Here is a 288358-nt window from a genome sequence, read left to right as displayed (position 1 = left end):
TGCACCCATCTCCAGCTCCTCCAAGACCGTGTTAGGGAACTGGAGCTGGAGTTGGATGAACTTAGGATCATTCGGGAGGCAGAGGGGGTCATAGATCGGAGCTTTAGGGAAGTAGTAACTACAAAGATTGCAGACAGATGGGTGACAGTGAGGGGGACTGGGAGGAAGCAGCCAGTGCAGGGAGCCCCTGCGGCCGTTCCCCTCAAGAACAAGTATACCGTTTTGGATACTTGTGGGGGGGGGACTTACCAGGGGTAAATAATGGGGCTCAGGCCTCTGGCACGGAGCCTGTCCCGTTGCTCAGAAGGGAAGGGTGGAGAAGAGCAGAGCAATAGTAATTGGGGACTCGATAGTTCGGGGCACAGATAGGCGGTTTTGTGGGGGCGAGAGAGACTCACGTTTGGTATGTTGCCTCCCAGGTGCAGGGGTACGTGATGTCTCTGATCGTGTTTTCAGGGTCCTTGAGGGGGAGCAGCCCGAAGTCGTGGTCCACATTGGCACCAATGACATAGGTAGGAGGAGGGCTGAGGATGTTAGGCAGGCTTTCAGGGAGCTAGGTTGGAAGCTCAGAGTTAGAACGAACAGAGTTGTTGTCTCTAGTTTGTTACCCGTGCCACGTGATAGAGAGTCGAGGAATAGGGAGAGAGAACAGTTAAATGTGTGGCTACAGGGATGGTGCAGGAGGGAGGGATTCCGGTATTTGAATAACTGGGGTTCTTTCTGGGGAAGGTGGGACCTCTATAAACAGGATGGTCTACACCTGAACCTGAGGGGCACCAGTATCCTTGGCGGGAGGTTTGCTAGTCCTCTTGGGGGGGGGGGGGGGTTAAACTAACTCTGCAGGGGCATGGGAACCCAGACTGTAGCTTTAGGGTGCAGGACCTGGAGTGTAGGGAGGTTAGGAACATGGCATCAATCTCAAAGGAGGGTGCCTGTAAACAGGAAAGTGGCTTGAAGTGTGTATACTTCAATGCAAGAAGTATATGAAATAAGGTAGGTGAACTTGCAGCGTGGGTTGGTACCTGGGACTTCGATGTTGTGGCTATTACGGAGACATGGGTAGAACAGGGACAGGATTGTCTGTTGCAGGTACCAGGGTTTAAATGTTTTAGTAGGGTCAGAGGTGGGGGTAAAAGAGGGGGAGGTGTGGCATTGCTTGTCAAAGATCGTATTACAGCGGTGGAAAGGACAATGGATAAAGACTCGCCATCTGAGGTAGTTTGGGCTGAGGTTAGGATTAGGAAAGGTGAGGTCACCCTGAGGTAGTTTTTTACAGACCTCCTAATAGTCCTAGAAACGTAGAAGAAAGGATTGCGAGGATGATTCAGGAGAAGAGTGAAAGTAATAGGGTGGTTGTTATGGGGGACTTTAACTTTCCTGATATTGATTGGGAAAGCTATAGCTCTAGTTCGTTAGATGGGTCGGTGTTTGTCCAACGTGTGCAGGAGGGTTTCCTGACACAATATGTAGATAGGCCAACAAGAGGTGAGGCCATACTGGATTTGGTTCTGGGTAACGAACCAGGCCAGGTGTTAGAATTAGAGGTAGGTGAGCACTTTGGGGACAGTGACCACAATTCGGTGACTTTTACTCTAGTGATGGAGAGGGATAAGTGTGCACTGCAGGGCAAGAGTTATAGCTGGGGGCAGGGAAATTATGATGCGGTGAGGCATGACTTAGGATGTGTGGCTTGGAAAAGTAGGCTTCAAGGCAAGGGCGTAATTGATATGTGGAGCTTGTTCAAGGAGCAACTATTGAGTGTCCTTGATAAGCATGTACCTGTCAGGCAGGGAGGAAAGGGTCATGTGAGGGAACCGTGGTTTAATAAGGAATTGGAATCCCTTGTTAAATGGAAGAGGGCGGCCTATGTAAAGATGAAGCGTGAAGGTTCAATTGGGGCGATTGAGAGTTATAAGGTAGCCAGAAAGGACCTGAAGAGAGAGCTAAGAGCAGCAAGGAGGGGACATGAAAGGTCCTTAGTTGGTAGGATTAGGGAAAACCCTAAGGCTTTCTATAGGTATGTCAGGAATAAAAGAATGACTAGGGTAGGAATAGGTCCAGTCAAGGATAGTAGTGGGAAGTTGCGTGTGGAGACTGAAGAGATTGGGGAGACACTGAATGAATACTTTTCATCAGTATTCACTCAGGAACAGGACATTGTTGCTGATGTGAATACTGAGTCACAATTTAGTAGAATGAATGGCTTTGAGGTATGTAGGGAAGAGGTGTTGGAAATTCTGGAAAGGGTGAAAATAGATTAGTCCCCTGGGCCTGATGGCATTTATCCTAGGATTCTCTGGAAAGCAAGGGAGGAGATTGCAGAGCCATTGGCCTTGATATTTATGTCTTCGTTGTCTACAGGAGTAGTGCCAGAAGACTGGAGGCTAGCAAATGTGGTTCCCTTGTTCAAGAAGGGGAGTAGGGATAACCCTAGTAACTATAGGCCGGTGAGTCTCACTTCTTTGTGGGCAAAGTCTTAGAGAGAATTGTAAGGGATAGGATTTATGAAGATCTGGATAGGAATAATGTGATCAAGGATAGTCAGCATGGTTTTGTGAAGGGCAGGTCGTGCCTCACAAACCTTATTGAATTCTTTGAGAAGGTGACTAAGGAGGTGGACGAGGGGAAAGCGGTAGATGTGGTGTCAATGGATTTTAGTAAGGCGTTTGATAAGGTTCCCCATGGTAGGCTACTTCAAAAAATACGGAGGTATGGTATTGAGGGTGAGTTGGAGGTTTGGATTAGGAATTGGCTGGCTGGAAGAAGACAGAGGGTAGTAGTTGATGGTAAAGGTTCATCTTGGAGTGCCCTTACTAGCGGTGTTCTGCAAGGATCTGTTTTGGGACCATTGCTGTTTGTCATTTTTATAAATGACCTGGAGGAGGGGCTAGAAGGTTGGGTGAGCAAGTTTGCGGATGATACGAAAGTCGGAGGAGTTGACAGTGAGGAAGGATATGGCAGGTTACAGCGGGATATAGATAAGCTGCAGAACTGGGCAGAAAGGTAGCAAATGGAGTTCAATGTAGCTAAGTGTGAGGTGATTCACTTTGGTAAGAGTAACAAAAAGATGGGGTACTGGGCTAATGGTCAGATACTTGGTAATGTGGATGAGCAGAGGGATCTTGGTGTCCATGTACACAGACCTTTGAAAGTTGCCACCCAGGTAAATAGTGCGGTGAAGAAGGCATATGGCGTACTGGCTTTTATTGGTAGAGGAATTGAGTTCTGGAGTCCTGAGGTCATGTTGCAGTTGTATAAGACTCTGGTGTGGCTGCATCTGGAGTATTGTGTGCAGTTTTGGTCGCCATACTATAGGAAGGATGTGGAGGCACTGGAACGGGTGCAGAGGAGGTTTACCAGGATGTTGCCTGGTATGGTAGGAAGATCGTATGAGGAAAGGCTGAGGCACTTGGGGTTGTTTTCATTGGAGAAAAGAAGGTTTAGGGGTGACTTGATAGAGGTGTACAAGATGATTAGGGTTTAGGTAGGGTTGACCGTGAGAACCTTTTTCCACGTATGGAGTCAGATATTACGAGGGGGCATAGCTTTAAATTAAGGGGTGGTAGGTATAGGACAGATGTTAGGGGTAGGTTCTTTACTCAGCGAGTCATGAGTTCATGGAATGCCCTGCCAGTAGCAGTGGTGGACTCTCCCTCTTTATGGGCATTTAAGCGAGCATTGGATAGGCATATGGAGGGTAGTGGGCTAGTGTAGGTTAGGTGGGCTTGGATCGGCGCAACATCGAGGGCCAAAGGGCCTATACTGCGCTGTATTCTTCTATGTTCTATGTTCATGACAGAGGATATCCCCCGATATGATGGGATCTCGAACCAGAGGCCTAGTTTACAAATAAAATTAAAGACAGATGAGGAGGGTTTTTTTTCTCTCAATGGGTCAATCATCTTTGGAATTATTTTCCAAAGGGAGATGTGGAAGCTGAGTTATTGAATCTAGGCTGGGTTAGACAGGTGTTTGATCACTAAAAGAATCAAGTGTTATGAGGAACAGTCTGAAAAGTGGAGCAAAGGCCCCAAACAAAATGCCATGATCTTGATAAAGGAGCAGGCTCCACTGGTGTAATGACCTACTCCTGCTGTGTTTCTTATGGTCTTTAAACCAGGCAAACGAATGTGGTCATCCAGTGAGTCAAGGTTTGCAATTGTGTATTCAAGGTGTTTTGTTTGAAACTATGAATGGGAAATTTGAGCTTTTGCTTTCACAGACTGCAGGCATGGAAGTTTCTTTAGACGCCTTCTTTCTCTCCTAGAAACTGGGGCATGATCATAAAAACAAACAAAGAACTGTGGATGCTGGAAATCCAAAACAAAAACAGAAAATACTGGGGAAACTCAGCAGGTCTGGCAGTATCTGTGGAGAGAAAGAAGAGCTAATATTTCAGATCCAGTGACCTTTCGTCAGAACTGATTGTAGGTAGAGAAATGTTGGTTGTTGTGTCACCATAGTCACTGAGAGAGAAGTGACTGGTGGTGATTTAACCTGAGGGCCACCAGACCTCGGGCCAGGGAAGAGATTGGAAAGAATCATTCTTCATGATAACCTCAAACCAGTGATGGGAATTGAACCCATGCTGCTCTGCAAACCAACAATCCAGCCAACTGAGCTAATTATTGGCATATATGCTAAAGATGGGGTGAGGAAAGGGGATCAAAGTAAGCAGCAGGTGAAGATGGAGCTCAGAGAGCGAGAGAGAGAGAGATCAGCATTTGGATGGACAAAGGGTTGGGTAATGGTCAGCCTGGGAGAATCAATAGCTGATAATGGGGACCATTATGAGCTGATATTGGGGTGTGTGTGGTAGCAGTGCATGTGATGACAAGGCCTGTTCTGTTGGGGTTGGGATAATGACATGGGAGAAAGTGCTCTGGCCCCAAAATTATTGAACTCAATATTAAGTCCAGAAGGCGTAGCATTCAAAAGCAGAAAACGAGGTGCTGTTCTTCCAGCTTGCACTGAGCTTCGCTGGAGCACTTCAACAAGCCTGAAGTAGAGATGTTGGCCAGGGAACAAGGTAGTGTGTTGGTGTGGAAGGCAAGTGGAAGCTCAGGTCTTTTTAGTGGACAGAACTTGAGTGTTCTGCAAAGTGGTCACCCAGTCTGCGCTGTGCCTCCTCAATGTAGAGTGGACTACATATTGACCAGCGGATAAAGGAAACTACACCAAGTGAAGTGCTAGTAAATTGCTGCTTCCCTGGAAGGTGTTCGGGAGACACCAAGGAGATTACAGGAAAGATGTGGAAGCATTGGAAAAGGTGCAGAGAGGATTTACCAGGATATTGCCTGGTCTGGAGGGAAGATCTTATGAGGAAAGGCTGAGAGACTTGGGTCTGTTCTCATTGGAAAGAAGAAGGCTAAGGGGGGATTTGATAGAAACATACAAGATGATCAGAGAATTAGATAGGGTAGACAATGAAAGACTTTTTCCTAGGATGATGACGTCCGCTTGTACGAGAGGACATAACTACAAATTGAGGGGTGATAGATGTAAGACAGATGTCAGAGGCAGGTTCTTTACGCAGAGAGTGATAAGGGCATGGAATGCCCTACCTGCTAATGTAGTCAACTCAACCACATTAGGGAGATTTAAACAATTCTTAGATAAGCACATGGATGATTTTGGGACAGTGTAGGGGGACAAGCTGAGAATAGTTCACAGGTCGGCGCAACATTGAGGGCCGAAGGGCCTGTTCTGCGCTGTATTGTTCTATTCTATTCTTTTCTATTACTCTCCAATCCAACCTGACTACTCTCACTGACCCAATGACAACTCAACTATCCCTGATCCAGCTACCCTCCCAACCCAACCCCATTATTTTCCAGATTATTCAATGACATACCATCTTGATTCGACATGACCGTCATCCTGATCAGCCCTCTGACCACATCTTTACCCATCCCTACAGGCCCATAGCTACTTAACAGAGCCCCTTGTACTTTACCCTTATCCAGTTGCCCACCTAATCAGCTCACCCACCTTACCCAGGCTCAACTATCCTGCTAAAACTTACCCACACCTACCTCACAGAGCTACCATTGTACTGACTTACCTATCTACCCATGCACTCCATCCATCACCCATGCATCCACCCACCCATTCAGTAACATTCAAACTAGATTTTAAACTATATAGTGCTGCAAAATAAAGGTTTGTGCTTTGTCTGCCCGCTCTGATGTAGTTTCCCCAATGGATGTTGTACTTCTCTGTGAAAGCCAAACATTGGAAAATCTCAGTAGAAGTGTACGGCAGCATCACATCGATGGAAGTTGCAATGTGACAATCGTTGCAATAGTTCAGAAGATCCAAGTCGTTTCACATGGGTGCTCTCTTTGAATTGAACTAATCCCATAAGCTATGCCTTTGTCCAAAATCCAAAATGGTGGGAGCACTCAGCAGGTCAGACAGCCAGTTAATGTTTCTGGTGAGAACAGATGAGTTATTATTTCAAACCTGTTAAAATGGACAGCATTTTAAAAAGGATCGGAAGAAAGAAAAGGAAGAATGCAAAATAAACATGCAGCCCCTTCCCATCCCCACTCTTACATTTCCTCCAAATTTGACCTGTTAAAACAATAAAACATTTCACACTCAATATCAACTGCCATGGTCACCTTGACTAAAATACTCACAGTTGCACACATGGCTGCTTGCAGGCTTTTTGTCATTTGTAGAATGCCATGCTCTATTAAACACATTTATTTGGTAGTTCTTCAATAGTGATTTTCAGCTGCCAAGAACATAGTGTCTTATTCAAACAAATGTCCTCTTACTTTGGCACGTCTAACTGAAAAATTTAGACCTTGAAGTTACTCAAAAACGTCTCCTTGAAGACCTAATCATATTCCCTTCCTGGTTTGCAGCATTAGGTAACTTTTCTTGAACGTTTTCAAGCGTGGATTGGAACATTTAAAAATAAAAGGTCTGTCTGCCCCTCTTTTCTACACCTAGATCCCTACAGTACAGAAACAGGCCATTTGGCCCAATAAGTCCACACTGACTCTCCAAAGAGTAACTCACCCAGACCCACTCCATTACTTTAGATTCTCCCTGATGAATGCACCTAACCTACATACCCTTGAGCATTATGGGCAAGTTAGCACAGCCAATTCACCTAACATGCACATCTTGGAGTGTGGGAGGAAACCAGAGCACACCAGGAAAATGTGCAAACTCCATGCAGACGGTCACCCAAGGCTGGAACTGAATCCATATCCCTGGTGCTGTGAAACAGCAGGACTAACCACTGGGCCACCATGCCGCCTCAGTGTGGTGGTCACCAATCTAGTTGAAAGGAGAGGAGGGGTTCTAGAAAGAAAGAAGGTTAGCAGGATTTACTTGCAACATACCTGAGAAAGACCGGATCTTTGCTGGATTCATCTCGGACGACAAGATACATTTGATTCTGCCTGTCATATAATTCAATATTCTCCGTAGTGTAATTTAATTCAATCATTATCAGACATGTAGATTGTACAGCAATGTTTTTCTCAGCTGTTAATATGTGGTTGCTTTTTTCTAAAAACGGGAATGAAAACAATTATTTAATTCAGAAACAAGGGACCAAACTTACAATTTTATGGCAGGAACATCAACTAAAATAGGAAATGGAAAACAATAAATTCAAATAATCAATAGCTCAAGAAACCATATTGTAGCAGGAAACGAGAAAAGCTCTGCCAGACAATAAAACAATGGATGGATATGTAATTTGGTGGGGCCTGCGAGTGTGGATGTCACCGTTTGTGTACGGGGTTTGGATGCAAGTGTAAAGGAACAGGTAACTGAAAGGGGCAAATTCATAGGGCAAAAGCTAGAGTGTAGGATTGAGCTGGCAGAGATATCCAGGCCAAATGGCCTTATCATTTGAGAGTTGTAAGGCTGCAGGTTTGGAAGGTGCTGTCAAAGACTCCTGGGTAAGTTGTTCTTGTACAAAACCAATGAGGAATGCTCTTCAGATGGCAGTCACACTGCAGCCAGGGGCTAGACAATGAATCCAGAAGCTTCAGGAACAGGAGACTGGAAGTAGGGTTTCCTTCCAAAGCTTGATGTTCCCCAAACAGAAACATTGAATTGAATTGAATTTATTGTCACGTATACCGAGTGACAGTGAAAAGCTTTGTCTTGCAAGCAATACAGGCAGGTCACAGAGTTAAGTAGCATAGATAAGTAAATAATAGATAAACAGCAGCAAAAACAAAAACACAGGTACAGGCAAATGCTAAGAGTTTGTGAATCCATTCAGTATTCTAACAACAGTAGGGTAGACACTGTTTTGAAACCGACTGGTGCGTGTGTTCAGGCTTCTGTACCTTCTCCCCGATGGTAGAGGTTGTAGAAAAACATTGCCAGGGTGGGATGGATCTTTGAGAATGCTGGCGGCCTTTACTTGACAGTGGGCCTGGTAGATGGATTCTATAGATGGGAGGTTGGCCTTTGTGATTGTCCAGGCCGAGTTTACCACTCTCTGTAACCGTCTCCGATCTTGAATGGTATAGTTGCCAAACCAGGTAGTGATACATCCAAACAGAATGCTCTTGATGGCGCACCTATAAAAGTTGGGTATTCACCGTGATTTAGCATTGTATTGTTAAACATAGTTAACATTGCATTGTTAAACTTTGAACAAAGTGATTGCTGCTGAGGCTGCACGTTTGTAATCAGTGGTATGGTATTAACTCCCCTGCTCTTTTTTCAAATGTCACCACTGAAATTTTTATCTAAAGCACTAAAAGGGGCTTCAGTTGATCTTCACATCTGAAAGGCTGCACCCATGATAATACATTGGAGAGGCAGTCCTGATTTGACGCTCAGCAACTTTCTGATTCAGGGGCAAAAGTGCCACAGGAGGGGCCCAGCAATGTCCTGTTACATATTGTTTGACTAATTGACTGTTCGATTTAAACTTGACTGAAAGCTATGCCAGACAATGTTGGCTTGTGCATTATCACTTTTTTTAAAAAAAAACTACCTTTGCTTGTTCAAAACTCAACTGTTTCAGCTAATCTGTCCCTGTTAAGAATCCTATTAGGCCTCAGTTGTGGGTGCAACTAATTGGAGCCTACCTTCATATATGATAGATATGAAGACAAATGACAAAGTTAAGGCTTGACTAATCTTTGCTCATCCCTGGGCAGAGGGAGTGTATCTTAAGGACACAAATGAAATTGTCTAACCTGTGCCATCCCTGAATTTTTCGCTTCCACAGTGAAGGAAGTGAACATCCCATCATAACAAACATGAACTCCAGGCTATTGTTGAGTTCCCAATTTGTTAAACTGTGAGGGGAAGATTGTCTGACTCCCACCAGCTTACTTGGTGAAGCTGAGAGAAAGAGAGAGAGTGAGGGAGAGAGAGAGAGAGAGAGATTTTTGAGAAGGGTCGCTTTGCTGATGGAATAATTTGTACTTACTCAATCAGCTGCTCAATAATCAGCATTCAAAATCTCAGTGCAAATTGTTGAAGCTTGTAACTGATCCCAGACAATCAGGAAGGGCGGTGGTTCTGAAAGACGCAGCTTAGAAATGATGGAGTGAGCTACAGTATGATATTATGGGATTGAGCTTTTTCAGGGAAACTTAATGCACAACATTGTGACGTTGCAATGGTGCAAACAGAGCTAATCCAGGCTGACTCTACAGTGTAGTACTGATATGCCATCTTACTAATGAAATTTTAAATCAAGTTCTTACTTGCTCTCACTGGTCTGCCTAAAAGATCTCATGCTATAATTTGGAAAAATAAACACGGGGTTATTTTCTGCCATCATGACCAAACTTTATCCCAGAACCAATATCACTAATTTCTCATTTAACTCATTGCTATTCATCGTCTGATGCTCAGCACCAAATGATTATCGCAGAAAAATGATTATATTTTGTTGTACTCAAATGACTGTTAAATGCTTTAGGGCATCTTGAGGGATAAAATGTGCAATTTGAATGCAAATTTGTTCTTCCAGTGCAATTGGCCAAAATGTTCTTTGTTCCCAATTGCTTCAATTTTGTTGGGTCTTGAGTTCTCTTTTCACTCTGGGAAGAAATGGAAAGGTTTTATTGACAAGGAGAGCTAACACAACCAAGCCATTACACGGCTGACTCTTCTCCCTCCTTATTTCTTAAAATAGATCAACATTTATTGTCCATCTCTTATTGCCCAGAGTCAATTACATTGCTATGGGTCTGGAGTCACATGTAGGTCAGACCAAGTAAGGACAGCAGTTTCCTTCCCTAAGGACAATGGTCAATTAGGCTAGCTTTTCTTTTTAAATTACAGTTTCTAAAAACGAAATTGAGTTCAAATTTTGCCATCTGCAAGATCTGTCACAGCGTCAGGGACCCGGATTCAATTCCAGCCTCGGGCGACTGTCTGTGTGGAGTTTGCACATTCTCCCCGTGTCTGTGTGGATTTCCTCCGGGTGCTCCAGTTTCCTTCCACAGTCCAAAGATGTGCAAGTTAGGTAGATTGGCCATGCTAAATTGCCCATAGTGATAGGTGCATTAGTCAGAGGGAAATGGGTCTGGGTGGGTTACTCTTCAAATGGTCGGTATGGACTTGTTGGGCCGAAGGGCCTGTTTTCATACTGTAGGGAATCTAATTTAATCTAATCTGAGCCCATGTTATGGATACTAACCTGGTCATTCTGGATTATTAACCCAATGACATCACAACTACACCACTGCCTCCCCTAGTTAGTCTGTACTAACAATTACCAGATCTTGAATTTCAACTACATTTTCTTCTGACTTTGGCCTATTTCCTGTGAGCTGGAAATGTGTTGCTGGAAAAGCGCAGCAGGTCAGGCAGCATCCAGGGAACAGGAGAATCGACGTTTCGGGCATAAGCCCTTCTTCAGGAATGATCTCTGATCTCCAGCATCTGCAGACCTCATTTTCTCCTCAAAGATTTCAACCTATTTCCTGTGAGTTTTGTCAGATAGGTTTTAGATATTACTCAAGATGCTGGATTACAATAGTGTAAGTATGTGATTTAACTCAGCTACATTTGATATGCTTTACCAAGCTTATTTACCTTGGAACATTTCTTAGTGCCAAATCCTGTCTGAGCCATTATATAAGTCAATGATTAACTGGAAATAAATGAGCAAATGCCAATAATCTGTAATAACAACACTTTCAGATGTTTGTATATAAATAGAATTGACTTCTTTGGATTTTTGGAATCTTCTTATGCATTCACATCACAATAATAAATCTTTCATCTAGCTAAACCCAATATTGGAAAGTGTTTTAGAACTGAATAGTCCTTGGAACAGTCCTATTTATTATAAACTTTTATCTTAGAGTGAACAGATTGAAGATTCCTGAGTCACCTTTTCCAGTTCACAGATCAGAGGAAAAAACACAATCACTCATCACTTGCAGGAAATTAAATATTTTCTTATCTTGAATTACAAACAAACCAGGCAATGATTTTACATTATTATTTGGGAAAGTATTCTTCAATACTGTCTATTGTTTTCAGTTAAACAAATTTTATTCAGTCCTCATGTCAAAACTCATTGTCATTCAGATTTCTTTTTGAGGATAAGTATGCTGTGCCAGATATAGAATTACCTTCATGGCACCTGAATCTAACAGAAGAGGTTGATTACACCACCCTCAATATTGGCACAGGCCATCAGTGATCAGGGTCATTTCCTGGAATTCTCTCTTGAAACCAGACCACTTCTTTCACCTCCTTAAAAATCTTCTCCATCCAAGATGGCGGCGACCCAGTAAGACTGAGTCTATAGTGCTCCTCCCAAGACTTGGGTACAGTGGGTCACCCACCCCCTACCAAGCTCACCAAATCATTTATAATAGTTGTGTAATTTAATTAGTTGTGTAATATTACATTTAAACAATTTAATCCTAAGTTAAAATGACTAAAGGGAAGGGAGCCCGCAGGTCTCAGCAAGCAGGAACCCCTCCCCCACACTCTCCAGCTGCAGCAGAGGCGTCCACAGCCGCCCCGGGGGACTTACCTACAGTAACAAGCCTTGCAGAAATGCTTTCCAAGCTTGACTCGAAGATCGATGCCTTTATTGTCGAATCCAGAAATTGTTGGGAGTCGCTCTCGGCCGCGCTGCAGAAGCACGACCGAGAGATTCAAGAAATTGAACGCCGAGTCGGAGGGGCGGAGCTAAAGGCCGCGACCTCCGAAAATACCGCTCAATCGGCCGTGGATCAGGTCCGGACTCTCGAGCAGCGATTCCGGACCTTGGAAAATCATATTGACGACCTCGATAATCGAGGTCGTCGAAAAAACATTCGTTTGCTGGGCCTTCCCGAACGGGAAGAGGAAGGCCAGCTTACAGCATTTCTGGAGCAGTGGCTGCCACAACTTTTAAATCTGCAAGCTGGATCAGGCCAGGTAAGGGTAGAATGGGCCTACCGGGTAGCAATACGCGGGCCCGGCTCGAACCAGTGCCCACGCCCAGTCCTGTTCCGGCTGCAGAGCTACAAGGAGAGGCAGATACTCCTAGAAGCCTCTAGAAATCTCGGAAAAGACCCCCAAGCTATGATCTACAAAGGATCCAAGATCATGCTATTTCAGGACTTTTCCCCGGCTCTGGTTCGAAAGAGGAAGGCATTCGACGAGGTGAAGAAGCGCTTAAGGGACTTAAATATTCAGTACTCCTTACGCTACCCAGCGATGTTACGCTTTAACCATGAAGGATCCGTATATAACTTTGGATCACCAGAAAAGGCTAAGGAATTCTTGGACTCTCTTAGATAAACTGTAAGACATAATGGATGTTGGTCTGCCTTTCCCCCCCGCTTTGGTTTATAACCCCCCTTTTTTTTTCTTTCTCTTACCTTACTGTTTAATATTATCATGGGGGGTGGGGAGAGGGATTTGATTTTCTCCCCCCCCACTTGGAGTTGTTTTCTGTTATTATTTTATGTATATATGAGGGATGTATGTATATGTGTGTATATAATGTTGGTGGGGGGAGGTGGCTACCTTATTCAATTTTACCTCTGTCTTTAGGAGCGGGGTTGTTTTCCCTTCGTTATTTTGTATTATCATATTTAATTATTATTTGTTGAAGTGGTAATTTTATAGTTATATGTTTATATATGGTATTAACATTACCAAATATACCCAGGTGTTGGTATGGGTGGGGGTAGGGTGCTCACTGTTAACTCTAGCTTTGTATTATATTTGAATTCTCCTCATTTTACTGAGGAGTGCCTGGATCAAGGGTGGGGCATTGGTTGGGAGAGGATATGAGGGACTTTTGGAGAGGAAGTGACGCCCCCTGGGAACAAGGGGGAAAGTCTCCACTTAGATACATTTTATATTTTTTTTAATTTAGAAATAGTTTTTTACTGTATTGTTGTGGGTGCATTAAAGAGGCTTTAGTTTTGTAAATTTTACATGTTCCACGCTCGGGATGTTCTGGATAGGGTTCCCCCTCCCGAGGGGTCTCGGATTGGCCCAGAGGATTATGGTTGATCAGTCGGTTAAGTGGTGCACCTGGAATGTCAAGGGGAGTAATTCGCCACTCAAAAGGAAGAAAATATTATCAAATCTTAAAAAGGAAAGAGTTGATATAGCTCTCCTACAGGAGACACACCTGTCAGATAAAGAATACTTGAAATTATGACAGGGCGGATTTGATCAGGTCTTTTTTTCTTCTTTTAGCTCAAAAAGCAGGGGAGTTGTTATTCTTGTTCGGAAGAATTTCCCTTTCAAAATCCTAAAGCAGATAAAAGACGAATCTGGACGATATATCTTGATTAAAGCCCTCATAAATGGAGAGGAATATGGGATTTTAAATTTGTACTGCCCCCCGGCACACCCCTTTAAATTTATAACTGAAGCCTTTTCAAAATTGATGGCTTTTGATGCCCGTCATATAATTATAGGGGGAGACTTTAATTGTATTAATAATCCGGAAATAGATAAGATTCCCAAGAGTACTGCAGGAGTATCTCCCAGATCTAGACAATTGATGGATCTGAACAAAGAATTAGGATTAGTAGATGTATGGAGATGTCTTCATCCACAGGGTAGAGATTTTTCTTTCTACTCTAATCCACATAAATGTCATACCAGAATTGATATGTTTTTTGCCCCCTCGATTTTTTTAAATTCCATATCATCCTGTAAAATAGGTAATATAGCAATTTCTGACCACGCTGCTGTATATATGGAAACTAAGGCGAGGAACAGTGGGACATCCCCTCGGCATTGGCGTATGGACCCCTTCCTAATGAAAGATAGTAAATTTGTAAAGTACTTCTCTCAAGAATTTAAAACTTTTTTAGAAATTAATTCAGGTACAGCTAGCAACCCGTCAATGATGTGGGAGACCATCAAAGCTTACATGCGAGGCTTGATCATCTCCTATTCAGCGACCCAGAAGAAATTAAAGGAAGAACAACAGCGTCTGCTTGAAGCCCGCTTAAAAGTGGCTGAAACAGCATACACTGATAGACCTTCTATTATTAAAATTGCAAAGGATTACAGCTCTTAGGACAGCTCTAAACGCTACACTTACTCAAACGGCTAAGAGGGAAATATTATTTGCAAAGCAAAGGTTATATGAATATGGCGACAAACCGGGTAGATACTTAGCATTTCTTGCAAAGAAAAAAAAGGCCCCTCAGACTATTATGTCTATCAAGGAAAGTACGGGTATTTTGACTCATGATCACAAAAAGATTAATGCGACCTTTAGAGAATTTTCTTCTGAGTTATATAAATCACAGGATTGTGAAGATAAGACGAAGAGGATGCAGTCATTTTTTAAAAATTTGACTTTTCCAGACCTAACTCCGGAACAAGTATCGGTCCTAAATGCTCCTCTTACACCCCAAGAAATAGTTGATGTAATTAGGCACCTTCAAAATGGTAAGGCGCGCGGGCCCAGATGGTTTTCAAGCTGAAATCTATAAAGAATTTACAGAAATACTAGCTGGTCCACTTATGGACATGTATAACTATGCATATAGTCAGGGCTGTCTCCCGCCTTCGCTGAAAGAGGCAAATATCTCTCTTATCCTTAAAAAAGGAAAGGATCCAGAAAATTGTACATCATACAGACCAATATCCTTGCTAAATGTAGATTTTAAAATCCTCTCTAAAACGTTAGCACTGAGACTAGAAAGGATACTGCCACATATTATAAAGGAGGATCAGACGGGGTTTATTAAGGGCCGTAGATCATCCAATAATGTTAGAAGGGCTCTGAATATGATTCAAGCTTGTCATCAGGGAAAGATACCAGGAGTAGTGGAAAAGGCATTTGATAGGGTCGAATGGTCATATTTGTTTTACACATTGGAGAGGTTTGGCGTTGGACAGGTGTTTACCAAATGGGTCTCAACATTGTATAGTGATCCCAAAGCAGTTGTGGTTACCAATGGATTAGGCTCAGATAACTTCAGTGTGGGTAGGGGCTGCCGTCAGGGATGCCCCCTCTCGCCATTGTTATTCATGCTAATAATTGAACCACTAGCAGAAGCTATACGAGCTGATCCTAATATAGTGGCCCCAAGAATTGGTACAGGTAAACATAAAATTACCCTTTATGCAGATGATGTTCTTCTATTCCTCAGTAACCCTCTGATGTCCGTACCTCGCTTAATCCAAGTTATTAATACATTTAGTGCATTCTCAGGCTATAAAATTAATTTTTCAAAATCGGAGGCTATGCCAATGGGTGGCCTTGCTATGATACCCCGCTTAGCGGACGGATCCCTTTTTCCCTTTCGCTGGTCCCTGGAGGGTTTCTTATATTTAGGCATTTTTATTACTCCAGTATTTGGTCAGTTGTATAAGGCTAACTTTGTGTATTTATTGGAAAGGATAAGGCAGGACCTCCAGCGATGGGGAGACCTACCAATTTCCTGGTTGGGTAGAAGAGCATTAATCAAAATGAATATCCTGCCCCGTCTCCTATATCCTATGAGAATGCTTCCGGTGATGCTGCCGAGGATGGCTTTATGTAAATTATATGGCTGGCTGGGTTCCTTTATCTGGAATCATAGGCGGCCCCTCATTAAGCTGAAGAAGCTACAGCTTCCACAGGCAAGGGGAGGATTGGACTTCCCAGACTTTAGGAAATATCAGTTAAGTTCCCTATTAAGTTACATAGCTGATTGGGTCTTGTCTGATCCACAATCAATCTGGTTGGACATCGAGGCTTCTCAAGTAAAATACCCACTTATTAATCTTTTATTCTCAGACAAGAGGAAAATCATTACAGATCACTGTAAAAACCCTATAATACTAAATACAATCAAGGCTTGGAATATAATGCGGCAAAATGAGGGTAATTCACATAAAACATCCCCCTATGCACCGATAGTGGGAGCATGGGGATTCCAACCGGGGTTAACAGATGCCACTTTTAAACTCTGGAGATCCAGGGGTATCTCATGTCTATGGGATCTATTTAAAGATGAGGTCCTGATGTCTTTCGGACAGCTGCGTCAGAAATTCGGATTACCTAATGGAGACCTCTTTCGATACTTCCAAATTCGAGGTTATATAAAAAAGAAGACTACGTTATTAGATAGTCTTTATAAATCAGATAGAGAATGTAGTGTCCTACGACCAGTGGGGTATCTTCCGTCAGTACTATTTATCATTTACTACATGATGAAGTATCGGGAGATATGGATAATCTGCTTAAAACATGGGATCAGGATCTGGGACTAGAAATCTCCACAGAAACGTGGAATGATATTTGGGAAAATGCTAGAAGAATTACTATTTGTAACAGAACCCAGGCTATCCAGCTGAAGATACTTCATAGGGCCCATATAGCACCGGTTCGATTGGCAAAATTTAAGGCAGGAGCATCCCCAATGTGTCCTAAATGCAAAATAGAGGTGGGCACTCTTGTACATTGCTTATGGACCTGTCATAAGATCCGTAGATATTGGACTAAAGTAGCAAGTACCCTGACAGAAATTTTAGGAACGGAAATTAAAGTGGACCCTGTATCTCTCCTCTTGGGCTTTTCGAACTTTCCCTCCCTGGACACGTACGGGAAGAGACTATTTTCTATTCTTTCTTTCTGTGCAAGGAAAAATATTTTGGTGAACTGGGCGGCTGAGGGCCCCCCTGGACTTTCAAATTGGCACAGACTAATTATGGAATGTATTCCCCTTGACTTCCTTACAAATATGGTGCACCGAAAGACCGAATTATTTTATAAAATATGGCAGCCCTTTTTGAATTACATAAATACAGATATTTCGGCTATCCTAACAAGGGCTTTTATTTAATTGAGATTACAAACCTGGCTGGTCCGCGGCCCCTCGGGGGAGGAATCCCGCACGAATACGGGTTTTATTATATCTGATGCTAACACATCCCGAGCATGTAAGAGACTTAAATATACACTCTGGTTAGTTGTAGGTTAGATTAGTAGATAGTTGAGTTTTGTTTGTTTGTTTTTTTTTCTTTTCGGTTTTTTTTTTGTTGTTTTGTTTTTTTTGTTAAATTTTGGCTATTGTATATTTGAGCTAATTGTATATCAATGTTTATATCTGAGAGTTTTGTTTATTTTTGTAAACTTGTAAAAATGTTAAATTTCTAATAAAAATATCTATTAAAAAAAATCTTCTCCAAATTCATTGGATCACATTCCTCTAGTACCTGAGGTGAAATGAGAATAACTGCCCTGAATAGCAAGATTGCATTCGACCAAGGATCAGGGAGCCAAGGCAAAGCTAGAGTCAATGGGAATCAGACTCCGGGGGCGGGGGGGCACATAAGATGGTTGTGGTTGTTGGAGGTCAGTCATCTCAACTCCAGGATATTTCTGCAGGGGCTCCTCAGGGTAGTGTCCTAGTTCCACCATCTTTAGCGGATTCATCAATGATCTTCCCTCTTTCATAAGGTCAGAAGTGGGAATGTTTGCTGATGATTGCACAATGTTCTGCACCATTCACAACGCCTCAGATACTGAAGTAGTCCATGTTCAAATGCAATAAGATCTGGACAATATCCAGGCTGGGTCTCAAAAGTGGCAATTCACATTGACAAAAGTAACAAAAGTGAAAGTAACATTCACATCATGTAAATGCCAGGCAATGACCCATGCTAGTAAGAGACAGTCTAACTACTGGCTCTTAACTTTCAATGGCGTTACTATCACTAAATTCCCCACTACCAACATCCTGGGAGTTATCATTGACCAGAAACTGAACTGGACTCAACCACAAACACAGTGACTACAAGAGCAGATCAGAAGCTAGGAATACTGCAGGAATAACCCACCTCCTGATCATCAGAGGCTAGGAATACTGCAGGAATAACCCACCTCCTGATCATCAGAGACTAGGAATACTGCAGGAATAACCCACCTCCTGACCACCAGAAGGTAGGAATACTGCAGGGATAACTTACCTCCTGACCATCAGAAGCTAGGAATACTGCAGGAATAACCCACCTCCTGATCATCAGAAGCTAGGAATACTGCAGGAATAACTTACCTCCTGACCACCCAAAGCTTGTCCATCACTTGCAAGGTACAAGACAGGATTGTGATGGAATACTCCCCACTTGCCTGGATGCAATTCCAACAACACTCAAGAAGCTTGACCAAAGCAACCCACTTGATTGGCACCACATCCACAAGCATCCACTCCCTTTACCACCAATGCTCAGTGGCGACAGTGTGTACTACCTACAAGATGCACTGCAGAAATTCACCAGAGATCCTTAGACAGTACCTTCCAAACCCACAACCACTTCTATCTAGAAGGACAAGGGCATTAGATGTATGGGAACACCACCACCTACAAGTTCACCTCCAAACCACTCACCATCCTGACTTGGAAATATATTGCCATTCCTTCATGATCACTGGGTCAAAATCCTAGAATTCCCTCCTTCAAGGAATTGTGGTTCTACCTATAGCACAAGGACGACAATGGTTCATGAAGGCACCTCACCATCACCTTCTCGAGGGCAACGGGGAACAGGTAATAAATACTGGCCCAACCAGTGATGACCACGTCCTAAAAGTGAATGATTTTAAAAAGTTCACAAATACTCTAACCCATTTAAAATAGGTTATTCTCACCAATGAGTAGCAGACAGAGCATTATACAAAATGTAAACATGTATCAGTCAACATTCTTTCCTTGAAGTTCAACTTAGTCAAAAAAGGAGCTTCTTCCAATTTTTTTGTTTTATTAAAAGAGTTCTGCCCCTACTGGGAGATTGAAACACATTGCATAATGTTGACTCATGTAGTCAATGCCTCCTAAAAACTACTAAATGATGACTTCCACTTTTGGTTTCATGAAAAGGCTTTGAATTGCAAGGTTTGTGAAGGTTTGTAGCTCAGGTTGAGGTTTAGGGTGTAGCACACTGAGCTGTAGGTTTGATATCCAGATGTTTCATTACCTGGTTAGGTAACATCATCAGTTAATTCCTAGAGGCCTGGCACTCCAACCACAACACCATAAACAAACACATAGATCTAGATACCATCTATCAACCCCTCAGGAAATGATCAGGAAATGACATCACCACAAACCCCAGGAACTGCATCAGGACAAACATATAAATAGAAAGCAGGAGACAACAGCTTCGCTTCACTTGGAGGTCGCCACTGATGATGTTACCTAGCCAGGTAATGAAACGTCTGGATATCAAACCTACAGCTCAGCGAGCAAACCTACACCCTAAGGCTTTGAATTTTCTTAACTACTCTTTATGGCCCAGAGAGATAAAATTTAATTCCACATTGCTCTTCTCTTTTTATGTCAATATTAATTTGAGCGAATCATACAAACTCAGCATCGGAAGTTATTCAGTACATTGTTGCTATTGGCCTTTTGCATAAAAATGGCTGAGCAGGAAAAGAAAGAAGAATAATGGTACACTGTGGTGATTTATAATGGGAGAATATTGTATCTTTAATATGGACATTGGTTCATCAGTGTACCTACTGATATCTGAGTATGAACTTAGTTCCTACAGACTATTTCTAGCTTCTCCAGTGCAACCCAATGGGGTTATTATGGTGAATCGGGGTTGAGAGAAACAAAAACAGACCAAGGGAAGTGGAAATGAATAAAAAGTTACAGCCAAATCACATTCTCTGGTAAGAGGTCAGGAAGCAGTTCTTCACAAAAAGAGTAATAATTGCTGGTGATGCTCTTTAATAGTGAGCTATTAATAGCTCAATAGTGTTTTATTTTCAGTAAAGTGGGTGGCTCTTAATTGTTCTTTGTAGTTGCTGAACAAACAACTCAAATTCAGAAAGTTAGCTTAACATCAACTTGACAAGGACAACTGGAGATGGGCAATAAATTGCCTGTGATGCCCACATCCTGAGATTGAATATAAAAACAGTATCAAGGAATATAGACTAAGGTAAGTAAATGGAATTGAGATTTTAAAACAAAGCATCAGCAATAATGTTATTGAATGGTGGAGCAGCCGAGGGGGGATTACCTTCTTCTATTCCTATATTTCTTTCAAGCTGAGGCAGAAATTCTGCAGTTCTTCAAGGAGGCAGTTGGAAGCTATTTCTGTGAAAAGTGATCTGGATAGATTGTATCCTTCACACATGTGGAAATGTTGTCACCATTCAGAAAGAGGTATTCTCTTTCAACACCCAGATCCAAGATCTTTGCAGTCAAGTTGAAAGACTGGATTCTTCTTGTTCTGTTCCTCTTTAAAACAAGGTCTCTCATTATGTCAATTACAACACATAAGCCACTGCAGCAGACACTGACTTCTTTTTAAAACATCAGTCACTATTTTCCTCCCTTTCTGAATGGAAGAAGTTTTAGTTTGACCTACGTAAGCAGCACTGTGTGGTTTTAATGGCTCTGCATGTAATTTAGAACAGTTCTTAATTAAATCCAATAAAGCATCTTTAACACAGCTTGGTGTTTGGTGTTCAGGTGACCGGTGTGTAATTTTCTGTCTCACTCAAAAGTTTTATTTTGCAAACAACAGGCTGGATTTTGTCAAGGTAGCAGAAAGGGATAAGATGTCAGTCTCCCATTGCTGGAAAAACTATTGGCAGTTAAGTCAGTACTGGGAAATGACAAAATGAAAACCTTATCGGTTGGACACAGAATCCTCCTTGATGTGCTTAATTGACATTTGCATGTAATTTTACTGTAATTTTAGATGATTTAATCTTACTTCTTTCATACTTTTCATAAACTGCCCACTTACCTGTGGCTTTCTGGCCTCACTGTGAGGGTTAGGAAATATAGAAACTTGGAGCAGGAGGAGTAGGCTACTTGACTGCTGCTCTGCCATTCAATAAGATCATGACTGATTCTCTATCTCAACTCCATATTCGCATTTTCTCTCCATACCCCTTGATGCCTTTGACATCTAAAAATTTGTCAATCTCCATCCTGAATACACTCCATGACCTGGCCTCTACAGCTTTCTGTATTAATGGATTCCACAGGTTGACCACTGAAGAAATGTTTCCTCATCTCAGTCCCAAATGGCCTATTCCACATTTTGGGACTGTGTCCCCTCATTCTCGACTCCCAAGTGATGGAAAAAACGTTCCCTCTGCCTCTAGTCTGTCCAAGCCTGTTAGAATTTTATGTGTTTCAATCAGATCCCCTCTCATCCAGATAATTTCATGAATACTGTCCCATTCAAACCTATTTCTCCTCATATGACAGTCTTGCCATCCCCAGTATCAGCCTAGTGAACATTTGCTGCACTCCCTCAATGACTAATATATTTTCTTTTTACTAGTGAGACCACACAATATTCCAGGTGCAATCTCACCAGGTCCCTGTATAATTGCCTACTTGCCTAGCATACCTACTTCTGAACTCAAATTCCCTGCAATCAAGCTCAATATACCCTGTGTCTTCCTAATTGCTTGCTGTACTTGGCTGCTTATATGAATTGACTGCTATAAAAGAACACTCAGATCCTTTTGTTCATCCACAATTCCTAATATATCATCATTTAAATAATACTCTACTTTTTTTTCTCACACTGAAGTGCGTATTTGCACGTTTAGCCACATCGTACTGTATCTACCATGTGTTTGCCCACACACTGAACCTGTCTCGGCCGATCCTGAAGTCTCCTTGCATGCTCCTCACAATTCCAAATCCCACCCAGGTTTGGACTTCCAGGAGACTGTCATGGGGCACTGGAATGACCTTGGATTTTATCTGTGTCAAATATTGCTGAGCTGATACTCTGAGGCGCAGAACCTGAGGCAAGAAATCCACGTACTGAAGTTCCTTTGTTCAAACTCAAAAGGTAATGGACAACTGTGGTTTGGAGGGAACATCCCTTAAAGTGGAATCATGGATCTGAGACCCTAAGCCAGTTCAGGTTTATGAAGTTGCCTGCAATGAAAGGAAATGAAGGTACCGTTTGGAAATGATCCACGCCTTTAAAGCAGCTCTGCTGGCGATCCACTGGCTGGACCATAACACCTCAGAGCACTGCTGATGCCACCAATCAATCCTTTCTCTGGACTCTGGGACATCTCGTATGTGTGAGAGAACAAAACTTTAGATGCTGGAGGTTTAATTGGCAGAGCTTTCTTTAAAAGCCTGGTTTCTGTCTTTAACACAGGGCTAGTTGTGCTTTAAATAAAGCAACATTACTTGTATGGCCAATAGGTACAGGGGCTTCCCTCGTCAGTGCACCAACCCCCCCCACCCCCACCCCCGCACACATACACAAATACAAATGCAGAACACAATGTAGCAGCAAGTCCATGCAATTAACATACATAAGTTACATCAACCAATTGGGTACACTTGTTCGCAAGAAGACTTATGCCAGATCTTCAGTCACTTCCGGGCCCGTTGGCCAGTTGTCTTGGCACATATAGGCACCAACGATATAAGTAGAAAACGAGATGAGGTCCTGAAAGAAGAATTCAGGGAGCTAGGAGAGAAGTTAAAGAGGAGGACCTCAAAGGTAGTGATCTCGGGATTACTACCAGTGCCACATGCTAGCCAGTGTAGAAATGAATAAAAAGGCAGGATGAACACGTGGCTTGAGAGATGGTGAAGGAGGGAAGAGTTCAGATTTGTTGGACATTGGGACAGGTTCTGGGGAAGGTGGGACTATTACAAAATGGACGGTGTACATCTGAACCACACCAGAACCAATGTCCTTGGGGGAGGTTTTGCTACCGCTGTTGGGGAGGTTTTAAACTAATGTGGCAGGGGACCGGGAACCAGAAGAGAAAACAAGTAGGCAGCAAGGTGGAGACTGGAAACTATAAGAATCGTGAAGATAGCACTAATAAAGGGAAGAGTAGGCAGGGAGCAGATGAGCACAAAAGAACTGGGGACCTGAAATGCATCTATTTTAATGTAAGGAGTATAGTGTATAAAGCAGATGAACTTAGGGCTTGGATTGATGCCTGGGAGTATGAAGTTATTGCAGTCACAGAGATTTGGTTGAAGGAAGGGCATGATGATTGGCAACTAAATGTTCCAGGATATAGATGCTTCAGACAGGACAGGGAGGGAAGTAAAGCGGTGGGGGGGGGGGGGGGGGGAGGTGGAGTTGCATTGCTGGTCAGGGATGATATCACGACTGTGCTAAAGGAGGACACTATGGAGGTCTTGGGTAGTGAGGCATTATGGGTGGAGCTGAGAAATAAGGAGGGTGCAGTTATATTGTTGAGGCTGTATTCCAGGCCTCCCAACAGTGAGCATGAGGTAGAAGTACAAATAGGTTAACAGATGTAGAGGCAATAGGGTAGTGGTGATGGGAGATTTTAATTTTCCCAACATTGACTGGGATAACTTAGTGTCAGAGGTCTGGATGGGGTAGAATTTGTAAGAAGGGTCCAGGAGAGTTTTCTAGAGCAGTATGTCAATAGTCCGACAAGAGAAGGGGCCGTATTTAACCCGGTACTGGGGAACGAGCCAAGACAGGTGGTAGAAGTTATGGTGGGGGATTTCTTTGGGAACTGTGACCATAATTCTGTAAGCTTTAGAATACTCATAGATAAAGATGAGAGTGGTCCTAAGGGAAGAGTACTAAACTGGGCCAAGGCCAATTATATCAAAATTAGGCAGGAGCTCGGAAATGTGGATTGGACACAGCTATTTGAAGGGAAGTCCACATTTGATATGTGGAAGGCTTTCAAAGATAGTGCAGGGTAGGCATGTCCTGTTGAAGGCAAATGATAGGACGGGCAAGATTCGTGAACAGTGGATGACAGGAGAAATTATACGACTAGCCAAGAGGAAAAGGGAAGCGTACATAAGGTCTAGGCAGCTAAGAACAGAATGGGTCCTGGAAGAATATCGGAAGAGTAGGACAAGTTTTAAACGAGGAATTAAGCGGGCTAAAAGGGGTCACGAAATAGCTTTTTCAAGCAGAATTAAGGAGAATCCCAAAGTATTTTATGCTTATATAAGAAGTAAGCGGGTAACTAGAGAAAGGATTGGTCTACTAAAGGATAATGAAGGAAGGCTGTGTGTTGAACCTGAGAGAATGGGTGAGATTCTGGATGAATACTTTGCATCAGTGTTCACTGAGGAGAGGAACATGATGGATGTTGAGATTAGAGATAGAAGTTTGATAAGTCTGGATCACGTTGACATAAGTAGGGAAGATGTGTTGGGTAGGTTAGAGGTTATTAAGGTGGACAAATCCCCAGGACCGGATGGGATCTATCCCAGGTTGCTGAGGGAGGCAAGAGAGGAAATAGCTGGGGCCTTGACAGATATCTTTGTGACATCCTTAAATACAGGTGAGGTGCCGGAGGACTGGAGGGTTGCTCATGTTGTACCCCTGTACAAGAAGGATAGTAGGGATATTCCATTCCTGATGAAGGGCTTTTGCCCGAAATGTCGATTTTCCTGCTCCTCGGATGCTGCCTGACCTGCTGTGCTTTTCCAGCACCACTCTGATCTAAACCCTATATTCCGGGTAACTACAGACCAGTGAGCCTGATGTCGGTGGTGGGAAAGTTGCTAGAGAGGGGACTGAGGGATAGGATTTATTTATACTTAGAAAAGCATGGGCTTATCAGTGATAGGCAACATGATTTTGTGCAGGGGAGATCATGCCTCACCAACTTAATAGAGTTCTTCGAGGAAGTGACCAAGTTGATAGATGAAGGAAGGGCTGTTGATGTCATATACATGGACTTTAGTAAGACGTTTAATAAGGTTCCCTATGGTAGACTAATGGAGAAGGTGAAGTCACATGGTATGCAGAGTGTTCTAGCTAGGTGGATAAAGAACTGGTTGGGCAACAGGATACAGAGAATAGTAGTTGAAGGGAGTTTCTTGAAATGGAGAAAGGTGACCAGTGGTGTTCCACATGGGTCAGTGTTGGGGTCACTGTTGTTTGTAACATCCATAAATGATCTGGAAGAGGGCACTGTTGGTATGATCAGCAAGTTTGCAGATGACATGAAGATTCATAGGGTAGCAGAAAGCATAAGGGACTGTCAGAGAATATAGGAGGATATAGATAGACTGGAGAGTCGGGCGGAAAAGTGGCTGATGGATTTCAATCAAGACAAATGTGAGGTGATGCATTTAGGCAAGACTAATTCTACAGCGAATTATACAATGAATGGAAGAGCCTTGGGAAAAGTTGATGGGCAGAGAGAGATCTGGGAGTGCAGGTTCATTGTACCCTGAAGGTTGCTGCACAGGTGGATAGAGTGGTCAAGAAGGCATATATTTTGCTTGCCTTCATTGGATGGGGTATTGAGTATAAGAACTGGCAGGTCATGTTAAAATTGTACAAGATATTAGTTCAGCAGCATTTAGAATACTGTGTGCAGTTCTAGTCACCACATTACCAAAAGATTGTGGTTGCTTTGGAGAGGGTGCAGAGAAGGTTTACTAGGATGTTGCCTGGTATGGAAGGTGCTAGCTATGAAGAGAAGTTGAGTAGGTTAGGTTTGTTTTCATTAGAAAAAAGGAGGTTGAGGGGGGACCTGACTGAGGTTTACAAAATCATGAAGGGAGGTGACAAGCTTTTTCCCAGGGTGAAAGATTCAATAACGAGAGATCACGCTTTCAAGGTGAGAGGTGGAAAGTTTAAGGGGGATACATGCGGCAAGTACTTCACACGGAGGGTGGTGGGTGTCTGGAACACGTTGCCAGCAGAGTTGGTAGAGGCAGGCACGGTAGATTCATTTAAGACACATCTGGACAGATGCATGAGTAGGTTGGGAGCAGAGGAATACAGATGCTTCGGAATTGACTGACAGGTTTAGACAGTACATTTGGATCGGCTCAGGCTTGGAGGGCTGAAGAGCCTGTTCCTGGACTGTAAATTTTCTTTGTTCTTTGTTCCATACCATTAGCATAGGATTAAATCAGCCCGATGTGCATATTCCAATTTCTTTCTTGTTGTCATTCAAGTTACACAATGAGCTAACAAAACTATTTGGAAAGGGATCTGAATGCATTATCTAATCTAGATCTTTATTTTTATCGGAATCTGTACTTTGTAGATATGAGTGAAAACTCCTAGAGCAATAACATCAAATAATTCCATTCATTGGATAGACCTTATCAAAACAGCGATGTGATTACAATCATTGAACGTTCAAATATTGCTCTTCCTTTGGTGATACTGTACAATTGTTCAGGAGTACGTTCTGAGATTTTTCCACAGCAGACAAAGTTATGATTGGTGCCAAACCTTGAATTTATTTACAGAACACTCCACCTTTATTATTAAACTCTTTGAGAGCCAGGCACATTTTATTGTGTTATGAGAAGGTGTGGACTATTCAAACCGCACAATAATATAAAAAATAATATCATTGTGATGCATAAACTCCTGAACAAATCCTGGAGAATGGGAAAGATTGGGTACTGTGCACTCTTCTTCCATCTTCCTTTGGCTGTTGGTGCACGAGGCAGACAATGCAGATGCTTATGTAGGTTTCCATCGCAATGTTTTCCCGGTCACTAGCCTCTCTCTGGAGCTTGAGGGAAACCATTTCACATTAAGCATGGCTGAACCTCCTGCCCTTAAGTACCCTTGGAATTTTGGAAGGATTTATACTTTGGTAATCAGCCTGTTTGACCACATTATGAACACACCCCCCCTGGCCTTTAACTTCTGATGAGGAGCTTGATCCTAGAGCCACTGAATCAGAGGCTTAGACATTACCCAGTGCACTTCAAAACATCATCCTTTGTGTTAGACATGGAAAGCTATGTGATCAGATTTTGTTTCTCCCCTGACGTCTAATTAAAAAAGAACAATGAATGTTATTCTCCGTTCAAAAGCTTATTTCTTGTGCTGGGGTTTGTTATACCAGACCTAAAGCAAACTCTAAGCTTTAGGCTGTTCTAATTCCCAAACTAGTATTATTCAGTTCTAATTGGTTGTTAACTTTGTCTATCCCTTTTTGTTCCTGAACCAACAGACCCATTGTTTTCAATATTTACTGTTCCATTTCAGAGCTCCTGCATGTTACTCTATTCTTTGGGCCTGTTTTGTTTTTTCTTCACTGGGAAAGGAATGCTGTGTTCATGACTCTTCATTATTAATGTGCCAATCAGTCAGCATGTTTATAGGATCAAGAGATAAGTTGCCAATCTTCAGTATAATTATATCCTGCCATCAGTTGATTTGCACACAGGGTATATCTTATCCTTTGCTGTTCCAATACTTTAAAGAGCTTGTTGGATTCGAACATCATTTGCCCAATAGGTTTGGTCCAGAAATTTGTTTTAGTAGTGTGGAAATTACACGTTGATAGCAATATAAAAATATCAGTGATTAAGGAGGCAGGCTGTGATGCCCACCAATGTTCTATATGCCCCACTACCTTTGCTCACACTTTCGTTAACATCACATTAGCAATTCATCAAGTAGAAAAGTCTAACCAGCAAATCATGCTGCAAAATGGTGCACTTAAACAGTATCCAACCCATTAACTTGCTTCAAATTATTCTTCTGTGGGTCTCTCCCATGTCATAACAGTATCTTTGAGGGTAAGATCTCACTGGTGAACCTCATAGATACTGAGTATTAAAATCATCTCTATAACTAGGGTAACTGCTGTTTACCCTCTTCTGTCACATCATTTCTTCCCAACCAATAAAGGCGCTTGCTTCCAGTCCATGAATTGTGATGGAGGGTGTCCAATCTGTGATGTTATTTTGCCGTATCTCATTACAGAGGCTGGCAGACCTTCTGTTCACATGGACTACTTCAATCTGAGAGCTGCCTCTGGTTCAATGTGGAGAAGTGAGATTAGATTAGATTCCCTAAAGTGTGGAAACAGGCCCTTCAGTTCAACCAGTCCACACCGACCCTCCGAAGAGTAACCCACCCTGACCCATTTCCCTCTGGCTAATGCACCTAACACTGTGGGCAATTTAGCATGGCCAATTCACCTGACCTGCACATCCTTGGAAGCCCACACAAACACGAGGAGAATGTGCAAACTCCACACAGACAGTCACCCAAGGCTGGAATTGGACCCGGGTCCCTGGTGCTGTGAGGCAGCAGTGCTAATCACTGAGCCACTGTGAGGACCTTGTACGTGATATAAGTATCCACTCACTTTAAACAGAGTCAGAGTGACATTGTGAACTAATTTGAAATTGCCTGAGTGGGCGAGCCATGAAAGTTCTAGTACATCTGCTAATTCTATTTGGTTTCCAGTTCTTTCAGATTGCATGGATTTGGGAGGGCAGTGCTTGCATTGTGATACATTAGGCTTAAAGAAGCCTTACATTTATACAGTGCCTTTCCTAACCTCAGGAAACCCAGAAGCACTTTGGAGCTAATGAAGCACTTATCAAGTGCAGTTGCTACTGGGGAATCGAAAAATTGACCTGTCTGTCAATTTTTTTTCTGCTTCTTTGTTTCAATACTTCTTTCTCAGTTGGGTAAGCACTTCTGTGTTAGATATGTTACAATGCTGGACCATCCAAGTGCCGCACTTTCTGACAACCTCCTACTGTGAAACAACACATGTTGGAAAACCAATGTGATAGTTGTGTCCTCTCTGTTTAAGATTTTCAGTCTTTTCAGCAATTTTCTACCAAGGACGTTATTGAAATAAGAGTTTTCAGAGCTCATGTACACCCAAAGTCCTGTCACAGTCACCAAAGGAGCAAGACTATGTTCTGATCTTTTTTTGGGTTTGGACAGGCCTGTGACCGGAGCTGGGTCCACTACTTTTTGTCATTTATATAAATGATTTGGATGTTCGCAGAAGACCTTTAGTTAGTAAGTCTGCAGATGACACAAAAATGGGAGGTGTAATGGACAGCAAAGAAGGTTACCTCAGATTACAACGGGATCTTGATCAGATGGGCCAATGGGCTGAGGAGTGGCAGATGAAGTTTAATTTAGATAAATGCGAGGTGCTGCATTTTGGGAAAGCAAATCTTAGCACTTAATGGTAAGGTCCTAGGGAATGTTGCTGAACAAAGTGACCTTGGAGTGCAGGTTCATAGCTCCTTGCAAGTGGAGTCGCAGGTAGATAGGATAGTGAAGAAGGCATTTGGTATGCTTTCGTTTATTGGTCAGAGTATTGAGTACAGGAGTTGGGAGGTCATGTTGCGACTGTACAGGACATTGGTTAGGCCACTGTTGGAATATTGCATGCAATTCTGGTCTCCTTCCTATCGGAAAGATCTTGTGAAACTTGGAAGGGTTTAGAAAAAATTTACAAGGATGTTGCCAGGGTTGGAGGATTTGAACTATAGGCTGTTTTCTCTGGAGCATCAGAGGCTGAGGGGTGACCTTATAGAGGTTTATAAAATCATGAGGGGAATGGATAGGATAAGTAGATGAAGTCTTTTCCCTGGGTTGAGGAAGTCCAGAACTCGAGGGCATAGGTTTAAGGTGAGAGGGGAAAGATATAAAAGAGACCTAAGGGGCAACATTTTCACGCAGAGGGTGGTACGTGTATGGAATGAACTGCCGGAGGAAGTTGTGGAGGCTGGTACAATTGCAACATTTAAAAGGCATCTGGATGGGCATATAAGTAGGAAGGGTTTAGAGGGATGTGGGCCAGGTGCTGGCAGGTGGGACTAGATTGGGTTGGGTTATCTCGTCGGCAAGGACAAGTTGGTCCGAAGGTTCTGTTTCCTTGCTGTACATCTCTATGACTCTATGACTCTATGAACGCTCATCACAAAGGTGATGTGATCCAGAACATGCATCCTCATGAATCATAGAATGGCAGCTCAGTCTGTGCAGCAGAAATCTGGTTTCATTCAATGACCAGCCACAAAAGTAAAATACATGCTAAACCTTGCCAGATACTGAAGGAAGTTTCTCACATTGACCCTTGTTTATTATTTTGAGGTGAACCTTTGGAAGTGATTGGTGAACCCATCAGAGCCTGGAGCCTCTGGGTTGATTTATTTTTCCTTTTTAACCTTTTGAGGCCTGCAGAAGCTCTTTACACGCTCATCTCAAAAATAACAACTCTTGGGCCATATAACCAATGGAATTAGACACTGTTTACTTCCTTGGTTTATATTTGGAACACACATTGTCAGTGACAGTGCTGTCACAGGTTATATTCTATACCAGCTCGAGATTCTAATCCTAATTCAGCAGCATCTTTGGAAATTTGTACATGAAATCAATATGCAGAAAATTGTAGGCAAAACATTCAAAATACCTGCTGTAGCATATGAAAACTTGGAAAATCTATCCTTAGTTAGTTTCTGTTAACTTTTCAACATAACAAAAATCGCTGACACACCAGTTTAGCTGTTCCATTGTTAAGTCCAATTTTTCAAACTTTCTTCCAAAAGTATACTTTCAGTCCTCCACCATTACAGCTAATGGTGTAAATTGTGTTTTTTTTAAATAGTAAGATGGAGTAGAGAGAACATGAATTACACAAGAAAATCTCTAAGTTAGGTAACAGAATATAAGTAAATTGATAAAGGCACGGAAAATTGACGATTGTATATGCTATAGTTGTTAATTCAGATTCTACCATATTATATTACCACGACCTCATTAGAGGGCTATAACCATCACTAACAAGAGACAATCTAAACACCACCCCTTGACATTCAATGGTGTTGCCATCACTGAATCCCCTACAATCAACATCCTGGAGGTTATCATTGACCAGAAACTCCACTGGACTCACTGCATAAACACAGCAGCTAAAAGAGCAGATCAGAGATTAGGAATATTGCGGCAACTAATTCACTTCCTGACTCCTCAAAGCCTATCCATCATCTACACAGGCACAAGTCAGGAATGTGATGGAATACTCCTCACTTGCCTAAATGAGTGCAGTTCCAATTTCGCTCAAAAAACTTGACATCATCCAGGGCAAAGCAATCTGCTTTGTTCTTATACTCTTACATTCTTTCTGCTTCTTTCTGTTAAAACCCTGCCGGTGTTGGACTGGGGTGGGCGAAGTTAAAAATCACACAACACCAGGTTATAGTCCAACAGGTTTATGTGAAAGTACAAGCTTTAGAAGCACTGCTCCTTCATCAGGTATCTAGTGGGACAGGATTATAGGACACAGAATTTGTAGTAAAAGATCAAAGTGTCATACAACTGATGCAATGTATTGAACAGACCTAGATTGCTGTTAAGTCTTTAATCACGTAGCAGCAGTCTAGGTTTGTTTAATACATCACATCAAGTTGCATGACACTTTGACCTGTTACTATAAATTCTGTGCCCTATAATCCTGCCCCACTAGCTACCTGAAGAAGGAGCGTCACTCTGAAAGCTTGTATTTTCAATTAAATCTGTTGGACTTTAAAGTGGTGCTATGTGATTTTAAACTTTTAATATGATTATAATCTTTTCATTATGATTGTTCAATCGTAATTAGCTATTAGTAAATTGCAGGGCTGATTTTCTTGAAATGACCACTAGAGGGAAGCTTGGTCCCACAGGCTGCAGATGAACATTTTGAGGGTCATATCTCCCAGCGCTGCAATGTTTTTAGTTGGTGCAGTATAAAATATCATTTGTACTTTTTCTACATGAAGACAAGCAAGAAATGAATGCGGATGCTGCAGTTCAGTCAAATTTTGGGTGGAGCAGTGAGATTTGGGGGAATTGAACACTTTATTCTGGAACCTGGGACTCAGTTTCATCCCATATAAAGTGTACATGCTGACTCACTTTTTTTGCAATGCAGTGAGATATTTATTACCATATTTAAATTGCAATTGGGAATTGTAGCCTGGTTTAAATTGAACAATGGACGGTCAGAACTCCCTGTCTGTCTGTAAATATTAGGGCTGTAGTCTTAAATCAAGGGAATTCAGATTCGGCTTGCTGTTAGGGAAATAGAGATTTGTGGATGGCTGCTAAGCTGTTAAAAGGTCATTCTGGACACTGCCTTTCTATCTTGTAGTTTAACTTTTAAATTACACTTTTAATTATTAGTAGTCAAAAGTTTCAAATGTATTTACTAAACGAGTGCTTGCATCAATGTTGAAAATATTCCTCAAGTTATTCCTTGCACTGTTTCACGATAGTAAAATGCATAGAGCTTTTGAGACTTGCCCAGCCCAGAATATGGTTATATCCATGGATTCATCTTAAATAGGTAATAGATGTGTGGTTACTCTTTCTTTTGGTATTAATTGCTTTGGAGATTTTGAAGCGTTGTGGAAGGTAGGCTATGAGTTATGAATTCCGAGAGAATTTTTAAGAAAAAGATTAAGCTTATTTTCTATAGCTACAATTCATGTTTGAGATGTTCAGTTTAGCACCAATTCTGTTTCACGTATCTACGTTCTTAATGCTACTATCTCCGTTCTACTCTTTTGGTACCTTTTTACATTGTATATTTTACCTTAGTCTGTTCCTCTGCCAGACCGCTTTACTGCACTGTTCGCTTGTATGATGTGGTCAATTGGAAACATGGCCATTAAAAGTACTGAGAACATAACTTGATCCTGATGTTGGTAGTAGTTCAGCAATTATTGATACCCAAGATAATAGTATTCATAACAACAGATACTGTTACAACAGTAATACACAATTTATCTGTAGCTTTAATGATTTACCTCACTAGTACAACAGACATTAATATTGGTGACAACGGAAATTTTAAGTGATAGACTAGAGATACCAGGAGTGACAATTAATGATACTGATATACAAAATTTAGTTATTGTACGCAGGTATTGATATTGGCATAATAGGTACAGGGCACCAGATATTAGTATACTAGATAAGAGGATTAGACAACAGATTCTAATGTTCTTTTATTATAATGTTGTTTGAAGGATATCAAGTGATATAAAGCAAAGTGAGGCTGAGCATAACTGGAATAAAAGTACAGACCAGCTTTGATCCAATTAAATCATGGAATAGCCTTGAGGGACTGAACATCCTACTCAGCTGTGAGTATTGACACTATATGGTCTATTTCCTGGATCAGTGGTGCTGGAAGAGCACAGCAATTCAGGCAGCATCCGAAGACAGGCAAAATTGACGTTTCGGGCAAAAGCCCTTCATCAGGAATAAAGGCAGAGAGCCTTTACTATATGGTCTATGCCAGATATTAGTATTGAAACACCAGACATTGTTTCCAATACAGGTATGGTGGGGAGAACTGGGGATGGAAAACAAGGCCGAAAGCAGCGAGGTGCAACGCCATGATAATTCTGACAGCTATCAGAATCTATGCTTATTTCCAGTGTTGTGGAAGCATAAAACATTGGGGACTCAGGTTAAGTTGCCTGCAAAGATTGTCGACTGCTCTTTTCAAAACTTTACTTTCTGTCATACAAAGGAGGGAAGAACACTTCAAGCAAATTATATTAAAGGTTTCTCAGCATCGTGAAACTTAAGCCCACCTCATCCATAATTACCGTAGCATCACTTATCTCAACGAGGAATGTTTTCTGAAGGATGTGAGACATAAAGGAAAGTGACTGTAATGGGACTTGATGAAACTATCTTCCTGTTTTTGCATGTTTCTGGGTCACACATGCATAAAGTTAATTATGTTCCATTATCAGTCCTCAGCAGTTTACTTAACTCAAAGGGCAAAGAACATAAATATCCATTTTATCAAAATCAATTTGCTCTGAAAAACAAAATATTTAAGAGACTTCCCTGTGTTTGCACAGTCTTTTTAAAAAAAGGTTATTTAGCCATCATTAGGTTATAATAACTGTCAGTGGAACAGTCGACGATTGACAATGTTAGTATTTTGAGAAGGGGGGACCCCTTTCTAGAAATAATTTGGCTTTCCATCTCACCTTCCTTCTTGCCTTTCCTTTACACCTTCCATCGTCTTATCTATTCATGAGGGTGTTGAATTTCTTTCATGCCATTTCTGTTGCCTGACTGTGATTCAGTTTCACCCTCTAATCAATCATTCCTCTACTGTTCCTATGTGGTGGTAGCAAGTACAGAAAATTTCAATGGATTAAAACTTGAAAAATAAACACTGACAGGGTTGTTGGGGAATAAGCACAAAAGAATGGTGTTAAGCAGACAGCACTTTCAAAGAACCAACACAAACACAATGAGAAAACTGTAAATTTTGAATGACTTGATACAATTCAGGAGCATGAGAATAATCTTTCTCTGTTCCCCATAGAACCTGTTATGAATTCCTTAAACTACTGCCACAGCTAAACTTGGAATGCAAAATCTTAGCTTTCTACTCAATTGCATGTCTCATTTCATCCCTCAGTCTATTATGAAAAATAAACATTTCCCACCTCTGCAAACATTGCCTACTACACCGGCATCTCTTCCGCTAACAATGCTGAAACTATGGGGTAAATCTCTTATCGTGGACAGAATGTGATGGCCACACATATGGGAGGGCTAGGTAGTGAGTGCATTTAATCAGACAGGAGAGTAGATAGCAAGGACCATTCAGCCTTCTATCTCTGCCCCAATTAAGTCCCATGGTAGAAAGAATTGCAGACAGCCTTCCTGTTGCTACCATTTGAAGCCCCTAAATAGGTAATTAATGCCAGTTAAGGGCCTTACTCTGCCACGACTAATACTCACCTGGTGGAGGGAAGTGGCTTTTGTGGAGCAGGATGTTGACTAGCAGGAGACTGGTTCCTGGGAGGTAGATGGGGTTTGGAGAGGGATATTTGTTAAGAGGAGGAAGGAATTCCTTGTCTGATGAAGTACAGAGCTTCCTGAGATTCCTGTACAGTCTGTTCTTCCATAATGCAATGGTTGCGTTCCTGTAGAAAAATCGCACTTTAGAAACAGCACTGAAAGTGTTGGCACTGTAAGCGCATTACAGCTAATACACATTTTAAAAGTTTGTGCTGAAGAAACAGCATCCCCAATTTGTCAATTGTGTTACAGCAAAGTTGCGTTGATGAAACGCATAACAGAACAACCTGTATAGAGCAACTTCCTTTGTCCACAAAGGGAAGCAAAAAAAAAGACTTAATTCTGTTGTTGTGCAGAATTACTGCAATTTTTAGTTAAAAATATTGTCAGCATTCTTATTGTGTTAGAAGAACCCAAGTTTAATATGTTCCTGAATCTCCATTGCACGAAAAGTGCAGAGTTAAATGGCAGTGCATAAAGCCCTAAGGAATGTCCTGTACAATAATACTTCATTTATTATTACAGTTCTTTTTCTGGAAATCACAAATTTCAATGAAATAACTTTAAGTGAATGATAGGTTCTTGAAAGAATCAGTTAGGTCAGAGTTAGGTTCCTTTGTACATTTTTGTCTGGAAATAAACAATGCACAAGTTAAAATACCATACCATAAACCTACAGCACTGCACATTCCTAGCTGAAATAACTGGCTCAATAAAATAAAAATAGAAACAAATTTTTAATATGTAATAATATTAAACGTAAAAAGTCAAAACAATATAGTCCCTGTACAAGACAGTTTTTTAAAAAAATCATTCCACTTATTTTTCAATTGATCAGACTCCACCTAGTAGCAGAAGTTAGCTAGCCCAGAATCTGCAGAGTTCCTGCACCAGCAAACTGCGGGCATTAGTACGAGTTTGGAACTACAGTCACAAGAAGAGAACTGCTTCAAAGGTGAAGGGAGCTGCTCAGGCTAAGGGCAGAAGGAGACCAAGCAGGCAGAAGCAAGCTGGGAGGCAAGAGCGGAGGAAGAGAATGTCAGAGTGAAATAAAGCCAGGGAAATGAAGCTAGGGGAGTTGGGGAGGTACCTCCAGGGGAAGAAAGGCTGGAGGAGATGGGGTGGGGAGAGGCAATGATGTAAAACTGGGAAAATAAACATAAAGCAGGGAAACAGGCCTTAAAGATAAAGCAACATTAAAACAAAACCACATTGAACTGGGCAACTTAAAGGGGTGACTTAATGTATGTATTTGACTGCGACTTTCACTGCCTACCTGCAGATTGCCAGAACCTATTGCATCACTGAAAGTTCCAAATCTCAGTTCTAGAAGGAATTCCAGAAGGGATGTGCAGGATTATTGAATGAACATCATTTTGAAATTATGTTAAAAGTGAGAACATCCCTGGTTTGTAAGGCATTGATGCATGTTCACATTGATTTGTGAGGTGAGCATTGTGTCCGTTATATCTACTAAGATTAATTGCATCTATCAGATTCCATTGAATAACTGAATATTGTTGTATGACACGTCCCTCTGCCGTCTAGACTGCTAATCACACAAATAGTTTCTGCACTTGCCAGTTCTTTGGCACGTCATTCCTTTGTTTACATATACAGTAGATTAATTTCCATCTGAATCAAGAGAGTTTACAACAAGCATCAATCACTTGTCTCATTTCATTGTTATATAATAGCTTACAAATACTTGCTCTTGCTCACTATCAGAAACTCACAGAAATTGGTGATTTCCTCCTCTTTGCAGTGATTAAAATCATGTACTGTTGCAGATTAATTTTATTTTCCAAGGTCATTTTTCCAAACTTCTAAAAATGAGGGTGGCTTTGAGTCACACACTGATACCTTTGTGGCAAATGGATTCATATAGTCTCATATCTTTCAATTTGAAAATGTATTAATTGGGTGGTTATGTTTTGGAGAGGAATTACATCTTGAGTCACTGCCAGAGCATATAAGGAATTCAGTAAATTCACAGACCCAAATGGGAACTATTAGACTGAGAATAACTATGGGATACTTAGGCCTAAATCTTTGTTGATGGTTGACTCGTTAGCTAGATAGGATTCAGGGCAAGCTAGCCAATTGGATACAACATTAGCTTGACGGTAGGAGGCTTAACGATGACCTTATACAAGTTTGTAATATCATGACAGGCATGGTTAGTATGAATAGCAAAGGTCTTTTTCCTGGAGTGGGGGAGTCCAAAACTAGAGGGCATAGGCATAAGGAGACAGGGGAAAGATTCAAAAAGGACCTGTGGTACTTTTTCATGCAGAGCATAGTGTGTGCAAGGAATGAGCTGCTAGAAAAAGTGGTGGAGGTTGGCTACAATTACACCATTTCAAAGGTACCTGGATAGTATATGAATAGAAAGGGTTTGGGGGATATGGGTCAAATGCTGGCAAATGGGACTAGATCGGATTGGAATGTCTGGTCAGTGTGGATGTGTTGGGCTGAAGGGTCTATTTCCATGCTGTACAGCCATATGACTCCATGAGTAGGTTGAACTCTGCATCTTAGAAAAAGAAATAGTGCCGCAGTCCCAATATTAGAAGTCCCAAACCATAACTTGGCATCTATAACTTACAGCCAGAAGGCAGTCAGGGTTGGGAAATGGGATGGCAGGCAGTTAAAAGGTTCAGCTGCCTTCAATCAGAAGCAAATTTTATTGCTATGATTTTCAAATTTTGGCAGTCTGTATTTACGAATTGGAGAGCAACATGCCCAATACAGCCAGAGTTGTTTGGAAAAGTCAGGTATCCTTTTGGAGAAGGCAAGGTCCTCTTTGGGATTGTAAAGAATACACATGAATGCTCGTAATAGGTAGATAAAGTCTACAGAAATGCCAAGCTGTCAATTTATTTAAATCTCCATGTCTTTAAATTTAACTTTTGAAAAAGCGGCCTGCTGTTGAGTAAAACAGAAAATGCCTGCAATTTCAATAACTGGTTATTGATATAAGTTAGACGCATACAGTTATACGATCAGTTCAGCTTGACTGCTTCCACAACCTATCATCATGTTGGTGGGCCTCTAAGTTCACAGTTTAATTGACAGCTCAATTATAATTGTCATTTCCTGTGCCTAGGTTACTGTCAGGTGATCTGTATTCATAGTATCACATCAAAGACAGCTGAATATAAAGGGTTTAGCTGTCTTTGATGTGATACCAAGAATACAGATCACCTGACAGTAACCTAGGCACAGGAAATTACAATGTCAAACTCATCCCTATGCACCCAACAACCTCTCCTTGCTAACATCTAACAACTAGTCAAGCAAGAGGCCACACAGTAGTCACACTTATGGAATCATAGCTTATAGATATTGTCTTAGACAATACCATAATCTTCCTTGGGTACGCCCTGTCCCACTTGCAGGACAAATCCACTGGAGTTGGTTGCACGGTAGTATACAGTAGGAGGAAGTTGTCTTGGGAGTCCTCAACATTGACTCTGGGCCCAATAAAGCCTCATGGCATCAAGTCAAACATAGGCAAAGAAACCTCTTTTTGATTACCACATTCCCCACCATCATCTCTCTCACACACACGTATACGTGCACACACACGCACACATCTTTCCTTTACTGAAAAATCAGTGTTGCTCCTTGTTGATTAATATTTGGAAAAGACAATGAGGGTGCCAGGGCCCAGAAAGTACTCTGGGTGGGGGACCTCAGCACAGTTGACCGTGGATTGTGAAATAGGAGGAGGAATTTCAAAAGAAACAGAGTATGGTGATGCCAGTAATGTTGGCCAATGCTCCCAATAACAATGCAGACAGTACAGGACAAAGATTAAGACTGCTGTTTCTGAAATTGTGGAATTACAACACTTGCTGCAGGAGATAACAAGTGAGAAAACTGACCCTGATTGGCTGTACAATAAAATATCTTATGCTGAATCAGTCCAGTCACTGAAATTCGAGCACCTGCTCCAATAGGAAGGCGAGGTTTGTCCGTAGAAGGAGGAAGGTGAAAGTTTATTTATACTTCTCAAATTTACTTGTGAGGTCTATCAATTTGGCTCAAAGCCATTTGCAAACTGTCACATGTTGTACTGAAGCTTTCATTCGGAACACTGTCCACGCCCTTGAACACACTCTTTAATGTGTTCTAGCTGCTTGGCACAGATTGCACTGGCAGCTGAGGAACAGGAAATATGGTACCATGGCAACTTGCACTTCAAGATCATAAGCACTAAATGTTATCCTTTGGAAATTTCCACTGTGCTGCAGAGCAAGCTTGTGTTTTGCTTAAGTTTCTATTTAAACCCACAATCTTGAAACAAAACTGCAAGCATACAACCACTGCAAAAGATATTGAGTCATGTCACTTGGAAGAATGAATTCATTTGCACTTTCAGGGAGTTTTGTTTATTTTTGAAAAGCAACCTAGGGCATAAAGTTCATGCTTTCAAGCAGAATGAGTGATTGCCATCCTAATGAGCAACACTTGGCACGTCTGCAATGATATTTTATAAACCGAAATGTGATAGTAAGCCAATGACTGGATACCATGGAATAAAGTGAGAGGTGTGGCTGTGAAGAGGACATGAAATGAGTTTCAAGGGGCCTTGCCAAATAACATGAACGTAAATCTCATTTCCTTGTGCATTTCCAACATGTTGAGCCCTGATAAATGAGTAGAATCACATAATTAATTTTCACTTCATAAAGTAGAAGTCAATAGAAAAATATGATCAGAGTGTACATTTCTATCAAGATGTTGATTTTCAACAGTAACTCAATCACGTTAATAGCCCATGTCTCATAATGAAACTCCATAAGCTTAAGCTTCCACTCCCTGTTCTGTTGAAAGCTGCTAATAAAGGAATTCATTGGTAGTTGCCGTTCCCACAGAGATGTGACCTATGTCCTTTACTGAGTAATAATTTAACTCACTGTGCTGCCTGGGTTAATATGTCTGCCTATTACCTATTCATTATCAAAATCAGAAATTGCTAGGAAAACCTAAGTTGGTCTGGCAGCATCTGTGGAGAGAAAGCAGAGTTAATGTTTGGGGTCCAGTGACCCCTCTTCAAAACTGATTGTAGCTGGGAAAAGATTGGTCTATATGCTGAAGATGGGGTGGTGGGAGTGGAGAGGGATAAAGAATAGGTGGAGATTGAGCCCTGAGAGAGAAACGTAGACAAAGAAATGGGTAATGGTCAGTCTAGAGGATGAATAGCTGTAAATGGGGGCCATTTGTGACTGACAATGGGTTGTTTGTGGTAGCAAACCTCATGATGACAAGGCCTGGTGTGAGGGGGCTAGGGGTGAGGACATGGGAGATGTCCTCAAATTGGCGCTAAAATTGTTGGATTCAATAATGAGACCTGAAGGGTACAAGGTTCCCATGTGTTATTCTTGAGGGTTGCACTGAGTTTTGCAGCAAGCCTGAGATAGAGGTGTTGGTCAGGGAACAGGGTGGCGTTTTGAAGTAATGGGCAACAGGAAGCTGTAGGTCATGAGAACCAAGTCACTGTGCCTCTGGCCCCAAGGTGTTTAGGAGCGTTACTGACATCTCACATTGATAGTTCTTGCCTCAGTCAGCGGGTTCTAGTTTTAGGTCCCAAGTCAGTGATGGGGCTCATGAAAGATTTGCAATTCTATGGCACTTCTCATTGTCACCAAACATCTCAAAATCATGAAAGTACTTTTAAAATGTAATGTTGTAATTTTAAAGTATGACAACCAAGTTATACACAACAAACTCCCACAAACACCAATATGACATTAATTTGTTTCTGTAATATTGCTTGAGGGATATATATTAGCCAAGACGTCATTAATAATTCCTTTGCTGTTCTTTGAAATACAGCCATAGGATCTTTTACATTTACCTAAACAGGTATAATCTCTCAGTATAATCTCAACAATATTTTTTGCATGTTATCCAGTGCTTCTATATTCTTATTATAATAGGGAGACTAAACCTGTGAAGTGACCTGTATGGCTGCTCTCTCATTAGAGAGAGGGAGATGACAGGTGATTGTTTAATCTGAGGGTCACCCCATGTCAGATGAGGGGAATGGTTGAAAAGGAGAGTCATTCATAGCAACATCAGCTGGTGTGGGAATTGAACCCATGCTGTTGGCATCATTGTGCATTGCAAGCCAGACACAATACCATAAGAAATGGGAAGAAGAGTAGGCCATTCAGCCCCTTGGGCCTGCTCTGCCATTCAATAGGATCATGGTAATGCTCTAGTAGTTGTTATGCAAAATTGTTATAACTTCTGTTTTTCAATTCAGTTCCAATGAAAATGAACTCCAATGATCTGTTCACAATTTTTTTTCATTAAATGAATAGTAACACTGTTTATTTTCATCAGGCATTGCTATGATGATGGATGGTAATGCTGGATCGAGTACAAACTTTGTCTTTTGCCGAATTGAACTTTTAATTAGAATGTATTTTGGTGGTGGTGGTGCGAGAGAAGGCACAGCCAAAAATAATTGTGAACGTAAATTCTGAATAATGTCATTCAGTGACTGTCTAGATGCCCTCTGCAGATTATCCTCAACCTGAAGGGAGACCTTGGAATGTCACAGGTGACGGGTGTCGAGGACACTTCAAAGAGAGAAATGAACTTCACTGAACAGTCATCTTCCGTGCGTTAACTCATGGATGTGAACATGCAAGGTTCAGGAGTAAAGAGAACAACCTTGGGAAGAGGTAAGTTTGTTCACCCCTGTCAGGCCCTGGAACAATGCACACTTTGTACAGTCACAATCAGCTTTGCTTTTTGTGCACAAGCATGAAATGGAAAGCACTGTTAATGTTCATTATCACACAAAATGCATCCTTTGTGCCATCTTGTTACTTTTATAGTTTAAACTAAAAATGATAGGAATGACTAAGTAGGTTCCTTAAGGGCATTGTGGGTGGAACCTGTAATTTACTAAATTGACGTTAACAAGCTTCAAACTAGCCCCAAATAATCTACACATTTTAACAACAAAATAAAACAATGAAGCTTCGATCTGAGGAAGTTTTCAATGCTACAACCTTTTTCTTATTTCGTACTAAGTTTAACAGTCATAGACTGGGTATGAAGGAAGTGTGCCCTGACTTTACTCTAGCTGGGTCACCAGCAATCCAGCTAACATTCCTTCTAGATTAAAAAAAAACAAAAGGCCCACGGATACTGGAAATCAGAAGCAAAATCAGAAATTGCTGGAAAAACTCAGCAGGTCTGGCAGCAGAGTTAACCTTTCGGTTTCAGGACCCCCTTCAGAATATTAACTCTGATCTCTCTCAACAGATGCTGCCAGACCTGCTGAGTTTTTCCAGCAATTTCCATTTTTGTTCCTTCCAGATTAAAAGGAATAAAATGGGTTAATCTCAATGTCATGCCAATGATATAAACAATGTGGCCAAGCATCATACGAGATTCTTATGCCTGCATGTTAGTCTTTATATTTCTAGCTATGCAGCTGTTTGAAGGTTGCATAAAAGCATTAAAGATGTATATTATCTATTGTCAACACTTTGCACTATTAAGGGACTGCAGGGAGAAGAATACTAAAAGCTCTGTCTGCTCCAGTATTCTGATAAAAACACCCTTTTGGTACTTATTCTGAAAATATTGTGCACACAAAGTATATCATCAGAATATCATCCTTTTATTATTTACTCACCTCAGTCCAAATGGCTGAGACAAAATTTTATTTTTATTCATTTTTAATTTCCCTCAGGCAGTTCAGGATTGTTGACCCAGTTGAGCTTCTTCCAAGATTATGCTTCTCTTTATCAGGCCAACAGAAGCTGCATGAGATTGGGACTCAACTGAGGTTCCCTGCTCTTGCAGTATGGGAGAAAGTGCGGACTCCACCCCCACCACATTCCTGATGAAGGACTTATGCCCAAAACATCGATTGTCCTGCTCCTCAGATGCTGCCAGACCTGCTGTGCCTTTCCAGCGCCACACTTTTCGACGTTTCTTGCAATATGACATTCAAGAGCTGTGGTCCCACTAAGCATAATGTGGAGTGCTGGTGTTGGACTGGGGTGGTCCAAGTCAAAAGTCACATGACACCAGGTTATTGTCCAACAGGTCTAATTGAAATCACAAGCTTTCAGAGCGCTGCTCTTTCGTCAGGTGACCTGTTGGACTATACCATGGTGTTGTGTGACTTTTAGGGGAAAGTGAGGACTGCAGATGCTGGACACCAGAGTTGAAAAATGTGGTGCTGGAAAAACACAGTAGGCCAGGCAGCATCCAAGGAGCAGGAGAATCGATGTTTCGGGCATAAGCCCTTCTTCAGGAATGAGGCTGGTGTGCCAAGCGGACTGAGATAAAGGGTAGGGGGGGGAGGGAATTTGGGGGAGGGGTGCTGGAAATACGATAGGTGGAAGGAGATGAGGGTGAGGGTGATAGGCCAGAGAGGGGGTGGGGGCGGAGAGGTCGGGAAAAATATAGCAGGTCAAGAGGTCGGTGCTGAATCCAGGGGTTGGGACTGAGATAAGATGGGGGGAGGGGAAATGAGGAAGCTGGAGAAATCTACAATCATCCCGTGTGGTTGGAGGGTTCCTAGGCGGAAGATGAGGCGCTCTTCCTCCAGGTGTCGAGTGGTCAGGGTCTGGCGATGGAGGAGGCCAAGGACCTGCATGTCCTTGGCGGAGTGGGAGGGGGAGTTAAAGTGTTCAGCCACGGGGCGGTTGGGTTGGTTGGTGCGGGTGTCCCAAAGACGTTCCGCAAGTAGGCGGCCTGTTTCCCCAGTGTAGAGGAGACCACATTGGGTGCAACGGATACAGTAAATGATGTGTGTGGAGGTGCAGGTGAATTTGCGACAGATATGGAAGGATCCATTGGGGCCTTGGAGGGAGGTGAGGGGGGAGGTGTGGGCACAAGTTTTGCACTTCTTGCGATTGCAGGGGAAGGTGCCGGGAGTGGAAGTTGGGTTGGTGGGGGGTGTGGACCTGACGAGGGAGTCGCGGAGGGAGTGGTCTCTCCGGAATGCTGATAGGGGTGGGAAGGGAAATATATCTTTGGTGGTGGGGTCTGTTTGGAGGTGGCGGAAATGACGGTAGATGATACAATGTATCCGGAGGTTGGTGGGATGGAAGGTGAGGACCAGTGGGGTTCTGTCCTGGTGGCGATTGGAGGGGCGGGGCTCAAGGGTGGAGGTACGGGAAGTGGAAAAGATGCGGTGGAGAGCATCATCGACCACGTCGGGGGGGAAATTGCAGTATTTGAAGAAGGAGGCCATTTGGGTTGTTCGGTAGTGGAATTGGTCCTCCTGGGAGCAGATGTGGCGGAGGCGAAGGAATTGGGAATATGGGATGGCTTTTTTACAGGGGGCAGGGTCAGAGGAGGTGTAATCTAGGTAGCTGTGGGAGTCGGTCGGTTTGTAGTAAATGTCTGTGTTGAGTCGCTCGCCCAAGATAGAAATGGAGAGGTCTAGGAAGGGGAGGGAGGAGTCTGAGACGGTCCAGGTAAATTTGAGGTCGGGGTGGAAGGTGTTAGTAAAGTGAATGAACTGTTCAACCTCCTCGTGGGAGCACAAGGTAGCGCCGATACAGTCATCGATGTAGTGGAGGAAAAGGTGGGGGGTGGTGCCAGTGTAGCTGCGAAGATGGACTGTTCCACATATCCAATGAAGAGACAGGCATAGCTGGGGCCCATGCGGGTGCCCATTGCTACTCCTTTGTTTGGAGGAAGTGGGAGGATTGGAAGGAGAAGTTGTTAAGAGTGAGGACCAGTTCAGTCAGTCGAAGGAGAGTGTCAGTGGAGGTGTACTGGTTGGGTCGGCGGGAGAGGAAGAAGCGGAGGGCTTGGAGCCTTTGTGATGGGGGATGGAGGTGTATAGGGACTGGATGTCCATCGTGAAGATAAGGCGTTTGGGGCCGGGAAAGTGAAACTCATGGAGGAGGTGGAGGGCGTGGGTAGTGTCCTGAACGTAGGTGGGGAGTTCTTGGACTAAGGGGGACAGGACAGTGTCGAGGTATGCAGAGATGAGTTCGGTGTAGCAGGAGCAGGCTGAGACAATGGGTCGGCTGGCGCAGTCGGGTTTGTGGATTTTGGGCAGGAGGTAGAAACGGGCGGTGCAGGGTATTGGGACTATAAAGTTGGAGGCGGTGAATGGGAGATCTCCTGAGGTAATGAGGTTATGGATGTACTGGGAGATGATGGTTTGGTGGTGGGAGGTGGGGTCATGGTCAAGAGGGCAGTAGGAGGAGGTGTCCGCGAGTTGGTGTCTAGCTTCAGCGGTGTAAAGATCGGTACGCCAAACTACCACCGCGCCTCCCTTGTCTGCTGGTTTGATAGTGAGGTTGGGGTTGCAGGGGAGGCTGCGCGTTGTGAGGGTGAGAGTTTTGACAGTGTCTACATGACAAAAAACAGAGAGTTATCCTGCAGAGACAACCTGGATGGAAACCCTAAACCTATATCATCAAAAAGCAGAAAGGAAATCCCTCAGTTAACTAAATAAACGATGTAAACGCAACATATCTATAATGGAAATAACTCTAGCACCAAATGTAAGTAGGGCTAATTATGTTTATATGTAAGAGCATTCCAAGCCCAGGCATTCATCAATTGGGGAGCTCCTGTACTTTGAAATGAAACTTCCAGTTATACAGGAGCTCTCTTCTGAGGTATATTAGGCACATCGGACAAGTATGTGTCATTTGCACATTTTACTGGTTTTTCCTTCCGTGGAACAATCTATGCTACAAGGACTGCAGGGCCTATAGAAGATAATCCATCCCCAACCATATCCTATCCCTCCAGACCCACTTCTCAGTGCTAAGTGAAGCTTTGCTCTCATTCTGAGAACAAAAACAAGAAGGGTCACTGAACTTGAAACATTAACTCTGCTTCTCTCCCCACAGATGCTGCCAGACTCTCCTGCAATTTGTGCTTTTATTGGCGTTCGTGTCAACTGTTACTTCCTTACATTAAATCCCCCTCTGCACTTTAAACAATTAATTACTTGGCCAGCAGATGGTGCAGTCCTCTGGTGTTCGCAACGACATTAAACTCCCCAGTTAACACAGCATGCAGAACTTTATAGCCTTTGAAAACTGTTTCTTTTTCCTTTCCTGAAAGTGGTGACCTAATTTTGAATTTCCACTAGTGCTGGCAGCCCTCAGTAAAGTGGATGTTTTTCAGCTCACAGCTCAGTGTGACTGTGAAACGATTTCTCAAGTGCGCTGTGTCTCTGTCCTCACTTTCCATACACATAGGTAGTTCTTCAGGAGGGGTTCTGAATTGGGTTTTGAATGCTTTCTGTACTGCACAGCAGCAGTCTGTAGCTCAGTTAGCCTCATGATGGTGTTTTCAGTGAGTGATGTACAGTACTTAATAAGTAGGATACAACCTCAGACATTTCAGGGCATTGTATGTCCAAAAAAAAACAAAATATGACTGATGCTGTAAGTTTTCAGGACAAACATGAAATGCTGGAAGCATTTATCTAGTCAGGCAGTACTTCTGGAATGAGAAACAGATCTGTTTGAATTCAATGGATCTTTATCAGAGCTCTCTACAATACTTGGTGATCTGGGTTTACTTCCAATGTAATAATACTACCTGGTGTTCAGTTCAGACAAGAGCCCTCCCATCAAAGACAAAGCTTACAGAGTAGGGTTGTAATTGTTGTTGATAGTTCAGTGGACCAAGTTGCCTCTCTATCTCTGACACTTTACTGGACAATATGTAATTTCAGAGAGTATTCAAATTCTCTCAGACGCAAGTAGTGATCACGGTAGCAGCAAGAAAGGTACTGGCCCTTTTAAAGTAGTTTGGCTTCAGTAGCTTAATTAGAGAAGTGAAGCCAGTGTTCAGAGTTAATAATCTGAGTCTTTTTTTTTGTAATTAGGGAGCATTGGGAATTTGTTTTGTTGTGACAACTGTAAACTATTTACAAGTACATCTTTTTTGTCAGTTGGAGGATAAATGTTGGCAATCCATTAGGAAAAAAGATGTGCTTACCATAGAGACAGTGAAGTGATGGGTCCCTGAAATACCTCCACAAAGGCCAGTATCCCATCACCAATAACGCTGGACTTACACATGGAGAGTCTTTGACCCTGATCCAATCCCTCATAGTCAGCTCTCTGAGTGAACAGATCCCCTGACACTCCAGTTCTTCTCAGTCAGTCAGGGTTCCCTGATTGGACCAGATTAACAGCCCCAATCAGGGAATTCATAGTCTGTGAGGTCCATCTAATTGACGTCATTGTAATCCCTACACGCCCCAGATTTAATTCCCAGGATGGCAGGGTGTATCATATGGGGAGAGATTGGTTTAGACTGGGCATGTATTGATGGGAGTTTAGTGGACTGGAAGGGGATCTCATTGAGATGTTTAAAGTCTGACAGAGCTGGACAGACTGGATGCAGGGAGGATGAGTCTAGAACAAAGGGTCGCAGTCTAAGGATACTTGGTAAGTCAGTTTGGACTGAGGACAGGTGGCATTTCTTCACTCAGAGGGTGAGTGAAATTCTCTACCACAGAAATCTGTGCGACCAAGTCCCGAAATATATCTAAGGAAGAAATAGATTTCTAGGAGCTGAAATATCAAGGAAATGATGAGAGCAGTATTGTGATAAAGGATCAGCCAGGATCATGTTAAGCAAGTTCAATGGGCTGAATGGTCTACTTCTGCTTTTACATTCTATGTTTCTGTGAGATTGCCCCACACTTTTCTAAGTAGTGCCACTGTATCCATTCAGAGTGCTTTGAATGGTGGCATCTCATATGAATGAGCGAATTGAAGAGGATGACTAGATTATGTACTCATACCCTACAGTAGAACTGGAACTCCATTGCATCTTAACCCAAAGAACAGAATGCTCCCAGCCAAGATAACCTGATGCTTCTGGTTAGGAGATCATTGCAAATATTAGCATCTGATAGGATGAAAACTGATTCCCAATGCAATATTTCAGCCAATCAAATTAAAACAGAGTTATCGAGTCATAGAGATGTACAGCATGGAAACAGACCCTTCGTTCCAACTCGTCCATGCCGACTAGATATCCCAACCCAATCTAGTCCCACCTACCAGCAACTGGCCCATATCCCTCCAAACCCTTCCCATTCATGTATCAATCCAGATGCCTTTTAAATGTTGCAATTGTACCAGCCTCTACCACTTCCTCTGGCAGCTCATTCCATACATCTACTGCACTCTGCGAGAAAGCGTTGCGCCTTAGGTCTCCTTATAGCTTTCCCGTCTCACTCTAAACCTATGTCCCCTATTCGGGACTCCCCCACCTCAGGGAAATGACTTTGTCTATTTATCCAATCCATGCCCCTCATGATTTTATAAATCTCAATAAGGTAACCCCTTAGCCTTGGATGCTCCAGAGAACACATCCCCAGCCTATTCCATCTCTCTCTATAGCTCAAATCCTCCAAACCTGGCAACGTCCTTGTAAATCTTTTCTGAACCCTTTCAAGTTTCACAACATCCTTCTGATAGGAAGGAGACAGGAATTGCACGCAATATTCCAACAGTGGTCTAACCAATGTCCTATACAGCCGCAACATGACCTCCCAACTCCTGCACTCAATACTCTGACCAATAAAGGAAAGCATACCAAACACCTTCTTCACTATCCTATCTACCTGCGACTCCACTTTCAAGTGGCTTTGAATCTGCACTCCAAGGTCTCTTTGTTCAGCAACACTACCGAGGACCTTACCATGAAGCATATGAGTCCTGCTAAGATTTCCTTTCCCAAAATGCAGCACCTCATATTTATCTAAATTAAACTCCATCTGCCATTTCTCAGCCCATTGGCCCATCTGATCCAAATCCGTTGTAATCTGAGGTAACCTTCTTCGCTGTCCACTACACCTCCAATTTTGGTGTCATCTGCAAACTTACTAACTGTACCTCTTATGCTCACATCCAAATCATTTATTTAAATAATGAAAAGTAGAGGACCCAGCACTCCACTGGTCACAGGCCTCCAGTCTGAAAAAAACCCTCCACCACCACTCTCTATCTTCTACCTTTGAGCCAGTTCTGTATCCAAATGGCTAGTTCTCCCTGTATTCCATGAGATCTAACCTTGCTAACCAGTCTCCCATGGGGAACCTTGTCTAACTATTTACTGAAGTCCATATAAATCACATCAACTGCTCTGCCCTCATCAATCCTCTTTGTTACTTCTTCAAAAAACTCAATCAAGTTTGTGAGACATGATTTCCCACGTACAAAGCCATGTTGCCTATCCCTAACCAGTCCTTGTCTTTCCAAATACATGTACATCCTGTCCCTCAGGATTCCTTCCAACAACTTGTCCAGGCTCACTGGTCTATAGTTCCCTGGCTTGTCCTTACCACCTTTCTTAACTCGTGGCACCATGTTAGCCAATCTCCAGTCTTCTGGCACCTCACCTGTGATTATCGATGATGCAAATATCTCAGCGAGAGGCCCAGCAATCACTTCCCTAGCTTCCCCTAGAGTTCTAGGGTACACCTGATCAGGTCCTGGGGATTTATCCACTTTTGTGCATTTCAATTGAACATAGAACATAGAACAATACAGTGACAGAACATGCCCTTCGGCCCTCGATGTTGTGCCAACCTGTGAACTAATCTAAGCCCATCCCCCTACACTATCCCATCGTCATCCATGTGCTTATCTAAGGATTGTTTAAATCTCCCTAATGTGGCTGAGTTAACTACACTGGCAAGTAGGGAATTCCATGCCCTTACCACCCTCTGACATCTGTCTTAAATCTATCACCCCTCAATTTGTAGTTATGTTTCCTCATACAAGCTGACGTCATCATCCTAGGAAAAAGACTTTCACTGTCTACCCTATCTAATCCTCTCATCATCTTATATGTCTCTATCAAATTCCCTCTTAGCCTTCTTCTTTCCAATGAGAAAAGACCCAAGTCTCTCAGCCTTTCCTCATAAGACCTTCCCTCCAGACCAGACAACATCCTGGTAAATCTCCTCTGCACCCTTTCCAAAGCTTCCACATCCTTCCTGTAATGGGGTGACCAGAACTGTACACAATATTCCAAGTGTGGCGCACTAGCGTTTTGTATAGCTGCAGCATGATATTACGACTCCAGAACTCAATCCCTCTACCAATAAAACCTAACACACCATATGCCTTGGGTGGGAACTTTTAGGATCTAAGTACATGGACTACAAGATCCTTCTGCACATCCACACTGCCAAGAATCTTTCCATTGACCTAGTATTCCGCCTTCCTGTTATTCTTCCCAAATTGAATCACCTCACATTTATTTGCATTGAACTCCATTTGCTATCTCTCAGCCCAATTCTGCAGTTTATCCAGGTTCCCCTGCAACCTGCAAAATTCTTCGACACTATCCACCACTCCACTGACTTTAGTGACATCTGCAAACTTACTAGCCCAGCTACCTATGCCTGTGTCTAAGTCATTTCTATAAATGACAAACAACAGTGGTCTCAAAACAGATCCTTGTGGCATACACTAGTAACCGGACTCCAGGGTGAATATTTTCCATCAACCACCACTCACTGCCTTCTTACAGGAAGCCAGTTTCTAATCCGAACTGCTAAATCACTGTTAATCCCACGCCTCTGCATTTTCTCCAACACCCTGCCATGTGGAGCCTTATCAAGGCTTTACTGAAGTCCATGTATACCACGTCAACTGCCCTACCTTCATTCACACGCTTGGTCACCTTCTCAAAAAACTCAGTGAGGTTTGTGAGACACGACCTGCTCTTGACGAAACCATGTTGACTATCTGAATCAAAGTGTTGCTTGCTATATGATTATAAATCTTATCTCTCATAATCCTTTCCAAAACTTTTCCTACAACAGACATAAGGCTCACTGGTCTATAATTATCTGGGTCATCTCTACTGCCCTTCTTGAACAAGGGCACAACATTTGCAATCCTGCAGTCCTCTGGTACTAAACCTGTAGACAATGACGACTCAAAGATCAAAGCCAAAGGCTCCAACACCTCCTCCCTGGCTTTCCAGAGAATCCTCGGATAAATCCCATCCGGCCCAGACGACTTGTCTACTTTCACTCCTTCTAGAATTGATAACACCTCTTCCACACTAACCTTGATCCTTTCTAGTCCAATATTTTGTTTCTCATTCTTCTTCTCTACAATATTCTCCTTTCGCTGAGTAAAAACTGATGAGAAGGTCTTAAAGATTATTTGGCCATATCTATGATGCAATCAAGGTTACCTTCAACATAGGTCCTTTGTACTTTGCTGAGGTCTGTTTTGTTAATTGACTTGAGTAGTTCCCTTGAGATGAAAGAAGATACATAGGACATATTGGGCAAGTGGAGCTTGAAGGATCGGTCAAGTGAGACATTTGGAGGTCTGCTGGTTTTCTCCGGCTTTGATCCTTATCCTCTGACCAGATAAAAACAATGACTGCAGATGCTGGAAACCAGATTCTGGATTAGTGGTGCTGGAAGAACACAGCAGTCCAGGCAGCATCCGAGGAGCAGTAAAATCGACGCCTCGGGCAAAAGCCCCTCATCAGGATTTTACTGCTCCTCGGATGCTGCCTGGACTGCTGTGCTCCTCTGACCAGAGTCTCACCATATGTTTGGTGCCTTTCCAAATAAACCAGGGGATCCTATGAATTGGTTGGCATGTTTGACCTAATTGGGGATATTTTGAGGACAACTCTAAAACATTTCCATTCTTCTCCGAGTTCAAAGTACAACAAATGCTTTGAATATTAGCTATTTAAATTTGACTGTCTTTCCCAACAGAGCTGATTTGATGTAAATGTATCACCTGTTACATGCACTGGAGTTGAATTTCCGGATATTTTAAATTACCAATAATACATGCTACTGTTTTAAGTTCCAAATTGGAACATGCTCATTTTAGAACTTGGTCTACTTCTTTTCATTCAAAAATTCTTCCAAACACTTTTGCTTTTATTGCAAAGGCTAAATTGATGATGCCCTTGCTAAACTGTGCTCATTAATACCCAAACCATTATCTAGTATTGTTCACATTCACACAAAGTGTTTTTACCTCCACAATTATTAAACTATAAAGTAGAATATCTTTTGAGATATGTTTAGGCCAAGTAACCAACTGGGGGCTGTTGACTCCCATTGCTTACTCTGTGGATATATAACTGTCACAAGTTTGCACGCGGCAAGACATCTCTAACCGAGACATACAGAACACCAAGATTTTACAAACCAGGAACTTCAGTCGATGGTGGAGCAGACTTTGATGAGCTAAACCTCCACTTTGGGACCACCATGAATCCACTGAGCGACTGAGAATAACAGTTGGTAATGCAGCAAGATTCACTTTGGCTGCTGTGGGTGTATGATCAAGTGTGAAGCAGACAAGGGTTCATTAAACTGTGTTGTTTTTAGTTTAAATTATGCTGAAGCACTGATTATTAATCTAGACACTCCATGAATGGGCACCTTTGGAAATATTTGTCTTGTTGATGTGTGAACTCTTTAGTCAAACTTGGTTATCATTGACCACTTCTGACTGTCTTGCTTGAAAGGCCAATCTTTGACACAGTTATTGCTCCTCAGGACCTTTTCTCCTCTGATATACAATCCTAGCACTTTAGCGACGCCATGCAGCCTTTCCTTGAGACCTGATAATTTTCCCTTGAACTCTATAATGCTTTTAATTATTTGGAGCAGGAAGGACTGTGTAAATGCTTCAATGATGTAACCTTGTGGTACAATGGATTCAGATTATGAGCCACAGCCACTTTCAAAGTCTACATAAACCATTAACAGGCCCTAAGAATAATGCAGGATGTGGTTCGTAGGTGGTTAATGGCATCCTATGTAAGCAAAGACTTGGCACATTTAAGATAAACATTAAGCCAACACTCAGACACTTGCCTTGTATGCCTCTGGAAAGTGTCCAAAGCTGTGATGGTAGATCACTTAAATAATTCAATGTCATTATGGAATTATGGTCAGTGATTCACTGCGAAAACCAGACCTGAATATTAAAAGGCTAACTACATTTCACTGGAAGGTAATGTACTAGATGGATTTTCAGGAGTAATAGCTGTTAATGATGAAGGATCATCATTTGCCCATTCATTATGTGCAGCATCACTCACAAATTGTAAAAGATCTGGCAGTGGAGGAGACAAATGCAAGCTGGTTTATTAGATGGCATTCAGAATAAGATCACACAGAATCCAAACCTCCTGCACTTTCCCTGATAAAATGAACTTTATTATGTTAAGACGAGATGAGAACTAAAGTACAATAATCCTTAATACAGCAAAGTCTGTAAAACCTCCACTCCTCCTAACACAGTGACAGTGGTGTGCTCAGGACATACCTCATGCAAGACATATGCAATTCTAAAAGTAGTTTGTGTGCTGAAACAGAATCCTGCTTTTCAGGATTTCTTCCTGAAGTATGTATGTTTTTGTTTCAATCATTTTCCTTGGATTTGACATTTTAAGAATACTTAACCTGCTCTGCTTCTTCCTATTCACACAGTACAATTGAGTGCAAGCAACTGACTGAACTGGCCGTTGAACCACTGTGTGTTCATCCATTATGGTTTTCTTTCATTACCATAACAGGGATCACAATGTTGCTTGTGGCACAGCAGTAGTGTCCCTGTCTGTGGAGCAGGATGCCTGGGTTCAAGTCCTACCTGCATCTAAAGGTTTATAAAATCCCTAAGCAGGGTAATTAGGAAAATATCTAGAAAGGGTAACAAGCTCTTTAAAAATAACTTAACCTTCACACAGTATTTCATAGGCAGTAGATTATCATAAATTGAAACAAAGCATCTGTCCCCTTTCTTTGATGACCCATATTCCCTATTTCCTTCTCAGTCTCTGACCTGAGTGGCCATAACTCTAATAGTTTTAAAATAGTAATGGAAAAGGATAGACCTGATATAAAAGTTAAAGTTGTAAGTTGGAGTAAGGCCAATTTTGATGGTATTGGGCAAGAAGTTTCAAAAGTTGATTGGGAGAGGCTATTTGCAGGTAAAGGGATGGTTGGAATGTGTGAGGCCTTCAAACATGAGAAAATGAGAGTCCAGAGGCAATATGCTCCCTTTAGTGTGAAGGGCAAGGCTGGTAGGTGTAGGGAATGCTGGATGACTGGAGATATTGAGGCTCTGGTCAAGAAAAAGAAGGAGACATATATTAGGTTTGACAGCTGAGATCGAGTGAATCCTAAAGGAGTATAAAGGCAGTAGAATATACTCAAGAGGGAAATCAGGAAGGCAAAAAGGGAACATGAGATAACTTTGGCAAATAGGTTAAGGAGAATCCAAAGAGATTCTACAAATGCATTAACGGCAAAAAGGGTAAACTGGGAGTGAATAAGATCCCTTAAAGATCAACAAGGCCATCTGTGTGTGGAACTGCAAGAGATGGGTGAGATACTAAGTGAGTATTTCACATCAGTACATACTGTGTAGAAAGATGTAGAAGCTAGAGAACTGGGAGAAATAAATGGCGATATCTCAGGAAGTGTCCATATTACAGAGAAGGAGGTGCTGGATGTCTTAAAACATATAAAGGTGGATAAATGCCCAAGACCTTAATAGATGTATCCCAGAACTTTATAGGAAGCTAGGAAAGTAATTGTTGGACCCTTTGCTAAGGTATTTGTGTCATTGATAGCTAGGAGTGAGGTGCCAGAAGACTGGAGAATGGCGAACGTTATTCCACTATTTAAGAAAGGTGGTAGGAAAAGCCAGGAAACTATAGACCAGTGAGCCTGACATCAGTGGTGGGTAAGTTGTTGGAGGGGAGTCTGAGAGCTGGGATTTACAGTTATTTGGAAAAGCAAGGACTTAGGGATTAGGGATAGTCAACATGGCTTTGTGCATTGGAAATCGTGTCTCACTAATTTGATTGAACGTTTTGAAGAAATTACAAGATTGATGAAGGCAGAGCAGGGGACATAGTCTATATGGACTTCAGCAAGGTGTTTTACAAGATTCCATATGATAGACGGTTAGCAAAGTTAAATCACATGAAATCCAAAGAGCTAGATCACATGAAATCCATTCGGATATAAAATTGGCTTAGAAGTAGGAGACAGAAGGTGGTGGTGGAGAATTGCTTTTCGGACTGGAGGCCTGTGATCAGTTGGGTCCATAGCTATTTGTCATATCTATAAATAATTTGAATGTAATAAAGGAGGAGTGGTTAGTATGTTTGCAGATGACAACAAAATTGGTGGTGTAGTGAAGAGTGAAGAAGGTTACATCAGAGTACAAGGGCACCTTGAACAAATGGGCGGTTGGGCAATAGGCCAAGGAGTAGAAAACGGAATTTAATTTAAATAAATGTGAGGTGTTGCATTTTTGCCTCAGGTAAATCAGAGCAGGACTGATACACTTAATGGTAGAGTCCTGGCAGTGTTTTTGAACAAAGAGACATAGTTCTTTGAAGGTGCAGTCACAGGTAGGTAAGAGATTGAAGAAAGTGTTTGGACTTGCCTTTATTGGCCAATGCATTGAGTATAGGAATTAAGTTGTTATATTACAGCTGTACAGGACATTGGTTAGGCCACTTTCGGAATAGTGCATACAATTCTGGTCTCCCTGTTATAACAACGATTTTGTTAAACTTGAAAGGGTGCAAAAAAAAAATTACACAGATATTGCCAGGGTTGGAGGGTTTGAGTTATAGGAAGAGGCTAAATAGATTGAAGCTATTTTCCCTGAGCACTGACTTTATAGAGGTTTATAAAATCATGAGGGGCATGGATAGGATGAGTAGCCAAGGTCTTTTTCGCAGAGTAAGGGAGTCCAAAACTAGATTGTACAGATTTAAGGTGAGAGGGGAAAGATTAAAAGAGACCTAAGGGGCAATTTTTTCACAGAGAGTGGTGTGTGTAAGGAATGAGTTGCCAGCAGAAGTGGTGGAGGCTGTTACAATGACAACATTTAAAAGATATCTGGATGGATAGAGGAATAGGAAGGGTTTAGAGAGATATAGGTCAAACGCCATCAAATGAGAGTAGATTAATTTAGGATTAATCCCACTTGGAGTGAAGGGCCTATGAATCTAAGACCTACTGCATATCCATGCCCACTATAGCAATCCCAGTGTGACTTCATTGAAGCAGGAGTGGTGGTTCCTTCTGAAAGCACCTTTATCCCACAGTATCCCATGTCATCCTACACAATATCAGATTCCACCCTTATTTTGGAGGTGATCCCCCACAGGCTTATCCCCTCTGTTTCCCAGCGTAATGGCTCTAATCCCCACATTTGAGTTTCTCATTTCCCATTGCATGGACTACCCCCTGATACCACCCTATTGAGATTTACTGCACAAATCCCCCAGGACTGACTGCTTCCAACCCCAAGGGCAAAGTGCGGACTGCAGATGCTGGAGAGTCAGAGTCAAAAAGTGTGGCACTAGAAAACATACAACAGGTCAGGCAGCATCCGAGGAGCATGAGAATCAATTTTTCAGGCAAAAGCCCTTCATCGGAAATGTCTCCAACCCCCAAGGCTGATTTATGACAACAGCCCTGGCTGAACATGGACCTAACTGGGTGGCACTGTGGCACAGTGGTTAGCACTGCTGTCTCACAGCGCCAGAGACCTGGGTTCAATTCCCGCCTCACTGACTGTGCCACATTCTCCCTGTGTCTGCGTGGGTTTCCTCCAGGTGCTCCGGTTTCCTCCCACAGCGCAAAAATGTGCAGGTTAGGTGAACTGGCCGAGCTAAATTGCCCGTAGTGTTAGGTGAAGAGGTAAATGTAGGAGATTGGGGTCTGGGTGGGTTGCGCTTTGGCAGGTTGGTGTGAACTTGTTGGGCCGAAGGGCCTGTTTCTACACTGTATCTAACCTAACTGATTTCTTGGCAGCTCCTTACTGACTTGCTTGTAGTCCCTGGACTGCTTACATTTGTCATCTGCTGGACTGAATGAGGCCCAACCTCCAGACTAGAACGGCAAGTATCCCCAGGCACTGATTGCACCAAGCACCCCACTGAGCACGGCCAACCCTTGAACTGAGTATGACAGCACCCCCTGACTGACCATAGTTGCCCTTGACTCAACCGTGAACCATGCTGTGGGTGTGACATTAACATAGCACAGTGTTGTATGGCAATGTGTCCATCCCCTAGACTGTTCAATACAGGCAACTGCGAAGAGCTTTCTGTCCAGACTATGAAGGAGATCAAATCAGCGATGCTGTCAGCCTGAAAGTTCTGAATGAAGCAGTAATGCTCTCAAAGCAAAAGCAAGACTGTGGGTATCCAAGTGCATGCAAAGTGAGCGAGAATGAAGACAGCAAGCTAAAAAAGCTGAGGTGCACTCTGTTCAGTTGCATGAGATAGGTGCTTATGTCCCTCTGTGCAAAGTGGCCTGGCAGAATCTTTACAATGAAAGGTAACAGTGAACTCCAAATGGTGGTATTGAAGTGGTGAAGTGCCCTCTGAGTTTGCCTGAGATGGGCTATGGTGATGTGTTGAAGCTGTTATTTTGTCAATGCCAAATTCTGTGGATGAAGGTGAGAAGCAGTCATTGCCAGTGGAGCATGCAATGAGATGCTGGTGATTGAACCTGAGAACATAGACCTGGAGAAACAAATGGTGATTTGCAGGTAACCTCTCTGACTTTCCAACTGGGATGTGACATGCTCTGGTTGCTCACCAAGAATGGTATACTGTGTAGAAATGAAGTGAGATTAGCTAATAATGAGATGCAAGTCCATGGAAATAAGTCACCAACTATTACTGAGATACTCATTCAGCTATTAAAACTTAAGAGGAAAATCTTTTTTTTATTCTTGACATATTTTCCCAAATTTCTCTCCATTTCCCAAGTTATTCAAGGGCTGGGAAAGTTGTCCCCATTGTAATTAGGCCAAAAAAATACACATGCCAAAGTGACTAAATGGCTGTAAATGGAAACATTATTCCATATGGGATGATTATAACCAGAGTTTCCATCTTTAAATATATAATCACATTACCACATTGTTGATGTCTTACTGCTGCTGTGGCCGGAGGTACATTACTCAACCATCATTTTACAATGGCTTATGTTTGTTGTGGCGCCAGAGAACAAAGATTTCTCAAACAAACAGATATTTGGTATTAAATACATTCTTTTCTTGCAATGGTTGAGATTCAGTATGTTATGAGATCTGAACTTTGAGGTCTCTATGCAAGGCATGAATTTCCTAAATTTCCTCACTCCAGGAAATTCACTTGATGATGGATTGATCTTAAATTCCCTTTGCTATGCCTAATGGTGAAGGCTGTTGTGTTATCATATTCCTACTAGACATAAGGGCTGCTCTCTTATTAGAGAGAAGCAACTGGTGGTGGTTTAACCTATGGTAATGTGGAGGAGATTGCCTGGAACCTTGCATTCTCCATGGGTGATTCAATTTTTTTATTCATTTGTGGGACTTGGGCGTTGCTGGCTGGCCAGCATTGATAACCCATCCCTATTTGCCCTTGAGCAGGTGGTGGTGAGCTTCTTGAATTGCTGCAGTCCACTTGCTGTGGGTTAACCATTAGGGAGGGAGGTAGGGAAGGAATTCCAGGATTTTGACCCGACGACTGTGCAGGAATGGCAGTATATTTTCAAGTCAGTGTAATGAGTGGCGTTTAGGGGAATTTGCAGGTGGTGTTCCCAAGTACCTGCTGCCCTTGTCCTTCTAGATGGAAGTGGTCGTAGGTTTGAAGGTGCTGTCTAAGGATCTTTGAGTGTCCTAGCAAGCCACTGAGTTGTATATATGTATTCATCATTTGTGAACCTTTATAGCGTTCTATGATTATATCTGAATAATGCTCCCAGTTCTGTTCCTGGCAGGTATGATTTTGGATGCACAGTCTCCTGAATGGCACTTGAGTGTGCCAATGTATACTTTAACATGGAGCTGGATTTTACAGCCCATTGACAGTAGGTTTGCAACTGGGCATGGTGGCTCAATGGTTAGCCTCACAGCTCTAGGGACCCGGGTTCAATTCCAGCCTCGGGCGACTGTCTGTGTGGAGTTTGCATATTCTCCCCATGTCTGCATGGGTTTCCTCGCACAATCCAAAGATGTGCAGGCCAGGTGGATTGGCCATGCTTAAATTGTCCATAGTGTTATCATTAATCCATAGCATTAATCAGAGGGAGTTGGGTCTGGATGGGTTACTCTTCAGAGGGTCGGCGTGGACTTGTTGGGCCGAAGGGCCTGTTTCCACACTGTGGGAATCTAATCTAAAAAATAAAATGCCATGGATCCTGTGTCCATTGCTAATCAATGGACCAAGTGAATCTCTTTAGTGGTTAATGACTGAAGCCCATGCGAAGTGGCCATTCTCCCTTCAGAGGCTGGTGGTGGGCAAGAAGACTTTCCTCCCTAACAAGCCCTTGAATCCATTGGATAAACAGCCACCCTCCTCCCCACCCCCCAGTTGCTCTATTTCCAACCAACATCCATCCAATATGTATTATCCAGCCTCATTGGGACCTTCTATCCAGATTCCTGAAGAAGGGCTTATGCCCGAAACGTCGATTCTCCTGTTCCCTGGATGCTGCCTGACCTGCTGCGCTTTTCCAGCAACACATTTTCAGCACCTTCTATCCAGACCCTGACAATACCTTGCCAACTGACCCCCACCCCCAGTCTTCCCCACTACCACCACCACCCTTGGCCACCTCCGCATCCAGCTCCTCTATATTGGGAACATGTAGTCCCAGCAGTGACCATTCCTCCCAGTGGCGCTGCAGGGATTAGAAACCTGGTAGCAGTGTATTCTTCCAATAACTCACATAGGCAGGACTTTCTGCGCATTAAATCATTTAATGTGCCTGTAAGCATTGGAGAGCTGCAGGGAGGGTTGCCAGGGCAGGGTGGCTGGTGCCCAATGTTTTCACTATGTGGGGGTGGGAGCTCTGCTGAATCCAGTCTTCTGGGTTTTTCTCTTCTTGAGCCTGGTTCCTTCCCATCTATTCACTCTTGGCCCTCAGCACTTGTAAAGACATGTGTCTCCCTTAACAGTGAGTTTAATGAGACAATGAAAATAAGACAATGCAGAGTAATGGCTGTTTGTTCAATGTTTCAGAATCAGTAATTTATTCGCGTTTAATGTTTTCCTAAAGGCACAAATTAACCACAATCATCACCATGGTAACCCGTTGGTGCTGTGAGGTGTCAAATGATCACACTGCCAGAATGTATTTGTTAAAAAAAGTGTCACAGCTACAGATCTAAAAATTTCAAAGCATCATCACTGAGTTTAAAATGCTTCCGGGAGAGCAAACATCAGAACAAGAAGCATCCGTGGAGAGAAACAGAGTTGACCTGACAGGTCGTCAGTTCTGATGAAAGGTCGCTGGATTCAAAATGTAAATTCTGTTTTTCTTTCTAAAGAAGCTGCCAGACCTGCAGAGTTTCTCCAGAACTTGCTGTTTTTGACTCAGGCCTGCTTGACCTACCCTGTGTTTTTATCCCCAGCTTTTCTGTTCTTGGCTTGAATCCCAAGCATCTGCAGTATTTTGCTTTCATATCAGCCAAAAGAAATATTGTACAACCCTTTCCTTCTTTAATCTTTCTTTAACACTGCCATTAAACTGTGTGCAGCGTTTACTGCCACCACTGACTGAGGGCTACAAATATGCATTCAAGTTGGAATGCACGGGCATCCCTAAACTGGGGCTTTTTCAGAGTATAACATAGCAAAGATGAGTGGGAAAATGGAGGACTGGGAAGCTTTTAAAAAACAACAGAGGATAACTAAGAAGGAAATACGCAGACAAAAAATGAGGTATGAAGATAAACAGGCCAAAAATATAAAGGAGGATAGTAAAAGCTTTTTTAGGTATATGAAAGGAAAAAAAATGGTTAAGACTAAAATTGGGACCTTGAAGACAGAAACGGGTGAATATATTATGGGGAACAAAGAAATGGCAGAAGAGTTGAATTGGTACTTCAGATCTGTGTTCACTGGGGAAGACACAAGCAATCTCCCTGAGGTAACAGTGGCTGAAGGACCTGAACTGAAGGGAATTTATATTTGCCAGGAAATGGTGTTGGAGAGACTGTTACGTCTGAAGGCTGATAAGTCCCCGGGGCCTGATGGTCTACATCCCAGGGTACTGAAGGAGGTGGCTCCAGAAATCGTGGATGCATTGGTGATCATTTTCCAATATTCTATAGATTCAGGATCAGTTCCTGTGGATTGGAGGGTGGCTAATGTTGTCCCACTTTTTTAAGAAAAGAGGGAGAGAGAAAGCAGGCAATTATAGACCAGTTAGTCTGACCTCAATGGTGGGAAAGATGCTGGAGTCTATTATAAATGATGAAATTACGACACATCTGGATAGCAGTAACAAGATAGATCAGAGTCAGCATGGATTTATGAAGGGGAAATCATGCTTGACTAATCTTCTGGAACTTTTTGAGGATGTAACTCTGAAGATGGACAAGGGCGATCCAGTGGATGTAGTGTTCCTGGACTTTCAGAAAGCTTTTGATAAAGTCCCACATAGGAGATTAGTGAGCAAAATTAGGGTGCATGGTATTGGGGGCAAAATACTGACTTGGATTGAAAATTGGTTGGTTGACAGGAAACAAAGAGTAGCGATAAATGGCTCCCTTTCGGAATGGCAGGCGGTGATCAGTGGTGCGTCGCAGGGATCAGTGCTGGGAACGCAGCTTTTTACAATATACATTAGTGCTATAGATGATGATACTAAAAGTAATATCAGCAAATTTGCTGATGATACAAAGCTGGGTGGCAGGTTGAAATGTGAGGAGGATGTTAGGAGATTACAGGATGACCTGGACTGGCTAGGTGAGTGGACAGATGCATGGCAGATGCAGTTTAATGTGGATAAATGTGTGGTTATCCACTTTGGTGGCAAGAACAGGAAGGCAGATTACTACCTAAATGGAGTCAAGTTAGGTAAAGGGGCAGTACAAAGAGATCTAGGTGTTCTTGTATATCACTCAATGAAAGCAAGCATGCAGGTACAGCAGGCAGTGAAGAAAGCTAATAGCATGCTGGCCTTCATAACAAGAGGAATTGAGTAAAGAAGCAAAGAGGTTCTTTTGCAGCTGTACAGGGCCCTGGTGAGACTGCACCTGGAATATTGTGTGCAGTTTTGGTCTCCAAATTTGAGGAAAGACATTCTGGCTATTGAGGGAGTGCAGCGTAGGTTCATGAGGTCAATTACTGGAATGGCGGGACTGACTTACGTTGAAAGACTGGAGCCACTGGGCTTGTATACCCTTGAGTTTAGAAGGCTGAAAGAGGATCTGATTGAGGCGTATAAGATTATTAAAGGATTGGACACTCTGGAGGCAGGAAGCATGTTTCCGCTGATGGGTGAGTCCCGAACCAGAGGATACAGTTTAAAAATAAGAGGTAGGCCATTTAGAACAGAGGTGAGGAGAAACTTCTTCACCCAGAGAGTGGTGGGTGTATGGAATACTCTGCCCCAGAAGGTTGTGGAGGCCAAGTCTCTGGATACTTTCAAGAAAGAGTTGGATAGAGCTCTTAAGGATAGTGGAATCAAGGGTTATGGGGATAAGGCAGGAACAGGATACTGATTGAGGATGATCAGCCATGATCATAATGAATGGTGGTGCTAGCTCGACGGGCAGAATGGCCTACTTCTGCACCTATTGTCTATTGTCTATTGAGTGTCAAAAGCTCCGTGATGCAGAGGTGTCGGTGTTGGACTGGGGTGGACATTTCAGAACAGCAGGTTATAGTCCAAAAATTCATGACACTATTTTTAAGGATGGTTTGTCCCAATATTTGTCCTTCAATCAGCATCATCCAACAGGGCGATACTGGAGGTGAGTTGACATGAGGGTCACCACACCTCAGGCAAGGGGTAAGGGGCAAGGGGCAAATTTGAGAAGAACAAGACTTTCTTGTTAATTGGAGCCAGTGTGGGAATTAATACATCAGTCTGTATCACAAGCCAGCAATACATCCAACTGAGCTAACCAACTCCCCCTCCATGTAATCAAATTAATTTAAATAGCTTAATTTGGGTGAATCATTCTAATAACTTTCAACATCAACAACAGAATGAGGTCCCAATAAATAAAAACTGCAGGGAGCTATTTTGAATATTCTTCAACAGAAAGAGTGCAGGTTGGGGAAAACAGAGATTTCCAGAGGTTTTCCAATATTGAGAGTTAAGTCATTTGTGCTGAAGACATAACATTCCAGACACTAGAAAGGATGGCTGTTGAACTGGTGCGACTGCCAACAGCAGAATACTTGAATCATTATAAAGAAATGAAGTAAACGGAATCTTCACAAACAGATGATAGCGAGAGAAACCAGAGGGTCACAGTCGGTTATTTGAATTATTAATCACAAATTCAGAAATATTTCAGTCATCCTATGGTTATGAGGGAAATCAGCCAACTGGAACAGTCTTCACAGAAACAGAGGATTCTAACGGAATCGGAATTACGGGTCACAAAGAGAGAATTGTGTCAGCCAGTTGTTCCAAATTGACAGTCTGTTACGATGGTTACACAATTTCAGAGTCTAACACAAAACTGACACTGGAAGACACTGCCTTCACTGTGACAAAGTGACCCAATTGCTGGGCCCTCTGAGAAGCAGTCGACTGCATACTTCAGACAACTCTCACAGATCAGAAAACAGTACATGATTCTTTTATATTAGCAGAAATTCTGCAGACAATCAGTCCAATGGAAATGGGCTTGCTAGTGAATTGTCATTTGAAAGAAGCTTGATGAAGCACACATGACCCCCTAACTTCAGCAGATTCACCGTGGAAAAAAAACATGATTCCAACATCATTCAGGTTAAAGTATTTTAACATAAAAATGTAGGAGGAGATTTGGGATATTCAATTTTTTGAGCTTATTCTACCATCCTAGATCTTCTACACCAACACTATCTCCCTATGCTATTCCCATTTCCCTTGATAACTTTAGGATCTAGAGATTTATTGATCACTATGTTGAACATACTCAATTACTGATCTTCCATATCCCCTGGGTTAGAGTGTTCTTTAGTGGATGAAAATCTTATACTGATACAGCACCTTTCCCATCCCTCAGGACATTCGAAAGCACCTTATAGCCAATTGAGTATTTTTGTAATGGAAGCACAGCAGTCTGTTTCCTATGCTCCTTCATCCCTACAAATGCTGGCATTAACCCATGTAAAATAAACTAATAAAAAATAACAGTTATCCTTAACATTAAGCTTCATATCTACTAATCCCTCTTTCGATTCAAATGGGAGGGCTCTTATGTTAAATGTCTGATGTATCAAGCTGAATTTTATCAAAAATCGGGAATGCCAATCTCTGCGAGTTTCCAAGAACCCTACCATGTTTTCTCGTGCATTTCTCTGCCACTCACCTCACTCTGTATGCACCACAGTCCATGGTGCAGCTATTTCATGCTCACCAGCAGACAAGGTGCTCACCACTAACACGGCCTTCTGGGATTCCCACCAACAGCACTGTATTTAAATGACGGATGTGCACCCCAAGCCCATGACTACCACCCAGGAACTGCCCTTCAGAGTCAGAAGAATTGCCCCAGAAATGGCCAACAGAGTCAAGTTGGCACCCCACTTGCTGAGAGGGATCTGGAGGTCTGGGTGGCCTTGAACCCTGAGTTGCCACTTGAGGTTGGTGTGATATCCACAGACTGAGGGAATGGCCATCAGCGCTGGAAGCAGGCTAATGACCTTCTGTACTTCATCAGGGCATGTCTCACCATCTTCTCTCCAACACCTCACACTCACTCTATTTTCATTCAGTACCCACCTCTTGCATGGTCCCTGCTCTACCATGGTCATTTATTGCATGCAACATCTTCCTGCAGTCACCTTCACTCCTCCCCTTCCTGTTGCATGAGTAACAATGCCTGCTTACTGTGCTGCCTACTCACTCACTGGAGACACCACCTCTGCCAACACTAATGTCTGTGCCAGCCATTTTCCTCTCACTGACTTCCACCTTTTGTCTCATTCCAGGAGAAAGTGGCCCACCATAGCGCAGTGAGAGAGCCTACAAGAGTGGTGGGGTGAAAGTGAGCACTGCAGATGCTGGAGATCAGAGTTGAAGAGTATGTTGCTGGAAAAGCACAGCTGGACAGGTAGCATCTGAGGAGCATAAGCCCTTCATCAGGAATGCAGGAGTGGTAGGATGCCCAATGTTTATCTTTTCAAATCTTATGAGAAAAAAAATCTGGCAGAAGAGGACCATGGCCACTTATAATGCCTAGGCCTCCATGTCCCAGCAATCAACTAAGATTGATTGTCACATGCTATGCTGCTCTCTCATTGCCAACATGGTGAATGTATGCTTAATATGTCCAAACTCCCATCCTTAATTCACAACTCATTGTCACTCTTGTCTCCTGCAGGAACCAGTGACATCCATAAGGTCATTTCAGTTCTGCAGGACATCATCTCCTCCAGCCCTGAAGATGATGCCGCAGAATCCTCAGAGCAAGCACTGGCAAGGCTGCCTCCTGTACCCTCCACCAATTCAGAGACTGCCCCCTCATTGAGTGCTTTAAGTGGAGTAGAGCTGGGATCACATTCTGGTCAACACGTCACTGGCACATCTCCACAATTGCTCAAGAGAAAAATACCCTAGCTCACTGCCACTCAGAGAACTGCCAGAGACCAGGCATCTGTTCAGCCCTGGGCAAGACCTCACTGTGTCCGGCATGGAGAACATCATTCAAATCCACAAGTAGGGACATGAGAAGGTAAGTCTTTTCAGAGGAACTAGTGGAACTGACTCAATGGTTGGAAGTGTCCACCATCACTCTCTGTACAGAGCTGCCTCAGGCGTGCAAGTGACTGGATGACACTGTGGGCAGCATGGCTGCTGTCCCAGACGGCCAACTCTACCACCCTCAGTGCGGGTCAGTTCAACAAGGAAAAAAAGTGGGTGTTAGATACAGATAAAGCTCAGAAAACAGATCAGATAAGGTAGCAAGAAGAAGGAGGGAGTTTGACGTATTTTTGATGAGGACAGAAGGCAACAGCAGTAGAGCTTCACGGCCTGAGCACGGGGCTCAGCCTCTCAGTCACAGTGACCACCGGAACCTTCATGTTCCTTTATCCTTTGACCACCCTGTCAACTTTTTCAACTTGCATTTTGCCTACATTCCTTTCCAATCCATTTGTTTAGCTGCTCATATCCCCCACTGAGTTCCAGGGCTGGCAGCTGAGTCATGCCAACAGTATGCACTGTTCCAACTCCTCCATTGAAACCAAAGGGTGGTAACTATTGAATACTCCTGCATCACCCCTGCCTTCCCATGCCTAGTCAGCTCCTACCCTTATATTTTGAATTGCCCTCCCATCACAATTATTATTCTCACTGTATCCCAGCGTACTGCCTCTAAACCCCACAACTAATTTCCACAATTGCTCAGCAGCAACCTATGATAATGCCTTGACTTTCAGTGAATACTCAACCCCCCAACCCCAATCTCGAACTATCTACAGCCACTCCCTCCTCTTGAGCGTCTTTGATGGACAATCCATGCTGATGAGTGACCAGGCCGCTGATTAATGTTTGCCTTGCTCCCTGGCTGACTGGACATTACTCCTTAGTCTGGGTGGATGGGACATTCAGGACTGATCACGGCTGACTCCCTGAACTGTAATGATACATATCCCCTGACCACAGATGTCCCAAACAGCAGACTAAAATATCCAGTCTGAGATCAGACCATGTTCTTGACTTACTGCGCTCGTACCATTTAACTGAGGACAGTCCCTGTCCACCTCACTGAGGACTATTTCCCTTAGACTTGGAGACATGGTCATTCGATTGTCCACATGAGGTGTGTTTGCTGGTACATGCAGTAAGGTAAGACATTGACATAGCGCCGTGTTGCACAGAAACGCATCCATCCCCTTGACTGACACTTCCGACAATTATGACAAGCTGCCTGGCTTTGTATCAGAGTGAAAAGAGGCAAGGGAAAACGGAAGGACTGGGAAACTTCTGCAGTTGGGAACTTTCTAAACAAGGCAGAACAGCACAAAAAGGGAAGGCAAAGCACAAAGAGATGCTGCACACATCAGAGTGGCACGGTGGCTCTGTGGTTAGCACTGCTGCCTCACAGTGCCAGCGACCTGGGTTCAGTTCCAGCCTCAGGCGACTATCTGTGTGGAATTTGCACATTCTCCACGTGTCTGTGTGGGTTTCTTCTGGGTTCTCCAGTTTCCTCCCACAATCCAAATTAGGTAAATTGGCCAAGCTATATTGCCCATTGTTTTCAGGGATGTGCATATTAGTCAGGGGTAAAATGTAGGGTAGGGCAATGGGTCTGGGTGGTTTACTCTTCGGAAGGTTGGTATGGACTTGTTGGGTAGAAGGACCTGTTTCCACACTGTAGTGATTCTGTGAGTCGATACAGACTGGGTGAGTGCTAAGAGAGCAAGCTAAGACCATTGAGATGGGTGTCTACTCCAATCCATGAGATGGGTGTCTGACCCTGCAAGCAAAGTAACCTGGCAACAGTATTGCCACACAAGGTGGCAGTGAGTTCCAAAGTGTAGTATTGAAGTGGATAACAGATATGTGTCATGACGAGGCTGTGCTGAGGCTGAGTGTGTCTGGTGCAAACCACAAGTCTCTGGACTGCAGCTGGTTGCTGCCCATGGAATGAAGTAACGAGATTGCAGAGAGCAAGCAGCAAGTTGAAGTATGTAGGAATTGACTCTGAATTTCATGCCAGGAATTGTCACGCCATAGTTTCTCTCTACAACATGGAAGAATAGGAAGTTGCAGTTAAGTAATGCAAAATTCAGCCCTAACGAGATAAGAATATATGTATCTATTCACTGTCTACTGGGATTCTCATCTCACCTTCAGTCTTGCGTGGAAAATTGGCCTTTTCTTTCCCAATATTGAGAATCTCATCCTGTTGCCACATTTTCACAACTGACCCACCACTGCCCATGCCGTTCAGGAATTGGGAAAATTGAGTCCCTTGTGTTACCAGATAGAAAACAAGACCTCCCAGCATGCGTCCAAGACAGATTTAATTCATTACCTCCTGCACTGAAACTACAAAGGAAGTATTAGGGACCACGATCCAGATGTTCCGAAGTCTGAGAGACCAAGATGTGTGAGCTGCGAGGGAAGGCATTTTCAGACTTTGGAAACATCTATGTGTTTGTGAAAAAGACTGGGAGCAGGCCAAGCTGCATGGGATTGCATCCTGGGGAGTGGCACTGCTGCGAAAGCAGATCACTAAATTACAAGAGCAGACTTGATGATACAATCTTGTAATACTGGGCATGGGAGCAGGGTTAAATAGCCGCAAAGTTGCTGAGGACCCAAACCAGCCCCACCAAGAACAGATCAGCTAAGTGCAACAACAAAAAGTGTGAGTTTTGAGTGCATGGTCCGAGCATTTGGGAGGAAGTAGATTTATAATATATCTTGAAATTTCAGAGGCAGCTATTAATGATTTACAGTTGTGAAAGCAGCTACAAATTGTAAGGCAAACAACTAGATTTTTTTTAAAATGCCAAACACTGGGTTTTCCTTGAATCAACAGTTAATGCAGAAAAAGAAATCAAGTACAATACTGTTTGGAAAGAAATTAGCTGCTAAACTTCTCAGCATGGGTGCATATGTGTACTGTGTGAAAAAATGCATTAGCTCAGATTTTGTATTCACAATGAGGGCAGTGCTGTTAATGTTCGCTGTCATTATCCTGGGAAACTGACAAACTTTTGGAGTCTGGACACAGTTAAAAAACAGAAATTCAAAGGTCACTGTCCGTGATTCCCTGTTCCTCTGAAGACTATGAATTCAAAGTCCCTAGAGATAGCAGTCTTTAGCAAACTCTGAACTGACAAGAGCATTTACTTTACTGCAAAGATATCCCTGTTAAACACATCCAAATAGTTATGCCTTGTAAATGAGATGTAAATGAGTTTTTAACTACTGTTGACTTCTGTTGCTGGCACTGGAGAACAATTTTAATTTGTATTTTGCCAAACGTTTCCATTATGAAAAAGATTCTGCAGTTCTTTAAGATCTCGAAAGTTATTTCATCGAAAAGTTTGTTGATGGCATTTTATATTTTAATGTGAGAAGGGTCAACACCAGTGATCACTTAGACGGTTTAATATACAGAACTAAATCAACATCAATAAGAAAATTCAACTTTCACAATAATTACATGATCGAAATAACATGACAAATACAAAAAGTTTCAAGTCAGTATTTCAAATTAGGGGAGTGAGTGAAAGGAAAAACCAGAGACAGTCAGCATCACATAGAAGAGAGGACAATAGGAGCATCAAAACATAATCAGCATCATTGTTCCTTTGTAAGTGAAAGGAACCAGCCCCTATGGGAGGTATCCCTACTTGGATACCTCAGGGATACGATTGCCTACCTGCAAGCCAGGGGATGGATGACTGCCTCATCAGTCTGGACCAGGAGAAGGCCTTTGACATGACATTGCACACCTACATGGGGGATGTTCTCTCCAAAATGGTCCACAGTCTGGACAGATTTCCTGAAGATGCTGGGAATATGGTTCGGAGGGGCTGGAAAGTGCGCAAAATGTTGGGAGGAGTGCATTGTCAAGGTGAAGCAGAAACTGAACCACTCCCTTCCCATTGTAAGTAAAAGCCTGGTCATCATGTGTGAGGCACTCTCTTTGTTGTGCTACATGGAGAAAGTCTGGCCCATTCCCTGAACCTGCACAGTTGCAATCACCCAAGCCTTCTTCCACTTCATCTGGAGGCCTAAGGTGAACCATGTCTGAAGGGACACCATGTACAAAGCTCTGGATAAGGAGGGGGCAATGAATGTACACAGTGTCACCCTCATCCTGACAGCTACCTTTGTGTGTGGCTGCCTCATGTTGTGCTTATACCCTCGGTACATGAACTCCAAGTGTCACTGTATACTGAGATTCTACCTGTCCATGGTGTTGCAAAGGATGGGCCTGACCTCGTTACCATGGAATGCTCGTATCACTTGTCCTTTGTGGAGAAACTTACAAAGAGAAACACCTTTGACTCCAAGTCCATCAGGAAATGGTCAGCGTGTAGTGTCCTCGAGATTCTGTTGGAAAAGGAGAGGATGAATCCTGTCAGGTTATTCCCTGAGCAGATTGTCAAAGTCATTTGGTGGAATGCCTCATCACCAGAACTTTCCAGCAAGCTTGGATGGCAGTGAGGAAGGCACCACCTGCGAGATCCTTCTTGTAGACCTGGACTCTCCATGCCACTGAACGCTGCCCTCGAAGTGGCTGCAGGGGGAGGGGTTTGAGAATATCACACACCTCCTTCTGAAATGTGCCTTTGGAAAGCAAGTGTTTGCCCAGAGCAGCTCTATGATGCAGGACCTTGTTCTCTATGGTCTGTTCCCCATGACTCACACCAAGACACCGAGACTGCGCCTGGAGAGCCCAGTGAAAGACGCTCATGGTCTGCCTGCCAGAGAAAGGAGTTGACCCTGACAGAGTGATGCAGACTGGCACATTCCAAGGTCCAGGACTACGCGGAGGGACATGCTGAAACCTGGGGCAGCTGCTGCCAAGGTGCAGTGGGGAAAGACCACTGCCTAAGGTCTCTCTGTCAAAGTTAAATTCAATCCATTCAGTCCCGGGGCCTCAGATGCGTGTAGATGTAGTCTGGCATAAATAAGAAATGCCTTGGGTTGGTTTGTTTGCCATATGTAAGGACTGTGTACAGAATCAAATTGCCCTAGTGACTGTGTATACAAAGATATTTTTTATGAATAAAGTATATTTTTGAAATAAGAAAAGTATCTTTACTTGGTATCTCTACTTGGAAGCAGATCAAAGGGAGTGACTGTGGAGCATCTGCAATGCTGAGCTCTCTGTGAGGTGGTTACATCACAGCTAAAGAGTGCACTGGCAAAAAAACGGGAATGCGTGACCAGAACACAAAGTGAAAGAACGAGGCAGGTAATGTAAGAATCCCTGAGGACCACCTCTCTCTCTAACAGATTTCCCACCTACTGGGATAGGTGACTTTTCAGGGATTTTCAACAAAATCTGTGGTACCACAAATTGCTTACCTGCATGGGGAGGGGAGAGATAGGAGTGGAAGGGTAGTAGTGATAGAGGGTTATATCATAAGGGGAACAGATGGGTACTTCTGCAGTCACGTGACATCATGTTGCCTCCTTGGTGTCACTGATGGAGTGTTGTGTCCAGTTCTGGTCACCCAGGATATCGTTAACCTAGAGAGGTTTCAGAAAAGATTTGCCAGGATGTTGCTGGGTATAGAAGGTTTGAGTTATAAAGAAAAGCTGGAGAGGCTGAGACCTTTTTAAGGGGCGATTAGGAGGTGGAGAGGTAACCTTATGCAAGTTTTTAAAAATCATGAGGGGTATAGATAAGGTTAATGGTGGTTGTCTTCTCCCTATGATGGGGGATTTCAAGACTGCGGGGCACATTTTTAAGGAGAGAGATTTTAAAAAGATGAGGGGCAATTTTTTTTTACACAGAGGGTGATTTGCATGTGAAATGAACTTCCTGAGGAAGTGGTGGATGTGGGTGCAATTATAATGTTGAAGACATTTGGATGGATATATGAACAGGAAAGGTTTGGAGGGATATGAGCCAGAAGCAGAAGTTTGAGTGCATGTTTGGCACGGACTAGATGGACTGAAGGGTCTGTTTCTGCACTGTATGACTCTATAGCTTTATAAGTGACACCTCAATGATATCACTGAGTGGCTACAATTCTGAAGGGGGAAGAGTGAACAGCCAAAGCTTGTAACTTATGTCAGAACCAATGATATGAGAAAGAAGAAGGAAGAGGTCCTATTAGTAGGATAGAGGGAGCTAGGAGATAAAATATAAAGGGAACCAAGAAGGTTACAGTCTCAGAATCCTTAACAAAGGTCGAGAGGGGACCTGATAGAGATGTGTAGGATAATGAAGAGCACAGATAGCATAAGTAAGCACTTTCTCCATTAGTTTGGGGTCAATAAGCAGGGAGCGTGGATGTATGATAAGATGTAGAAAGCTAAGAGGAGAGGAGAGGAAAGGAGAAATGTTTTCATCCAGATGGTTGTGGGAGTCTGGAACTGACTGCCTGCAAAGGCGGTTGAGTGAGAAACACTCATAACATTGAAGCAGAATTTAGATATTCACTTGTGTTGCCATAGCCTCTGGCGCTCTGTGCTAAAATCTGGAACATGGGATTAATGTGGGCAGCTCTTTGTTGATTGGCACAGATGCAATAGTCTGAATAGCGTCTTTTTGTGTCATAAATGTCTATGTAGGGGATTATCACTAGCATCTCTCCTAGATCAATGGTCTTCAACCTGCCATTCTGGACCCACATTAAGGACTCGTGCAGCTTCTGAACTTATAGAGCTATAGAGTCATACAGTGCAGAAACAGACCCTTCAGTCCATCAGTCCGTGCCAAACATGCACTCAAACTTCTGCTTCTGGCTCATATCCCTCCAAACCTTTCCTGTTCATATACCCATCCAAATGTCTTCAACATTATAATTGCACCCACATCCGCCACTTCCTCAGGAAGTTCATTTCACATGCAAATCACCCTCTGTGTAAAAATAAATTACCCCTCATCTTTTTTAAATCTCTCTCCTTAAAAATGTGCCCCGCAGTCTTGAAATCCCCCATCCTAGGGAGAAGACAACCACCATTAACCCTATTTATACCCCTCATGATTTTTAAAAACTTGCATAAGGTTACCTCTCCACCTCCTAATCGCCCCTGAAAAAGGTCTCAGCCTCTCCAGCTATTCTTTATAACTCAAACCTTCTATACCCAGCAACATCCTGGTAAATCTTTTCTGAAACCTCTCCAGCTTAACGATATCCTGGGTGACCAGAACTGGACATAACACTCCATCAGAAGCTTGGTGGATCAAACTCATTTTATTGGTGACTAAATGTCTCATTTTGTTTTTATTTTAAGATTCTAGTTGTGAGAAAATAGCATTCAAATGTTGTTTAAATGTGTCTTTGTCTTGTTTCTCCTTATAATTTGCATTTGACGAATAGCATTGCAGTCTTGGGATTTGCATTTCTGCTAAATATTTAGAACAGCCTTTCTTGTTATGATCCCTGGTGATCCTTGTGCTAAGTTTTATCCGAGCTAGAGATATTCCAAGCATTATGGCAACCTGCTTCTTGTCCCTCACGATTTCCTGTAGTAAGCTAACTCCATTACATTTTTACTTAAAGTACTGGATATAATATATGATTTGGAGATGCCAGTATTGGACTGGGGTGTACAAAGTTAAAAATCACACAGTACCAGAATACACTCCAACAGGTTTATTTGGAAGCACTAGCTTTCAGAGTGCTGCTCCTGCTTCCAAGTAAACCTGTTGGACTATAACCAGATGTAATATAGGAATGAAGCTTTTCTATTTGGGACAAGGAATTGTGTTAGTTTCAATAATAAAGTCGGCTTCAAGAAAAAGGACAGAAGTTATTAGTGATAGTGACAAAGGCATCACTCTAATTGATGCAGACTGGAGTGAAGAGGAGTCTCACCCTATTCATAGCCTTGATTCACTTTTATTCATCAAGCTCAAATGAGAAAACTCGATCAATCCAACATGACTGGCAGAGACACGATAAACTGGTAACCAAATAGCTCAGTATCTTTTCAAGCACAGGCACAACAGTAAATGGAACTTGTTCTGCTCCAGATTAAAAATATTTAATTGCAACCTGTGTCAGCTAAGAAGTATGGGAGCTCTCTCTCTCTGTGGGAGTATCATCACATGGTTTGACAGTGTAAAAACAGACCATTCAGACCATTATGTCTAGGCCAAGCTCCACATGAGGCATCTAAGTTTAATTTCACTCCCATGCTTGCGTTCCACCCCCATTCTTTCATCTTCTGCAGCAATTTAACAACAAGGTTTGATTAAATTAAAGCAAAGTTCATTAATGGTGCTACCAATTGTGTGGAGTTTGCACGTTCTCCCCGTGTCTGCGTGGGTTTCCTCCGGGTGCTCCGGTTTCCTCCCACAGTCCAAAGATGTGAAGGTAAGGTGAATTGGCTGTGGTAAATTGCCCGTAGTGTTAGGTAAGGGGTAAATGTAGGGGTATGGGTGGGTTGCGCTTCGGCGGGTCGGTGTGGACTTGTTGGGCCGAAGGGCCTGTTTCCACACTGTAATGTAATCTAATCTAATCAATTGTGGACAGAAGTGTGGAAGGCTACTTTGCAAGCCACGTATTTGATGGAACTAAAAACACAAACATATTTCTTCTTTCCTTTTCTGAAGTTATTTATCTTCCTTGGAAACAAGTTACAAGAAAATATGGGATTTACAAACTTCTTCTTCCCTTTCATCAAACTGCTCCAGAAACCCAATTGGTTCAAGCCCCATTGCTATGAATCATAGAAACTAGAATCAGGAGGAATCAATCTAGCCCTTCCAGCTATCTCCACCAATCAATATGGTCATGGCTGATCCTTTATCTCAATGGCATATTCCTGCTTTTCCTGATGCCACTTAGTGCAATAAAATCTAAAACTTTATTTCCTTCTTAAATATATTCAGTGACTTGGCCTCCCACAGACTTCTGTAGTACAGCATTTCATGGGTCCACTGTCCCACTAAACTATTTCCTCATTTCAGTTCGAAATGGTCTATCCTGTATTCTGAGACTGTATCACTAGGTCTAGGCTCACCATTCAAGGAAAATATCCTCCCTACATCTAGGTTGTTCAGCCTTGTTAGAATTGTATAAATTTCAATCACTTCCCCACTCATTGTTCTAAACTCTATTGAGTACAAGTCAGTTGATATAATTTCACCTTGTAAGCCTTCACCGCACTCCTTCTATGACAAGTACATTCTGTCTTAGATAGTGAGACTAAACTGCACGCAATACTCCAGCTAAGAACTCACCAAGGCGCTATATAACTGCAGTAAGAGACCCCCACTCTGAACTCAAATCCTCTTGCAATGAAGGCCAATGTGTAATTTATCTTCCTATTTGCTTGTTTGCACATGCCTGTCTACTTTCTTTGACTGGTGCACAAGTGCACCCAGATCGCTTTGCACATCCACACTTCTCAATATATCACCTTCTAAATAATGCTCTTCCTTTTAGTTATTCACACTGAAGTATGCTTCCTGTGTGCTTGCCCACTCACTCAATGTGTCTGAATCACCTTGAAGATTTCTTACAACCTCTTCACATCTCACAATCCTGTCCAGTTTTCTGTCATCAAGCAAATTGGAAATATTGCATTTAATTCCCTTGTCTGGTCATTTATATACCTATATATAGTTCCCCGCCCCCGTACCTGCTGTGGACATAGAACATAGAACATAGAACATAGAAGAATACAGCGCAGTACAGGCCCTTCGGCCCTCGATGTTGCGCCGATCCAAGCCCACCTAACCTACACTAGCCCACTATCCTCCATATGCCTATCCAATGCCCGCTTAAATGCCCATAATGAGGGAGAGTCCACCACTGCTACTGGCAGGGCATTCCATGAACTCACGACTCGCTGAGTAAAGAACCTACCCCTAACATCTGTCCTATACCTACCCCCCCTTAATTTAAAGCTATGCCCCCATGTAATAGCTGACTCCATACGTGGAAAAAGATTCTCACTGTCGACCCTATCTAATCCCCTAATCATCTTGTACACCTCTATCAAGTCACCCCTAAACCTTCTTTTCTCCAATGAAAACAACCCCAAGTGCCTCAGCCTTTCCTCATACGATCTTCCTACCATACCAGGCAACATCCTGGTAAACCTCCTCTGCACCCGTTCCAGTGCCTCCTCATCCTTCCTATAGTATGGCGACCAAAACTGCACACAATACTCCAGATGCGGACGCACCAGAGTCTTGTACAACTGCAACATGACCTCAGTACTCCGGAACTCAATTCCTCTACCAATAAAAGCCAGTACGCCATATGCCTTCTTCACCGCACTATTTACCTGGGTGGCAACTTTCAAAGATCTGTGTACATGGACACCAAGATCCCTCTGCTCATCCACACTACCAAGTATCTGTCCATTAGCCCAGTACCCCATCTTTTTGTTACTCTTACCAAAGTGAATCACCTCACACTTAGCTACATTGAACTCCATTTGCCACCTTTCTGCCCAGTTCTGCAGCTTATCTATATCCCGCTGTAACCTGCCACATCCTTCCTCTCTGTCTACAACTCCTCCGACTTTCGTATCATCTGCAAACTTGCTCAACCAACCTTCTAACCCCTCCTCCAGGTCATTTATAAAAATGACAAACAGCAATGCTCCCAAAACAGATCCTTGCGGAACACCGCTAGTGACGGCACTCCAAGATGAACCTTTGCCATCAACTACTACCCTCTGTCTTCTTCCAGCCAGCCAACTCCTAATCCAAACCTCTAACTCACCCTCAATGCCATACCTCCGTATTTTTTGCAGTAGTCTACCATGGGGAACCTTATCAAACGCCTTACTAAAATCCATATACACCACATCTACCGCTTTCTCCTCGTCCACCTCCTTAGTCACCTTCTCAAAGAATTCAATAAGGTTTGTGAGGCATGACCTGCCCTTCATAAAAGCATGCTGACTATCCTTGATCACATTATTCCTATTCAGATGTTCATAAATCCTATCCCTTACAATTCTCTCTAAGATTTTGCCCACAACAGAAGTGAGACTCACCGGCCTATAGTTACTAGGGTTATCCCTACTCCCCTTCTTGAACAAGGGAACCACATTTGCTAGCCTTCAATCTTCTGGCACTACTCCTGTAGACAACGAGGACATAAAAATCAAGGCCAATGGCTCTGCAATCTCCTCCCTTGCTTCCCAGAGAATCCTAGGATAAATGCCATCAGGCCCAGGGGACTTATCTATTTTCACCCTTTCCAGAATTTCCAACACCTCTTCTCTACATACCTCAAAGCCATCCATTCTACTTAATTGTGACTCAGTACTCACATTGACAACAATGTCCTGTTCCTGATTGAATACTGACGAAAAGTATTCATTCAATGTTTCCCCAATCTCTTCATGTTCCAGGACCTACTGTGGAAGCCCAAAACTGTGGACAGAAGTGAACCCATTCACTTAAATGGGCAATTTAGCTTCCCAGCAGCCTCCTGGTCCCTGGTTCCGGAACATTCCCTGTAATATGTTCCAGCCGTGGGAAACCACGGGTAACTGAAACCGCAGAAAACGATTGCCCTGTAGATATAAATCTAATAATTGACTCCAAGAGGAGTCATACTGGACTCAAAACATTAATTCCGTTCCCCTCTCCACAGATGCTCTCCATGATTTTCTGTGTTTGGTTCAGATGTTTAACATCTGCTCTATTTTGCATTTATTTTAATGTATGACTGTTTACATTTTGTTTTGTTTCTCGCTCAGCTTGGAATTTTATTGGTGATTATGGCCTGTGTGTACATGCTTCTACTTGAATACTGAATAGCAGGAGAGTATGGCTTTCTGTACTCTGAGTGATATAATGAGGATCTTCAATGTAGGGGGTCAAATGACAAAGTGGACTAACATTTAAATTTGTCTAAGTCTTTCACATAAGGGGTACAAATTCTATGGTCAGCAGCCGACTACCAAATAATATGCTTGCTCACATCTGATGTTAAATGAGGTTTGACTAAAAGGTTTTACAGTAGACTTGCAGTTCAGTCATGAATTGCTATCAAAGATATGTTTTGTGAAATGACAGAAATTCTAAATGACCCAATAACATAATTACAGCTCTGGTATTCCAGACCAGTGCCTGTGTTGACAAGATGATGTGAAAGTACTATGTAACAACATTACTTTTAAAATAGTCAAGCTTTAGTTTGGTTTCTAAGTAAATACCTAGTTTCTGTTTATTGTAGGTGCGTGGAGGCAGGTTATGAATGCTCAGTAGTTCAAAGTTCTTAAATGCAAAGTATCTATTAATCACAAGAATGGTATTGTGACTCAAACCCGTTCCGCAAGTACAGCTCCTCTATTTACAACAAGCTCATTCTTCTCCGTACAATGTGGGCAGTATACTATTACAGAAGTTAGTATTTCCTAATCATGTATAACGCAGCGAATATGACAAGAAATAGCTGCCCTGTTTAGCCGTTCTGTTTCTTTTATTAGGCATCTGGGCGAAATGCTATCCTGGGATTCTGCCCATCTAGTCCAAATTGCAATAACTTTCTGGGCAGAAATTTAGCTGGCAATACTGGTGGGGAGAAGGCGAGGGACATTCAGTTATGGCAGTGTTTTTAAATACCCCCCACCCCCAATGATCAGAAATCCAACATAATCTAACTCAGTTACAGCTTTTACTGAAACGTATTCTGAGGTTCGCAGAAAACCCGTTTCAAGGAATCCCTAAAATGTGAAAGCAGGCTACTCTGCCCATCATGCCAACACCACCAAAGAGCAACCCACTCAGACCTACCCCCGGCTATTCCAGCCAGCCTGCACATGCCTAAACACTACAGGTAATTTAGCATGGCTAATTCAGCTAACCTGTACATATTTGGACTGTGGGAGAAAACCAACACAGACACAGGGAGACTGTACAAATTCCACACAGACAGTCACCCGCAGGTGGAATCAAACCCAGGTCCCTGGTGCTGTGAGGTAACAGTGCTAGCTGCTGATCCACCGTGATGCCCCACTGTAGAATGAATGGGTCTGTAGTTTAATCTTTTAAAAGTTAATGAATGCAGACCTTATCCTAATACCGCCAATGCACGGCCAGTATACAGGTTTCTCCAGTTATGTGAAACCCGCCTGGGTTAACAAGGCAGGGCTACATGGGGGGGATTCATTGCTTTGAGAAATAATAAGGTTCAAGGGCAGCTGAAGAGTAAAACATTGGAGCTGCATCCCTGCTTAAGTGAGAAGATTTTTCTCATAGTGTGCTATCATCACTTTCCAGGTGATTTGCTACTTTTTGCAAGTCATTTCATGGAACGTAAATATCATTTTCTTTACCTTCACTTTCCAGGTTTCAGCTTTCACTGAAGAACAGTTTATGCAGTTAGCTCTTGGATATTCACTCTGAGCTACAGGACGGGGCTGAATTGGGTGGGGCTGTTTTCCCTGCAGCGTCGGAGGTTGAGGGGTGACCTTATAGAGGTTTGTAAAATCATGAGGGGCATGGATAGGATAAATAGACAGCTTCTTTTCCCTGGGGGAGGGGAGTCCAGACATAGAGGACATAGGTTTAGGGCGAGAGGGGAAAGATCTAAAAGGGACATAAGTTGTAACTTTTTCATTCAAATAATGGTGCATGTATGGAATGAGCTGCCAGAGGAAGTGGTGGAGGTGGGTACAGTTACAACATTTAAAAGACATCTGGATGGGTATATGAATAGGAAGGGTTTTGAGGGATGTGGGCCAAAAGCTGGCAAATAGGACTAAATTACTTTAGTATGTCTGGTTAGCATGGACGAGTTGGAGTGCAGGTTATGTTTCTTCTGTTTCTGTGCTGTACATCTCTATGACTCTATGCAGAAACAATAGGATCAGCAGCAACAGCACCAGAGCAACAGACATAAACAGCAACAGCAGCAGCAGTTTCCTTCTCATCATGCCGCAGGACAGAGGATGATCCCAGAAGTCCAGATCAAAGCAGGCAATACACAAGGACAGATAACGGCAGAGAATTGGCTTTCCTGACAAGCCTGTGTGTCTCAGGATTTCACTGCAGCTCACTGCTGGAACAGGACCTCTCTCCCAGTTTGCCATTGGCTGCCAAGTTTGCCACAGCCCTGAACTGCTTCACCTCCAACTCCTTCCAGGGATTGGCTTCTGCCCATCTTTCAGATGTTCGGTGCTACGTTGGTCAGGGCTGCCACTTACTCCCGCTGAGATTTCAGAAGGTGTCACGTTTGTTGTCACCAGGGTTGGATTCCCCTAATTTGAAGGGAGTCAGAGACTACATGCACCTGTCACTCAAGGCACCCTGAGATCGATGAGCAGCCTTTGTTATTTGGAACTGATTCCACTCCGTCGATGTTCAGTGGGTTTGGGACCACTTTCACACGGGTCTCTGAAGGATTTATAAGGAGCTGCCACCAAGCCTTTATCCTCTCCCAGTCACATCTTCCATTGGTCTTCACACATAGGCAGCTCCTTTGGAGATGAATACCACTCTTTAAGGTTATGCCAATAAGACTAATGAGAAGCCTGACCACTAATGCAGTGGGAAATTATGAACAGCACCACATCATCAAACAGCAATCTTTTAATTCCAAGTATTTGACTGGCAAATTTTCCAATATCCTGTTTAAAATGCTGAATTAAGGGCTAGATCCCATCGATGTGCTGTGGGCAGCACAACTCTATCACTTGGTTGTGGTTCTGTTCACCGAGCTGGGAATTTGTGTTGCAGACGTTTCATCCCCTGTCTAGGTGACATCCTCAGTGCTTGGGAGCCTCCTGTGAAGCACTTCTTTGATCTTTCCTCCGGCGTTTATAGTGGTTTGTCTCTGCCACTTCCGGTTGTCAGTTCCAGCTGTCCGTTCCAGTGGTCGGTATATTGGGTCCAGGTCGATGTGCTTATTGATTGAATCTGTGGATGAGTGCCATGCCTCTAGGAATTCCCTGGCTGTTCTGTTTGGCTTGTCCTATACTGGTAGTGTTGTCCCAGTCGAATTCATGTTGCTTATCATCTGTGTGTGTGTGGCTACTAAGAATAGCTGGTCGTGTCGTTTCGTGGCTAGTTGGTGTTCATGGATGCGGACCGTTAGCTGTCTTCCTGTTTGTCCTATGTAATGTTTTGTGCAGTCCTTGCATGGGATTTTGTACACTACATTGGATTTGCTCATGCTGGGTATCACCACAAAGGTATACAGGAAAGCCACACACACAGACAAGTCCTGAACTACGAAAGCAACCACCCCAACACACACAAAAGTAGTTGCATCAAGACACTGTTCAAAAGGGCCACAACACACTGCAGTACACCAGAACTGCAAAAAGAGGAAGAAGAACACCTATACAATGTATTTGCCAAAAATGGATACCCGCGCAATTTCATCAACAGATGCCTAAGGGAAAGACATCGGAATGAGAACATGCCGCAACCCAAAGGACTAGCCACACTACCATACATCAAGAGCATTTCCGAACTGACAGCCAGACTACTGCGACCACTAGGACTCATAACAGCACACACCCAACAGCCACTCTCAGACAACAACACACCAGAATGAAGGACCCGATACCCAGCAACATCTTAAATCTGTTTGGATCTGGTGCATGCACACACACTCATAAAAAACCCTAATGTAACCATTGCTCCCGTCCAGACCTCATGCCATCAGGAGCAGCTTGGTATGTGGGGAGTGTAAACTCAGTAGTGATGGCAAGGACACCAGAGTCTGTTTGCATCTTATTAGTGGGACGGTAAATGGCAGGAGGCTGTCCTTAGGCTAACTGAGTCCCTTAAAAATCACATTTTGCCTCTTATGGGCATATTGCCATAATTGCTGAAATCATACAGTGCTAAGGTCCCAATGGCTTGGCTGAAGGTTTGTGTGGACACTCCCTCCTGTGCAAAAAAAAGTCTTAATGCTTTCCCAAGCTGGGAGTAGCTGAGGGCTTTCAGGGTGAGTCTGATTGGAGGAATAATCGGGTCAGGTTGGATCAGGCTGGGCCTTTGGGATATAGAGTCAATGGGTGGTGGTGATTTAATGGAATTGGAAGGGGAGATGGGTGAGGCCAGTCTGAAAGGGTCAGCTCTGGGAAGGATAAGTGAAGAACCAATGGGATGGGAGCTGGGTAGAGGGGTTCAGGGAGGGACTTATCCATGGGATGTTGGGTCTGTTGGGTCTTAGATCTCTGGGGTGTTTGGTTCGATAGCTAGGGGTGGGAGGTTGGGCATTGAGGGAGGTGTGGATAGGTGGCAGGAGTTAGTTGGGGTAAGAGGGTTTTGGTCAGTGTTGAGTCAGCATGATCACTTTTATAGTTAGTCAGAGCAGATGTTAACCTTTCTCATTTTTCCTGACTGCTATCAAGTAAGTGAGTCAGGACCATCTGAAACCAGCAACTCTAAGGAGAGATGCTGACCTTACGGAAGGCTCCAGATGTGGGGTTTTTGTCCATCGGAATCAGCTATACTAGGACCCCTTGCATAGTCCTAACTCGCAGCTCTCACCTACACTGCTGCAATGGTGATCTTCCTAATGGGAGATCTGGGCCGCTGCCTCTGGTAATCATGTGACTTTACAAACCTCATAAAAGCATTTTGTAACATGTTCACTTAAAACTATTTTGGGCTCTATGTTATTCAAGATGGAATGTTAAGAAGACATAAAGTTCATATGTTTTAAAACTTTACGCCCAGCAGGGTGCTTCACTTTTATCACACAATTCCTGACTGGATCACACACATACTTATTTTGTACATTGTATGATGGATGGGTGATAGCAGATGGAGCTAAAACCTGTTGTTGTTTTGGCTTCTAGATTGATTTAACAATGATCCTTGGGGACCTCCCTACAAAAACTGTGGCTGTCTGGCATATTATTTACAAGATTCTCCATTTGGAAATCTAGTTGGCAGCACCAACTGTTTTAATATGGCTCTGGAAACATTGAATATATGGGAACACCTATTTAAATATTCAACAGTTATTCGAACAGCGCCTGGACTTGCTTCCCTCTCCATGCCTGAACATTAGCATGTTATCTTCATGTTTACTACTCAGTACTCCTCTAGCTTCCTAGTTCTGCTGCTGTGATCACAGAATTGATTCTTCTTCAATAATGTTTCCTCATTCATTCTCCAAAAGGCTCACTGACACTCTTCCCCTTATAAGCAGCAACCGCTACAGTCTTATTATGCTCTTTCCCTGACCTGCCTGTGTGGTGTTGTGACCAGTTACTAATTTGATTAACTTCCATCTGGTTCCACTCACTGTTCCCAATTTTGATTCATTTAATTCTGTCAGCAGAGAGGCTATCACTACTCCTGTCCTCATCATCTTCCAGAATGTGTATTTTCTAGCAAGCAAGATACCAGCTATCCATGCGCAAATTGAGAATGATCGCAGAGCCTTAACAAAGACCTGACCAAGCAGTAATGACATATTGTCATAGAGTCATAGAGATGTACAGCATGGAAATAGACCCTTGAGTCCAACTCATGCATGCCAATCAGATATCCTAAACTAATCTAGTCCCATTTACTAGCACTTCGCACATATCCCTCTTAACCTTCCTATTCATAAACCCATCCAGATGCTTTCTAAATATTGTAATTGTACCAGCCTCCACCACTTCCTCTGGCAGCTCATTTCATGCACGCACCACCCTCTACCTGAAAAAGTTGCCCCTTAGGTCCCTTTTAAAGGGGCGGCACAGTGGCTCAGTGGTTAGCACTGCTGCCTCACAGCACTAGGGTCCCAGGTTCAATTCCAGCCTTGGGTGACTGTCTGTGTGGAGATTGCACATTCTTCCCGTGTCTGCATGGGTTTGCTCCGGTTTTCTCCCACAGTCCAAAAATGTGCAGGTCAGGTGAATTGGTTATGCTAAAGATTGCCCATAGTGTTAGGTGCATTAGTCAGAGGGAAGTGGGTCTGGATGGGTTACTCTTCGGACGGTTGGCGTGGACTGGTTGGGCCGAAGGGCCTGTTTCCGCACTGTAGGGAATCTAATCTAAATCTTTCCCCTCTCACCATAAACCTATGCCCTCTAGTTCTGGATTCACCCACACCAGGGAAAGACCTTGTCTATTTGCCCTATCCACGTCCCTCATGATTTTATAAATCTCTGTAAGGTCATCCCTCAGCCTCCGAAGCTCCAGGGAAAACAGTCACAGCCTGTTCAGCCTCTCCCTATAGCTCAACTCCTCCAACTCTGGCAACACATGTTCCCTGGTGAAACCTCTCAGTATTTTGCCAATTTAGACTTCATTAATGTTGCCAACCTATCTTGTTCCTTGTTATGTCCCCTAACTCCTTGGACATTTTTTCATTCTTTAAGCATCTCATCTTATTTTACTATCCCACCCCCTCACTTCTCATTCTCCGCTATCAATCTAAACAATGTGCTGGGTAACTTCCCTTAGCCTCTGTAGACAGCAATTTCTCGGCATTGATTACAACCTTGACTACGTCTTAACATCGTCTCTCTCCACAAACCTCATTTCCCTTTACTAGTGATTGTAATGAGGTCATCTAGGTGGATGTCATACACTATGAATACCCTGATTGGATCAGGTTAACAGCCCCAATCAAGGAGCCCTTGCTGACAGATATAAACAGGAGTGTCAGAGATTCTGTTCACTCTGAGAGCTGGCTCTGAGGGAACTGGACCAGTGTCAAGTACTATGCACATGTAAATAAGAGTGACTTGGTGATGGGATACCGGCCTCTGTGGAGATATTTCACAGGCATCTCCTACAAACTCCGTATGTAAAACAACCACTCCTTTGTGTTTTCTTCACATATTTTATTTTTGAACTATAAAAGTTGCAAACAGAAAAAAACCCACCCAGACTGACACTCAACAAACATGTTGGAGGCCTCTCCCACAAACTCCATGTGAAAAAAAATGATTTACAATGAAAATTTCCTGCTGCAGCTATATAATAACAATAAGAAATCCATAGGGAAAGCCTGCAACTCAGAAGCAGCTGCAACATCCACTCTGAATTCCTGAATCCTACACAAGTACACTCCCAAGCAGTGTGGAACTGATTGTACTTACACGTGTTAAAAAAAGGTGCTATGAATTGTTGAAAAGTTATCTTCCAGGTTTACATTGATTGTAATTTGTTGAATGTTAAATGCTGGTTCCAAGACACATTTTCAAGCAGAGGTTGTTTTCCACGATATAGTGCGATATTTATGGGCTGTGCATGTATCTCGGTCAGAGTATATAAAAAAAGGGACAAGAGATTTTAATTGACAGGAAACCACATGATTTGCCTTTCGTCAATCCTTCCTCTTGCAAGAATATCTGAGTTAGTTTCCGCCCATGGTATTAAGCGTTTATGACATTTTAACACTTCTCTATTTCAGGTTTATTCCTTTGAACTGTGTAGGATATTGTTATGCAAACAAAGGTGTGTTAGCCAGAGGTTAAGAGAACATATAAACACTGGCAGAGGTGGCCAATCTACAGTGCACCCTGTGAGCCAGTAGGTGATAATATATCATGTAGACTGTATTATAAAGCTGAGACATGTTGGAAGCCCTTGGAAGATTATCAGTGTGAATATTGCAGATTTAAATTATTGCATTATTAGTTTGTGTTCTGAGGTTAGCTGTCATGTGCTTGGAGAACTTTGACATCAGAAATATATAAACCAAAGAAAAGATCAGCAAGATGTTACTGCCAGGATATGTGCTATTGATGGAAATTTTTATTGGTTCTGGTTTTCTAAAGTGCTGTAATTTGGTCTGCATCTGCATCAGATCCTATTCATACAGTGTACAGCAATGAATTTGGCTGTTGGCTTGTCTGAGGTACAGCACTTCCCTCCATCGGAGATGATACAAAGTTTGCCAGCATGCCCACTTTGCCAGCCACTTAGATAAAAGGAGTTTTTGTGTCATTATGTTGCTTACCTATAGAATCTGATTACCTGTAGAATCTGATCTTTTTTTAATATCTCCGTCTCCCCCCTCCTCCCCTCCCCGCCTCCACCATCCCCATCCCTTGCCTCTAAACAGAAGAATGAATTACAATTTTTGCAGGAACTCCAGATGTGGTTAGCACTGCTGCCTCACAGCACCAGGGACCCGGGTTCGATTCCAGCCTAGGGCGACTATCTGTATGGAGTTTACACATTCTCCCCATGTCTGGGTGGGTTTCCTCTGAGTGCTCTGGTTTCCTCCCACAATCCAAAAACGTGCAGGTCAGGTGAATTAGCCATGCTAAAATGCCCATAGTGATAGAGATGAATATAGGATAGGGGAATGGGTCTGGGTGGGTTACTCTTTAGAGGGTCGGTGCGGACTTGTTGGGCTGAGGGGCCTGTTTCCAAACTATAGGGAATCTAATCCAATCTAATCCAAAAATGTCACAAATGGTTCCTGGATCAATGCTCTCAATTTACTTGTACAAGCTAATATTGCCAAAACATGCAAGACTGATTCTTCTGTCAAAACACATGTTTATTGGAAACAGATCAAAAAAGCAGAGAAAAGAGTAAAAGATTAACAGCTAAACCCAAAGAATTGTTTAAAAAGAGGCCATTAAAGCTTCCTCTAAAAAGGACGATATGAAGTAAATGGTGTCCTATGGTGCTTTATTTAAGCTCTATACAATTAAGGCAACAACGGATACAATAGTAAGGATACATAATTTAATGTGGTGTTCATTGAATGCAAATAATGCTTTTTATTGTCAACATTGCTTTAATCACAAGTGTCTAACTTATATATATTGATATCATTTTTGAAGTTTGGATTTTAAAGTAGTGGCATTTGCACATTGGTTATTTTCATGCAGGATTTTCTTTAAAAAACATCAAAGGAAGCCTGTCTATCACCAACCAATAATCTGTTCTGAAAGCAAGGTTTGAAGTGAACCAGCACAGATTGCGAGCTTCAGTAAGTGAAATACTGGGATTGAGATGCATGTGGCATTTAGGGAAGTGGAAGAGGGAACTATTGATGTATCTTGCTTCCCTTCCTACCTCCACAGGTCTAGAGGAGGCAGGAGTAGACCAGGCATGGGAGCAACAGGAGCAGCTGATTGGTATGTAAGTCATGGTGAGCATTTCCAAACTATATTCAATTGTAAGTCACTGTTACTTGGTTTATTCATCTTTAAAAAAAGTCTTCTAAGGTTTTAAACTTCAAAGGGTTTAGTCATGGCAGGAGAACTGGAAGCCATGGTTTGCTCCTCTTGCTCCATTGAGAGGCCAGGCACTGGAAATGTGTCTAGGGCCTGCAGGATGTGTGTCCAGCTGCAGCTCCTGGAAGCTCAGATTTCAGAGCTGGAACAGCAGCCTGGGACACTGCGGGGCATCCGTGAGTCTGAGAGGATTGTGGATAGACAGAGTTGGTCACAAGGACCTGATAAAGGAGGGAATGGGTGATGGCCAGGTAATCCAAGAGAAGCAGGCAGGTAGTTCAGGACTGTCCTCGGGTCCTGCTTACAAATCGGTATTCCACATTGGAGGTTGAGGAGGGGACTGGTTCCTTCAGCGAGTGCAGACAGAACCAAGTTTCAGGCACCACAAGCAGCTGTTTGCACAGGAGGGAAGGAAGAGCGAAAAGGTAAAAGTGACAGGGGATTCTATAGTCACAGGAACAGATAGGTGCTACTGTGGCTGTAAATGTGACTCCAAGATGGTGCTTTGCCTCCCTAGCGCCAGTCAGGGATGTTACTGAATGGCTGCAGGGCAGCCTGAACAGGAGCATGATAAGGTAGAGGTCATGGTACATGTTGGCACCAACGACATAGATAGAAAATGGGATGAGGTCTTGCATCAAGAATTCAGGGAGCTAGGCAATAGATTAAAAAGCTGGAGCTCTTGGGGTGTAATCATTGAATGACTCTCAGTGCCACTTGCTAGCAAGCACAGGAGATGGAAGCGTAACTTGGTGCAGGAGGGATTGTTTTAGATTCCTCAATCACTGGGACTATTACTGGGGAAGGTGGGACCTGTACAAGCAGGATGGCTAACATCTGGACCATTGTGGGACTAACATATTGCATAACGGTTTGCTAGTACTCTTAGGAGGATTTTAACCAAATCTCACAGGAGAAGGGAACACAGACTGTTAGCAAATTAAGGACACAGCATCATACAGTAAAACCATAAAGCCAGAGGGAGTTCAGCTGTAATAATTTTCAAGAGAGTAAGGCAAGACTGGATAGACTTTAATGACAGTGTTTACTTTAATGCTGGGAGTATCACAGGTAAAATAGGTGAGTCAGGGTCAATGATTGACACTGTAGCCATCATGGAGATGAGGTGGGGGGAGGGGTGAGATTGGCAACTCCACAATCCACAATATAGAATCTTCAGGGAAGAGGAGGAATCTTCAGAGAAGGGAATAAAAGAGGAGGAGGCATTGCATTATTAGCTTAGGAGGCAGTTACTGTAGTAAGGAGAGATGATATTTTGGAAGGGGCATCAAATGAAGCTTTGTGGGTAGAGTTTAGGAATAAAAAAGGGGCACATCACTCGGTGTTTATTATAGACCCTAAACAGTCAGCAGGAAATTGAGGAGCAAATTTGTGTACAATTCATGGAGGTGTGTAAAACATAATAACAAAAGGGTCATTATAGTAGGTGAATTCACCTATCCCAACATTAATTCGGATAGACATAATGTTAAGGGCGTGGATGGAATGGATTTCTTGAAAAGCGTATAGGAGACCTCTATATGTAGAAAGGCCAACAAGAGATGGAGCTGTTCTGGACCTAATTCTGGGGAATGGAGCTGGACAGGCGCTTAAGATGGTGGGGGACTGTTTCAGTGATAGCGATCACAACATGGCATAATTTTACATTTCTAATGGACAAAAAAATGTTTTGGGTTGGGGAGGGTGGATTTTAGTAAGATAAGGCAGAATCTGGCCAAGGTAGATTGGGAACAGCTATTGGTTCGGAAATCTACAGAAGAGCAGTGTGGGAGTCTTTGAAAAAAGAAATGGGGAGGCTACAAGCCCAATATGGTCCCTCTCGGGTGATAGGAAGGAGTGATTATACCAGAGATATGGATGCAATGAGAAGGAAGTGAGAGGCTTTTAGCAGGTATAAGGGGAACAAATCAGTAGAGGCATTAGGGGTATACACAAAGTACAGGGTCAAGTTTAAGAAAGCAAATGCTCCAACTGGTAAAAATAGAGAAAAGCCCAAGATATTCTATAAGTGCATGAATGGAAAGATGATAATCAGGGAAAGAGTAGGACCCATTGTGGGTGGAGCCGGAGGACATTGGTAGAGGGTTGAATCAGTCAGTTATATTTATCTTCACCCAAGAGAATGAAGATAAAGGTATGGATCCCATGGGGAGAGACTCTAAAGTGTTTGAGCAAATTGACATAGGGAAGGACATGGCATTGGAAGTGTTAAAAGTGGACAGGTCTCCAGGTCCTCCCAGGGCCTACTGTGGCAGGGTTCCAAGTTCTTAATTCCTGACTGGCCACAGGAGAAATGCCAGAGGACAGGTGAACGGCTCATTTGGTTCCGAAATTTTAGTAAGGTTGAGAGATAAGCCAGAGCGCTACTCACTCTTGCGTTTCCACCTGTGGTAGGGAAACTATTGGAGAAAATTCTGTAGGAGAACATCTGTCTCCACTAGGAGAGGCAATACTTGATCAGGGATAGTCAGCATGGCTTTGTCAGAGGGAGGCCATGCCTAAAAAATTTGATTGAATTTTTTGAGGAGGTGACCAGATTGCGGAGGGGGAGGGGTGGGGGGCGTGAGGGTGCGGGGGGGGCGGTGTTGGTGGGGATGGTGGTACTGCAGTTCATGTAGTTTATATGGATTTCACCAAAACCTATCAAGAAAACAAATATACATGGAATACAGGGTACGTTGATAAATTGGATTCAAAATTGACTCACTTGGAAGAAACAGAGGGTGATGACCGAAGGCTGCTTTAGTAACTGGAAGCCAATGTCCAGTGGCATACCACAGGGATCTGTGCTGGGTCCCCCTATTATTTGTTATTTATATAAATGACACTGATGACTGTGTGGGGATTGGATTAGTACGTTTGTGGATGACTCAAAGATTGGTCAGGTGGTTAACAGTGAGTTTGAGAGTCTTGAGCTACAAGAAGATAAACAGCATGGTCAAATGGGCAGGTAGGTGGCAGATGGAATTTAACCCTGAAAAGTGGGAGTTAATATACTTTGGAAGAAGTAATTTGACACAAAAGTACTCAACAAATAGCACGACACTTGGATGTTCTGTGGAACAAAGGAACCTTGAAGTGTTTTCCATAGATCTCTGAAGGTGAAAGGGCATGTTAAAAGGAAGATGGGATACTTATCTTTATCAAATATCACCTCAGAGCACAACAGGATCTTGAACTGAAGGGCCAATGGGCCACGGAGTGGCAAATGGAGTTTAATTTAGATAAATGTGAGGTGCTGCATTTTGGAAAGGCAAATCAGAGCAGGACTTATACATTTACTGATAAGGTCCTGGGGCTGTTGCTGAACAAAGAGACCTTAGAGTGCAGGTTCACAGTTTCTTGAAAGTAGAGTCGCAGGTAGATAGGATAGTGAAAAAGGCGTTTGTTATGCTTTCCTTTATTAGCCAGAGCATTGAGTATAGGAGTTGGGTTGTCATGTTGCAGCTGTTTAGGACACTAGTTAGGCTACCATTGGAATACTATGTGCAATTCTGGTCTCCCTGCTACAGAAAGGATGTTGTGAAACTTGAAAGGGTTCAGAAAAGATTTACAAGGATGTGGCCAGGTTTGGAGGATTTAAGCGATAGAGAGGGGCTGAATAGACTGGGTTTATTTGCCCTGGAGAGTCCAAGGCTGAGGGGTGACCTTATAAAGGTTTATAAAATCATGAGGGGCATGGATAGAGTGAATAGACAAGGGAGTTCAAAACTGGAGGGCATAGGTTTAAGGTCAGAGGGAAAAGATTTAAAAGGGACCTAAGGGGCAACTTTTTCACACAGAGAGTGGTGCATGTATGAAATAAGATGCCAGAGGAAGTAGTGGAGGCTGGTACAATTACAACATTTATTAGGTATCTGGATGGATATGAATAGGAAGGATTTAGAGGGATATGGGAATAGATTTATTTGGGATGTCTGGTCGGCATGGATAAGTGGACGAGGGGTCTGTTTCCATGCTGTACATCTCTATGACTCTGTGATTCTAATTGAGGCATAGATTACAAGAACAGGGAAGTCACGTTAGAGTTGTACAGGACTTTGGTGTAACCAAAAGTACAGCAATGTTTGGGGTGCAGATGAGATTCACCTCGATACTGCCAAGGATGGAAAATGTATGAGAAAAGGTTGAAAAGGATTGGGATGTTTTTGCTAGAGTAGGGAAGACTGAGGGTGGATCTGATTGAGGTGTACAAGATTATGAGGGGCATGGACAGAATGGATAGATTGCAGCTATTCCCCTTAGTTGAAGGGTTAGTCATAAGGGGAGACAGTTTGAAGGCGAGGGGCAGGAGGTTTGGGGGGGATGTGAGGAAAAACATTTTATCCAGATGGTCTGGAATGTACTACCTGGGAGGATAGTAGAGGCACATTGTCCCACATCCTTCAATAAGTACCTGGATATGTACCTGGCAAGTCATAGCATTCAAGGCTATGGATCAAGTGCTGTTAAATGGGATTAGGTTGAAGGTCAGGTGTTTCTCATATGTTGGTGCAGACTCATTGGGCTAAAAGGCCTCTTCTGCACTGCATGATTCTATGATTCGAAATAATATCCTTCCTATAGGCTGACAAGGCAAAGGAGAAAGGAAATCTCACCACAAACAGCTGGCAAAGTGCTTAAAAAAGTCTGTGCTGGTCTCAACTGTAGCTTCACAGGAATAGATATAATAACGACATTTTATGGCAGGACAGGCCTCAAAACTATTAAACTCCTTTTCAACAAGCTGTTTGTTCACAATTTCTGTTGATTCATTAGATTGCAATTTAAATCTGTGGTTTGAAATGAGTTACAAACGCTGATCTGAGAATGCTGTGCTTGTTTCAACGTTCATGTGACAGTGACATCACATGAATGAATGAAGAAGTTACTGTCTCACCCTGATTCCAATTTAAACCAGCTGTTCGTTATATGTTGAGCAAGAAAGTAAATATCCTGTTGATGTTATCCCATTTAGCTGCGCTGGAGATAATTCAGTAACATTCTCAAATCAATTCTCTTTGAGTGCACTGGGAGCATGGGCTCAGTAAATGTGGGTGGCACGGTGGTTAGCACTGCTGCCTCACAGCGCCAGAGACCCGGGTTCAATTCCAGCCTCAGGCGACTGTCTGTGTGGAGTTTGCACATTCTCCCTGTGTCTGCGTGGGTTTCCTCTGGGTGCTCCGGTTTCCTCCCACAGTCCAAAGATGTGCAGGTCAGGGGAATTGGCCATGCTAAATTGCCCATAGTGTTAGGTGAAAAGGGGAATGGGTCTGGGTGGGTTGCTTTTTGGAGGGTCAATGTGGAGTTGTTGGGCTGAAGAGCCTGTTTCCACACTGTAAGAAATGTAATCTAATCTAATCTGAATCTAACCTCTCAGGCCTTAATAAAGTACCCTTTGGTATATAGAGTCATAGAGATGTACAGCATGGAAACAGACACTTCGGTCCAACCCGTCCATGCCGCCCAGATATCCCAACCCAATCTAGTCCCACCTGCCAGCACCCGGCCCATATCCCTCCAAACCCTTTCTATTCATATACCCATCCAAATGCCTCTTAAATGTTGCAATTATACCAGCCTCCACCACTTCCTCTGGCAGCTCATTCCATACAAGTACCACCTTCTGCGTGAAAAAGTTGCCCCTTAGGTCTCTTTTATATCTTTCCCCTCTCACCCTAAACCTACGCCCTCTAGTTCTGGACTCCCCAACCCCAGGGAAAAGACTTTGTCTATTTACCCTATCCATGCCCCTCATAATTTTGTAAATCTCTATAAGGTCTTCCCTCAGCCTCCGACGCTCCAGGGAAAACAGCCCCAGCCTGTTCAGCCTCTCCCTGTAGCTCAGATCCTCCAACCCTGGCAACATACTTGTAAATCTTTTCTGAACCCTTTCAAGTTTCACAACATCTTTCTGATAGTAACTAACTTTGCATTCTCTATAACTAGATGTCCCCAGGCGTTTGAAGTGTGCTACAAATATATTTCTCATTGAATTCTTTCATTATCAGTGTGTTTCCATCCTGATTCTGTTACTGACCTGGTAAACCATTTGGATAGAATAAGATAGCAGTACCACAGACAAGTATCTACACCACGTATTTTAGATTTTCAGTAAACATTTCAAATACCTGGACTGCTGTTTTGTCCCTGGGAGTTGCCGTAGTGTTATTAGTCGCTACAAGTAGTTAAATAATCTATTGTCTTTGGAACATGTGACTAGCAGGATATTAGAAGGCAAACTGGTTACTCCATTCTCATCTTTGATGTGTTAGAAAGTTATCTTTTGACCTATGTGCAAATCAAGAACAATTGCTCATCAAAGTTTTTTTTAATCATTCCTGTAAGCATTATAAAAGATGTCTGAACAGTCTCAATCTAGTTCCTGTCATGAGACAGACCAGAAAATAAAACTATCCTTCATTTTGCAATGTCACCTAGAAAAAACACTATGTGTAAGTTCACGATACTTGAAGTGATTACCTCTCCACCCCCGATACCAAATACAGGCACATACATGTAACTGCCCATGAACAAAATTTGATATTATCAAATTACCTGACAAAAGGGCGGCATGGTGGCTCAGTGGTTAGCACTGCTGCCTCACAGCACCAAGTACCCAGGTTGAATTCCACCCACGGGCAACCATCTGTGGAGCGTTTGCACATGCTCCTTGTGTCTGCGTGGGTTTCTACTGGGTGCTCTGGTTTCCTCCCACAGTCCATAGTTGTGCAGGTTGTGGACTGTTAAATTATCCATAGTATCAAGGGATGTGTAGATTAGGTGCATTAGCCATGGGAAATGTAGGGTTACAGGCAAAGGGCAGAGAGATGGATCTGGGTAGGATGCTCTTTGCAGGGTTGATGTGGATTTGTTGGGGGGGGATGGCCTGTTTCCATACTGTAGGGATTCTATCTATCTAAACATCTTTATGTACTACTTGCATTTCAACATGAAGCTGAATTCAGCTGTCTAAAATCACAGAAGAGTCTAAAATTACCCAAATGGAAAATAATACTGAAGGTTTTGAAAGTAAAAATGCTGGTGATTTTGTGGTGTAAGAAATGAGGTTTGATTGGCCACTAACTTCTCAACCACTTGAAATAGAGTGAAATCCAGAGTGTCAAAAGCCTGAGCTGGATGCAAGGCCCGATGGGATGAGTTTGAAGAGCCTCAACCCATCTTTTCAGTGCTAATTGGCCCACAGAATAAAGCTGACTCTAATTCAATACAAAGGATTGGCAAATTGGTACTTACAGGTTCAGTATAACCAGCTAGCAAGTTGATGGCCAAGGAAGATGCATTCATAATTTGGCCAAACTGTTGAGTATTAACTTGTAAATCCTACCAACACCCACCAGTGATAGGAGACAAGGACAGGTGAGAATCTTGATCAGCCACATAATGGAAATAAATTAAAGTCCCTGCCATAGCTATGCAGATGACATCATCTGTATATTGAAGGATAGATTGATTGGCTGAACAGCCTGTGTGAAACAGATTGGTGTTAACAGCACAGCTTCTGATCTTTCAGAACATATCATTTGTTCTGATCTGAAGATGATCAGAACAATGGCAAAGAGCAATGTCAGCAGATACTTGCTTTCCTTCTGTGCTCCACAGCATCTCAAACATTCTAGGAGGAATAACAAACACAAATTGCTCTGCATATCCTGGGTGGCATGGATTTGATACCTGCTGCATTCCCTTCCCATGGTGGAGGCTATGGGGCTATGTGTTGGACCTGCCTTTGGACTGGCAACTCAAAGGGAAACAAAGAAGCAATGTGGATAATTGAAACTCAGTGGAACTTATCTTTGGTTTCACTGTTACCTTAAGTAAAGGGAACATAGGGAACTGTTGGGACATCTGATTTTGTGGGGAAGTGGAAATGACAGAGCCAGTCAAATGGATGGACTTGATGTTAGTAAAAAATTTCTGTGAAATCTGTATATGTTGCTTGATGTAAGGGTGGGAGGAACTGGAAAGATGGATTTTAGGTAATAATTCATAGTGCACAAAAGAACCATGGGTTGTCATTGCTTTTTGAGACGATCCTGGGGAAATTGATGATTAAATTTGCACCCTTGGACTTGACAGAGTAAACTCAAAGACCTGAAACCTCTTTCCAAACAACATCGTGTGCGTGTCCTTACACTACAGTGGCTGAAGAAGGTCTCAGCACTCTGTCTTAAGGGCAGTTACAGATGAAAAACCAGCAATGCTCACCTCTCATGAATTAATAAAAATAGTATTAGGAGCTAACAAAGTGTTGTTGTGTATTAAAGAGCTTTCTAAAGTGAATAAATCACCAATTGCAGAGCTATTGTGGTGAATAGAGAGCTAAAGATTAGACAATGATCAGTCTTACTCTCAATAGACATCCATACAAGTGTAAGTTGGAATGTGCTGAGGAGAGATGCAGAAGGAAATAGAATTGAAATGGAATAAGCAAAAAGAAGTAGTGAACCATACAGATAATGCCAATAAAGATTTTTTTATTCATTCATGAGACATGGGTAAGACTGTCTGGGCCAGCATTTATTCACCATTCATAGCTGCTCTTGAAAAGCAAAGAGCATTCCATCCCATTCCGACCTTGTGCCTTGTAGATGGTGAATAGGCTTTGGGGGGTCAGGAGGCAAGTTACTCACTGCAGACTCTATCCTGCCTTTGTAGCCACTATTTATATGGTGAGTCCAGTTCAGTTCTGGTTAATGCTAACCTTGAATGACAGTACTGCCATCGAATTTCAAGGGTGATGGTTAGATTCTGTTGTTGGAGATGTTTGTTGCCTGGTAGTTGCGTGCTATGGATGTTAATTGCTGTTTGCCAGCCCAGACATTGATATTGTCCAGCTATTTCCACATTTTGACATAGACTGGCTCATAATCTACGAATCGTGAATGGTGCTGAACATTATGAAATCATCAATGAATATCCCATTTCCTAACCTGATGATACAGGAAAGATTGATAAAGCAGTTACTGGCATTGGTTAGCATTTCTCAATATGATAACATGGTTTGTTTTGCAACCAAGCTAGACATGGAATCGTTTTATGAACTCAAGAGAAGCAGGGATCACTAGTTAGGCCAGTATTTTCTTTCTATCTTTAACTTTTCTTGTTCAGTGCAGGCATGATGGGTTGAATGGCCTCTTTCTGTGCTGTAACCTTTCTATAGTTCTAATACCCTTTGGCAGAGCAAATCAGGGTGATCTTATCAGCTACACATGTATTTTCAATGGAGGTATTTTCAATTGCTAGAAAGTCACAACAAAGTAATAAGACAGGACGGATCACCTGGCATTGACCTTGGAACCGGAATAGACAACAACAAAAACACCAACAGCCCTGTCGACCATGCAAAATCCTCCTTACCAACATCTGGGGCCTAGTGCCAAAATTGGGAGAGCTGTCTCACAGATTAGTCAAGCAGCAGTCTGCCAAATTCATTCTTACAGAATCATACCTTACAGATAACACCCCAGACACCACCATTACCATCCCTGGATATGTCCTGTCCCACCAGCAGGACAGACCCAGCAAATGTGGCAGTACATTGGGAGGGCGTTGCCTTTGGAGTCCTTGACATCAGCTCTGGACCCCATGTAGTCTCATGCCTTCAGGTTAAATTTTGGCAAGGAAACCTCTTAATGGGTACCACGTATCATCTTCCTATAGCTGATAAATCAGTACTCCTCCATGTTGAACAATACTAGGAGGAAGTACTGAGGGTGATAAGGGTGCAAAATGTGCTCTGCATGGGGGATTTCAATGTCCACCACTAAGAGTGGCTCAGCAGCAGACTATTGATTGTGCTGGTTGATCCTAAGTTAGACTGGGTCTGCAGTAGGTGGTGAAGCATACTTGACCTCATTCTTACTAATTTACCAGCTGCAGAAGCATCTGTCCATGACAGTATCAGTATTAGTGACCACTGCACTGTCCTTGTCGAGATGAAGTCCTGCCTTCACATTGAGAATAACCTCCATCATGTTCCATGGCACTATCACTGTGCTAAATGGGACAGACTTTGAACTGATCTAGCAGCTCAAGACTGGACATCCGTGAGGCACTGGGGCCATCAATAGCAGCATAGCTGTATTCCAGCACAATCTGCAACTTCATGGCCTGGCATATCCCCCACTCAACTATGACCATCAAGCCAGGGGGTCAACCTGATTCAATGGAGAGTGAAGCAGGGCATGCCAGGACCAGTATCGCATACCGAAATAGGCGGTGTCAACTTGGTGAAGCTACTTGTGTGCCAAATGTCATAAACAGCAAAGCTATCCCACAGCCAATGGATCAGATCTAAGTTCTGCAGTCCTTCCACATCCAATTGTGAATAGTAGTGGACAATTAAACAATTCACTGGAGGAGGAGGCTCCACAAATATCCCCATCTTCAATGATGGAGGAACCCAGCACATCAGTGCAAATGATACGGCTGATGCATTTAAAACAATCTTCAGTCAGAGATGCTGAGTGGATGATCCATCTCCGGCTCCTCCAGTGGTCCCCAGCATCATAGATACCAGTCTCCTGCCAATTCGATTCACTCCATGTGGTATCAAGAAACAGCTGGAGGCACTGGATACTGCAAAGGCAATGGGCCCTGACAACATTCCGGCAACAGTACTGAAGACGTGTGCTTCAAAACTTGCTGCTCCCCTAGCCAAGTTGCTCCAGTACAGTTACAACACTGGGATCTACCTGACAATGTGGAAAACTGCCCAAGTATGTCCTGTACACAAAAAGCAGGACAAATCCAACCCGGCCAATTACCACCCAATCAGTCCACTCTCCATCATCAGTAAAGTGATGGAAGAGGTCACCAGCAGTACTATCAAGCAGCACCTGCTCAGTAACAACCTGCTCAGTGACACCCAGTGTGGGTTTCGCCAGGGTCACTCAGCTCCTGATTCATTACAGCATTGGTTCAAGCATGGACAAAAGAGCTGAATTCCAGAGGTGAGGTGAGAGTGACAGCCCTTGGCATCAAGGCTGCATTTGACTGATTATGGCATCAAGGAGTCCTAGCAAAACTGGAATCAATGGGTATCAGAGGCAAACACTCCGCTGGTTAGAGTCATATCTGGCACAAAGAAAGATGGTTGTGAAGGATCAGTCATCTCAGCTCCAGGATATCTCTGCATGAGTCCCTCAGGGTCATGTTCTAGACCAAACAATCTTCAGCTGCTTCATCAATGACATTTCCTCTGTCATAAGGTCAGAAGTGGGGATGTTTGCTGATGATTGCACAGTTTCAGCACCATTCACCATTCAGATATTGAAGCAGTACATGCTCAAATGCAACAAGATCTGGACAATATCCAGGCTTGGACTGACAAGTGGCAAGTAACATTCGGGTCACACAAATGCCAAACAATGACCATCACCAATAAGAGACACTCTAATCAGCACCCCTTGACATTCAACGGTATTACCATCACTGAATTCCCCCACTGTCAACATCCTTGGGGTTACCGTTGACCAGAAACTCAACTGGACTCACCACATAAACACAATGGCTACAAGTGCAGGTCAGAGACTAGGGGTACTGCAGCAAGTAACTCACCTCCTGGCATCTACAAGGCACAAGTCAGGTGTGTGATGGAATACTCCCCACTTGCCTGGATGGGTGCAGCTCCAACAACACTCAAGAGGCTTGACACCATCCAGGACAAAACAACCTGCTTGATTGGCACCAATAACAGCAGTGTGTACTATCTACAAGATACACTGCAGAAATTCACCAAAGATCCTCAGACAGCACCTTCCAACCCACAACCACTTCCATCTAGAAGGGCAACAGCAACAGATACTTGGGAGCACCACCATCTGCAAGTTCCCCTCTAAGCCATTCACCACCCTCACTTGGAAATATACTGCCATTCCTTCACAGTTGTTGGGTCAAAATCCTGGAATTCCCTCTTCAATGGCATTGTGGGTCAATCCACAGTAAGTGTACTGCAGTGATTCAAGAAGGCAGCTCACTACCACCTTCTCAAGGGGAAATAGGGATGAACTATGCTGGCCAGCCAGCGACACCCAAGTCCCACAAATGAGTAAAAAACAAAGTATTTGCAAATTGGGCCATAATTTGGAGACAGCCGCCTTTCTAAAGAGAAGCCTCAGCAGGTTCTATCCAATGCTTCGAGTCTGGTTGGGAAAGACCTCTGCCTGTAAAGACTGAGGTGGTCAGCTTGATGAAACTGTTTCACTTTTCTCTTCAGTGGCACCATTTAGATATTGTGGTTGTCAGAGCTGTTCATAATGTTGTGCACACCCTTGTCACTATATTCATAGAATCATAGAATCCCTACAGTGTGGAAACAGGCCATTTGGCTCAACAAATCCACACCGACCTTCCGAAGAGTATCACACCCAGACCCATTCCCCTACCCTATTACTCTACATTTACCCCTGACTAATGCACATAACCTACGCATCTCTGAACACTATGGGCAATTTAGCATGGCCAATTCACCCAAACTGCACATCTTTGGACACACTCATTTTATGTGTGTGGGTTCCTTCAAGCCCAATATGATCCAGTGTGGATGAGAATATCCAATTTTCTGATCTAATTAGAAGAGCATTGTGAGTAAACAATAGGAATTTTATTACATCACTGCAGCTATTAACAGGTTTGTTGAATGTGACCTACATTACTACTGAGACTGTTAGGAGCCTCAGATCTGTTTCCTACAAGTTCCTTCTTTACTGTAACCATACCTTCATTGTATCTTTACAGAAGATGGTGCTTACTTCACTCCATCAAGTATTAATGCTCATAGATCCATATACAGGAGAAAGAGAGGTGGAGATCAGAGTTGAGAGAATGTGGTGCTGGAAAAGATACCAGACACAATATCTGTCCATCATTTTTCCTGTCTATCTGCTCCACCCTGCTCTCACCTTCTCCCTCACCTTCATCAATCTATTACTTTCTCAGCTACCTCCCCCCTTACCCCCCAGCCCCCCTCCCATTTATCTCTCAGGCTTCCAGCCCACAGGCCTCATTCCTGATGAAGGGCTTTTGCCTGAAACGTTGATCCTTCTGCTCCTTGAATGCTGCCTGACCTGCTGTGCTTTTCCAGCACCACAGATCCATATATAATTCAGACTGCAGAGTGGCCTTCCTCTTTGGGTTTTCAGTTTCTTTCAAGAAGCAAAGATAGGGACCAAGCCACAGATCTGCATGAAAAAGAATTGCATAAAACTGTTGGCCAAGTTGTACTTGAATTCAATAAAACTCACTGCAAAAAGATTTTAATCAGTTTAATCTTTTTAACTTACTTTTGCTTTCATAGTAATGCCATGAGGAAGCCTGGGTGTCAGCGTCAAATTAGCATGATACAGAATCTGTGAAATGGAGGGAAGTGGTAGGAAGCATTCCTATATCATGGTCCTCTATTCCTGATGAAGGGCTTTTGCCTGAAACGTCGATTTTTCTGCTCCTCAGATGCTGCCCGACCTGCTGTGCTTTTCCAGCACCACTCTAATCTAGACTCTGGTTTCCAGCATCTGCAGTCATTGTTTTTACCTCAGTAATTTATGCCTATCCAAAACTTGTGAGCCAAGGTCAGGAAAGATGGTTAAAAAGAACAAAGAAATTTGCTGAGGGTGTTTGGATCTCATTTCCTATCTGATCTAACCTTCCAAGTTTTTGTTTGAAAGTTGCAGTTACAAATGGCAGTGTCCTCCATCATCATAGTTGTATCACAGATGTAGCTTAATGCAACAGCAGTATGGAATGTATCTTTAAAATTTGATTTTTTTCAGTGGGTAGTCCTTTGTCCTTTTGCTGATCACCCCATCGGAACAAACAGAATCATTACCCACACAAGATCACATGATATCCCACACAACATTTTTTGGCAAGTAGTTGTTCCTTATTTTATATAGCACTTTGTTTAAATCGCTTGTTCCAACAATTTAAATCCATAATTTATTCAGAAGAAGAAGCCCCCACTGGTGATAATATTGTGTCTGATCTCTAGGCTTTTAGTCTGGCTTTTAGTTTGGAATGCTGCATTCCACTTTCATCTGTGCGTGGAAAATCTGGGTGTGGCAGTTTTAAAGAAAACTTTAGCAATTGCTGTTTTATACACAAACATGCCTCAGGTTTCCCTTCACTCTTTCTCTGCTGTTTGAAATGCAGGAGGTTTCAATTTCTCTTTGGTTCAGTCAGTACGTTGCAAAACCGGCAAAAACAAGCCTTTCTCAATTTGTTTTCTGAAAAGGCTTTAAAATAGAATTGGGTAATACTGAGAGTTCTGGGTTCTCTGTGTATTTTGGTCAATAATAAAAAAAAACAAGTGTCAAAACTTGTGTCCATTTGGAAACATAGATATAGAAGGCAGCTATTCCCAATAGTGTTGTTAAAGATTCACTTTGAGACAATGTTTGGTAGAATTACAAAATGGATCATTGCCATCAGTTGGAGATAATATTTTGGGATGGGACACACGTTTATCTTTAACGTTGTCTTGAGGAAACCCAGCAAAACTGTTTCTCACTGGTGATAATATTGTGTCTGATCTCTAGGCTTTTAGTCTGGCTTTTAGTTTGGAATGCTGCATTCCACTTTCATCTGTGCGTGGAAAATCTGGGTGTGGCAGTTTTAAAGAAAACTTTAGCAATTGCTGTTTTATACACAAACATGCCTCAGAACGCTGCAGAACGTTTTGTCAGAGTGTGATGGATCTTTTCCTTTACCCTTGATCTACTTGATAAGTAGATGTACACAGGCTGTAAGTAGCAGAGGCCAACAAGCTAGATGGGAAATCAAGTTTGATAGATGTGGTGGCCTTGTGTTTTGGCAAGCCCATATTCCTATTTGAAGCTGACATTCTGCCCTCCTTCCCATGTTCATGCTGACTGCTCCAGCTTAGTCTGGCACCTGTTCAACATATTGATTTTTCTTCCCTTGCCATTAGAAACAGAAGGCCCAAGCTTCTCCTGCTGTTGGCCTTGAAGCACTACAACCAACTGCTGCCACTTCTCTTTCAGTCCGATTCCATTTCCATTCCTCACATTGTATTTCCGTCTCTTCTAATGCTACCAAACTCTCACTTCCTTCTCCCCATTATTGCTAACCATCATCCCCTCCTCTTTTACTGTTGCTTATTCTCCTCTCCCCTTCACTGGTACTTATTCCTATTGTTCTTTTATTGCTACCCATTTCTCACTGTCAGTCTTTCCTTCAGTCAGCAACTGATTTGCTCGTATTAGCTGTTTTCTTCTCTCTATTACCCCTGATAGATATCAGGGGTAGTTCCTTTACTCAGAGAGTGGTAGGGGCGTGGAATGGCCTGCTTGCAACAGCAGTAGACTCGCCAATACTAGGGGCATTTAAATGGGCATCAGACATACATATGGATAATAATGGAAAGGTGCAGGTTAGATAGGCATCAGATTAATGTCACGGGTCGGTGCCTGTACTACGCTGTAAAGTTCTATGTTCAATGTTCTATAATGCAGTGCTGGTATTAATGGCAGGCAGTTCAGCTTTTAAAAATCTTCCAAAAGTTAAAGCTTTATGGTATCTATTTAGTGAAAGAAATTTGGCCAAATTGTTAAATTTTAGAGTGAGTGCAAAACCAGAAGAAATGCCAAACATTTTGGAAACACTTTGGATTTTAAATGAATGCAGTTATCTCAACTATTGAAATCCCTACAGTGAGGAAACAGGTTCTTCGGCCCAGCAAATCCACAGCGACCCTCCGAAGAGTATCCTACCCAGACCTATTCTTCATATTTACCTCTGCCTACCGCATCTAACTTATACATCCCTGAACATTATGGGCAATTTAGCATGGCCTATCCACCTAACCTGCACATCTTTGGGCTCTGGGAGGAAACCCACACAGACACAGGGAGAATGTGCAAACTCCACACAGACAGTCGCCTGAGGTTGGAATCGAACCCATCACTGGTGCTGTTAGGTAGCAGTGCTAACCACAGAGCCACCCTGCTGCCCAAAACAGTAAGGTCACCACAAAAGTAAATATTTAAAATAGATGCCCCAAAATATTTCAGATGAATTTAGAATGAACTAAATTATAAAAGACTCTGAAACCAATGTAAGCTTATGTGCTCCCAACAGATGTAATTATGTCAAATTCATATAATTTAAACATTGCTGAAGTAACTTGCATTTATACAATGACTTTTATGAACTCAATACATTGTCGTCAGCTATCTTTTGACTCAAGGCTGACACCTACTAAGAGTCATAACTTACTGCCACGTGTTTTCATGTGACTGATCAGAACAATTTCCAAACCTCAGATTATATAACACTTGGGCTAAGATAATCTTTTGTGGTAGTGAGATCCAGACTACAGGACCTGCCTCCACTACTTCCCTTCTGCTCCACTGATGCACCTCACCATTAAGAGATTGGGAGTCCAAGCCTAACACAGCTTTGCAGAGAAGTTGTCACCGTTCTGAACGATTATTAGCAAGGGAGCTGCTGAACATAGTTTTCTTTGTCCTTCCTGAAACTTGCCGTTTGACAGTACAGAGAACAGGACCCAGTAGAGGAGATAGTTTCAGTCATCTGGACACAGTGCCCAGTCCACCAACATTACTTTTGTATGAGTTTGCCTAACTTCTGATGAAATTGACTTCAAAAACAAGGCTAGCATTTGTTTAATGGTCCTCCCAATGAATCTGGAGGATTCAGTGGAGGCTATGTCGAAGAAATAATGTTCAGTGTTTTTATGTGTTGCTCATACACATTCAAAATCTCACTGCAATACAGGAGTGTGGTGATGACAATACACGAGGACTTGGGTTGACTTGCAGAGGTCTTTCCTGTCAAACACTCACTTGTAGAAGGTTGAGCTGGCACAGCTAATGTGCTGTTGGATTGCCTTATCAGTGGTGGCAAAGATCATTGCCAAGATATGGCAAGAACTCACCATAGCCCAGACACTCCCCTTCTATGGATCGGGGAGATGGAATAATCGATGACTGGGTATGGGGTAGAACATGAATTTTATTTTGGCAGCATTTAAGGATATGTGAAATCTCTTGTATGCAGAATGAATTTATTTATCTTTTCATGGGATGTGGCTATTGCCAGTTGGGCTAATATTTTGCCCCAACACGAACTGTTCTTGACAAGGTGTTTGTGAGCTGCCTTCTTGCACACCTGCAATGCTGTTCTTATGTCAGAAGTGTGAGATGATGCACTCTGATCAGAAGAACATAAAATGAGGGGTATAACTCTAAAGAGGTTGCTGGTGAAGAGGCCCTTAGGAGTATATGTGCACAGATTGTTGAAGGTCACAGGATAGATGGAGAGAGAGCAATTAATAAAGCACACAGTATTCGCAGTCTTATTAAGATCAAGATGCTGAACTTGTACAAGACACTTGATAGATCTCAGCTGGAGTATTGTGTACAGTTGTGGGTACCACTACTATAGGAAAGATGCAAATACTTTGGACAGGGTGCAAAAGTGATTTACTAGAATGATTCCAGGACTTCAGTTATGAGGATAGACTGAAGATGTTGGAACTGTTCTCCCCGGAGAAAGGAAGGCTGAGAGGAGATCTGATTGAAGTTTTCAAAATTATGAAAGGGTTGGATAGAATAGGTACGGTGAAACTGTTTCTGCTTATGAAAATACAAGAACAAGTAGGGGATAATTTTAAAATGAGGCAAGGGTGGTATGAGAAAAAAAATTTACACACAGGTGTGGTTATGGAATGGACGTCTGAAATATGGTGGAGGCAGGTTTAATTGAGACTTTCAAGAAGGTATTGGATTGTTATTTGTACAATTGTGGTTTGGAGAGATAGAGTGAAAAGCAGGAGATTGACAGTACATAATAAGTCCAGTGCAGGTATATGGGCAAATAGCCTCCTTCTGCACAGTAATAATTAAGTGATTCTGTGAATGGCAGATATGGAACAAATAGTGGCCTTATCAGTTACACTTGCACCCCAAGAAAACCTAAAGGAAAAAATGCCAAGTGACTTTCTCCCTTCTCTAAAGCGGGCAGATTGAATTGTTGCTAACTTCTGATCCAAGCCACTGGACTGGAACAACACATTTATACTGAAATGTCAGCTTGGATTATTGGTCTCAAGTCTCAAATAGAAAGGGGCTGACATACCTTCTGAGCCCAGAGGAGGCAGAGTGACTGCTGAATCAGAATCAACAGCTCTAGATTTCAGATTAAGAACAATAAATTCTAGAGATTTTCAAATGGCATGCTGTGGCTGCAACAAAGTGAGAAATGTGTTGCTAAATTTTGATATCAAACAAGAACTGGTGTTGGGTCACTTGAAGAGCATTAAAGTGGATAAGTCCCCAGCGCCTAATGATATCCACGAGAACTCATCTCGGCATACCTCGACACGGTCCTGTCCCCATTAGTCCAAGAACTCCCCACCTACGTTCGTGACACCACCCACGCCCTCCACCTCCTCCAGGATTTCCGCTTCCCCGGTCCCCGCCTCATCTTCACCAGGGACATCCAGTCCCTGTACACCTCCATCCCCCATCACGAAGGACTCAAAGCACTCCGCTTCTTCCTTTCCCGCCGTACCACCCAATACCCTTCCACCGACACCCTCCTTCGACTGACCGAACTGGTCCTCACCCTGAACAACTTTTCTTTCCAATCCTCCCACTTTCTCCAAACAAAAGGAGTAGCCATGGGCACCCGCATGGGCCCCAGCTATGCCTGCCTCTTCGTAGGGTATGTGGAACAATCCATCTTCCGCAACTACACTGGCCCCACCCCCCATCTTTTCCTTCGCTACATTGATGACTGTATCGGCGCTACCTCGTGCTCCCACGAGGAGGTTGAACAGTTCATCCACTACACTAACACCTTCCACCCCGACCTCAAATTCACCTGGACAGTCTCGGACTCCTCCCTCCCCTTCCTAGACCTTTCTGTTTCTATCTCAGGCGACCGAATCAACACGGACATCTACTACAAACCAACCGACTCCCACAGCTACCTGGACTACACCTCCTCCCATCCTGCCCCCTGTAAAAACGCCATCCCATTCTCCCAATTCCTTCGTCTCCGCCGCATCTGCTCCCAGGAGGACCAGTTCAAAATACGTACAACACAGATGGCCTCCTTCTTCAAGGACCGCAATTTCCTCCCCGACGTGGTCGACGGTGCCCTCCACCACATCTCCTCCACTTCCCGCTCCTCTGCCCTTGAGCCCCGCCCCTCCAACCGCCACCAGGACAGAACCCCACTGGTCCTCACCTACCACCCCACCAATCTCCATGTACAGCGCATCATCCGCCGTCACTTCCGCCACCTCCAAACAGACCCCAGCACCAAGGATATATTTCCCTCCCCTCCCCTATCAGCTTTCCGTAGAGACCACTCCCTCCGCGACTCCCTTGTCAGATCCACACCCCCCACCGACCCAACCTCCACTCCCGGCACCTTCCCTTGCAACCGCAGGAGGTGCAACACTTGCGCCCACACCTCCCCCCTCACTTCTCTCCAAGGCCCCAAAGGAAACTTCCATATCCGCCACAGATTCACCTGCACCTCCACCCACATCATCTACTGCATCCGCTGCAGCCGGTGTGGCCTCCTCTATATTGGGGAGACAGGCCGCCTACTTGCGGAGCGATTCAGAGAGCACCTCTGGGCCACCCGGACGAACCAACCCAACCAACCTGTAGCACAGCATTTCAACTCCCCCTCCCACTCCACCGAGGATATGCAGGTCATTGGACTCATCCACCGCCAAACCACAACAACCCGACGGTCGGAGGAGGAGCGTCTTATCTTCCGACTGGGAACCCTCCAACCGCAGGGGATGAACTTGGACTTCACCAGTTTCTTCATCCCCCCTCCCCCCACCTTGTCTCAGCCGGATCCCTCCAGCCCGGCACCGCCTTCCTGACCTGCAGTCTTCTTCTTGACCTCTCCGCCTCCATCCTACTCCGACCTATCACCCTCACCTTGACCTCTTTCCACCTATCACATTTCCAACGCCCCTCCTCCAAGTCCCTCCTCCCTACCTTTTATCTTCTCCTGCTGAACACTCTCTGCTCATTCCTGAAGAAGGGCCTGTGCCCGAAACGTCGAATCTCCTGTTCCCTGGATGCTGCCTGACCTGCTGTGCTGTTCCAGCAATAAAGTTTCAACTAATGATATCCAGTCCAGGTTATTGAGAGAGGGAAGAGAGGAGATTGCTGGGACCTTGATCAAGATCTTTGTTTCTGCATTAGCCATTAGAGAAGTCCTGGAGGATTCGTAAATAGCTAAGGTTGTTTCTCTAAAAATAGGGATAATCCAGGAAACTATAGACCAGTGAGTCTTATATCGGTAGCAACTGGGAAGCAACTGGAGAGAATTCTGAGGAATAGGATTTACTTGTATTTGGAAAAGCGTGGTGCACATAGGGTCAGTCAGCATGGCTTTGTGCAGGGCAGGTCATATTTTACTAACTTGGTTGAATTTTTCGAGGAGGTGACAAAGGAGATGGATGAGGGTAGAGCAATGGATGTTGTCTACATGGAATTTAGTAAGACCTTCGACAAGGTCCCTCATGGTAGGCTCATCCAGAAGAGTAAGATGCATGGGATCCATGTCGGATCCTTGGCCGCATGGATTCAGAATTGGCTTGACCATAGAAAGTAGAGAGTGGTGGTAGAAGGTTGTTTTTCAGGCTGGAGGTCCATGACTACTGGTATTCTGCAGGGATCCATATTGGGACCTCTGCTGTTGGTGATTTATATACATGACTTGAATGAAAATGTAGATGGGCGGGTTAATATGTTAGCAGACAATACAAAGATCGATGGAGTTGTGGATAGTGTAGAAGATTATCAAAGGTCACAGCAGGATATAGATCAGTTGCAGATATGGGCGGAGAAATGGCAGATGGTGTTTAATCCATGTAAGTGTGAGGTGCTGCACTTTGGGGGACCAAATGTTAAGGAAAAGTATACAGTTAATGGCAGGATCCTGAACAGCATTGATGTACAGAGGGATCTTGGGACTCAAGTCCATAGCTCCCTGAAAGTAGCTATGCAAGTAGGTAGGGTGATAAAGAAGACGTAAGCATGCTTACTTTTATTGGTCGGGGAATTGAGTACAAGAGACGGGATGTCATGTTGTGGCTTTGGTTAGGCCACACTTAGATTACTGCATTCAATTCTGGTCACCACTTCACAGAAAAGATGGGGAGGCTTTGGAGAGAGTGCAGAATACATTTCCCAGGATGCCTCCTGGATTAGAGGGCATGGTCTGTAAGGAGAGACTAGAAAAACTTGGATTGTCTTCTCTGGAGCGGCGGAAGCTGATGGAAGATTCAATACACCTCTACAAAATTATGAGATGCAGAGATCAGGTTGACAGTCAGAATCTTTTTCCCAGAGTTGAAATGTCTAAAATTAGGGGGCATGCAAATAAGTGAGGGGGGAATGTTCAAAGGAGATATGAGGGACAAATGTTTTATACAGTATGTGTGTGGAATAACGCTGCCAGGATGATGGTGGAGGCAGATACGATAGGGGCATTTAAGACTTTTAGATAAGCACAAAAATATACAATGAATGGAGGGACACGGGCCAAGGGCAGGCAGAAGGGATTAAATTAATTTGGCGTCATGATCAATTCAACACCGCGGGTTGAAGGATCTGTATCTGTGATGCACTGTTCTATATTTGATGTTCAAAATTCTCCAGAAGCAGCGCTACTTTGCACAATCCTCCAATACTGCACATGTACAGATATTCGTTACTGCGTATGGTTGTAAGATGGGAAATCCGTTCAGTATGCAGCCTGCTTGCACGTGCATGGCCCAAACAGTCAGTTTCAGCATGTGCAGTGATCAAGGATCATATCCTCAGGATGAGAAGAAACTGCGTATTGTCGTAAAAGACTTGGTACAATTATTGAACAACTGTAAAGGTGGCCTACCTGCCTGAACATGTTTCCACACCAGCACAGATTTTAAAATGAATATTTCTGGAATTTTTTTCTTTTTATGAGCCACAGATCTAAGACTTAGAACAGATTCTAAGAAAAATAATTATAAGTTTCTTATTAAAATAAGCGGTTACTCTGCTTAGTCGATGAAACATCTGAACCTAAAGAAAGAATGCGAGAGCTGTTCAGAGACAGTATTCTGAGGGCTACCGACCTTTTCATGGCCAGGAAATCCAATTTGTCCCTTACCTGAATGTCTCACCCTCAGTGGGAAATTGGCAAACAGTTGATGAGCAGATTTTGAAAACATGTCTGTGCTTGCAGAAAAAGACAGTGAATTTTTGCTGGTGTATTTCAAACTCTAATGCTTTTTATTCTTCTTTATCTTGTCGCATGCAGTATGTTGAAAATATCTCTAGCAAGGCCATAACCAAAGTAAATGCAAGTCAGTGGACCATTTGCAAAAAATGAATTTAACTGAATAGAGTGTTTGTGCTGTAGAATTGTCTCATGTCTCATTCAAATGTGCCTTGATGCTGAAAATGTTGGGAACCACTGCTTTAGAGGGAGCAAACAGGCAGGAGGCTGGAAGAACACAGCAAGCCCGGCAGCACCAGGAGGTGGAGAAGTCGATGTTTCGGGTGTAACCTTCTTCAGGAGGATTCAGCAGGTCATGAAGAAGGGTGTCCACAAGAAACGTTGACTTCTCCACCTCCTGATGTTGCCTGGCTTGCTGTGTTCTTCCAGTGTTCTTCCAGTCTCCTGTCTGTCTACTTTGGATTCTAGAAACTGCAGTAGAGAAGCAAAGTGTGACTGGAAAGAAAGAACTTTTAACAATCTCTATAACAAAGGACAAAGTATATAACAAACTAACGGGTGATGAATTATCAGAACCTGATCACATGTTTTAAAGCTACAGAGATAGTGGAACCATTGGATCAAGTGTTCTATATATCACTGGATTCTGGGAGGTTTTCTGCCATTGGAAAACTGCTAATGTGATGCTCCTGTTAAGAAGCAAAGAAGACAGAAAAGAAGAAATTATAGTTCAGTTAGTTTAACATTTCTGCTGTTGAAAATATGTTAATATCTATTATTAAAGATGAAATCGCAGGGCATTTATAAAAGCTTAGAGTCAAAATGGTTTTGTGAAGAGTTCTTTGAGGATATAACAAGCAGAGTTGATAAAGGAACCAGTAAATGTCACGTACTTGGATTTTCAGAAGGCATTCAAAAAGGGGTCACATAAAATATTATTGTGCAAGGTAGGAGTTTATGGTATTGAGAGTAACATACTAGCAAGGATTGAGGGTTGTTTAGCAACACTGAAGAGAGTCAGGGTTATGGGCCATTTTAAAGTTGGAAGGATGTAACTAGTGGAGAGCTACAAGTAGTCATAGTGCTTCAATTTATAACCTAGATTTATTAATGACTTGGAGAAGGGAGCAAAGCGAAATGTATCCAATTTGCTGATGACACAGAAATACATGGAGGGCATGATGTGATAAGGGCATAAGGAATCTGTGAGGGGATATAAACCATCAGACTACATGATCTATGAGTAGTGTTAAGCCATTTGGCCCACTGTGACTGCTCCACCATTTGATCCTGGCTGATATGTTTCTCAACTCCATTCATCTGATTTCTCCTTGTAACCCTTGATCTCCTTACTAATCAAGAACCTGTCATAAATGCACTCAATGACTTGGCCTCCATATCATTCCGTGGTAATCGGCTCCAGATTCAAAACTCTATGGCTGAAGAAATTACTCTTTGTCTCAGATCTAAAAGGTCGTTCCTACATTGAGGCTGTGCCTTTGGGTCCAAGTCTCTCCTACTAATGGAAACATCTTCACCATATCCACTCAATCCAGGCCTCACAGCATTTTGTAAGTTTCAATCAGATCCTCCCTCACCTTTCTAAATTCTAGAGTACAGATCCAGAGTTCTCTCCTGCTCTTGATACGACAAGCCCATCAACTCCAGGCCATTCTTGTAACCCTCCTGTGGACCCCCTCCAACCCCAGCACATCCTCCCTCATACACAGGGATGCATTGTTTATTTGGACATCTGATTTAGATTGGCAGAATAGCCCTTTTCTATGCTATGATAATAATTATTGTGGTTTTGTAAATTCTAATCACAAGTGACCTAGAACCACCAGATTCCACACATTCAATGCATCCAGGTACAGTACAAGTGGGGTAAAAAAATTGGTTACAAAACAACTTTCAGGTGAAAGAAATCTAAGAAGCAAGAATGAGGGGAAAGCTTAAAAGAAACCTCCAGCCTGGAACGTCCTTTGAGTACAAAGTCACTGCTGATTTTGAACAGCCAGTTACAAGACAGAACCAGTAACAGCCAGCTCAACAGTCACGGAAGGAGTTCAAAAAGGTCAATTTAAAAACAATTTAATACCTAGATGTAAAAAAAAACACAATGCAATATTTGACAAACAAGCCCTGATGAATAAATCTCAATTTGGTAAATTTTAACTTGATTTTAAGCAAACAAAACTACTTAAGCTCTTGGCTTCTTCAGTTTTCCTTGTTTTTAATGAATAGTGCTACACAACTTATGCTCGTCGTTCCATGCAGGTGACTTTGCACAATAACCTCAATGCGCAAGTAACAAAATATCAATTGTAAATGTCTACATTGCAAGAGGTTTTATTTCAATGGGATGGGAAGGAATCGAACCAATAACCAGTAGTTATAACTGGACTGGAACAGCAGCAAGTCACAGAAGATTGTAGTTCAGGTTGAGGGTATGTAGGATGAGTAAGAGGAATCATGAATCATGATTAATTTAGTTTGCTTATAAATTGTACAAACTATATTAATCAATTAACATTATTCTGGCTATCTGTAACCAACATAGACTTAGTAAAGTCACCATCATCCTACCAGATGATAGGGCTGTCTTATTGGAGGGAAATGACTGGTGAGGGTCAACACATCTCAGACAAAGGGAGAGGTTCTGCAGCAGAGCTCTACACATGGATTTCAGCCTAGAAGTAAGCTCACCCTATTCACTGCTTTGCAAACCAGCCATCTAGGCTAAATGACAGAGTTGACGAGTGCACCATGGAATTTCAGAACTATATGGCAACAACTTTCACTCAGGCTCACATTCTCCCGACTTAGTGAATCAAGTGAGGAAGAGATTGTTTACAGGGAGGGAGAAGAAAAAAATCAACTATATTTTACATGAGCTCTTTTATATCTAGTGTTTTGGAAGAGAAGCAATTATATTTGGCAAAATGCAATCTTTTCATGGAGGTAAATGTTTAACAATGCTTAAAAGATACTGTATATAACTTTAGAACATTAATTACTTGAAGTAATGTGGCGATCATAAGGTAGCGATCATAAGGTAGCTACCTTATGGTTTGTAAGTACCAATAAGGTCTTTTTTTTGAACATTTGCATATGCAAAAAGAAAGCAGATCATATCCCAGCCAGAATTAACAATCCATTGTGGATGGACTGACTCCACTATCGATCAAAGGTAATTTCTGTTATGTTTAGAATATGTTTAGAAAATATTTGTACCTAGAAATGGTCTCATACCTAGTCAAAAACTAATGTCATATAATTAGAATGAAATTAGATTTTGGAATTCAGTAGGTGGTATATTACAACAAAGGCAACATGACAGGAGACAAAGCTAGCAGTCCTTGGGTGACTAGGGAGCTAGAGAATATGAGGAAGCAGAGAATGACGCACGGCAGGTAAATTCTCCAAGAACCGGGTCAAATACAATAATTTGAATAGGGAAGTGAAGAGAAAAATAAGACTGTTAAAAGAGCGAGACCTGACCAGCAGTTGACATAAAAGAGAACCCAAAAATCATCATCTAACATGTAAGCAGGTAGAAGAGGCAGACTGAGTTCTGTTAGAGACAAACAGGGTAATATATTTTTGGAGAGACAGGGCAAGTTTAGAATATACAAGCATGTGTGTCAGTATTTAGTAAGGAAAAGATGCTAACATTATCAGTAGAGATGGAGATGGTAGAGGTAATGGACAAGGTGGAAATTGAGAAACAGGACTTAATAGTCAGCTATTCTATACGGAGAGTGAATAGGTTACTTCTGCAACCAGTCCCTGGAGAGGGGTCCCCAGTTGTGATCACAGGAATGGAGGAAGGAACTGATTTTCCTTATTTATTAAAACTTCTCCCTCTGTTGGGGAACTTACCACAAAGGATTCATTCCCATATGTATAATTATCCCAATTCCCATGTACCTGTGCTGTAAATGGACCCAATTTAACCAGACTTTTACCTCAAGGAAGCAAAAGTATTAGATACTAAAATGTGAACAAAAATAAAATGCAACACAAACGCATGGCAGTGAAAACAGTAAAAATGAGTTCGTTTCATTTGTTCCTGGGAAATGGAACATTCAGGTCATTAACTTGGATGATTGCAGTAATTGTCTTCAGAAGTTGAGTGGCTGGTTTGGAAATTCTGGATACAGTAGATCAGTCAAAAGGTCTGGTTTATTTGACTATGGCTTTTGTCTGGTGAGGTGGTTTCATCAGAACGACTTCGTCCTTTATGAAACTAACAAGCAGTGGTGTTCAGAAGCTGTTCTCAGTTGTAATCTTCACCACATTCTACAGCCCTGCAGAATTTGAACTCCAGACTATTGCACACACACACACACACACACACCCCAGAGGTACATTTGGTTCTGGATTCCTTCCTTTGTGCATTCCTGACCAGGGAGTACACAGCTTTCACCAAGTCTACTTTCTTTCACTTCACTTGATGGCCACAGTCTGGGGATGCAGGCCATTGCAAAGACCCATACCATCTCCAACAAATCACTTCCTTTGCATTGTTTCTCTGAAATTCTTTGACATACTTCCAAGTTTCCATGGTGTTTTTCAAGGTTGGGTATATTCCATACAAACCTTCCAGATAGTCATTAAATTGTACTCAAATTGTACTAATTTGTAGGCCATTTGAAAAAAAGATCTACCTTCTTAAGTTCAATATGTCAGTGATCCATTGACATGATATTAAAATTCTGGTGACTAACATTCCAGTTTGCTAAGGGAATTTGAGGTGGAGGTAATAGAACAGCATTCCATAATCCATCTTTGATACAAAAGAGATGTCAGAGTATTTGGAGTTTGGTAAACGCTTGTGAAAATGATATTTGGCAGTCCAAATAACTAAAAGGCATAAATCTTTAACATCAATGCGTGGTAAGGTTTCAGAATCAATCATGAGGAAAAACAGATATTAAAAGGTTTAAGTTAATTAATTGTAAAATGGTTAACTAATTGTTTTGATCAAGTAGCAGAGAATGTTGAAGGAGGAAATGCAATGGATATTATCTTGGTCACTTTCCTAAAGTCCAAAATACTACACTAAACATCAGCTGAACAAAACTTAAGTTCATGGAATAAGAGGATCAATATTATCTTATGAAGTCACAGCAAACGGTTAAATTGCAGGCTGAAGAATGGTGATTTTCCTCAAATTCCCATGTGCACTAATAATGCTAAACTTAGGAATGGCAATAATTGTAGATTGCAATTCTTAAGATAACTGAATTCTTGCAACATCAAAAAAAAATCATGCTTTTCCCTGCCTTTGGCATACAAGTATTTTTCAGTTGTTTAAATGGTTTACCTGTATTAGCAGTTGGCCTCAATTGATTGCATCATTGTCACCCATATGATTTGATAAACTATCAGATGTTGAAGACAAATGTCATGATTTTAAAGCATTTCAACTGCAGTCAAGGTATCTTTGTGATTAATTCGATAATCAGTGCCACATCAGCTTCACATTAGGTCAGACTTTCCACATTTCAAAATGGCAACCATCTACACTAGTGGGTCAAAGTTCAGACTTTTGGGAGAATATTCAGGTTTCAAAAGGTTGACAAGTCACATTTGGGAGTGAGGATGAAGCAGATCAATGGCAAAAGGGTAGCAGCAATAGGTCAATGAACTGAGCCTACAAGTGGAAAATTGAGCATTGAGGTGATGCCTTTTGAGAAGAGACAGGAAAAGGCAATATAGACAAGGATGCAGTTCCAATGAGTGAGCATGAACCGGACATATTAACTGTCATGTGTACACAGACCCCCACAAATACAAACATTTCTCAGTTTGACCTCTTATGGTGGCAGAACATACTGACAGTAGATAACAAAACATAAGGGATTATGTTCTTCATAAATATAGGAATGGTGTACAAAAGCTAGGAATTTATGCCAGGCCTTTACAAAGATCCAGTTACAGGGTTGCATCCCGTTGTTGTCACCACGCTTTGGAAGTGTATAAAAGGTGCAAAATGGCAAAGATTTATCGGAACGATTCCATTGATGAGATTAGATTGGAGAAGCTTAGGCTGTTTTTCTTAGAGCAGTAATATTTTAAAGGGGAGAATAAATAAAAGTGCTTCAAGATTTGAGAGACAGTGCCTTACACTGTAACAGTCAACTGTGTTAACTATCTGGTACTGTTCTGGAATCTGCTGCATTTGGTACAGGTGAAAACAGTGGGCCAACACGGCACAAGATGTGCCAGCTTTCGTTTTCCCTGGATTCTTTGTCTTAACATTGTTACTACTTGCCACTTCCATACAATTCCAAACTGCCTTCAAGTCATAGCCAAATCAAATACTTTACTGGCATGAGGACCTTAACATTCTGACATGTTTGGAAAACTGTTGCCATTAGCTGACAGTATTAGGAACCAGGAAATAGTGATAAAAGACTTTGGGCAAAAAAGCATGGGTTGCAGGAGGCAAGCAAGGGATAACATTTTTAATTGCTGAGTACTCATGCCCCAAGTACAAAAATGGTATAAGTAGAAACAAAACCAATTTAAAAAGGACATTAGATTGGCAATGGAAGGAAATAAAATTGTAGGGCTACTGCAATCGAGTGGGGCAATGGGACTAATTGGATTTCTCTTTGGAGTCAAGATGGTGCTGCATATGGCTTTACGCCCTGCCAGAAGTTAACTGCATAAATACCTTTGGAATTCTGGACATTTTCATAGAGAAGAATCTCCCTTCATGAGCTTAAGCAGATAGAAGGGGGTCGTAGAGAACAAAACACTTTCCTGAATGGCTGATTATTTTCTGTATATTCAAAAAACAGTGACACATTCTCTGGAGGTTCAAATTTAAACTTTATTTCTCAAAGAAAAAAGGCAAATCCGGTATCTACAGTTTGTGACTTTAAAACAATAATCAAAATACTTTAAAGGATTTATTGAGAAGGTGAAGATTCCACAATAGCATGTGTTCATTTGATGCATCACAATTGGGAAAACATCTAATTTTGTAATACCTCTTTAGTTTAACTAAGTTAACATCTTAAATTCTGAATCCAAGGTCTGCCATCCTTCTAGAATAAACATTTCCAATTTAAACAGATAAGACAAATATATAGTTTTAAATTTATGATAACCTTAAAGAAAACCTCATTTCCAAGTACACACTGATACTTCACTTGTCAAACAAAATATTGAACAATGTGGATACATTAAACAGATTGTGAGTCTTATTTTAAAAAAGTTAGATTTTAAACTGAATACAAAAAAAGGAAAATAATTAAATGCTAAAGTTAAGCTGTTAACAAGAAGCAAATATCAGGCAAAAATGCATTTTATTACTGAATGGCATCATTGTTTCAAACTTCCTCTTTAAATCATCTCTTTGCTGTTGCGAATGGCACAGCACAGCACCATACTGAAGATCATGCCAAAAATCTGGAGAAAAAAAGCAGGGTTATTGTTGTAAAACAACTCGAGAGATAAAGCTTTGTAATAGAGCTACATACTCCAGTGTTTAGGTAGTTTCACTCACCATTACAATTCCAATGCCAATCCCAATTGCTCCAATGATGTAAACCTTCCTGTCAAATACGTCTTTAATAGCAGTTAGGCATGACTGCACAAAATCAAAAATATCAGAAGTTAAAATGAAAAGGCTTTGTGGATTCATTTAACAAAAGTAATATCACAAAGAACTGAGAGAGGATTCCTTCTAACCATCAGAGTCTACTTCACTAAAGATCATGGTGAATCTTCACAGCTTCACCTTCCCACACAAATATTTATGCCTCAATTCCCATGGTAACCAAAAGTGCCCATCTTAACTATGTTCAATAACGGAGTAATCTCAGTATTCTAGGGTAGAAACGCCAATGAAACAATTCTTTGATTCCAGAAATTTCTAGATTTTTAAATTTCCCCATATTTTGGCACCAAGTTCTAGACTTCGAAGAGAAACATCAGCCTGGCATCTACCCCATTGAGTCACTGAAGAATTTTTGCATGCCAATGAATTCATCTTCATTCTTCCAAATGCCAGAAAACAGTTAATTCAATCTTGCCCAGATGACAGTCCCTTAACTCAGGAATCAGACTAGTGAAAGTTTGCTACATTCTCTCAAAGGCTGGTAGTTGTCATTTTGCGGTTTCATGTACAACATCAAAAATCTTGGTCTTTTCTACTGCAATTTTTGTTTTTTTTACTAGAAGTATAAACCATATGCTCTCAATTATTTTTGAGTCTGCATATTAACTGTGATGTCCATACAGGCCTTGATAAATACTAACATTTCCCAGTACTTCAGTCTATTCACTTTAAAATTTTAAAATTTCATTTTAAACTGATTGTAAAATGTTACTTTATTAGTTTAATATTCATGTCATTTTGCTTTGATAACTTTAAACATTGTGGGTCTTAAATTACAAATTTAACTGACACCAAATGTCAAGTCCTCCAAATATCGCTCAGACTGGATGGTAAACATGTCTAATTTTCCCTTTGATACAGTTTAAGATTACCTCTGGATGCTTCAATATACTGAGATGCACATTGAAGCATGCTGGGTTAAGCCTTTGAGTTTTGGGATTATAAATGACTCTGGGAAACACTGTTCAGCAAAGAGCCAAAATATATGCAAAGGCCAAGAGCAACTGCTAAGCTGGGTCAATGAATCTCATTTTCATAACTTATGATGATGGATACACAATCACATGATTTAATGTGTTTGGAAAGCCAGTGCTAGTGTGCTGTCCACAGAGGCCCAAGGTAAACATACATTCTGCTTCTAAAATAATAAAGGTCAGATGTCACATTGCCAAATGCATCCTTTCATATCACCTACAATTTTATTGTGTAAATTTCTTAAAATTAAACTGCAGAATATGATCAGAATGGGTTTTAACTACATTTTTCCCCCAGTCTCCAACCCCTTAAGTCTTGGGATTTCAGAGAGTTGTATTATTAGATTGACAATTAAAATATTCTAACAAACCAACTACCTCCTTCATTTCTTTCCACAATAGAAATTATGATGCAACTAATTTTAGAATTTAAGTCAGTGGTAAGAACTGTACTATAAAGAAAACAGTACTCAATTCCCAATCAGTTCTAAAAATTGTCCTACTCTGTGAAGTTCAATCACTTGACAATAAAAAAAGTCCACATCATTCAGCTGTGCTCCTGCTCATTTGACTAAACCAAAAGTACAGCTATATTAAAATGCACTCGGGCCCTTCGGCCCATTGCGTTCATGCCAGTCTTGTCCCATTTATTAGGTGTTAAAGCAGAATTGTATGCATTCAATTATTTCCTGCAACAATTTGGGTTCAATTGCTGCTGAAACATTTACTGTCTGAACCAGGAATTTAGTTATTAAACATCTACTTCTTTATGCACCAATAGGTATACGGCAGTTCAATTATAATGGGTAAATAGCTGTCTTTAAATAGGTCTTCTGACACGCACACAAAATTCGCATTTGTTATTTACTGGTAAAGAGGATGTACCCTGCAGGAAAATAAGTTGTACATCAAATTTAAAACACTGCTACTGTCAAAGTACACAAGTTTAAACCCACAGTGTAAATCACACAAGCAGAAATTGCTGGCAAAACTCAGCAGGTCTGGCAGCATCTGTGGGAAGAAAGCGGAGGTAACATTCTGAAGATGAACAAGTCACCGGGCTCAACATTAACTTTGCTTTCTCCACACAGATGCTGCTCGACCTACAGAGTTTTGCCAGCAATTTCTTCAGCATCTGCACTTGTTTTATTTTAATGTAAATCTCACAAACCAAAGTCTCATACCTGTCTTGAAAACTCTCCTGCGATGTCTGTACTTGGGCAGGTGGGTCGAATAAGTGGTTCAAAAGTTCCACCTATTCCGCAGCAATTCAGCTGAAATAAGATAATTTCCTCAGAAACTGTGTAATAGCATTACAGATAATAGCTTCAGTGTGCTTAACTAGCAGAAACAATATATCTCATCTAGCTTTTTCATCAGCTAGTTTTCACTTTTGTAAAATAACTAATACCATTTTAGATTACCACTTAAAATCACAACTGCATTCTTTTATCCACACCCCATGAATAGATATCAATATCAGGATTAATTGTTCATCTTAATTTTGCTGAAGGCATCTTCATGAACTGGTGTGAGGCTTTGATATAATCTGCCCAATCACAGCAAATAGGGCTCCTATGTGCCTGCTGCCCTTACTCGACAAGGGATCTTAGGACACAAGTTTAGAAATTGCTGTTCATAGCATCATAGAATCCCTACAATGTAGATGCAGGCCATTCAGCCCATTGAGCCCACACAGACCCTCTGAAGAACATCCAACCTAGACCCAGCCCCCTACCATATCTCTAAGCGTGCGTTTCCCATGGCTAATCCACCTAGCCTGGACAGTATGGGTAATTTAGCATATCCAATTGACCTAACCTAAACATCTTTGGATTGTGGGAGGAAACTGAAGCATCCGAAGGAAACTCACGCAGACTAGAGGAGAACACAACCTCCACATAGTCAGCAACTGGAATTGAACCTGGGCCCCTGTCTCTGGCAGGTTGGGGTGTTAACCACTGAGGCACTGTGCTGTTGAAACAATGTCAAGTCGCTGCAATGCATCTTTCAGATGGAGCACGCTGCTGCCACTGTGCACCGGTGGAAGTCGTCACTGAGATGAGGTGCTAATCAAGTGGATGGCTCCATCCTGGTTGGTGGCCTTACTTCATGTATGTTCCAGTTGCATTCATTCACAAAAGTAACATCTCTTGCAACATTCCAAACATGTGCCTTTGGGATAATGCATAGACTCCGGGGAGTGTGCTACCTAAATTATTCCCTGTACAATTCTCAGCCTGAGACACTGCTTTTGTATTCGTAATGTTGGCGGCTGATTTATTAAATATATCTTTGGCCGACAATCACACCCCTGCCTCCTTACCCAGGAAGGAGGGGTTGGGGATTCAGTGATAGCAATGCTGTTGGACACTGGAGGATGGTGGTTGCCTGGCATTTATATACCATTGGAAAGAGAAAGTGAGGACTCCAGATGCTGGAGATCAGAGTAGAGAGTGTGGGGTGCTGGAAAAACACAACAGGTCAGACAGCATTCAAAGAACAGGAGAATCAACATTTTGGGCATAAGCCCATGATCAGGAATTTTTATGTACCATTGGCAATTACTGCTTATCAGCTCAAGCTTGAACACTGCTGGTGGTGGTGGTTTTGGGGGTGGGGGGGGGTGTTCCTTAACCAGGAGCTGCTCAGAACTTAAGAATACTGCTGAACAAAGGCACTTCCCACTTCTGACCTTATGATGGAGGGAAAATCCTCAAATCAAGCATCTGAAGATGGCTGCCCAAGATATCATCTAGTGATGTTGATGAGATGATTGACCTCCTACAATCACATTCTTTGTGCTGGCATAATTACAAATCAGTGGTGGTATTGGGCAGGACTACAACTGAAGCACAAGTCTTTAACACTACAGTCACACTCATTAGTGGGGCTTGGTCTTCATTATACACTTTGATAACAATGCAAGGGAGAAGTGGCATTCATCTACACACAAGGATTTTCACTTTTTTTAAAAAAGTCATTTAGTCACAGGATACTCTCACCGGGTTCCGATGAATAATTACTCAGATTTCACAGATATGAGCACCTCAAATCATCTATTTTTGTAATCCAGATTATCCTAATCATCTGGCACATGCCTAGACTGACATTAACAATTAGAGTTGATTCTCTGAACTTCCAATGTTCTGTTTTAAAAAACCTATGCCGAGTAGAGCAAACATGCCTACCATAGATGTGTCGTTCACACTTTCTTTAATCAACTCATGTAATGTTTCATTGCACCCCATTAGAAGTATAGCCTGTACCAGGAAATAGTAGTCACATAAGATGAGCCCCATGGTGTGACTTGGTAATAGGATTGCAGATTTGTTCTTGCTCTTCTACAGAAGCACATACCCCAAGAACTTTATTCTCCCACACTCTAGTCAGCTAATATCAATACTTGTCAATATTTTCTAGTCATTAATGCTGCATTTCAATGACTTTTCAGGTTTTATTTGGCATCTTGCCATAATATATAGGTTTTGCCTTTGAAAATATATTACAATCATGACTATACTTCAAAAAAAAAAAATCATTAGTTGTAGAGTATTTTGAAATGCCAGTGGTTGTAAATGAACTGATGTGGAAATACAAGTCCCTTCTTTGAAGTCTTGGGGGCCTGTCATTTGTTCTTCAGAATGGTAAAGGTCATTCATTTAATGGTCAGTAGCTTTGAAATCACCAGAAACACAACATTTCTGATACAAAATAAAGGAGAAATGTGCACTCTTCTGGTGGGGAATCACATGACAGTGATGGTAGAGCAGATGAATTGTGAAAGCATTTCTGAAAAGGCACTTGGGTTACAGAGAAGCCCTGACCATCAGACTAACAAATGTTACCTTACAGCCATGACATAGGAGTGATGACAGTTGCTAAGTCGAATAGCCAAGAACAGCTGAAAGAAACTATGGAGCTGTTAAGGTTCTTTAGCATTGCTGCTCTGTTTCTTTTTTCCTTCCTGCATTGGAAGTAGAGCTTCAATTCAGGATTTAACTCAAGATAGAGTTTCACCACACTTCACCCCAAAGATAACTGGAGGCAACACATTTATACCACCTACAGTCAGTTCAAAGGCAAATTACATTACACAAACACTGAAGTGTAATTGCACTTCAGGCTGGTCAAACTATAACAAAATAAGTTTCACAAAAGGAAGAGAAAGGACATTTATAACCAAAAAAAAAAAAGATTGATAACTTACACTTTCCTGTATTGCTTTTAAAGCTGCTTCCTTACTCTTGTCACGATTTTTCACATATTCAGTATACAAGGACATGTAGAAATTTGTCACATCTTCAGTGACCTACAGGATTTAGTTAAGCAAGAGGGAAATTATTAAAAATGTAATTGAGAGTCACATTAAAAGATGCAGCAAGCTGATAATTACCTCTTGCATTATAGCCAAAAAAAAGGACAAAGAAACCTGGCTTCATGACAACTTTGGTATCATTTAAATTCGTGCTTAAAGAAAATGCTAAGATCTGAGAAAGTACCATTTCAATTTGTGCCCTCTTGACAGATGCTGACCAATATTAATATTTGCCTCAGGTTTTTAACATGCATAATAATTCAAAAACCAAAAAACAAGAGAAACATTTTTTTGAAAAGCCAGTGATGGAACACATTTGTGATACCCATTAGCAGGTTCCCTCACTGCTGTTGTAGTGTAGAGTACAAATTAAAGAATTAGATGCTGTAAGAAGGGCAATAAAGTAAGGGACTTCAATCCATGTATTCTGGACAAACAATTTGTAGTAACATAGTAAACAAATTCTTGGAAGGTAACCATGGCAGATAGTTTTCTGGATTAGCATGTTGAGTGATCAAGCAGAGATTTGGTTATTTTAGACTAATAGCATGCAATTCAAAAGAACCACTTGATGACTGTCGGAAAAGGGACCACTGGGCAAGTGTGACTATAATGGAACAGGCATTTATATTGAATTTGAAAATGATTTGGCTCAGTCCAAAAGCAGGGACGACTTGGGGCTGATAGACAAGTAGTCTCTTAGATTGGAAAGATTAGATTATGACTGTGTAGACAAGAAACAGTATTTAAATACTACTGTATTTTGACATTGATGTTTCAAATAATGTACAGATAACATGGTCCAATTATGGCTAAAATAAGATGAGTTAAAGCTGGAATCACTTGGTCAAAAGATTTATAATTTTGTGAAACTGGGTCTGATGATGCAGTGTCAAGAGTGTGGCACTGGAAAAGCACAGCAGGTCAGGCAGCATCCAAGGAGCAAGAGAATTAATGCTTCGGGCAGAAGCATTACAGTGGTAGCATCCTTATGTCTAGGACAAATTTTTAGGTTCAATTTGTAGCTGTCTTGAAAGTGCGCTGTAATTCCAAAATCAGAACAAGTTTGAGAATTGAGAGGGAGGATTTTAAAAGACAAAAGAAATGAAGTAGGAAAGGTCAAAACAATTTGAATTTAGACCATGAAGGTTCATTAAAATTATTGCAGATATCTCTTTAGATGTGCAAATTACGAGAGATAAAAATCAAGATGAGTGCATTAGAATTTCTGTTTCTGATGCTAATAGGGACTGAGAAAAATCAGATATTAAACAAAACTAATTTACCTTCATTGTAGAAATAATGAACAATTCAGAAGTAACAGGGAACCAGGAATCTAGACAACATTGAGAGAGGACTGGATAATGGACAGACAAGATTAGGAATGAAAAGAACACTTTTGGGCACTTGGTAGTACTGTTCCTACCACTCAGCAAGGAAGCAAATCCTACCTGCTCTAGAGCTGTGTAATAACATCTCTGTACAGGATGTTTAGAAATTATCCAAGGAGGACATTAAGTTGGCTGTAACTAATAAAGCAGTGCAAGGATCAGTACTTGGACAATTATCTTCAATCTACATCAATGAGTTAGATGAGGGGACTAAGTGCAATGCATTCAAAGTTTGCTGAAACAAACTTCAAGTTTAAAAGTAAACAGTGTAGAGAATAGCTGCGCTGCAGACAGATGTAGACCGGATGAGGGGATAGCAGATGGAATAGTGTAGTAAAATGTGAAGCTTCACTTTGATAAAAATCAAAATAATTTTTTAAAAAATGTTTGCATTTAGAAAGATCTGGATACCTCTGCATGCAAATTGATTTTAAATATGGAGTAATTCCAGGGTCAAAGGGCCAGATGGCCTATTCCTGCTCCTAGTTCTTATGTTTAATCAGCTCAAATGGAAATATGGCTCAAAAGGTTTACCTACAAAAGGTTACATCAGGCTCAGTGAGGTCAGTGACTGCTGGTGACAGATGGCCCTGAACCAGAATGAGAGTGTAACACCTTGACTGTCTGAGCTCATACACATGGGCCTTCTAACACAGAAATCTGGCATTGTCTGGTAAGCCTGGCACTAAGAATCCGGGAGTGGGGTCAAAGGCCAATAAAACAAGGCTGGTTATTGAGCAGGGTAAAAACAATGACTGCAGATGCTGCAATCCAGATGGAGCAGCATAGCCAAGCATCTCTCGGTAGTGGGTGGGAGACAGATAGCAGCTCCAGTCTGAATTCAGACTCAGATAGAAGAGGATGCTCGCCCCAGCTGACACTCCATAGCCACCACTTAAGTGAACGACTTATGGGCTTCCAGTTAATGGGCCTGGAGAGTTACACCAGCCAGAAAGATGTTACGAAGAATAAAACCACTAAGGGAGAGCTGCATGGTATTGATTTGTTCATTGACCTGACTTTTAGTTCCAAATTCAAATGTCATGAAAGGATTTTCTCTGTGCTGTTGACAGAAGCTCCAAAACTAGAGTAACTTGACAATCTGAGTCTAGTCTTTCATAGTCATCAGACAATAGACCCAACCTCTGCAGCTTAGCAATCTTAAAGAGGCTGGTGACTGATGGAGGAAAATCGATACTCAATCAGGTACTGCACCCCATTTCCTTCTGGACAAGTTGAGTTTTATTACATCCAACCTGGGAATGGCTGGTGATAACTGATGGCTGAAATAGTTTCCGGTTTCAATTCCTCAACACTGACATCCATAAGTTTTTCAGCACAAGAAATAGTTTTTTTTTAAAAAGTAGAAACTGATCCATACCTTGTCCTTATTCAGAAAGCCCCAAATTCCAGCTGCTATTTCAACTGCAAATATGACAAGGAGAAACAAGAAGAACTGAAAGAGAAGATGATTTTTGTATTACATATCAACTATTTAAAAACCAGTGGTTCAGAGAGATTCAACTTTAAACTCCATATTTCTGAGGATGCACTCAGATCACTCACATGCATATTTGTTGCGGTCACAGTCTAAGTGCAACATAATCCAGCGTTAGATTCCAATCTTACAAAGAGTCCAGTTATTTGCAAGGGAATCAGTCTTTCTGCATCATGGAAGAAATCTGACCTGGTCACCCAATATATGCTTTAGTGCTGGGATGAAGTTGAAACTAACATACTATTGATTAGTTAGCCTTTGATTATCCGAACAGATTATCACAACCAGAAGTCTCCAGAAAAATAGCTATTTAATTTGCCTGACAAAAATTTCTGTTGACTCAAAACCCCAAAGAATGTATGAAGTCAGATTTTAAAATTTATGACGACACTTCTCGCAGTCAATGGGGCTTTAGTCATTTGTGTGCAAGAGTAATACACCTGCATAGCAGCCCATTTGGTCTGAGGACCAGGCTATTGTTTGCCATCAGGACTCTGCTGTTATGAGATGTGCTCCTTCAATAACTCTAATTTATTCACTCTAGATATCAGGTCCTGGAGACACCAGTTTGTTCATCATACACAATCTGAATGTCTTCCAGAGCTTGGTGTCTTTTTTCCCCTTACAGATAAAATGTGGATGTTCACTTTCTTGCAATAATTTACATAGCACAGCTTATGAATCACTTGTCACCTTGATGTGCCAATTTTAATCTTCTCTAATTGTTTAATTCAAGCTCTCATGACAGTTAATTAAAATTGGCCCTGTTTAAATTTTACAATAAAGTGAGAAACAACAAACCCTTTCCCATTCCCTTCAAAAATTTCTCATTGTGCACATTGTGTTAAAAGCCCTAGACTTGCTCATGAGGCTTACCATACTTTTGATTGAACTAATTTCGTACACTAACAAGATTTCTGCAGAGAATTCCAAACAATTGGCCGAGGCAGGTTCATGAGAACCACGCTGCAAGACATGCCAAAGAGTTTTGGGGATTGAGGTGCAAGGAAGAGATGAAGAATGCCAGGAAAGCAGCAACTTCACCGCCATGAACTCGTGCTGTCAATTAACAGCATGGAAGAAGTGGTACATTCACCGCTACATTTGACTACACTTTGGTGATCCCACCCATTACTTCAACTGCTAGAATATTTACAGCTCTCAATTGAAATTACACTGGACACACATCAGACAGGCTACTTAATAATGACTTGGACAGAAGACAATATTTGTTAGTGAAACCAAACATGTCTCCAAATAAAAGCCTCCATCTTTTGTCTGGTAGCCTGTCACATCTAACTAGAGCCCAAATGTTATGTTGCGTGCATTATTAGCTCAAAATGTGTAGCCTTTATTTAGTGTACAAACACATGTTGATTTACCCAACTGGGGAGCAACACATCACTGCCAGATTGGACTATCTGCACAATCTTTTGGGACTGTAATAATAAAAAAAGGATGAAAGTCATTCTAGCCCTTCCTCTATTTATGCATCAGGTATATTAAACAGTTCTGCTTCATGCTTCAGACTTCCTTCTGACCATGTGCATGATGCAAGATGATGATGTGGACCATATTACAGAAAAGGAAGATATCAGTCAGGATGATGATCTCCAAATCAAGTGAATGGAGTTGCCTACGAAGCGAAAAGTTGGTATTTGATAGTCTACCAAAATAACTCTGTCATGAAAGCTTGAATTAAACAATTAGAGAAGATGAACTTTGGCACATCAAGGTGACAAGTGATTCATAAGCTGTGCTATGTAAATTATTGCAAGAAAGTGAACATCCACTTTTTATCTGTAAGGAAAAAAAAAGACAGACACCAAGCTCTGGAAGACATTCAGATTGGGTATGGTGAACAAACTGGTGTCTCCAGGACCAGATATCTAGAGTGAATAAGTTAAGCGCGAGTTATTGAAGGAGCACATCTCTTTCAATTCAGTGGGCATAGCTAATTCTATACCCATGCTATGATAAAAGTGGATGCTGGCAATGCACATGATATACCTTACAATAGATATACTGCTTGCAAGAGGTTCTCTGTAACTGGCACAGAGGGAGAGTTAGAATCCCTACTCATCAGCTGTCGAGTAAACAGAGTAATAATGCTTCTTGGCTGAAATAGTTTGAAGGTGAGAGACTTGGTCATGCAAACTGACCTCTGTCAATTGTTGTTTGAAACTTCTGATGTAATACCAGAACCAATAGGTCCAGTGCATAACAGTTGGACAACTGGATTAGCCAATGTAGTTTCCTAGTGGATCTACCCTTCAGCTTGCCGAGGGTGGAGATTCATTACCAATATACTATCAATTGCCCAATAAGTTGAGGCCTTATGTAGTATGGTTCTAGCTGAATAAGCACATTAATGATATGCTACTAGAGAAGGGCTTTAGTTTGTTAAAATGCAGTAGGATTTGGAGCACACCTGAAGCACCTTAAACTATAGTCCTAGCAAACTGCACCTGATCTCCCCAGTTATTTGGAATGCTTGTATCAAGAAAAAGACACTCCATATTGGGCTAAAAGATATTCAACGTAGAAGGATATATCAGCATCTTAGCTTTAATCTCACCCAAATTCTAAATCTGTTTATACATCTCAGACTAAATGAATAAGGTAAAAATTGCAAAAGTATGAGTATAATCATTAAATTCTATTATTTAATATGCCTGTTTGCTTGAAGCATATTTTGTGCAAATCAGATGTTATTTTCAAGAATTATTCTGTTCACAGGCCACCTCTTATAGATTATGCATTTCAACTTACAAATCCAAGCATGCAAGTAGATTCCTGAATTGCACCACAGCATCCTAGGAATCCAACCACCATCATCAGTGCACCAGCTCCAATCAAGATATAGACACCTATAAAGGAACACAAACCAGAGGAGTGTAAATGCATGGAAATGCCACCATAGAGTTACAGATGTACAGCATGGAAACAGACCTTCGGTCCAATTCATCCATGCCATCCAGATATCTCAACCCAATCTAGTCTCACCTGCCAGCACCTGGCCCATATCCCTCCAAACCCTTCCTATTCATATACGCATCCAGATGCCTTTTAAATGTTGCAATTGTACCAGCCTCCACTACTTCCTCTGGCAGCCCATTTCACCACGCTCTGCATGAAAAAGTTGCCCTCAGGTCTCTTTCATATCTTTCTCCCCTCACCCTCAACCTATGCCCTCTAGTACTGGAACCCCCCCCCCCCGACCCCAGGGAAGAGACTTTGTCTATTTATCCTATCCGTGCCCCTCCTGATTTTATAAAACTCTATAAAGGTCACCCCTCAGCCTCTGACACTCCAGGGAAAACAGCCCTAGCCTATTCACTCTCACTCTCCAGTTCAAATCCATCAACTCTGGCAACATCCTTCTAAATCCTTTCTGAACCCTTTCAAGTTTTACAACATCCTTCCAAGAGGAAGGAGACCAGAATTGCATGCAATATTCCAAAAGTGGCCTAACCAATGTCCTGTACAGCCACAACATGACCTCCCAACTCCTGTACTCAATCTGACCAGTAAAGGAAAGCATACTAATCGCCTTCCCCATTTTTAAGAAGTTCCCTATCATGTCACTCACTGCCCATACATGGAAATACATCTCGGATTTACAAATGCTGGAGCAGAATTCTTGTTTCTTTAAATGTGGCAATCTTTCACTCAAATCAAAAGCCAACAAGTTTATTACACTAAAAAACAAAATTAAACAATTTGAAGGATTTCAAAAAAAACACACCAAAACAGAAGTTCACTTATTCTGAAACACTTTCATTTCACAGAAAATTAGAATCTCCAGAAATATATCCTCCCTGTCACATCTAAAAGTTTGACTCAACACTTCGGTCCTGTCCTGGTCCTACACAGCCTTTTCCTTGAATCCTTTCAGTCGAGCTTACACACTGTCATTTAATAAATCTGCAGAAAGTTCAGGTTAACAAAACACATGTTACAGCAGAATTCTCCATAACGTGATTGACAAATTGGGACACTTTCCAAAGCCTGAACTTTAGAAAGTGTGTTGGCCGTAACACGATTACATCAACACTAAGCGCTGTTTCTAAAGCACGATTTTTCAATAACGCTAGGTTGCACAAAAACACAACCATTGCATTATAGAAGAATTACCTGCAGTTCTAACAAAATAATCCTGATCTGGCAGCTTCAGAAGTTACTTCAGTGACCGTATAGCTTATTTCCTTAACTACCTTAAACCATCTCCTTTTCTAAAAGGAGTACAGTCTATATCTGTGTCCAACTTCAGTCAGGTCTCTTTCAATAGTCCCCAAATGTTTGTATTAATTTTTTTTGACAAGTTGCTCGTACTAGATTCTAAGCTAAGCACAATGTTTTTTCTGACTGTAAACTCTCATCACAAAATCCCATTAACACTGAGGCCTTGTAGTCATCTGCTCTCTAATACAGACCGACTTAAAATAATGGCTGTGCAGGACTAATTGAATTAAGTTTTCAACCATTGCTTGAAAAAAGTAAACAAACATGCTTGCTTTTCATTTCAAACTATTGACTTAAACAGTTTATACCTGATCTTTCATCATAGCATATACATTATTTTTCAATCAAAATCACAGACATACCAAAAATGTTTAATCAATTCTTTTACAGCGGGTGCTAATCTTAAAACATTAAATAATTCCCAAAATTGAACTTAGCACAAATGTTCTAGAAAAACAGAACAGTACTTCTCTCACACACTATAGCTCTGTTCAGTACAATTTAGCATGCGAGCTGTAAACAACAATATTTTCCACAAAGCCATTCTTTAGAAAGGAACAAGAAAGACTAAATGTACAAGTTTATTCTCTCTCTTGCAGATCCTGTACCATTAAAAATAAACCATAAGTCATTTAGATCAAGGTTAGGTCACACCCACATACGGTGGCACAGTGGTTAGCACTGCTGCCTCACAGCGCCTGAGACCTGGGTTCAATTCCCGCCTCAGGCGACTGACTGTGTGGAGTTTGCACGTTCTCCCCGTGTCTGCGTGGGTTTCCTCCGGGTGCTCCGGTTTCCTCCCACAGTCCAAAGATGTGCAGGGTCAGGTGAATTGGCCATACTAAATTGCCCGTAGTGTTAGGTAAGGGGTAAATGTAGGGGTATGGGTGGGTTTCGCTTCGGCGGGTCGGTGTGGACTTGTTGGGCCGAAGGGCCTGTTTCCACACTGTAATCTAATCTAATCTAATCTAAAAAACAATTCCCCTGCCCATCACAAAATTACAGTTTTCTAGTGGAAAGAAGCAAACAAAAATGAGAAAGAGTTTCCATAAGCTTGTGATGCAAGAATGCAGTATGTTAGCATGAGTTGGGAACTTGCATGTGAATGTGAAACAGTTTAGTTTTTGAGTTTCGTGATGGTGTTTCCTTTAAAGCAAATGTCAGCCGTTTTAAGCAGTGAGCTTCAGACAGCTTTTCCAAGAAAGAACATTACTTAGATAACTGAGAAGCTAACTGCTGAATGCTTATAATGTTGAGCTTCATCATTTAAACTAGATGGACAGGAACCACCAATAGGTTGAGTTCAAAAGAACAAAAGTGGCTGACTGGTTAACACTGCTGCCTCACAGCACCAGGGACCCAGGTTCAATTCCAGCCTTGGGCGACTGCGTGGAGTTTGCACATTGTCAGTGTGGGTTTCCTCTGGGTTCCTTCCAAAGATGCGCACTTAGGTGAATTGTCCATGCTATATTGCCTGTACTAGGTGCCTTAGTCAGAGGGAAATTCAGAGGGTCGGTGTGGACTTTTTATTGGGCCAAAGGGCCTGTTTCCACACTGTAGGGAATCTAATCTAAAAGAGTGGCTCAATCTCCAGGCTCCCAGAAGTGAAATGTATTAGAAGCCACCAGAGCTGAAAATAAACTTCAATCTGATTCAGAAGGTCAAAGGAAAACGTTGGAAAGAGAATAATTTGAATAAGAAACTAAAGAACTAAGATGGGCATAAATATTCTCTCAGCCCCATACTACTGAAAGCAATGCTTCTGAAGGAAGATTGTGCATCCCAAGCACTTGTGCAAACCTATTTATATGGAAACAAATGTTAGAAATGGTGCATTTCTGAGACCCTATATTTGTCATGAGGGTACAGCTGAAGAGAACAATAGTTTCTCTCTGGTCTTGTGCAGCAATCACTTCATTACTGAATAGAACCACAGCCCAAGATATCACTCAAAACTGTAATAAATGAGGCCATTAATGTCCACTTTAACCATATAAGCATACTTCTAATTAAAGTATCAGTTTTGAAGCTTCCTCCTCCACTATCCCACCCAGAAACCTAATCCTAACATTAAGTCCCTTTATAGGAAGGGTTTGCAGATACTCCCAAGTCCAATGCTGGTACTGTGGTGAGCATAGCTATCATCCAAGTAGTTAACCTTAGTGTGACTCCCAGCCAAGCTGAAGTGGGTCAGTCAATTTGATGGCTGATTTGCCAACAGCATGGGTTCAATAGCAGCAGTGCCTGAAGTTACTACAAAGGACTTATTTTCTCAACTTCTCCCCAGGGGTGGTCACCCTCAGATTAATCCGTCACTTTCTAGAGAGAGAACAGCCTTCGGCCCTCCAGAACTGTGGCGATTTTTGCTGCAAAGTGTGTTTTTTTGCCAATATATATCCACCTCCCTGCCTTCACTGAATTTGAAGCATTGTTTCAGATTAACCCTACTCTATTTAAATGTGGTTCAGAATCATTTACCTGGTTTAGTACCAATCTGCAATGGACAGGCAACACAGCACAGGGTCTTTGCCCAAATGTTGTTGCATATTGTGTAGTCACATTTCCTAACTATCCTGTCCTCACCTTAACTTCTGGATTAGTCTAACTTGAAGGGAGCCAGCAAGTTTGCATCAAGAGTACTGGTTATAAAGTGCCCGCTGTGAGATTAAAATGCTGGGTGTTTTGCAGGAGTTGACATCCTGCAACATTTTAAAGAAAATGCATTCCCGGACAGTGATTTATTTTATGAAGTGACACAGCTTTAGGACTTTTATTACAACCATGAATGCCCTCCTGACAATATGAATGCATTCACTCTTAATTTGTTTACTCAAGGCTAAATAAGGCAGAGGATTGTATTGTACACCATGGAAAGCCCCCAGTCTACATCCTGTACAAAAAAACCCCCTGAAATTCCAGGTAGGGAGTACATGGGAGCACAGGGAATTAGAAGTTCAGGTTGTATAAGAAATCTTCTGCTCTTTCACCTTTATTCACTCGAGCGTTTAGCACAAAACAATGAAGCATCATTCTACTGTAAAATAGATTGAAAAAAGGTCCTGATCAGGCATAGCATTGTTACTCGCCCTTTACAACAGACAGAGCCAGGGCTCAGTGGCACTGAGATAACCATCAGCTCACAACCAGCAACATTATTCACTGACTTCCATTTACCAAGTTCAGACAAATCGGAGACAATAAAAGAAAGAAAATCAGGCGGGGACCTTGAACACCAATTCAAGGTCTTGTTTAGTGTGGTTTAACTAGTAACACATGAAAGATTCAGTAAAAGAATGCCAAACATTCCTGGTTTAAGTTTTAATCATGAAGCATGTCTACCCAACAGATGTGGAACTTACACACAGATTTATGACAGGATTACAAATGACAACACAGCAAGTAACTATTCCATTCATTGAGATTGTGTCAACTATTTGAAGAATGACACTACTTAATCCACTCCCTGGGTTTATTCTTCACTATTCTGTGAATATTCTATATTGAAGTACAGGTCCACTTCTCTTTTAAGAGGATTTCAGAATTTACATCCTCCAGTCTTTCAGACTTCCAGATCAGAACTCACTTTCCACTCTTCCCCCCCCTCACACTACCTCTGGTTCTTTCTCCAAATACGTATTCACACTAGGTATTGATCCTGCTGTCACTGGAAGGAGGTGTTTCCTCTTTATTCACTAAAAATCTTTCACGATTTTGAAGGCCTCTCTATCAAACCTTCCCCCATTCTGGAGCAGAGAGACTCTCCTTTCAGTCTCAGTCCCAAATAACTTGCTCCTGATTTTGAGGTTGTGCCTGCTTGGTTCTGGACACCCCAGGTAGGGCAAATGTTTTTTCTGCAACTACCTGGTCTAGTGCTTTAAAAACTTAAGTTCCAATAAATTCATTTCTCATTCTAAAATTAGAGAATTCTGGCCCAGTCTCCTCAAAGTACATTCTCACTCTCCCAGAAGTAGCCCCGCGGATATTTGCTACACTCCCTCTATGGAAAAAATATCCTTCTTTAGGTATGGTGACCAAAACTGCACAATACTCCAAATGACATCTCTAAGGTTATGTATAATAGAAGCAAGACCTGTACTTAAATCTCCTTGTCTTCAAGGCCAACTTACCTTTCTAATTTTTCCTTCACCTACAGGTTATCGTTCACTACTGTAGGAAGGAGGACACCCAGATCATATCTGACATCATTACTTCCTAATTTCTAATCATTTCAGAAAAACTCAACTCTGATCTTCCTACCAAGGTGGATGACCTCCCACAATGCGAGTTCAGTCAATTACTTCACACGCGCTAACTCAAGCCACCCTGCAATAATGTCAGCTCTCATCTACACAAATCCATACACAACAAAAATCCAGACTTTCATGTTTACCGTAGGAGAGGACGATGGGTACATCTAGTATATTTTAGATGATACACAAAATGAGAAAATTCAGTCGAAAGTGCAATTGATTTCCTTTGTTACACAACTGCAATCTTGAGTCGGTTAAATTTAATAGTGCCGACACTAAAATAATACCTGCTGAAAAATCAAAGATTTTATGTTGCATCACATTGTGCAAGAGGGGAAATTGATATGGATGAACAGTTGGTGCTTGATTTTCTCCTCCTGACCCATTTCTCAAAGATTTGGAATCTTACCTATATAGAAAGATGAAGGATTCTCTTCAATTTCAAAAATGTCCTTTGTTTGTGGGTCAAAACGTAGCCATAATCCAATTGCCAGGACCGCAGTTCCTGCAAGCTGAAACACAAGAACAGCAAGTTATTAGATTAATCATATTTACAACAAGAGTCCGAACATTCCACACATTTATCCAATATTTTCCAGTTCTGTACTACCTCAACTTGTGATATTTCATTAATTCACTTTAACAACGAGCAATCACAAGTTGATGAGCACAGCAGCAAAAACCCTGGACTTATTAAATAGCAAATTAGAAATGAAACACTTCCTTAGGCAATTTTGAAAATGCTCATGTATAATGGAGTGTTTGTATAATGACGTCATAAATGGAATATTTTTACTTGCATATTTTGCCTGTTTCTCATTTCAGCCATTTCCCAGTTAGCGAATGCCAAAGCTGACGGAGAACAAAGCAAATTTAAATACATCTGCATAGGAGGAGCAATTATTTACTTGGTTATGCAATTACATCGTGTGGTATGATTAGCTACTGTCAGCTAACTGTGCTGCACTTAATGTTGAAGCATTGAACTAACCTAGGGTAGAATGATTACTTGAAGGCTAGTAATTGGATTTGAAGGCTGTTTTTGTTTTAGTATTCAAGAGCTTCTTTTTCATGCTCACCAACTCTTGTGATGCAGTATCATTACACTCAGTATTTGTGTTGAATTATTTCAGTGTTTCTTCTCTGGATAGGCAAGCTAGCACAAATAAAATTGATAGAAAGTGTAGAATATAGCAGCCTGTCCAATCCCAAGCAAACATTAGTCTGAGCAAAATGTGTCAACACTAAATTAAAAACTTAATTTGCAAAGTAAATCGCTTTATTTGCAACATGTGGCTTGCGAAAAGTGGCTCAGAACAGGAGAAAAAAAAATGTGGAAAACTGCAGTTTGATTGCAATGCAAGTTTCCACTATAAGTAGTAAATACTTATTGATATAGATATCATCCTGCCAACCAAAAGGTGATGATAGCCCCATCTGCACTAATTCTTCCTTTCTCTGCTCAGAGCTGACACATTCCTGGATCCCATCTTCCTTTGCACTTAAACTCATGGATGCCTAAGCAGTTCATATCGGGGATACTATCACCTATGTAATTTATGTAAAAATACTTTTAAGTATGCAGACTGATGGCCGCATTGCCATATGTCATACAGACGACATCAGATCAAAGTAGCCCTGATGAATCTCCTCAGCCAAGATGTGAGTGAAGGTGGACTTGTACTTTGTTCCCAAGTGTTGCAAAGACACACACCATGTTTTACAAGACAAGAGTGGGCGAGTACATAAAAGATAATACAATTCAGATGGCAAAATGCAAACAGTTTCACCACCTTTCTATGTGCTTTGCAACAAGTCTTTGTCACAGCCCTCTCTTTTTTAATGGTTTGATTGTTCTCAGGTGGTTGCATAAGACACTAAAGTCACAATTATAGAGAGCTAGGGAATTCTCTCTGCTGTCCTGGTCAATATAAACCTCAAAAGAAATTACCTGATTATTAGATTAGTTTCCCTAGAGTGTGGAAACAGGCCCTTCGGCCCAACAAGTCCACACCGACCCTCCGAAGAGTAACCTACCCAGACCCCTACCCTATATTTACGCCAGAATAATGCACCTAACACTATGGGCAATTTCGCATGGCCAGTTCACCTGACCTGCACATCTTCAGATTGTGGAAGGAAACCGGAGCACCCAGAGGAAACCCAAGCAGACACTGGGAGAACGTGCAAACTGAACACAGCCAGTTGCCAGAGGTGGGAATTGAACTCTGGTACCTGGCTCTGAGGCAACAGTGCTAACCACTGAGCCACCGCATTGCATTATAAATTGTGTGAAAATGATAGCAAGTGCAAATTGACTGCTGCATTTCCTACATTACAGCAATGCCTATAGGTTTAAAAAAGTGTTGACACTAATGTCATTTATGAAGCCTCAAAAACAAATTCCCTCCAAATTTATGGCTCAACTTATAGTATAAAATTGAACAACTTGCAAGGTGGTGAATGAAGTTGTTCACCATGTGACATGCTATGTTGACATGTTTTAAACTTCCATGCATCTCCATAATATAGCCTGCATCACCTGTGTCCCTTGTGTTACACCTAGTTAGTTATGAGACAAATGAAACAATTTGAGGGGCGTATAATCAAGGTCAATTACTAAATAAAAGTTACACATATCATGGTTGAAAAGGGAAATAGATTTCATGATTTGGAGATGCTGGTGTTGGACTGGGGTGTACAAAGTTAAAAAAATCACAACACCAGGTTATAGTCCAATAGGTTTAATTTGAAGCACGCTAGCTCCGAAAGCTAGGGAAATAGATTTAAGCTAAGTCGATGCAAGAGCATGATTTTTGGAATTAGAAAAAAAATGTGGTGAAGGTATTTAGCAATCCAAGTTATTTTGCTATTTGTCAAGTATTTTGGAATGTTGAGATTGTGAAAGATGCTGTGTAAACACAAGTTTTAATATGTACTCAACTTTTAAACCGTGAGCAAACAAATGGCTTTTTTTTTAAAAAAGCATGTTAGAAGTTTATTGACCTCGTGCATCTGTATGAACAGAGTTATTTTTGTAAATAGTCAAAACTGAAAACATCCTTTCAAAATTGGAGACAAGTTAGTGGCTTTAGATGTGAAAGCAGACCGATTTTATCAGCTATCTTGTAATGCATCATGGAAAAAAAAAATCAATGTGCAGATTATGCTCCATGCAGATTCTAATGAGATACAACATTTAAGTGGAGGTGACACATATGAAGTTGGATTTGTGAAGAAAGATTTTTGTTTGCATCTCAATCCAACAAATCTCTTTCCTTCCCCAAGAAGTGTCGATTAACAACACATGCACAACTGTAACAAATCTAAAAGTGTTGCTGTTGTTATAAAGCACAGCATTTTCAAGTATAATGATGACAGAGAATACATGAATTATAATACAGTACTGGCTTTCAAGGTGGTACCAAAACAATAGCACTGCAGATTAAATTCTCTAGAAAATTCCTGTTATCACTCAAACACTGGACCTAGTCTTAAAATGCTGTCCCTTTGTCAACTCAAAGCCTGCAACATGTGCTTACAGTCAATTGAACTAATATTAAATATGATTTGGAGGTGCCGGTATTGGACTGGGGTTTATGAAGTTAAAAATCACAATACCAGGTTTAGTCCAGCAGGTTTATTTGGAAGCACTGCTCCTTCATCAGGAGGCTGTGGAGAATAAGATTGTAAGGCACAGAATTTATAGCAAACGTTTAGTGTGATGTAACTGAAATTATATATTGAAAAAGACCTGGATTGTTTGTTAAGTCTATCATTCAGAATGACCATGTTGGTTTCAGTTCTTTCATATGCAAATTGGAACAGGCAACAACGAAAAGTGGCCGAGCAGAGGCCGAGAGCCAAGTTCAGTACCCATGAGGATGGCCTCAGCAGGGACCCTGGGTTCATGTCACGCCACAGGTGACCCCATTGCACTATATATATATATATATATACACACACACACACACACACACACACACACACACACACACACACCCTCTCTCATACACACATATATTCCCACACACACCCTCTCACCGACCTATAACCCTTTACTCTCACATACAGACACTCCTAACCATCTCTCTCACACACACACTTGTGGGATGAATTTGTACTTGCAGAATTAAATTTTACTTTTTTCAAAACTGCATGAATCCATTTTAGATTCTGTAAATCTGTTTTTTAGATTAGAATCAGTCTGACCATTATGGCACAGGCAGCCTCACCCCTTCAATACATTGTCTGGGCCGACATGACACCAATTGTTAAAGTTCACTTGAGAATGTAACTTCTAAAAAAAAAGTTTCACGATTTTCATATGAACTGAAACTAACATGTTCATTCTAAAAGATGAGAGTTACACAATCCATGTCCTTTTCAATATAAAATTTCAGTTACATCACACTAAATTTTTGCAATTAATTCTGTTTTACAATCTTATTCTCCTCAACCACCTGAAGGAGCAGTGCTCCGAAAGCTAGTGCTTCCAAATAAACTTGCTGGACTATAACCTGGTGTTGTGATTTTTATTAAATAGAATTCCAAGAAAAGAACCTTTGTTGGATTACACCTTTCTAGAGTGACAAATCATGAATTCACACATCTATACCTTTGCGTTTTAAAGGCAAATATAATTGTAAACTATTGCCTTTCCTGTTTGCTCGCTGTGTGCTTTAACATGTACGCCCTGCTTCAATCATCCCCCAGGTTCGAATGCACAAGTAAACCCTACTTGCAATTTAACCAGAGTTTGTTCCAGGTCACTTAAAAAATTTTGATTTCACTAACAGGTTTTGGGGAATATGCAACATCCTAAATGAAAAAAAACAAACATTTATGATTTCGGATAGAAGGCAAAAAACTGAAATTGCACGGTTTATTTCTTGCATCTGCCTGTAGTAAGTGTTTAAAGTTTCTCCTACCAAACTCCAAGTTGAGGTTGGCAAGAACAGAATTTAAAAAAAAAAATTCAAAGACACAGTGGCCACAAAAATAAGTGACAGTACATACAGCTTAAAAAAAATCAGTTAACTAACATGTGGTTTTCTATGGTTTCCATTTAGCGATTATGGATTATTTCTGAAATTAGCTTAATTGTTTCAATGGTCTTGCAGAAGCCAGCTTTCACTGAAAGCCAATTAACAATGATTGATTCAAACCAAGATGCATTTAAATTACATACAATATAGATAATTACACAGTTCCATAAATTATAGATTCCTTTGTTCAGGACACAGCTAGCACAATGTTGACACTGACTATCGACTCTTAACATTACAGCAATTAAAAAAACTATTACCACAAATTGCAAGCACAAAAACAAACCTGCATTCTTACTTGACAAATAAGAGGAATCTAGCTCCACACTCTGTAATCATGCCATTTAGTCAGGTTCATATTGCTCAAAGTTAAGAAAAAAAATTCTAGCGTTAACCCACAATTCTAGAAATATAGCATTGAAAATCTGCTTCTATTTGGAGCCATCATAATGTGAGATGTTGTGAGAAAAGTATGAGAAACGAAGAGCATGTGGGGATGAAGCTTGCAATTTTAATCCTGCAAATTTTCAGTGCCAGATGTATTTCTTACAGGGCTCTAACCTCCACCACTCCCTGAATCTTTCTCTGTACAAACCTCTGACAAACACCTTTCAAAGGCTGCCCCACAAATACATCGCTGGTATGGTGACCTCTCGCCATCATGGCTACTGTACTGTGGGCAGAATAAAAATTTCTGCCATTTGAAGCTGACTCAACCTTTGCCAATTCTATTACTAAACTACATCAAAATGGACTGCTTCTCAACTTTGCAAACCAAATTCAACTTCAGAAGTCAGTCTAATATGGCAGCAGCATTTCCCATAGAGAAACTCAAAGTTGTTCTGGGTGAACGAAACAGTAACTAGCTGCCCAGCTACACAGATAAAATATCTATGCCGCCAGACCTGCTGAGGTTCTCCAGCTATTTCTGTACTTTTTTTCAGTTTCTAACATTTTTTTTTAAAATAGTAGTGATGCAATTGTTTGGCTGCAGTGAAATTGTTGGTGAGCAGTGATGTGAAAAGGTGCAAGTTAGCATTTTAATTACATAGGATCAGCAGCCACAACATTGCTCACAAGTAGTCTGGGCCTCCAGTCAGCCTTCAAATCTACTGGAATCCAGTAGATTTGTCACTTTGCTTGGATCCAGAAAATTCAAGGAGAACATAGTCTTTGGTTGCAGTGTGATTAATTTGTCTTCGAATTTACCAATTGAAGTTTCAGGTTTTAGTTATCAAAGTACAGGAGAAAAGTTAGATAAAACTGGATAACAGCCCCCTTTCAAGGCGAAAGTGAGGACTGCAGATGCTGGAGATCAGAGTCAAGATTAGAGTGGTGCTGGAAAAGCACAGGTCAGGCAGCATTCGAGGAGCAGGAAAATTGACATTTTGGGCAAAAGCCCTTCATTTTTGGGAGGGGGGGGGAGCTCATGCAACAGCTGACAGTATTCACACTTCTTCAGAGGAGGGGTCATGGTCCACATTACCCAACCTGTGTCATTGGTGCCAAAGTCCTGCAAGTAGATTTTAGGGAGCTAGGAAGCAGATTAAAAAAAGGACCTCAAATACGTTGCTGGAACACTGACCATAATTCCTTAAGTTTCATTTTACTACGGATAAGGATGAAGGGCTTACACCCGAAATGTCGGCTATCCTGCTCCACAGATGCTGCCTAACCAGCTGTGCTTTTCCAGCACCACACTCCGACTCTGATCTCCAGCTTCTGCAGCCCTCACTTCCTCCGATAAGGATAAGAGTAGTCCTCTTAACCGGGGGGGGGGGGGGGGGGAGGAGGAGAAGAGGCTAACTCTGACAATATTAAGCAGGAACTTGGGAATGTAAATGGGGATGGCAGTCGGAGGGTAAATCCACACCTGTCATGTATACACTTTTTAAAAGGCCAATTGATTAAGTTTCAAAACCAGCATGCTCATGTGAAAATGCAGAATAACATTGGACGATAAGAGAAATTGAGAGTTTAGTAAAAGAAGATGAGGCATATGCAAGACTTAGGAAACTGAATACAGACTAAGCATTTTAAATAATATAATGAAAGCAGGAAATAACTTAAACAAGATATAAGGAGGGCTAAAAAAAAAAGGGCATGAAATGCCTTTGGCAAACCAGATTAAAAGGAAAATCCAAAAGGAGTTTTATATATACACAAGCTAGGGAAAAGACTAAGTCCACTTGAGGACAAAGGAAGGAATTGATGATGGCAGCAAAAGGAAATGGGCAAGGTTCTTAACAAATACTTTACATCGGTATGCACAAAAGGAGGTCATAGTAGGTGGTGGTACTACAGAGGGGTATGGTGATATTCAAGCTCATGCCGACATCAAAAATGTTGGTGTTGATTGTTTTGAAAAACATTAAGCCCAGAGGACCATAAAAAAAGAGTAGAAGTGAGTCCACTCCACCATTCAATCATGGCTGATAGGCATTTCAATGCTACCTACCCACACTCTCCCTGTATCCCTTAATTCCTTGCAAGATTAAGAATTTATCAATCTCTGCCTTGAAGACACTTAACATCCCAGCCTCCACTGCACTCCGTGGCAATGCATTCCATAGGCGCACCACTCTGGCTGAAGATTCACATTAAGATAAATGACTCCTCAGAACCTGATACAATCTATCCTCAAATCCTGAGGCTGGCACGGCAAGAAATTGCTGAAGCCTTGCATGAAACCTTTTCATCTTCTTTGATCACATGAGAGATCCCAGATTACTGGAGAACAGCCAGCATTGTTCCTTTGTTTAAGGACAGCAACATGGATAATCTGGGAAATTCCAGGTTAGCAAGCCTTGTGCCAGTGATAGGTAAATTACTGAACATGTTTTATTCACATTTGGCAAAATATGGACTTATTAGCAAATAGGCAGTATGGCATTGTGCAGGGGGAGGTTACATGTCTCAAATTTGATCCATTTTTTTGAGAAAACGATGAAGTTGATGAGGTCAGGACAGTGGACGCAAGGTCTGGTACAGGTGGTGAAGTCACAAATTCCATGTGAGATGGTAACAGCAAACTCTAAGAAGGATACAGAAATGGATTGGTCATATAAGACAGAGGAGCAGTGAAGCGTGTTTTTCCAACTGGATATTTGCGAACAGTGGTGTTTGACAAGGATGAGTGCTGGGATCACTATTGTTTGTGATGACTAGAAATGATTTGGAAAGAACAGACGGTCTGACTAGTAAGTTTGCAGATAACATTAAGCTGGAGGAGCTGTAGATAGCAAGGAGGTCTGCCAGAAGATACAATAGGCTATGGATGGGCTGGAGATGTAGACGGAGAAATGGCAGATAGAATTTAATCTGGACAAATGCTAGGTGATGCATTTTACAAGGTCTAATGCAGGAAGCAAGTACAGTAAATGGCAGAACCTTTGGAAGCATTAACATACAATGGCATCTACAGATACAGGTCCACAGTTCCCTGAAAGTAACCACACAAGTGGATAAAGTGGTCAAGAACACATGTTGTACGCCTGCCTTCATTGATCAGGGCATACAGAAGAAAAAATTGGTAAGTCATTCTGAAGTTGCATAGAACTTCAGTTAGGCCACATTTGGAATATTGCATACAATTCTGGTTGCCATGCTACTAGAAAAATACAGAGACTTTGGAGAGGGTACAGAAAGGTTTACCAAGCCTGGTTTGGAGGGCATTAGCTGTGAGGAGAGATTGAGTTGATAAAGCATGGCACTGGAGAAAACAGGTCAGCAGCAGAGGAGTGAGAGAGTGACAACATTTTAGTCCTTCTTCATGACTGGGGAGGAGAAAGGCAGCTGACAGATAAATGGTGGGGTGGAGCTAGGGAAAGGTAGGTGGGATGGTGATAGGTGGGCAAAGGTAGGAAGTGATTGTGATAGGTCATTGGGAAAGGGGGAGCAGAAAGGTGGGAAGGAAGATGTACAGGTAGGTCAGGTCAAGAGTGCGGATTGAGTCAGAGGGTAGGAGCTGGGATGGGGGTTGAAGATTCAGAAACTGGTGAATTCAAAGTTCATGCCAGGTGGTTGTAGGCTCCTGAGGCGGAAGACATGTAGGTGATGGAGGCCCAGAATGGATGTGCCTTCAGGGGAGTGGGAGCAGAAGTTGAAGTAGATGGCTAGTGGAAGGTGGGGTTGGTTGGTACATACGGACCAGAGGAGTTTCTGGAGCCATTCCGTGAGTTTGTGCTCAGGTTTCTCCGATGTCAAGGAAACCACATAAACAACGAATGCAATAATGAGGTCAGAGGATGTACAAGTAAAGCTCCGCTGAATTTGGAATGACCTTTTGGTGTCTTGGACTGTGGTGGGGGTGGGGGGAAACCAGGTTTTGCACTTCTCACAGCAGCAAGAGAAAAGAGAGGGGGTGTGGACCTAACAAGGGAGTCGCAGAGGGAACGAACGGCCTGTACAGAATGCGGATGGGGTGGGGAGGGAAATATACTTTTGGTTTGGGGCGGGGGTGGGGGGGGGGGGGAGAAAGAAAAGAGTCTGAGCGTAGGATGGAATGTGAGGACTGAGGGATTCTATCTTTGTAGTTTTGGGGGGAGGTTTTGGAGGGCGGAGATGCAGGAAATGGAGATGTGATTGAGGGTATCACTGATCATAGGAGGGGGAAATTACAGTCCTCAAAGTAGGAAGACACGTGGGATGCCTTGGAGTGGAATCACTCGCCCGAAGAGCAGCTATAGCGGAGGAAGAGAGAGTAGGGGGATCATGTTTTTTCCTGGGGGGGTGGGAGTGGGTGGGGTGTTGGGAAGATGGAGTCGTCAAGGGAGGTATGGGAGTCAGTGGGTTTGTAGATGTTGTCGGTGTGGAGTCATACACTAGAGACTGAGGGGTCCATGAAGGGAAGTGGACCAGATGAATGAGGTCAGGATGGAAGGTGTTGATGTAGTGCATGAACTGTTAAAGCTCCTCGTGGAACAAACTTGGCTTATTTTCAGATGAATGTTGGAGGATGACGGGCAACCTCATTGACATTTACAAAAGTATGAGGGGTGTGGATAGAATGGATACTCAAATCTTTCAGAGTAGAAAGGTCAATTACTAGGGGACATAGTTTAAAAGGAGATGGGAAGGTAAGTTCTTTTCCTTCTTAGAGGGAGAAATGTTCTTGGAATGCACTGCCAAGGAGGTGGTAGCAGATGCAAGAGCAAGGTTCAAAAGGCATCTTGACAAATACATGAATAGGCAAGGAATAGAGAGATGCAAACTGCATAGAGGCTAAATACTTCTAGGTTTAGAGAGACATCACAAGTTGGTGCAGGCTTGGTGGGCTGAAGAGCCAGTTTCTGTGCTGAACTGATGTTTGTTCAGTCACCTCAGGCTTACTCCTAGTTCCACCATAGGAAATAAGAGAATTGAGCATCAGAACAGGTGGCTGGAAAACTACAGGGAGGGTATCGAATTCCTGAGGCATGGGACTAGGTCTGGGCCAGGTGAGACTTATATAAGGTGGATAAGTTTTACTTTAGGAGGACCAGGACTAACACCCTCGCAATAAGGCTTGCTAGTACGATCAAGGAAAATTGGCTATGGGATGGGAAGCACAGGCAAAGCTCAGATAGAACAAAAACAAAGCTAGCAACAGGAAATACAAAAGTAACGAACAAAAATTATGGACGGACCAGACCAGGCCCCCTCAAAACATATCAATAAAGTAGCCCAGACCCAAACTTTGCTAGTTGTTTTAAGTAGATGTAAAGAGCATACTCTAGGAGGCATGCAGCTGGTCAAATCACTTAGGTTTGGACAAAACAGAATTTACTTACAGGCTTACAAGATGAAACACAAACTGAAGAGAGCAGAACAACTTAACCTCTGAAAACCTAATAGATTAACCAAACTTCAATGATGCTGTGCCAAATTCCTGCAACAATCCCCACAAACACCTCTTGACAATAAAAAGGTAAAATCAAACACAGGGTCTTACAGGAGGGAGGGAGGGAGGGAGGGAGGGAGGGAGGGAGGACGGACGGAGGGACGGACGGAGGGATTCAGCATGGAATACCCTCCATATAGGTGTTTCTTGGACCAGTGACCTCAAAGTGAACTGTCTGCTTTTCGCAAATAGCCAGACTGCTCAAACTAAACCAGAGAAAAGATGAGCTGGGAGAACTGGCCACTCCCCTATCATACAAAGTGCTTTTTTGACAAAAACATTTGAAATCGTTCTCAAGTCGATCAACACCAGACATTTTGGTGTGTGTCTCTGCAGCCTTCTGAAGAAAGAAAACACAACCTAATCTTTGTAAAAGGAGCAGCATCATCACAATTAGCAGACAAACGAAGCAAGTGCAAGTGAGTAGGTCAAATGGCCAAGATGTAGAATTAGTGTGGCTGAAGTTAAGAAAAAGCAAGTGGCAGCAACCATTGGTGGTTGTTATTTATCACTAAGGTTTAGGATCATACAATGTTGGAGAAGGCAAACAATTAGAAAATTGGAGATGTATGTTACATGGGTAATGCAGCAATAATGGGTTGACTCCAATTTACATCAAGTCTGGGTAAATCTGATCAGCACTAATGATGTGGAGGATGTATTCCTGGAGTGTGCACAAGATTAGTTTCTAGATCAATTTACTTACAGTGTGGAAATAGGCCCTTTGACCCAACAAGTCCACACTAACTCTCCGAAGAGCAACCCACCCAGACCCATTCCCCTACATTTACCCCTGCCCCTAACACTATTGGCCATGCTAAATTGCCCATTCACCTAACCTACACATTTTTGGACTGTGGAAGGAAACCAGAGTACCGGGAGGAAACCTACGCAGACACGGGGAGAATGAGCAAACTCCACACAGTTGTCTGAGGTGGGAATTGAACCCGGGTCTCTGGCGCTGAGGCAGCAGTGCTAACCACTGTGCCACCATGCTGCCCCAATTTGTTGAAGAACCAACTATAGTCTGGCTGTTTTAGATTTACTATCATGCAATGAGAAATGGCTACTTAATAAGCTTACAGTAAATTAGCTTTAGGAAAATATTGATATGATAAAATTTCACATTAAATTTGAACGTGATATTATTTATTCTGAAACATATGAACAAAGGGAAGCTAAGATACTTGGGATAAATTAGCTACATGAATCGGCAAATGATTAAATACTAGCAATTGTCGTCAAAGTAATAGTACATGACAGATACACATTCTAAATGCACAAATACACAGTGTGAAAGGTACATTAATTGTGGCTAATAAAAGCTAATAATTGCATTAGATCAAATGAGTGGTTCATAAAGGATCCATGTGTTAGACAAGCTGGCAAATCAGATGCAATTTTGAAAGCATAGAAACACCAAGAACCAATAATAAGAAAACAAAAATTCAAGCTGGAGAGAAACATAAGAGGACTGTACAAGTTTATTCAGGTATGTGAAAAGGGATAAATTACCTAGGACAAATGTGAGCCATGACAAATGGAGACAGAATAATTCATAATGATGAATAGAAAATGGGAGAAGAAATTACTTTTTAAAATCGGTCTTAACAGATAAAGACACAGAAAAACTACCAGAAAGACTAAGCAACCAAAGGACTTGTGAAGTTGAGGAGCTAAAAAATAATCAGTGTTAATAAAGATTACATTAGATTCCCTACTGCGTGGAAACCAACAAGAGTAATCCACACAGACCCATTTCCTTAGATTTACCCCAACTAACGCACCGAACACTACAGGCAATTTAGCATGGCCAATTCACCTGACTTGCACGTCTTTTGTAACGTGGGAGGAAACCCATTGAGACACTGGGAGAACGTGCAAACTCCGCACAGACAGCTACCCAAGGCCGGAATCGAACCGGAGTCCGTAGTGCTGAGAGGCAACAGTACTAACCACTGAATCACCGTGCCACCCCAGAGGTGGTACCTATTAAAAGTAGTTAACTGAACTGACAAGTCCTTTAGACCAGACAAGCTAAATCCCAGAATGTTGAAGAAAGCGACTCTAGAAATGATGGCTGCATTAGTGGTGATCATCTCTCTCAATTCTTTAAGTTCTAGAAATATTCCTGCGGACTGAAAAACGACAAATAAGTCCAGCATTAAAGATAGGAATAAGAAGGAGCTTTACAGATCTGTTAAGTCGATGTCAGTAGTACAGAAAATGAGAATCTATTATAGGAGGTGATAATTGGATACAGAGAAAACAATGACAAATTAAATAGTTGATGTGTATTTATGGAAGAGAAACAAAGCTGCCAAACTGTTGCAAGTTTTTTTCCCCACAAAAGGAACTTCAATAGTGAGAACCAGTGCATTGCTAAAGTGTGATTTTCAGAATGGTCTCGACAAAACAAAAACATTGGATCAGAAGGTCAGGGTTATGCATAAGAAAAAATCAATTCAGAGACAGAAATAAATGGGTCATTTTCATGATGGTAGACTTGCCAGTTTGGTACGACAAGAATCAGTGCTAAGGCAATAGCTCAATCTATATGAATAATTTGTAATCTGGACAAGTTGTAACAGTTCCAAATCTGCTGATAATACAAAACTAGGTGGGGATGCAAGTTGTAAGAAAGATTCAAGGAAGCTTCAAGTGAACTCAAACAGGCTAAGTAATTGGGCAAAAATGCATGACAGATGGAAGATGAATGTATTTTTCTAACAAAGTGGAGAATTTCACAAAGACAGAATATCTTTTAAATGGTGAGAGATTGTGAAGTATAGGTGTCCATAGCCCTGGTGTGGTCACAAAAACCTAGCATACAGCCACCAATCAATTGAGTATAGAAGATGTATTTTTTGAAATTGCCTGAAGCCTTGGTGAGGTGGCACCTGGAGTAATGTGTACAATTTTGATGTTCTCAAAAGGATGCAAGGGAGTGTAACTGGAAGTTCACCCAATTAACCCTTAAGACAATAGAATTGTCTTATGAAATTAAGTTGAGGAAACTTCATCTGTAATCACTAGAGTTTTGAAGAATGCCACGTGATTTCATTGAAATAACTCTTAAAAGGTGGAACAGGATGTATGTAGAATGGATGTTCCCACTGGCTGGTGAGTCTAAATTAGAAAGCATAATCTCCGAGTTGGGGTAGGCAATTTAAGTCAGATGAGGAAGAATTGCTTCCTGAGGGTGGTGAATCTTTAGAAGCAAACCTCAGAGAGCTGTAGAAGCTGAATTACAAGGCAGGCTGAAAAAAGAATCAAACAGGCTGGTTGGCCCACTCTTGTTCCTAAACATTTTATTAATGATCCAATATTGTTCAATGTTCTGTTCTCCTCTGCCCCCCCTCTTGCACTTACATACAGTTTGTAATTGATGTTACGCTAGTTTAGTATGCAGTCAGCAAACAAGAGCTGGGAATTTCATGCTTGAAATGAGAAACAGCTGGTGGCAGGGAACAACATTTTCTGACAATATTTCCAAATGTTCCAAACCTCATGGGTGCACAGTCCCAATTTGAAAGGACCAAAATACAAACTCACATCTAGTCTAGATCCCAGGACTTCTGGCCGTTTGCTCAAGTATCTGACTCTTAACCCCTCAACGTTCTATGATCCTCTTCCCTCCCAATTCCAGGGTTGCACCAGAGCTTAAGTCACTCAGTCCTCTTCAATGTCAAGTGCTTACATTTGAACCACCACAATCACAGGAAGAACAAATCAACAATTTAAAATTTACTTCACATGGTTGAGAAATGCTCAGTGATATTTGCTTCAGTAGCTCAGATCATAGATTGCGCTGCATGGAGGAAGTCCATTCAATATTGGCCATTTTCAATCTCAAGACATAGCAGCAGTATCACTTCCCCAAATAAGGGAGATATCACAGTTGCAGCAACGACCTTAAAGCCAAGTATCCATAAGGGGCTTAAAGTTAGCTGTTTTGCTTCCAATTTCCATCCCACTCTCACTTTCACCTGGTCCATCTGACACCTGCCTTCCCTTCCTCAACATCCGGATTCCATTTCAGGGAATAGGCTGGCCACCAGTAACCACTACAAACACATCGAATCCCACTGTTGCCTTGACTGTACATCCTCACTTCCCGATTCCTGTAACAATTCTATTCTCTCAGTTTGTCTACATCACGTCTATTCCAAAAATGCCAGCTTATATAAAGGAGACCTCCAAAATGTCCACCTCTTTTCTCAACTGAGGATTGCACACCATCGGCATCCTCAGCCACATCTGATATCTCATGCACTTCTGCCCTTCACCCTTCTCTTCCCTCCCACACCACCAATCGGGTCCCTTGTTCCTCACTTACCACCCCACCAGCATCCGCATTCAAAAGGATCATTAGTCATTATCTCCCACCACCTCCAGAGACCGATTTCCCATTCCGTCCCTTCTCCAGAGACCATTCCATCCAGAACATCATGGTCCTCTTCTCCCTACACTCTCACGACACCCATCCATATAATCACAGAAGGTGTAACACCTGCCTGTTTACTTCCTTCCTCCCTCACTATCCAAGGCCCCAGAGATACCTTCTTGATGAAGCAGCACTTCACCTGCATTACTGCATTTACTGCTCACAATGTAGTCTCCTCTACATCGGGGAGATGGGTGACCGCTTTGCAGGACACCTACACCCTGTCCACAAAAATAACCCAAGTTTCCTGTTGCCTGCTACATTAATACCTTGCTCCCTTGCCAACATGTGTCTCAGATTTGCAGTCCTCCAGGAAAGCTCAGTGCAAGTTGGAAGAACACTACCTCATTTTCCACATGGGAACTCTGCAACCTTTGGGACTCTATCATGTGCAATAATTTTAAGGGCCCCAAGAATCTTGCTCTGCCCTTACACCAACACCCACACACTATGCCTCAGCATCACATGGCTGTTACCACCAATAACCTATTGTCAGCTTCTAATAATCCTCATTGGCAACTGATTTCCCCCAGGCTAACTTTTATTTATTCCTTTGCCTGCCCAACTGTTCTTTTCCATTGCTCTGTGGGCTTCATCCACCACCCCCCTCCCCCATTTACTTTATTCTACCCCGCCAATCTTCAGAATAGATGTTAACATCTTCCTAGCTACACAATTCTGGAGGGGGATTACTGGATTGAAATGCAAACTCTGCTTTCGCTGCAGAGATGCAGTCAAACCTGCTGAGTTTCCCAGAAATTAAAAAAAAAGTGTTTTCCAGCATCTACATTCCTTTGTTTTTTGTTTGTTGTTTGTTTAGTGTCCAAAAGGGGTCATGTGAATGTCACAAACTTACCAAGTCTGCAACGTTTTTGTACTCCAAGACATTTTATCTATCCTCTCCAGATGAACCGTAAAATGTAAAGTTGCCGTAATTCTCAGTCCAGAGAGCTGCTCTCAGTGAAACAACTGGTTTAACTGAAGGGTCACCATGACTCAGACAAGGGAAAAGGTTGAGAAGCAGAGTCCTTCATGATAAGCTTTGTTGGTATTATTCTACATCTTCTAGTTATGGTTTAGTAACCCAGAGACCTGACCTTCATGACCCTGAACAGCAAATTGTGAAAACAAATTCAATAAATTGTTATATTGCAGGGAACCATTCCAGTAATCTCCAGACAGGAGTTCCAATCATACAAGATTAAGCTTACACACAGTTTCAGTTGCAAACTTGGTTGATTATTAACATTTTTAAAAAGGTTTATCTAATTCACTGCTGTAAATCAATCACCATGAAACAAAATGGCTTCCTGCCAGGATACCTAGCAACAGTCAGGAAACCTTGCCTTGCTCATGTTTCCCATATCCCCCATAGGGAGAAAAAGAAAAATCAGTATTTCCAACACCACACTCCTGACAGCTCTAATTTTCATCCAAAGATTGGGAAAGCCTTCCCGGATACTCAACCATGCCAGCATTACCTATGCAACTTCTAGTCCTGGTGCTTTCACAACTCAACTGTACCAGAACAGCTGCACCCAAGAGACAGATACTTTTATTAATATATTTCAATCCCTACCCACAACTTCTGTTAATGTCCCACAATTACTCATTTATTTAGATTTCCCTATGTAGTCACGAACTTGTTTGTGTTTCCAGTCGTTGCTTTGCAGTGTACTTAGCTCAGGTTTTCACCACACCTTTTATAGCATTTCACCACTCACTCAGTCTCCAATCACTGCCCCTCCAGCTATGACAACTCCCTCAGCAAGAATGCTACAACTTCTATTTTTCAAACCCTGCAAGGATCAATGCTGGGACTTCAGTTTGTACACAAACTACATATGGTTTGGATGAAAATGTAGGTGGCCTGATTAATAAATGTGCAGACAAAGTGAAAATTGGAGGATTTGTGGAGAGTGAGAAAGGGTGTCTAAGAGTACCACAGGATTTAGATCAGTTGGCAAATTGGGAGGAGAGACAGCAGATGGAGTTTAATCTGGATGAGTGGGAGGGAATTTTGGGAGGTCAAAGGCAAGCAGAAAATATACAGTAAGTGGCAGGACCCTTCAGTGCATTGATAGAGATCTTGGGGTGCTACTTCATGGCTTCCTGAAAAAGCGGGAACAAGTAGGAAAGGTGGTGGAAAAGGCAACATATGGTATACCTATATTGGGCAGGGTATGAGTACCAAAATTGGCAAGACTGTGCAGCTGCATAAAGTATTTTATTTCAGCCACATTTGGAATGAAGTGTGCAATTCTGGTTACCACACCATAGGAAGGTTGTGGATATTTTGGAGAGGGTTTACCTAGATTATGTTGCCTGGATTGGAGCACATTAGCCATAAAGGTGAGGTTGGACAAACTTGGACTATTTTCAATACAGCATCAGAGGCTGAGGGTGACCCGAGAGACCTATATAAAATCAGAGGCATGGATAGGGTGGACGGTCAGTGTCTTTTTCTCCAGGGCTGAAATGACAAATACTAGGTGACATAGGTTTAAGATGAAGTGGGAAGTTCAAAGATGTGAGAGGAAAGTTTATTTTTCAATAAAAGCAGAGGGTGGTAGGTGTCAGGTATGTGCTGCCAGGGGAGGTGGTAAAAGCAGATACAATAGCATGTATAAAGAGGCATTTAAACAGCCATGTGAACAGGATAAATAGAGGCTTATGGATCTTGTACAAGCAGTTGGGATTAGGTTAGAATGGAAGCATAGCCAATGTAGACATGGTGGGCCAAAGGCAGATCATGTGCTGTACTGTTATCTATGTTCCATTTTACTAAACGCAAGCATTTCAAGTACCCCTAATTCTCCGTTCACCAACTGACATTATAATTTCATCTACACAATTTAATCCACGTTCCAGCTTTGTGAAAACCTTTCTAGCCTTAACATTGGTTAAAAAATTGAAGAAAGCAATAAAATCACCTGACATTCAAACTTTTATATTATGTAATTTTTGGTAATTCTCATGTAAGCAAATCTGTATGTTATGTACACCTGATTGATTCTATCATATTCCTGATTATCTCTCAGCATCGACCACAAGTCTCTTTCCTGATAAAGGGCTTATGCCCAAAATATTGATTCTCCTGCTCCTCAGGTGCTGCCTGACCTGCTATGCTTTCCCAGCAACACACTCTTGACCCGCATTCCTGATTCTCCTAGGTCAGTGCTTCAGACTTCATCCCAGCTTACTGCCCAATCTATCCTCTGCTCCAGAACTCCCACTGGCTACACTGTAGCATCCTTGATTATTTTTGTTTTGGAATATATACAGCAACAAATGAGGATATGCATCTGTTTGTGCAACGACCCCAAGATCGATCGTTGTACCATTGGACCTTGCCCCAAACTCCACCCGAACATCCTACCATTGCTAGTACCCTCGGAAAAGAAACCTCCTGTGATTACTAGGTATCATCCTTTCCTACCTTCACCTGATATGGGTAATCCTCCACATTAAAAGTTACAGAGCTAGTACAGAGGGTGACAAGGGCACACAGAATGGACTGAGTGGGGGACTTCAATATCCAACCACTATCATTAATGTTACATCCTAAAGGACACTAATTGTCACACTGGATAGTAATGGAACTGCAGGGCAGAAGAGACACTAAATTGTGAGAAAGTGAGAACTGCAGATACTGGAGATCAGAAGTCAAAAGGTGTGGCGCTGGAAAAGTGCAGGTCAGGCAGCATCCAAGGAGCAGAAGAATTTTTGGATTGCTGATGAAGGGCTTATGCCCGAAACATTGACCCTCCTGTTCTTCGGATACTGCCTGACCTGGCCTGCTTTTCCAGTGCCACATTTCGACACTAATAACTTGTACTCATCAGTCCACTGTTGAACACGTTCATATGGAGGACATTGTGTTTCGTAATACTACAGTACTATACTGGATCGATTTCAAAGAGAAACAGGCATCCAAGAGGAGTGTGGGATATCAGCAATAGCAGAAAGGTATCTTTCATCCACGATGGCAGAGTGGTTAGCACTGCTGTCTCACAGCACCAGAGACCCGGGTTCAATTCCCGTCTCAGGCGACTGACTATGTGGAGTTGGCACATTTCTCCCAGTGTCTGCATGGGGGTGCTCCGGTTTCCTCCCACAGTCCAAAAAAAGTGTGCAGGTTAAGTGAACTGGCCATGCTAAATTGCCATAGTGTTAAGTGATGGGGTAAATGTAGGGGAACGGGTCTGGGTGGGTTGCACTTCGGTGAGTCGGTGTGGACTTGTTGGGCCGAAGGGCCTGTTTCCACACTAAGTAATCTAATCTAATCTAATCTGCAGCTTCATGAACTGGCATCTCTCTTGCTGCACTATTACAAATCAAACTGAGAAATCAACACTGGTTTAACTCTGGAAGGCATACCTGAAGCTGCACTAGACAGATCTAAAAATCAGGTGTGTTAGGGCTTCACCAGGTTGACAAGACACACACAAGCTAAGCAACTGTGTACCATACGTTACTTCCGCCAAGTAATCCCACAATCTAATGGATTAGATTTAAGCTCTATGGTTCTGTCACAGTCGTGAAAAACTTTCTGACAATTAAACTAATAGGAGTTGGAGGCTCCACAAACATCCCCATTCTAAATTACAAGCATATCAGTGCAAAAGGCAAGGTTGAAATATTTACATCAATTTTTTTTTAAAACCAGAAGCAGTGAGCAATTGATCCTTCTCAACTTCCTTCTTGTGTCCCCAGCATAACAGATGCCATTCTTTAGCCAATTCGACTCACTCCATGTGAAATCAAGAAATAGCTGAAGGCAATGGATTCTACAAAAGATATGGACCTTGACATCTTTCTGGCCATTGTACTGAAGACATGTTTGAGCGCTTGACCCTCAGCCATGCTGTTCCAGTACAGCTACACTGGTATCTACTCGACAATGTAGAAAAATGCTGAGGCATGTCCTGTTCACAAAACGCAAGGCTCAGTCTATGTTTGAGATAAATTTGATGGAAGGGATCATTGACTACTCTATTAAGTAGTGTTTGCTTAGCAGCTGCTTGCTCACTGATGCCATTTCTGGATCACAACTCACTTCAGTACAGCTTTTGTCCATTTTTCATGGACCAAAAAGTGTTGAGTATGACTGCCTTTGACATCAAAGTAGACAGAGAGAGGGGTGCTGGAAGCACCAGGCAGCATCCGAGGAGCAGGAGAATCAACATTTCGGGCAATAGCCCTCCTGATCAAGTGCTTATGCCTGAAGCGTCGATTCTGCTGCTCCTCGGACGCTGCCTGACCTGCTGAGCTTTTCCAGCACCACACTCACGACTCTGACCTCCAACATCTACAGTCCTCACTTCCTGCCTTTGACGTCAAGACAGCACTTATGCAAGTAGGCTATTAAGGCATACGTGGGAACCAGGGGTAAAACAATCCACTGTTTGGATTCACACAAAGCACAGCCAGAAGCGGAGATGTTTGTGATGCTTGTACAATGTTCAGTACCGAGGTTCTTCAATACTGAACAAGTCCATGTCCACATCTAGCAATATTTGAACAATATCTAAGTGGAAAGTGACATCCCTGCAACATGTGGCAGGCAATGATCAACTAAAAAACAATTCTAATTATCAACACTTGACATTCAATTTGCTCAAGTCCCATATCAATGTCTGGGGGCTTATCATGCACCATAAGCTGAACCAGGCTAACCATAAATACAACTATATGAACAGGTCAGGTGACTGAGCACTCTACCCCAAATAATTCATCTCCCCTTTCTACAAAGGTGAAGGTATGATGGAATACTTCCCACTTGTCTGGATGGCTGCAGCTCCAGGAAGACACGAAGCTTGGCACAATCCAGGACAAAGCTTGACTAGGCTCCCAACTACCACCTTCAACATTCAGGACCACCATTACAGGTAGAGTGGCAGTGTTCATTATCCAAATGATGCACTGCAGTAGCTCACTGTGGCTTCTTTGATAGGACCTTCCAAACCCATAACCTCTACCACATAGAAAGAAAGAGCAGCATATGATCATAGCCATGTGCGGATTCCCTCCAAACGGAGAAAGCTTGTAGCCTTACATGTGACACATTTGCTACAGGAGACACGGGAAAGCACTTGAAATGGGGGAGCCATTTGTTCAGAAGAATTGAGAAGAATTAATCTATTCTTAATATCAATGGATCAGTGTAAATAAGGTGATAACATTTGTTCACTTGTGGAACATGTGGCAGTACTTCCTTCTCATGCCAGGGGCTGGAAGATTGCGCATGCTTCACAGTTGCATGTCGGATAACTAAAATTCTGATTATAAATCGAAGACTCTTAAAACTCACTCAATAGGAAAAGAACTTGTAATTTAATAAGCTGAGTGGAATATGCACGTAATAGAACAATCCCAATACCTGTTCATGTGTATCACACTGAGCAGATTTGAATTAATGAAGCTCAGCTCCCTCATCTAGACTGATCTGGAATGTGAATGTCTCATTACCCTTACAAGCTGGGCATGCTAGTTGAGCAAAGTTACCTCATGACCTTTCCCACATAGTTTCAACTAGTCCCTCGTTATGATGTAGTGTTAAAAGGGAAGGTTAGTTAGCCAAAGCAATTGGCCATTTGGCCTGGCTTGATCAAGGGTTCCCACTTTGATGTGCATATAGCTTAATTAGCCAAGCGTACACAGACCTGTCAATTAGTTTCTTTTTCTCTGCAAACTTTTGCCATTTTATGCTGCTTATTTAACTAAGGACATGTGGAGTTTTGTAATTTTAATACCAATTTCTATATGAAGACAGCTTGTTTGCAGCAATAAGGAGAGTAGCCTGAGAAAGCTCTCAGGGGTAAGAGCTGGCGCTGCTACTCTGCTAATAGTTTTAGAACCTTAGCTCAAGACTGACTTGTAGGTATATATGTTATAATGTAACATAGATACCATTGGTAAATATACACAATAATTTAAACTAAACTGTCTGTAAGAGGTTTATATTCCAGACTACCACAAAATACGATCTCTAGGACAAATCGAGAGAGACTTTCAGGTCAAGTCCATCAGGGATTCTGCACTGTCTTGAACAGGTACTTTAACAAAATGATTCATGAACCTAACTCTGAGCTATATAATTTCTTGGTGACTGGGTCAAAATCCTCATCCTTCCTAATAACCTTGTGGGCCTACCTATCAGTCAGGGACTACAACGGTTCAAGAAGACAGCTCCCCATTATTTGCGCAGCAGTAAAGGATCAGAAGAATCACGTTGGACTTGAAATGTTAGCTGTTTTTCTCTCCACAGGTACTGCCAGATCTGCTGAGTTTGTTCAGGATTTTCTGTTTTTATTCCTAGATATTGTCCAAGTCTTGCTGCATTTGGCTACAGACGGCAGCATTACCCGAGTCGTCATGAATGATACTGAGCATTTTGCAATCAGCAGCAAACATCCCCATTTCTGATCATATGGACAGGGAGAACATCCATTCACGAATTCAGCTCTTTTGTCCACGTGTGAACTGAAGTTGTGATGAGGTGAAGAGCTGGATCACTCTGGTAGAACTGAAACTGGGCATTAGAAAATTGGCTATTACTCAGCATATGCTGCACGATAGCACTATTGATGGGTCAGGAATTTAGAGTTTTGTCCAACGTGTTGGAAAAGTATCAAATATTGACCAGACTGCTAAACAGCAGCAATGCTTAATAATGGCTGCACAACATTCAACATTGACTAGGTCACTAGTGCAACTTAATTGGCCACATCTGGTAGAAAGGGACAGCAAATCCCTTATTTTAACACATGGGACAATTTCAAATCTGAGAAATTAATAAGACTTTTGAATTTAACAACCAAAATGCCAGGAAAATCCAACTTAAAGGAGCTTTAACAGTTGAAACACATCATAAAGAGATTAGAAGTTCTAAAGTAGTGTCGATTCTACTTTCCCTCCATAGATGCTAGGAGGGAGTGAGGACTGCAGATGCTGGAGATCAGAGTAGAGTGTGTGGTGCTGGAAAAGCACAGCAGATCAGGCAGCATCCGAGGAGCAGGAGAATCAACGTTTTGGGCACAAGCCCTTCATCAGGATGAACGGAACATTGATTCTCCTGCTCCTCGGATGCTGCCAGAGCTGCTCAGTTTTTCTAGCAGTTTCTGTTTTTGTTTCCGATTTCCAACATCCACAGTTCTTTCAGTTTTTTGGTAAATTCAGCGGATCATGCCCATAACCAGGAGAGCTGAGTGTCCACTCCTCATTCGCTACCAGAGTGGCCATCTTGCAACTAAAAAAAATGAGACAAATGGAGCAAAAGGCTCCTATATATAATTCTAAAAAGAGGGATCACATAGCCACCCACATGCATGAAATCTTACATTACTTGTTAGATATCACATGGTATTTATCACATCACTGGCCATCAAAAATCAAATTTTAAGCTAAACCACATGAAGTTTTAGTTTAGACCAATTACTAGTGAGAATATTTTAGTTTGCAGAAATTAAAGCAGAAAATGCCTGAACAAACTGGCAGAAGTTTGCTGACCTTAAATGTTAACTCTATTGAGCTCTTCACAGATGCTTCCTGACCCACTGAATATTTCTACCATTTACTTTTATTTCAGATTACCTGAATTTGCAGTATCTCATTTGTACATTTACTGTAAACTGGCTCCCATTTCAAACCTATACAATAGAGATTTTTTTTAGATTACTTAGTGTGGAAACAGGCCCTTCGGCCCAACAAGTCCACACCGACCCGCCGAAGTGCAACCCACCCATACCCCTACATTTACCCCTTTAACCTAACACTACGGGCAATTTAGCATGGCCAATTCACCTGACCCGCACATCTTTGTGACTGTGGGAGGAAACCGGAGCACCCGGAGGAAACCCACACAGACACGGGGAGAATGTGCAAACTCCACACAGTCAGTCGCCTGAGTCGGGAATTGAACCCGGGTCTCTGGCGCTGAGAGGCAGCAGTGCTAACCACTGTGCCACCACGCCGCCCATAAATAGTAGAGCTATAACTCTTACGAATGATCTATTCCCAACCATTTAGGCTGCACAGTGGACAACCCTGGCCAGAAGTTCTTTTTTTAAAGAAAAAGGGCTCTGCTTGGCCCCTTTAGTAACTTTCCAGAAAAAAATATTTCTTTGATACTGAATAACTATGTTCTGGGTATGAAAATGAATAAGGAATTAAGGTCTGCACTCCTAAGCATATAATCTAGATTTAGGGCACTAAAGAAAATTGTGTTTTAAAGGTAGGTTCCAGACTCTTGACCATCATTCAGAGGTAAATGGACAATTCACACCAGCACACCCACAACTGCTGCAAACTTTCAGTGCACCATGCCCTTGTGTGAACAATGAACACCTTATGTTGCTGATAAACAATGTAAACAGAACCAGCTGCCAGACAAGAACCCATGTCTCAACCTGCAAACTACCAGCTTTGTGAAACAATATTAACTGAAAAGCAAGCACAGATTTCAATAGATGAATGGGCGGCACAGTGGTTAGCATCGCTGCCTCAGTGTCAGGGACGTGGGTTTGATTCCAGTCTCTGGCGACTGTGTGGAGTTTGCACATGCTTCCTGTGTCTGCATGGGTTTCCTCCGAGTGCTCTGGCCTCCTCCCACATTCCAAAGATCTGCAGGGTAGGTGAATTGGTCATGCTAAATTGGCCAGTGTTCAGCAGCACGTAGGTTAGGTGCATTAGTCAGGGGTAAATATAGGATAACAGAGTAGGGGGATGGGTTATTCTTCAGAGGGTCGGTGTGGACTTGTTGGGCCAAAGGGTCTGTTTCCACACTGTAGGGATTCTATGATCAGAAAACTGTTAGCCCGATGCAAAACAATTAAAAACGTGTAAACAATCCTGAAGCTCTCCATGGTGATATTTAACTTAGGCTTGCACCTGTGTCACTTAAGACTTGCAAAATGCACACAAGTTGGGTACTCAGGAACCATTCTCAATAGTTGGTTTGGCAAAGTAGAAATTCACTCAAGTATTTTACACTATACTCTGCATTTAAAGTTGATCTGTTGCTATTATAAACTAGAATATAATTAAACAATCAGCAACAAAAGCATCTCCATTATAGTTCTTTTCAGGGCAAGGTCATCTCTGAAGGTCATGCTGGCAAGATCAATTCATGCTAAAATTCTATACAATTGATTTGGTGCACTCATTACTGGTAAGCAGTTTAACTATGCTTCTGTTGATAATTCTGGCAAATATTAGCATAGGACATTTACCTCATCAACTTGTTAACAGTAAACTGTCACTTACAAAAATGTTAAATTTTATTATCTAAATTGATTTTCTGAACTCAGAACAAACAGCTCAAGCCTAAATATATAATGATTGCACTAACTTTTGACCAATAAAGGTAAAACTTTATCATGTTGTAATGCATGCATAACAGTAAAATATAAAATTATCTCCCACTAAGAGACTGTTCAGATTTTAAAAGCCTATCTTCAATGACAGAAGGTGCAATAAACAATCACTTGATCCCTTAAAATACAAGGGTGACAAAAAAAAGTTAAAAAATATTTTTAGTTGATGCTTCTCATCTCTCCCCTCCTTTTCATCATTATCTGAGGCTAAACTGCAGCCCCTACGACAAGCCAAGTGAAGTATGATCTTAAGTCTGAAACTTTTCCAGATAACCCAGTCAAAATTTAAAGTGAAGACTATATTCTCATAAAGGCCAACCCACTAAGGAACACATGGGATGACTCAAGTTTTCTGATTGTCTAAGAAACATTATATCATTAGACCCAAATTTAATTAGGTATAAAATTATCTACATAAGGAGGTATGGTCATACAAGATTTAAATACTTCACTTTAATAATATTAATGGAAACTTTAAAACAAGACTCTTGGGAAAGTGTGGAAACACAATCAAAGCTACATTATACTGCCCATCCCTGATCGAAAGAGGCAAAGGCATTCAGGCAGAGTAAAACATTAAACTGGTGAGACACAGTGGGGCACAGTTACAAAAAAAACCCATCAGTTAACCTTCTGGCTTTTGTTTATAGAACAGCAATGGAAGCTTATCAAACTTTAAAATCACATTAGCAAGGGTGATTATGCACTGAGCCCACTGATCCCTAAAGGCCTCTATTGCCTGGTGGACCCTGCTTACTCCTTTTTCAGACACCTGAACACGTCAGGAAATGACAGGAAAACAGGTAGACAGTCGGGTGCTACAACGCCCTTCATGGGACACCACCTGAACCTATTGATGGCCAATTTAACCTGGCCCTGCAGTAAATCTGAATCCCTTCTAGATGTTTTTAATGAACTTCTTCACACGTTATGATACACCCTTTGATGCAGTTGGAATTCAACCTTGGGCCTTTTGATCCAGAGGTAAAGATACAGTCACTGCATAAGAACCCCAAATACCTTTCATGCACATTTCTAAAACACAAGGTGATTTCAGCATGCACCAAGTTAACACTATAGCTACAGCCTAAATAGATAGGAGTTGGTTCCCACCCTTCTCTATCCCAGTTATTTTTAACTGACAGCTTCCACTGTCACGTTTTTAGTGTCAGCACAAAAATGAAACTTAGATTTTCAATCTTTGTACTCCATTGTCTTTTTAATAAGAGAGATTGAAGCAATAGGCAAAAACTGTACTAAAATTCAAGAAAATTGACTTCAAATTGGGAACACTACACCACCACCCTCCCTCTGAAAAAATACATTGTTCACCTTGTCAAAGGGACACTAATTTGCACCACTCATTACAAACAAGTAGACCATTTGCCAAAGGCTGCAACTTCTGGATTAAAAGAAAAATCACCACATAAAAATCCAGGAGTGGAGACAAATTAGAAGATTGTTAGATTAGATTAGATTACTTACAGTGTGGAAACAGGCCTTTCGGCCCAACAAGTCCACACCGCCCCGCCGAAGCGCAACCCACCCATACCCCTGCATTTACCCCTTACCTAACACTACGAGCAATTTAGCATGGCCAATTTACCTGACCTGCACATCTTTTGGACTGTGGGAGGAAACCGGAGCACCCGGAGGAAACCCACGCTGACACAGGGAGATACGTGACCTTCACTTTTGCTTTAGTTTAAAACAGACAATTCGCAGCTATCTGGGATACTTAATATGAATTGCCTTAGAACAACTTATAAGTACAAACAGACAAGATTGACATTGATCCAAAGGCAATATTAGTAGTTAAGACTAAAAGCTTGATTTATTAATGTTAAGTACTTTTTAAAGTTGGAGAGAGAAATGTATCAGAGCTTCAAAACTATTTGGTGAAAGCATTGTTGCCAATGGTGAAGCAAAGGAAATGAGGCATTTTTTAAAAGAGATCAGAGTTGAAGGAAAGCTGAAGCCTTGTATGGTTTTAGGAACAGAGGAGGTTAGAAGTAAACAAACCTAAGAAATTGGGTCAGGAGTTCCTGAAGAAGGGCTTATGCCCGAAACGTCGATTCTCCTGTTCCCTGGATGCTGCCTGACCTGCTGCGCTTTTCCAGCAACACATTTTCGGCTCTGATCTCCAGACCTCACTTTCTCCTCAGGAGTACACCATAAAGCTCAAACATGCTCCACCATTTAAGTTTGACCACCTATCTCAAATCTTTTTATTTTAAACCCACACCCTTGATTCCTTGAGATCCCAGAATTTAAATATTCTTCTGAGTATATTTAGAAGATTCACTGCGCTCTAATATTTAAAAATTGATTTCCCAGTCAGAATCCAGGAACCCTTTACTCTTGAACTGTATCTTTATTCTAAATTCCTTTGTCTGGACAAATAATCTCATTTCCAGGCAAATAATCTTTCATATCCTTACCAATCACTTTCAGGATTTCAAAGTATTAACACCAAGGGGTTCAATAATAAAAAGGAGCCAACATAGGTCAGCAAACATAGCATTTGGAATAAAACCTATCATCCCATCACTCCTAAGTACTGGAGAAACCCAGGTCTGTCAGCATTTGTGAAGGGAGAAAGAGTGAGCATTGATTATTCTTTGGACTAAGAATCATTGGATTCAAAACATTAACTGTTGTTTCCCCTCAGATGTTCCCAGAACTGAATTGCTCCAGCACTTCCCATTTTTATTTCCAATCTTTTCATATCAGCATTATTTTGCTTTTGAGGGGCATTTAGTGTGTGCTAAAGCTAAGATGAGTAGCAGAGCAAAGTGTGCAGAGGACTGAAACTTTGCAGAGGAATATAGATACTTTAAGTGAGTGAGCAAAGGTCTGGCAGATAGAATACAATGTTAATAAATGTGAAGTACTACCATTTTGGTAGGACTAACAGTAAAAAGGATTACTACTTGAATGGTAAAAAGTTGCAGGCATGATCTTATTGAATGGTAGAGCTGGCTCAAAGGGCCAGATGGCCTACCCCTGCTCCTAGTTCTCATGTTCTAAAGAAAGGTTAACCCTATAGCTGGTGAAAATCAGTTAGAATGGCTAGCTGGTTACATCTGGCAAAAGCTGAAAATGTGTTGCTGGAAAAGCGCAGCAGGTCAGGCAGCATCCAAGGAACAGGAGAATCGACGTTTCGGTCATAAGCCCTTCTATATGCAGAGATGAGTTCGGTGGGGCGGGAGCAGGCTGAGACAATGGGTCGGCCGGGGCAGTCAGGTTTGTGGATTTTGGGCAGGAGGTAGAAACAGGCGGTGCGGGGTTGTGGGACTATGAAGTTGGAGGCAGTGGATGGGAGATCCCCTGAGGTGATGAGGTTCTGGATGGTCTGGGAGATGATGGTTTGGTGGTGGGAGGTGGGGTCATGGTCAAGGGGGCAGTAGGAGGTGGTGCCCGCGAGCTGGCGTTTAGCCTCAGCGGTGTAAAGGTCGGTGCACCAAACTTTCTCCTACATCTGGCAAAACCCAAGGCATGAAGGGGGGCTTTTGGGAGGGAGTGATGGGAGAAATGGACATAGAAATTGAAGGCAATAGAGTAGAATTAGAGACCAAAAACTGCATATGCTGGATTCCAAGGTAGACAAGCAAGAGGCTGGAAGAACATGGCAAGCCAGGCAGCATTGAAGGTGGAGAAGTCAACATTTCAGGTGTAACTCCAAAAAAGAGCAAATCACAACTTGGGTGCACAATAGCCAAATTAAAGCAATCAATATACTTCATAGGTATACGACACTTACATAGAGCATGTAATAGGTGTTGTAAAATACATGCCAAGCACAGACCAGTCCAAATAAAAAAAAAATAAGTTTTAAGTTAGGGCTTCTAAGACTGAAGAAAATTTTGCAGCACTTCCAATTTTCGGCCAATCCAAACTTTCCAATGAACAGGTCTTGATAGTGAACAGGTGAGGCCATGTTTGTCTTTCCCCCCACCCAAAGATTTCCATCAGACAACAGTGCCGATCTAACCGATTTCCCACCTCACACAGAACCACTGAGTTAGAAAAAAAATTTGCAGGAACTCAGCAACGGTAAAAAAAAAATCAGAGTTCAAAAGTTAGTGAAAATGCCACATCTCACTACAGATCAAAACAAAACTGTTAGAAAACTCGACTAGATTTCAAAGCAACTTTTTTTTTAGAAAAAAACAGGGTTAAGGTGGGGAGGTAGAAGACATGCAAATCGAAATTATTTTCTTCCACCTGCAGACAGTAATATTTGGGCAGTCAAAACTCTCTCTGTTAAACCCGAAACGACGAAGCCAAGAGCAGAGAGAAAAATAAACACAATCGGTCAAACTTACCCAGAAGAGGAAATTAAAGCCGAACAAAAGGTACTTAATGCATTTCATGCCACCGTGCACCATTTTGATACTTGATGATATGGGGGTGGGGGGAGGAAGTGGGAACCGAGAGTTTTTCTTTCACAGTCGCGAAGGAGATTGGAGTTGAGGGGGGGAAGGGAGCGTGGATCACCGGGGATAGTCTCCGACTGAAATGTTGTTGTTTTTCCCTGCGCTCCGAGAAGTCAGCAGACTGCAGGGAGAGAGCGCAAGCGCGGAATGCGACCTCGCCCTTGGCTAGATTGGTCTCAGGTGTAGGAATGGAGAGAGGGAGGAACTGGAGTGTTCTCAACGTGTGAGATCCCTGGCTTTACCTCCCTGTACAGCCAGGCTGTGTAGAGACACCTCAGGCTGTAGATACTGCAGCACACCCTCATTCCCCCCCCCCCCCCCCCCCCAAAAAAACCCCGTACAGTCCAATCTTTGTCTATCCCACCCACTGCTCCGACGAAGAATCAGGGCGCGGTGGCAACTGACGTCTGCAGTGGCAGCCCTGGAAATTAGTTTCCATGGAGATGTTTTGATTCTGTTCTTAGATCCGAGATGCATCATATACGAGACGGGGCTAGTAGGAAGAAATGGAAGGGAGTGGTTGGTGCGTGTGAGGGAGGGAGAGCGTGTGGGTGTGTAATGTACGGTTCCATTTCTGTCTGCCCCTTAGTCACGGGGAGAATCTTTATTCACCAGTGTGTCATTTACACGAAACGGTGGCTGTGTCGAAATAAGTGTCTCCATTTCGCCACCTGCGCAAAGTCAATAATGCGTAAATGCGTCCGCGGCCGACTTTACACTGTGTTGGGAGTCTCTGGGTGAGGCAGCAGACAGAGTTTCTAGAGGATGGTGGCAGCCCCCACACAGCAGCTTTCTCTGCAGCCAGCACACTCCGCCCAGTTACGTAGAGGAGTTTCTGTTTCGGATACACTTAAAACAGTGAGCGCTAAGGGTCGAACCAGTACTTTCACTGTCTCACTGTGTTTTCAGCCATTAACATTTCATTCGGACCGGCATTATTCAAAACTGTGTAAAGCCAGCCTCCAATGTGGCTGGACAGTTGGAATCAAAAATGGAAAATCAAATGCCTTCAACATCAATGTAACATCCTCGTTATTGGTAGCTGTGCCTTCTGTACACTAAGGGCCTCAGATTTTTTTTGCTCACTTACAGTCCACTTTCTTCTGCATTTTTGTTAGGACATTGAGGGTAGCCAAGAGCAAAGTGTTGCATGTATACGAGAATGAGAAATTCCTAGCCTGGATCTGCTCTTGTGATCACAGTATTTATACAGTCATAGAGATATGCAGCACGGCAACAGACCCTTCGGTCCAACTCTTCCATGCTGACCATATATCCTAAATTAATCTAGTCCTATTTGCCAGCATTTGGTCCATATCCCTCTAAACCCTTCCTGTTGATATACCAATCCAGATGCCTTTCAAATATTGTAATTGTACCAGCCTCCACCATTTCCGCTGACAGCTCATTCCATACATGCACCACTCTCTGTGTGAAAAGGTTGCCCCTTAGGTCCCTTTTAATTCTTTCTCCTCTCACATTAAACATATGCCCTCTAGTTTGGACTCTCCTGCTCCAGGGAAAAGAGCTTGTCTATTTACCCAATCCATGTCCCTCATGATTTTATAAACATCTGTAAGGTGAGAACATCTTCCTCAGGTCTCCACACTTGCGGATACTTGGTGTACCTCAACATTTTACAGTATGTGGTATATGGAGGCAGACCTCTATGCCTTTCTTGGGTGATACAGGGATTGAACCCCACAGTTTTGGCAGTAATCTGATAATTCAGAAGAGGAAAAATTGGGTTTAAAAATGGAATAATTGGAATTCAATGTATTGATCATATGGGGGTTCCATTTTCAAATATACAAGTCAGACAGTATATATCATTTACAGGTTTTATTGTTCTTTCCTTCTGGAACATATTGGCATCTAGATATATGAGCTCACCAGCCCCAGTACCCTATGTACCCGTGGAAGGGTCAAAATGTGTGGCACTGGGAAAGCACAGCAGGTCAGGCAGCATCTAAGGAGCAGGAGAGTTGATGCTTTGGGCATAAATCCTTCAGCAGGACTAATTATGGAAGGGAGGAGGGTGATTTAGTCTTCATACAATCATAACAGGGTTTATTTCAGTCTACTCCAATTGATGTAGTTGATAAGATTGACTTCATGTACTTTAAGGAGTCCAGTCAGTCAATAAAATTGCTATACTCTGTTGTTATAGTACCTGTTATTCATGATAATGTGGACTGGTTTTCAGCTGGCATGCCATTTCCATACGAGTGGAGGGTAATAGGATTCACCACCTGCCCTCAATCCAATTATTAGTGGATGATGGGATGTTCTAGGAGGAGAAAGTGAAGTCTGCAGATGCTGGAGATCAGAGCTGAAAATGTGTTGCTGGAGAAGCGCAGCAGGTCAGGCAGCATCTAGGGAAGAGGAGAATCGACGTTTCGGGCATAAGCCCTTCTTCAGGAATGAGGAAAGTTTGTCCAGCAGGCTAAGATAAAAGGTAGGGAGGAGGGACTTGGGGGAGGGGCGTCGGAAATGTGATAAGTGGAAAGAGGTCAAGGTGAGGGTGATAGGTCAGACTGGAGTGCGGGCGGAGAGGTCAGGAAGAAGATTGCAGGTTAGGAAGGCGGTGCTGAATTCGATGGATTTGACAGACAAAGTGGGGGGAGGGGAAATGAGGAAACTGGTGAAATCTGAGTTCATCCCTTGTGGTTGGAGGGTTCCTAGGCGGAAGATGAGGCGCTCTTCCTCCAACCGTCATGTTGTTGTGGTCTGGCGATGGAGGAGTCCAAAGACCTGCATATCCTTGGTGGAGGGGGAGTTGAAGTGTTGAGCCACAGGGTGGTTGGGTTGGTTGGTGTATTTATATGGTACATTTAATGGAGCAAAATTCCCAAAGGTGCTTCATTGGAGCATGATCAGCCAATAAAAATACACAATTGTAGAAGACATAAGGATAGGTGACTGAACACTTGGATCAAACAGACAGTGTAACAGTACTTTTAAATAATTAGGAGTACATGTAACGGAATCACAGGGAAGTACTTGGATATTCTCCAGACAAACTTTCAGTTATTGCTTATTTGGGTATCACATTGCACCATGTTCTTAGTCTTGACAACACTCATTTAAGCTTCTTACATTTTGCAAAGCATATTGAAATCTAGGACCTTGCACCATCATCCATTCAATGAATTCTGACTAATTGTGATAACAGGATATGAGAGCTATAGCAGCCAATCTAAACACTTTACATCTTTTCCTGCAGGATGCCATGGTACATACTGCTGATTAATATCAGGTTACTGGAAGACTAACTTGCTATCATCACTGAATTCTGCTCTGCCCTGTCTTCAGGAGTAGGGATGTCAAAGTCACTTGGCTTCTTTGGGTCATTCCTTTCTTCTTTCATGTTTCTCTACATCCTTTAACATCTTTACTAACTGCTATTTTCTTCATAATAATCTCCATTAACCAGAACCTGAACAGGATAAGCCATGTGAAACTTGAAAGGGTTCAGAAAAGATTTACAAGGAGATTGCCAGGGTTGGAGGGTATGAGCTATAGGGAGAGGCTGAATAAGCTGGGGCTGTTTTCCCCGAAGCGTTGGAGGCTGAGGGATGACCTTACAGATGTTTATAAAATCATGAAGGACATGAATAGGGTAAATAGACAAGCTCTTTTCCCTGGAGCAGGAGAGTCCAAAATAGAGGGCATATGTTTAATGTGAGAGGAGAAAGAATTAAAAGGGACATAAGGGGCAGCCTTTTCACGCCGAGGGTGGTGCATGTCTGGAATGAGCTTCCAGAGGAAGTGGTGGAGGCTGATATAATTACAACATTTAAAAGGCATCTGTTGGTTATATGAATAGGAAGGGTTTGGAGGGATATGTACCAAATTCTGGCAAATGGGACTAGACTAATTTAGGATAGTTGGTTAGTATGGATAAGTTGGACTGAAGTGTCTGTTTCTGTGCTGTAAATCTCTCTGAGTCTATATAAATACTGTGACCACAAGAGCAGGTACAGGCTCGGTGACAGGTAACTTCTGTTTCCTTAAAGCTTGTCCACTATCTACAATGCACAAGTCAGAAGTATGATGGAACACTCTCCACTTAACTGGATGAGTGCAGCTCCAAAAACACTCAAGAAGCATTACACTTTCCAGGGCAAAACCACTTTCTGGATTGGCACCACATCCACCACCTTTGACATTTGTTCCCTTCAATACACAGTGGCATCATGTATACTGTATACAAGATGCACTGCACTTAGTAAGGCTCTTTCAACAACATCTTCAAAATCGTCATCACTATTTTAAAAGACGAGTGCATTAGATACATGGAAACACCACCACCTGCAAGTTTCCCTCCACGTCACCTGACTTTTAAGTTTTATCATTATTCATTCAATGCTCTTCATTCTCTTCCTAATAGTACATTGGATGTCCCTATATGCCAAGCAATTTAGGAAGAAAGCCAATACCACCTTCATCAGAGCAATTATGAATGGGTAATGAATACTGGCCTAGCGACGGCCGCATCCTGTGACTGAACAACATAAAATTATCCTGAAGATCAGTATTGGCCTCGAAAACGGATAATGGGTTCAAATCCCACACGAGATTTGAGCATAAAGTTAAGGATGACAGTGCTCTCCATGATTGAGGAAGTGCTGCACTGTTGAGCATGTGACCTATCAGACGAGAGTTGAAGCAGCCATTCTATCTGTCCTCTGAGATAGATGTAAAAGTCCCATGGCCCAATTTCAAGCGAAAACCAGGGAACTCCCTCAGTAACTTGGCCAACTGCTAAAATAGATGATCTGGATATTATTTCATTGCTGTTTGTGAAATGCTGCTGCATTGAATATGGTGTTTCCCTGCATTGCTGTACTTCAAAAGTAATTGTTGGCTGAAAAGTGCTTGCGTGCATCCTGAGGTCAGGAAATATGATATATTACATCCATTTCTAATTTATCACAAGGATTCACAGATTATCGGATACATCGAGATGTTTTGTGTAGCAAATGGCTGGGATGGAGTCCAAGATGCATTTTCATGCAAGTAAATGCCTGTTCTCCTGGCAGCTGCCTTTATTTTAAGCACCCTTTCAGTTACAGAGGCACAAACCCAGTTAAAGTAAACTGTTTGCAATTTTGCAAGACCAGACCACTAGATGGGCACTCCAAGTGCTGTCCATTCTATCATCAGTGACAAAAAGCACATTATTAGAATTTTAATGCACTTCAAACATTTGGATCAAACTGGGAGTGTTTCACCAAAAGTGGTCCACCTTGGATTCCAGGCTTTAGATTACTTACAGTGTGGAAACAGGCCCTTCGGCCCAACGAGTCCACACCGACCCTCCGAAGCGCAACCCACCCAGATCCATTCCCCTACATTTACCCCTTCACCTAACACTACGGACAATTTAGCATGGCCAATTCACCTAACCTGCACATTTTTGGACTGTGGGAGGAAACCGGAGCACCCGAAGGAAACCCACGCAGACATGGGGCGAATATGCAAACTCCACATTGGTAGTTGCCTAAGGTGGGAATTGAACGCGGGTCTCTGGCGCTGTGAGGCAGCAGTGCTAACCACTGTGCCACCGTGCTGCCCATACATCTTTGTGGTGATATGCTGTGCAACTTTGCTGACAAACAAATTTCCTTATGAAGGCCCTGGATGAGGATAGCTTGAGCAGTATTGCTTTTATTCATTCGTGGCAAATGGGCATCACTGGCTGGGTCAGCATTTATTGCCCATCTATGTTGCCCTTGAAGGTGGTGGTGTGCTGCCTCTTTGAACAACTGCAGTCAATTTAGTGGGGGTGTACCCATAATGCCTTTAAGGGTTCCAAGATTATTGACACAGCAATGCTGAAGGAACAACGCCATGTTTTCAAGATGGTGAATGGAGGGGAACATGTAGATGGTAGTATTCCCATCTATTCTTATTCTTGTCCTTCTTGATGGTAGTGGTTGTGAGATTGAAAGGTCATGTCTAAGAAACATTAGTGATTTTCTGCAATGCTTCTTGTGGATGGTATTCAATGCTACTACTGAATGTCAGTGGTGGAGGGAGTAGATGTTTATAGACGTAGTACCACTCAAGTGTTCTCCATGGGAGACTGGTTAGAAAGGTTAGATCTCACAGAATACATGGAGAACTAACCATTTGGATACAGAACTGGCTGGGTCCACTACTTTTCATTATTCATTATTTACATAAATGATTTGGATGTGAGCATAAGAGGTAAAGTTAGTAAGTTTGCAGATGACAAAAAAATTGGAGGTGTAGTGGATAGCAAAAAAAGTTACCTCAGATTACAACAGCATATTGATCAGATGGGCCAATAAGCTGAGAAGTGGCAGATGGAGTTTAGTTCAGATAAAGGCGAGGTGCTGGTGGTGTGGTCTAGTTGGAGTTGGCGGAAGTGTTTAAAGATGAGGTGTTGGATGCGAAGGCTGGTGTGGTGGTAGGTGAGGACAAGGGGTCTCTGTATTCCGTTGGCAAAGTGGTGTGTTTAGAGCAGTGGATTGGGGAATGGAGATTTGATGGCAGAGGGCTGTCTGGATGATGGAGGGAGGAAAAGCACATTGTTCGAAACAGGTGGACATCTGGGATGCTCGTGAGTGGAATGTCTCCTTATTTGAGCAGATGTGCCAGAGGTAGAGGAATTGAGAGAATAGGATGGAGTTTTTGCAGGATATTGTTATGTCATGGTTGCAATGAATGAGTGCATGCTGAACCATCTTTGATAGTACTTTCATTTTTAAAATGCTATAGGCATGTAATATCTGTTCCATGTTTCACCCCACCCCAGCAGTACTGACTTCCCAGTCAGATGAGCTGTTAAATATGCTGAATGTCATCCCAGATGCTTGAAGTTAACTTGGCTCTGGAATACTGCCATGATCACCATAGTTACCATGGTAAGTGGTGGTTTAGCGCATTGTGAATTCAGAATGCTACATATCCAGAGAGGAAAACTAAAGCTGAAAGTCCTTTGAAACGAAATTTAGAATCTTGTATGTTGGATATTCTGAGGAGTGGCTATCACAGTTGGAATACTGCTCTGCAATTTTTTTTAATGTCAGTAATGAACTCTGCATTTCTACCTGGGACTACTAATTCAAGCTCCTTCAGAAATGTGGACTAGCTAAAATGAACACAATTCTTCTCTAATCCAAAATAATGAGGGAAAGTCAAACATGCCTTTTATCAGCAGTTAGTGCATCATGTTCTAAGATTTAAACGTCCAGCAGTACATTCGGGCATTTTGACAGCTGCTGTGAAAGGTTAAATATATTGGTAAGTGTAGTTAAGGCTGTCAGTGCCTTAAGGGTTTAGGGTGCCAGGTGGGTAGGGGGTGCCAGGTAAGTGATGGGGTGCCAGACTGTACCCATGGAGTCTGCTATGTCTGGGATCTAATGTGTAATCCTTGTCTGCAATGTTCCAACGACTACCTGACCATCAGAGTATCCACAATCTGATTTCCTAATATACTTCCTTCCCTCTTTGGGCCACTGATGTACATATGCCAAAGAATCCGATGGGTGATGTAGATTAAGTTCAACCTTCTCCCTCCCTCAACTCTCATCCCACGTTACTCCTCCACAGAGATTCTCCTCACACACAACTGAGGCACACATCTGCCATCTACAATCTCACCACAAAGAAAATGAATGCTCCCCTTTGCCTGACAGATATGCCTTTCTCCCTTTTAATGGATAATATGCAAGTTATCCCTCTATAGATGTCTCTCCCTAAATCCTTGCGGGATTTAGTTGTCAAGAGAACTTTGACATTAATCAAATGGAGAGAATAGATTTAAAAGTTGTCAAAACAGAAACCAATTTACTCAAATGGTATGAAGCTAAGAATAGCAATTGATGCATAAAAAGTTAGGACCAGGTACTGACAATCAACCTATTCCACAAGCATTGCACACAGTTGCGTCTGATCTGTGTCACTTTTAAAAAACTTACAAATTCTGGACCATAATCATACATGGTGAAACAGCAATTTATTATTTTTCAGAAACTTTGTTTGGAATGTAAATTTAGAGCAATATACATTCAAAATCCTTTTAATAATACACACATAGGATAGAATCTTGTTGTGGTCTCATCTGGAAACTAGAAAATCAGCGAGAGAGACCCTCAACACCTCTTTTTGGGAAGGTCCACCGAACGTCTAACCAATCAGGTAGTGGTGAGGTTAACAACAAGCCTTCCCATGAAATTGAGAACCTGAGGGTGGAAATTCCATCTGCTGAGAGCTGCTGGTCAATGAGATGCTTGCTGCTTTTGTGTTTGGGAGCTACAATGTGGAAGGTAATGGTGATCACTGTGGTCCCAGAGGTAACGTTGTAGGGGTGGGGGAAGAGGAACAGATGTGCAGGAGGGTGGGCAACATGGGCATACTTCTCAGACGGCTACCCACGTACCCAATGACTCGTCTCTCAATTGGATACTGAGTACCTTTGATCAAGGACCCCACCCCAGAAGTGACAAGTTAGCTGCCTGTTGTCATTACATGGTGACAGGCCCACCCACCACGAGGTTACAACCAGAAAGTGAGGACCCTTACTGGTCATTTATTGTTTTTTCTTTGTTGTCTTATTTGCTTTTGTCTGGTTGCTTGTTGTTGACTTTCAACCCTCAATAAGAGACAGTCTTCAGCTGCAACACATTGGTGATTAGGGAATAGTTCTTCACAGCCTACTAATACTCAGTCTCAGGCTGGTGTACTCAGTAATGTTCAGTTACACTAGTACATTCCAGTGGAGTTGAAGCTGGCTTTTAAACCCCTGTTCTTCAAGGAAAAACAATTCACAAAGTATGCCTGCAGATTGGATCATAATCCACAATGGTGCTGGGTAGGGTAGTTGCCACAAGAGATCACAGTCTAGTCCTGTTTTGACTTGCCTGGCACCCCCATTTATGAAGGGCTGGTGTTTCATGTTCCCTTCACAGTTTGACATCAGTATGACATTCCATGAGCCTCTCTCTCCAGATTTAGATCTGCAGCCAGTTCAAGATGTATCAGTCCTCTCTTAAAAAATGCATTTGGAATTACTTGGAAAATTTCCACAGTACTTAGGGTTCTGATCAGCATTCCCTCTAACATTCTTTTTCTGCTGAGCAGATCTCCACAGTTCGTGCTGGATCTCCACAACTGGAATTCAATGCAGATTTCCACCTCACAATGTTGATATCATTGTAAGGAACATCAGAGCACCTGTATGAGCACACAGTTTAGAGGGAACATTAGTTCTAATTACAAGGAATTTTCAGAGGTTTCACCCCTAAATAACTATGAAGGTGATTGCCTGACCCACTACTGTTGTCTCAACAACCGTACCTTCTTGGATCCCTGATAAGCCCTGAAATTATACATGACAACCTCAACCTTGATTCTCTTTTAATTCACTCACAGGAAAACAGCGTTGCTGGCTAGGCCAGCATTTATTGCCCACAGGGCAATTAATAGTCAACCACACTGCTGTGGATCTGGAATCATGTATAGGCCAGACCAAGTAAGGACGGCAGCTTCCTTCCCGAATCAAAATTAGTAAATTCGATGGTGTTTTCCGAACAATTGACAATGGATTCATGGTGATCGTTAAACTTTTAATTCTAGATTTTTTATTGAATTCACATTCCACCATCTGCAGTGGCGGAATTCAAACCCAGGTCCCCAGAATGTTACCTGGGATGCTGGATCAACAGTCCAACAATAATACCACAAGCCATTGCCTCCCCCTTGATGTCCTCCCTCGCCCTGCTGAAATTGATACCATTCCTCCCCCCCCACCTCCCAAATGTATTGGTGCTAAGGCTAAGAAGCTGACACCCCCTGGTCCTGCTGGTGTCAATAACACCACTTAATGTGAACAAACCACCAGGACTAGGTGGAAGCAAAGTTCACAGTCCTAGCATTGTTTGTGATGGAGGATTTGCAAAATTGGTATTCTGCAGTATTTTACATCTGGTTCCTTGTTTTTCATTAAACTTACCATGAGCAGAACTCTGGAAAATCCCCTGTAATGTTATCGATTTATGTTGGTGCAAACAGTTCTTCAAGACCCAACTTCAATTTGCTAAGCAAGTCTCCAGGCCACGCTTGCAGGTGTGAAATTGGCTTAGCGTCTTTACTGCATTCAACATCCTAATGTGCTGCCTGCAAGCCCACTACTCAATTATATGGCCCCCGATGCTTTAATGGAGCTTTAACAGTGCCCAATTCTCCTGAATCACCTGACTGAGACAAAGGGGAAAGCCAGGTAAAATACCCAGCAGTAGTTAGAGATGTACTTACTGGGTGCACTGGAAGCGTGCAAGATGGGTGAGATCATTATGTGTTATGTACATGATTTGCTGTTTTATTTTACTTTCTGCAGAAGCAGATTGGGAGACTAGGGAAGAGGGTATCTCCAAATGGGCAAGCCCTCTGACAGGTTTGTGTAAATTATAATTTGGGAGGGTGGCGAGGGCAACAGTTCCACAGGTTTGTGGTTGAACTAACTGCACAGAGGCTGGTATCCCAGCACCAAGTCCCTGAACTGAGGTAGACTCAGAATCCCCTGTTAATATTGGTCAGCCAGGACTACCTGATTGACCCCAGTTAACAACCCCAGTCAAGGATCTCAATCAGTAAGATTCAACTGGTTCCAGTCAGTACAATGCTGAATCTATCCAGGTGGATCACTGGGGCAACAACAGAGCTTTCTTTCATACCCGCATTAAACTCTTTGTGACATGGAACTATAGGCTGACTCCCTCCCCCACCCACTCTTGCCCTCCAACTGAATGCAAGAGCTGTTTTCCCCATGAAGCTATGTGTGGGAATGGTCTCCACCATCAGAGAAATGCTAACTGTCCCATAAAATGGGGGGGGGGGGGGGTGGCTTTGTCGATGTATATAGTTGCCTGCCTCCTCGTGGAAGGTTCTAGTTCACCTTGTTTGTTTTCACAGCAGAACTTTCTAGTCAACCTGTTCAGAAATTCTACACGTACTTCAGGAACAGGTTCAGAGGTAAGGGTACTACCATCGTGCCTGAACAGCCCCCCCTAATTTACCTTCTAGCTTACTGCTAGAAAGATTGGTACAGTTCTCTTTTATTGTACGGCCCCTCCCCCATCACTGTTCCAGCAGAATTGAGCTCTGCCTGTCAGCTATGATGTATTTCATCGGAACTTATGCATCATACTTACAAAAGCAGAAATAAGGAAACAAGAGTGACTACTTATGCGGCAAAGATAATTCACCCAGGGACAGAAAGTACAGGAACCACATTGCCTTCAACCATTAACAGATCCTTTTACAAATGAAACCTGTGTCAGACCTCCAATCTGAATCAAAATACTCTTGCACCTTTGTGGACAAGGGCTGATTATTGAATAGAACTTTGTTTCGTACCCAGTTACACTTTAGAAATGGAATAATATACTATTGCTTTCTTTGTGAACTTCATTAAAGATATGTTATCTGGTTACTATATTGCTGTTGAACTGCATTACAACATTAAATATACTTCAAAAGTGCTTCATTGGCTATATCATGTTTTGGGGTGTTCTGAGATTGTGAAAGGAGTTATATAAATGCAAGTCTTTCTTTCCCTTGTAAAACAATACGTCCTGTAATGAACAGATTCATAAGGGTTTGTGTGTATATACTTTTGAAAAATCATTTATGGCTAGGTTAGGCCAGCAATTATTGCCCATCACTTATTATGCTGGAGGAGTTGGTGCTGAGCTGCTTTCTTGAACTGCTGTAGTCTTTCCATTACACACCACAGCGCTGTGAGGAAGTGGGCTTCAATACCCTGACCCCAGTGACAACAATGGAACTGTGACATTAATTCAAGTCAGAATAGTGTGTGACTTGGAGGGGAACTTGCAGGTGGTGTTTCCATGGATTTGCTGTCCTTGTCTTTCTAGATGGCAGAGGTCATGGGTTTAGAAGATGCTGTCAAAGGAGCCTTTGTGAGTAATGCATGAGCTGTGTGGCTGAAACTCCTGTTATCTTTCAAATCATTTAGTCGCCTTGATCAGGTCAGAAGATTGAGCTCTTGGGAAGTATAATTAGCAAGATAAATTATTTTTAATTAGAATTTCACACTAGAATTGGGAACTATTTCGAACTGTGGGTCCTATTTCCACACCTGCACTGAACAGGAATTGAACAGTAGCAGAAATAAAAGTTGTGATGCAGCAGCACCTACTGCTTTATTTCAGGTAACATTTGACCTGTCACAACTTAGAAGTGGGTTGGGAATGAAGTGAGCATCATCTCTGCTCAAAGAGGATAGAATTCCATGTAAGTTAGGATTGTTAGAAATAAATATAGCCTTGGTGCAATTTAGGCTTATTGTGGGATCACTGCAAGAACCTTGTCCAGAGAAATTGAATAGAGATGCTGCTCTGAAAATATTGCACAAATGGTATCGGGACAAGTTTTGAGGGGCAGGATAAGCATGAATGTTCCTCCACTCAATCCTCTTGGCTGCCTCACTCTCTACCCTTCCTCATCTCCTATCACCAAAGGCTAGTTGAAGTGCCTCTGCAAACTTGGATCCATATTTTTGCAAATAATGGACTTCTTCCTCCACCTCCAACCCTTTGCATGAGTGAAGCCCGAAGCCAGCTTTCTGGCCAAGCTCAAATAAAAGTGATCTGGGCCCTTTGCTAAATATATCAGGCAAGCAAGCTGATTGTTACACTCGGCATCTGACTGATATCAACTCATAATGAAAGTTGGCCCTCATTTGATAAAGATCAATTTTGAATTGTGTGATAGGAGACCAGATTTGGGAGTTTTATGGATTTATATTATGTAGTCTTAAGTTTAAAACTCAGTTGCTGTTTATAGTTCAGACTAATGACTTTCTTGGAAGTCTGCTGTGCTTCTTTTGAAGTTTCTTTTGTGGACGTTTATGAGGCAATGATTTTGTTTTTGTGGGTTAGAATTCTTATTTGTTTCATCATCATAAAAAGCACAATTCACATTAACTATATTGTTTTCATCCTCTGCCTCATTACTGTCTCCCATGTGCCCTTGCACACAAGAGGTGAAAAAGCCAATCAGGAGATTACAAAGAATTAGCCTTTGTTCTTGATGGCAACCACTTATGCCCCTGAGAACACTCGATGCAGTCGGGTGTCCCCCACAGATATGAAGGCCAGCTGTCTGTTAGCTCAACAAAATCCCAGCCTTTGACTGTAACTGTTATCATTGCCAATAATGTAGGATTGGAAGATAGCTTCCTGTTTTGCACTTGATGCAATATTCATTTTGCACCGTAATGTAATATATATTATATGTCTTATGACTTTAGTATAATTTTGGAGAAAAGGAGAATTCCAAAAGGGAAGAAGCCACAAGTTTTAGACTTTAAGTACCATCGCATTTGTTTGCATAAGGACAGGAACTGCACTTTAAAGTTAGCACTTTGACTCAGCTAAAGCCATGACCGGCATTATGTAAATGTCATTTCTTTCCCCTTTTTAAAATGAGATTACAATGAGTCGGACTTTAAATAGACTCGAGTCTTTCAAGTGGGGTGTGGCATTGTTGAGAAGGCCAGCATTAGTTTAGATTCTCAAGGGCAATTCAGCAAGTGCTGATCTTATCAGTGGTGCCCACATCATGTGAAAGAATATTAAAAACGATGTGGCCTGCACAAACAGGTGTTTGTAAATAAGAATTAAGAAGTGCACATTATATACATTGGGTCCACATACAGCTTGCCAATCAGTTTATCAATGTACAGGAAATTGGCTACATTGTAACCTCTGTTTCAACATCAGTGATTATTCATTTCCAACAGCAAAAACAAACCTGACAAGGGCAAAGAATATGCCACCTAGCCCTTTAAGTGTGCTCCACCATTCAAAAAGATCATAGCTGATCAGATTTTAATCTCAACTCTACTTTCCTGCATATCCCTGAAAATCTATCATCCCCTTGGTCATCAAGAATCTATCTACTTCTCTCTTAAATATATTTATATATTCTTTATCCATTGCCTTTTGAGGAAGGGAATTCCAAAGACTTTCAACCATCTGAGAGGGAAAAAAAAAGGCCTCATCTTGGTCTTAAATTCCTTATTTTTCAATTGTGAACCCTAGTTCTAGATTCTCCCCCAAGAGGGAGTATCCTCTCCTGATCAAGTCCCCTCAGGATCTTATTGTTACAATTAAGTTACCTCTGATTCTCCTAAAACTTCAGACAGTACAGGCCTAGCCTGCCTATCCTTTACTCAAAAGGCAATCCATTCATTCCCGGTACTAGTCTTGTAAACCTTCTCTGAGCAGTTTATAATGCATTAACATCCTTCAGTAAGTACAGCAACAAGTGTTGGACACAGTACTCCAAATGCAGTATCACCAATGGCCTGTATAACTGAATGGATAACCTCCTACTCTTGCATTCAGTTCCCCTCACAATTCAAAGTAATTGAAAACTCAGGACATTTTGAATCCCAGTATACATCGCAGAATTATGTGATACACTTAATTAGGATCGATAATTAATCCTTTCCTATTTGACTTACTTGGACATTTTCATGACTGCAATTGATTAATTATCACATTAGAATAGGACTAAAGTAAACAACAGTTCTCAGTTTGAGATATTCTAGACTTCCTCACTTCCCCACTTATACTTCCATTAGCTCAGCCTCCACATGACTGCGTAAAAATATTCAATGATTTGTGGAAATAAATTAGTTGAAAGCAGTGGATGAAGATTGCTGAAGAATATTCTCATTGATTCCAACAAAAGGGAAGGAGTTGTAGATTTCTCCAATCCAAAAAATGGAAAACGTGATGCAAAAAGGAAACCTTCAGTAAGCAACAAAATTCTTGACAAAATTAGAAATTTCATGTAGTTTACAGAATTTTACAGCTTTTTAGCACAACTGTTTCTTTTTGTCCATTTTTGTAATATCAGTGCTTAAACCAGAAACTCAAACTGCATAATAAACTGCACTGAGTCAAGCATTGTGTACCTGCAGTTGATATCATATATCAATGTCATGGGTGGTGCATAGTGGTTGGGTTGTGGGTCAGGTCTTTCTTTCACTCTCACCACTGCACCAAGTGTGTTAGTGTCATTGGTAGTGCATGGTGCTTAGTCTGTTTGTCAACTCTTGCTTTCGTGCTCAGCATTTAGCTGCTACCAAATATTGTGATAGGAGCTAAATGCATGACCCTGTGTCACTTCATTAAGTCTTACGTAATGCCTCCCACTAGTGACATAACTGAACTGGGTACCTTGCTGAAATAAATAGAGAAAGATCTCTATGACACTATAACTCACCACGCCTGGCAGCATCTGTGGAGAGAGAAACAGAGTTAATGTTTTGAGTCTGATTTGGACATTTCTTCAGAACCCTGGAACTTAGCTGACCCAGTAACGGCCTAACTGTAGCAGACTTGTAGGGGGCTTGGCACCCAGACGGGTGGCATAAGGGCCAACTGGTGGTGGCTGACACAGAGTTAGAGGATTCAGAGTCTCCTCACTGAAGAGACTGACTCCGAGTTGGCTGGCCACAGCTGATATACTGGGCACATTGAAAAACAGGGTGACTTGGTGATGAGATACCAGCCTCTGTACAATTATTTCAATAGTGTTTCAGCAAGAAAAGGTGCAGAAGAAGATCCAATTCTAATATACGAGGGGTCCATTCATAAGTCTGCCGGGAAGAAGCTGTTCTTAAATCTATTGATACGTATTTTCAAACTTTTGTGTCTTCTGCCTGATGGAAGGGGGTAGAAGAGAGTATAACCGGGGTATAAGGGGGGTCTTTGATCATGTTGGTTGCTTTCCTGAGGCAGTGGGAAGTGTAGACAGAGTCAATGGAAGGAAGGCTGGTTTTCATGATGGACTGGGCCGCATTCACAACTCTCTGTAATTTCTTGTGGTCTTGGGCAGAACACTTGCCATACTAAGCTGTGATGCATCTGGAGAGGATGCTTTCTATGATGCATCTATAAAAATTGGTAAGAGGTGTTGTTTACATGCTGAATTTCCTCAGCCTTCTGAGGAAGTAGAGACATTGGTGTGCTTTCTTGACTGTAGCTTTGATGTGGATGGACCAGGATAGACTGTTGGTGATTTTTACTCCTGGGAACTTGACGTTCTTGATTACCTCCATCCCAGCATCATTGATACAGACGGAGGTGTGTCCTCCACTCTGATTCCTGAAGTTGACAACAACTCCTTTGTTTTGCTGACATTGAGGGAGAGTTTGTGTTATCCTTACACCATGCCACTAAGCTGTCTATCTCCTTCCCCTATCTCCTTCCTGTATTGTCTCGTCTTGGTCTCATATCTCCTTATGTGACTTAGTGCCAAACATTGTTTTATACAATTCCTGTAAAACAGCTTGTGAAGTTTTATTGCATTCCATTCCATTACTGGCCTGCCTGAAAATAGGTCCTCAGGTCACTGTCTGCTGAGGCTTCATCTCAAGCTGATTATCTTGGCAGTGATGGTTTGTCATGTGTTCTCTCAGCTGCAGGGTGAGGAGGCAGGTCCTAAGCCGACCTCAGCTGGAATGGGAATCAAGTTGTACATTTTTCTGCACCACATGTTGACCATCTAACCGAGCTGGCTGGGTCCCTTTGTTGCATTAACAGTTCTTTATAATTACAAGTTGCTGTCATTGCTGACCTTACTATAAGTGAGTGGAAATCACCTCAAACATCAACATGCTAATTGAATTATTTTAATGCACCCATTCAGCAACTATTTGGTGCTTTTCCGGAGCAGTGGTAATGTCCCTACCTCTGAGGAAGGAGGCCCAGGTTCAAATCGCACCTCTTTCAAAGATGTGTAATAATTTGTCTGAACAGAAAGCAAAGAACTATAGATGCTGGAGTTCTGAACCATGCAAAAGCAGAATTTTCTGGAGAAAAACAGCACCAGAAAGCTCTGATTTCTCTCCACAGATGCTGCCAGACCTGCTGAGTTTCTCTAGCGATCTTTTGTTTTGGTTAACATCTCTGAACATGCTGATTAAGAAAACATCTCCAACAATTATTGTTGGCATGCGGCGACTTAATATATTAAAAATGTATCCAGTTTGCAGCAGGTTTCAGTGTTTTGAGACATTGGTGGCGCAGTGGCTCAGTGGTTAGCACTGCTACCTCACAGCACCAGGGACCCAGGTTCAATCTTAGCCTCGGATGACTGTCTGTGTGAAGTTTACACTTTCTCCTCGTGTCTGCATGGGTTACCTTCCACAGTCTAAAGATGTGCAGGTTAGGTGGATCGACCATGCTAAATTGCCCATGGTGTGCAAGAGATGTGTAGGCTAGGTGGATTAGCCATGGGAATTACAGGGATAGGGTGAGTCTCGGTGGGTTGCTCTTCAGAGGGTTGGTGTGGATTTGATGGGCTGAAGTGCCTGCCTCCACACTGTAGGGATTCTTTGACTGGAAGATATGTGTCCCAATGTGTCTTGAAACACAGAGTAAAGCTCAATCAGCTTATAGAAATTCAGTAGACTAAAAGCGAGACTAGCTAGAACACATTTATAACTTACTAGTGCTGGCAACTGAATGATTCATTTTGTAATTATGTGGTGTGTTAGCTTGCAATCAGGCAAGTCTGCTTAACATTTTTAAGTAATCTCCTAAATGTATCAATCAGATGATTCACGTATGATTAATGCTATCACTCAACCTGATTCACAGTGTGAAGATATTTATTTTAAAGGGGAAAGCCCACTTCAGGCCAGAAGGATGTGGTAAACAGACAAATATGGGAAAGAAAGCATTAGACATTTCCAGTAAAGACACATGTAAATTAGTTGGGCCTCATGGAGATTAAGCCTCCTTGAAACTCACCAAAAATGACGTTTAGCTGAATTCTAGTAAGATTCTGTGCATTAATGCAGTTGCTCTCTCCAATGGATGCTCTATAATTGAAAGAGGTGGGAAAAGAAAAATATTAAACTCGAACTTGCTGTCTGATCATCCAGATTCCCTAAGACTTTCTGCTTGTAATTGTGCAAATCAATTTTAGGAGAAACTTGAATTTAAATCTAAGCAGCACATTCCCACATCCATTTTAAAATGTGAGTTCTCCCAAACAAATATAACTGACTTTTGTGGAAACTTTGTGTTCATTTGTACTGAGTTCTCAGTTTACATCACAACACTGTTATTTTCCATTGTGTATTGAATCAACTAGAATAAGAGTGAGAGAGATTCTACAGTCGTTAACTTTGATCTGTTTGTTAGAAACCATAGTCTCCCTTCATGCTAGTAAAAATGTTTCTGTTTTAAACTGTGAAATTTTGTAGCTTCTTCACTTTTTCAGTAAATAGAACTTTTGATTTTTTTTCCTAAAAAGTGAGTTACTAGTCGAGTCTGGAATTGTGACAAAATGCAAGCTTGTGACAAATGCATAAGTAAAAGGTGGATCTTATTCAAAGAACAGAAACTGCGTGTCCTTGATAAATATGTACTTATGAGGCAGGGAGGAAGTGGTCAAGCGACGGAGCCGTACTAGAGAAGTTGAATCTCTTGTCAAGAGGAAGAAGAAGGCTTTTGTCAGGATGAGACACGAAGGCTGAGTTAGGGGGCTTGAGCGTTACAAGTTAGCCAGGAAAGACCTAAAGAGAGAGCTAAGAAGAGCCAGGAGGGGACATGAGAGGTCATTGGCAGATAGGATCAAGGAAAGCCCGAAAGCTTTCTATAGGTGTATCAGGAATAAAAGAATGATTAGAGAAAGACCATGTCCAAATGTTCTCCCCTTGTTCAAGAAAGTGAGTAGAGACAACCCTGGTAATTATAGACCAATGAGCCGTACTCTGGTTGTGGGTAAAGTGTTGGAAAAGGTTATGAGAGATAGGATTTATAATCATCTAGAGAGGAATAAGTTGATTAGGGATAGTCAACACGGTTTTGTGAAGCATAGGTCGTGCCTCACAAACCTTATTGAGTTCTTTGAGATGGTGACCGAACAGGTGGATGAGGGTAAATCGGTTGATGTGGTGCATATGGATATCATTACGGCATTTGATAATGTTCCCCATGGTAGGCTATTGCACAAAATACGGAGGCAAGGGATTGACGGTGATTTAGCGGTTTGGATCAGAAATTGGCTAGCTGAAAGAAGACAGAGGGTGGTGGTTGGTGGGGAATGTTCTTCCTGGAAGTCAGTTACTAGTGGTGAACCACAAGGATCTGTTTTGGGGCCACTGCTGTTTGTCATTTTTATAAATGATCTGGAGGTGGGCATAGAGGATGGGTTAATAAATTTGCGGATGACACTAAATTCAGTGGAGTTGTGGATAGTGCTGAAAGATGTTGCAGGTTACAGAGGGACATAGATAAGCTGCAGAGCTAGGCAGAGAGGTGGCAAATGGAGTTTAATGAGGAAAAGTGTGAGGTGAATCACTTTGGAAGGAGCATCAGGAATGAAGAGTACTGGGCTAATGGCAAGGTTTTTGGTAGTGTGGATGAGCGAAGAGATCTTGGTGTCCAAGTACATAGATCCTTGAAAGTTGCCACCCAGGTTGGTAAGGTTGTTAAGAAGGCATAGCTTTTATTGGTAGAGGGATTGAGTTTCGGAGCCACGAGGTCATGCTGCAGCTGTACAAAATCCTGGTACGGGCGCACTTGGAGTATTGCATACAGTTCTGGTCACCACATATAGGAAGGATATAGCGGTTTTGGAAAGGGTGCAGAGGAAATTTACTAGAATGTTGCCTGGTATGGAGGGAAGGTCTTATGAGGAAAGGCTGTGAGAATGAGGCTGTTTCGTTACAAAAGATCGAGAGGTGACTTGATTGAGACATTAATAAAATAATAAGAGGGTTAGATAGAGTGGACAGTGAGAGCCTTGTTCCTCGCTGATGGTGATGGCTCGTACGAGGGAACATAGCTTTAAATTGAGGGGTGATAGATATTGGACAGATGTCAGAGGTAGTTTCTTTACTCAGAGAGTAGTAGGGGTGTAGAATGCACTGCCTGTGACAGTAGTAGACTCGGAGAAAGTGAGGACTGCAGATGCTGGAGTACCAGAGTTGAAAAATGTGGTGCTGGAAATACACAGCAGGAAGAAGGGCTTATGCCCGAAACGTCAATTCTCCTGCTCCTCGGATGCTGCCTGGCCTGCTGTGTTTTTCCAGCACCACATCTTTCAACAGTAGTAGACTCGCCAAAATTAAGGGCATTTAAATGGTTATTGGATGAAGATATGGATGAAGATAGGCTTCAGATTGGTTCCATAGGTCGGTGCAACATCGAGGGCCGAAGGGCCTGTACTGCGCTGTAATGTTCTATGTTCTAAATCTTTACTAAAATGGAGAGAGTAGGGTTAAAACTCTGTCAACTGAGTGTCCAAACCAAAATGTCCTCAGTATTTGTGAATTTACCTCAATATTTACCTGTTGGCCTCAATTCGTTTTAAAACTGGCAAAAGTTGAGTTGAAATAACAAAAGGGGCAAGTTGTAACTGAACGCGTGAATAAGAATCCTCTCCCAAATTTAAATTGATTGCCATCTCTTGGAATGTGTGCCCAGAGAGATTGCCTATAGTTCTAATGCCTGACATCACACTCGCTATGGGACACAATGGCTGACCCCATTAAAGTTAATCAATTCAGGGATGGGCGCCTTTAGTATAGTCCTTTACCATTTACTCCTCAAAACTACCACTATAGATTCCTGAAATATTATGGAAAGGCGACAGCAGCCTAATAAAAGTGTGAGTTGTGCATCCAGAAAAGTACAGTTTTTCTAGTTTGCCTCCTGTGTTGAGAAGGTCTAATGAGCAAGCTTTCCCATCCACCTTCCACTTGGAGCCCCTTGGTGAGGGAGTTGGGTGCACTCTGACTCACCTCAGTAAAGTTACATCCAAATATACTCAGAGGTAGAAAACACGTGGTTTAAGACTCTGTGCTCGATTCCTAACCTTCCCTGTCAGTTGCCTTGTTTGGGGGTGTATTGGCAAGGTTTTCACACCCTGACACAGAGCTCCGTGACTCTCCTGTCCAAGGCTTTATTGTATTAAATTTGATTCAGCTTCTAAGAAGTTAATTACAAAACACAGTTTTCAGAAAGTACACATTCTATTCTGATGGAATACTAATGCAGATTGCTTGCGACTGAGGCTTGGTAATAGCATCTGAGTAAAATTCATGCATTGAGGTCTTGGAGTGTCTCATTTACTTGAACTTAGCAGGGGTTGGTAGCAAGTTGCGCCCAGAAGCACATTAGTGTTTGGTTAATGGTTTAGCCTGAATACTGAGAGCTGGTAGAAGTTCAGAGGTCAAGGCTTTGGTTTCCTCTCCAGCTGGGAAATAAAGAAAACAGATTTGCTGATAGTTTTGAAAATCTGGCTAGGGTACCAGATGCAGCAACTGAAAGTCCTCCTCTTTACTCTTGTTGCTGATCAATCTCAGAGAGGTTATTGACCAGGAAAGTTACAGAGACAGGCATGTTTTGCTGTTTTGTTTCAGACCTCCAGCATCTGCAGTCATCTGTGAGATGCCTTATAGCTTAGTGGGAAATGCTGTAATCTGAGAGCTAGAGCACATGGTTTGAGTTCCACTCTAGGAGCTGGTGGCCAAGGAAGGTGCTTTCATGACCTGGTTAAAAAAAAAGATTGATTATCAATCTGTAAATCTTTTCAATATACCTGAGGTAGACAATAAAAGTGGGTGGGGGCGGTTTCCTTGGCAGAACACCTTCTCTGTGTTAAAAGGCATCACCTGCAGCTTCTCCATAATCCTCTTTGCTTCAAGTGTCTATCAACTATATCAGATTCCAATCAATAACTCTGTTGCAGTCTCTTGAGATGCTGCCAGATCTGCTGAGTTTCTCGAGTACTTTCTGCTTGTAATTCAGATTTCCAGCATCCACAGTACCTACAGTCTGTGTAGTTGTGAATTTGGCCCACACCTCATCTAATCTTTCATTCATTCACCAGATGTGGGCATTGCTGGCCAGGCCAGTATTTATTCCCTGATTGTCCACAATTAAGAGTCAACTACATTGCTGGAATCACACGTAGGCCAGATTAGGTAAGGATGACAGTTTCCTTTTCCAAAGAGCGTTAGTGAACCAGATGGGTTTTTCTGATAGTAGTTTCATGATCCTATTTACAATCTTGATTTTTATAGACTTCAAAGTCCATATCTGCTCAGGTGGGATTCGAACCCAGGTCCACAGAATATAACCTGGGATGCTGGATAAATAATCTAGTGATGATACCACTAGGCCATTGCCTCCCTTTCTCCAGTCTGATCACATGTCCTTCATGGTACATGGGAGAGTTACACTAGAACAGTACCCATGTTTTATGTTGCCTGCAGAATTTATTAGATTCTCTACAGTGTAGAAACTAGCCATTTTGCCCAACAAGTCCACACCGACTATTCGAGAGTGACCCACCCAGACCCATTTCCCTCTGACTAATGCACCTAACACTATGGGCAATTTAGCATGGCCAATTCACCTAACCTATATCGTTGGACTGTGGGAGGAAGCCGGGGCACCCAGAGGGAACCCACACAGACACAAGGAGAACGTGCAAACTCCACACAGACAGTCACCTGAGGCTGGAATTGAACCCAGGTCCCTGGCGCTGTGAGGCAGCAGCGTTAACCACTGAGCCACTGTGCCACCAGTGTTTCAGAATACTGAAAACTGCTGTAAACTGGGTACATTTTTAACATATTAAGTCACTGCAGGTTAATAATAGTTGTTGGAGATATTTTCTTAATCAGCATGTTCAGAGATGTTAAATAAAAAAAAATTGCTGGAGAAACTCAGCAGGTCTGTGGAGAGATATCAGAGCTTTCTGGTGCTGTTTTTCTTGAGAAAACCCTGCTTTTACGTGTTTCAGAACTCCAGCATCTGTAATAATGTATCTGCTTTCTGTCCAGATAAATTATTACACATCTTTGGAAGAAGTGCGATTTGAACCAAGGTCTCCTGGCTCGGAGGTAGGGACATTACCACTGCTCCAGAAGAGCACCAAATAATTGCTGAATGGGTGAATTAAAATAATTCAATTTGCATGTTTACATTTGAGGTGATTTCGATTCACTTATAGTAAGGTCAGCAATGACAGCAACTTGTAATTATAAAGAACTGTTAACGCAACAAAGGGACCCAGTTAGCTCAGTTGCCCCCAAGGTCTGTTCTGTTATCCCCTGTGGGAATAGGAACTTGTTGTACTTTGATTTTCTATATTATCATCAACCTGTTAACTTATTATCTGATCTGGCTTCAGCAAAGTGTTCATTTGATCAACTTTCAAAAGATTGCAGAACTTTTAGCCTGTGCAAGATCTTAGTGTCTGGTTCAGATGGCAGATGGCTTTCATTGTTCCAACCCACGTCATGTTATTGTCGAGCTAGGCATTAAGGAATTAAGGTAAGTACCTGATCACACGTGAAGAAGGATCATGTTGTGAAACAGGCAGGTGACACTGAAATTGAGAGGTTATCTGAGCAGATCCAGTGTTTTAAAAATGTTTTTATTTCTTTCATTGGTACATGCAGATTAAATCAATCCATGTTTCTGCCATATACAATGGCAGCATATAGATTCTGAATATCAACTACTTTTAGGACAGTTTGTTTCCCTGTGTTGATTTGACATGTGACTATAAGATGAATTGTTGCTTTTAGGTTAAGGCATTGTTAGCATTAAGAAATGAAGGTCTTATTGTTTGTGGTTCAAGTAACAAAGTACAATTAATATTCTCTAATAGAAAAATGCAACTGACCAGGTGAGGGTCAGTGATGTAGTGGTAACCAGTGACAGCACTCTCTCCTACTGCTCTAGGGACATGGGTTCAAATACAACCATAGCAAATAGTGAAATTTGAATTCGGTAAAAATTTGGAATATACAAAATCCAGCCAACTTGTAAATCACTCAATTCCTGAAAACACACCTTCGGTTGACCATTATCTTTTAAAGTTGGAAATCTGGCAAAGCCAACGTGGCTTTGTGCGTGGGAAATCATGTCTCACAAACTTGATTGAGTTTTTTGAAGAAGTAACAAAGAAGATTGATGCAGGCAGAGTGGTAGATGTGCTCTATATGGACTTCAGTAAGGTGTTCGACAAGGTTCCCCACGGGAGACTGATTAGCAAGGTTAAATCTCATGGAATACAGGGAGAACTAGCCATTTGGATACAGAACTGGCTCAAAGGTAGAAGACAGAGGAGGGTGGTGGAAGCTTGTTTTTCAGACTGGAGGCCTGTGACCAGTGGAGTGCCACAAGGATCGGTGCTGGGTCCTCTACTTTTTGTCATTTACATAAATGACTTGGATGCGAGCATAAGAGGTACAATTAGTAAGTTTGCAGATGACACCAAAATTGGAGGTTTAGTGGATAGCAAAGAGGGTTACCTCAGATTACAACAGGATCTGGACGAGATGGGCTAATGGGCTGAGAAGTGGCAGATGGAGTTTAATTCGGATAAATGCGAGGTGCTGCATTTTGGGAAAGCAAATCTTAGCAGGACTAATACACTTAATGATAAGGTCCTAGGGAGTGTTGCTGAACAAAGAGACGTTGGAGTGCAGGTTCATAGCTCATTGAAAGTGGAGTCGCAGGTAGACAGGATAATGAAGAAGGCGTTTGGTATGCTTTCCTTTATTGGTCAGAGTATTGAGTATAGGAGTTGGGAGGTCATGTTGCGGCTGTACAGGACATTGGTTAGGCCACTGTTGGAATATTGCATGCAATTCTGGTCTCCTTCCTATCGGAAAGATGTTGTGATACTTGAAAGGGTTCAGAAAAGATTTACAAGGATGTTGCCAGGGTTGGAGGATCTGAGCTACAGGGAGAGGCTGAACAGGCTGGGGCTGTTTTCCCTGGAGCATCGGAGGTTGAGGGGGTGACCTTATAGAGGTTTACAAAATTATGAACGGCATGGATTGGATAAATAGACAAAGTCTTTTCCCTGGGGTCAGGGAGTCGAGAACTAGAGGGCATAGGTTTAGTGTGAGAGGGGAAAGATATAAAAGAGACCTAAGGGGCAACTTTTTCACGCAGAGGGTGGTACTTGTATGGAATGAGCTGCCAGAGGAAGTGGTGGAGGCTGGTACAATTGCAACATTTAAGAGGCATTTGGATGGTATATAAATAGGAAGGATTTGGAGGGATATGGGCCGGGCGCTGGCAGGTGAGACTAGATTGGGTTGGGATATCTGGTCGGCATGGACGGGTTGGACCAAAGGGTCTGTTTCCATGCTGTACATCTCTATAACTCTGACACTATCTTACCTGATCTGGCCTATCTGCAGTTGACTACAGACGGAAAGCAATGTTGTTGACTCTTAAGTACCCTCCGAGCAAATATGGATGGGTTGATTGTTAGCCTAATCAGTGATGCCCACATCACTTGAACAAACAAAACAAAATACAGTAAGTGAGTTTATAAAAGAGTTGAAGCTCACATTGAAGGAGAAGATAATTAATTGTTCAAAATGGTGCCTTAGAATTGATGCTCTAGCTATGTGATGCACTACACTTGGGGTCTTATCTTGAGGCTGAAAATCACCCGTCAGTAAATGCATAACAACCAAACTATGTGGAGTATTACAGCTGAAAACAAAAAAATGCTGGAGATCACAGCAGGTCAGGTAGCATCCACAGAGAGAAAGCAAACTAACATTTCAAATCTAAATGAATGGCCAGCTAGACTCAAAACATTAGCTTGCTTTCTCTCCATGGATGCTGCCAGATCTGTTGTGATCTCCAGCGTATTTTTTTTGTTTTCAGGATAGATTCCAGTAATTTGCTCCTAGAATATTACGTTGCCATTTAACCCCAAATAAATAAAGCTGCTGGCATGAGAAAGAAGGCAAAGTTAGCTCCTCCTTAAAATAGCTCCTGCAAAGTCTAACTGCATTGGGTAACCCCGAGTTGGGAACATCTCCACCATCCATGTACTAGTTCAAACGTAGTACACAAATCCCTTGTCTTCCCTTGTACTGTTTTACAATCGCAGTAGAGACTAACTTTTAAGAAGGAAATTGAACTTGTATTTAGTACTGAAATGAGGACCCAACAAGATTTTTAAATGCTTACTGCAACAAAAGACTGTATGCACTATTAAATAAACTGTGCCTTTGTAATTTGGAGATGCTGGTATTGGACTAGGGTGTAAGAATGGGGTAAGATGCTCAACTCATTGACCGCCAGTTCAGACGTGCCACAGCGAGGAACCATAATGACCTGAAAGAAGAGAAAAGAGCTGATGTTTTGAGTCTAACTGACCCTTTGTCAAAGCTAAAAAAAAGGGAGAAATAGGGAGGTATTTATACAAGGCTGAGAGAAGGTGAGTCATGGCTCCAGAAGCAAAGGTAGCAAAATAGAGGTGATAATGACAGTGCATAGAGAGATTATAGGGAGATTAGGAGCTGTGAATGACCAAGTCATTAGTTGTATAAGACTCTGGTGCGGCCTCATCTGGAGTATTGTGTGCAGTTTTGGTCGCCATGCTATAGGAAGGATGTGGAGGCACTGGAACGGGTGCAGAGGAGGTTTACCAGGATGTTGCCTGGTATGGTAGGAAGATCGTATGAGGAAAGGCTGAGGCACTTGGGGCTGTTTTCATTGGAGAAAAGAAGGTTTAGGGGTGACTTGATAGAGGTGTACAAGATGATTAGGGGTTTAGATAGGGTTGACCATGAGAACCTTTTTCCACGTATGGAGTCAGCTATTACAAGGGGGCATAGCTTTAAATTAAGGGGTGGTAGGTATAGGACAGATGTTAGGGGTAGATTCTTTACTCAGCGAGTCGTGAGTTCATGGAATGCCCTGCCAGTAGCAGTGGTGGACTCTCCCTCTTTATGGACATTTAAACGGGCATTGGATAGGCATATGGAGGATAGTGGGCTAGTGTAGGTTAGGTGGGCTTGGATCGGTGCAACATCGAGGGCCAAAGGGCCTGTACTGCGCTGTATTTTTCTATGTTCTATGTTCTATGTTCTATGTAAGGCTGAAGCCAGTGCTATGTGACAAAATATGTGGGTGATGGGGGGGATGGGTGAAGCAGAGGCAAAACGGAAAACAGGGGAGAAGGGTAGCAAAGGGGCAAGAGGAAAGGAAAAAGGTGATGAGAGAGTGGGGAGCAAGAGAAAGAGAGACAATCAAGAAATAAGAGGTACAGAACAGTGAAAAAAATTTTTTTAAAATAAATAAAATAAATGAAATAAAATTACAGAGCAGAATGAAAACAGAGGGGTCGAGATGGGATAATCATTCGAAGTTGTTTAATTCAATGTTGAGACCGGCAGGCTGTAATGTTCCTAGCGGGAAGATGAGATGCTTGTTCCTCCAGTTTGCATTGAGCTTCCTTGGAATGTTGCAGCAGGCCAAGGACAGATATGTGGACATGGGAGCAGGATTGTGTGTAGAAGTGGCAAGCCATGGGAAGGTCCAAGACCTGACTGCGTACAGACCGAAGGTGCTCAATAAAGCGATCACCCAGTCGGCGTTTTGTCTCTCCGATATAGAGGAGACCACGTTGGGAGCAACAAATGCAATAGACGAACTTGAAAGAGGTACAAGTGAAACACTGCTTACATGAATCCATAGAAGAATCTGTAAATCCATTTTTTAAATTAGAGTCAGTCTGATCATTGTGGCACAGATAGCCTCACACAGGGAGTTAACACCTTCAATACATTGTCTGGGTTGACATGACACCAATTTTTAAAGTGCACTTGAGAAAGTAACTTTTAGAAATGATTTTGCAATTTATATATGAAAGAACTGAAACCAACATGGTCTATATAAAAGTTGAGGGACTTAACAAACAATCTGGGTCTTTTTCAATATATAATTTCAGTTACATCACACTGTAAACTTTTGCTATAAATTCTGTGTCTTACAATCTTATTCTCTACAATCACCTGATGAAGGAGCAGCACTCCAAAAGCTAGTGCTTCCAAATAAACGTGTTGGACTATAACCTGGTGTTGTGTGATTTTTAACTTTGTATCTTTGTATGCAACCTTGTATGCTTTAAACCATAACATGAAATGCTGCCCTTCATATTTTCAGCAGAACAGAAGAAAACCTCTTCACGGGTCTACATTCCACTACCCTTTTAGTAGATATTGAATTCTGTAAAAGATTGTCCAAAAGAAATAGTGCTTGAGGGTTTTCTGCTGTTCTTGTCCTTTCTCAGCCATGTAACTTCTAATACCAGAGCTGTCTTCCTGGTGACAGAATTACTGGACACCCTTTCTCTAGCACAACTAGGCATAACATCCAGCATTGTTTTAACTCCAGATGGATTTGGTTCATTCAATCTAAACATGAGTTTCCCCCTATTCTAGCATGAACCATAGAGACCTTAAGCTTCAAGGTACGTTCACTCTCTTGGAACTTGGAAGACTAACCTGTCTGTGATGTTCGGTCATGCTGTAGAAAACCCTATAGCTCAATATCCCAATGATTCTGTCTGTACCAAAGCCCATCACCATGAATCACATGGGTCAGGCATCCAAGTTGAGACGCTGGTCAATTATGACTGAGATTCCACTGTCTTTCCACTTGGAGGGAACGACCAGTTTAAAGCATGATTGTTTACAATCTGGCATTCTCAACAATTTTCTGGAACTTTAGAGACTTTAGTCAATTCATTGGCTGCTGCCATTGTCTCAATATGTAGGCACCTTGAAATTCCTTCTCGGTAAAAAAAAAATTGGGTATCCTTTAATATCAATAATCAAACCACCAAGGCTTATTGTCAGGCAGACTTCAGATTAGTTCATGTTTTACCGTGCATTTTCCTACTCTTACTTTGATTTTGGAAAGCAGAAAAAAAAGTTCCATCATTGCTTAACAAGTGGCAAACACATTACAGTAGGCAACCATATTGTGTTTATTGTGCAACAGTCCACAATATCAGCATATTAAAAGAGAATCAAGAGTGTTCTGTTACAAAAGTAAGCTAACTTCTGCATTTTCAATCATTAACCCCACATTGAAATTGCTGAATTGTTAAGGGCTGTACTGTCGTTTAGATCACTCAGTAGCTGTAGACACTACCTCCACCATCAAGTATAGAATGTGCTGGAACTTCTATTGTTACAATTTATAAGATTCTGGATTTCATCTTCAAGGTAAAATGTTGCCAATTCATAGAATCCCTAGAGTGTGAAAGCAGACCATTCGGCCCACCAAGTCCACACTGACCCTCCAAAGAGCATCCCACTGACACCCACCCACCTACCCCATCCCTATCCTTGTAACCTTGCATCTCCATGGCAAATCCACCTAGCCTGCAAATCCCTGGACATTATGGGCAATTTAGTGTGGTCAATCCATCTAACCTGCATATATTTGGACTATGGTAGGAAACCCTTGCAGATGCAGGGAGAATGTGCAAACTCCACACAGTCACCAAGGCTGGTAGTGAAACCGCCCTACTGCTATGGATTACGTGCGGTGGATAATGGGTTAGGTGGATAGGTTAGACAGACAGCAGTACAGTGGCTTAATGGTCAGCCCTGCTGCCTCACAGCATCCAGGGCGGTTTCGCTACCTGGGCCAGAGGTTTGCTGGAGCTCTTAGGAAGTGGCAGGGAGGTGGGAACTGGAACAACAGGCCAGTAAGTGCAGAGACTGGGGACAAAAATGAGACTGAGATATGCATTGTGCAGAGTAAGACCAGGCAGAGGGAAGTCGTGGAGCTCAGAGGGACAGGACATCTGGAGTGCATTTACTTCAGTGCAGGAAGTATAACAGGTAAGACAGATGAACTAAGAGCATGGATCATTGCATGGAATTATGATGTTATTGCCATCACAGAGACATAGTTAAAGGTGGGACGGGACTGACAGCTCAACATTCTAGGATATCGCTGTTTTAGATGGGACAGAAAGGGAAAAAAAAGGGGTGGGGGAGTTGATTAGGGATCACATCATAGTTATGTTGAAGGAGGACTCATCAGAGTGATCTTTCAGTGAGGCAGTATGAGTGGAGCTCAGGAACAGGAAGGGTGAAATCGCAATGTTGGGAGTTTTCTATAGACCTCTCAAGAGCCCATGGGGGAGACAAAGGAGCAGATATGTAGTCAGATACTGGAAAGGTGTGAAAATAGGAAGGTAGTTGTGTTGGGAGACTTTAACTTTCCTCTTATTGACTGGGACTCCCTTACAGCCAGGGGCTCGGAGAGAGAGCAATTGTTTAGATGTGTCCAGGAGGGCTTTTTGAGACAGTACGTTGACAATTCAACCAGACAGGAGGCCACACTTGACTTGGTATTAGGGAATAAGCCAGGACAGGTGATCAGTGTTTCAGTGGAAGAGCATTTTGGGTTGAGTGACCATAAATCCATAAGATTTTGAGGAGTTATAGACAAAGTTAAGAGTGGCCCTCAGGTGAGGGTGCTTAATTGAGCATAGCCAATAAGACCCAAATTAGACAGGAACTGGGAATGTGGATGGGGAGCAGTTATTTGAGGGCAAACCTACATCTGGCATGTGGGAGGCTTCTTAAGACCAGTTGATTAAAGTGCAGGACATGCATGCCCCTGCAAAACAGAAGGATAGGAATGGTGTAATTCAGGAACCATGGATGACAAGGGAAATTGTAAGCTTAATCAAAAGGGAAAGCGAAGTAAGTCTAGGCAGCTACAAACTGACAAAGTCATTGTGGAGTATCGGAAAATTAGGAAGGAACTTAAATGTGAAATTAAGAAGGCTAAAAGGGGCCATGAAATAGGGTCAATGAGAACCCCAAGGCTTTTTATGCATGTATTCAAAGAAAAAGGGTAGCAAGGGAGAGAGTAGGCCCACTCAAGGGTAAAGGAGTAAAGGGTAAAGGAGGGAAATTATGCATGGAGTGACAGGAAGTGGGAGAGATCCTTAATGAATGTTTTGTATTGGCATTCACCAAGGAGAAAGACGCGACTGATGTTGAGATCAGAGAAGAGTGTATGAATACACTAGAGAATGTCAATGTGTTGAAGGAGGAAGTTTTGGCTATCCTAAATTGCATTAAGGTAGACAGGTCCCCAGGACCAGATAGGATCGATCCCAGGTTACCACGAGAGACAAGGGAAGAAATATCTGGGGCATTAGCAGATATCTTCACATTGCCTTTGACCACATGCAATGTTCCAGAGGTCTGGAGATTAGTCAATGTTGTTCCCTTGTTCAAGAAAGGAAGCAGGGATAATCCAGGAAATTATAGGCTAGTTAGCCTGACATCTGTGGTGGGGAAGCTCTTAGAGAAGATACTGAGGGATAAGATATATGCAAGATTTTGAAGAAAATGGATTAGTTAGAGACAGGCAGCAAGATTATGTACGGGAAAGTAATGTCTCACCAACCTGATTGAATTCTTTGAAGAGGTAACAAGGATAATTGATGACGGAAGGGCAGTAGATGTAATTTATACAGGCTCTAGTAAGGCACTTGATAAAGTCCCACATGGAAATTAGTACAAAAATAAAAATCACATGGGATTCGTGGTGGGCTGGCTAGATGGATACAAAACTGGCTTGGTCATAGAAGACAGACGGTAATGGTGGAAGATTGTTTTTCAGAATGGAGACCGATAACTAGTGGTGTTCCAAATGGATCCAGTCTTCAGTCCTCTCTTGTTTATAGTATATATAAACGAGGGAAATGGGGCTGGTCTGATTAGTAAGTTTGCAGATGACATGCAGATTGATGGAGTTGCTGACAGTGCCGACAATAGTGAAAGGAATCACAGGATATAGATAAATTGGTAAATTGGGCACAAAAATGGCAGATGGAATTTAATCCTGACAAATGTGAGATGATGCATTTTGCAGGACCAAATTTAGATGTATTATACTGTAAATGGCAGAACCCAACGGAACATTAACATACAGACCGATCTGGGCGTGCAGACCCACAGTTCCTAAAAGTGGCAAAACAGGGAACTGAGATGACTTGAGAAGGCATATGGTAGCGGCCAAGTCATGGAGTACAAGAGTTGGCAAAAGATGTTGCACCTATCTAAAACTCCTGTTAGGCCACATTTGGAGTGTTTCGTGCAGTTTTGGTTGCCCCAATATCAGGAGGACATGAAAGCTTTGGAGAGAGTACAGAGAAGGTTCATCAGGACGTTGCCTGGTCTTGAGGGCATTGGCTACGAGGAAAGATTAGAACAACTAGGATTGTTTTCACTGGAAAGATGGCGGCTGAGAGGAGACCTAATAGAGATCTACAAAACTATGAGAGGTATAGATATAGTTAGAGGCTTTTTCCCAGAGTTGAAGCTTCAAGTACAAGGGGTCACAGATTCAAGGTGACAGGGGGAAAGTGTAAGGGAAATGTGTGAGGGAAGTTTTTCACACAGAGAGTGGTAGGAGCCTGGAACTCACTGCCAGAAGAGGTGTTGGAAGCTGGCACATTGGTGACATTTAAGAGGCATCTGGATGGTCACATGAATAGGGAGGGAATAGTGGGATGTGGGCAGAATGAGGGCAGAAGGTTTGCTTTTTAGTTTAGTTAGGGCATGATGATTGGAGCCTGAAGGACCTGTTCCTGTGCTGTACTTTTCTTTGTTCTCTGAAACCCATGCAGGCATGGGAAGAATGTACAAACTCCACACAGTTGCCCAAGAGTGGGATCAAACCTGGGACAGCACTGCGAACCACTGAGCCACCATGCCACCCAATCGCAGGGGTTGATTGTGGTTTTTTTCTTCGTTTGACCAAGGTGCAGCTGTTGTTTGATCTTAGCTGTCCAGAAATAGACAAGGACCACTTCACTTTCTTGAATGTTTAACCACTGATTGAATCTAAAAATAAAATTCATTGGCTGAAATGTTTCAGCTACTGAATTGAAACTGAAAACTGATGTAAAAGTATATATATGAATTTTCAACCATTAAATTAAACTGTGGTTGATCGGTATCTATCTGTGTTTGATTTGTAGCCATTCCAAAGCAAATCTATTAATCTCTGATTTTTGATTAATTTTGCTTTAAAGTCTTATCAACTTAAATTTATAATTTAAGAATGTACAGTTACATTTCTAAAACTCTGAGACCTCAGTCTCAGTTCCGCTCTCTGCAGCTAGATCCTCAGCAGTTTCCTACCCACAGACCGCAATCAGTGAAGATTCTGCACAGGACTGTACGAAACGATAGCAGGTGGTGTGCACAGCCCAATCACAGAAGCCAACCTTCCATCCATGGACTCCATATACACAACTCGCTGCTGCAGAAAGACTGCCAACATCATCAAAGACCCGTCACTCCCTGGTAATGATCTCCTGCAACTTCTTCCATCAGGCAGAAGATGCAGAAGCCTGAACACATGTATCAGCAGGTTCAGGAACAGCTTCTTCCCAGCCATTATTAGACTGATGAATGAACTCTTTAGCATCAAATGATGCTGATCTTGCTAATGTTGATCTCACCTAGTGCATATCCTGTGCAATGTAACCTGTGTGCCACCATCTAAGAATTTTTACAATCTCTGATCTGCACATCCATGCTTACTGTAATCTGCCTGTACTGCTCGTAAAAAATGCTTTTCACTGTACTTTTGTACATATGACAATAAATCAATCAATTAATCCTTTGTTTCTGTAAGTACCCCTGTTGTATCATAGCTGGGGTCAGTTGGCTGGATGGCTAGTTGTAATGCGGAATGATCTCAATGACATGAGTTTAATTCTCCCCACTGCAGAGCTTACCATGCAGGATTCCCCTTTTTAAACTCTCCCCTTGTCTGATGTGTGATCACCATCTGGTTAAGCCATCACCAGGCATCTCTTTCAGATGAGAGAATGGCACTCTGGGGAGGTTACTTTAGTATCTACTCCAGTGACAAAATGTTTACATGTCTGCACAGAATCTCTGATGTAGGGATTCATTATACCTTCCAAATCACTATTAGAGAAATAAGTCCTTCTAAGTCAGTGCCAGCTGAATAATGAGAAGAGAAATTACACTGAAGTCAATTTCACTGACTGGTGCTAAGCTTATTGAACTCATTGTCCATTCTGTATGCAACTCCATTCTTGTGTCACGCAACACCAGTACCTGGTTTCAGATTATCTTTTGGGCGTGACTCATTTAACAGAAAAAAAATACGTCTCTGTGGTTTCAAGAAGATATCCTAGAATTCTAAGAAACAGTGCTTCCCGAAAGTGAATATCCTTTTGAGAGATCACCGATAATATTGTTGTGGACTCTTCCACAGTAATTGTGCCCCTAGTATTTGGTGACATTTAGGCACCACTTTCCAGAACATTTGATCTAATGTTGCAATTGGCTTTGATACCAGGAATTGCTACACATTGACTGATATTAACCAAATTCCAAGACTGAACCACCTGAGCAGAATTTATCACTATTCAGATTGAAAAATGCAATTATCTTGAGTTAGTTCATTGTAAAAACATTCAAAATCGCTTCAGAAAACTGTTCAAACTAACTCTGAGACACACAGGGATAGCATATATATGCTCATTTTACATTTCTTCTGACCAATTGCTCTCTAAATTCAAGGTGTTGTGATTGTAATGAGATCAGCCAGGTGAATGCCATAGAATATGGCATGGTGGCTCAGTGGTTAGCACACCGCCAGAGACCTGGGTTTGATCCCTGCCTTGGACTACTGTCTATGTGGAGTTTGCGCATTCTCACCGTGTCTGCGTGGGTTTCCTCCAGGTGCTCCGTTTTCTCCCCACAATCCAAAGATGTGCAGGAGCGGTGAATTGGTCATGATAAATTGTCCATAGTGTTAGATGCATTAGTCAGGGGTAAATATAGGGTAGGGGAATGTGTCCGGGTGGATTACTCTTCGGAGGGTTGGTGTGGATTTGTTGGGCCGAAGGGCCTGTTTCCATGTTGTAGGGAATCTATTTTAATATGAGTTTCTGACTGGGGCTATTAACCTGGTTCAATCAGTGAGTCTGGACTGACAGTTAAGAACAGAACTGGCAGGGGTTCTGCTCATTCTGAGAGCTGCTTTGAGGGATTGAATTAGTGTCAAAGACTCTGCACATGTAAATAAAAGGTGATTTGGTGATGGGATACTGGTCACTGTGCAGTCATCTCTTGTCACTTTGCTGCAAGTATCCTCATAGTACATTTAACTGATTTAGCAATTTAAACCCTTTCTTCTAAACTGGCTAAATTTACTTTTTGCTGGATGAATAGGGGTTAATGTAATTGAGTGTTTGACTGTGCGTCACATTTCACACATGCGTCACTTAGAATTTTATGCAATGTCAAAAACAGATTCTTGAACAATTTAATGTACACTCAATGTCAGCAGCAGCTTTAACTGTGTACAGACAGACCTGTGCTTCTAGATATTTCTGTAATCTCCTCTCTCCATCCAAGCACACTTGAGAGTCAAATAGTTATCATGACCTTGCCATTGTACACTGTATGTTTATTATGTATACAGGATTTCTGTTTATTATGTTGAAAAACTGATAAAGCTGTGAGTAAACTGACACTTGTTTTCTGCCTGTTGTGACTGTGTTTTTCGTTAGGATGTGAATTGAAACCGAATCCCAGATGTCAATAATCTGAAGTCCACTTGCAACCTGCATAGACCTTCCCATGACTGAAAGGCTTCTCTCGTATCTCTTTCTGATAAAGGTAAACACGTCAGCTTAATAAACAATTATTGACTCAGCATTGGACTCCCAATTGTCAGTTTTTCTTATCTTCATCACTGCCATCATGTTCATTTATCCTTTAAACTTTCCTTCCTTTTTCCTGCTGAGGTATATAAATACAAATATGTTGAAATCAACCCTTATGGCACCAGCCCTTCTTTTAATTCCTTCTTCTAACTTTAAAACTCAAACTTATCGAACTTTTCATTCAACATTCACATAAATATATTTAAATCTCTAGGGTTTGTTTTATCTAAATGGCACATTGTTGATTTGTCTTTTTTTACACTCTTCAACCTGAACTATATGTGGGCGACACGGTGGCACAGCAGTTAGCACTGCTGCCTCACAGCGCCAGAGACCCGGGTCCAATTCCTGCCTCAGGCGACTCTCTGTGTGGAGTTTGCACATTCTCCCCCCTGTCTGCGTGGGTTTCCTCCGGGTGCTCCGGTTTCCTCCCACAGTCCAAAAATGTGCAGGTTAGGTGAATTGGCCATGCTGAATTGCCCGTAGTGTTAGGTGAAGGGGTAAATGTAGGAGGATGGGTCTGGGTGGGTTACGCTTCGGCGGGTCGGTGTGGACTTGTTGGGTCGAAGGGCCTGTTTCCACACTGTAAGTAATCTAATCTAATATGTCAACTTCAATAAAGAAGAAGGCCTAAATTTAGATAGCATTTAATCAAAGTACAATCTGGCTGGATTATATTTAAATGACTTGTGTCTTTAAAGAAATGACTTTGCTCAGAAACAGTGGCACTTTCATAAGATTGTATGAAATAGGATTACAAATAGTCCATTCAGCCCCTAGAGCCTGCTCTGCCAGTCGGGTCTGGTCTGATCTGCCTGCCCTTCACTTGACACAAAAAACCTTTCTAACTCAGGCTTGAATTTATTCGATCAGTGTGCACATTTGAAATGTGAGAATAGGTTGCAGATGGCTGTTTATTGTTGTGATTGAATGCAAATAACTGACAGTGAGACTTTACATCAGGGACCCTACTACGATTCCCAAATTTGGTGCAACTGAGTGCAGAGTTATAAGTTAGGTGTGTTATCAATGACTTTCTTAGCTTGAAGTAGAGAAGTCATCTTTAGATATTGGCTCACCCTGGAAAGAAGTATTTAGCATTGCAATTTTGTTTCCAGGACTGCTTCGGTTTGAATAAGGGAAGAGCAGGAAGAGCAATTGAGTTGAATGATCAGCCACGATCATAATGACTGGGGAAACAGGCTTGAATAGACTATTACTGCAGGATAATGCCAACATAAAATGTTATAAATATATCATACCTCTTGATGCTTTATCTCATTGGCATGTTTGGAAATAAATACTAACAACAACTTACCCATGTGCATTAGCTCTGATGAATTTGTTACGTAATAACACTGGCTGTGAGTTCATGAACTGTAACATCCAATCTTCATGTGACAGAACATAATTAGGTGATCAGATCATCCATGGTCTAACTGAGAAGTGGAACAGGCTCAATTAATTTTGAATAGCATTTTCCTGTTGTAGAGTCAGAGTCATACGGCACAGAAACAGACCCTTGGGTCTAACTCGTCCACGCAAACCAGGCATTCCAATCTGATCTTGTCCCATTTTCCAGCATTTGGGCCCCAGTATTCTTCTAAAGCATTCCTCTTCATGTTCCCATCCAGATGCCTTTTAAATGTTGCAGTTGTACCAGCCTCCACCACTTCCTCTGGCAGCTCATTCCATACATGCAATACCCTCTATATAAAATAGTTACCCCTCTGGTCCTTTTTAAATCCTTCCTTTCTCACCTTAAACCTATGCCATCCAGTTTTGGATTTGCCCCATCCTAGGAAAAGGAGCTTGGCAATTCACCCCATCCATACGCCTCATGTTTGTGTAAACCTCTATAAGGTCACCCTTTAGCCTCTGATGCTTCAGGGCAAAAAAAGCCCCAGCTTATTTAGCCTCTCCCTATAACTCAAACCCTCCAGTCCCAGCAACCTCCTTGAAAATCTTTTTAGCATCCTTGCAAGTTTAATAACATCCTTCCTCCCGAAGGGCAACCAGAATTGAATGCAGTATTAATGGCCTCACTAATGTCCTGTTTAGCTGCAACATGATGTCCCAACTCCTTTACTCAGTATTCTGACCAGTTGCCGGAACACTAATGAGTGGTGTTACCTTAGTGAAACTCTTTATCAAAGAATCCCACTTGTTAACACCAAATAGAGTTTTGGGAGCAGACTACTTTGGGCTGATGAGTTTGTTTGATAACAGAGAATGCAGTCAGCACAGGCTTCTGGTTTCAACTCCAGCCTGAAAGAAAATTTGAGGGTCTGCTGAAATCAGCTCACTTTCTCATCAGGTCATACTATCGTTCATTCTGGAATGAAGATTGGCAAATTGCCTGTCAGAATTCTTCCATTGTAAGGCAGACATTTCATGACAAATGAAACTCTTCTTTTCTTAAGTGACATGATAAATTAATCAGGGGTATTTCACTGTGAATAATGCTCTACAGTTTGAATTGAATTGAATTGAATTGAATTTATTGTCACGTATACCGAGACACAGTGAAAAGCTTTGTCTTGCAAGCAATACAGGCAGATCACAGAGTCAAGTAGCATAGATAGTAAATACTAGGTAAACAACAGTAAAGACAAAAACACAGGTACAGACGAATGTTAAGAGTTTGTAATTTCATTCAGTATTCTAACAATAGTAGGGTAGAAACTGTTGTAAAACAGGCTGATGTGTGTGTTTAGGTAATAACAATGACTGCAGTTGCTGGAAACCAGAGTCTAGATTAGAGTGGTGCTGGAAAAGCACAGCAGTTCAGGCAGCATCCGAGAGCAGTAAAATCGAAATTTCAGGCAAAAGCCCTTCATCGGGTTCCTGATGAAGGGCTTTTGCCTGAAACGTCGATTTTCCTGCTCCTCGGATGCTGCCTGAACTGCTGTGCTTTTCCAGCACCACTCTAATCTCGACCCTGATGTGTGTGTTTAGGCTTCTGTACCTTTTCCCTGATGGTAGAGGTTGTAGAAAAACATTGCCAGGGTGGGATGGATCTTTGAGAATGCTGGCAGCCTTTCCTTGACAGCGGGCCTGGTAGATGGATTCTATAGATGGGAGGTTGGCCTTTGTGATTGTCCGGGCCCAGTTCACCACTCTCTGTAACCATCTCCGATCCTGAATGGTACAGTTGCCACACCAGGTAGTGATACATCCAGACAGAATGCTCTCGATGTCGCACCTATAAAGGTTGGCAAGGGTATTCGTCATCATGCCAAATTTCCTCAGCTGCCTGAGGAATTTGGTCAATGGTAAAACTCTCTTCTGAGTCAGATAATTATGACTGCAAGCCCCTTTTTAGATCAATGAGCACATCATTTAGGCTTTGCAGAGCTGCTATATTTTGGATCAAACATTAAACTGAGGCTCTGTGTACCCTCACAGGTGGACATGAAAATCACATGGCACTGTTGCAAAAAGATCAGTATTTATGCCAGTCTTAATCTCTCAAACAACAGCATTAGATATGATCATTTGTGTCAATGCTGGTTGTGCTTTGCTGTGCAATTTGGCTGCTGTGCAAACCTACATGGAATAGTAACCAGATTTCACGAGTACAGAATTGATCAAGTGCTTCCGAACAGCATGTAATCTGAAGCTGCAACATAAATATGTAAATGCTTTCCTTTCTTATGTGTACTTTATTCAATTCTATTAGTTTTGTTTTGAGTCTTGAATGCCTGTAACAAAGCAAATTGCTAGCTAGAAATAGTCCATGCAAATATTAACTAATTTAGAGGATTATCTACAGGAGAAAGTGAGGACTGCAGATCAGAGTCGAAGAGTGTGGTGCTGGAACAGCACAGTAGGTCAGGCAGTATTCAGAGGAGCAGGAGAATCAATGTTTTGAGCATAAGCTCTTCATCAGGAATGTGGGGGTGTGGGGATGTGGGCTGAGAGATAAATAGGAGGGCGTGTAGTTCTGGTGTGAAGGTAGCTTGGAAGGCAATAGGTCGATCACAGGGTGGCGGTGTTGTTTGGTGCGAGTGTCTGAGAGATGTTTCTTGAAATTGTTTTTTTCTTATTCCCTACAGTGTGGAAACAGGCCCTTCAGCCCAACAAGTGCACACCGACCCTCTGAAGAGTAACCCACCCAGACCCTCTGACTACTGCACCTAACACTATGGGCAATTTAGCATGGTCAATTCACCTGACCTGCACATCTTTGGACTGTGGGAGGAAACCGGAGCACCTGGAGGAAACCCACGCAGACACAGGGAGAATGTGCAAACTCCACACAGAGAGTCACCCAAGGCTGGATTCGAACCTGGGACCCTGGTGCTGTGAGGCAGCAGTGCTAACCACTGAACTACTGTGCCACCCCAAATGTTCCGCAAGTTGGCATCCTGTCTCCCCAATCTAGAGGAGACCACATCGAGAGCAATGGACATAATGGATGAGGTGTTTGGAGGTGCATGAAAATCTCTGCTGGATGTGGAAGCATCCTTTGGGTCCTCAGATGGAAGTGAGGGGGGAGGTGTGGGCACAGGTAGTGGTGGCAAGGGAAGGTGCCAGGAGTGGAGGGTGGGTTGGTGTGGGGCATGGACCTAACAAGTGAGTCGCAGAGGGAGTGGTCTCTGCGGAATGCTGAAAGAGGTGGGGAGGGTGTCTGGTGGGGGGTCTGAATGTAGGTGGCAGAATGGTGGAGGATGATGTGTTGTATCTGGAGATTGGGGTGGAAGGTGAGGATTGGGGCATTCTATCCTTGTTGAGGTTGCAAGGCGATAGCTAACTACAGGTGGGGGGTGATAGTGATAGGTCAGAGCAGAGGGTGGAGTGAATAGATGGGAAGGCAGATTAACTGGTGAGGCAGATCAAGAGGATGGTGCTGGTTGGGGAGTTGGATCTGGGATGAGGTAGGGGGAGGGGAGATGAGGAAAGTGGTGAAATTGACATTGATATAGTGGGGTTGGAGGGTCCCAAGGTGGAAGATAAGGCGTCCTTCCTCCAAGCGTCAGGTGGCAAGGATTTGGCAGTGGAGAAGGCCCAGGACTTGCCTGTACCTGGCAGAGTGGGAGAGGGAGTTGAAGTGGTCGCTTCAAGGGCAGAGGATTATCTTGCTGATGAATTACAAATATATATGCCTGTTTGTGACTGACAATAACAATTAAAGTACTTACCTTTGTGCCGGAAGAAGACAATATTCTTTTTATTTTGCAAACTTATCCGCTTTTTAGCCCCACTGTGGACACCAGCTTTTGATAACTTGGTCCATGCTGTTTGGTGACATTAGCAAAGTTATTATTGGGTTTTATGATGGAGAAGTTTCAACAACTGGTGAAGAATACTAAGTATAAAACAATTTAATGGTATTGTAATATATTTACAGCTATGAGAACCCGACCTTACACTGGCTTCCTTGCATGATAGTTTCTGTTAGACTGTCAGATTGCGAGTGTAGTTGCACAAAATATGGGACAGTACAGCACAGAAACAGGTCTTTGGCCCACCATGTCTGTGCTGACCATGATGCCATTCTAAACTAATATACACATGGTCCATATCCCACAATTCCCTGCCTCTTCATGTTTGTCTCAATGCCTCTTAATGTTGCTATCGCATCTGCTTTTTCCACCTCCCATGGTAGCGTGTTCCATGCACCTACCACCGTTTGTGTAAAGAGCTTGTCTTACACATCTCCTTTAACTTAACCCTCTCATCTTAAACCAATGCACACAGATATTTGACATTGCCTCGCTGGGAAAAATACTCCAACGATCCGCCTAGTCCATGCCTCTCAATTTTATATATTTGTAATAGGTTGCCCCTCAGCCTCTGGCACTGTGGTGAAAGCCATTTCTCACTTCTTTGTAAGAAATGGCTGACTATACAGTTAACTCTTTGTCAGATTTTTGTATTAGTTAAAGAGAGCTTCTGATTCCACTATACACTACGGGGAAGGAGGACTTCAGAATCATCTGACAGCAGTTCCAGAGTTGATGTTGCCTGAGAATACATTAAAAACTAAACCTAGGCTGAAACAGGATGGGAATTTGTATGATCACTACATGGGAGGGCAGGTATAATGTAGGAGAACATACCCAAAGGTTAACATGCTGGCATTGACTGTACATTTCATGTGTAGTATGGCACCTCAACAATACAAGTAGGGTGTTGTGGCAATAGAAAAGAAACAGCAAATATTCTATGGATAGTCACTTACCATGAGCTATCTGTAAGAATAACAGGGTGGTTATGGTAGGAGATTTTAACTTTCCAAACATAGACTGGGACGGCCATAGTGTTAAAGGTTTAGATGGAGAGGAATTTCTTAAGTGCGTACAAGACAATTTTCTGATTCAGTATGTGGATGTACCTACTAGAGAAGGTGCAAAACCTGACCTACTCTTGGGAAATAAGGCAGGGCAGGTGACTGAGGTGGCAGTGAGGGAGCACTTTGGAGCCAGCAACCATAATTCTATTCTTTTTAAAATAGTGATGGAAAAGGATAGACCAGATCTAAAAGTTGAAGTTCTAAATTGGAGAAAGGCCTATTTTGATGGTATTAGGCAAGAATTTTCAAAAGCTGATTGGAGGCAGATGTTCATAGGTAAAGGGACGGCTGGAAAATGGGAAGCCTTCAGAAATGAGATAACAAGAATCCAGATAAAGTATATTCCTGTCAGGGTGAAAGGAAAGGTTGGTAGGTATAGGGAATGCTGGGTGACTAGAGAAATTGAGGGTTTGGTTAAGAGAAAGAAGGAAGCATATATCAAGTATAGACAGGATAGATCGAGTGAATCGTTGGAAGAGTATAAATGAAGTAGGAGTATACGTAAGAGGGAAATCAGGAGGGCAAAAAGGGGACATGCGATAGCTTTGGCAAATAGAATTAAGTAGAATCCAAAGGGTTTTTACAAATATATTAATGACAAAAGGGTAACTAGGGAGAGAATAGGGCCGCTCAAAGATAAGCAAGGCAGCCTTTGTGTGGAGCCACAGATAATGGGGGAGATACTCAATGAATATTTTGCATCAGTATTTCCTGTGGAAAAAGATATGGAAGATATAGACTGTAGGGAAATAGATGGTGACATTTTGCATTGCAATATGTCCAAATTACAGAGAAGGAAGTCTTGAAATGAGTAAAGGTGGATAAATCACCAGGACCTGATCAGGTGTATCCGAGAACTCTGTGGGAAGCCAGAGAAGTGATTGCTGGGCCTCTTGCTGAGATATTTGTATCATCAATAGTCACAGGTGAGGTGCCGGAAGACTGGAGGTTGGCAAACGTGGTGCCACTGTTTAAGAAGGGTGGTAAAGACAAGCCAGGGAAGTATAGACCAGTGAGCCTGACCTCAGTGGTGGGCAAGTTGTTGGAGGGAGTCCTGAGGGACAGGATGTACATGTATTTGGAAAAGCAAGGACTGATTCGGGATTGTCAACATGGCTTTGTGCATGGGAAATCATGTCTCACAAACTTGATTGAGTTTTTTGAAGAAGTAACAAAGAGGATTGATGAGGGCAAAGCAGTAGATGTGATCTATGTGGACTTCAGTAAGGCGTTCGTCAAGGTTCCCCATGGAAGACTGATTAGCAAGGTTAGATCTCATGGAATACAGGGAGAACTAGCCATTTGGAGACAGAACTGGCTCAAAGGTAGAAGATCTTTGGTAGAAAGTAGAAGGTAGAAGGTAGAAGGTGGAGCGTTGTTTTTCAGACTGGAGGCCTGAGACCAGTGGAGTGCCACAAGGATCGGTGCTGGGTTCTCTACTTTTTGTCATTTACATAAATGATTTGGATGCGAGCATAAGAGGTACAGTTAGCAAGTTTGCAGATGACATCAAAATTGGAGGTGTAGTGGACAACGAAGAGGGTTACCTCAGATTACAACAGGATCTGGACCAGATGGGCCAATGGGCTGAGAAGTGGCAGATGGAGTTTAATTCGGATAAATGCGAGGTGCTGCATTTTGGGAAAGCAAATCTTAGCAGGACTTATACACTTAATGGTAAGATCCTAGGGTGTGTTGCTGAACAAAGAGACCTTGGAGTGCAGGTTCATAGCTCCTTGAAAGTGGAGTCGCAGGGAGACAGGATAGTGAAGAAGGCGTTTGGTATGCTTTCCTTTATTGGTCAGAGTATTGAGTACAGGAGTTGGGAGGTCATGTTGCAGCTGTACAGGACATTGGTTAGACCACTGTTGGAATATTGCATGCAATTCTGGTCTCCTTCCTATTGGGAAGATGTTGTGAAACTTGATAGGATTCAGAAAAGATTTACAAGGATGTTGCCTGGGTTGGAGGATTTGAGCTACAGGGAGAGGCTGAACAGGCTGGGGATGTTTTCCCTGGAGCGTTGGAGGCTGAGGGGTGACCTTATAGAGGTTTACAAAATTATGAGGGGCATGGATTGGGTAAATAGGCCAAGTCTTTTCCCTGGGGTGGAGGATTCCAGAACTAAGGGGCATAGGTTTAGGGTGAGAGGGGAAAGATATAAAAGTGACCTAAGGGGCAACTTTTTCATGCTGAGGGTGGTACTTGTATGGAATGAGCTGCCAGAGGAAGTGGTGGAGGCTGGTACAATTGCAACATTTAAGTGACATTTGGATGGGATATATGAATAGGAAGGGTTTGGAGGGATATGGGCCGGGTGCTGGCAGGTGAGACTAGATTGGGTTGGGATATCTGGTCGGCATGGATGGGTTGGACCGAAGGGTCTGTTTCCATGCATCTGTACATCTCTATGACTCTATAACTCTATGAATGATTGCAAGGCAAATGAGTGTTTGACAATTGGGAGAATTTTTCATTGGATATAGTGAGTTTGAGTAATGCAGTGGAGGTGTTTAAAATTAAAATATGATGAACAGAAAAGCCAGATATAGAATGTATCCAGGTATTGACTGCACAGTATTGTTTAATCCCACTAAATGATTCTTCCTTCCCTGCCTTTTTTTTCTCTCTGGTATCCATATTTGAATTCCTTCAATCGGCTTTCTTCCCATTACAATAACAAAATGGTTCTTACTTATCTAATCCTGTCTAGAAAATAGGCTTCTCTATCCATTTCTGCAAAATTGCCTCTTGTGTTGCTGAAGCATTTATCTTTGAATGCATTCAATTTCTCACCCACATACTGCCCAGTTGCGACATCATCTGAACAGACACCAGTTTCCACACATAGATTGACGACACTCAGCTTTGCCTTACTTTCACCTCTCTCATCTCCTTCCCTCTCTAAACTGTCAGACTGCCTCTTTTTACCAAGCTTTTGGTCATCGGACCAATATCTCCTTGCGTGGCTTGATTTCACAAGAGCTCTGTCATTTTATTATATTTAAGCTGCAGTAAAAAAAACAAGTGTTGTAGTAATTGCCTCTCACCATCAATCTGAATGCCAAAGAAACAAAAATTTACAAGCACTTTTCATGACTTCAGAATGTTCCAAATCTCTTTCCTGTTGATTACATAAGTTTCAAGTATAGTCAACATTAGAACACAGGAAATGTGTTAGATACAGCAATATAATTATCTGATCAACTATCAGTGATGTTGTTTGAGAAGTTAAATATTGGCCAAGACTCTTGTAATAAATTCACTTGTTCCTTTTTAGGATAATACTACTTGATCTTGTATGTACATTACTGCAAAGACAGGGTGTAGCCTTAGCATCTGCGTCTCTGACAGTGTAACCCTCTTTCAGCATTATCTTGGATTGTCAGCCTTGATTCTGTGCTGAAGGCTTCGAAGTGGATCTTTCACTCCTAACTTTCTCAAATTCTGAATACTGTTTGAGGGATAGCAACTTGGATCTTAAAACAATGCCCCCAACTCAAATAAATGCAATTATCAGGCCACAAAGAAAGAATCGCCTCAAGAGGGCTAGCAAAGGGAAATTCAATAGGTAAGCAGAGATAAATATTATGCAACACTCTCCAAAATGTTATTCCTGTGAGAAAGGTCTCGATGGGAAGGATGAACAACCTGTAGTAACTAAGGTGGTCAAGAAGAGTATTCAATTGAACATAAAATGGCAAACAGAAGTGATGGATAAGAGGATTGGAAAGCTTTTAGAAATAATCAGTGGATGACTAAAAGCTAATAAACGGGGAGAAAATTAATTATGAAAATAAACTGGCAAGAAATATAAAAACAAACTGCCAGGGCTTTGACAGCTTTCTAAAAAGAGAGGCAGTAGCTAAAATTAGTGTGGAACGTTTTGGAGGATGTGACTGTGAAATTAATAACAGGACAGGGAAATGGCTCTAGTGGTAGGAAGAATCAAAAAGCAGTTTGCTATTTAATTGAAGAGAAAATACAAAAAGGTACAGCACAGATGGATCTGGGTGTCCGTGTGCATAAAACACAAAGTTAGCATTCTGGTGCACCATGTACTGTAGTTAAAAAAGCAACTAGAATTTTGGCCTTTATTGCTAAGGGGTTAGAGTTTGCAAATGATTAGATTACTTAGTGTAGAAACAGGCCCTTCAGCTCAACAAGTCCACACTGACCCTCCAAAGAGGAACCACCCAGACTCATTCCCCTGCACCTAACACTATGGGCAATTTAGCATGGCCAATTCACTTAACCTGCACTTCTTTGGACTGTGGGAGGAAACCAGAAGAAACCCACGCAGACACAGGGAGAATGTACAAACTCCACACAGACCGTTGCCTGAGGTGGGAATTGAACCCAGGTATCTGGTGCTATGAGGCAGCAGTGTTAACCACTGTGCCACCGTGCCACCCTCCACTGTGCCACCCCTGGAAAAGTCTGATGACCACTTTGTAGGGTGTTAGTGAAAGCATACCTGGAGCACTGTGTGCAGTTTTGGTTCCTGCATTTAAGAAAAAATATACAGTAAAACCCCCCTGCATCCGCAGAATCAGTTTCTGCAGTTTACCATGGCTCGAAAATATTACATGGAACATTCCAGAACCAGGGACCAGAGGGCTGCCGAGGAGGTAAATTTCCGGTTTAAATGATAGACTTTGCTACTATCTGTGGTTTCAAGTATCCGTGATAGGTCTTGGAATGTATTAGCCACGGACATGGTGGGGGGAACTACTGGACTGGCATTGGAGGTCATTCAAAAGTGATTCACTAGCCAAATCCTAGAATGTAGGGATTGACGTATCAAGAACCTACTGAGTCACAGCTGACACCCAATAAGTGTGCAGTATTGGAACTGTCATCTTTAGTCTCCTTTCTCCTTTGAATTATTTATGAACAACATCATTAAAATCTGGCAATTCTTAATGGGTATGTAGCTGTACAAAAGCTTTATATTATTTCAATTTATATTGTCATATCTTTATAGCACAGAAGAAGGTTATTTGCCCATCAAATCAATGCTAGTGCTCTGTACAGCAATCCAGTTGAACCCATTTTTTGCTCTCTATCTCCTTGGGCTGCATAGGAATTTCCCTAAATGCTGATTAATTTACTTTTATTGACTTTGTCCTTTCAATATTGATGACGGAAATGCCCAGGAAGGCTCCAGGAAATAAAACAATCAGGAAACAGTGCAGCAATTGAATTCACAGTAAATATACAAAGAATTGCATTTTTTTTGAGTACCTTTTTTAAAAATTAATTTTCTTTTAAACTTGAATGTGCCTTTGGATCTTTGCATGTCAAAAGACACAACAGACAAACATGGATTCATAGCTGTGGCCAACCACAATATGGTATACAACAAGTAACCTGTCAGACATCATTCAGGCTGTGGTTTTGAAGTTCTCTGAGATGTGTGAGATGCTTAATGTTGGTATGAAGCGACAATACAAAGTAAGGGGTACAATTGTCGAAGAGCTGTAGCAGCAGAGGGATCTGGCTGTCAATGTACATAAGTCATTGAAGTTAGTAGGACAGATGGAGAGATGAGTCATTTCAGTTAGAAAAATAGAAGGGACGAATTGGGACTTTTGGCGTTTGCAGAGAAGAAGGCTAAGAGGAAATTTGGTAGAGATTCCTAACACGTGCTAGTTAGGGTAAGAACAAGAAGAAATGGCAATGAATGCATGGCTAAAGATTTGGTGTAGGGGTAGGGATTCAGATTTTCAGATCATTGGGATCTTTTCAGGGGCACAGGTGACCTGTTCAAGAGGTACGGGTTACATCTGAACTGAGGAGTCCAATATCTTGGTGGCCAGGTTTGCTAGTGCTGCAAGGGAGTGTTTAAACTAGATTAGCATGGGGGTGTGATCCTCAACAGCAAATGTGAGGCTCAAAGGAGATACAGTAATCAGAAATAGTAAAGAGACAGGTCAGGCTGGGACATGACAGAGAGCGTGGGATGCCAGTTGCATTAAACTTCATCTGTTTCAATGCAAGAGGGTTGATAGGAAAGGCTGATGGGCATGGATAGGTGCATGGGTCTGGGCTATTATAGCCATTACAAAAACATGGCTAAGGGAGGGTCAGGACTAGTAGCTAAATGTACCAGGGTACAGGTGCTTTAGGCAGGACAGAGGTAGTGGAAGGAGGGGAGGGGGAGTTGCTTTTTTGATTAAGGTGAGTATCATGGCAGTAGTCAGAGATGAAATAACTGAAGGATCATCCAGTGAGGCTTTGTAGGTGGAGCTAAGAAATAACTGAAGGATCATCCAGTGAGGCTTTGTAGGTGGAGCTAAGAAATAAGAAGGGAATGGTGACATTATTGGGGTTGTATTGTAACCCCCCAATAGTTAATGGGAATTAGAGGAAAAACTATGCAGGGAGATTGGGGAGACTTGCAGGAGCAAAAGGGTTGTCATAGTAGGAGATTCTAATTTTCCTAACATGGACTGGGATTGCCATAGTATTGAGGACTCAGATGGAGTGGAATTTAAGTGCGTTCAGGAAAGTTTCCTCAACCAGTATACAGAGGGTCCTACTCGGAAGGAGCAAAACTTGACCTACTCTTCGGAAGTAAGGCAGAACAGGTGATGGGGGTGACAGTGGGGGAGCAATTTGGGATTGGTGACCCAAGTTCTGTTAAATTTAAAGTAGTTATGGAGAGGGACAAAATTGGTCCATAGTTCAAGTTCTAAATTGGGGTAAGACAATTTTTGGTGGCATTAGAGAGGAGCTTGCTGTTCATGGTCTATATTTCCTGTGAGGGTGAAGGGCTAGGATGGCAGGAATAAGGCAGAAAAGAAGGAGGCATGGTTCAGGTACAGGCAGCTAGAATCAAGGGAATCCCTGGAGGTATACAGGAGTTTACTAAAGAAGGAAATCAGGAGAGTGAAAAGGGAGCACGAGATAGCCATGACTGAAAAGATTAAGGTGAATCCAAAGAGGTACTTTAAGTATATTAAAGGAAAAAGAGTAACTAGAGAGAGAATAGGGCTCTCAAGGACAAAAATGGACATGTATAAAACTGCAGGAGATTGGCGAGGTTCTCAATGAATATTTCTCCTGTTTTCCCTGGAGAAAGACATGAAGACTTGGGAACCTGGGGAAGTTAGTGCTGATACCTTGGGGTAATCCATATCACAGTTGAGAAGATGTTGAATGTATTAGAATGTATGAAGGTGGATAAATCTGATCTGAGCAGATATATCCAAGAACACTGCAAAAGGCTAGAGAAGAAATTGACTGATATTTTTACATCATCATTAACCATGGGTGAGGTCCCAGACAACCGGAGGGTAGCAAATGTTGCCCCCTTAATCAAGAAGGGCTGCAAAGAAAAAACTTGAGAACTATAGACTAATACGTTTAATATCTGTGGTAGGGAAGTTGAGAAAATTCTGAGGGATAGGATATGCATGCATTTGGAAAGACAGGGTTTGAATAGGAGTAGTCAGCATGGCTTTGTGAGTGGGAGATCATACCTCACAAATTTGTTAGAGTGCTTTGCTGAAGTGACCAGAAAGGTTGTTAAGGGCAGGGCAGTAAATGTATTGTATATGGATTTCAATAAGGCCTTTGATAAGGTTCCACATGGTAGGCTCCTCTGGAAGGTTAGATTGCATGGAATCCAGGGTGAGCTGGCAGATTGGATATTAAATTGGCTTGATGGTAGGAATCAGTGGGTAATAGTGGAAGGATGCTTGTCAGACTGGAGGCCTGTGACAAGTGGGGTGCCTCAGGTGACAGTGCTGGGCCCATTGCTGTTTATTATCTATATCAATGATTTGGATGAGAATATGCAAGGCATGATTAGCAAGTTTGCTGATGACACTAAAATAGGCAGTGTCATGTAAGGTGAGGAAGGTTATAAGAAATTGCAGCAGGACCTTGAGCAGCTGGGGAAGTGGACTGAGAAATAGCAAATGGAGTTTAATATAGATACGTGTGAGGTCTTGCATTTTGGAAAGTCAAGTCAAGGTAGGAGTTTCATGGTGAATGGTAGTGCCTTAAGGAGTGTAGTAGAACAGAGGGATTGTGAATTTAGATTCACAGTTTTCTGAAAGTGGAGTCATAGGTAGATTGGGCAATGAAGAAGGCTTTTGGTGCACTGGCCTGCATCAGACAGAGCATTGAGTAGTCAAACAGAATGAGCTGCCAGTGGAAGTAGTTGAGGCGAGTACATTAATAACATTTAAAAGACATTTGGAGAAATACATGGATAGAGAAATGGGGTTAGCATTGATGGACCAGTTTGGGCCAAGGGCCTGTCTCTGTGCTGTAGGACACTATGACTCAATGACTCTAACTTTATGGTGTGGATAGGGAGAAACTGTCCTCTCTCATAGAAGTTAGGAATGAGAGAGCACAGATCTAATTTTTTTTTAAATCATTTACAGGATGAAAGCATCACAGGTTAGGTCAGCATTTATTGACTATCCCTAATTGCCCAGAGGGCAACTGAGAGTCAACCACATTGTTGTGTGTCTGCAGTCCTGTGTAGGCTAGACCTGGTAAGGATGGCAGATTTCCTTCCCGAAAGGACATCAGTGAACCAATGGGTTTTCTCCAACAATCGACAATGGATTCATAGTATTCATTAGATTCTCAATTCCAGATTTTTGATAAATTCAAATTCCGCCATCCACTGCAGTGGGGTTTGAACCTGGATCTCTGGATTAATGTTCCAATGATAACACCACCAGGCCATTGCCTAGTGATTTGCAAAATTAACAAATGCGATGTGAGAGAAGCTTTATCACACAACACGTAGTTTGAGTCTGGAATTCACTGTCTGGGGTGTAATGGAGATGAGTAAGAGGACATGAGTTGATTATTAGAAGAGAGACAAGACTATGAGGATACAGAGGGAGAAAGTGAGGACTGCAGATGCTGGAGACCAGAGTTGAAAAGTGTGGTGCTGGAAAGGCGCAGCAGGCCAGGCAGCATCTGAGGAGCAGGAGAATCGACGTTTCGGCATAAGCCCTTCTTCAGGACTTATGCCCGAAACATCGATTCTCCTGCTCCTCGGATGCTGCCTGGCCTGCTGCGCCTTTCCAGCACCACACTTTTCACATATGAGGATACAGAGGAAATGCTCAGTTGTCTTGCAGACACAATGGACCATTTAAGATCCTTCCACATTGTTCCAATTTGGTGATTACACTTAATTCAACTGGGTCAAGCCAACATGCTAGTCAGTCACTGTTGTAAAAATTATTTACTGGAATGTTGGCTGGAAAAATAAATCAGTTTGAGAGCAACACGAGCACTAAGTACAGGATTAGTTCATAAACTTCAAATGAAGCTGCTGCCTCAATGTACACAAAGCAGCTGATTACATTGTTTCAATCTATCGATTGTCAAAATATTTGGTTGACATTTTGTGTTCATCACATTTGCACGTTGATCTTTGCTGTCACAGATTTTGATTGCTATTAAATAAAACAAAACAGCAAATCAAATTTTCAAGAATTCGCAAAACCTAGCACCAAAAAAAGCTCAGTCTATTAAAAAAGTGTTGAATTAATAACAGCTGATTGTTGTTTTTTTCACTTATAATTTCAGAATCCAGAATCAAAAATAAGCTTTCTATGTTCATCAAAACTTGAAAACACTCATGTATTTTCACAGTGTCGATAATTAAAGCCATCCTTAAAATCATATTCTTTGCCATTGGCAATGCCTGTTTCACACAGAGGTCAACATTGCCTTTCCTGCTTTTCACATTTAAAGCATCACACATTATGATCAGCTACATTCTAAAAGATTAACACACCTCATCACTGCAGCTATGATTTGTCGAAAAATTAACCATTAGAAGTAACAGAACCTGAACTGTTAAAAATGCCTAAGAATTCAAAATGATTGTATGATTGGTCACTTCCCTCTGAAGCGCCTGTGAAATTGGCAGAATGTTTACACATTGTCCAAAGTAGGTCAAGAAGTCTTACTTACGCATCACCAGTGAGCTGTGAGTAGAAAATATCTCAGTACAGCTATCAATTGCAGAATCGTTGGTAATTAAGCAATTCTCACACTGAACCAGCTAGCATATCAGGTCAGTTCTTCCCACAGCACATTCCCACGTAACTGCAGAAGCTACAACACGTGCTCCTTCACCGCCTCCCTGCTCACCATCCAAGGACAGAAACAGTCTTTCAAGTGAAGCAGCATTTCACCTGTACCCCCTCCAACCTGGTTTGTTGCATTTGCTGCACCCAATGTGGCCGACTCTACATTGGAGAAACCAAATGCAGACTGGGTGACTGCTTTGGAGAACACCTCTGGTCTGTGTGCAAGCATGACCCTGACCTTCCCATAGCCAGTCATTTTAACACAGCGTCCTGCTCACATGCCCACATGTCTGTCCTTGGCATGCTTCAGTGTTCCAGTGAACCACAGCGCAAACTAGAGGAACAACATCTCATCGTCAGAGTAGGTGCTTTACAGGTTTCTGAACTTAATATTGAATTCAACACCTTCAAATTGTGAACCCACTCCCAATACTTGCCTTTCTTTTAGCTTTAATTATTACATTCTCTGTCACAATTTCCTCTCCCTCTCCCCCACCCAATTCCAATGGGACTGTCTGTTCTTTCCAGTCTGGCAGTTAGACACATCATTGTTCAGCCATTTTCATATTCCGATCACTTAATCTGAACTATCAACATCCTTTCTTCCCCACCCTCCAAACTATTTCATTAATGCTGTCCCCTCCACACTTCACATCAGCCCTGATGAGTCATCTAGATTCAAGTCATTAGCTTGCTGTCCATGAATGCTGCCTGACCCACTGTGATTTCTAACATTTTTTGTTTTCAGTATAGATTTTCCAGCATCTGCAGTAATTTGCTCAGTTCTTCTTTTTGTACTGTATTGGTGTGGGTGTTGCTGATTAGGCCACCATTTACTGTCAATCCCTAATGGCCCTGCAAATTGTGGTGCCAAGCTACCTTCTTGAGCTGCAGCAGTCCATGTGATGTGGGTACACTCCCAATGCAGTTAGAAAGGGAATTCGAGAATATGGATCCAGCACCAGTGAAACTGCTGTGATACAGTTCCAAGTAAGGATGGTGTGATGCTTGGAAGGGAACCTGCAGATAGTGGTGTTCCTGCCCATTGCCTGCCCTTGTTTTGCTAGCTGTGTGAGACGTTGGGTTTGGTAGGTACTGTCAAATGAGTCTCGGTAAATCAGGTAGCGGGTGAAACATAAATGGGCGTAGCGGGAAATCTGAAAGAGGGCCCATCAGTGGTGCTGCAATCTGAAATGAGACATGTCGTCAGAGCAGCCCAGGACATGAGAATTTGTGCACTTTTAAATGTAGTTCCCTTTTAGAGTGTTTCAATTGAAAAATATGCTTTATGCTTTAGACAAGATAAAATGTTGGTTTATTCCACAACTATTGCTCAAACTAATTTAAGTAAAGAGTGATGAAATTATGGAAGGAAGCAAGGATGACAGTTATGTATGAAACTAAGAATAAGACCAGTCTCTAATATTGTTGCAGGCCTGGCTTGCTTGAAGTTTCTCTTCCCGCAGTGAAGGGCTTTTAAACATGAAATTAGAACATAACAGTTGCAATGGCTTGTGCAGTTGAATAGTTGTAGGTTGCTCCCATAGGAGGACTAACAAGGGCTGGTCCTGAGGGTGAGTGATGTCTGCTTTGTTTCACTTTTATGGTGCTGCACCTTGTGCCTTTCAGTCACCTGATTTAGTACAGCAGCCTTGGATAATTTCCCCCTTTCCCCTGTTAAGAATCAATGACTGTTTTGCTTCAAAATGGATCACTCATATTTTCTGCATAAAAACCTAATCTTGTGCAAAATGGCTTAAGATGGCTAATATCTCTAAACTAGTGTTGACGCTGGAGCCAAGAAAACACACCAACGCCTCTACTTCCTCAGAAGGCTAAGAAAACTTTGCAATCTACAAAGGTTCTTATCAATTTTTACAGATGTGCCACAGAAAGCATCCTATTCAGATGCATCAGTGTGATCTGGCAACTGTTCTTTCCCAAGACTGAGAGAATTGTGAACGCAGCCCAATCCATCATGTAAACCAGCCTTCCTTCTATTGGCTTTAGCTGTACTTCCCACTGCCTCAGGAAGACAGTCAACACAATCAAAGACACCCCCCCAGCCCCGGTTATACTCTCTTCTAACCCCTTCCATTGAGCAGAAGATTCAAAACTTTGAAAACACATATTAACAGGTTTAAGAATGGCTTCTTCCCTGCTATTATCAATCTTATGAATGGACCTCTGATATGTTAGAGTTGATCTTTCTCTGCATTTCCTCTGCAGCTGTAACACTATACTCTGTTCCTTTACCCTGATATACTTATGTCAGGTATGATTTGTCGGTATAGCACACAAACAATAATTTTCACTATATCTTGGTACAACTGACAATAATAAATCAAATCAAAACTGTCGAATTATGCTTCTATTTCAGGTGTTGGTTTGATCTGAGTTCCAGATCTAGGCAAACCTTATGTTTATTAGTAGAAATATTAACTTTTAAATGTTTCTGCCATTAGCTTGGATGACCTCTGTCTCATGTTTTGCTGATACGAGAAATGATATTCTTGCGAAAGCATTGATAACATGTTTCTGTTCCTCCTCGGACATGTTCATTGAATTATGAAAGGTCTTTTGTGAGTTCTTGTTGAGAAAATACATACTGGTCCCAACACCACCTGACTCCTCAAGGGCAGGTATGTGACTTCCGGGAGCCATTTTGTAAGTTTCCCTGTATCCATTTTAGGGACAGATGACCTTTATTTATAAAAAATCTATAATGTTGTTACTATGTATTGACGACATCAGAAGTGGGAGGGTATAACATGATTCCGGCACCATCAGTTTAAATGGCATGGCTATTGCTTGATTTTCTTTTAACACGAGATCACGTGTGAACAGAGCCATTACATCCGAAACGACTGCAACATAATTTCAAACCCATTTCAGCACTGTGAAATGTACCTTAACATCCCCATTAGACCCACACCTGAGTGTATAGATTTTCATGTTCCCAGATCCTTTCTTAATCACCCCAACACCTTAACAAAACCCTAGGCACTGTCAATTCGCTCAGATCCCTGACAATTTGCACCCTGAGTCTCAACTTGGAGTGCTCCCACCTCAATTACCCAGTCACAAACTCATGTACTAGTGTGCATTGGTTTCATAGCCCACTCAGGAGTACTCCTGTGGCTCAACACCCCACTGAATTCAATAGTCCTCAAGGTTGATTCAGACTGAAAAGTCATCTCCTAGTGATAGACGACAATGTTCCTATAATAGATGGCTTCTCCAATGCTCCCTCAAACATTGAGTTTTCTTTTTCTTGCTCCCATGTTCTAATCCCAAAACCCATTCTCCTCCTAATTACACTGAATCCTTCTGATTCAGTGTCCAGATGCCTTTGTTAACGTACATTTCTCATAGGCCCTTCCTATTCTCACTACTATCCTGTTTTCATGCAAATCTACACTTTTAGATTAAATGGATTAATCTTTGCACAAATATAATGTACATAGACTTAAATTCAAGGACTATAAACATTGCTATTTGCAAAAATATAATCTGAGGCTTTGTTTACCAGAGGATTAGCATTGGAACTTTAAAATGACAGGCAATTATTTTTGAAAAGGACCTGCACGTGTGCAGTGCCTATAATGGAATAAAGCATATCAAAATATTTCAGGGGAACATTGTGAAATAACATTTGATGCTGAGCCACATAAGGCAAAAGGAAGAAAAAGGTCCAAACAATGTAAACGATGTTAATTTTAATGAAGGAGCAATTGGGGATAAAGTATAGGGAAGAAATTCCAAAATATGGGGCTGAGACAGTTTAAGACAATATGCTACTGATGAAGGAGTTAAGAAATCACCTGTATCAAAAAAAAAGAAAATGTCTGTGAAAATCATAAATCTTCAAATCCAATGATCATTAACAAGTTTTTTCTGAAAATAAATTCCAGGGAGATTGTGATGAGCCATGAAACCTATAAAGCTTTTGGCTCTTATAATTAAATGTTTGAAAGTGCAATGACTCATTGGAGATGTCATCTGTACTTTTTGTGGAAAGTCAAATATGTTGTGCAGGGCGGGTCGCAAAATAAATTGTAAGGAACCACAAAGTATTCTAAAAATACAGGCTAGTCCTTGGAAACTTATTCACAAATGATTATGCTGAATCAGGAAAATGAAATTTTAATCTCCCAACGGCTTTTTAACAGACTTCAGTTTTGAGAGAGAGATTCTCTAAGTTTGCAAGTTTTAAAGTTTGTTGATCACAAAGTGAGCAAATGAAAATAGTTGGACAAGAGACTTTAAGAGCTTCACTAGTTAGAAATTTCTTTCAACGTTTTCGGGATGGGCTTGAGCTCTTCTGTCCTCATATTTGGATTCCTCAGTTTGTGAAATTTCACCCACAGCACACATGCACACTTCCAATAGGATGCAACTCAGACGCCATATTTGTTAAGGGGTTAACATGTACATTCCTGCCATCCAGCAGCAGCACACAGATTGATCAAGTTATGACTGCATGCTGACTTGATGCCAGCATTGCTATTTTGAAATGCCTTGCTTCAGGATACTTTCTCCCATAACCTTGCACAGCGATCATTGAAGTTAAACAGGGAGGACCAGTGTCATTATTTGTAGGTAATATCAATTACTTGTATATTGACTGGTGGCTTGCTGTTTCTTTCTGTTGCTGAAAAGAAAAATTTCTGATTCAGTATGTGGACGTACCTACTGAAGAAGATGCAAAACTTGACCTACTCTTGGGAAGTAAGGCAGGGCAGGTGACTTGTGTGTTAGTGGGACAGCACTTCTAAATTGTTCTAAATTGGAGGAAGGGTAATCGACGTTTCGGGCATGAGGAAAGTGTGCCAAGCAGGCTAAGATAGAAGGTAGGGAGGAGGGACTTGGAGGAGGGGCATTGGAAATGCGATAGGTGGAAGGAGGTTAAGGTGAGGGTGATAGGCCAAAGTCGGGGTGGGGGCGGAGAGGTCAGGAAGAAGATTGCAGGTTAGGAAGGTGGTGCTGAGTTCGAGGGTTGGGTCTGAGACAAGGTGGGGGGAGGGTAAATGAGGAAACTGGAGAAATCTGAGTTCATCCCTTGTGGTTGGAGGGTTCCTAGGCAGAAGATGAGGTGCTCTTCCTCCAGCCGTCGTGTTGCTATGGTCTGGCGATGGAGGAGTCCAAGGACCTGCATGTCCTTGGTGGAGTGGGAGGGGGAGTTGAAGTGTTGAGCCACAGGGTGATTGGGTTGGTTGGTCCAGGTGTCCCAGAGGTGTTCTCTGAAAGGTTCCGCAAGTAGGTGGCCTGCCTCCCCAATATAGAGGAGGCCACATCGGGTGCAGCGGATGCAGTAAATGATGTGTGTGGAGGTGCAGGTGAATTTGTGGCAGATATGGAAGGATCCCTTGGGGCCTTGGAGGGAAGTAAGGGGGGAGGTGTGGGCGCAAGTTTTGCATTTCTTGCGGTTGCAGGGGAAGGTGCCGAGAGTGGAGGTTGGGTTGGTGGGGGGTGTGGACCTGACAAGGGAGTCACGGAGGGAGTGGTCTTTTCAGAATGCTGATAGGGGAGGGGAGGGAAATATATCCCTGGTAGTGAGGTCTGTTTGGAGGTGGCGGAAATGATGACGGATGATACGATGTATATGGTGGTTGGTGGGGTGGTAGGTGAGGACCAGTGGGGTTCTGTCCTGGTGGCGATTGGAGGGGCGGGGCTCAAGGACGGAGGAGCGGGAAGTGGAGGAGATGCGGTGGAGAGCATTGTCGACCATGTCTGGGGGAAATTGCGGTCTTTGAAGAGGGAAGCCATCTGGGTTGTTTGGTATTGGAACTGGTCCTCCTGGGAGCAGATGCGGCGGAGATAAGGGAATTGGGAATATGGGATGGCGTTTTCACAGGAGGCAGGGTGGGAGGAGGTGTAGTCTAGGTAGCTATGGGAGTCGGTCGATTCATAGTAAATGTCCATGTTGATTCGGTCGCCCGAGATAGAAATGGAGAGGTCTAGGAAGGGGAGGGAGGAGTCTGAGACGGTCCAGTTAAATTTGAGGTCGGGGTGGAAGGTGTTAGTAAAGTGGATGAACTGTTCAACCTCCTCGTGGGAGCACAAGGCAGCGCCAATACAGTCATCGATGTAGCGGAGGAAAAGGTTGGGGGTGGTGCCAATGTAGCTGCGGAAGATGGACTGTTCCACATATCCTATGAAGAGGCCGGCATAGCTGGGGCCCATACGGGTGCTCATGGCTACTCCTTTGGTTTGGAGGAAGTGGGATGAACTCAGATTTCTCCAGTTTACTCATTTCCCCTCCCCCCACCTTGTCTCAGTCCCAACCCTCGAACTCAGCACCACCTTCCTAACCTGCAATCTTCTTCCTGACTCTCCGCCCCCACCCCCACTCTGGCCTATCACCCTCACCTGAACCTCCTTCCACCTATCACATTTCCAACGCCCCTCCCCCAAGTCCCTCCTCCCTACCTTTTATCTTAGCCTGCTTGGCACACTTTCCTCATTCCTGAAGAAGGGCTCATGCCTGAAACATCGATTCTCCTGCTCCTTGGATGCTGCCTGACCTGCTGCGCTTTTCCAGCAACACATTTTCAGCTCTGATCTCCAGCATCTGCAGACCTCACTTTCTCCTAAATTGGAGGAAGGCCAATTTTGACAGTATTAGGCTAGAAGTATAAAAGGTTGACTGGGGGCTGACGTTTGCAGGTAAAGGGACGGCTGGAAATTGGGAAACCTTCAAAAATGAGATAACAAGAGTCCAAAGATGGTATGTTCCAGTTAGCGTGAAGGTCAAGGCTGGTAGATGTAGAAAATGATGAATGACTAGAGAAATTGAGGTTTTGATCAAGAAAAAGAAGGAAGCATATTAAGGTATAGACAGCAGAGATCAAGTGAATCTCTAGAAGGGTATAACGGCAGTAGGACTATACTTAAAAGGGAAAGCAGGAGGGCAGTGACAACATTTAAAAGCCATCTGGATGGGTATATGAATAGGAATGGTTTAGAGGGATATGGGCCAAGTACTGGTAAATCGGACTAGATTAGGTTAGGATATCTGGTTAGCATGGACAAGTTAGACCGAGGGCTTTGTTTCTGTGCAGTATATCTCTAGGACTCTATGACATAAAATAGCTTTGGAAAATAAAGTGAAGAAAAATCCGAAGAGATTCAATAAGTACATTAAGGACAAAAAAGTAACTAGGAAGAGAATGAGGCCCCTTAAAGATCAGCAAGAGCACTTCTATGTGGAAACGCAGGAGATGGGGGAGACACTAAATGAGTATTTTGCATCCGTGCTTATTGTGGAGAAGGACATGGAAGACAGAGCATGGGAAAATAAATAGTGACATCTTGAAAAATGTCCATATTATGGAGGTGGTGGTGCTGGATGTCTTAAAGCACATAAAGGTGGATAAATCCATGGAATCTGATCAGGGGTACCTAGAACTCTGAGAAGCTAGCGAAGCGATTGCTAGGCCCCTTCCTGAGATATTTGTATCTTCTATAGCCACAGGTGAGGTGCCAGAAGACTGAAGGTTATCTAATATTGTGCCACTATTTAAGAAAGGTGGTAAGGAAAAGCCAGGGAACTATAGACTTGTGAGCCTGACATTGGGCAAGTGTTTGGAAGGAAGACTGAGGAACAGGATTTACATGTATTTGGAAAGGAGAAAGTAAGGACTGAGATGCTGGAGATCAGAGTCAAAAAGTGTGGCACTGGAAAAGCACAGCAGGTCAGGCAGCATCCGAGGAACAGGAGAATCAATGTTTCTGGCATAAGCCATTCATCAGGAATTTGGAAAGGCAAGGACTGATGAGAGATAGTCAATATAGCTTTCAGTGTGGAAAATTGTGTCTCACAACTTGATTGAGTTTTTTGAAGAAGTAATAAAGAGGATTGAGGGCAGAACAGTGGATGTGATCTTTCTGGACTTCAATAATACATTCGACAAAGTTCCTCATGTAGATTGGTTAGCAAGATTATATCACATGGAATAGAGAACCAGCCGTTTGGATACAGAACTGACTCAAAATTAAAAGACAGAGGGGAGTGGTGGAGGGCTGCTTTTTAGACTGGAAGCATGTGGTGCCACAAGGATTGGTGCTGGGTCTGCTGCTTATTGTCATTTATATAATGACTTGCACGTGAAGATAGGAAGTATGGTTAGTAGGTTTGCAGATGACACTAATATTGGAGGTGTAGTGGACAGTGAAGAAGGTTACCTCAGAGTACAACAGGATCTTGATCAGATGGGCCATTGGGCCGAGGAATGGCAGATATTTTGATAAATGTGAGGTGCTGCATTTTGGAAAGGCAAATGAGAGCAGGACTTATAAACTTAATGGTAAGGTTCTGGGGGCAGTTGCTGAACAAAGAGACCTAAGAGTGCAGGTTCATAACTCCTTGAATATGGAGTCATAGCTAGATAGGATAGTGAAGAAGGCATTTGGTATGCTTTCCTTTATTGGTCAGACTATTGAGCTGGGAGGACATTTTGTGGCTGTACAGGACATTGGTTAGGCCACTTTGCATGAGTATTGCATGCAATTCTGGTCTCCTGACAATAGGAAGGATATTGTGAAACTTGAAAGAATTCAGCCAAGATTTACAAGGGTGTTGTCAGTTTGGCAGGTTTGAGCTGTAAGGAGAGGCTGAATACACAGGGTTATTTTCCCTGAAGCACTGGAGGCTGAGGGGTGACCTTATAGAAGTTTATAAAATCATGAAGGGCACAGATAGGATAAATAGACAAGGTCTTTTCTCCGGGATGAGGGGGTGGGGTTCCATAACTAGAGAGCATAGGTTTAAGGTGAGAGGGGAAAGATTTAAGAGGGACCTTTTTCACACAGAGGGTGGTCTGTGTATGGAATGTGCTGCCAGAGGAAGTTGTGTAGACAATTACAACATTTAAAAGGCATCTGGATGGGTATATGATTAGTAAGGGTTCAGAGGGATATGGGCCAAACGCTAGCAAATGGGACTAGACTTAGATAAGATATCTGGTCAGCCTGGACTAGTTGGACCGAAGGACCTGTTTCCATGCTATATATCTCTATAACTGTACAGGTTTGTGTGCTTTCTGTATTTGATTGCAAATCCCAACAGTGCTCAAGGAGTGATGCAAAAAGTGCTGATGTATTTTATTGTTGACTTAATGTTTCTGTACAGCTCAGTGATTCCCAGACATGATCAAATGAGAGAGTCTTCCTCATTGAGTAAGAATGAAGGGAGGCTGGGTAAAACAGAACAACCTGCTGGAAGACCAAGGATGACCAAGTAAGTCATGCTCTAATCAGGAGATCATGCTCGCTTAAGAGATTAACGGGCGGTGCTCCGACCTGAAATACGAGCGACAACCAACTCTTAAGGTATCTTCACTTCACCATAGAGGCCACCACCGAAATCTGTGATGAAAAGTGAGATCAACAAACCAGCTTCCCAGATTTTTGGTCCACCCACAACATCAATTGTTTCATATTGTCTATCTGTATGTGTGTAGGGGGAGCTTTTTAAGGCATCAGAGTTTTAACTATTGGAGTTATATGTCAACAATCCATTATTGTTTTCCTGTAACTAGAGTCTATTTATTTGTAATGAATAGTAATTTTGTTAAGTACTGAAACATGATCTGTGCTTTTTTGTTAAACTGGGTCTAAACAGATAAGCAAATTGAGGAATCTTTGCATACTTTGATAGAATGTTTGACCTTTTGATAGAATCATCCTCAGTAAGGTCTAGGGTACAGTAAAGTTTGTGGCAGTCTTTCCCCAGCATTGATGGAAGAGATGCTACTCTTATTTGTTCAGCTTTCTTATTTAACTCTGTGGCAATTTTACAGTTCTGTCATGGGACTGAAAGAATTTCTAATTCATTTGCAAATCTTCTTTTCTTTCTATAAAATACTGGAATGTTCAAATCCACAATGGTTCAAACAGAAGTCAAAGTCCCACAGAAGATCACAGGTTGAAGTGTTAATTCGTCTCCACTGCTTCTGACAGGGACTGGCTCTTTTACAGATATCATAATCCACTCAATTTTAGGAGATTCCATATTACAAAAGGTGAATTAGGTGGCTTATGGTCAATCCTTTATACGCAGTTTGGCAAATGAGATCATATAACAATGACAAGCCAAAGTGCACAAAGGAACATCTCAAATGCAAGCTGAATGGCTGTGGGCTATTTGTGCATTGTGATCCCTGCACTTGTTTTTAGGGGCAACCAGTTTAATTCTCTTCAATCTTTACTCCCTTCACAGTCCTTGTTAGTACAATGTAGAACACATTGTAGTGTGCAATGCCTATCTCATTTCTGCATCACCAAATTATTATGGTGTCATACGATATTTTGCCCAAGATATTTGATCCTTGCATTGCAAAAGGACTTTCTTGATACATTTGTCGTTCTGTCCATTAGTGCTTAAATTGAGAGACAAGAAATAACAGCACAGATTTTCCGATGAATATTGCCCACTTTAGTGCCCTTACAATTCACCATCACAACTCACAAGCTAGTTAAATGATCTACTATTTATGTTAAAAATGACACAACACCAGGTTATAGTCCAACAGGTTTATTTGGAAGCACTAGCTTTTGGAGTGCTGTTCCTTCATCAGGTGATTGTCTCTAGAAGACAACTGCAAAAGAAAGTAAAACAATGTCCCCAGGGCTTCCAGCAAACTTATGGTAGAATATCATGAAAATTCCAGTAGAAATTTTCTGCAAAGTTTCTAACATATGAAAGACATTTTAGAAAGTCATTAAACTCACGAGTAATGCCTGTATTTGTTTTCATGAATATCTCTGTACTTGTATATATATTAGAAGTTGGGGAATTGCAATTTGTTACTTATCCTGCCTGTTTTATTCACAATCTGGGCACTACAAAAAGCAAAGTTGGTGTTCACAAACAAGAAACGATGGCTGTCTTTATAAGTGATCAAGTGTTGTATCATTGAAAACATTGTTCTGAGATTTTGTAATTGAAGAGCCCAAACATAGATATGGCTTTCTGACGGCAAATCACGCCTAAGGGGAGAAGGAATCTTAAAGTATACCATCCTGCATCATGTCTGAAGAGACAAAGTTTCTTTGAGTATATCATCCTTTATCTTTTTTTAATTCGATCTTAAGATGTGGGCATCACTGCCAAGATCAGTCTTTATGTAACATTCCTAATTTCCCCTGAGAAGCTCTGGGTGAGCTGCCTTTTTGAGTTGCTATGGTCTTTGTGATGTACAGTGCTCTTTGGAAGGTGATTCCAGTACTTTGACCCAGTAGTAGTAATGGACTGGTTATATCAGTTCCAAGTCAGGGTGGTATGTGACTTGGCAGGCAGTGGCATTCTCATCTGCCACCTTCCCTTGCTCTTCGAGCTGACACAGTTGATTTGAATGCGGACCCTTGATTATTAGCTACATTACTGATGTTCTGTGTTTTTAAAAAATGAACCACTACTTTTCTCAACTCATTTGAAAACTCTGGGCACAGCTCCATCCATAACTGGCCCGCACACTGTCTTCTGAACTCTACAATGTCTTTCATTTTTCTAAAGATCTCACCCGCTGTGCAATGCTTCCCAACCCACTCTCGCCTTTCCTCTCATGGATACCCAACGTGCTAAGTCATTGTTGGATCCCAGGGAAGACCTTTTGGCTCCCGACTTGCCAAAATGCTCCAAATGTACATTCCCCATACTATTGTACCACTTTTCCCTACCATTCTCTGCACAATACTCAAAAACTACTGCTTGATTTATTAAAAAGGGATTAAATTGCAACCATTTATGAGTTGTATGGAATAGCAACTCAGTTTTTAAAAATCTAGCTTTGAAAGAGTTCTTTGAATGGTTATTGTCGTACATCCCCATGTTTTGTTTTCCAGATGCAAAGAAACGCTCAGTTACTCCGAAATAACTCCAGCTTTTGCTGGACTGCAGTTTTTGTGGTCTCAGTTTAAACTGTTTATGTTTGGGTGTGTTTCAGCACAAAACTGGAACCTGATGTTTTGTGGCTTAGTGAAAATGAAGCAGGAGGTACAAATCTAGAGGCCCTGCCCCTGAGCCCAGTCCCTGTCACTTTTGCAAGGGGAGGTGGGAGGGGATGTATGGGCTGTAATTTGCAAATGTGAATTTCATGGAGGCACAAGTGCAGCTGCCTTCAGTTTAGATCAAACTTTCATTTATGGGAGTTCCAAAACATGGCTTGTGAACTTTAGAACTGCAGAAGAAAGTCTAAATTTACTGGAGACCTTTGGAGAGCTAAAGTGTCTTTTAGGATATGGTCCTAGTATACTGTTGAAAGTGGTCATTTGTCCTGACATTTTTAAATGCAGACATGGATGTGCATATAAAATGGATGAACCTATTGGAACTGTCAAAATGAGCTGTCAACTCGCTTACATCATATGTCCTTTAAATATTTGTAAAACTGTCTGCAGTGTTCAATAAGGATGGTGGTTGCTATTTAACTGTTGACGGCTATCATTACAGGTTTAGCACTGCATAATTAATTTCAGAGTGTTTTATTATCACAGTGGGTGCATATCTATTTATGGTTTGGGTGACAACTGGAAATATTTATAAACTTTCTGAAAAGTGGGTCCATGAATTGAAATGCATATTTTTATAAGAAGAGTAAATGCAGTGAATGGGTTTTAAATTAATCGAGTGTTTCTTCGAATTCATCACTAGACACTTAAGAACGTTATTTAATTTCATTGAGAGTTATATAGAGAGTGTAAGGGCAAAGGGTTTTGGTGGGGTCTGAGTTGAGATGAGTTGGCATCAATTTGGCAGAAGAACTGTAATGGGACACTATGGTGGGTAGATGGACGTACATCGATGTGGAATGTGAAGGACTATGGAGTTGGCTTCTCATGTGAAGTTTAGTGTTGGGGGCATTGGGGTGTAAGGATTGAGGACTGTTTTTCTTTTTCTATGCACTTGCAACAAAGTGCTGGAGCAATGGGGCCAGTCATTTGTTTTGTCCCTCTCCACATCCAGCAACACAGGAGGTGGCAGCTTCGACTCCAATAAAACCTGACCACTCCAGAAACAAAATCCAAATTTCCAGCAAAACTTTTCCTACGTTAGGTTTACAGAGCCAAAAATTGTCCCACCTCCGTGCTGGGAGCAGAAGTTCAGTCTTGGATATTTAACAAAACAACTTGTGGTTTTATCATGTGAATTGACAGTGACATCAATGAGGCATCTGGAAACTCAGTCACTGATGGGCCAACACTCTTTTTCCTATACCAATGAGATGTAAGGATGCAGAAAAAAACAACAGAGGATAACTGAAAAGGGAAATAAAAGTGAATTCAAGTCAAATTAGGTACAGAGAAATAAAACGGGATCAACTGAAAGAGAAAAATAAGTGGAAGGAAAGGTTAAGAAAAATTAAAAATGTGTAACACAATCTTAAAAAGTACAATTTATTACCCAATTGAATGAGTTTCCTTTGTTTAAATTGTCTCCTATTAGGGATGGTGAGGTTGATTTACATTATAGGCACATAAGTCTTCGTCCCAAGCAGCTCCGTGACATGGGGACTCTGTGTTCTACGGTCTGTTCCTGGGATGCACACTGAGACGAACATCAACTGCGCCTGGAGAATCATCAACTCTCTTTGGTCTGCCCGAATGACGCTCTTTGGTCTGCCCGAAACTTGCTGGTCTTCCACTTGAAGGAGTTGACCCCGACTGAATGATGCGAATTGGCACATTCCACGGTCCAGGGCTACGTGCTAAGGGACGCGTTGCTGCCAAGACACGATGGGGAAGGACCACTGTATAAGATCCTTCTGCTGAAGAATAATGGGGGGGCCACTCAGGTTTTGGGCTCCGCTGAATGCCTCAGCTAAATACAAAGAAGCTGGATGGTTAATATACAGAATTGTAAGCACCAATGACTCAGTCTGTTCTCTGTATGTATACACCTGAATTGCATCACCAACTGTACAGATACCAAAATTTAATGTGGATAAAGTATATATTTGAAATAAATAATAAAAAAGACACACAAAGAGCACTCTTGACATAAAGAGTTCCTTACACCATTAAGTATGAGGATAATTTACCACAACAAATTAAATTTGATTTATCAGCTGAAATGGGGCGATTCTTTGAAATTGACGGGGAAGTGAAATGAAAGCTGCCGTTTTCTTGGGACTTGAGGTGGAGTAGCACCAATTATTGAGCAACTTGTGGTGACTCACAACTTATGGTATAGCCCTTCTTCACCACAAATTGCCAGGCTGTTCAGAGTATAAAAACAAACAAAAATCTCCTCATTATTGTCCTACCATATTCTGGGCAAATGTGAGTAATGTTCCTCTGTAACTTACAGTGCGAGTTGGATCTCTGCGAGCACGTTTCCATTTACTTAGAAGGCTATTCCCCAGTTTTTTCTGCAGCCCTTTGGCCAGAGTATTGTATCTAAATTTTGAGAACCCACATGGAACTTCAACCCATTCATAGATTTAACCCATTGCTTCAGGAAAATAGGAACATTTCTGATAACTAAATGAAACTGTGAAATTAATCAAGTTTATAATAGTTACTTTAAGAAACAAATCTTTATAATAGTTATGATCTTACTTAATGTCACTATTGTTGCTTAATGAATTTTTCATTCATCTTAACGGGATGTTGTTAAACCCAGGAACGGATGGTATGATGATGTTATTGCTGAACAAGTTAGATCCCCAAACCAAAGTCTGGCTGATACGTCATATTTTGTTCTACTTTATTATTGAACAAGGTAGTTTTTCACAGAAATATAAGTGCACAATGCTGCAGATCTGATTTTAACGAAGAAACAAAAATTTATTATGCAAAAGAAAAGATAAATAGAATAAACCAATCTTTTTAAACTTTCAAAACATCCAATATAAATACAATCATATCTATTCCAAAACTGAGACTTCACAGTCCTCAAACAGCACAGAGAATTTGTTGTCTCTCACATTAATAAATTTGACTTAACTGTTACTTTCAATTCCTTATCTTGAGAGTGCAATAATCTCTTTCTTGAGGATTTGCATGATTGAGCTTAGACTTTCTCACTTTCCAATAAGCCTTTCAGATAAGGAAAGGTGGATAGGACTAGATCCATAAGGCCAGTGTATTTGTAGCACTTGTTTTAGGCCAGAAGGAGCAGAAATATTTCTTCAAGGTTAAACAAGTAAATCAGACACTACACTTGGCTAAGCCCCATTCCTTGTGATTCCTATGTTCTTCACTGTTCCAATCTCCTCCCCTATAATGGCTCATCCACAACTACTCCTCCACTACCTTGCAATCACTTTTCCTGCTTCCTCCTTGGTACACTTACAGAGGCAGCATTATGTAACAGACTTTTCTTAAACATAGAGAGGGTTCAGAAGAGATTTATTAGGATGTTGCCAGGAATGGAGGGTTTAAGTTATAAAGAAAGGCTAGGACTTTTTTCACTGGGGTGTCGGAGGATGAGAGGATAAGAGGTTTATAAAATAATGAGAGGTATAGATAAAGTGAATGGCAGGTGTCTTTTCTCTATGGTGGGGATTTCAAGACTCGGGAGGATATTTTTAAGATACAGGAAAATAATTTAAAAAGATATAAGAGGTAATTTTTTTTTTACAGAGTAATTCATGTGTAGAATGAACTTCCAGATGAAGTGGAGCAATTGGGTACAGTTAAAATGTTTAAAAGACATTTGGATAAGTACTTAAATAAGAAATGTTAGGAGGGATTTGGACCAAATACAGGCAGGTGGGACTAGTTTAATCTGGGATTTTGCTCAGCATAGTCTGGTTGGACCGAAGGGTCTGTTTCTGTGTTGTATGACTCTGTCATTGTTTGTTAACTATCTTTGCTGCTAAATTTCTTTCCAATTCCACTTCAGTCAGCTTCGCCCCTGCTCCTCTGTCATTACACATATTTAATCTGAGCACATTTGTATCCAACCCCAAGTTCGTCCCTCTCAGTTGGAGAGAAAGAGTCACTGGACCCAAAATGCTAAATATGATTTCTCTCCACAGATGCTGCCAGCCCTGTTGAGCTTTCCAGAAATTTTTGTTTTTGTTCCTTCTTCTCAAATTGAATGTGAAATACTATCACATTCTGGCCATTGTTTCCTTAGGGATCCTTTTATCCAGAGGTCATTTATTAAACCTGCTTTAATACATATCACCAGATCCCTGATTGGTTCCATAATGTGTGTTCTAGGAAGATGTCCAGAATGCAGAGCACTTTTTTGTGCCTACCTCTTGTCAAGCTGATTATCCCAATCTGCATGAATGTTAAAGTCACTCATGATTAATGCAGTGTCTTTTTTTTAACATGTCCTCATTCTCTCCTGATTCATTCTTTCCCTCTATATAGCTACTATTAGAATGCCTGTAAACTACTTTTACCAGTATTTTCTGTCCCTTTTTCATTTCTTATCTCTGTATGCATTCTACACTTTCTAATCTAAAACTTTTTCTTACTATCTATTTATCCCATCCTATACCAACAAAGCTACCCCAACTCCCTTTCCTTCCTGACCATTCTTTCAAAAGCAATATAATCGCTTGAATAATTGCATTTGTTCAGTTCACTAATTTCTTTTGCTCTTTAGTGCTACATGCATTCAAATAACGAGCCATTAATGTTACCTTTTTTTCTCCATTTGACTCCATTTGCTGCTGTTTTCCTGTATTTGTACACTCTGTCCCTTCTGGTCCAGCACTGGCAATCCAAATAATTCCCCTGAAATGCACCTTATCTTCTTGTTTTGTAAACTTATATTTCCCTTCCCCCAAGCACCATTCTATGTGCAGATTGGTTGGCATGTTAACCTAGATGGTAGTGACTGCAATTCAAAAGCAATTTGGAGGAACTACTCATTATTTTACTCGGTGCTACATAAATACAACTCACTCCTTCTAATGTTCTGCAACTGTTTATGAAATTAGATTGTTTATTTCCATTTGCAGTCTATTTTAATTAATGGACCATGAGACCTTGCGTTCCTGGAAACTAGTCAACGAATTGTTTATCAGTTCCTAAAGGGAATACTTTAAATGCAAATTTTGTTCCCTGATATGTATTATGAATTAATAAAGTTAAAATACAAATGTCTGTAAACTCATTGTGATTAAATGTGATTATTGCAACACGAGGCAGCCAACACGTCTACAAATTGACCAATTTGTCTAAACCTACTCCACCTGATCTCGATACAATCCTTTTCTCGGATGAACCCGACTTTACCACAGACCATGTGATCATAAATATTAAATAAAGAGTATCAGTCAGCCCATCCAGTTCAGAAAAAAATACGCTGCTCTCCATCATCTATGTTCAACCATGATTCCAAGGTTATGCTTTTGTCTGCATTGTCCTGACCCAGGAACCATTCCCAGTAACACTTGTTCCGAACACTTGTTCAAGACAGCACAGTGCTGCCTCACAGTGTCAGTGACCTGGGTTTGATTCCATCCCTGGGTGACTGTCTATGTGGAGTTTGCACATTCTCCCTGTGTCTGCGTGGGCTTCCTCCAGGTGCTCTGGTTTCCTCCCACAGTCCAAAGATGTGCAGGTTAGGTGGATTGGCCATGCTAAATTGCCTATAGTTTCTAGTGATGTGCAGGCTAGGTGAGTTAGACATGGGAAATGCAGGGTGGGGGTCTGGGTGGGATGCTGTTCAGACAGTCAGTGTGGACTCGATGGCCCGAATGGCCTGCTTCCACACTGGAGAGACTGTATGATTTTATAACAATGAAGCACGTTTTGACTTCATTAATTTGCAGCAACTTGTTGAGTTCTGGCTTCCTATTGCTACACAGTGTGTCATTTTGATAACCTCGGTCAGGTTCTTTCAGTTACCTTTGTGAAATAGTACTACTCCAGTTTCACCTAGTTCTTTGTTATTACTCTATCCTCTGACATTAAGCTTACAAGATTGAGTATGATCCTCATACCTTGGTGAATTGCACATACTGCTTAACTTGCTCACAGCACGGTACTGTTTATTTTCACCTCCTGCATTATAATTCAGTATCCCTTCTGCCTGTTAACCTTAGTGCCAAAGAGACAGATTAGGCCGAGACTACTAATACCACTAGGTATCAACATTGACTGGAATTTCACATGCCAGTTCTTAGATTTACGGGCACAGGATTTAAGAGATTTTAGATGGGATCCAATTAACCTTTTCACCACTAAGACGTACTCTGAGAGGAAAGATTTGTTTACTAATCGCTGCAGCTCATGATAAGAGCTTTGCAATTCCATGAGCTGACTGCAATAATTGTAGGAATTTTAAAAATCCAGAGTTGTATTGCAATTCATGAATTTTTGCCATAGACTACATTTTTCTGATGCTTTAAAGTATCATGATCAGGAAGAGATTTTCGATAAGGTGTGGGTGTGAGTTATGTGGTGGAAGCAATTCTGTTCCCTTGCAGCAGCTGAGTGGGATCTTCACAGAGATGCTATTGAGATTGGTCCACGTACAATTCATTTATTTTTAAACCCGTGACTGATGAATGCCTGCTGTGCTCATGCTTTTCTCAAGTAGCTTTCTTTAAGCTAGTGTAGTGATTTCTCTGCACTGATATGGAAAGGAAAGTTTGGTCACCTCTCATTTGCAGATACTCACAGCCCAGAACGATACGTTCTGCAGCTCCGCCCCGGCACTTTGAATTCCACTTTTGTGTATTTTGGGATCAGCGATAACTGTATCAGCTGAGTTTAGCTGCTCATGTAGGGATTGCAGTGATGACAGGCACTTGACATTAAGTTTAATTTTGTCTAATTAGAGCTGAATACAGCCCCAAGCCTCCCTGTCCCCAACTCTGCACTCTCCATAGAGATATCCTCATTAGTTAGTGCTTGTGCTACATGTTACATTGACATTGCGATGTATACCTCACTATATAACTAAGGCCATTCTTTTCACACTCTAAAATATTCTTTGGATATCATGCCACATCTTTAATATAGATTGCAATGTTCACATTCATATTATAAAATAACACTTCCTAAAACAACCTCACTGTCTCAGGTCAGATGGCCTTGCATCCTGTTCAGGACAAAGAATTATGAAATAGATGTTTCTGTTCCAGGCATTTCCAGGCTAACTAGCTAAATGGCCACTGTAACAGTCCACTGGCCTAATTCCTTTTGGGCAGAGATCATTAAAACCACGGTCTCACACCCTCACCACTCCTTCCTCTAATGTTTGAAGTCTGAATGACTAATGGAGTAAACATTTTCTTTTTTCACCAGCCAATATAAATGACGGGATTGGTTAGAGCTCCATGAAGTGTATGAGTGGCCTCATCAGCATTTTGTAAATAGGGCCATACCCATTTGTTCACCTTGCAACTTGAGAATAAGTAGAGCATGTCAAAATGATCCTATGGGACAATGGCTATTCAGAACAAGCTATGGAAACCAAAAGAGCTGTAGATGCTGTAAATCAAGAACAAAACGGAAGTTGCTGGAAAAGCTCAGCAGGTCTGGCAGCATCTGAGAAGAGAAATCAGAGTTAATGGTTTCGGGTCCGGCGATCTTTCCTCAGAACTCACTGGTTCCAAAACCGTTAAGTCTGTTTTCTATTCACAGATGCTGCCAGACCTGCTGAACAAATTAAAGTTTGCTGTTTATTGCACTGGAACAAGGGTCACCACTTTTCAGATGTGAAAAATGGTTAATCTGCCTTATATTACCCTGGGAAGGCAAAATATCTCAAATTCACTAGTTGAGTGGATTATTTAATGTTGCTGCTATGCAGTGACTATGTAACTGATATTTTTCACCTATGGGATGCTGCTGTTATTCCAAAAAGGTGTTCTATCTACTGTACAATTAAGTAATAATGTCTTTTAAATTTCATTGCCAATTTAATGCCAAGCACCTAGGTCATTTATCCTAGTGACTGACTGCTTAAGTCAAACTGGTTGCTTCTGTCATTGTCTGGAATATACCAAGTGTAGACCGTCCTCAAGAGACCTGCACTTTCAAAACCCAACACAAAATGTCAACTGCTAGATGTGATTCTGCTATTAGCACTTATTAAATGATCCTGAGTGTGCTGCTAGTTAGACTAACAACTCATTTAAGACAACCACTTGAGCGTTTCGTGTGGTTTATTTCTGCTCACCAATGTATTTTCATGCACATTAACCATTCTGTGCAAACAAAAAAGGGAATTGTTCAAGTCTTGCCTCTTCTGTGAAATATCTGGGAATTTAGGGAATCTATGGCTCTCTATTGCTTTCTCCATGGCTGAGATTCAGTTGAGTCAATTTGCGAACTGATCAGCACCCCTTACCCTGGAGTATAAGTTGGTGATTATTTAATATTTTCACATTCTCATCTTTGTCCTGATGGATGTAATTTGAAAAGATTAGGTAACATGTCAACTTTTCAGCCATATTGTTATGATTGTAAATTAAAGGGACTATCAATGCCAAATGTTCATCATTTGACGTAAACATCATTGAAATATATGGGCTTGAAATTGCTGTAAAAAGGTTAGTGCTGTGATTGACTGACCATCCAAGGCAAGTCCACTGAAATGCACCAAAAGCTGGCCCATAATTACCATTTTAATTAAGAAATTATGAACCTCAGTGTGATGTTGAGAAATTTGTGTCTCTTGTTCTACTTGCGTGATAACTGCTTGTTGAAAATGAAAGGTTACCTACGGAATGTTCAGTTTGGAAAAGTGGAGTGGAAGTAAATAAGTGAACCAGATTTCAGTAGCTTGCTTTCAACAACGAATGAGAGAGAAAGCAACAGGAGCAGATCACAGCAAGGATATGATTAGCTGCTCTGTCCTTCTCACTCAGTCTCGTGCTCTCCCTCCCTTTCCCTAGTCCAACTTCAGGACACTAGTGCTGGTGAAAGGGAAGCTTGGAAGAGCTTCCACTAACTGAGAAATCAAGGGTATGTACAAACTGAAGAAACAAAACAACAGCTTAGCTATCGTGTCTAACTCTTGCCATGCTAAGACTCTTAAAAACTGTAAACTACAAACATCTCCACTTTCTAGGAGACCTCTCCTACCACATCTTCTTTGTGAGTATTTATTGTCATGTTTTATTCATTTTTCAGGCACTGTCTCTCAAGAAATCTTTGATATTGGTGCTCCATTTTTAAGCTGGTTAACAAACTTTAATTAAAGTGTGATGGCTATAAGCTGAAAAGGAATACATTTTTTAAAAAAAGTCCTTTTTGTGACTGACCAATAAAGGGATTTAGAAAAGAGAGAATTCGTGACCCCTCCACACCCGCTCATAACACATACAATATGTGAAACAGTATTTCACACTCTGTGGTCAGTTTTTTTTCCTTTTGTTGTACAGCTGTTTTCTGAACTTTGATATCCCTTGCTGGCATCAGTTTACCTACAGCAACATTCTCCTGGTGTGGATCAATACATATTCTCCAAATGAGTCAGAAAGCAGGGTACACCTCATAAGTATAATAATAACATAATATCTCCAATATCCCATTTTTTGTAATGATGGATGCAAACTTGGAAGGAAGGTTTATTCTTTGGAGAAAGTGTTAGTCTTCCACTCGTGAAGGACTTCCCATAGCCCGACTTAAAACATGGAAACATCTCCTTAACTGTCTGGGCCATCATCAGGAGCCAGTGTGTGATCCCTGATTGTTCCAATAACTAAAACGGAGCGTTTATCATTCTATAATGAATTCATTGTTTCCAATCCTGCAATTCATTGCTACTACCTCAGAATACAGCTCCTTTATTTCAAATTTGTAGATCTTGTTGAAAACCAGAAAACAATTAACAATAAGACAGCGTGATTATTTTCAGAGACAGGACGAGATCATTGAACGCCATAAGTTTGTTTACCTAAACAGTAATATATTTGGCTGATACTTGTTTTAATTCAATCTACCCAGTTTTGTTCTCTTGTATATGGGCCTGGAAGGATCTGCAAAGGTACACTAAATACTGCCCAGTTTAATGATTCACGAGGACTGGGTGGGAGAGTGAAATAGGATCTTGTGGGAGACAAACCTAAGGTTAGGTCCTCTGGAAGGTCTTTGCAATAATGTAGAGCCTTTTCATGTAATCTGTAAATAGTTGCAGAAATGTAATAAAGTACATCTTGTATTGTGGACCAAAAAAAAAGGCCTAACTCTAGACAAGGTCATTGACATGGTGTGTGAAGCAAACATCCAGAAGCAATGCAACTCATTTTAAGAATTTGGCACAGAAGACCTTTGGAATCTATTCAATTCTTTAGGTTCAGATCCATAAAAGGCAGAGGTGATAAAAAAAACACAATCGTTAGGGCAGACACCAGATACTAACAGTCTTCACCAATGCTGTGGAATAAAGGAATCTCACATGTCCAGCTGGCTGGTTTTATTGTAAAACAATAGATCACTTTCAGAAAAATGTGCTGAAGCAGGACAGAGCCACAGAAAAGCAAAAAACAAAGAATGAGCTACACAATGAGATAAATTAAATTGAAGAATCTTCAGGAGTAGAAAAACCTAATGTTTGTTGTGGTTCTGTTCACCGAGCTAGGAATTTGTGTTGCAGACGTTTCGTCCCCTGTCTAGGTGCTGGGGGGCCTCCTGTGAAGCGCTTCTGTGATGTTTCCTCCGGCATTTATAGTGATTTGTACCTGCCACTTCCGGTTGTCAGTTCCAGCTGTCCGCTGCAGTGGCCAGTATATTGGGTCCAAGTCGATGTGCTTATTGATAGAATCTGTGGATGAGTGCCATGCCTCTAGGAATTCCCTGGCTGTTCTCTGTTTGGCTTGTCCTATAATAGTAGTGTTGTCCCAGTCGAATTCATGTTACTTGTCATCTGCGTGTGTGGCTACTAAGGATAGCTGGTCATGTCGTTTCGTGGCTAGTTGGTGTTCATGGATGCGGATCGTTAGCTGTCTTCCTGTTTGTCCTATGTATGTTTTGTGCAGTCCTTGCATGGGATTTTGTACACTACATTGGTTTTGATCATGCTGGGTATCGGGTCCTTCGTTGTGGTGAGTTGTTGTCTGAGAGTGGCTGTTGGTTTGTGTGCTGTTATGAGTCCTAGTGGTCGCAGTAGTCTGGCTGTCAGTTCAGAAATGCTCTTGATGTATGGTAGTGTGGCTAGTCCTTTGGGTTGTGGCATGTCCTCATTGCATTGTCTTTCCCTTAGGCATCTGTTGATGAAATTGCGCGGGTATCCGTTTTTGGCGAATACATTGTATAGGTGTTCTTCCTCTTTTTGCAGTTCTGGTGTACTGCAGTGTGTTGTAGCCCTTTTGAATAGTGTCTTGATGCAACTTCACCACAAAGGTATACAGGAAAGCCACACACACAGACCAACTCCTGAACTACGAAAGCAACCACCCCAACACACACAAAAGAAGTCGACTGGGACAACACTACAATTATAGGACAAGCCAAACAGAACAGCCAGGGAATTCCTAGAGGCATGGCACTCATCCACAGATTCTATCAATAAGCACATCGACCTGGACCCAATATACCAGCCACTGCAGCGGACAGCTGGAACTGACAACCGGAAGCGGCAGATACAAATCACTATAAATGCTGGAGGAAACATCACAGAAGTGCTTCACAGGAGGCTCCCAAGCACTGAGGATGACACCTAGACAGGGGACGAAATGTCTGCAACACAAATTCCCAGCTCGGCGAACAGAACCACAACAACGAGCACCCGAGCTACAAATCTTCTCCCAAAGTTTAAACCCAATGTTTTCCTTTGGGAAATCAGGCAGCCTAACCAAACATTTTGGCAAGCTGCATTTATATCAATGAACATCTCATTAATTTCAAGTTCGACATGGGAGCGAGTGTCACAATATGATCAGATTGTGATCCTTGGTTGACAGAACACTATGGGTGGAATTTTAAATAAAAACAAAAAAAGAATGCTGGAGACACTCTGGCAGCATCTGTGGAGAGTGAAACAGAGTAAGCAGAGTCTGATATGACTCTTATGGAGTAACACAGCATGGAAACAGACGTATTTGTCCAATCAGTCCAGGCTGACTATAATCCCAAACTCTTCCAGTTCCACCTGCCTGCTCCTGGCCCATAGCCCTCCAAACCTTTCTGATTCATGTACTTATGCAAGTATCTTTTAAACATTGGATTTGTGGCCACATCCTCAGGAAGTTCATTCCATATGCAAACTACTCTCTGTGTAAAAGATTTGCCCCATGATCTTTTTAAAAGCTCTCTCATCTCACCTTAAAAATGTGCCCCAAGGCTCTTGTTCAGAACAAACAAAAATGTCTCAGGCAATGAATGACATTGGCATTGGCAAGAAAGGTAGGAAAACCAAGAGAGATGTCCAGTGAGGAGCTCTCAACACCAAGAGCAAAAACCATATGTTGAATGGCTCTCATTGAAATTCTTACTGGTGAGTGGTGAGGAACCTATTTACGTGTATTAACTATTCAGTATTGCCTAATCTCCCCTCGTTCAAATGCAGTTTCCATTCCCCCACTTGTCAGGTGGAAACTAGGTGGCAACAATTCCCAATGTGACAGTCAGAGCAGTAACTTGGCAACCCTGCTCACCTCCATTTTGGACATCAGACAATGACATCTCTGGGGACACTCAATGGACAGCAACTGTACCATGTACGGATTACACTCCCTGTGACATCCCCCGTCCACAGGCTTTAGCATTCAACATGTTGAAGCCTCACATCATAATCATGGGACATCTCTGAGATGTCACTTGTAAGATGGTTTTGTACTTGACCAGTTTTCTTTGGAGAATACATGGTCCTTTCACGGAGTTGCTACTACCAGGACACTTTGTGCACAGGGACAGGCATCATTCTCATGGATTACTGCAGGGAAAAACTCTGATCTGCTTGCTTGTTCTCATAGTGCTCACTCACCTTCTTCGATGCTAACAGGATTCCTGCGTTGTCTTGCCTTCTCTTGCCTATTGTGCGCATTGCCCCTCAGCCAGACCTTGAACACTCATTACTTCTGTCTTGACTTGTTGCTCAGTGCATTCAGGAAGCCAGGTATCTTGTCATGGTTGTCAGCAGTGATCAGGTAAAGGGGCAAACATATTGCTGTAAGCAACGTGCCTTGTCAATCTCACACCTGCAGCATGTGCCAGGAGCTAACGCAATAAACATCTACTTCAATCAAATGATCTTGCCCCAGTCACTAATGGCAGTAGTCCTCAGTCAGGTTAGGGGGCACTGTCATCAGTCAGGAGGTCTCAGTGCAATACATTATACAGTCAGGGGTGCATATCATTACAGTATAGGGAATGGCCAGGAGGAAATGAATGGCAGCACACATAGAGAGGTCCACATCTCTTACTATCCTTATTCTTAAAAATATGATCAAACTCAACTTTGAACTTTTCAACTAATTGAACTTCAACAGGTTTTGTGGGAGAAGGTCCAGATTTCAAGCACTTTGCTACAAAACTGAGATATGCAGCATTTTTAAATTAATGAACAAGTTTATATTGCTTTGGCAATGCTGTGATTGATACTTCATATGATAATCCTGTACAAGTTTCTACAGTCAATTGAAGATTCCAATTCTGATTATGTTGTTCTTGATACACCATCGGCTGTTTAATTTAGTTTTGATCTTATTGATATTTCCATTTGTGATCTTAACTAGCTAAATCTCAACAGCATGACTGGACTTTGTCACTCCTAAAAGGCACTGAAATGACACAACTATTGTTCATAAGTCCGAGTGTTATGTACATTGAAACATTAACATCACATTCCCATCTTAAGGAAAATGCAGTATAATTCCTACGACAGTAAATATGTAATTTTCCTCCTACATTATAGAAATTGTCTTTCATCAAAGCCAATAGTGATGATTGCACTTTGACCTTCCCACCCATACGACAACACTACATATTGGATTGAAATTTGCTGAGAAACCTATTGTTCCAGATAATGTTTCTCACTGTTCTTCTCCCTTGATTATATCTTTCTTCTCAACCACTCTTTGCTGCACTTGAGACTCTGAATCACTAATTAAGTTTCACCAAATCCCATGTAAGCTCTTCAAAGTTTGTCCCTCCTTCCTCCATACATTCTTAAGCCCTCAGACTGAGGAATCTTCCTAGATCAGCAACAATGACCACCAGTTATTATCTCAAGTAATCTGCATTGAATATAAGTGTGCGATCCTCATGCAGTTTTTCACATTTGATGGATTTTCCTTTTAACTGTTTCATGGTGCATTTAAGTTGTTTGCAAGTTTCCAGCCAACTTGTTTTTTTCTGTGAGTTAGAAGTAGCATTTTATATACGTTTTGCGGTTTCCTTCATGTTTTGCAATATTTTCTCCGAAGAGAGCCTGATATTCATCCTGATTCAGAAGCCTGATCTTCTCAGATATGGTAACCCATTAAGCAAACTTCCTGTTGATCATAAGACTATAAGACCTTAAGACATAGGAATGGATGTAAGGCTATTCGGTCCATCGGGTCCACTCCGCCATTTAATCATGGCTGATGGGCATTTCAACTCCACTTACCCACACTCTCCTATAGCCCTTAATTCCTTGCGAGATCAAGAATTTATCAATCTCTGCCTTGAATACATTTAACATCCCAGCCTCCACTGTGCTCCGTGGCAATGAATTCCACAGGCTCACCTTGAATCCTTTGACTCCGAGTGCAGCTATTGTTTGAAGTCTTTGTTTTCCCCCCTGAAAAATATTCCACGAAGCTGAACCAAGTTAAAGTACCGAGCCTCTCCAATCCATATCATTTCTGCTGAGCATCTCATATATAGAGGAACCTCGATTATCTGAATACCAATTATCCGAAAATCGGATTTTCCAAAGGAGATCTTGAGGTTCCAATGGAAACATTACATCAAAGACATGTTTCCAACAGTGATCGGGTCTTTTGTTTACAGTGATTAACAGGCACCGTCTCCAAATGACTAACTGCCTGCCCTCTCTCTCTCTCTCCCCACAATTTCCCTGGAGTTCTACAGAGGGGTGTACCCTAAACACCCTTCCCCAGATAATCTCTCCAACATTGTCCTGTACAGGGCAAAGGTGGAACCTGTCAAAAAGTTGCAGTAAAAAGTTGTGTGTGTGGGTGTGTGTGTGTGTGTGTGTGTGTGTGTGTGTGTGTGTGTGTGTGTGTGTGTGTGTGTGTGTGTGTGTGTGTGTGTGGCTGTGTGTGTGTGTGTGTGTGTGTGTGTGTGTGTGTGTGTGTGTGTACTATTTGGAGACTTACCCCACAAAGGCAACGGCAGCAGTCTTGTTGTTGGTGTCTAGTCTAGCTGCCCCAGAGAGGGGATGGGTGTGTACGGGGTTGGGAGCGGGGGGGCCAATGTTGTGGGCAGGAGTGCGGTGTTGCACAGGGTTGGGGGAGGGCAAGTGTTGCACGGGGTTTGGGGGCAGGGGGGAACGGTGTTGGGGGTGGAGGGTGGTGTTACATGGGGTTGGGAGCGGGGGGGGGGGCAGTGTTGGGGGCGGGGCCTCACATGCTGTGTGCTGCTACACTCTCCTGAACTGGGAGCAGACTTTAAAAACTCCGAGCCCCAATGGAAAGACATTTAATCAATTAACCGAATAATCGATTATCCGAATGAAATAGTGTCTGCCCATCACGTTCGGATAATTGAGGTTCCCCTGTATACCAAAGCGAGCGGCTAAAATTGGAGGAAGTATTCAAGTGCGTCCTTCTGTGAGTATATATTAGAAAGCTCACAATCCACAACTTTGCAACACATTAATATTATTGGGCAGTAATTTATGAAGAACTCCTGCTCGAATTTCCGTGACATGCTGCTTTCTGATTAGGCATTCTGAAAATCAATCCCAAGAACTCGGGAATACAGACTCGAGCTTGGTTTGCTTTGTCCTACTTGTGCTTTGACATCATACAAATGTATTTTGTAAAGTGGGTTTAATAATGTTCTGAAGAAACCTTCTCCACAGTTTGCAGTTTCCTTTTCTTCCACACTCCTGAGAGAAACAAATTGGTGACAATTCCTGAAATGAAAGTCAGCGTAAGTCCCTGGCTCCTCCAGGCTTTCATCTTGAACAGCTGCTCCCAGCATCCCATGACCACGACATGGAGAGTGACCATCCACAATCCTTTTCCATGGGGATAGGGATCAGAAATGTACCAGCACTGCCACAACATGATGGTACATCTCTGACTCACTTAGAATACAGATCTCCACTTCAATGTTGCACTTTGGAGTGCACTGACACCTTGCATTTTCATGGTGCTGCCAGGGACACAGGGACAAACAACCATCTTATGAATTCGAACAAGGTGTACCTCAGAGCTCTTCACTTGTTTTCCTAGAGCTCACTCACTTTACATCTACTTGGATGCTCACAGCATCTTTACTTTGCCATGCCATTTTTTGCCTTGTCACTTCATTCAGAACTTAAAGACTCAGAGTTGTTCTGTCTTGTTTTGCCAAATAGTGCAAACACAAAGCTTGTCTTGTTTGTCAACAAGTTAAGGTGTGGCCATGTTGCTGTATAACACTGTGTTACATTGGTCTCACACCTGTCATTAACGAGCAGTTTATTCGGCCAACACTCTGCATCTATTTCCACTTAATGACCATGTGTCAAAATCTATGGGGAGCAGATCTCAGTCAAGTCAATGAGAATTCTTGTCAGTCAGAAGGGGGACCTCTGATCCTACTTCACGAGATTGGACATGGGCAGTTGACCACTTAAGGTAGTTAGGGTCCAGAGGTGAATATCACTACAATGCAGGAAATAGGCTGTGATCATCCCTCAAGTTCCAGTGCAACATGTCTAGGAATTTGTGGTCAGTAGGTCATGAAGTTTCACTGAGATCAGTCAGGGGTCTGTTCGCTCCTCAATTGGGGCCGTCTGTCCAAGTTGGTCAAGGTGCAAACCATGGTCAGACCTGAGGATGTGCTCACAGAAAGTCAAGGCAGGGACGGGATGGTTATCAGAGGCCATTGTTGTGATAGGGAAGCTGGGAAAGTCAATTATAAGGCTTAGGAACAGATGCAAGCCATTCGGTCCATCGAATCTACTCCACCATTCAATGGGTTCATGGCTGAAATGATAATCCTCAACTCCACTTTACCGCCCGTTCCCCATAACCGCTTACTGATTAAAATCTGTCTATCTCAGCTTTGAATATAGTCAAATGACCCTGCAACTACAGCCCTCTATGGTAAAGAATTTCACAGATTCACTAACCACTGAGAGAATTAATTCCTCCTTATCTCTGTTTCAAACAAGCAAGTTTTAAATAATCTCCCATATTCTGAGATTGTCTCATCTGGTCCTAGACACTCCCACAAGCAGAATCCATCTCTACTCTGTATGCTTCAAGATCACCTCATTCCCCTAAACTCCAATGAGTACAGGCTCAAGATCTTCTCCTAATAAGATGATTCCTCTATACCTGGAATTAATGGAGAAAACTGATGCTGGACTGTCTGAAATGCTAGTATATCTTTCCTTAAATAAAGGGACCAAAACAATATTAGAGATTGGTCGAAATTGAGCCTTGTATCATTTTAGCAAGACTTTCCTATTTATATACTCTATTCCCTTTGAAATAAAGGCCAAAATTCACTGAACTTGGATGCTAACTTTATGTGATTTATGCATGAGGACTTACAAGTCCCTCTATGCTTCAGTTTTCTGCAGTCTACCTTCATTTACATTTCTTTTATTATTCATTCATGGATGATGGCATAGCAGGCTAAGTCAGCATTTATTGCCCAATCCTCATTACCCAGAGGGTAGTTGAGAGTCAACCACATTGCTGTAGGTCTGGAATCTCTGGAATGTAGGCCAGATCAAGTAAAGATGGCAGTTTCCATCCCCAAAAGGAAAAAAAAAGATCCAGGTGGTATTTTTACAAAATTGATAATGGTTACAGGATTGCTGTTAGACTAGTTATAATTCCAGATTTTTAAAAAGTCAATTGTATCTGACATGGTGGGATTTGTGCCTGTATCTTCAGAACAGTAGCCTGCATTCTCGTCCACTAGTCCTGTGATGTTACCGTTATACCACCACCCCCACCAGATGCACTTCTCAAAGTCAGTCCATTGTCTCATAGACTGCACAGGGCATAGAATCTCCACTTTCATAGAATCAAAACAGTGTGGAAAAAGGCCCTTCAGCCCAACAAGGGGAACATGCAAACTCCACACTGACAGTTGCCCCAGGCTGGAATTGAACTCAGATCCCCAGCAACATGAGGCAGCAATGCTAACCACTGAACCATGCCGCCCTGCTGATTAGAGCTGATTTTGTCTCCCCCTGAACAGACTCTTACATGCAATGCTGCCTTTTTGTGGTGATGGGAGGGGGGCGGGGTGTGGGGGGGTGGGGTGGATGGGAATAAGGAGACATAGTTTCAATAATGCTACTGAAAATACAATCTTCTATTGTAAGTAGTATACATGACACAGCCTTTGCTACGTATGTCGGAATAAAGTCCCTATCTCAAAGGTCCCTGCCCCTCCTTATTGGAGTCCTCCATGTCCCACTAGACCTAGGCTAAACTGCCATTTGTGTCTGATGCAAGTGTTGACTGTATATATCATGAAGAAACTATTTTGTTCATTGGAAGCATTAGGTGATAGTAAGGACTGCAGGTGCTGCAGTGCCAGACTCAATAAAGTGTGGCACTGGAAAAAGCACAGCGGATCAGGCAGCATCTGAGGAGCAGGAGAGTTGATGTTTATAGCAGGATTCTTCCTTAGGACTGAGGAGGGGGAATGGGGCTGAGAGATAAATGGAGGGTGGGGCTACGGAAAAGGTAGGTAGGATGGCGATAGGTGGATGAAGGTAGGAGATGATTGTGATAGATCGATGGGGAGAATGGAGCAGGTAGGTGGGAAGGAAGATGGTTAGGTAGGTCAGGTCAAAAGGGCGATGCCAAGTTGGAGGGTTAGATCTGGGATGGGGGTATGTGGATTTGGAAACTGGTGAATTCAATGTTGAGGCCATGTGGTTGTAGGCTCCCGAGGTGGAAGATGAGGTGTTCCTCTTCCAGTTTGCGGGTGCCCTAATGTAGGCGGAGGAGGATGTCCAGAATGGACATGTCCTCACAGGAGTGGAAGGAGGATGGCCACAGGAAGGTGGGCTTGATTGGTGCTTGCATCCCAGAGATGTTCACTCAAACCTTCTGTGAGTTTGCACTTGATCTCTCTGATGTAGAGGAAACCACATCAAAAGCAACAGATGAAGTAAATGAGGTTCGGGGATTTGCAAGTAAATCTCTGGCTGATTAGGAATGGCCCTTTGGGACCTTGGACAGAGGTGAGGGGGGGAGGTGTGGGCTCCGGTTTTGTGCCTTTTGTGGCTGCAGAGGGAGATGGCAGGTGTGTAGAGGGGGTTGTTGGGGAGTGTGGACCTAACAAGGGAGTCATGGAGGGAACGGTCCCTACGGAATGCAGACAGAAGTGGAGAGGGAAATATATATTTTGGTGGTGGGGTCCGACTGTAGATGGCAAACATGGTGGAGGATGATGTATTGGATTTGGAGATTGGTGGGGTGGAATGTGAGGACAAGGAGGATTTTGGCCTGGTTGGGGGTGGGGTGGGATTCGAGGAAATGGAGGAGGTATGAGTGAAGGCAGTTGATTCCAGGCAAAGCAGGGGTCATTGTTGTTGTGACCCCAGTGCAGAGTACTAGAACAGGATATGATGTAGCAACCAGGTCAAGGAGAGCAGTAACTCCAATGGCTGCTGAGCAGCCTCCATAGGAAGAGGTTACAGCTGAAGGTCACCCCAAGACCAGGGAGGAAGTAGAGCAAGAGTGTGTTGTCCTTGATGAGATTTCCTCCAGGTGAACACGGTACATTGCTGCCACAGACGGAGGATGCCCTGGTAACCTGTCACAGAACTATGCCAACTGCTGGAATGGGGCATAACATGAGGGAATGGTTGGTCGCCCTATCCCCTTATCTATCAAGGTGGCAGCAGTACTTCAATCGTTATGCAATTGATTCCTTCCAAGAATCCACTGGGGTCTGTGTGGGGAATTTCTCAATTCTCAACCCACAGGCATATTCCAGAGTTGGGGAGGTGGTGAGGGAAATGGGGTAGTGATTAGACATCCATGGCTGACAAAGGAAGTCAGGAAATGTATCAAAGAAAAAGAGACAGCCTATAAAGTAGCCAAGTGGGAAATCAGAAGATTGGGAAGGCTACAAAGATAAACAGAGGATAACAAAGAGAGAATTAAGGAAGGAGAGGATCAAATATGAAGGTAGGCTAGCCACTAATATTAGAAATTATAGTAAAAATTTCTTTCAATACATAAGAAACAAACAAGAGAAACTACAAAAGTAGACAGTGGACTGCTCTAAATTGATGCTGGAAGGCTAGTGCTGGGAGATATGGAAACAACTGAAGAACTTAATAAGTACTTTGCGTCAGTCTTCACAGTGGAAGACATGAGTAATATCCCAACAATTATGGAGAGTCAGGGGGTAGATTTGAGTATGGCAGATATTACAAAAGAGAAAGTGCTAGAAAAGCTAAAAATTGATAAATCTCCTGGCCCCGATGGGCTACATCCTAGAGTTCTGAGGGCAGTGGCTGAGGAAATAGCGGAGGCGTTGGTTGTGATCTTTCAAAAAGTCACTCGAGTCAGGGAAAGTCCCAGGTGGTTGGAAAATCGCTGTTGTAACCCCCTTGTCATGAAAGGATCAAGACAAAACTTGGAAAATTATAGGCCGATTAGCCTAACTTCGGTTATTGGTAAAATTCTAGAATCCATCGTTAAGGACGAGATTTCTAAATTCTTGGAAGTGCATAGTTGGATTAGAACAAGTCAGCATGGATTTAGTAAGGGAAGGTTGTGCCTGACAAATCTGTTAGAATTCTTTGAAGAGGTAACAAGTAGGTTAGACCAGGGAAACCCAGTGGATGTTATCTATCTAGACTTCTAAAAGGCCTTTGATAAGGTGCCTCACGGGAGGCTGCTGAGTAAGGTGAGGGCCCATGGTGTTCAAGGTGAGCTACTGGTATGGATTGAGGATTGGCTGTCTGACAGAAGGCAGAGAGTTGGGATAAAAGGTTCTTCTTCAGAATGGCAGCCAGTGACAAGTGGTGTCCCGCAGGGTACAGTATTGGGGTTGCAGCTGTTCACGTTATATATTAATGATCTGGGTGAAGGAACTGGGTAATTCTGGTGAAGTTTGCCAGTGATTTGAAGTTAAGTAGACAGGCAGGAAGTATTGAGGAGGTGGGGAAGCTGCAGAAAGATTTAGACAGTTTAGGAGAGTGGTTCAGGAAATGGCTGAGGAAATGCAAGGTCTTACACATTGGAAACAAAAAAATACAGGTATAGAACTATTTTAAATGGTGAGAAAAGTCATAAAACTGAAGTGCAAAGGGATCTGGGAGTGCTAGTCCAGGATTCTCTAAAGGTTAACTTGCAGGTTGAGTCCATGATTAAGAAAGCAAATGTAATGTTGTCATTTATCTCAAGAAGGTTGGAATATAAAAGCAGCAATGTGCTTCTGAGACATTGTAAAGCTCTAGTTAGGCCCCATTTAGAATACTGTGTCCAAGTTTGGGCCCCACACCTCAGGAAGAACATACTGGCACTGGAGCGTGTCCAGTGGAGATTCACACAGATGATCCCTGAAATGGCAGGCCACATGTGTTGAACAACTGAGGATCCTGGGATTGTACTTATTAGAGTTTAGAAGGTTGAAGGGAGATCTAATAGAAACTTAGAAGATAATGCATGGCTTAGAAAGGGTGGATGCTGGGAAGTTGTTTCCGTTAGGCAGGGAAACTAGGACCTGTAGGCACAGCCTTAAAATTAGAGAGGCTCAATTTAGAATGGAAATGAGGAGACATTTCTTCAGCCAGAGAGCGGTAAGCCATGGAATTCATTGCCACAGAACACAGTGGAGGCCGGGACGTTAAATGTCTTCAAGGAAGAGACTGATAAATTCTTGATCTCGAAAGGAATTAAGGGCTACGGGGAGAGTCCATGTAAGTGGAGTTGAAATGCCCATCAGCCATGATTAAATGGCAGAGTGGACTCGATGGGCTGAATGGCCTTACTTCCACTCCTATGACTTATGATCTTATATTAAGACTATTACCAATACAGCTTGCAAACTTGTAATGTAAATTACCCTATAGGGTCCAGGGATGTGTAGGCTGGGTGGATTAATTGTGGTAAATGTAGGGTTATGGGGTTATGGTGTTTGAGGGCAAGGGTCTGGATGGGATGCCGTTCAGTGGGTTGGTGCAGATGTGTTGGACCAAATGCACTGTAGGAGTTCCATGATTCTAAGATGTATATAAGGGAGTGTTACAATAAACAGCTGAAGAACCACACTTACGGAGAAGGAACCATCAGCCTCAGGGACAGTGTATGCACAGATACCCACAGCCCAGAGATATTCCAAGCCAACATCTCGATGTGCAGGAAGCAGGATTAGCTTCCAGCATGAGATAAAGCAGTGTATGATCTTCCTTCTTTTAAAAAAAAATATTAATTTAAAAATTCATCAGAGTATTCAGGAAATCCCTGACAACACAAATATGCTGGGCGGCACAGTGGCCCAGTGGTTAGCACTGCTGCCTCACAGCGCCAGAGACCCGGGTTCAATTCCCGCCTCAGGCGACTGACTGTGTGGAGTTTGCACGTTCTCCCCGTGACTGCGTGGGTTTCCTCCGGGTGCTCCGGTTTCCTCCAAGAGTCCAAAGATGTGCAGGTCAGGTGAATTGGCCATGCTAAATTGCGCGTAGTGTTAGGTAAGGGGTAAATGTAGGGGTATGGGTGGGTTGCGCTTCGGCGGGTCGGTGTGGACTTGTTTGGCCGAAGGGCCTGTTTCCACACTGTAATGTAACCTAATATAAATCTAAAAGTTATAATGTTCGGCCACACTCAAGTATTAGAGAGTCCTTGAAACAAAACAAAAGGACAATCAGTCTTGAAGTTAAAAAATTACATATCGATTCCTGTCTCAAGCATGAACAAGTGAATACAGGTTGGTATTTACATGTGAAGTGTACATCACCAGAAAACAATGGTGGCAGCCTACAAACTCTCAGCAGATTGAGAATCCTGTTAAACAGTTTCTTTTCTGATCTCACTTTAGATTTATGTTTGAATAACACATCACAAACCACAAGACCCTTGTTCAAATGAATTTGATATAATTTCCATTTAATTAAACATTTACACACACAGATACCATGGAACTTTTGCATCATCCAGTTAGTAATTCTGAGCTGAAAGTTGCATAAACCAGGAAACAGTGACATGGACCTGTAGTTCACACAGGAAGTCTGATGACAACATGACCTTTTGTTGCACATAGGCATCTGCAACTGCAGACAGTGAGGCTCGAAGTTTGATGGCATCATGTAGCTGACTAGGTTAGACCTATACATTGGCCTCCTGCCATTCATGCGCTTTGGAAGGATTCGAAGGCTGATACTCAAGTTGTTTGTATCATGTACATTCCTTCCTTGACCACCAGGCTCAAACCTAGGGTTTTGGCTGAGAGGCAGCACAGGCACTGCACCACCAAATAAAGGACATAATACTGTTTGTTAAATACAACAGAGCAATAATGACAATGTACAGTAATTACAATTGTTTTTGATCGCAGTGAGGCCAAAGAAATAATCATTTCCCTGAACAGTCACGTTACAGGAATTATGATGAATGAGCACTCAGGACGGAAAACAAATGACAACCATAACTGTGAATCCAGCTTTTGGTTGCTTTATGTCTCGGAGGGAAGGCAAACCATGGGAAAAAAATGGCTAGCAGGCATTAGTAACTTAAATTCAGACCCCTGGGTGAGGTTCCTAAATTCATGACAGTTCCAGATAGGATATCCCAATGTGTTTTGCTCCTCGGTGAGGAGGGTTGTATTGGCTCCTTTTCTTTGGTTAATATCCCACCCTTACCTGGTCGCAACAAGGTTACTTTAGTAAGTGGGGGTGAGTTTCACTCATTGGCCAGATGATTGGCTTGCAAAGCAGTGTGATGACAACAATGTAGGTTCAATTCCTATCACCGGCTGAGATTACCGTGGAGAACTCTCCTTCTCATCCTCTTCCCCTCACCTGAGGTGGCCCTCAGCTAAATCACCACCAGTCATCTCTCTCTCTCTCTCTGTAATGAGAGAGTAGTCCTATGGCCTAGTTAGACTATGGTGACTCACATTCAAAAGGATTGTTTCTCTTGTGGATAATTTTCTCAGAAACCCAAATGAACTTGTGTTTTAAAAGAAGCAAATTTAACCAAGCTGTCTTGAATTAAGAAAGCATGTGTTTACTGATTACTGCACAGAAGAAGAATTAGTAATGCAACACACTGTCACACAAATTATTTTTCATAATGATGATCGTATTCACAAAGATCATGGAATAAGGATGTGGACTTCAATGATAGCTTCCCTGCTCCAATTCACAATAGAGCAATGGTCTATTGTGTATCCATCTGAGAGGGCGGACAGGTTTAACACCATATAGAGTCATACAGCACAGAAATAGACCCTTCGGTCCAACCAGTCCACGCCGAACATAATCCCAAACTAAACTAATCCCACCTGACTGCTCCAGGCCCACGTCCCTCCAAACCATTCCTCTTCATGAACTTAACCAAATGTTTTTTAAATATTGTAATTGTACCCACATCCACCACTTCCTCAAAGTTCATTCCACACGTGAACCACCCTCTGTGTAAAAACAAATTGCCCCTCATGTCTTTTTAAATCTCTATCCTCTCACCTTAAAAATGTGCCCCTCATTGAGAAATCACCAATTCTAGGGAAAAGTAAACAAATACTATTAACTCCATCTCTCCCGCTCATGAGTTAATACACTTCTATAAGGCTGCCTCTCAACCTCCTACACACCAGTGAAAAATAGTCCCAGCATATCCAACCTTTTGTTTGGTTAATCCTTCCATAACTTGCAATATTCTGAAAAATCTCTTCAGAGCATTGTATCAGCTTTGTGTTTTATGATGGCCCTCTTATTCAAAATGGTTGGATTCAGGTATGAAAATATTGTAGCATTGTGAGATCAGCACATATATGAGAGGAGATGAGTATCCAATGTTTGGAACTTTGAGTAAGGACAAGAAGCAGGGAATGGATGGTGGGATAGCTTTCTTAATTGGAGAGTACCTTCATTCTGTAATTAGGGACAGCCTTTGTTCTAAAGTTCAAGATCATAGAGATGTACAACACGGAAACAGACCCTTCGGTCCTACTCGTCCATGCCGACCAGATATCCTAACCTAATCTAGTTCCATTTGCCAGCACTTGGCCCAAATCCCTCCAAACCCTTCCTATTCATATATCCATCCAGATGCCTTTTAAATGTACCAGCCTCCACCACTTCTTCTGGCAGCTTATTCCACACACCCATCACCCTCTGCACGAAAAAGATGTGCTTTAGTTCCTTTTGTATCATTCCCCTCACACCCTAACAGGGCTCTAGTTCTGGACTCACTCACCCCAGGGAAAAAAGACCTTGTCTAGTTCAGCCAGAACATGACCTCCCAATTCCTGTACTCAATACTCTGACCAATAAAGGAAAACATACCAAACGCCTTCTTCACTATCCTATTTACCTGCGACTCTATTTTCAAGGAGCTATGAACCTGCACTCCAAGGTCTCTGTTCAGTAACACTCACTAGTGTATAAGTCCTGCTAAGATTTGCTTTCCCAAAATACAGATCTCTCATTTATCTAAATTAAACTCCATCTGCCACTTCTCAGCCCTTTAGGGTGTAAGTTTGCTCGCTGAGCTGTAGGTTTGATATCCAGATGTTTCATTACCTGGCTAGGTAACATCATCAGTGGCGACCTCCAAGTGAAGCGAAGCTGTTGTCTCCTCCTTTCTATTTATATGTTTGTCCTGGATGGGGTTCCTGGGGTTTGTGGTGATGTCATTTCCTGTTCGTTTTCTGAGGGGTTGATAGATGGTATCTAGATTTATGTGTTTGTTTATGGCATTGGGGTTGGAGTGCCAGGCCTCTAGGAATTCTCTGGCATGTCTTTGATTAGCCTGTCCCAGGATAGATGTGTTGTCCCAGTCGAAATGGTGTTTTTTTTTCATCTGTGTGTAGGGCTACGAGGGAGAGAGGGTCATGTCTTTTTGTGGCAAGCTGGTGTTTGTGTATCCTGGTGGCTAACTTTCTTCCTGTTTATCCTATGTAGTGTTTGTGGCAGTCCTTGCAAGGAATTTTGTAGACGACGTTGGTTTTCTGGACTCCCTCAGCCCAGGGAAGAAAGACCTTGTCTAGTTATCCTATCCATGCCCCTCATGATTTTATAAATTTCTATAAGGTCAACCCTCAGCCTTTGAAACTCCATGGAAAACAGCCGCAGCCTTTTCAGCCTCTCCCTGTAGCTCAAATCCTCCAACCCTGGCAACATCCTTGTAAATCTTTTCTGAACTCTTTCTAGTTTCACAACATCCTTCCGATAGGAAGGAGACTAGAATTGCACGAAATATTTCAAAAGTGGCCTAACCAATGTCCTGTACAGCCAGAACATGACCTCCCAACTCTTGTACTCAATACTCTGACCAATAAAGGAAAACATACCAAATGCATTCTTCACTATCCTATTTACCTGCGACTCTATTTTCAAGGAGCTATGAACCTGCACTCCAAGATCTCTTTGTTCAGTAACACTCACTAGTGTATAAGTCCTGCTAAGATTTGCTTTCCCAAAATACAGATCTCTCATTTATCTAAATTAAACTCCATTTGCCACTTCTCAGCCCTTTAGGGTGTAGGTTTGCTCGCTGGGCTGTAGGTTTGATATCCAGATGTTTAATTACCTGGCTAGGTAACATCATCAGTGGCGACCTCCAAGTGAAGCGAAGCTATTGTCTCCTGCTTTCTATTTATATGTTTGTCCTGGATGGGGTTCCTGGGATTCGTGGTGATGTCATTTCCTGTTCGTTTTCTGAGGGGTTGATAGATGGTATCTAGATCTATGTATTTGTTTATGGCGTTTGTGGTTGGAGTGCAAGGCCTCTAGGAATTCTCTGGCAAGTCTTTGCTTAGCCTGTCCCAGGATAGATGTGTTGTCCCAGTCGAAATGGTGTTTTTTTCTCTTCCGTGTGTAGGGCTATGAGGGAGAGAGGGTACAACCCATGGACAAAACCAACGTCGTCTACAAAATTCCTTGCAAGGACTGCCACAAACACTACGTAGGACAAACAGGAGGAAAGTTAGCCACCAGGCTACACGAACACCTGCTAGCCACAAAAAGACATGACCCTCTCTCCCTCGTAACCCTACACACAGATGAAAAAAAAACCCACCATTTCGGCTGGGACAACACAGCTATCCTGGGACAGGCTAAGCAAAGACATGCCAGAGTATTCCTAGAGGCCTGGCACTCCATCTACAACATCATAAACAAACACAAAGATCTAGATACCATCTATCAACCCTTCAGAAAATGAACAGGAAATGACATCACCATAAACCCCAGGAACCGCATCCAGGACAAACATCCAAATAGAAAGCAGGAGACAACAGCTTCCCTTCACTTGGAGGTCGCCACTGATGATGTTACCTAGCCAGGTAATGAAACGACTGGATATCAAACCTACAGCTCAGCGAGCAAACCTACACCTACAACCTGAGCTACAAACATTCACAAACCTTGCAATTCTCAGCCCATTGGCCCACCTGGTCAAGATCCCGTTGTAATCTGAGGTAACCTTCTTCGCTGTCCACTACACCTCCAATTTTGGTGTCATTTGCAAACTTACTAACTATACGTCTTATGCTCACATCCAAATCATTTATATAAATGACGAAAAGTAGTAGACCCAGCACCCAGACCAGTGGAATGCCCTTCTGGCATTCCACTGGTCACAGGCCACCAGTCTGAAAAACAACCCTTCACCACCACCCTCTGTCTTATACCTTTGAGTCGGTTCTGTCTCCAAATGGCTAGTTCTTCCTGTATTCCATGAGATCTAACCTTGCTAGCCAGTCTCCCATGTGGAACCTTGTCAAACGCCTTACTAAAGTCCATATCAATCACATCTACTGCTCTGCCCTCATCAATCCTCTTTGTTATTTGTTCAAAAAGCTCAATTAAATTTGTGAGACATGATTTCCCACACACAAAGCCATGTTGACTATCCCTATTCAGTCCTTGTCTTTCCATATATGTATAAATCCTTTTCCTCAGGATTCCCTCCAACAACTTGCCCACCACCAAAGTCAGGCTCACTGGTCTATAGTTTTTCTACCACCTTTCTTAAATGGTGGCACCACGTTAGCCAATCTCCAGTCTTCTGGCACCTCACCTGTGTCTATCGATGATACAAATATTTCAGCAAGAGGCCCAGCAATCACTTCCCTAGCTTCCCACAGAGTTCAAGGGTACACCTGATCAAGTTCTGGGGATTTATCTACTTCTATGTGTTTCAAAACATTCAACACTTCCTCCTCTGTAATATGGACATTTTTCAAGATGTCACCATCTATTTCCTCACATTCTATATCTTTCATATCTTTCTCCACAGTAAACACTGATGCAAAATACTTGTTTATTATCACCCCCATCTCTTGCAGCTCCACACAATGGCTGCCATTCTGATCTTTGAGGGGCCCTATTTGCTCCCTACTTATCCTTTTGTCCTTAATATATTTGTAAAAATCCTTTGGATTCTCTTTAACCATATTTGCCCAAGCTATCTCATGTCCCCTTTTTGCCCTCCTGATTTCCCTCTTAAGTAATTCCTCCTGCCTTTATACTTTTCTGAGGACTCGTTTGATCTATCTTGACTATCTTGTCTATACCTGACATATGCTCCCTTCTCTTTCTTAACCAAACCCTCAATTTAGAGTTATAGAGTCAGAGACATGTACAGCATAGAAACAGACCATTCAGTCCAACCCGTCTATTCCGACCAGATATCCCAACCCAATCTAGTCCCGCCTGCCAGCACCTGGCCCATATCCCTCCAAACCCTTCCTATTCATATACCCATCCTAATGCCTCTTAAATGTTGCAATTGTTACAGCTTCCACCACTTCCTCTGGCAGCTCATTCCATACACGTACCACCCTCTGCATGAAAATGTTGCCCTGTGGATCTCTTTTATATCTTTCCCCTCTCACCCTAAACCTATGCCCTCTAGTTCTGGACCCCAGGGAAAAGACTTTGTCTATTTACCCAATCCATGCCCCTCATAATTTTGTCAACCTCAATAAGGTCACCCCTCAGCCTCCGACGCTCCAGGGAAAACAGTCCCAGCCTGTTCAGCCTCTCCCTATAGCTCAAATCCTCCAACCCTGGCAACATCCTTGTAAATCTTTTCTGAACTCTTTCAAGTTTCGCAACATCTTTCCGATAGGAAGGAGACCAGAATTGCACGCAATATTCCAACAGTGGCCTAACAAATGTACTGTACAGCTGCAACATGACCTCTCAACTACTGTACTCAATGCTCTGACCAATAAAGGAAAGCATACCAAAAGCCTTCTTCACTATCCTATCTACCTGCGACTCTACTTTCAAGGAGCTGTGAACCTGCATTCCAAATTCTCTTTGTTCAGCAACACTCCCTAGGACCTTACCATTAAGTGTATAAGTCCTGCTAAGATTTGCTTTCCCAAAATGCAGCACCTCGCATTTATCTGAATTAAACTCCATCTGCCACTTCTCAGCACATTGGCCTATCTGGTCAAGATCCTGTTGTAATCTGAGGTAACCCTCTTCGCTGTCCACTACACCTCCAATTTTGCTGTCATCTGCAAACTTACTAACTGTACCTCTTATGCTCGCATCCAAATCATTTATGTAAATAACAAAAAGTAGAGGATCCAGCACCGATCCTTGTGGCACTCCACTGGTCACAGGCCTCCAGTATGAAAAACAACCCTCTGTCTTCTGCCTTTGAGCCAGTTCTGTATCCAAATGGCTAGTTCTCCCTGTATTCCATGAGGTCTAATCTTGTTTATCAGTCTCCCGTGGGGACCTTGTTGAACGCCTTACTGAAGTCCATATAGATCACATCTCCTGCTCTGCCATCCTCAATCCTCTTTGTTACTTCCTCAGAAAACTCAATCAAGTTTGTGAGACATGATTTCCCATGCACAAAACCATGTTGACTATCCCTAATCAGTCCTTGCCTTTCCAAATACGTGTACATCCTTTCCCTCAGGAATCCCTCCAACAACTTGCCCACCACCTATGTCAGACTCACTGGTCCATAGTTCCCTGGCTTGTCCTTAATTTCTCTAGTCATCCAGCATTCCCTACATCTACTAGTCTTTCCTTTCACACTAACAGGAATATACTTTCTCTGGATTCTCATTATCTCATTTCTGAAGGCTTATCTGCGAAAATCTGCCCTTAATCAGCTTTTAAAAGTTCTTGCCTAATACTGTCAAAATTGGCCTTTCTCCAATTTAGAACTTCAACTTTTAGATCTGTCCTATCCTTTTCCATCACTATTTTAAAACTAATGGAATTATGGTCGCTGGCCCCAAAGTGCTCCCCCACTGACACATCAGTCACTTGCTTTGCCTTATTTCACAAGAGTAGGTCATGTTTTGCATCTTTTCTCGTAGGTATGTCCACATTTTGAACCAGAAAACTTTCTTGTACACACTTAACAAATTCCTCTCCTTAATACTATGGCAGTCTCAGTCTATGTTTGGAAAGTTAAAATCCCCTACCATAACCACCCTATTATTCTTATAGATAACTGAAATCTCCTTGCAAATTTGTTTCTTAATTTCCCGCTGACTATTACGGGATCTATAATACAATCCCAATAAGGTGATCATCCTTTTCTTATTTCTCAGTTCCATGCAAATAACTTCCCTGGATGTATTTCTGGGAATATCTCCCTCAGCACAGCTGGAATGCTATCCCTTATCAAAAACGGCACTCCCCCTCCTCTCTTGCCTCCCTTTCTCTTCTTCATATAGCATTTGTATCCTGGAACATTAAACTGCCAGTCCTGTCCATCCCTGAGCCATGTTTCTGTAATTGCTATGATATTCCAGTCACACGGTCCTAACCGTGCCCTGAGTTCATCTGCCTTCCCTGTTAGGCCTCTTGCATTGAAATAAATGCAGTTTAATTTATTAGGCCTACCTTGTCCCTGCCTGCCCTGACTGTTTGACTCGCTTCTTATCTCAACTGTACCGGTCTCAGATTGATCTCTTTCTTCAGTAACTCACTGGGCTCCTGACCACCCCCCCCCCTTCCACCCCCCCCCCCCACACACACACACACACTTACTAGTTTAAATCCTTCCCAGCAGCTCTAGCAAATATCCCTGAAAGTATATTAGTCCCCTTCCAATTCAGGTGCAATCCATCCTTCTTGTACAGGTCACTTTTATCCCAGAAGAGATTCCAATGATCCAAAAATGTGAATCCTTCTCCCAAACACCAGCTCTTCAGCCACACATTCGTCTGCTCTATCCTCCTAATCCTACCCTCACTAGCTCGTAGCACCAGGAGTAATCCAGATATTACTATCCTTGAGGATAGTAATTCCTGCCTAACATTCAATATTCTCCCTTCCTATGTTGTTGGTACCAATGTGCACAATGACCTCTTGCTGGTCCCTCTCCCCTTTCAGAACATTCTGTACCGTCTTTGTGATATCCTTGATCCTGACACCAGGAAGGCAACAAACCATTCTGATTTTTTCACTGCTAGCCGCAGAAACATCTGTCTGTGTCCCTGACTGGTAAGACTCTTAACACCATTGATTGCCTGGAACCCAATGTACCCCTCATTACATCCAGAATCTTGATACCAGAAACTTGGCTGGTTGTGTTACATTCCCCTGAAAATCCATCACCCCTACATTTTCCAAAACAGCATACTTGTTTGAAATGAGGATAGCCACAGAAAACTCCTGTACTAACTGTCTATCCCTCCTATCTTTCTTGGAGTTAATTCATTTACCTGACTGTATCTGCGGCTTTTCTCCCTTCCTATAACTGGCATCCATCTCACCCCCTGGCTCTTGTAAATTCCTCATTGTCTCTAACTGTTGCTCCAACAGATCCATTTGATCTGACAGGATTCACAACCAACGACATTTATTGCAGATATAATCGTCAGTAATCCTTAAATTCTCTCGAAACTCCCACATTTGACAAGAAGAGCATATCATTCTACTAAAGGCAATTTTTCTCCTTCTAATCTACAGACCCAGAAAATAGCACCATCTTACTGCTCTACAAAACACTGCTCCAGGATAACGTAATACATTTGATTTATATTTTTAAAATTTATTCAAGAGACAGATCTGAATGAAAACATACAATCATGAAGGAATCCACTCAACTTGCTCTTGTAGATTTACAGCAAGGCTATGCTTAAGACTATTCACTTATCTGTTTCTGTGCGGTGACCTCTCCCAATCAGGTTCCTCCAAGATCAGTTGTGAATTTTGCTGTTTGTTAAGTTTTCCTTGACACACTCTGATGTCCAGTGATACAAGAATTCAAATAGCAAAGGCAGTAACTGCACAGATTCACTGTTATGTCAGTTAGCAGTGTGGGTTTCTTTCTCTCTCTCCCTTACAGACCATGTGCTTTCTGCCTTCTGCCTTTGTCTGCCTTTCAGTTTGGGCGAAACTAGGAAACCTTAAATAAAAACAAAAAAGTATTGGAGAAACATAGCAGGTTTGGCAGCATCTGTGGAGAGAGGAAGGGACTTAATAATTTAAAGCTTTTCTTCGGAATTGAAGAGGGAAAGAAAGCGATGGCTTTTATGCTGTTGACGAAGATGGAGGAGTGGTGAGTAGAAGAGATTGTGAGTGTATCCAATGTATAAGACAAAGGGACTGGATGTGAAAAATGAGCTAATGATGGGTGTGAATAGTTGAAAATAGGTTGGCTTTTTTGAGAGCAAACATGAGACTGGGTGTAATCAAAGTAGAGGACAAAGTTCAAGTTCTGAAGTTGTTCACTGTTAAGCACTGAAGGCTGTAAAAAGCCTAAGTGGAAAAGGAGGTGCTATTCTTCCAGCTTGCACCGGGCTTCACTGGTACAGCAGACCTCAGATGGAAATGTTAGCATGAGAGTCAGGTTCACAGAAATGGCAAACGATTGGAATATCAGGGTCACACTCATGGACAGAGCAGAAATATTATTGTAAATCATCATGCAGTGTTGGGTTAGTCTCACCAATATCGGAGAGACAATGTTCTGAACAGGTAATACTGTAGACCTGTTTGAAAAATGGACAAGTAAATCGTTACTTCACCTGGAAGGTGTGTTTAGACCTTGGACAATGACGAGGGAGGGACCAAATGGGCAAGTGTTACATTTTCTGTAAATGCAAGGGCAAGTGCAATGGAGCTAGGGCGAGGAAGTGTAGGGAGTGATGGAGGAGTGGGCCAGTGTGTTGTGGAGGGAAGAGTTTCTGTCAAATGCTGATATTGGTAGGACAGAGTGTGTTTAGTGGTGGCATCCTGCTGGAGGTGGTGGAAATGGTGAAAGATGGTCCTTTGAATGGAAAGTTTGGCTGTGTGGAAAGTGAGGACAAGGGAAACCCTATTGTTCTAGGAGGAAGGAGGAAGAGTGAGGGCCTTGTCAACCACAGCCTGTGGGGATATGCAGGAATCCTTGATGAAGATAAAAGAGGACGTGTTGGAGGCTGCCACTGGAATGTGGCCTCATTGAAACAGATGCATAAGAACGGGAGAATCTGTCAGAGTGGAATGAGGGCAACATTTTCACGCAGAGGATGGTATGTGTATGGAATGAGCTGCCAGAGGAAGTGGTGGAGGCTGGTACAATTACAACATTTAAAAGGCATTTGGATGGGTTTCTAAATAGGAAGGGTTTAGAGGGATATGGGTTGGGTGCTGGCAAGTGGGACTAGATTGGGTTGGGATATCTGGTTGGCATGGACGGGTTGGACCAAAGGGTCTGTTTCCATGTAGTACATCTCTATGAATGTATGAGTGGAATCCTGTCTGGAAGCAGGTTGTGAAGATGTAGGCTGGACTGGGTGAGCTTTTAAGGCATAACCTATCCTCAGAAATGGATTCAGAGAACTCAAGGAAGAAAAGAGAGGAGCAAAGATGGACCAGAGAGATGGATGGAAATTGATGCTAAAGTGATTAATTGTCATAGAGTCCTGCAGGACAGAGACAGGCCCTTTGGCCCAAACTGGTCCATGCTGACCCAAATGTCCATCAATACCAACACCATTTCCCTGCACTTGGCCCATATCCTTCTAAACCTTTTCTATCCATGTATTTGTCCAAATGCCCTTTAAATGTTGCTTATGAACCTGCCTCAACCACTTCTGCTGGCAGTTCATTCCAAATGAGTATTCTTTGTAAAAACGTTGCCCTTCACAGTCCCTTTTGTTCTTTCCCCTCTAACCTTAAACTGATGCAGTCTAGTCCTTGAGTCTCCAACCCTGGGAAAAAGACAGAGCACTCACCCTATCATGCCTCTCATGATCTTATACTCTTCTATAAGATTCTCCCTCAGTCTCCTACACTCTAAAGAAAAAAAGTCCTAGCTTGTCCAACCTCTCCCTATTACTCAGACCCTTGTGTCCTGGCAACATCCTTGTAAATTTCTTCAACACGCTTTCCAGTTTAATAACATTCTTCCTGTAACAAGGTGACCAAAACTGAACACAGTACCCCAAGTGTGGCCCCACCAAAATCCTGTATAACTGCAACATAACTTCCCAACTTCTAAACTCAGTGCATTGACTGATGAAGGCCAATATGCCAAAAGCCTTCTTCTCTGCCCTGTGTATCTGTGGTTCCACTTTCAGAGAACCGTGCACCTGAAGTCCATGGTCCCTCTGTTGAACTACGCATCTTAGGGCCCTACCATTCATCATGAAGCTTCTTCCTTGAGTTGACTTTCCAAAATGCAAGACCTCACACTTATCTATATTAAACTCCAATTGCCATTTCTCAGCCCACTTCCCCAGCTGATCAAGGTTCTGCTGCAATTTCTGATGACCTTCCTCATTGTCCACATTACCGCCTATTTTAATGTCTTCTGCAAACTTACTAATTGTGCCTTGTATATTCTCATCTAAATCATTGATACAGATAACAAACAGCAACGGGCCCAACACCGGCCCCTGAGTCATACCACTAGTCACAGGCCTCCAGTCTGACAAGCATCCTTCCACTATTACCCTCTGTTTCCTACCATCAAGCCAATTGTGTATCCAATTTGCCAGCTTCCCCAGATGTAACCTCCCAGAGATCTAACTTCCCAGAGTAGCCTGCCATGTGGAACCTTATCAAAGGCCTTGCTGAAATCCATTGTTTCCAAATCCTGACAAAAACAGAAAGTAACACTGATGTATCAAAGAAAAAATTGTGGACGGGGGTGCAAGTTGGACTAGAGCAAGGAATATTTCACAAACCCCATAAAAAGATAGGCATAACTGAGATCATGCAATTACACATAGCCACACCTTGGAGAAAGTGGGTGAATTAAAGAAGAAATTGCTTAAAGTGAGAATAAGCTCAGCCAAGAAAGGAAGGGCTGTAATGGATGTGACTATTCAGTCCGCCTTTCAAGAAAGAAATGGAAATATGTCAGACCATCCTGATGAAGATGGACATGGTGAGGGATTGTACACTCACAGTGAAGAGGAGGAGATGAGAAACCTTGCTTATAAGCCATAAAACAGCAGTGATAACATAAATTAGGGAAACTGAAGTTGTGTTTAACAAAAGTACAGTAAACAGTAATCATGAGTAATTATTCTTTGAGAAGGTGACCAAACAGGTAGATGAGAGTAAACCGGTTGATGTGGTGTATATGGATTTCAGCAAGGCGTTCGATAAGGTTCCCCACAATAGGCTATTGTACAAAATGCGGAGGAATGGGATTGTGGGAGATATAGCAGTTTGGATTAGTAATTGGCTTGCTGAAAGAAGACAGAGGGTGGTGGTTGATGGGAAATGTTCATCCTGGAGTCCAGTTACTAGTGGTATACCACAAGGGTCGGTGTTGGGTCCACTGCTGTTCGTCATTTTTATAAATGACCTGGATGAGGGCGTAGAAGGGTGGGTTAGTAAATTTGCAGATGACACTAAGGTCAGTGGAGTTGTGGATAGTGACGAAGGATGTCGTAGGTTACAGAGAGACATGGATAAGCTGCAGAGCTGGGCTGAGAGGTGGCAAATGGAGTTTAATGCGGACAAGTGTGAGGTGATTCACTTTGGTCGGAGTAACTGGAATGCAAAGTACTGGGCTAATGGTAAGATTCTTGGTAGTGTAGATGAGCAGAGAGATCTCGGTGTCCATGTACACAGATCCTTGAAAGTTGCCACCCAGGTTGACAGAGTTGTTAAGAAGGCATACAGTGTTTTAGCTTTTATTAATAGAGGGATCGAGTTCCGGAACCATGAGGTTATGCTGCAGCTGTACAAAACCCTAGTGCGGCCGCACTTGGAGTATTGCGTACAGTTCTGGTCACCGCATTATAAGAAGGATGTGGAAGCTTTGGAAAGGGTGCAGAGGAAATTTGCTAGGATGTTGCCTAGTATGGAGGGAAGATCTTACGAGGAAAGGCTAAGGCACTTGAGGCTGTTTTCGTTAGAGAGAAGAAGGTTGAGAGGTGACTTAATAGAGACATATAAGATAATCAGAGGGTGAGATAGGGTGGACAGGGAAAGCCTTTTTTCCAAGTACGGTGACGGCGAGCACGAGGGGGCATAGCTTTAAATTGAGGGGTGATAGATATAGGACAGATGTCAGAGGTAGTTTCTTTACTCAGAGAGTAGTAATGGTATGGAATGCTTTGCCTGCAACGGTAATAGATTCACTAACTTTAAGTACGTTTACGTCGTCATTGGACAAGCATATGGATGTACATGGAATAGTGTAGGTTAGATGGGCTTCAGATTGGTATGACAGGTCGGCGCAACATTGAGGGCTGAAGGGTCTGTACCGTGCTGTAATGTTCTAAGTTCTATGAGAGGTTTCAATCTACATATAGACTGGGTAAGTTTAAAAGTACTGATGTTGTGGATCATGATCTTCATCATTTTGCCTTCTGCTGTGTGGATCTCTGATGTTCATGCATGGTAGCAATGTCTGGAGTATTTCTGCACACTGACTGTTGTGTGCAGACACTCCAAGCAACTACATGGCTGCACACTCTAGAGGGAACATAGGTTGTGGAAGACAAATTCTTGGAATGTGTGTGAGGTAGTTTTCTAACAGAGTACATTTAAGAATGAACTAGGGAACTAACTATTCCAGATCAAGCAATGTTTAATGAGAAAGGAATAATTAATAATTATGATGGGATGGTTAGGAAAGGTAATATTTCACATTGAATTTCGAAGTAGGGTCTTAAATCTGCACAAAGGAAAATAAGAAGCTATGAGGGGCAAATAGATAATGGCAAATTGGGGAACTATATTAAAATGACGATGGTAGGCAGACAATTTTGCAAAATAAAACATAGCTTACCATAAAATGCATTCCTTTAATGTACAAAAACTTAGCAAAGAAGGTATTCCAGTCAGGCTAAAGAATGAATCAAGGATTACATTAGATTAAAGGCAGATGTCTATAAAGTTGTAAAATAAAATCTTTAGCCCAACAATGGGAGCCTGTTGAATGTGACAAAGGACAACCAAGAAATTGATTAAGAAGGAGAAAATAGAATATGAAAGAAAACTATCTCAAAACACAAACATGAACTGCAAAATATTTATATATATGTAAAAAAGAAATGGTGAGCAAAAACAAATATAGGTCCAATATAAACAGATTCAGGAGAACTTATTTTGAGAAATTAGAAAAATGGCAGAGAAACTTAACAAATATTTTGTGTCTGTCTTCAGAGAAGAAAATAATGAAAACTTCTCTGAAATAATGGATAATCTAGACACTTATACAAATATGGCTCTGTTAGATATTAATACTGCTAAAAATGCCAGAATTTTTCACTGACTTAAACTAGATAAATTCCCTGTCCTGATGGTCAACATCACAGAGTATTGCAAGAGATTAGAAATCTGTTGTCAGTCAACTTTCAAAATTCAATGGAGTCTGGAGGGTCCTGCAGATTGGAAGGTAGAAAATGTAACCCTACTACTAAATAAAAGCAAAGAGAGGAAACAGGAAACTATCAACCTGTTAATCAAACATCCGTCAAAGAAAAAAAATTCCAGAATCTATGACAAGATAACAGAGAATGGGAATAAATGGGTCATTTTCAGGTTGTCAGCCTGTGATCGGTGGGGTACCAGAAGGATTAGTGGTGGACCTCGCTATTCTCAATCTATATCAATGATTTGGATATGGAGATTAAATTTGGGAACATTACATTTAGAAATGAACAAAAACCAGGTAGGAATGTGGGTTATAAAGGAGGACTCAAAGACAATTCAAGAAGATTTGGAGAAACTTAAGTGAGTAGGCAAAAATTTAGCAGGTGAAATACAAAGTGGAGCAATGTGAAATTGGCCACTTTGGCATGAGAAACAACATATACAAAGTAGATCTTAAATGGTTCAAGGCTGGGAAGTGTTGAAGTTCAATGAGACTTGGGTGTCCTTGTTCATGAGTCATTGAAAGTTAACACAAGGAATTGAGAAGACAAACATTTAATTGGCTTTTAATTACAAGAGGATTTGAGTATTGAAGTGAAGATGTCCTACTGCAATAATATAGAACCTTGGTGAGATCACATTTGGTATATTGTGTGCACATTTCGCCTCCTTACCTGAGAAAAGATAAACTTTTCAGAGACTGAGTGCAATGAAGTTTCCTTAAAAATACCTAGAGGTGTGGGGGTCCATTTGGAGGAGAGGGGATTGGAATTTCCTGTGAGAGAAAGTTAAATAGACCTGACTATGCTCTCTGGAGTTTAGAAGGATGAGAGTTGATCTCATTCAAAAATACAAAATTCCACTGGCTGCGAAGTCTCGAATCAGGGACCAGTCTCTGATTAAGAGCAAGCCATTTAGGACTGAGGTGAGGAGCAATTTGTTTACACAGAGGGTGGCAAACCTTGGAATTGTCTGCCCTACAGGACTGTGGAGGCTTAGTTGTTGGTTACATTCAAGTCTTAGGTTGGTAGATTGGAATATATTAATCTCTTTAGAGGATGTTGGAATAGCGCAAAATCAAAATGGTGGTGAAGTAGAAGATCATTTATGGTCCAATTGAATGGCAGAGCAGGCCCGAAGGGCTGAATGGCCTACTCCTGCTTCTAATTGTTATGTTTCTGATGTGAGTCAACATCAACTTTATTGACCATTAAATATTGTTGAATTAATGGGTTGTCCATTTAAGAGAAAAGTGAGAATTCTCTTCTCACAAATGATTGTGAGGCTTTTCCTCAAAAGATGATGGAAACCAAGCATTTGAATATTTTTAAGGCAGAAGAATATAGATTCATGATAACCACGTTGGTGAAAGGTTACTGGGAGTAGATGTGAATGTGGAGTCATCAGATCAACCATGTTCCCATTGAATGACTGAACAAGCTCAAGGAAATGGATATCCTACTCCTGCTCCCCATTTGTATGTTTATATGTACATTCATGGCTATGTACAGAGGATGTAAGAGAAGATATTGTACTGGGAATCCGATGGACCCTGGATCCAGTTCTGTGTTGTAAGTTTATTTTGCACAGACTTCAAAGATCACCCCAGAGTAAAAATTCTCTTTTCTCTATGAGCATTATCAACTGAGCCACAACTAATAGCTAACAGTGCACTCTTCCCTCAGTACTGTGTCAGAGTTCCAGCCTTGATTATGTGCTCATATCTTTGTTGTGTGTGTGTTTTTAAAAGGTATCCTACTGCAATAATATAGAACCCGGGTGAGGCCACACTTGGTATATCATGTGCACGTTTGGTCTTCTTGGCTGATAATAAATTGAAAATGAAGTATGGGGATATGAACATTTGCAGCTTCAAAGAAGGAATTAAAAACAAAATCCTCAGGGGACCATTGATTTTAATTAGTAATGGAAATCGGAGCAGGTTGATGTTGTAAGAGTAAATGATCATCTGGCAATAAACATTGTCTTGCTTTCTGTCTGAGACTCTGAGAGAATTAGTAGATGATATTCCCCAAATCTGGAAGTAGAGTTCAAGCCTTGGATGGAATGAGGCTTCGCACAGTTGTAAAAGACAAGTAAAAGAAGAAGGATATATTTTTGGAAGGAATGATGGAACCAATGGAGATGTAGAAGGTTAATTGAATTTCAATGCAATGTTGTTCTTAAACTGTATGAGTGTGCAGTCTCGTAGCAACTTGTAAAATACCCCTTTCTCCATGATAAGTTTCATACAAAAATGTTTAAATAGACTAAGAACTGACGAAACAACCCAGAAATTGTTGGAAAAGCTCAGCAAGTCAGGCAGCACCTGTGGAGAGAAATCAGAGTTAATGTTACAGGTCCAGTGATCCTTCCTCAGAATTGATTCTCACTAAGAAATGATGCAACAATCTGTACACAATAAAAAAAATTTAAAGCCAATATTAGTCCGAGCATATAATGATGATTGCGATCTTCTGGTAGCTCTGTTATCTTGACTTCATACAGGTTTCTACTCATCAGAAAATAGCAATCTGCCCCTATGTTATCTAGAAGCGGCAGTTCTATCATTCTACACCCTTTATAATTTTCAGAATTATGAAGAAACTGAACAGACTACATATTCCCTTCTATAAAAAGATATTGCAAAATGTTCTTTTGTGGGAAGATGATAGTTGTTTATCTGACTATTAGTGCCATGGGAATTCATTACCTGAGACGCTGAGCTGAAGAAAATAATTTACTCACATGATCAGGTTTATAAGTGTTACCAGATTTCAAGAAATACTTCCAAACATCCAATTATCAGTTTTGATACAGAGTCATAGAGATGTACAGCATGGAAACACCCTTCGGTCCAACTCATCCATGCCGACCAGATATCCCAACCCAATCTAGTCCCACCTGCCAGCACCCGGCCCATATCCCTCCAAACCCTTCCTATTCATATCCCCATCCAAATGCCTCTTAAATGTTGCAGTTGTACCAGCCTCCACCACTTCGTTGGCAGCTCATTCCATACACGTACCACCCTCTGTGTGAAACAGTTCCCACTTAGGTCTCTTTTATATCTTTCCCCTCTCACCCTAAACCTATGCCCTCTAGTTCTGGACTCTCACACCCCAGGAAAAAAAATTATCTATTTATCCTAACCATGCCCCTCATGATTTTATAAACCTCTATAAGGTCACTCCTCAGCCTCCAACGCTCCAGGGAAAACAGCCCTAGCCTATTCAACCTCTCCCGATAGCTCAAATCCTCCAATCCTGGCAAATCATTGTAAATCTTTTCTGAACCCTTTCAAGTTTCACAACATCTTTCCGATAGGAAGGAGACCAGAATTGCACGCAATATTCCAACAGTAGCCTAACCAATGTCCTGTACAGCCACAACATGACCTCTCAACTCCTGTACTCAATACTCTGAGCGATAAAGGAAAGCATACCAAACGCCTCCTTCACTATCCTAGCTTCCTGTGGCTCTACTTTCAAGGCGCTATGAACCTGCACTCCAAGGTCTCTTTGTTCAGCAACACACCCTAGGACCTTACCATTAAGTGTATAAGTCCTGCTAAGATTTGCATTCCCAAAATGCAGCACTCACATTTATCTAAATTAAATGCCATCTGCCACGTCTCAGCCCATTGGCCTATATATTAAAATGTATAGATCTCAGAAATAAATGAAAGTCATATTTATATGTCATATCAAAAAAGTTATTGTTATAAAGTGACAGAGTACACAAATCACATACTGAAATAAAAGTTGACATAAGAGGGTAATGTACATGATGTGCTGAGATTCTTCTTGCACTAATATAAGGTGCCTGATCAGCTAATCTGACAGCACAGCACAGGGATAAATCTCCAACTTTCTAACCCTGAGTCAAGAGCCGTACTGCTGAGTGAAGCTGACAATGTATTACGCTGAAATCATTCCACATGACAATAACATCACATGACACCTCACTCCATATGTAACTGTTCATTGAACTTTATTTGCACATACCACCATCTACTGGTGACTTTAGTAACAATATAAATAATCACACAACACCAGGTTTATTTGGAAGCATTAGCTTTCGGAGCACCACTCCTTCATCAGGTGGTTGTGGAGAATAAGATAATGATCACTGAATTCATAGCCAAAGGAGTCCAGTGTCATTGAGATATGATACATTAAACAATTTTAGATCAAATCTTTCATCTTTTAGAATGGGATATGCTGGTTTCTGCTCTTTGATATGTAAATCCCAGAACTTCTAATTTATATTCTGATCCACCGGGTGCTCCAGTTTCCTCCCACAGTCCAAAGATGTGCAGGTCAGGTGAATTGGCCATGCTAAATTACCTATAGTGCTAGCTGAATTAGTCAGAGCGAAATGAGTCTGGGTGGTTTACTCTTTGGAGGGTTGGTGTGGACTGGTTGGGCCGAAGGGCCTATTTCCACATTGTAGAGAATCTAATCTATTCTAGATATACAAATACTACATTTGATTCCCTCAAAAAAAGGTAGCTTGGCTTTTCTAACAACAGGTGTGAAGTTTGTCTGTGTCTTAATGCTGTGTCAGACTCACAAATCCTCTGCATAGTTTTACAAGGACTCATGCAGTTTTTGAGCAAACTAAAATGTAATTCTGCAAAAACAAATTCATCCCATAAACCTATAGGTGTGCATGTGTAGGAGTGACTGTGAGTGTGTGTGTTCGTGGGTGCACATGACAGAGAGTGTGTATATAAGCTTAGTTAAGTGTGTGTGAGTGTGATGGGTATGTGTCTGTGAGAGGGTGCGTGTGTGGGTGTGAGTGCGGGGTGTGTGTGCACATATGAGAGAGAGCTTGTGTATGAGAGAGGGTCTGCATGAGTGTGTGGGTATGTGTGTGTGTGTGTGTCATGCAGTGGGGTCACCTGTCGTGTGACATGAACCCAATGTCCCGGTTGAGGCCATTCCTCAAAAATCTGCATGAATCTATGTAAAGCTCTGTAAAACTATGGAGAGGGCTTGTCAGTCTGACTCAACATTGGGACACAGACAGTCTTCACACCCATTGTTAGAAAATCCAAGCTATCTTCAGAATGTAAGTTATAAGAAGTTCTGGGATTTACACATCAAAGAATGTAAACCAGCATATCCCATTCTAAAAGATGAAAGATTTGATCTAAAATTGTTTAGAGTATCACACCTCCATGACACTGGATTCCTTTGGCTAATAATTCTGTGATCACGATCTTATTCTCCACAAATATCTAATGAAGGAGTGGCGTTCCAAAAGCTAATGCTTCCAAATAAACCTTTTAGAAGATAACCTGCTGTTGTGCGATTTTTAACTTTGTCCACCCAGTCCAACACCGGCACCTCTAAGTCATATATAAATAATAAACATGTCTGTAAGAAATTATTTTGTGTTCATTGTTAACAGATAAGCTGTAGCAGTAAATTAGCACACACTGTGATTTCTTATCAATGCAATTATCAAAACCCTAATATTCAAAGTGTCCAGTTCAAGGGAAATGAATCTTACACAAAAAATGTCATTCATGCATCACATCTGTGTTAGTTCTTCAAAAGAGGCATTCAGCTTGTCCAAAACTTCAGTACTACTTCCATAGTCAGAAAACTTTATTCTCTTCAATTCACTTGCATGCCTTTTTAAAACGTTGCTATTAAACCCACCATCCTTTCAGGCGCTTGTTTCAGAGCATAACAGGTTGCACAAATAACATGACCTCCTGTCACCTCGGGTTCTCCTGGCAGTACATTAAATCACTCCCCTTTGACAGTTCTTCTTTTGAACATTTCCACTGAATCTCCTCTTAACCTTTTATGTTCCAAGTAAAATAACCTCCATCCTCCCTCCTCTTCATGTAACTGAATCCCTCTATCTCTTCTATATTATTTTTAAGAGCTGTGACATATTTTATAAACCGCAGCGCACAGGGGTGAATACTACTCCAGCAACACTGCACTAAGCAGAGTTGTATGAAGATTAACTGTTTTGTATTCCACTGAAATCAGTCTACATGACAATAACATCTCATGACAGAATAAGATTTTACTCCATATGTGACTTCACTGAACCTTATATACACATATCACCACCTACTCTTGTACTCTATGACTGTATAATTGAAGTCAACTACTCCATCTTTCTTGTTAACAACCTCTGTACTTGTCCCACTACCTTCAGCGCTCATGCTTGCTCTGTACCTGCATCTCTTTAAAACTGTACCCATCTTGCCTCACCTTACTTTTCCTACTAAAATGTAACACTTTAGAGTCATAGAGATGTACAGCACGGAAACAGATCCTTTGATCTAACTCGTCCATGCCAACCAGCTATCCCAACCCAATCTAGTCCCACCTGCCAGCACCCACTCCATCTCTCTCCAAACCCTTCCTATTCATATACCCATTCAGACGCCCTTTAAATGTTGCAATTGTACTAGCCTCCACCACTTCCTCTGGCAGCCCATTCCACACACGCACCACCCCTGAAGGTGCCCCTTAGGTCTCTTTTATATCTTTTCCCTCTCACCCTAAACCTATGCCCTCTAGTTCTAGACTCCCACACCCCAGGGAAAAGACCCTGTCTGTTAACCCTATCCATATCCCTCATGATTTTATAAACCTCTATAAGGTCACCCCTCAGCCTCCAACGCTCCAGGGAACACAGCCTGAACCTATTCAACCTCTCCCTATAGCTCAAATCCTCCAACTCTGGCAACATCCTTGTAAATCTTTTCTGAATCCTTTCAAGTTTCACAACATCCTTTCGGTAGGACCAGAATTGCATGCAATATTCCAAAAGTGGCCTAACCAATGTCCTGCACAACCACAACATGACCTCCCAACTCCCGTACTCGATACTCTGATGATTGATGTATATGAAGTTCTGTTAATTATGCTCATTTCACTCGTCCCTCTCTGTCCACCTAAGTCTCTTATTACTCTCATTTGCTGTATTCATCTTGTTTGCTTGGTTTCTGAGTTTCATGTTATTTATTGCAACACTGACCCCTAGGGAGTAGCGTTGCATTTGCCTCCAAATGAAAAACATTCACCATTACAGTCTGCTTTCAAACTTGGTGCACACCTTGGTCAGTGAAAGCTGCTGTTTATTTTACAGTAAGAAAATATGTTATTGTAAATGAAATAACTGCGCAGCAGCTGGTATCCCGTCCCCCTTTATTTACATATGTACAATAAACTGACTGTGGCCAGCCAGCTCAGAGTCAGTTCCTGCACTAAGGAGATTCTGCATCTCTTGTTTATTCTTTTTTAAATCCCCTTCCCTACTACTGCACAACAATGATGTTTATTAAAGCTGCTGTTCATTAAATCTTTCCAAGCCACTACTCACAGCATCATCAATTATGTTACACCCTCATTAGTCAAGGTGAGGCAAGGCTCTTTTCTAACTGATTTAATTAATCTCTAACTAGCCCTTAAGGGTGATGAACACTAACTAATGTCACCTCCTACTATATCCTTATCCTTTCCCTTTGCTACTAATCACACATAAAACCATGTTTCCCATTCGAGTTAGTCTCTGATTCTTTAAGACTCCTTGATAAAATAAGAGGACATTTTCTGATATTGCCCATGTCTTTAGAATAGGGAGATGTATGCTGTTATTCTTAATCTTCATCTCAGTTGTTGCTTAAATAGTATCAGTTCCTGAAATCAAATATTTAGCAATGATTATTTGCTTTTAAAGGCTATTTGTTATATGTTTCTTTTCCCTCCATTGTTGGTGTATAGAACAAGCTGCTTTGACATTTAAGACCAAGAATATTGTGGTAAAGTTGCTTGTAAACCTACGCTGAAGTAAAACAAAAGATAACAAAGTATTGATACAGCCAAATTACAATGTCGATAGTGCAGAGTGTGTGTAAAGTGTAATTGTGTAAACATTGTATAATAAACTGTATAAAAGATGAGATAGCAAGATATTTTTACATTGTCATTACATGGTCTTGAGTGGTAAAGGTCTAGAGGTTTCAGTACTTACAAATCTAAACACACATTGTTACAAAGTTAACTCTAGAACAAATATACATTTAGTCAAATGGAATTGCTTATTTTCTAAGTCATAATGGATTAATATAAAGCTGAGTAAGTTCAAAGCTAAGCTGGAGTAAAACAAAGATAATGACAGAGGCATGAATACTGATCTGACTCCAGTGGACTGCGGAGGAAGACTAAATGTTATTCTAGATTAGAGTGGTGCTGGAAAAGCACAGCAGTTCAGGCTGCATCATATTCGTCTTTGTTTTTACCTCAGACTAAATGTTAGGCAGTTGATGAACAGCGCTAGCTATTTGAAGAGACACTCATGCAGTTTGCCTCAATGACAATCGCCTGGTTGCTCTGACCTCTATAATTGTGAAGTGCTTTAAGAGGTTCATCATGGCTCACATCAACTCCAGGCTAACAAATTGCATTGATACTTTGCAATTTGCTGACTGGCCCATGACAGACACCATCTCCTTGGCCCTACAAATTTCCCTGGAACTTCTGCACAACAAGGATGCATACGTCAAGCTCCGTCTTATTGACTATAACTCCATGTTCAACACATCATTTCAAACTCTGAGTCCAAACCAGGACAGACTGTTAGTGACTATCACTCCCAGGAACGTGATGCTCTTGACCATCTCCACCTCATTGTTGCTGACAGGGATATGCCCCCCTCCACTTCCTGAAGCCAATGATCAGCTCCTTCATTTTGCTGATGTTGATGGAGATTGATGTCTTTACACTGTACCATTAAGCACTGAATCTCTTCCCTGTACTCTGTCTTATTTCTTTGAGATCTGACCCACAACAGTGGTATCATCAGCAAATTTGTAAATGGAGTTGGGGCAGCATTTGGGTGGCACGGTGGCACAGTGGTTAGCACTGCTGCCTCACAGCGCCTGAGATCCGGGTTCAATTCCCACCTCAGGCGACTGACTGTGTGGAGTTTGCACGTTCTCCCCGTGTCTGCGTGGGTTTCCTCCGGGTGCTCCGGTTTCCTCCCACAGTCCAAAGATGTGCAGGTCAGGTGAATTGGCCATGCTAAGTTGCCCGTAGTGTTAGGTAAGGGGTAAATGTAGGGGTATGGGTGGGTTGCGCTTCGGCGGGTCGGTGTGGGCTTGTTGGGCCGAAGGGCCTGTTTCCACGCTGTAATGTAATCTAATCTAATCTCAGCATTTGGCCAGACAGTTATGAGTGTATAAGGAGGGGGCTGAGTAGGCACCCTTGTGGGAAGGTTTGATTTAGCTTTATAAGGCAAGAGTGAGATGGCATCTGGAGTATTACATACAATTTTGGTGCTTTGACTTGAGGAGGGATGTAGTTGTATTGGATGTAGTTGTAGAGGAGATTCACCAGATTGATTCCTGAAATTAGAGGTTTAGCTGATCAAGAGGGATTGTACAGTTTAAGCCTATCCTCTGGTGTTTAGAAGAATGAGATGAGATCTGATTGAGCTAAAGGAAATTGACAAAGCACATGTATCAAAGATGTTTCCTCACATGGGACAATGTAGAATGAAAATTAATAGTCTTAGGATAAAGGGAATTCACCAGCCCAGAGCTGGGATACTGAGTAATGTTTTAGGAGGACATAGGAGGATTTTTAAGAAGAAATGATTTGGAGAGCAGAAGCTGAAAGTAGAGTTGATGCTGAGATGAGATCAATGATGATTGTATCAAATGATGGAGAAGGCTCTCGGGGCTAAATTCCGTCTTGCTGATCCTAGTTCTTATGCGGAACACAGGCGCTATTTTCTTTTTGTCCTCTATTCAGGCAACAAGATGCCTTCCAGCCTTCCTTTATTGATAACATTTGATTTTTTTGATAAGGGTTTAATGTGTCATGAGTATGTGAGTTTGTTCAACCTTGAAGGTTGCAAGTTCTCATATTATAGTTCTATGAACTGAAATAAGCCTCTTGATATGTGTCTTCCAATTAACTCTTTCACGTGTTACAGTCATTCTATTCAATACCTTGCAGTTCTTTTCCCTAAGTGAAGTTAAGCAGAGTCAGATGATATTAAAGATTACAATTTGGTAGAACATGAGATTATTAGGTTTGAGGAGTACACTATAAGTGATTTTAAGTAAACTAAACCAATTGTGGAACTGCAATCTCCTTAATACTCCTACACCATGTTATGATGCACGTTCTGTGGTTATCAAGTCCTGAGGTGGGACTTGAGCTCAGAGTTTCTGGGAGAAAGTGAGGACTGCAGATGCTGGAGATCAGAGCTGAAAATGTGTTGCTGGAAAAGCGCAGCAGGTCAGGCAGCATCCAAGGAGCAGGAGGATCGACGTTTCGGGCATGAGCTGCTTTTCCTGAAGAAGGGCTCATGCCCGAAACGTCGATTCTCCTGCTATTCCTGAAGAAGGGCTCATACCCGAAACGTCGATTCTCCTGCTCCTTGGATGATGCCTGACACTGCTGCGCTTTTCCAGCAACACATTTTCAGGTCAGAGTTTCTGGGTCAGAGATAATCTGCCCACTACACCTCAAGACGTTCCTCAACTCTGAGTACTGCCAACTTATATTTTTGTCTTCCTCAATATCTCTATTATTATCCTCCTTTTACTGTTATACTTGCAGCTTTTATGACTCACATCTTGACTATCTACCTTGAAGAGTCATGCTCATGATATCATCATTATATCATTATGACCTGAGGGTATAAAGGTCTCAGACTCCTTCTTGACTTAAGGCATTTGAAGCATGACATGCTGATGGAAGCATGCTACTCTTTTTAATCAAACATTAACTCAAACACTGAAGTGCTTGTGAGTACAACATTTTATTTTTTATTAAACTATAATGTACGTCTGTTGGATCTTTCAATACCATTTTATCCATATCTAAAATTCTTGTGCTATCACATTCAAAACCATGTAGGGTCTGAACAGAGTATATGGAAAGAGCCAGTTCCAACAGGCAGTGGGATCAAGAACCAAAGGGCTTAGATTTAAGGTAATTGGAAAAAGAATCAAATGTGACTTCAGAACATTTGTTTTCTGCATTGAATGATTACACTGGAGTGCACTGCCTGAAAGGGAGATGAGGATAAATTCAGTTGTGGCTTTTTAAAGGAGATTGGATAAACACCTGAAGGAGATAAAGAAATTTTGGGCCACAGGCTGGAGCAGGGAGTGAGACTGACTAAATTGATCTTGCAGTGTGAAAATCTGGGCTCAGTGGATGGAATGACTTATTTCTGTGTTGTGATAACTAGTTACACAAAATAGTCATTCCTGTTGTCCCTCTATGTCCCTATATTCCAAACGTTCAATCACATTCAGCTAAAATCTGAGATAGTCCCCAATCTCTGAGAAAATTCCTCAAGTATCTTGAAGTGATTTTTCATCAACATTTGGCAAAAGAAAGAACATCTTTTTCCTTCATGTCACTGTGCAGTCCCACCACATCAAAACTTACTGGATACCAAGAGGCTTGGAAAAGATGGACATGGAGAAAATGTTTCCACTTGGAAGAGAGACTGGGACCTGAGGGCAGAGCTTGGGAGTGAAGGGATGTCCTTATGGAACTGAGATAAGGAGGAATTTCTTCAGGCTGAGGGTGGTGAATCTGTGAAACATATTACCACAGAAGGCTAAGTGTGAAGGCCAAGTCATTGAGTGTACATAAGACAGAGATAGACAGGTTCTTGATTAGTAAGGAGATCAAAGATTACAGGGAGAAGTCAAGAGAATGGGATTGAGAAACATATCAGCCATGATCGAATGGTGGAGCAGACTTGTTGGGCCAAATGGCTTAATTCTGATCCTGTATCTTCTTATCTTATGGTCCATCCAACAAGATTGTAAACCCAACGTCCCAAAATAGTCACATCTTAGATGGTTAATGCTTTTTCTGGAATTTCTCTGAACATCTCAAGTGACATATTGGCAGAATCATTAGAGAAGCATTGGTTAAAGAAGGGTATTTATGATGTTTTGAATAGGCTTTACCAACATGTTTAGGCAGGAGATTAGGAAAATGCCAAGAAAATAAAGAATTCTTTATCACAACTCAAAATATATATTTCGCATAAAGAAATGGCTTTCAACTAAAGTTACTGTTGCAAAGGCAGAGAAATAAATGATTAAAGAATAAATCGGATGGATTTCCGACTAATGTTTCAACATTGGAAAATATTAGAAGCACTGTAATGCAGGCAACATTTGCGAAAAGAGGAACTGAGTTAATATTTCAGGTTAATGAGTAGAAGAAGTTAAAAATTTAACAATTTAGAAGCAACTATCGGGGAAAGCTCATAACTCCAGGGCCATTCCCTTAGATGCGTGCTGCTAATGGTCGTGCCGTGACCATTTACAGCTTTGGCTCTTTACTTGTCACCTTATTACCTTCTTTACCCTTGCACCATCAACACTTCAATCACAGTTGCCCTCCATCACAGACCTTCCCATTTGTAATTTCATCTCCAAATCTGGTCACTTCATTGACTCTGCACATACTGACAAATTATAGATCTCTAACTACTTCCAGTTCTGAAACCTTGAGTCTGTTGTTCTGAGTTTCCCTGTACATTGCAGATATGCAGCATTCCTGTTTTGGTTTTCCCTTTTGTTTTTTGGTGCTTCACTCTTTGGACTTTTGCTTTAAAATGTAGATCTTTCTGTTTTTGTGCCCTTTTAATCACAGTTGGGACCATCTTTGTCCTTAATCTGAAGCTCTGTGATAGATCTTCCTGCAAGTGAAAATATCAAAGGAAATGTAAACTGTTATTACTGCATTATCAAAACAAGTGCAAGGGCTTAAATCTATACTTAGATGGTGATGTATCTGGTTCATCAAGAGTGTGTCTCACATCTATTGGAACAGTATTTGTTCAATTGTGTATGTGGAGAAAGTGAGGACTGCAGATGCTGGAGATCAGAGCTGAAAATGTGTTGCTGGAAAAGCGCAGCAGGTCAGGCAGCATCCAAGGAACAGGAGAATCGACGTTTCGGGCATAAGCCTGAAGAAGGGCTTATGCCCGAAACGTTGATTCTCCTGTTCCTTGGATGCTGCCTGACCTGCTGCGCTTTTCCAGCAACACATTTTCAGCTCAATTGTGTATGTGCCAAACATAATCTTGTTGCACGCCAATTAACAAAATATTGTTGAATCTTTCATATTCATCTTCATCCCAGCTCTGAATGCAGCTTGTGTTGACCACTGTCACTTTGTCCTGCACTGAATTTGGCGTTGCAACTGGAGAATTCTTTGGCCATGCAGTAAATTAGGTGTATATTTATTAATTTATGCAGAATATGTGCACAGTTCAGGTAAAATAAAATTTTATGCTGCGTACTTCCATGGCTTCTGGCGACTTCATAAAGACTGCGTAAGTACAAGGTCATACTCTTCATGGAAGTAAAATCCCATGCTATAATTGATACAAAAACAACAATTTGCCGTACATATTCTTTACACCAGTATATTGTCAGGACCATGGATCATAGCCATGGATTACCTATGGACATATCAAACTTTAATTCCAATTTGAGTTTTATTTTCAAAAAGGGCATACAGTCAAAGACTGATTAGATATGTAAATTCAGTGGCCGTCTGGAAAAAGAGAGACCCTGGAATGTCACAACTGAGGTTCAAGAGACTTTAAAGTGATAGAATTAAAAGTGGAGAAATGCACAACAAACTGAACTGTAACTGCCTGGGAGTTACCTTGAATTGTAAACATGATGGGAGCAAGGGCAGCAGCTTGGGAAAGAGATACGTTTTGTGTCTTCCCCTTTTGAGAATGAACAAAAATGGGTTAAAAGCCAGTTCAGCCTTAGTCTACAAATAGCTCATGGAAAAAAGTGTGCTAGTGGAGGCAGCTACTTGTGTTAATTAGCCTGGGTTCAAACACTAATGTACTGTGAAGGTTACAATTAAAGAATCACCCTCTGATCACCCTTGTGTTGTAGGTAAATGATTCTCTTGCTTTGAGTGCTGTAAGCCAGCAAGCTAGTCAGAGGAAACAGAGCAACAGAAGGACTGTTGAGCTCTGAGTGCTGCCAGTGAACCACTCTCAAAAGGAAACATGCCAAAAGGATTTCAACTAACATACAAAGCCATGAACTCCAAATCCTCAGTTCAATTATTAACATTCCCGCTGCCTATTCTTCATATCTGGCCCTTGGGAACTAAACCTCATATATCTATTTAACTTTTTTTGGGAATATCCTCTCATTTCTCATATGTGTTTTTTTTTCTTGCACTGAGTAACTAATAAGTTTATTAACTAAAGAAAATCTGGTTAAATTGTATCTTTTAACTCAAAACTCCACTACATTTGTAAGAAAGGTATCTTTAAGGGAGAGGTCACTTGGTAAGTTAACCGTATTATAGATGAATAAAGAAGGGAAGCTAGTTCGTCCCTCCTTATTCTACAACTTGGGATATCCCATCTGGAAAAGCATTAACTTGGGAAACTTCTTCCAGTCTCATATCACAATTCATTTGAGACTATCTGATATTAGGATGCCAATAACCTGAAGAGCCACCTTACTTGATGATAATCAAATATGATTTTGTGGTCGTTCGTTTCATATTAGTACATTCCTTCCCCTATCACAGCCATGTTCTTGAATCTATAGCTTGCACCTCAAGTCAATTTTTTCTTCAATAGACTCATATAATCATGGTCTTTCTTCTGCTGTTCTACAAAACATCACCATTCAACCCATACTCATCAAATATCTTTTAGGAATTAGTGTTGAATATTAGCCATGCTGCAAACCTACCATTAGCTAAAACATGAAGTATGGAAATCTGTTGGCATTGAGTTCTTTCATTAAGGCCTATCTGTATGGGATAGTATAATCACTTTTTCAATTTCTACAATGAATAGCCTACAGTCAATATGTAATATAAGTTAATACATCTGACCATGTGGTTCACTAATTAGACACCTTTTAATCAAATATTACTCAGTAAAATCCTTCATAATGTTATAGGTGAGGTTTACAAGATTGGAGAAGGTTACCAGAGTTAGATTTTGCAATTTATTATTCTCAGCGTGGACTGATATTTGCAACTACCACAGGTTTGTAGCACACCATCATCACAGGAAGTGATGCAATGTCACATGATCTTGCTCTCTTTTGCAACCTTGTGGCAAGATGAAGCCACAGTAAGCTTTTTTCTTAAAAGTTAAGTTAATAGCTTTCCTTACCTCAGCAGACTTGGCAAATATTCACAAAAGGGGATCAAAAAATAATATATGTGGACCTCTGTGATCCACACTAACAGATTAATTGTCCATCACAATACACCAGGAAATGTCTTACTTTATTTTACAAAGAAAGCTAATTGATTGCAGTGATAATGGATCAACAAAGCACAACTTCAGATCGATGGGTCCACTAAGTAATTATTTTTAAATCTTCATACTTTTCTGGACATTATTTGTTCCACCATCACCAAACAAAATCCTGTTATTTGACCATTTATTTTGTTGCTGTTTTATGGAGTTGGCTTTCTGCACTGTGTTACAACAATGATCACAGTCCACTCTTAATTGGCTCATAGCTTGTTTGAAAATGGATGCTGTACAAATGCTAAGTATTTCTTTGTTTATGAATCAATGCTTTATGACATGCAGCTTAGAACCCACTTTAAATCAAATGTTACTCAATAAAACAATTCATAATTTTATAGCTATGGCTTACAAGGTTGGAGAAGGTGACCATAAAACAATTTTTTTCAGTTGGTTAATCCCAGCAAAAATGCTACCTCTGGGTACCTCAGGTTTGAATACTAGTCTTGTAGCATACTAGATTAGAGTGGTGGTGGAAAAGCACAGCAGGTTAGGCAGCATCCAAGGAGCAGGAAAATCGACGTTTCATCAGGAATGGAGGTAGGGAGGCAGAGAGATAACTCTCCACCCTGGAGGCTCCCTGCTCTAGACTCTGGTTTCCAGCATCTGCAGTCCTCACATTTACCTTGTAGCATATTAGCCCCAGGTCAGTCCTCACAAACTCCTTCTTTACTCTTTCCCAAGTTGCTGGAACATTACAGTGAGTGCTGCTTACAGCATTTCAACCATGTACTAACCTTCTCAGAACCATATACAGCTCACAGTCATTTTATGTTTGTTAGGGGGAGGGTAAATTGGCTCAGTCTGAGACTCCTACCCCCATGGTTCCAGCAGCGCTAGGTTTGTGTGAAAGCCATTTCTGGCACCACAGCCAGACCCTAGGGAGAGGAAGTTATGAAAGCTGGGCTGGGGTACCATTGGCATTTTGGCACTGTGGTAGCAAAATGAAGTTTAACATTTACTGCCCAGAATAAAATGCTTGTATTTACAAGTATTTACCCAACACCAACCCACCTGATCATCTTCCTCTCTTGCTGTCTTCCCAAGAGCTTCCTGGGAGAAAATTCTAACCTTTTTGAGTTATAAACAATTCCTATTTTTTCCTTAATATACATGAGCAGTTACCTTTCCTGCCCATCAATCAGCTAAACATTTAGTCATCCAGCCTGCTTCTATTTTTCTACCAAATTCCAACCATCAAGAGTTCAGATTTTGGGTAGTCCACAAGCGTGTCTTACAGTTTCAAAACTATTTTAACATCCACCCAAAAAAAGCATTTAAAGTTTTATTCCAAGCTCTCACACTCAAACGTAATATTTATTCCCTTCTTATTTTGGCCACATCACAAATAGTATTTTGGAAAAAAATCCAAACTTATATTGGTCGGTCACTACAGAATGTTGTAATTTTGCCCAAGATATGACTAAGAAAGGGGCAGCCAGTTCGTTCAGTTGGCTAGGTGGTTAGGTTCAGAACAATGGCGCCCTAGTGTGGGTTTGATTTCCTGTTCTGCCCAAGGTTGACCTGAAACCTGCATCCTTACCCTGCTCCCTGAGTGAGAACAGCAACAGCAAATGCCAAGTAAAACAGCTCAGGATGAAACATCACCAAATAACAAGCCAGTGACCTAGCTCCAGGCAGAACTCTCATGGAATGGGGGAAACATGGCAGACCAGTGGAAACCTCAGGATAACCTTTGAAGAGAACAGATTAGTTCAACTGTTGAAGACTTAACTAATCTGTGTCAAGATGTCCTCCTGTGGTGTCTCAAGGGAGAACCCCCACCCCACTGGCTTGACACTAGCTAGGCCAATAATACCTACCAGGCTAACAGAGTGCAGGTCTCCTCCAATGTGTGTACGTTAGTGGCAAGGGTTGGATGAGGCACTTAAATGTTCATTAATTGGTCACCTAAGGATGGCTAGTAGGTGTGTCATCCGATGCCTTCATTGCTTCCTTTCAGTGGTTAGACAATGGGCGTGCTTGAGACAGGCCTTCACTGCATTTTATGGGCCCCAGCATTAAACTGTACCAATGGAGAGCCATAAAATCAAGCCCCAATACATTGGAATAGAGAGAACGGTCGAGCTGGTGGAATAGTCTGGGATCTGGAGGAACAGCATAATTAATGTGTCTGGAGATAATGTGCAACACACACACATGCACACGCACACACACACACACACACACATGCACGCACACACGCATACACAGACAGAGCTGATGACTATCAGCTTGGCTTCCTTCTCTATTTCTGTCTTCAGTTGACAGTACATAGATCTCTTTCCTCATACTATTTCCTGAACTGAGGCACCAGAGAATTTGGAGCCTTTCCACTACCCTCTGCCCTGTTGTGCTAATTAATCACTTTTCTTGCAGGTCAGAATCTCTTCCCCAGCCATTTCCAGTCCCTGCTGCTTCCAAAATCCACCTCCCCTTAATGTCATGCAGATTGCGGCTTTATGTGGTGCTCGCCTCACACAAAGCTTGATCCCCTCGCAGGGCTGGTCGGCCTCTCAACAGCGAATTTAACACTCGGAGTTTCACACTTTGATGCATGTCATTAATACTTAAATTAGCATTCTTACCTGCTTTGCTGGGTTTATCACTTGATGTAACTACACATGACAAAGCCTATTTTCAGGATTTATTTAATTTTCCATAGTTTAAGTTCCTCTTTACTTTGCAATATAGTTTTATAGCAGGTAAAAGTATATTGATTTTATACAGCAAAAAATAACATTAAATAATCTATGGAATCAGTAAGGCCTATTGGATTATGATGTTCACAAAATACATCTGTTTAATTGAGACTTCTCATTCATTGCACCTATAAGGAAGGGAAATTCATTATGTCTATCTGCAGAATAATATCTTACTTCATGCATTTCGGTGATAATGTTGTTATATCATACAAAGAAATTCAGAGAAACCAACACAGCCTCAAAATCTATCTTTCAAAGCCCATGTCTTTCAATATCCCTTTTTTTTGTATCTTTCACTTGCTAATTTCATGCAGTTAGATTTTTGTGAGCTTGATGCTTTGGAAAGAATCATCAGCTTGATGCTATTACTGAAATATGGATAAAACTGAAACTAAAATATCATGATCAATTAATTTCAATAACTTTATACATGGCACTCAAAATTTCATGACAGTTATGCATGGTCCATAGAGACAAATATCTGTGTGCGTGATGTTGCTGAATGAGTAGTTCTATTTATAGACTTTGAATTATGTCCTAGCGACCATGTTCAGCACTTGTTATTTATGCCACTGTATCTATATTTCTGACAAGACATTTAAGTATACAGTTCTACCCAATTCGGAATGACAAACTCTCAACCTAAGAAAATCTTAATGGCAGTTCTCCTAGTACACTGTCTGGTAAGATATCTTTGCAGCAAATATAGATATTATTTATTCAGTAATCTATCATAATTGGTATATTCTGTTTAACCAAGTTTCTCATAAGTTACAGCTGGCTGGAGACACTCAGGGTCTACCCCTGTTTGTGTGTTCTATTCTTTCTTATCACGTTAAAGATCAACTAAGTGATTTTCATATGCACATTCTTGCACAGAAAGCAGAATATTTTGATACTATGGTATACAGCTTATACATTTTCTTGAAGCTAACCTTGTGGTTGGAGTACTTACGATGCCTTTAAATGAAACCAAAGTCAAAGTTGAAAATGGGAAATAAACAGTAATAATTGTGACAGTTGATGATCTCTTCCTCCCTAACAATCTTTCTATAGAACAGAAAGAATGCACAATGCAAATGTATTCAGCCTATGGCATTCTTGATAGCACTTTGTTAACAATCCAAACTAATCCCATTGTTCTATCTCCTTCAGAAGCCTTCCAACCTTCCTCTCCGACAAATTGCTGTTCAGGTTTTCCTGAAGAGATGCTATGGTCTCAGCCTCAGTTCTGGGAAAATACTTTCACACTTCAACATTTCTCTGTTGAAGAGAAATACTCTTCTCGTCATACTCTACTTCGTGTTCGATTAGTGATCATCTTTGACTACCAAATCAAAAGAGATAGTCTTTCTCTGGTCAACCTATGAAATTTTATAACTATTTTAGAATCCCCAATTGAGGAGTCCTCCTAGCTTCACTATTCCAGTGAGGAAAGTTCCAAATCTCTTGTCATGATCATAACTTCTCATGTAGACCATATCCTGGTGAATGTATATTCTCAGTTGTCAATGTTTCAATATCCTTTCCATACAGTATGCCTAAACCTGCATAGAGTGTTGTAACTTACCAATATTTTGTAGAGAGGTATTATTGTTTCTTTCCCTTTAGACTCTAGACATTCCTTCTTTCCTTTAGACATTCCTTCTTATTAAAGCTGAAAATGCCTTTGGAGCTTTGACACTATTATATATGTGCATTCACGCTTTCAGAAAAATATAATTTAACTTTCAAGCATCTCTGTTCCTTTTCTATCTCTTTTCCTGCCTCTGACTTGCTTTAGATTCTTTCCATTAAAGCACAATCTCTTAAATCTTGTTTTCAGTCCCAAATTACATCAACTCATTCTTATCCATGTTGAATGGTTTTATTCTACCTGAATGTCAAGTCTGTAAATCCAAACCGTCCTGAAGTCTTTTATAACTCTCCTTCCTGTATGAAACTTTTTTCCATTGCAAAGTCATCTGCAAATTTCAAGACAGGTTCTAGAACCCAAAGCAAATCATCTCTGAATACCAAGAATCATAGGTCATTGAGGTATACCATGTCTTGCATTTCTCCAATCTAGGAGCATCTATTTATCATATCCTTTTATTCCTATCAGTAGTCAAGTCGCGCTTCAACCCTATTGCTACATTTCCTTTTGCATCACACAGTGATTTATTTCAGTGCACCTTCTGTAAGTTGGCTTATCAAACACCAAGCACAACCAGCTGATGATGACGCAGCACTCTGAAAGCTCGTGCTTCCAAATAAACCTGTTGGACTATAACCTGATGAAGAGCTTATGCCCGAAATGTCGATTCTCCTGCTCCTCAGATGCTGCCTGACCTGCTGTGCTTTTCCAGCACTACACTCTCGACTATAACCTGGTGTTGTGTGATTTTTAATTTTGTCGATCCCAGTCCAACACTGGCTGCTCCACATCATGATCAAATATATATACATTCCTTCAATTGAATATTTTCTATCAATTCACTGTTGATTCTTTAAAATTTCTATGAAAGTTGTCAAACATAGTTCTGATTTAGCAAAGCCACATTGACAATCCTAGATTAATCAATGGCCAATTCATTTGGGCCACACCCTTTATTAAATGAAATAACTTGGTCTTTTCTCAGCTCAGCACCTTGATTCTTGAGACTTGCTCACTTCTATTTTTGTATTAAACTAAATTCAGTTCTTCGGTTTCAGTTCATTCATTATTTTTGTTGTTGCTTTCTCACATCAGGTTCTTCTCCCGGAATATAATGATCTAGAAAGCACCCTGAGACATCTTTATCTTTACTCCAGTCTGTTGAGATGGTGCAAATCACCCCAAATTATTGCCCAGATGTTCTTGTACCTCCCCAGTTCATATCTACATCATATCATACATCATATCTTAATACTGCCCCAAAATAATCTCCTATTCTTGTGTAGTGATGATTCAGAAATGATGCAATTACATTGCATTCCCCTTCCCTTGTCTTTCCTACAAAAGTTTTAATCATAATTTATCAAATGTACTCCTAAGCCATATCACTGTGGATATTATGTCATATTCCTCCTTAGTTACTAATACATCAAAGCTTCCAATGTTGCTTCAAATATTTTTTGCATCCATGTACATATTGCTCCATTTTAGTGTGCAGTTTGTTTTGTGTGTTGGCCTTTATTCTTCGTCCTGCTTTTCTCCACTCTGTTTCAATGTCCTTGCCTTTACTACAAGAGTGCATCTGTTTCTTAACACCTCTTCACTTCTTTTTCCTCTGTTTAGGTTTCCTCATTAGTACTCTCAATCAAGCCAGTGATTCCCATTCCTACAACTTTATTAACCAACCACTCCAGCTCCTTGGGCTCAAGTCTCGCAACACTCCTTGTGATACTGAGTCGGGAAGTGTGTCCTGCAGCTGTCATCACAGTTGGATTAACAGCAGGAGTGGCACAAGCTGAGAGATAAACGTTGGTTGCAGTGTCTCCTGTTAAAAGCCTGAGGGTGATGCCCAAATCGAGCCCAGTTGGTGCAGCAATAGGAACGATGGGAACCTTCACAAAATCTAGAGGTGGATCTCCTGAGGTGATGTCAGGTTGAAAAAAGTTGCCATGGGGGCCAAAATCTAGCAGATGCTTGGGTGAGTAAGATTGGGGAAATGTTTAAACTATGTTTATCACTCATCGTTTGTGATATCTTTACAGTTTGTAAGGGCATAATGCAGAGGTCCACAGAAGAAGTGCTCTAGAGTATTCAATATAATTTAATTTTGAGGGAAATCTAAGTGTCTGAAGGCGTAAGCCTTGGAAGGAAAGTTCATTGCAATGTTATGCTCCTTCTGTGTCTGGAATCAGAACATACACAGGAAGTATCTCCAGCTGCTGCTCCTGGAAATGCAGGGTTCGTAGGACAGACATAATGTCTCTAAAAACATTGGGGGAACACAGAATCTAGTGAAAGGGAGTAACTGAAGGAAATCAGTATCAGTAGAGAATTGGTACGGGGGAAATTGATGGAATTAGAGGCTAAAACGTCCCCAGTGCCAAATAATCTATATCCAAGAAGGAAGTGGCACTAAAATAATGGATATGTTGGTGGTCAGCTTTCAAGATTCCAAAGACTCTAGAACAGTTCCTACAGATTGGTGGGTATCAAGAGAGTGGTGAACCGTAGAATTCCCTGCCACAGAAATAAGTTGATGTCTAATTCATTGAATGGTTTCAAAAAGGAGTTAGATATAATTCTTAAGACTGAAGAGATCAAGGTGTATGGGGAGAAAGTGGGTACAGGCACTGATGATCAGCCATGAACATATTGACTGGTGGAGTAGGCTTAAATAGCCCAGTCCTGTGCTTACTTTCTAAATGCTCTTGTTCCCACTTCTACAAGGACAGTGACATGATCTGGTTCAACTGAATGCCACCCCTTTGAGAAAATATGTCCTTGTTTCCAAACTCATTGTAAGCTAAAGGAAAACAGCAAAGAATCAAATAACTGTGACAATTGGAAATCAGAAACAAACAACAAATAGTGCATTTCCGTAGGGAAAAAGCAGAGTTAACGCTTCCGGTCTAGCGACCCTGCTTCAGAACACCCCTGCCAGATATACAAGGCCAAGGAATGAGATACTGCTTTTTTTTAAATGGGTGGTGTGATGAAAGTTACTTTCAATATTGTGGAAATGATCAATGTTATAAAAGATGATAATTCTTGTTATCGGTACTGCAGAAGTTCAGAAGATGATTCAATGGATGTTATGCATGAGCTGTGAGTATTTTGTTTCTGTCTTGTGGAACCATTTGCCAAATAAACTCAGTTCCTGAAAGAGATTATTTGGAGTGTTAATTACTTTACAGTCTC

At 41.9% G+C, this 288358-nt stretch overlaps 1 protein-coding gene and 2 long non-coding RNA genes across 4 annotated transcripts; 2 read left to right on the top strand and 1 right to left on the bottom strand.

Annotated features, from left to right (window-relative positions):
- The first annotated feature begins 68267 nt into the window (after positions 1-68267).
- Positions 68268-163405, top strand: LOC148145889 (uncharacterized). The gene is made up of 5 exons (XR_015761165.1): positions 68268-68339; positions 154450-154585; positions 155666-155749; positions 156016-156195; positions 163304-163405. It is a non-coding gene; the product is annotated as an uncharacterized LOC148145889 (long non-coding RNA).
- On the bottom strand, positions 115826-163777 carry LOC122561633 (CD9 antigen). The gene is made up of 8 exons (XM_043713570.2): positions 163399-163777; positions 133728-133830; positions 127596-127693; positions 124707-124781; positions 121827-121928; positions 118801-118890; positions 116529-116612; positions 115826-116431 (listed from the first exon to the last, which is right to left on the bottom strand). Exons 1-8 carry the CDS (start codon positions 163459-163461, stop codon positions 116366-116368), a joined length of 681 nt encoding a protein of 226 aa, XP_043569505.1. The 5' UTR covers positions 163462-163777; the 3' UTR covers positions 115826-116365.
- Positions 163778-173905: 10128 nt separating this feature from the next.
- LOC122561492 (uncharacterized) lies at positions 173906-203610 on the top strand. 2 transcript variants are annotated; one of them, XR_015761166.1, is made up of 4 exons: positions 173906-173935; positions 174454-174513; positions 198967-199075; positions 203181-203610. It is a non-coding gene; the product is annotated as an uncharacterized LOC122561492 (long non-coding RNA). The 2 variants fall into 2 exon arrangements; XR_006315011.2 differs by lacking the exons at positions 173906-173935; positions 174454-174513 and adding an exon at positions 198754-198857.
- Positions 203611-288358: the final 84748 nt, after the last annotated feature.

This window comes from Chiloscyllium plagiosum, unplaced genomic scaffold, assembly GCF_037043375.1.
Source record: "Chiloscyllium plagiosum isolate Xiang-an unplaced genomic scaffold, Cpla_swu_hap1 HiC_scaffold_23, whole genome shotgun sequence".
NCBI lineage: Eukaryota > Metazoa > Chordata > Chondrichthyes > Orectolobiformes > Hemiscylliidae > Chiloscyllium > Chiloscyllium plagiosum.
The sequence above is the reverse complement of the archived record's forward strand: the minus strand, read 5'-3'. Positions and strand labels throughout refer to the sequence as shown.

Bases quoted from the DNA above. Each gene is read 5' to 3' on its own strand.
- LOC122561633 (XM_043713570.2), bottom strand. From the start codon at position 163,461: ATGGTGCACGGTGGCATGAAATGCATTAAGTACCTTTTGTTCGGCTTT. The intron at 133,831-163,398 runs GTAAGTTTGACC...CTTGTGTTTCAG, and splicing joins GCTTTAATTTCCTCTTCTGG to CTTGCAGGAACTGCGGTCCT. The intron at 118,891-121,826 runs GTAAGTTATCAA...ATCTTATTTCAG, and splicing joins TAAAAGCAATACAGGAAAGT to CTGAATTGCTGCGGAATAGG.